At 43.8% G+C, this 288358-nt stretch overlaps 3 protein-coding genes, 1 non-coding gene and 1 pseudogene across 9 annotated transcripts; 1 reads left to right on the plus strand and 4 right to left on the minus strand.

The window, feature by feature from the left end:
* Positions 1-33222: 33222 nt before the first annotated feature.
* Positions 33223-40052, minus strand: DMRT2 (doublesex and mab-3 related transcription factor 2). 5 transcript variants are annotated; one of them, XM_067040159.1, is made up of 5 exons: positions 39644-40052; positions 38327-38893; positions 36650-36752; positions 34959-35039; positions 33223-34569 (listed from the first exon to the last, which is right to left on the minus strand). In XM_067040159.1, the coding sequence occupies exons 2-4, from the start codon at positions 38846-38848 to the stop codon at positions 34984-34986; spliced, it is 681 nt and encodes a 226-aa protein (XP_066896260.1). In that variant the 5' UTR covers positions 38849-38893; positions 39644-40052; the 3' UTR covers positions 33223-34569; positions 34959-34983. The 5 variants fall into 5 exon arrangements, with proteins under 5 accessions (XP_066896260.1, XP_058929314.1, XP_066896257.1 ...); XM_059073331.2 differs by lacking the exon at positions 34959-35039 and having other exon boundaries at positions 33317-34569; XM_067040158.1 differs by lacking the exon at positions 33223-34569 and having other exon boundaries at positions 34889-35039.
* A 10753-nt stretch (positions 40053-50805) lies between these two features.
* On the minus strand, positions 50806-51566 carry LOC131761978 (nucleolar protein 56 pseudogene; annotated as a pseudogene).
* A 61813-nt stretch (positions 51567-113379) lies between these two features.
* On the minus strand, positions 113380-127693 carry DMRT3 (doublesex and mab-3 related transcription factor 3). Its single transcript, XM_059073333.2, has 2 exons — positions 126911-127693; positions 113380-115042 (listed from the first exon to the last, which is right to left on the minus strand). Exons 1-2 carry the CDS (start codon positions 127365-127367, stop codon positions 114078-114080), a joined length of 1422 nt encoding a protein of 473 aa, XP_058929316.1. The 5' UTR covers positions 127368-127693; the 3' UTR covers positions 113380-114077.
* Positions 127694-135650: 7957 nt separating this feature from the next.
* DMRT1 (doublesex and mab-3 related transcription factor 1) lies at positions 135651-241232 on the minus strand. Of its 2 annotated transcripts, XM_067040160.1 has the most exons (6): positions 240897-241232; positions 237188-237360; positions 218162-218180; positions 195766-196047; positions 175684-175828; positions 135651-136042 (listed from the first exon to the last, which is right to left on the minus strand). In XM_067040160.1, the coding sequence occupies exons 1-6, from the start codon at positions 241230-241232 to the stop codon at positions 135888-135890; spliced, it is 1110 nt and encodes a 369-aa protein (XP_066896261.1). In that variant the 3' UTR covers positions 135651-135887. The 2 variants fall into 2 exon arrangements, with proteins under 2 accessions (XP_066896261.1, XP_058929320.1); XM_059073337.2 differs by lacking the exon at positions 218162-218180 and having other exon boundaries at positions 195766-196049; positions 237171-237360.
* Positions 227706-227812, plus strand: LOC131762076 (U6 spliceosomal RNA). Its single transcript, XR_009337154.1, has one exon. It is a non-coding gene; the product is annotated as a U6 spliceosomal RNA (small nuclear RNA).
* Positions 241233-288358: the final 47126 nt, after the last annotated feature.

A 288358-nucleotide genomic window follows, 5' to 3' on the forward strand; every position in this document is an offset into this window, starting at 1 on the left:
TGTATTATAATCATAGTAGAACAGAGGATTTAAAAGAAATAAAAATGCCTGGGATAAACACTGGGATTTTTTTAATCCACCTATTTCTTCCTTCACTTCACTTTATAAGTCCAGAATGACACTTGCGCTTTCTTGCCAAATAAGCTCTCATCTGACATATAAAGGGATAACTAACGTTCGTACACAATGCTTTATAAATTATCTACTGCTTTCACATACATCGTCTTGTTTGATTATCACAACAATCCTTTAAAGAGTCTGAAGCCCCAAGTTCCCTCTACTAGTAAGTTTCAGATCGTTAAACTTGAAGGTCAAATGACCATTCCAACCATTTTCTCCATCATAACTAAAAAGCTTTGCTGTTCTTGGTTTCTCAGGCCCTAGAACAGACTTACAGCCTAGATTCTTACTAAACAAAGCACAGTCTCCAAACAGCACTGGCATCACCTGAGAGGTGGTTGCAATGTAGAATCTTAGGGTCACTTCAGACCTCGTCAATCAGAATCTGCATTTTAGCAAAATCCTTCTGGTGATTTCTATGCACACTAAATTTAGCCATCACTGACTTGGACCAGTGAGCTGGTAGTCATCTAAAGGCTAATATTAATCTTATTCATCTTCGTATTCCCCAATCCATAGCACCATTTGGTATTTGCTCAATGGGTTTTTTACTGTTGCGATAAATTACCAGGAGTTTACTCGATTCAAGCAAAAAATAAATATATATACATATATTGGCTTACAGTTCCGGAGGTCATCCAAAATGGGTTTCACTGGGCCAACATCAAGGTGTTTTAAGGGTGGCTTTCTTCCGGAGGCTGTAGAAGACAATCCGTTCCCTTTGCTTTTTAGCTTTTAGAGGCTGGCTACCGTCTTCCTTGGCTTATGGCTCTCTTCTCCGATTTCCAAGCTAGCAGAGTATTCAAATCCCTCTTTCTCCTCCCCCTTTTACTTACAAGGACGCTTGTGATTACATTGAGCCCACCTGGATAATCCAAACTACTCTCCCCATCTCAAGCTCATTAACTTAATTACATCTGCAAAGTATGAGGTAGCATATTTACAGGTTCTAGGGATTAGAACATGGACAAATTTTTTTTGAGGACACAGGGATGATTCCATTCTATGACAGGCAATAAATGTTTGCTGAACAAATGTTGGTGAAGATGTGGAGAAAAGGGAACACTTGTACACTATTGGTGGGAATGTAAATTGGTGCAGACACTGTAGAAAACAGTATGGAGGTTTCTCAAAGAACTAAAAATAGAACTACCACATGACCCAGCAATTCCACTCCTGGGTATATATCTGAAAAAAACAAAAGCACTAATTCAAAAAGACACATGCACCCTAATGTTCATAGCAGCATTATTTTCAATTCTTAAAATATTAAAGCAACCTAAGTGTCCATCAATAGAGGAATGGATAAAGAAGATGTGGGGTATATAATGGAATGATACTCAGCCATAAAAAAGAATGAAATTTAGCCATTTGCAGCAACATGAATGGACTTAGAAGGCATTATGCTAAGTCAAATAAGTCAGACAGAGAAAGACAAATACTGTATGATGTCATTTATATGTGGAATCTAAAAAAATTAAATGAATTAATATAACAAAAAAAGAAGCAGACACAGATATAGAGCACAAACTAGTGGTTGTCAGTGAGGAGAGGGAAGTGGGGAGGGGCAATATAGGTGTAGAGGATTAAGAGGTACAAATTATTAGGTGTAAAATAAGCTAAAAGGATATATTGCATAACATAAAATATAGCCAATATTTTATAATAACTATAAATGGAATATAACCTTTAAAAGTTGTGAATCAGTATATTGTACACCTGTAACATATAATTTGGTATATCAATTGTACTTCAATTAAAATTAATTAACTAATTTTAAAAGTAAATAAATTTTTTAACATTTTAAAATAATGTTTGCTGAATTGGACTCAAAGGAGCAAAATGATCTACGGTGGCTCACTTCTCCCCAGACTCCTACTTTCTTGGGGCTATATCTCCTTTCTAGGCACTCGGGTGCTTCCTGCAAGTCAATCTACCTCCTTGCCTCCTCTTCCACTTTCCTGTCTGCACCACAGAACCTTGACCTAGCCCCCTTATCCTGCCTGCCACTCTCACATCTTTCAATTGCATCTTTAGCAGGACTATCAGTATCAGCGCTCATGTGCTCCCACTCTCATCTCACCTGCCCAGGCTTGTTCCTTAGCCACTGCCTGTATCTCCTTCTTTTTCTCCCTTCTTTCTACTGTCTTCCCCATGACAGCTGTGACTGAGGCTGCCTTCCTGCCAGTAGCATGCTGGCCCAGCTACCAGCCTTTCCTCTTCCAAATTTCCCTGAATATTCACAATGTTACCTTCCTGGCAAGACATCATTTCTTTCTTTATTTACTCCCCACTCAAGCTCACAAGAAAAAATGAAAGTGAGAAACCACAAATAAATATACTACTTCCTGTTTACAAAGCACATTTCCAAGGAGATTCTCAAAAATGCATGAGCTGGACTTCATTATTGCCTCTACACCATGGTGAATGGATTAGGAGATTAAGAAAATCATTAACCTCTGGTTGAGAACACAGACTGAAAACATTTTTATACAGAGACAGCCAATGTTCACTTTCAGGTTTCACCTCTTAAATGTGTTTTTCCCATGAATCAGTCCATCTGATTAGCTTGATCACCACAGAGTTCCCCGGGGTAATGGGACACAGAAAAAGGCTAGGATTTGGGGAATTTGGAAAGCATACCACATTGTGGGAGAGACCAAAGCAGGATGACAAGCTACAGAAAGTCAGGGGTAAAGTGGTAGGATTCAGAGAGATAAAAATGAAAAAGGAGCCGCTATTCTCATACCTACAAAACAGGGCTCAAAAGACCTCCCAAGGTGACTTGGAGAAACAGCTGAGCTAACATGAGTGAAAGTACTCTCAGGCTTCAATCTGCCATACATATTAAAGTACTGATGATGAGAATAACCACGAAGTACATTAAGTTATATAAGAAGAATAAGAGAACTCTAACAGCTTTGCCCATGGTGGCCTCACCATCTTAGTCTAAACTCACTAGAGGCAGAAAAAATTATGAAGCTGGGGCAGACTCATTCCACCTTACTGACACAAACCTAATTTAGTTTGGGGTAGCTATGTACTCAACTGAAACATTCCTCAGCCATACTTGAAGCTATGAACAGCCAAGGGACAGCTCTGGACGTTGAGGAATAAACAGAAACCAGACGAGAATGTCTGGGAAAGTTTTGCTTTCCTGTCATAGATACTGACCTTTCCTCTTTATCTTTTTCTACTTATACCTGTGTGGCAAGCAGATGTAATGGCTGGAAGTGCAGCAGCTATGTTGTGCACATGACAGAAAAGGCAAAAAAAACCCGACAGACCTCAGTACTGAAATCTTTGAGCCACTGAATCAATACAAATAACTTTCTATCTCTGGAGTTTTTGTTGCATGAGGAAAAAGTAAGCCCTTAATTGTTTAAGCAGCTATTATGCCCATTCATTTTTTTCTCATCTTTGCAGCCAAACAGAATTCTTTACATATACAGAAGCCTCAAAGAAGAGCTAGAACTGGTCCTGGGCAAACTTGTGCCTTTGGTAAAATGTGCTTTTGACACCTTCTCAGCTTCACTGCCAAAGTCCATCTTCTTCATGATATCCTCTCCTCACTGGCCCACTTCTCAGAAGGCTCAAGTCTCATAGACTTCAGTGCAGTCCTGAAAAGTATCACTCTATTAGATTCCACTGCCTATCTCATGAGACCTTTCTATTCCTTGTGTGATTAAATTAATCTCTGGCATTTCACAGTGCTTAATATCTCTAGGAAATTGGGACTTCCCTGGTGGCACAGTGGTTAAGAATCCGCCTGACAATGCAGGGGACATGGGTTCGATCCCTGGTCCAAGAAGATCCCACATGCCACGGAGCAACCAAGCCCATGAGCCACAACTACTGAAGCCCACGGTCCTAGAGCCCGTGCTCCACAAGAGAAGCCATAGCAATGAGAAGCCCGTGCACCACAATGAAGAGTAGCCCCCGCTCGCCGCAACCAGAGAAAGCCCACACACAGCAACGAGGACCCAATGCAGCCATAAATAAATAAATTTATTAAAAATAATAATAGGAAATTATTTTACTTACATTATCTCACTCCCCACCAAGTGGGGGAGGGGTGTGGAATGAATTGGGAGACTGGAATTGACATATATACACTAATATGTATAAAATAGACAACTAATGAGAACTTGCTGTATAGCACAGGGAACTCTACTCAGTGCTCTGTGGTGACCTAAATGGGAAGGAAATCCAAAAAAAGAGGGCATATATGTATACATACAGCTGATTCACTCTCTGTACAGCAGAAACTAACACAACACTGTAAAGCAACTATACCCCAATTTTAAAAAATAATAAGTTGAGGTTTCCCTGGTGACACAGTGGTTAAGAATCCACTTGCCAATACAGGGGACACAGGTTCGAGCCCTGGTCTGGGAAGATCCCACATGCTGCGGAGCAACTAAGCCCATCCGCCACGATTACTGAGCCTGTGCTCTAGAGCCCACGAGCCCGCGTGCTACAACGACTGAAGCCCACGCGCCTAGAGCCTGTGCTCTGCAACAAGAGAAGCCACGACAATGAGAAGCCCACGTACCGCAACGAAGAGTAGCCCCCGCTCGCTGCAACTTGAGAAAGCCCGAGCACAGCATCGAAGACGGAACACAGCAAAAAATAAAAACAAATTTAGGGGCTTCTCTGGTGGCGCAGTGGTTGAGAGTCCACCTGCCGATGCAGAGGGCACGGGTTCGTGCCCCGGTCCGGGAGGATCCTGCGTGCCGCGGAGCGGCTGGGCCCGTGAGTCATGGCCGCTGGGCCTGCGCGTTCGGAGCCTGTGCTCCGCGGCGGGAGAGGCCGCAGCAGTGAGGGGCCTGCGTACCGCCAAAAAAAGAAAAAAAAAAAAAAAAATTTTTTTTTTAAGTCCTTAGAGCCATGATTTTCAAAGTGTGGTCCCTGGTCTAAGCAACATCAGCACCACCCATAGAAATGTAAATTCTTGGGACACACCCAAGACCCACTGAATCAGAAACCTTGAGGGTGGGTGCAGCAACCTGTGGTTTAGCACGCCCTCCCGGGGATTCAGATGTGTGCTAAAGCCTGAGGACCATTGCTATAGAGTATTATGCACATTTTTCAGATAAAGAAATTGAGGCTTTTATGGATTATATTGATTTATCAAAGACCTCAGAGTAATGTGTTAGAAAAAGCCCTTCTGGCTCTAATCTCGGGGTTGTTTTTACCACGTACAAGTATTTTTCCAGCCAAATACATGTCATTCTAGAGGCAGTTGTCATTTTGAGAAAAAAGTAAAATCTTATAAACTAATTCGCTCTAGAATACTGATAACCTGATAATATTTCTGTTTTTCCTTCTCAAGGGAGTTGGCTTTTTTTTTTGTGTGTGTGTGTGGTATGCGGGCCTCTCACTGCTGTGGCCTCTCCCGTTGCGGAGCACAGGCTCCGGACGCGCAGGCCCAGCGGCCATGGCTCACGGGCCTAGTCGCTCCACGGCATGTGGGATCTTCCCGGACCAGGGCACGAACCCGTGACCCCTGCATCGGCAGGCGGACTCTCAACCACTGCGCCACCAGGGAATCCCGGGAGTTGGCTTTTAAAAGAAATACAACTCAAATCACAAGCTACACCCATTAGAATGACTGCTAGTAAAACACAACAAAATAACAAGTGTTACAGAGGCTGTGGAGAAATTGGAGCCCTTGGGGACTGCTGATGGGAATGTAAAATTGTGTATCCACTATAGAAAAAGTACGGCAGTTCCTCAAAAAATTAAAAATAAAATTACTATATGATCCAGCAATTCCACTTCTGGACATATACCCAAAAGAACTGCAAAGAGGGATTTGAACATAAATGTGTACAGCAATGTTCACACTGGCATTATTCACAAAAGCCAAAAGGTGGACGAAACCCAGATGTCCATCAACAGATGAACGGATAAACAAAATGTGGCATATATACGGTGGAATAATATTCAGTCTTGAAGCAAAGAAATTTTGACACATGCTACAGCATGGATGAAATTTGCAGACATTATGCTAAGTGAAACAAGCCAGCTGCAAAAGGACAAATGTAGTATCATTCCACTTACATGTGGTACCTAGAGTAGTCAAATTCATAGAGACAGAAAATAGAATGGTGGTTGCCAAGGTCTGGGGGGAGAGGGAAATAGGAAGTTATAGTACGTAAAGAGTTTCAGTTTTTCAAGATAAAAGGAACTCTGTGGATGGATGGTGATGATGGTAGCACAGCAATATGAATGTAGTTAATGCCACTGAGCTGTACACTCAAAAATGGTTATGGTGCTAAATTTTATATGTATTTTAGCACAATTTTAAAATTTATTTTCTTTCTTTCCTTCTTTTCTTCCTTCCTTCCTTCCTTTCTTTCTTTCTTTGCTGCATTGGGTCTTCGTTGCTGCACACAAGCTTTTTCTAGTGCCGCTAGCAGGGGCTACTCTTCATTGCAGTGCACAGGCTTCTCATTGCAGTGGCTTCTCCTGTTGCAGAGCACGGGCTCTAGGCATGTAGGCTTCAGTAGCTGTGGCACGCAGGCTCAGTAGTTGTGGCTTGCGGGCTCTAGAGCACAGGCTCAGTACTCGTGGCGCACGGGCTTAGTTGCTCCGTAGCATGTGGGATCTTCCCAGACCAGGGCTCAAACCCATGTCCCCTGCATTGGCAGGCAGATGCTTAACGACTGCACCACCAGGGAAGCCCTTAAATTTATTTTAAAGAAAAGAAAAAGAGAAGTATAATTGAACTTGTAAAATTCCTGTTCACTTCCAATAAGCAAAGTACTGGTGATAATACAATCAGGTGACTTCCTTGGTACCACGCAAACCACATCCCCAAAGTGACTCTGAACTCAGGTGCAGGGTGTCACGGAGGGGTGATTTCTTAAAGATTGTTTTCAATAAATCAAGTTGGGAAACAGAGTCTTGGCAAGGTTGAAACTGTTAGGCTTGGCATCCACCATTTTGAGTAATGGAAAAAGATAAAACCCTCTCTTCACCAACAAATGCCTCTTTTCCTTGTGATAATGCTACTAAATTTACAAGCAAGAGAAGGCAGTTAAACCAACGAGGAGCTCTCTGCTTCTAACAAGTCCATCTTGGGGACAAATATGTCCTTTAAGAGTGCTATTAATCCATTCTATTGGGAAAACAGAGATGGCATGGGTCAAATGTTGATTGCCAGAATCTGTCAGTATTTTTGACAAAGGGCCTTACTAATGTTTCCTCAATTTTTTTTCAATTCTGAAATAATTTCATACTTTTTGAAAAGATATGAAAATCGTACAGAGAACTTCCATAATCCCTTTACTGAGATTCACTAATTTTTACAATATTGCTACATTTTCTTTCTCATTCTTCTACCTAGATACATGTTATTATTTATTTCTTTTCTGAATCATTTGAGAATGCCCCAGTTCCCCTTAATATTTCAGTATATATTTCTTAAGAACAAGGATTTTTTTTTTTACAGTGCTATAATCGTTACCTAATTCAGGAAATTTAACATACATACAATAGTTTTATCTCATCTACAGTCCATAAGTCAGTTTTGTCCATTGTACCAATAATGCCTTTTATAACATTTCCTTCTCCAGTACAGGATATAGTTAAGGATCACATACAGTATTGAATTTTATGTGTCATGTCCTTTTAATCTCTTTAAATCCGAAACAGTTCCTCAGTCCTTCAGTAGAGGTCAGCTATTATATAGAATATTCCTCAATGTGGGTTTGGCTGATGTTTCCTTGGATTAGATTTGGTTACATATGCTCAGCCAGAATACTAATGTGATATTGTATCCTCAAAGTATCATATCTAGAGCCCACAAGCCCATCATTGCTGATAATGATTTTTATTGCTAGGTTAAGGTGTTGTCCCGTTGCTCCACTGTATATTTACTACCTTCCTCCCTCGCACTTAATAAAGAATCTTTGGACAGACATTTTGAGATCATGCAAACATCCTGCTTCACATTGGAATTTAGCATCCGTTGATGATTCATGCCTAAAACAATCTTCACTACGATGAGTGCAAAATAGTGATTTTCCCAACTATACCATTCCCTCCATGTTTATCATGTTTACAAAGGAAGAATCCTTTTTTTTCCCCTATTTTAATTTATCGATTTGTTACTATGGACTCATGGATTCTTACTTTATTCAATGGATTACAATTAATTACTGTTCTTGCTTCTTTTGATGCTCAAATTTTTCCAGATTTGGCCAACAGGAGCCCCTTCAAGCAGGTTCCTGTACCTTTTTGACAGGTCCCTATCATTTTTATGATGACTTCTTTACTTTCTGTCATAATAACATGTTCCAAGTTCATCTTGTACCTTCACTGTCCCAGTCCTGGAATTGCTCATTTCTCAAAGGAGCTCTAGTTCATTTCCCTTTTGCCCCAAATTTATGACATATTGACATGGAATTGTTTTGTTTTGTTTTTGATTACTGACTGGGCTTCATTTCTGTATCTCTTTCATATTGTCATGAGAGATCTTTTAAGAAATACGATATGGTGTGTGGCAAAGATGTGAGCTTTGGAAAGAGATCTGAGTTTGCACACTGGCTCTATCACTTGCTAACTGAAAAACTTGCTAACCGAAAACTAAATAACTGAAGTTATTTAACTTCTCTAAGCCTTTGTTTCTTTAACTTTAAAATGTGAGAAATAATGTCTACCTCACAAGGTTATCATGAGGCTTAAAGAGACATAACAGCATTAAAAGTGCCAACTCAGATGCTGACAAATAGTAAATACTCACTAAGTTTAAGTTATTTTAAAATCACTGTATTATACAATTTTAATGAGATTTTTTTTTTTTTCTCTCACAACCCTGTCAATTGCTTCCTAAGCCCTACAGAGCCACAGATTACCTGTCCCTGGTACTATTCATTCTCTCCAAAAATCTGCCTATAATCTCCATTTCTCACTTTAGCCTATCAGGTTTCCTTGGCATTGGACAGATGCTTAACAAATACCCCTTCTCTTTCCTTCCTTTTGTTCCTTAGAATGAGAGGCAATATGGTATGGAAGGAAAAAAAATCATCTGATTATCTAAGAACGTGCAGACAAAGCATTCAGTAAATGTCAGTGATCCCAGAGAGAATTATGAATATAAGGTAATTTCCCTGTCTTTAAATAAGCTACATACCACAAACCTACATTAAACACCACATATAATGGAGAAATATTTTATTTATTTCTACTAATACTGGACACCAAACAAGAATGCCAGATATCGTATCATTTCTTCATTTAACAAGAGAAACTAATCAATGTTACAAGGCAAAAAAAAAAAAAAAAAAAAAAAAGACATAAGAAGGGTAAGGATTAGATGAAGAAGCTAAAACTTACTGTTTTCAGGTAATAGTATTACCAACATAGAAAACTCAAGAGCATCAATGAACTATTAGAACTTATAAGACTTTAGCAAGGTCATTGTGTTATAAGATAAATTTACCAAAACAAAAATATACCTCTATGCTAGCAATGATGAACTAGAAAATAAGATGACATTTACAATAGTCACAAAAATGACAATGTATCTAGTAACTAACAAAAATGTATATGACCTTTATAGAATAAACACTAAAAATATTCTATTAAAGTACATAAAGCAAAGTCTAAATATATAGAGAAATATTGTAATGACGTCAATGCTTCCCAAATTAATCTATACTTTCAAGGCAATCTCATCAAATTTCCAAGGGAATTTTTTTAAAGAATTCCATGAACTCATTCTAAAATTTATAAGGGAAAGTAAAATTCCACAAATAGCTAAGGCCATTTTGAAATAGATAAGCAAGGAGGAAACACTCAACCCAACAGATATTGAGACATATTACAAAGCTATACAAACAGCATGGTACTGAACCAGTAACAGGCAAATAGACAATTGGAAAAGAACAGAGTTCTTAGAAGTAGTACCACACGTATATGGGAGCTTATATAAGATAAAGTTGGCACCACAAAACAATAAGGAAAGGATGAATTGCTTAAAAACTCTGATGGGAAAGTGGATCACTATGATGAGGCAAAATAAGGCTGGACCTTAGAACTTATATGAAACTACAAAAAAAGTGTACTTCAGACAGATTAAAGACATAAATGTGAAAGGTAAATTTATGAAGAAAATATAGAAGAAATATAAAGGAACAAAGAACTGTAAAGGAAATGTACAACAGTATTTTTTTTATATAGGGGTAGAGGAAAGACTTCTGGAACAAGACCCTAAAAACACATATGCTAACATAAAAAATAATTGATGAATTTGATTCTGTCAAAATAAAGAATATGGGACTTCCCTGGTGGCACCGTGGTTGAGAATCCACCTGCCGATGCAGGGGACACGGGTTCGTGCGCCGGTCTGGGAGGGTCCCACATGCCGTGGAGCGGCTGGGCCCGTGAGCCATGGTCACTGAGCCTGTGCGTCTGGAGGCTGTGCTCCGCAATGGCAGAGGCCACAACAGTGAGAGGCCCGCGTACCGCAAAAAAATAATAATAATAATTTTTTAAAATAAATAAAGAACATATAGACAAAGTAAGAGATGAGAGTTTAGGGGAGAATATTTGTAACATACAAAACTAGCAAGAACTTAGTACCTCAAATAGGCAAACAACTCCTGAAAATCCATAAGGAAAAAAGTGGGAAACCCAGTTTTAAAATGAACAAAGTACTATATAGGCAATTCTCAGAAAGGGAAGCCCGAGTAACTAAAAAGAATATTAAGAAATGCTCAGACTCTTCAGCAAACAAAGAAATTTAAGTGAAAATAAGACTATTAGAATGGAAAAATATTAAAAGTAGATAATTCCAGAGAAGGCAGGATATAGCAAAATGGAAACTCTGAGATATCTTTGGGGAAACTGTAAACTGGTACAGTCTTTCTAGAAAACAATGTATCCTCTGTGACTCCAAAATCCCCTTCCTGTTCCATAAGGCAGAGAAATTCTTGCACAGCTTCACAGGGGATCTGTATGAGGTCACGGGTTGTGGTGTGGTTTGTGGTACTGGGACTTGAAAACAGCCTAAGTGTCCATCAGTAGGGGAATATAATTAAAGCACAGTAGATGCAGTGGTGGTTGCCAGGGGCTGAGGGGCAAGGGGAGTGTGGAGTTGGTGTTTAATAGTTACAGAGTTTTGGCTTTTGGTAAAATGGAAAAGTTCTGCAGAAAGACAGTGGTGATGGTTGTAGAATAATGTGAGTGTACCTAATGCCAAAGAACTGTACACTTAAAAATAATTAAAATGGTAAATTTTCTGTTATGTATATTTTACCACAATTTTTTAAATGTTTTTTAAATACAGTGGATGCTCACTACGTGATACCCTGCAGGAGTTTAAAATACTGAGCTAACTAGTTACAGCGACATGATATTAAACACGGGATTGAATGACAAATTAAAAACACAAACATGTTACAAACAGCACTCCACGTTTTACTAGGACACATGCATCTTTAAAGACTCATTATCAACATATTAGTTGAAAATTTACTGGGGAGAGGGAACTTGGAATGGAGGTTGGGGAATTAGGGAAAAAAAATAATAAAATGAAAGGGGTTTACATGGACCAATAATGAATGACAGTAAGGTATTATGAACTGAGAAGTTTGCACCTTAAAAAGAAATGACATCATACACATGAAAACCTTGTGAAAGGATATAAAGTTTTACAACTTATAGTTTATTATTTCCTTCATTGAAGAGGAGTGAAATGAAGCAAAATAGATTTGACTCCTAATTTTCTGGATCTTCAGTGAATTTTGAAAAATGGTGATTTACACATTGGCTAAGCATCACACATTGAAAGTTCATCTGAATTTTATGAGCTTTTAAATATCTCCAGTGATCTCTCATTACCACAGATTTCTTCTTTCCTCTTTTTTATATTCTGTTCCATGCTGAGCCAGATTAAAGGTTGGGTCAGGCAGGAGTTGCCTGGGCTACTAGTATTTAAGAGGTGCTAAAAATATCGTTAGAAGTATAGCAAGATGGAAAAAATTATTTTCCCTAGCACTCGTGTTACCAAGAGCACTTTGCAAGGTTAAAAAGAAACCAGTAATAAATGTGTGGGGTGGGGCTGTGGGTGGCCCCTCTCCCAGGGAAACACATGAATAATAATAGGAATTATTTGAACTTAGGGTCACAAGGTCACAGTGCAGAGTTTGCACAACTCCAGCAGATGTCATTTATATACTACCTGCAAGACTGTCCATGGTGGCCTTGTTTAAACTGCCTCCATAGGAGGGTGGCTTAATCATTTCGGTGAACAAATAACCCCACTCAATCAGAATGCAAGGGTTTTTTTGTGTGGATTTTTGAATTTTATTTTTTATACAGTAGGTTCTTATTAGTTATCCATTTTATACATTTTAGTGTATACATGTCAATCCCAATCTCCCAGTTCATCCCACCACGCCCCACCACCACCACGGTCCCCCCTTGGTGTCCATATGTTTGTTCTGTACATCTGTGCCTCTATTTTTGCCCTGCAAACCAGTTCATCGTACCATTTTTCTAGGTTCCACATATATGCGTTAATATACGATATGTGTTTTTCTTCCTGACTTACTTCACTCTGTATGACAGTCTCTAGATCCATCCACGTCTCTACAAATGACCCAGTTTCGTTCCTTGTTATGGCTGAGTACTATTCCATTGTATATATGTACCACATCTTCTTTATCCATTCGTCTCTTGATGGGCATTTAAGATGCTTCCATGACCTGACTATTGTAAATAGTGCTGCAATGAACATTGGGTGCACGTGTCTTTTTGAATTATGGTTTTCTCTGGGTATAGTAGTGGGATTGCTGGGTCATACAGTAATTCTATTTTTAGTTTTTTAAGGAACTTCCATACTGTTCTCCATAGTGGCTGTATCAATTTACATTCCACCAACAGTGCAAGAGGGTTTCCTTTCCTCCACACCCTCTCCAGCATTTGTTGTTTGTAGATTTTCTGATGATGCCCATTCTAACTGGTGTGAGGTGATACCTCATTGTAGTTTTGATTTGCATTTCTCTAATAACTAGTGATGTTGAGCAAGTTTTCATGTGCTTCTTGGCCATCTGTATGTCTTCTTTGGAGAAATGTCTATTTAGGTCTTCTGCCCATTTGGGGATTGGGGTTTTTTTTGTTTTTTTTAAATATTGAGCTGCATGAGCTGTTTATATACATTTTGGAGATTAATCCTTTGCCCGTCCATTCGTTTGCAAACATTTCCTCCCATTCTGAGGGTAGTATTTTCGTCTTCTTTGTAGTTTCCTTTGCTTTGCAAAAGCTTTTAAGTTTCATTAGGTGCCAACTGTTTATTTTTGTTTTTATTTCCATTACTCTAGGAGGTGAATCAAAAAACATCTTGTTGTGATTTATGTCAAAGAGTGTTCTTCCTATGTTTTCCCCTAAGAGTTTTATAGTGTCCACTCTTACATTTAGGTCTCTAATCCATTTTGAGTTTATGTTTGTGTATGGTGTTAGGGAATGTTCTAATTTCATTCTTTTACATGTAGCTGTCCATTTTTCCCAGCACCATTTACTGAAGAGACTGTTTTTTCTTCATTGTATATTCTTGACTCCTTTGTCATAGATTAATTGACCATAGGTGCATGTCTTTATCTCTGGGCTTTCTATCCTGTTCCATTAATCTATATTTCTGGTTTTTGTGCCAGTACCATATTTTCTTGATTACTGTAGCTCTGTAGTATAGTCTGAAGTCAGGGAGTCTGATTCCTCCAGCTCCGTTTTCTCCCCTCAAGACTGCTTTGGCTATTTGGGGTCTTTTGTGTTTCCATACAGATTTTATGATTTTTTTGTTCTAGTTCTGTAAAAAATGCCATTGGTAGTTTGATAGGGATTGCATTGAATCTGTAGATTGCTTTGGGTAGTATAGTCATTTTCACAATATTGATTCTTCCAATCTAAGAACATGGTATCTCTCTCCATCTGTTTGTATCATCTTTAATTTCTTTCATCAGTGTCTTATAGTTTTCTGCATACAGGTCTTTTGTCTCCCTAGGTAGCTTTATTCCTAGGTATTTTATTCATTTTGTTGCAGTGGTAAATGGGAGTGTTTCCTTAATTTCTCTTGCAGATTTTTCATCATTAGTGTATAGGAATGCAAGAGATTTCTGTGCATTAATTTTGTATCCTTCAACTCTACCAAATTCATTGATTAGCTCTAGTAGTTTTCTGGTGGCATCTTTAGGATTCTCTATGTATAGTATCATGTCATCTGCAAACAGTTACAGTTTTACTTCTTCTTTTCCAATTCGTATTCCTTTTATTTCTTTTTCTTCTCTGATTGCTGTGGCTAGGACTTCCAAAACTATGTTGAATAACAGTGGCTAGAGTGGACATCCTTGTCTTGTTCCTGATCTTAGAAGAAATGCTTTCAGTTTTTTACCATTGAGAATGATGTTTTCTGTGGGTTTGTTGTATATGGCCCTTATTATGTTGAGGTAGGTTCCCTCTATGCCCCATTTCTGAATAGTTTTTATCATAAATGGGTGTTGAATTTTGTCAAAAGTTTCTTCTGCATCTATTGAGATGATAACATGGTTTTTATTCTTCAATTTGTTAATATGGTGTATCACATTGATTGATTTGTATATTTTAAAGAGTCCTTGCATCCCTGGGATAAATCCCACTTGATCATGGTGTATGATCCTTTTCATGTGTTGTTGGATTCTGTTTGCTAGTATTTTGTTGAGGATTTTGGCATCTATATTCTTCAGTGATATTAGTCTGTAATTTTCTTTTTTTGTAGTATCTTTGTCTGGTTTTGGTATCAGGGTGATGGGGGCCTCATAGAATGAGTTTGGGAGTATTCCTTCCTCTGTAGTTTTTTGGAAGAGTCTGAGAAGGATGGGTGTTAGCTCTTCTCTAAATGTTTGATAGAATTCACCTGTGAAGCCGTCTGGTCCTGGACTTTTGCTTGTTGGAAGATTTTTAATCACAGTTTCAATTTCATTACTTGTGATTGGTCTGTTCATATTTTCTATTTCTTTCTAGTTCAGTCATAGAAGGTTATACCTTTCTAAGAATTTGTCCATTTCTTCCAGGTTGTCCATTTTATTGGCATAGAGTTGCTTGTAGTAGTCTCTTAGGATGCTTTGTATTTCTGTGGTGTCTGCTGTAAATTCTCCCTTTTCATTTCTAATTCTATTGATTTGAGTTCTCTTCATCTTTTTCTTGATGAGTCTAGCTAATGGTTTATCAACTTGTTTATCTTCTCAAAGAACCAGCTCTTGTTTTATTGATCTTTGCTATTGTTTTATTTGTTTCTATCATTTATTTCTGCTCTGATCTTTATGATTTCTTTCCTTCTACTAACTTTGGGCTTTGTTTGTTCTTCTTTCTCTAGTTCCTTTAGGTGTAAGGTTAGATTATTTGAGATTTTTCTTGTTCCTTGAGGTAGGCTTGTATTGCTATAAACTTCCCTCTTAGAACTGCTTCTGCTACATCCCATAGGTTTTGGATCATCGTGTTTTCCTTGTAATTTCTCTGTAGGTATTTTCTGATTTCCTCTTTGATTTCTTCAGTGATCTCTTGGTTCTTTAGTAACATACTGTTTAGCCTCCATGTGTTTTTTTTTTTATGTTTTTTTTCTCTGTAATTGATTTCTAATCTCATAGCATTGTGGTCAGAAAAGATGCTTGATATTATTTCCATTTTCTTAAATTTACTGAGGTGTGATTTGTGACCCAAGATGTGATCTATCCTGGAGAACGTTCCATGTGCACTTGAGAAGAAAATGTAATCTGCTGTTTTGGGATGGAATGCCCTATAAATATCAATCAAATCTATCTGGTCTATTGTGTCATTTAAAGCTTGTGTTTCCTTATAAATTTTCTGTTTGGATGATCTGTCTATTGGTGTAAGTGCGGTGTTAAACTCCCCCACTATTATTGTGTTACTGTTGATTTCCTCTTTTTGAGCTGTTAGCAGTTGCCTTATGTATTGAGGTTCTCCTATATTGCCTGCATATATATTTATAATTGCTCTATCTTCTTCTTGGATTGATCCCTTGATCATTATGTAGGATCCTTCCTTGTCTCTTGTAACATTCTTTATTTTAAAGTCTATTTTATCTAATATGAGTATTGCTACTCCAGCTTTCTTTTGATTTCCATTTGCATGGAATATCTTTTTCCATCTCTTCACTTTCAGTCTGTATGTGTCCCTAGATCTGAAGTGGGTCACTTGTAGACAGCATATATATGGGTCTTGTTTTTGTATCCATTCAGCCAGCCTGTGTCTTTTGATTGGATCATTTAATCCATTCACATTTAAGGTAATTATCGATATGTATGTTCCTATTACCACTTTATTAATTGTTTGGGGGTTTTTTTTGTAGGTCCTTTTCTTCTCTTGCGTTTCTCACTTAGAGAAGTTCCTTTAGCATTTGCTGTAGAGCTGGTTTGGTGGTGCTGAATTCTCCCAGCTTTTGCTTGTCCATAAAGCTTTTGATTTCTCCATTGAATCTGAATGAGATCCTTGCCAGGTAGAGTAATGTTGCTTGTAGGTTCTTCCCTTTCGTCACTTTAAATATATCGTGCCACTCCCTTCTGACTTGTAGAGTTTCTGCTGAGAAATCAGCTGTTAACCTTATGGGAGTTCCCTTGTATGTTATTTGTCATTTTTCCCTTGTTGCTTTCAATAATTTTTGTTTGTCTTTAATTTTTGTCAGTTTGATTACTATCTGTCTTGGTGTGTTTCTCCTTGGGTTTATCCTGCCTAGGACCCTCTGCGCTTCCTGGATTTGGGTGGCTATTTCCTTTCCCACATTAGGGAAGTTTTTGACTAAAATCTCTTCAAATATTTTCTTGGGTCCTTCCTCTCTCTCTTCTCCTTCTGGGACCCCTATAATGCAAATGTTGTTGTGTTTAATGTTCTCCTAGAGGTCTCTTAGGCTGTCTTCATTTCTTTTCATTCTTTTTTCTTTATTCTGTTCCATGGCAGTGAATTCCACCATTCTGTCTTCCAGGTAATTTATCCGTTCTTCTGCTTCAGTTACTCTGCTATTGATTCCTTCTAGTGTATTTTTCATTTCAGTTATTGTATTGTTCATCTCTGTCTGTTTGTTCTTTAATCCTTCTAGATGTTTGTTCTTTAATTCTTCTAGGTCTTTGTTAAACATTCCTTGCTTCTTCTCGAACTTTGCCTCCATTCTTTTTCTGAGGTCCTGTATCATCTTCACTATCATTATTCTGAATTCTTTTTCTAGAAGGTTGCCTATCTCCCCTTCATTTAGTTGTTTTTCTGGGGTTTTATCTTGTTCCTTCATCTGGTACACAGCCCTCTGTCTTTTCATCTTGTCTATCTTTCCATGAATGTGGTTTTTGTTCCACAGGCTGCAAGATTAGAGTTCTTGCTTCTGCTGTCTGCCCTCTGGTGGATGAGGCTAAGAGGCTTGTGCAAGTTTCCTGATGGGAGGGACTGGTGGTGGGTAGAGCTGGGTGTTGCTCTGGTGGGCAGAGCTCAGTAAAACTTTAATCTGCTTGCCCGCTGATGTATGAGGCTGGGTTCCCTCCCTGTTGGCTGTTTGGCCTGAGGCAACCCAACACTGGAGCCTACGTGGCTCTTTGGTGGGGCTAATGGCAGACTCTGGGAGGGCTCATGCCAAAGAGTACTTCCCAGAACTTCTGCTGCCAGTGTCGTTGTCCTCACAGTGAGACACAGCCACCCCCCACCTCTGCAGGAGAGCCTCCAACACTAGCAGGTAGGTCTGGTTCAGTCTCCTATGGGGTCACTGCTCCTTCCCCTGGGTCCCGATGCACACACTACTTTGTGTGTGCCCTCCAAGAGTGGAGTCTCTGTTTCCGCCAGTCCTGTCAAAGTCTTGCAATCAAATCCCACTCGCCTTCAAAGTCTGATTCTCTAGGAATTTCTCCTCCTGTTGCCTGACCCCCAGGTTGGGAAGCCTGACGTGGGGCTCAGAACCTTCACTCCAGTGAGTGGACTTCTGTGGTATGTGTTCTCCAGTTTGTGAATCACCTACCCAGCAGTTATGGGATTTGATTCTATTGTGATTGCACCCCTCCTACCATCTCACTGTGGCTTATCCTTTGTCTTTGGATATGGGGTATCTTTTTTGGTGAGTTCCAGTGTCTTCCTGTCGATGACTGTTCAGCAGTTAGTTGTGATTCTGGTGCTCTCACAAGAGGAAGTTAGCACATGTCCTTCTACTCCTCCATCTTGAACCAATCTCTCCCAGAATGCAAGGCTTTTGATTCACACATGGGATAAGCATGTTTGGGGCTGGAGTTGAACTGTTTGGGAAAAGAGAGGACAAGCAGAGTACCATCCATGCTTCCGCCATGCAGCCTAAATAAAATGGGATGCATATTTACAGACTATCAACATACCAAGTTATTAGACTGCCTGGGAAGCCACCTACTCCTGTCTGGCTCTGCTTCCAAACAAAGAAGGACAGACTTAACAGAGGCTCATCCATTTTAGAACACTGAAGCCCAGCTGTCCCTCCCATCATGTGCCAGACCTTCAGAATCTAACTGTGCCCTTCATCTGGCCATCCTTCCTTACATGGCAGGAATAGGCAAGAGTAGTAGATGGCACATGGCCAGTAGTGGTCAAGGGGTTCTCTGTAGATTCCATTTGCAAACCGAGCAATGCTAGCATGGCCATGCATAAAACCAGGCCAAGAATCTTGGCCTGAGCCTACAAAAGGGTGTTTTTGAGAAGATGGACAGGCATCTTTACTTGATCCTAATTCTCAGAAAAGGGAGGTGAATCACTACTAGTGCTTAAAGGTATTTTGGGAATATCGAGAGAACAGCTTTTTCATTTGTTTGTTTGTTTGAACATATTCTGTGGGATGTTTGGTAACTGCAATCCTTTAACCACTGTTCTCAATTTATTTTACCACATCATAATCCAAGGTGTAAAGCAGGCATCTAAAAAAGTATTTCCTGACTGCCTAAGCATGCATTACAGTTTGAACTGTATTGTCACACATCGATTAGCAGTTTTCCTTCAAATATTCCATTTTTTTGTTCGGTTCATATATTAAGCGGTTTAGTAAGTTGCATTTTGCATTAAGCAGTTCACAATATTTTGCTCGCTGACTCTTCAGAAAGACCTAGAAGCTGAAACACAAAGCAAAAAAGATCTCTTCTGATGACAAGCCTAGCCTCCCTGAGTTTCACATGCCAAATGAACAGACCGTCATTGAGTGCCAGGTACCATAGCAGGTGTTGAATACTCTCTGGGGGCCCTGCCCTGGTGGCACTCAGAGTCTGGCAGTGGCGTGGTTTAGCAGGGCTAGCCCAACCGTTCTAGGGCTGAAACATGTGCCTTTCCCAGCCTTTTCTGCCCGTCATTTCCTGAGAAAAACCACTGCCCCTCTCAAAATAAGGAAGTCGGACCAGATTGTTTCAAAGGTCCTTTCCAGCTTTTGAATTTAAAAAGTTGAATGAAACTTTAATAGATACTTTACCACCTTTCTTATATGTAATGAATTCTAATTTAAAAAAAAAAAAAAAGGACAGCCTACACTGGAGCATTAGAAAAGCATTTTACACACACTACTGTCACTCATCTCCCAAAAGTCCTCCGAAGTAGACACATATAAGCCCAGTTTTCGGAGCAGAAAACTAAGAACCTTCCCTAAGACCATATAACTAGCAAGGACCAGGTGTAACACAACCCAGGTCATCTGGGACAGAAGGAGACCTTGCACTGTCACTGCCTTTTAAAACTGCCTCTGATGTTTGTCCCTAGTTTTCAACAGTAGCGTTTCCAGGCCCTGCCTGTGACCTGTCAGCTGTCAAATCTTGGCGTTTCAGTTCTGTGCAGTTCAACCGCTTACTTCTTCTCTGTGACATGAACAGCCAGCCTCCTCAAGAGGACCGTTTGTACCAAGCTCCAGCCAACTAGAGAAGCCTCTATTTCCCGGATGTGCCCAAATGATTGACAGCAGCATGGCGCATGCTCCTTGAGGCTCTCCCCACTGAGAGTTGAGAGGCGTTCGCATACTTTACGTGCTCCGTTTGAAATATACTTGCTGAAGCACCAGTATTATACATCTGTTCCCTTGACTTTTTAACCAAAGAGTGCTAGTTTATTGCTGAGCTTAAGGATAAAAGAAGCAAGAAATGAAAGTTGGGTTGATTTTTTTTTTCAAGTTTCCTCCCCACTAAGTACAATCAGATGTTGGACTCTCAGAGCCCGATGCTGGGTGGATGTTCACTTCACTTTGCCTTGCAATTTATCAGCTCATTTTTTGAGGTAACACTTTTCATCACAAAAGAAAACCCAGGGCCCTATACGAATATTTTCAGTCAAATGCATCAAACAGCCCTAATGTTGTGCCAGAAAAAAATCAAATCAAATCAAACAGGAACAATATCAAAACTGATTTATGAGGCTTTGTAGGGAAACAACTGTCCTTTCATCTCTGGATACACAGTTTATCTTTGACCCTGGAGAACTCGCTGGAATTCTGGGCAAAGGGGACCTATTCAGAAATAATCTATCCAAGACCTGAGGAGCTCCATCATGAACCAGAGATCAAACATGTTTTATGTTCTTTCTGGTCCAGGATTAAAACTGAAGACCTATTATATTTTTAATGCACAAATAAAGAATCAATCAGGGGAATCTGCTGCCTCAGCAAACACTTTCATCCAAAAGAACAAATTATTTGTGATATCAAAACCAGTGAGTATCTCTATTGAGTATCTCAAAGATGGGGAGGTAGGATAAGTCTTTTCAAAGGTAGTAAGGTAAATGAATGAGTTAGTGGTCTGACATGTCTTTTCATGGGGAAAAGAAAATGTTCACCCTTGGCTCTAAGAAATGTGTGTTCCTTTAGACGTGTGCTGCAAGACATTTCTCTACACCTTTATCCTATGGCCAAGAGGATCTTTTCCCCTGGGCCAGAGATTTTTATGTAGTCTCCAGATACCTCACCCAGAGTTCCTCCAGATTTCTGTACCTGGATATCAGCACAGGAGCATATCAGGTGCACAGGGTTTTTTCAGGTAATGCAGAGATGCCTGGGCACCTAAAGAGACCTAGGACTAGCAAACTGTGGTGGGTACCAAATGAGGGTCTACTTGACTCAGGAGTCTCTTTTCTGATCTCCGGTAGCAGTGCCTAGGCCTATGTCTTCATCCTCCTGGCTAGGGTTGATTGGTCCAAGGATGGTACTTTACCCAAGCCTGACTAATCAGAGTTTTTCCCAGGACTTTTAACTGGAACAAAGGCAGGAATTCAGTATTCTCAGGGGTGAAAGCTATGAAATACGATGGTTGGGAGGGACCTGGTCTGCAGAGAGAGAATGGAGGAGAAATGCAGCAAGAAGAAGCCATGACAGATGACGGACATGAGAGAATCCTGCAAAGAGATAAATGTCCCGGTTCCAGCTGTTCCTAAAGCCTGAATGCTTCCTTGCTTTTTCTGAGATTTTATTTATAAATCCTTCTTCAATTATGTAAGAAACCCTTGTATTCCAAAAAGTCTCCATTCCTGCTTAAACTAAATGCTTAAGGGTTAGATTTCTGTCACTTGCAACACAAAGTATTCTAACACATCACCCAATACACAATCCTATAAGCAGGAGTTGGTGAGTGGATATTCTTCTCCCAGGCACATATCAGTTTATGGAGGGCAGTGGTATTTCTGCAGACCTGAAATCTAATCTACACCATGGTGGTGAGTAAAGTTGCCCTAAATCTCCAGAATACATAGTCAAAGTTATTCAAGATAGACTGAATTTTGAGAACAAGCATGAATGAATCGTGGATATGCCTTCCTCATACCCCTGCCCCTACCTTCATTTCAGTGTCCTTTATTCTGTATTATTTAGTGTTTAGGTCTCCTATGTATAAAAGACCTAAGGATTTCAGTAGGAGTCTGGAAAGAGGAACATTTCTATCCTGTCCTGATTTGGCAACACCTAATACCTGGCATTCTCATCCTCAGTAGGTTTCGCCTTGAGTGTAATCCATTTTCAATCATTAATTCATTGGCAGAACTTTAGGTACTGAAAAAAATTGAGTTATTCTTTGCTTCTAAATATCCAAGGTTTTCTAGTGATGAATTATGAAAATTTTGCTTCCTACATTTTCTCAGAAAGAGTGTTGGGTTCTGGGTGATACAGGAGGGAAGAGATATGGGAACATATGTATATGTATAACTGATTCACTTTGTTGTAAAGGAAAAACTAACACACTATTGTAAAACAGTTATACTCCAATAAAGATGTTTAAAAAAAAAAAAAGAGTGTTGGGTTCTGGTTAAGTGTTTCAAAATAGTATAGTCTAGGAAAATATGGCTTGTTTAAAGGTCAGCAGTATGTTTGGGAGTGAACTGTGAGCCTACTGGTTATGGACATCCACATTATAAAAATCTTCCTTGATTACAAAGGTGGGTTGCAAGCTAAAAGGATTTTCCACAAATAACAAAGGCATGTTAGAACACAGAATATAGCTACCAGGGAAATCCATATTCGGAAAACAACAAACATGGAAAATAACAACTATTCAAAGTTAACTTATATTTATTGAGCACACACAATATAGGACCTAATTTAAATCTGTGTGACATCCCAGTAACGTGTATATAAGTATTTCCACTTTATGGACAGGAACAAAAAGGCATAGAATATTTGTAGCTTACACAAAATTATATAGAAACAGAGTACATCCCAACGAGAGGTTTATGAAAAATGTTCCCTTAGATGGATGGAAAAGTATGTTAATCCATGCTTTCTCAGTAGCTATCTGATCCATGAGACCATAACTAATCACTACGATCTGGCAGCAAATGAACCAAAAGGCAAGCAGAGCTCTGAAGTTAAATTTATAAACTCCAATCCAATGATTTTTCAGTGGGAATGCAGCAAGAGTTGTGAGTGATGAGGAAATGGTTCATGAGATTATGGACATTGAAAAGTCCTGCCATCTGCCATCTGCCAGCTGAAGACCCAGGATAGCCAGTGGTGTAAATTAGTCTGAGTCCAAAGGCCTGAGAACCAGGGGAGCCAAGTGTAAACCTCAGTCCAAAGGCAGAAGATGAGATAAGATGTCTCAGGTCACACAGTGAGGCAGGAAAAAGGGGCACATTCCTCCTTCCTCTGCCTTTTGTTCTTTCTATTCAGGCCCTCAGTGGACTGGATGATGCCCACCCACATCGGGAAGGACAATCTACTTTACAGAGTCCACCAATTCAAATGCTGATCTCATTGGGAAACACCCTCTCAGACACACCCAGAAATCATGTTTAATCTGGGCACCCTGTGGCCTGGCCAAGTTGACACATAAGATTAACCCCTTGTCAATCTGACATCCACGTGTATCTTCTTAAACCATACATAATCTTTAAATAAAACAGTAATAAGATCATAATTCTGCTTAACATGATATAACTATCTTGTGTATGCTGAAATCACACTAACCCCTTCCTCAGAACAGGAGGTAAAGTCCTTGAGTCATGTTTACTCTTCTTGATATCCCAAAACGTATAGACTATTATGTAAAATGAACAACTGAAATACTGTGATATAAAATTAATCCATCTAGGACTTCCCTAGTGGTGCAGTAGTTAAGAATCTGCCTGCCAATGCAGGGGACACGGGTTCAATCCCTGGTCTGGGAAGGTCTCACATGCCTCAGAGCAACTAAGCCCATGCGCCATAACTACTGAGCCTGCACTCTAGAGCCAACGTGCCACAACTACTGAAGCCCTCGTGCCTAGAACCTGTGCTCCACGACAAAAGAAGCCCTCGTAATGAGAAGCCCGTGCACCACAACTAAGAGTAGCCCCGTCTCGCCACAACTAGAGCAAGCCCGAGCACAGCAACAAAGACCCAATGCAGCCAAAAATAAATAAATTAATTTTTTAAAAATTGTCATCTCTCAAACCACTAAAGAATAAAAGAAGTTTTAAAAACAAAAAAAAATTAAAATAAAATAAAATTAATACATCTTATGTTACATGATGAGGGAACGAGAGAGGAAAGAAAACAAAGATTATACACACACACTCACATAGGCACACATATTCATTGCAAAATAGGGAGGAAATATTCATGACACTACCTGTGAGCAGGGAGGGCTTTTCAACTTGTCAGAAAATGGGAGATCCCAGCCAGAGGTAGCCGGCCGCCGTAGCTGTGGCCACATTACTACGTCATCTACTGTTCATAATCTACTCTGTCATGGACACAGCCTTAGGATCCACTGTGCATTCAGTGTTGCAAGCAGCCCCTGCAGGAGTCAGAACCTATAATATAGATGAGAAATACAGTGATGTTTTCACTTTGAGTGAGGACAGCTCAGATGACTTTGTCCTGCAAGTCTGACAAGGGAGCACTTTCCAGAGGGAAGGGGGAAGGTTTCACAACAAGCTGAGAAGCGACAATGAAACTGGGCGGCACATTCCACAGTTTAAAAAAAAGGAAGTGAGATGCTGGCCAGGTTGGCTGACAGGTTTGGTTCTTATGGATGCGAAGTCAGTTAGCAGTGTCATTTTGAGAACACCTACATGACTGGGCCGGCATCATGAAGCTATAATGTCCTCACCACACCTGCAGCTTTAACCCATATTTCCTAAAGACCAGCCACCCTCGTCTCTGCCAATACAACACAATGTGCTTTTCCCTCAAGATTCAACAAAGTCATTTGTTTTATTGGAAGTACTTTATGTTTAATCAATGTCTAATCACTTTACACCACTTCGCATCCTTTGTCCCTACTTTCCCGATCCTGTCACTTCCAAGAGGGAGAGAGAAAGTCAGGAACAGTGCCTAAGGGTATGGATTTTAGAGCCTGAGAGAACCAGAAACCTTGGGCAGATTCTTTAACTACTCAAGCCTCACTCTCCCTTTTGTATCTGTAACTCTTATTATGACTTTTAAATGAAAGTTAGCACACCATAAGTAGTAGATTCTAGCTAACTCACTGGCCAATATGCTCACACACGTGTGTGCTTACGCCTACACTCATACACAGCCTGGTGACAAGGAAAGCTCACTGGAATGAAAATCAAGGGATCTGCAACCTTGAACAGTTCACACTCTTGTAAGCCACAGTGTCCTCATCTGCACAGTGAAATCTTATACAGTCCTCACTCTGTATCCAAGGGGCAGGATGGAGAGATTGGTTCCAGGAACCCCGGCAGATACCAAAATCCATGGAGCTCAAGTCCTTTATATAAAATGGTGCAGTACAATGAGTACAGTTGGCCCTCGTATCCACGGGTTCTGAATTCAACCAAACGGCAGATCACTGGTTGAATCTGTGAATGCAAAATCCACGGATACAGAAAGCTGACTGTACTAGGGCATCTCTAAGAACCTAATCCAAGACATAGAGTCCACACTAAGTCAACATTACGGCAGCTCAATATGAATTGGCATGGAATGTGTCCCAAGATACAGTATTAAGTGAAAAGGCAAGGTGAAGAACTATGCACGTGTAATCTCCCATTCAGGCATCATATTCATAGACTATCTCTGGAAAAATATGTAATGAATTAGCAATAGTAGTTGACTCCACAGAGGGAATTTAGGAGCTTACTTTGCACTTGTATATCCTTCACAGTCTTGTACCATGTGCACTGTTCACCTATTTTTTTAATAATTTAAAATCTAGAAAAGAGGTCCATGTTACAAGTGGGTACAAAAATGGTTAGTTTTTATTATAGTGTATTTCCACCTGCATGTGTTTGCTTTTATAATAATTTTATGTTTACTATAATGTTATAAAAGTAAATGACACAGTCTGCAGTTCTGTAGAATCTTGAGGCTAAATTTTTCCATGTTAATAATTAGTCTTTAAAACCATGCAGGGCTTCCCTGGTGGCGCAGTGGTTGAGAGTCCGCCTGCCGATGCAAGGGACACGGGTTCGTGCCCCGGTCCGGGAGGATCCCACATGCCGCAGAGCGGCTGGGCCCGTGAGCCATGGCCGCTGGGCCTGCGTGTCCGGAGCCTGTGCTCCGAAGCGGGAGAGGCCACAGCAGTGAGAGGGCCGCGTACTGCAAAAATAAAAATAAAAAAAACATGCAGTTCTCCTTGTAGGCTGTTTGAAGTTACAGGCTCTTGGTGAAGGGAAATACCTTCTAGGGAATATCATGGGTCAAAGGTGGGGAGAGCAACTTGATTATGGATCAGACCCTTTATATACATTATACTACTTAATCCTCTTAACAATTCTCTGTGCTGTTACTGTCTCCATTGCACAGAAAAAAAAAAAAAAAAAGGAAGCTGATGGGCTTCCCTGGTGGCGCAGTGGTTGAGAGTCCGCCTGCTGATGCAGGGGACACGGGTTCGTGCCCCGGTCCAGGAGGATCCCACATGCCGCGGAGTGGCTGGGCCCGTGAGCCATGGCCGCTGAGCCTGCATGTCCGGAGCCTGTGCTCCGCAATGGGAGAGGCCACAACAGTGAGAGGCCCACGTACAGTAGGAAAAAAAAAAAAAAAAGTTAGCTCAGGGAAGTGAGATGACTTGCCAAGGAAGACCTAAATTTTAAACCCAGCTTTAACCTGACTCCAAGTCTGTATGCATTCCCATTTGTCATGCTGCCTCCTGGAAGTAATATAAGGGAACAGGTTCATATTAAGAATATTGGTCATTTAAGTGAGTGGGGAAAGGAAGGGAAATGCCATATAAAAGGTAGACTAGAGCTGACTTAGTGACTATGAGCCATGTCTGTTTCCTGTTGGAGGCTTTTCGGCATCAGGGTAAGCTTAAACACATCCTCTGGTTCATGCCTCAGATGTCCCCCTGGAAAATTCAGCTTTATTCCACATAAAATGGATTTTAAAGAGTCTCCTTCCAGAGGATTAATGCTACAGATAGAGAGAGCTCAGGCTTAATAGATCGGCCAGAGCCACCAGAGCTCAGTGGTTCTGTTGAGTCTTCCTGCCACGTGACAAGCATGTGGTTCAGCCAGGATTCACACTCTGCCTTTCAACAGCCAAGTCTTTCAGGCCCATTTTATCAACTCTTGTTCTACAGATGGAAAAAAAATCTGAGACCCAGAGAAGCAAAAGGACAGAAAGAGGAAGCACTGAATCAGAACTCAGGTCTTCCACCTCTCTATCCTTCCTCCTACACCAAGATGTGCAAGTGAAAAGGAGCCATTTTTCATTTCTGTGAGGTCGTGTAAGACGGTGGTTAGGAGTACAGTCTCTGAAATTCCAATGACCTGGGGTTCTTCCCTACACAGTCATGTCCCTAAGGTATGATCCTGGGCAAGTTGCTTCACTTCTCTAAGCCTGTGTTCTTACATGTAAAAGGAGGATAACAATTATACCTACTTCACAATTTAAACTTGGTGTGGATTAAATGAAATAATGCATGCAAAGTGTCAAAGCCCACTACATCCAGACGTGCAGTGAGGGGTTTCCTAAGGAAGATCACCATGGCTTATACCACATGACTCCTCACAGAGACCAAGGACAGGTACCTTACCCACAAGGCTTGGCTGAAAGAAGACAACAAGAATTAACTGAACTCATCAGATCCCACTCTTAGGTTTGAAGGAAGGACTTACAGTAGGACGGAACAATAGATGGTAGAGAAAGAAGCCAAAAGATGCACATAGAGATAATAGTAAAGAGAAGCCCCCGTGGGAAGGAAAACAGAGAAAAAAGAGTGGGAACTAGAGGAAAAGAAGACACAACCAGAAGATGCTTCATCAGAACAGAGGAGCCCCCCTTTATCAGGAGGAATTACATTTAGCTGTTTGTAACCAAGTGCCAGTGACAATGGCTCATGTGCATAAATAGTCATTATCTCCCATAAAAGATGAACGAACAGAGGAAAGCAATCCAGGGCTGCTATAGCAGATCCTCAAAGTGAACAGGCAGCTAGGACTTTTTTGATTTCTCTGCTCCAACCTCCTTTGAACATGGCTGCCAACCTCAAAGTCATAAAATGCTACAGGATGCTTCCAAATTCCAGGAAGAAAGAAGGCAAAAGAGAAAAAATCCAAATGTGCTCATCCTTGTTGTTTCAGTCCCTGTTAGAGAGACGTCCTGAAGTCCATCCACCTCATGATGGCCACATCTAGATGCAAACCAGGCTGGAAATGCAGCCTTTTAGCTGGGTATGTCGCCAGTCCAAATAAATCCAGGGTTCTGCTTCTAAAGAAGAGGAGAATAGCTATTGCAGAGACAACTAGCAGTTTCTGGTACTTTTCCTAGGTCATGCATTTAGTTGCCAAGGGAACTACACGAAGTAAGGTTGCTAGACCTGAGGTGAACAACCTTCTAGTGCCCAGACCATATTCCAGTCTTTGCGAGACCTGCTAAGTGTCGAGATTTCCATCTTCCTTATTTCCTTATCTCACCTTAAAATAAAATCTTTTTTTGTAAATAACTTGAGTAGTCCTCTGGGTTCTTTTTTTCTACTTAAAAGAACCTCAATAACATAGGCTCACTTACCAACATGTATCTAGCACACAGAAAAGTTCTCAACAGATGTTCATTAAACTGAACTTAATTCCATAAACAATCACAAAACCACATAGCTCTATCGTCTGTTCTCTGCCTGCCCTAAGTCTGCAGATGCATTATCTCAGAAGACAGTGATGGGTATTTTGTGATTGTTTTTCACTGAGATTTTGCCCATGGTTCAAGCAAAGTCATCATTCAATAGCAAATGTTTAGGTGCTTTCTGGCTTGTGGATCACACAGGGTCCTTCATTGTTTTAGTGTATGGGTTGGAGAATGATGGTCCTTTGTTGATTTCATGGTTACTGTCATCAAGCCTGAGTTTCACAGCAAACTGGGGGAACTAAGGCTAAGCCTATTCTGCTTGCCTGCAGGGAACTCCTGAATCTACAAGTTTCATTTTAAAAGCTCTGATTCAAACAAAAAATAGAGAGAAAGAAAGTGAAAGAAAACTGCTCTAAACATGTTTAGATATAGCAAGCTAAAAAAACATAACTAAGGGTGGCAGAGTATGATAAAAGCTTGGTACAATCATTAAAATAAATATAAGTGCCACAAACCAAAGTTTATAAACTGTAGAATCCAGCCATCTCAAGAACTAACAGCTTTACAAATTGGACCCCAGAAGGAAATAAGCCTAAGCTTACAGACCTAGAATAGGAAAAAAGAAATTTAATCCAAAAATAAATAAAATCAGGAGGGCCAGTAAGAGTTCTAGTCCCAACTGAAAACCCAACTTCAATACTAAGTGATGTCTTTACTTTTTTTTGTATGTGTGGTACGCGGGCCTCTCACTGTCGTGGCCTCTCCTATCGCGGAGCACAGGCTCCGGACGCGCAGGCTCAGCGGCCATGGCTCACGGGGCCAGCCGCTCCGCGGCATGTGGAATCTTCCCGGACCGGGGCACGAACCCGTATCCCCTGCATCGGCAGGCAGATTCTCAACAACTGCGCCACCGGGGAAAGCCCAATGTCTTTACGATTCTACAGGGAATTGTGAACTTTCCTTCTTACTTCATCTTGACCTTCAGCCATTTCTTTGCTCTTTAGCACTGCTGAGACTTCCCAGAAGACATTCCAGAAAATTTCTTAATACAAGTTAATGCAAGTCTTTGATTCCACAATTAGAATTAAGCTTTTAAATAAAGATGATGTGATAACACACTCACTTAAACTCACATTAAAAGGTGCACGAAAAAAAAAAAAAAAAAAAAAAAGGTGCACGACTGACATTGGAGCCTCTCTGGGCAGAGAAGTGTTGGTGAAGAATGGAGACGGTTCACATGCTGGGGGAGGGGCAATGTGGGATGGGTGTACACCTGAGAAAACTGAGTTCCTGAAGATGGGAAGAAGGTGAAATCAGGAAGTGAGGACAGGGTAAAGAGATAGTTATACACACATGCTCACGGCAGCATTACTCACAATAGCCAAAAGGTAGAAGCAACCCAAGAGTCCATCAACAGATGAATGGATAAACAAGATGTGGCATATGCATACAATGGAATATTACTGTCTTATAAAAGAAGGAAATTCTGACGTATACTACAACATGAAATGAACCCTATAGACAATATTCTAAGTGAAATAAGCCAGTCACAAAGGGACAAATACAGTATGATTCCACTTACATGAGGTACCTAGAGTAGTCAAATTCATAGAAACAGACAGTACAATGGTGGTTGCCAAGGCTGGGAGGAGCAAGGAGTTATTGTTTAATGGATAACAGAGTTTCAGTTTTGCAAGATGAAAAGAGTTCTGGAGAGGGATGGTGGTTACAGCTGTACATAATGTGAATAAACTTAAATATCACTGTACACTTAAGATCGTGAATTTTATGCTCTGTGTATTTTATCATAACTAAAAATACCAAATTGAAAGAACTTCTAGGCTTAAAAAAAAAGAGAGATCAGAAGCAACTTGTTTACTTCATGACTTTGCCTAGGTCTTCTACTCCTGCCACCAAAGGTTTAGAAAGAAAGCGAACTTTTTAAACTGACTTTATTTTTTTAGAATAGTTTTAGGTTCACAGCAAAATTGAGGGGACAGTACAGAGATTTCCCATGTCCCCCTACCTGACACATGCACACCCTCTAGTGGACCCTCCCACTAGATTGGTCCATTTGTTATAACTCATGAATCTTCACTGTCACATCATAATCACCCAAAGTCCAGACTTTACACTATGGTTCACTCTTGGTGTTGTACTTTCTATGGGTTTGGAGGGAAATGTTTTTTTTTAAATTATTCATATATATTAAATTATAACTCTATTGCATTAAAACCCCAAATCCACAAAAGAGTGTATTAAAATAACAGAAATGTTGTAAACACTTGCTACTCAAAGTGTGGTCTGACAACCAGCAGCATCAGCATGCCCTGGGAGGAGTTTGTTAGAAATGCAGACGCTCAGGCCCATCCCATACCTACAGAATCAGAATGTGCATTTATCAAGATTCCCAGGTGGTTCACTGTCCATTCTCAAAGCTTGAGAAGCACTGTTGCAAACTATTCAGAACTGCTTGATCAGTTGAGATGGAAGGAAAATAGGTTATTAAAGTTGCATTATTGTACTGTGAGTCAAATTGAGGGAAGGGTCCATGTTTTACTATTCCTTAAGTTCTTAAAAATGATTAAAGCCAAATCCATTTATTGTCTTGAACATAAAAAAAATGCTTAAACCACAACTGTAATTCAATATGTAGATGACTGTGTTCTCTGAAGACTGTATATAGCCAAATAGTAGCTTTTATGGAAGTGAAATGATTCAAAGAAGCAAAGTGCCAAACACAAAGCTCTCCCTGAGTGGCTGATGGTAGATTTGGTAGGTTTGAAATTCCAAGAAGAATTCATCATTACAGAAGAACTAATGCATGGTATAATACATTCGCCAAGGAAAGTACTGACCCACATAAATGTTCAAGAACAATAAAATTTTGGTCACTGGTAATGTGAGAAAAACTACTTAATACGCACAGCCAACTGGATTCACTTAATAAGATTAAAATGATATACAGAGAGGACAGAAAAGATATCCCCAAACATCCAATGAACACAAAAGGGTAAGACATTTGACTACTATACGTATTCCAAATACTAAAATAGAGTAAGGAAAAGAAAAATCCATGTTTGGATTGAGAAGGCCTTCTCAATGGGATTTTTTAATGTGGGTTTATTCTAATGTGCTCTCCCCTGATACCTTTGCAGCAATTAGTTTCAATGCTAACTTTACACTTAACACAAAAAGTAAATTCCTAACAAGAAGATAAAAATTAATAACTGTATAGATAAAACAAAGATGACTGGGGGTTGCGGACAGAGGGGCAACTGCAGTCTCTGACACCAGGGCTTCACATGGCTGGAAAACATTTTTCCACTTAATGAGAATCTTCAACAGTTATTGGGATCTCTGCCCACTTTCATTTTCTGTTTCTCTGGCAAACTTCCATTCACTCTGGCTTTTGCAATAGTAAAAATAAGTAAATCTGACTCAACAAAACCAAGTATTATCTTACAAGTGCAAACTGAAAATCAATCTAAGGTTTGGCTTGATGTTTTTGCAATTGATGCTAATTTTAAGCAACAATTCAGAGGAACCCCTTGAGGCTTACGTGAGTTCATCAGTAGCAAAAGAAGTCATTTTAAAATAATTGTTAATGTTTTCCAGAGGAAGAAAGAAACTCTTTAAAACTGCCGAATGTCTTGGCATACCCCACACGCCCACCTCATGTTGTTACCCAAATGAGAGCAGCGTTGGAAGTAAAACCTCACTCCATGGCAAAATTAGAGGTGGGTGGGATATTTGGCTCTTGATTTCCTGTGTTGAAATGACCATAACATCTCAGAACTTGATTTGACGTCCACAGGTGAGATCTTCAGGGAGGAATTTCATACCTTCATAAATGTCTTACTCTCATTTTATCAATCATATAGAACAACAGTTAACATTTTGTTGAGCAAACCGAGGCGGTAATAATGAACTTAAAAAAGAAGCCACCCTTATGCTGTGATAAACATCTGCAGGCTTCGGCAACTGTCTGCTGAAGCAGTTTGAAGAGTAAATGTTTTGATCGCAGAAGAGTTACACTGATAACCTTTGACACTGGTGATAATGTGGGACACATAAAGCTGAGACTCCCAGACCAGCTGAGAGTCGTGACTCGCCCTGCTGCTAACTGCCTGCTGTCACCAGACCCCAGGGAAGAGCAAAGTAACACAGAGCTGAGAGGGGGTTCAACCATGTGCTGAGGAACCTGCTCTGTGGCCCCCAGAAACCTGAAAGTCACAGAATGAATGTTCAACCTAGAAAGGAAGCCTGAGGCCCCACGTACACATCCCCATCAGGGAAGGAAACTGGGACCCATTCCAAGAACCCATGTCGTCGTATAAATGAGATATTAAACTTGATTGCTCTTCAATTCAACTTTATCCAACCACATGAAATGAAGATTCTATAAACATAAAAATCTTCCCTATGTTCTCCTTACAGCTATTTTTGCCTCAGTCTTGAATACCTACATTTACATGCCCTCCAAAATGCACAAGTAAGGCATTATAAGGGTTCTCCTATGGCCCCCAGCAGCCATTAAGAGCACTTGAAAATACACAGAACCGTAGAAAAATAAAGAACACATTTCATGGACACTAGCTTTTTCACCTAGACAAAGAAACTATTTACTTCAGAAAATTCTGGGTCTTTTAGAAGACAGTGTCAATTTTATTGCTTTTTGAAATGCTATGTAAAGCCTGAAACTTCACAACTTGCACATCAGCAATATCCATCTTTAAGTTTAAATATATTTATGTGGTAAGGGAAAGTACATGCATAAGAATATATAGAATTTTTTAAAATCATCATCATTTACATTAGAAATTTCTTTATACAAGCATCTCAACGTTTTTCTTTTAAAAAAAAATTAGTGACTGGTAAGAATCCTCTGAGACTGCAGAAAATCCAGCTTCCCATTTAAGCAGCCTTTCACTGAGAGACATGAGTGATGGCAGACGAAGGCCTCTTAAGAATAGACTCAACAGAAAATGACAGCGGTTCATTCACTGAGAGTCTTGTTCCAACTTGTTTGGCTACGAAAAGGTCTTTTGCACATCTATCTATTGTAAATGTGTACTTCTGGTTCTCCTTGACTAAACACTCTCTGGGTTTCTTAGGGGCCTCTTCAAAGGCCTCTTTGACAGATGATGTTTTCAACTCGGGACCTGATTTGTCATTAAGAGTTTGCTGGAATAATGAGTGGAATGGATTATGTTTAAGTGGCAGAGGGTGCCTGGTGCTTTCTTTGCTGATCTTGGTTAAGACGTGCCCTTGAGCTGCCAGGGAGTCCGTGTCAACAACGGGCAAAAAATTCCGTCGGGGTGGGGAGAACGCAGACCTCTCGGGGATGGCCTGGTGACCCTGAAGGTCACTTCTTGAGATCTGGCCCTCAGGAGGGTGAGGAAGCACCAGAGAGCCTTCCAGTTTCGGGGGCATTATATCATGATCTGCTCCGAGTCCATCGTGGAGTCGTACTCCCTTCAAGTCCCAGCTGGCCCCAGGCTTCAGGGCCTGAACTGACGTGGTAGCATTCAGCAGGCATTGCTGGTAGAGGAGGGTGTCACTAATGGGGCCACACTTGGGCCAAACTAAAAATCTCGAGGACAGGGGATACTGCCTGTAAGTTGTGGCCACGCTGACATTGGAAGAAATTAGTTCCATATTCCCAGACCCTGAATACTGCATGGTGAGATCAAGGCAGGTGGGCAAGAAATTGCAGAAGTCTTTGCTTGGCGGTTCCACTGGCGTGGGACTGTACACACTTTTGTAGGAGTTGTACTCAGAACCATGTACCATGCGATTGGGCAGGAATAAGGCAGCAGCTTGGGAAGCTTCCAACATCTCCCTCTCTTTATATTCTCTCTCCAGCATAATGTTCTCCAACTCTTTATCAGCAAAGGCCCGCCTTTTCCTCATCCGGTCACTTACTGGGGGAGGTAGAGGTAAACTCCCTCCCACATAAGTCTCTGATGGAATGGGGCGGTAGCCTAAAATAAGCAAGCATTGCACATGAAAGACATTAACATCTGATGAGGAAAAATCTGGGAATCCAGAAGGTAATAGAAACACTGCAAATCAGCAGAACAGTTATTTACAGTTCCACATCACTAGTATTTTTATACAGAAAGCAAAAGTATGGGTTCAATTTAAAATAGATCCCTTCGCAGGGAAGGATATCCATACTGTAACTTTTTATTGTTGTTGTTGTTGTTGTGATAGGTTTGTTTACTTTGACAGGCATACTTTACTGGCTGAAATTTTAATATTCTCCCCAAGCTCCTATACATTAAGAGACAAGGCTGCTCATTTCACTTCAATCAATGCTTTATTACTATCCGTGTCATCTTTTTCAATTATTAAAAAAACATATCTATACCTAGAGCTGATGTCACTTTTATTTTCTAAAGTTGGATCATTATGTACACATTGTTACAGTTGTAGAATAATCCAAGGAGAACTAGGAAAAAAGAGAAAGTTAAAGCAGATTAGTGAAGAGAAAAAGAGGAAAGACTTAAGGAAAATAGAAAAGCACAGAAAATTGAAAAGAGCTGTTAACTAGTTAAACAGACTCTGCAGTGAACAATTTAACCAGGCCCCTACCCCTACCTCTGACTATCAGTACAAACAAACAAAGTGGGGGGGGGATCCCCTGCTATACTGAAAATAACTCGTCTAAAACATTTTTCACCAGTACCAATCACGTTGGCCAGATATCAAAATGGTTGAACAAGCAATCACTAGAACCTAGATTAAGTCATTATACATTTTATAAATAGGGACAAAGTCAAAAACAAAGATTAGTATAACATAAATAGAATTCCTGGCAGCATAAAATACTTTGATTATTTCATCATCCCCAAGCACTCACCACTATCAAATCTGTTTGAAGGTGTGATGTTTGTGTTTACATAGTGACAAACCCATCATACTCATTTGCAAATAAAATAAAATTTGAAAATTAATGTGTACACGTCTATGGTAAGTTTTTGCCAGGAAGTTATTTACTTGAATGTTCTATTCCACTTAGTCCTCTCACTTCTCAAGTTGCTTTGGCACAATTTCAATTTATCAGTGTGGTCCCTATGGTTATAAATCTGTTTACCCAGTTTGTAACCAAACTCATTTTGAATGCATGAGAAGCCATTCTAAGGTCAGAAGTATACAGCACAGGGTAAGACATGAACAAACTTTAAAACCTGTCCAGAAACAACTCAATTCAGAAGCCACAAAAGAAAAAACAGAATACAAATGTCTACTTCAAAACAAACAAACAAAAAATCTGTTTTTCAACCTGACTCATAAAATGGCAGGGATTAGAGCAAACATAAACTTTTCTTTAAACGGTGAAAGAGAGTCAATATGTTATTTATTATGTCAATAAATTCCATACCCAAACAGAGATGCTTTTTAAAAATCAGTAATATTTTAAGAAAAATTAATGTATTCCCAGGCTTTAAAGAAAGTGAACACATGAAGACTTCACTCTATTCAAATCCAACCTCCATTTCTTTTGTGTATTCAAAACCTTTTCCAGATTCTATGATCTTGACTGTCAAAATGGTAAAATGAAGTGTGGAATAACTGCAATTTAAGTAGATAATCCAGAGAGGAAAAGAATACAATTAAAAAGAGTGGGATTAAAGGCTGGATCGCCCAGACTAAAGGCCTTTATTGGTGTGGGTAGCTGTTAAACTCTTCTCTTCACTCACTCTATTTAGCTCCAAATAAAACTAAAGATTTCTTTTTTAAAAATTTATTTCCTTTCAGGACATCTGCTCTGGGATCATTTGGCAGCATATCTGTACCTCCCTCACACTAGGGCAAATTTCATATGCACTCCATATTAACCCATTAACTACTAAGCAGAAAAAATTATCAGTGACAAGGAGGTATGTGAGATTCATTTTCTCACATCCTGATTTCCTTCCAAAAGTTTCCAATAAAAAAGCATTTCCCCCTCAGAATGCTCCTTCACATGTAAATGGAAATGCCATGTGCCTGAATAATGAGAATCACTCAGAACATGGTTTAAAAGGCTAAAGAATAATTTTGCGTTGCTTTCTTTACCTTCTAAAATGCTTTTGGCCAGCAAACTGGGTGCCCTGACTTGTCTCTGATACATGGCTTTGCGCTCGAAATTATTCTGTTTCCCGGAAAGCCCCTTCTTGTCCTGTAAACACAAGAAACATAATCAATAATGCCCTGAAAAAAACGTGGGAGACAAGGGAGAGACATAGCAACTCTCCTCATTCTAAACGTATTTATTTTCCCATCCCATGTAAAAATAATTCTAAAGGAATTAATATCAGCACCGATTAATTCTAGGACAATGAGTTAAAAGCTCTGTCCGAAGCCTCCAACTGGTAAGCAGGGTCCCGGCTTTCCCTGGGGCCGCGTGGCTAGAGTCGGCCCAGACTCAGCCTGCAGCGAGAAATGGGGGCCCAGCCGGGGAGGAAGTGAAATCCACAGTGGATGAGATGCTAGGAGCCTGGCCCTGAGAGAGCTGCGGCGGGCCGCTGCATCCTCGGAGCCCAGACTCGGGACGAAGACGCCAGGGACCTGACATTGGCCAGAGATGTGGGGCCGGTTTCTCCCCGCAGTAGGGCGGATGGGACCAGAAACACGGGGTTGACGGAGAAAACTCAGAAGTTTTCGGGCCCGGCCAAAACTCCGGATTGCTTCACTGGGGGACTGGGACGCCTGTAGGCGAACAAAACCTTCAGAGTCCGCAGAAGACGGGCGCACCCTCTGTCACCGCCTGGTCGGTGGAATTCTGGGCCCTTCTACAACCGCGTCCCGCCCACTAGGTCGCAGGGAGCGCGAGGGAACGCAGAGCCCTCTGTGCAACACAGGCGGGGACACGCGAGGGGGCCGTGCCCCAGCCCAGGGTCGGGGCACCTCAGGCGTCCAGAGCGCTGCGCTCTCCGGGGCCCTTGGGAGGCTTCCCATGAGGGTCACTCACTGCCTGCGGCGGCACGGTGATCCACTCCCCAGCACCTTCTCGACAAAATGTAAAATCAAAACTCCTCCCTCGCCCTGAGTGCGAGCCGCAGCCTCCCTCCTGTGAGAGCGCTTGTGCAGGGACACAGGAAACATTCAGTGCCAGGTTCAAGAAGAGCCTCTCAAAGAAGATTCAGGCTCTCCTCACAGCCGTAGACCCGCGGTGGGAGGCGACAGAGAACCGTCAACTGGTTCTTAGGTAGTTCTCGAGGCCAGAAGTTTCTTCTAAATTCCCAAGTCACTTTTGGTCTCCTCTGTAAAATGGGCAGGACACGTTCTCTCTCTCCTAAATGGCCCGTGACTGCGGAAGCGCCGTGAGCACTACGTGCTGCGTGGTTCTTTTTCGCGATCAGCACGCGTAATACGGCGATGGACGTACTGCATTGCATCAACCTCTGTCCTCTTCCCCCCAACACCACCAGAGTAAACGTTAAAATATAAAAAATAGAAATAGAATACCTTTCCCATAACGTACCGAACGGGACTAACCACTTTCAAGGCCTCTCTGCCTGCTTCTTAATACAAAATCTTCTCTGCCAAGTTCCCCAACGATGGCCAAGGCTTCCTCCCTCCCGACCCTGCAGGCCAGCGTTGGCAGAGGTGTCTTCACCATCCTTCTGAGAAAGTGCCAGGAGCCTCGAGTCCCCGGGCCCGGGTGTGTGCGGGGCGCGCCCCTCCGACTCCCGACCCCCACGGCGTCCCCAGACAGCCCGGCGGGGGCGAGCCGGGCCGGCAGGTACGCACCTCGGTGGCCTGCTGCCTCCGGAGCGCCACCTGGGCGGCCATGACGCGCTGCCGCTCTACCACCAGCAGACAGTTGGCGCACTGGCAGTCACGCCAGCGGCAGAAGCGCTTGTGGCCCTTGAGGCAGGACACCACACCGTGGTTGCGGCAGCGCGCACACTTGGGCGTGCGACTGAGCTTGCGCGGCTCCGCGCCGCCGCCGCCGCCCGCGTTCGCGCCGCGCTCCGGGGGCCCGGCCGGCGCCGGCGAGGCCTGCGGCGCCGGAGGCGGCCTCGGCGCCAGGGTATCCTGCTGCTCCGGGCGGCCCAGCACCCGCGGGGACGCGCCCGCCTCCTCGCCATCGCCCTCGTCCTCCGCGTCGTCGTCGTCCTCGTCCTCCGCGTCGTCGTCATCCTCGCCGTCCCTGTCGGCCGTAGGCGGGCTGGGCCCGGGCGGCGGCGCCTCGCGGCCGTCCTCCTCCAGCCCCAGGCTCTCCACGTCGATCTCCCAGTCCACTGCGGGAACCGGCTGCCGGACCGCCATGGCGCAGCACGCTTCGCCCGGGCCTACGCTGAGTCCCCCTGCGCTCTGGAGAGACAGGAAAAGAACCAGAGACCCACCGACCGCTGCCGTCAGGCACCGTTCCCGGGCCTTGGGCCAGAGCTCCTGGTCTGCCCGCCTCCGACCCCTCAAGGAGCCCAGTTCTCTACACGTCTTTCATATCCAGACCACACGTGCATTTCTTGTAGCTTTAGGCCTGACCTTTAACCACAGCCCTCTCTGGCTTTACACACGCTTTGGGGACAAGGCCCTGGGTAAACGCACTGACCACACACAGAAGTATTGTGTCCAACTAGGCCGGCCTTGGCCACTTATCAGGCTTACCCATACCGAACTAGTATGGCCATGCTGAATATAAAAATGTCAATGGAAAAACTGTTTTCCTTCTGATCACAAGGGCCCTTCGGACCCTGCGAGGTACCACCCTACAACTCCCACACGCCTCTCATCCTCCTGCACCACTACAAGGAGCCCCTCTTGGGCTTGGAGAGGTTCTCTCACCCTCCCCCAAACCCCCACCCCAGCACACCGCAGTTTTAATCAACTAAAAACCAAAATTGTTCTGCTGCCAATAGAGCCCCATAGGGACACTGGGCACGGAGCTGCAAACGCCCCCGTCCAGCATGGACAGTGTTTGAGCCCCTCAGAGCTAAGCCACGTGGGTCTTTTGTACATCGGTCACGATTTGCACTTTAAAGCAAGACACACAAGTAAAATAGGAAAGGTGATTCACGCCCTTCGCCCTCCCTGACACCCCAGCTACATCACAGCACTCACCAAGACTCTGAGGCCCCGGCTAAGCAGCCGAGGCAAAAGATATCCAGTCTTGGGACCTTGCTCTTGGGCTGCTGGCTGTGCTTGCAAACAGAAATCGGGGTTGCCACACCCTGTCACGAAATCGGGGGTTGACAGCTGGAGGCCCGGAGCCCAGTGGATGAGGAGTGGAGAAGGGGCATGGAGAAGATGAGTCAAATCCTCAGCGACCTCGCCCCGCACATCCCGGACTCTGCAAAGTTCTGATCTGTCCTCAGCAGCCCCGGGCGCTTCACCTCTCTGAGGCTGCTTTTGGCTTCCTCTGTCCCTAGCTGGGCCGGAAGGTTGGGCCGCCTTGACCAGGTTCAGGTCGCAAGCTCCCAGGGCAGGCGGGCGTACGCAGTATCGTGCAACGCAGCGCCCCTCACAGCAGTCGCCAGCCTCCGCTCCCTTCCCTAGTATTATCCGCTCGGGCCCCCGAGCTCTGCGCCTGCTGATTGGCCGGTTGTCAGGCGGTGTGCACGCTGATTGGCTGAGGCGCTTTGGCCCGGCGCTCCCCGCCTCCTCGCGTCTGCCGGGCCCCTCCCGCCGCGCTCCGCCAGAATCCTCCCGCGCGGCCTTCGGTGCAGCCGGGAAGTCTGTCCCGAGGTTAAAACCGAAATGTGACGGCGCCGGCGGCAGTCGCCATTTATCTCGCGGGCTAAAAAAATAGCAAAGACACACTCTTACGAATCGTGTTGTCCTCAAGAGAAAGTAGCAGACGACAAGGCAGAGATCGGAAAAGCTACGTCATCAGCATCACCTGTGTATCTGGGACTCAGTCATTAACACAAAGCTAGATGCGGAAACGAGACGTGCACGGCGGCATCCTACTTTCCTCCTGCGAGAATAAATCAATGGTTACCTTGCACCGGCTTAGAGAACTTACGAACTGTAGATACTTTTGTGGCTATCGCCACTCATCCTCAAGGTGCAAAGTGGTTCCTCGTTAACTTTCACCACGCCAGTGAGACAGGCAGGTCACCAAGTCACCTACGTCACTTATATTTTTCTATATGAATTACTATGAGTGGACTTGGGGGAGAACGGAAATATATGCCATTAAGAGATTTAAGTACAATATATTCACTCTAAGCATTTTTTTAAACGAAGCTCTTTTTTAAAGAGGACTTTTTGGTATTCATGAATGTATTTATAAGGGGGAAAAGAGGCTTCTTCATTAATCTCTTACGTAAATGTTTAATAACAGTTACGTTTCCAATATCCTGAAAGAGGGAATTAGTCTTCTAATTCAACGCTGCATTTTATTTCTTGAACTAAATTTAAAGTTACTTAGACGCTTTTCTACTTACACCTTTAAATAATCAGTGCCTCTTAAAATCGGTTTAGGAGACAGATTAGAAAATTGAGTGCCAGTGCACTGAGCACATAGTAGGCCCCCTATATATTTGTTAAACGAAGGAAAATACTGAAAGTTAGAAATTAACCAGGCTTGGAGCGGCGGGAACGAGGAAGCTTAGGAATTACTACTGTGAAACTAACGCGATGTGCCGAACGCACAGGTACTCCAAATCCTTTAGCGATGTGGAAAGTTCTTCCCTAGTTACCAGGCACTGGGATTTCCCTTTGTGTGGGTTCTTCTCCCCAGAACCGCTTTCGATGCCCAGCGAAGGAAGTGGAGAAACAGTTCTGTATACTCCTGTCGGATGCTCAGTGGCTCTGGGCGTCTGGGAGGGTGGCTTGGGAGCTGTGTGCCCTCAAACACAGGACAAGGAGTCAAGCAGACTTGTTCGTGCCTCCCATTTGGCACCACCTAATAACACCAGTGAGCTTTACCTTTTGCGTAGTTTCTTATATTCATCAATGTGCATTTGTTCACCTATGTTAGAGCATTTGAATTCTTGAGCGCAGCAGAAGTGTGTTATTTTCCCCCGTTTTCCAACGATGAAACTGAAATTGAAAGAGGAGCCCTGGGTCACGAAATGGGAGGGCAATGGACTGGTGAGCACCCAGGTCCTAGGTCGGCCTCTGCTCTGAAGTCTCAAACTTTGACGAACCCTTCGCTCCACGCCAGAAAAACTCACAGTGGGTTCGTGTTTTTTATTTTATTCCCCTGCACCTTTTTCTGATTTTGGTTCCTGGCGTCATGACCTCCCCTTCTTCGTCTCCCCATGTAGCTTTTTTACCTTTGCAAACAGGCATCTCAATGCTTCTACCCCGCGACGCACAAGAAAACTACAAACCCCCTCCACTGCCGCTGCGTGTGAAAGCAGTTGGCAGGCTGGGTTTTTATTTCATTTATTGTTTTTACGGCGGGGGGAGGGGCACGGAGGGGCGGAGGACAGGAAATCGTTAGCCCTTCACTAGTTATTTTGACTATTAAGAAACAAAATCGAGAAAGTAGGTTTGCTAAACTAGTAGTTACCCTAGGGGAGATGGAAGGGGGAGGGGCACAGAAAAGTAGGTGAGCAAATTTGGGGTAGCTAGACTGAGGGGAAGAGGAACCAGGAGGGAATGGGAGGGGAAAGCGGCTGTTTCCTAAACAGAAAATAAACAAGACGGCCAGCCCTTGAACTAGTTCGAGTGGTAAAAGCTGCCACATAAGGAGAAAACAAGTGGGATTTGCGTACAGTAAACTGTTCGGGCTGAAGACAGGACTGGGGATAGGAGTTGGGGGGAGGGCGGCTCCTGGAAGCCTATGGCGAGAGCAAGGCCCTCAGAAGTCAGAGCCAGTTGTGCCTTCCCCTGCGCAGCGTCTGGCTGGACTTAGGGAAAGCAGTGCCCAGGAACTTACTGGAGGGGTGGGGCTCCCTGGCTCCAGGTGGGTGGGCCCAGGACCAATCCCTCCACTGCAGACTCATCCCCCCGCATCAAAAATCTACCCTACAGCCGCACTGCTTCCTCCAGGCTTCCCTGCCCATCTCCAGATACCCCCCATCTCGTCCTATTCTCCTTGCACCCCATCTGCGGTACTTGCGGGCATGCAGCTGTAATCGTGATCCAGTTGAATTACACTCCATTCCCTGGCCCTGAACTCTCCAGAAAATCACAATCCCACCAATTGCTGAGAAGTGAAATGGTGTGGGAGTGGGGTGGGGAAAGAGAGGTTTTTCTATTGGGACGAATCTCAGGAAGCCTGAGGAACTCTAATATTAAATAAGAAATTATCTGGATAATCTGGGCCGGGGGCGTTATGACTGCACAAACTGATTAGTAAACTAAATATTCAGAGGCAATAGGAGTCAGAGAGCCTGGGCTCCAGGCTGGTTGTTGGTTGTTCCACCCACTACCTGATTTGGTTGATTAACTCCCTAGGCCTCAGTTGCCTCATCTGCAAAATGGGAAGAATGCCCTTCTTTGGCCTGTCGTGGTTGTGAAGACGGTAATAATGAGGATAGTCTTCACCTCGTAAGAGCTCAGTAAACGTTTGCTTAGCCCGCTATGGTAGCCCATGCAGCCCCAGGAGGGCCGGGCCCCGGCTTGCCTCCCAAGCTTGACTGAAAGGCAAGGGCGCAAAGAATCCAGCCCCTTCCTCCAGGTCCCTCTCTCTTAAAAGGGGTCAGGCCGTGACTGAGGACCTGTTAGGTGAGGAAACAGAAGTCCTTTGGGCTTGTAAACCGACACCAAATTACGAAGTGCAATTGGGGCTTCCCGCTTGTAAATTACAAAGCAGCGGGCCGCCACTGACTCAGCCAGTCGCCCAGGGTGGGGGCGGCTTCGGGGGTTGTGTCTCTCAGAGCTGGCCGTCGCTGAGGGACCCCCTCTTCTCCCTCTCCCTTTCCCCCAGTTCTCTCTCACCCCGCACCCTTCACCTTCTCATGCAGCTCGGACACTCGCGGTCCTAAGCGCCCGCCTCCCCCACCGAGTCAAGCAAGGGAACCTGAAGGAAAAAAGCAGGAAAGGGGGGACGGGGAGTCTCCCTCTCTCCTCTTTCTAAATGTGTGTGGGGCGGTTCTTTTCTATTCTCAAAAAGGGGGGGGGGGAGCGTGTTTCAAATTGCCCCCGCTCACCCATCAATTCCTTGCTACGAATCCCAGCGGGTCCGGCCGCCGCCTTCCTCTGCATGGCCACGACGGCTCGTGTCTGACTCCAGGGCGTCTAGCTTCCCAACCTGGCCCGGCCACCTCCCACCCGATCACTGCGGGCCGGGCCGCGGGAATGCAGCGGGGTTTCTGGCCCCAGGCTCCACGCAGGCAATCCGGCTTGGAGGCTGAGCATCTGGGTTTCGGAGCTGGCTCACGGGGGTTAAGATACCAGATCTGCTGCTCCTTGGCTGGGGGAGAGCGAGGAGTATCCTAAACTCCCTCGGCATCTCACTCCACAACTGCAAAATGGAGTTCACCTTACAGGAGGTGATGTGTGTAGACGCCACTGGCACGGTGACCCGCCCGTACTGAACACTCAGTACTTGGGAGTTGTGTGTGTGTGTGTGTTTTTTATTAGTTGTATCATTGTAACTCAAGGAACTGGCCTGCGGATAGCCCGAGGCCGGGAAATTCGAGGCCGATTTCCTCGGACCTCGCCCGACTTCCCAGCCTCCGAGGCCCTGTGAGGCCTGCGCCGCACCGCCAGGCTGAGTGGCCTCCCTACATCAACCTGCCGCGAGCGCCCGGGGAGGTGAACGGTTTTTGGAAACACCTGGGCACGGCAGCAGTGCTTTGCTGGGGCTGGCTACGGCTCTGTTTTCTTTCCAGAAGACAACCTCGAATCCACCGCCTCTCGCGGAAAGTTACATGTTGTATCGTCTCACAACTTTGACCGGCTGTGGACCGGGCTAAATAAATAATCCCAGATGCGATTGCGGAGATACGATTTCCCAATCTGCTTTGCGTAATCAAATATACGACCTGTCACAAGCAATGGGGTGGGGGTGGGCGGCCGGGGGGCGCGTGGGGGGATGAGGCAGCTTGCGGAAGATGACTGTTCTCTGAGAGGCTTTAGAACTCTCCCTTTCCCTGCTCAGTGTGTCCAAAAAAAAAAAAAAAAGCTGAATAAAAAAGGACAATGCGATCTGGCTCTCATCCCTCCTCCGTGGAAGCTAGGTTTAAATCACCGGCATTTACGACAGAAAGGGACGCGCTTAGTCCACGCCTCCTCGTTTTACAAATGGACAGGAAAATTGAGTTTACAGAAGTTCATGGCACTTGCCAGGGAGACGCATAGCTCCATAGTGACTGTGTGGGACCAAAGAGGCCACAGTAACTCCCCCCCTCCACCTCACTGTCTTCACACCATTCAAACAAAAATGTGCCCTTTGCGGCGGGATGCGGAGTCAGATGCCGGGTGTGTGAAGCAATCCTAGAACATTCAAGCATCTGCCAGCCAACCCGCCCCAACCCCCAGGCAGCTTCCATCCTCCGTGCTGGGAAATGTGGCTCAATTCACTTGGGGGTCAAGTAGCAGCTAGGAGATGAAGCAACCGCAGACCTCCTTGACTTCTCAGTACCCGGTCCAAATGGTCGTCAGGGGAGGTAGAGACTCAGGGTTGTAGCTGGGGCCTGGGTTCCATCTCAGGGGCGGTGTCCTTGCTTGTTGCCACATCAGGAGGCACACAGAGCTCCTGCTTGGGGCCTCTCTGCAGCCCCTAGGAGGCCTAATGATCCCCTGACAATGAACCCTTAACCCTGAGAACTGTCCACCCCTACTCCCATCCCACATGGGGCCTTAACGTTTCTAGGGGGCAGATTTTAACCACACTCAAATGACTTTCTATATTTTCCCAACAGTCCAACTACCAAGTAGAGAGGAGGAGGAAAGCAAGGTGTTTGTGGTACAGGTACTATGGTAAAAATTTAACTCATCCATGGCAGGAGCCATTGGGTAAATCTCTTCACCTTCCTGGGCCTCAGGTTCCTTGATGAGAGTGAGCAGTAAATTTCAGTGGTTTCCAAGTTCTTTCTTAAACATTAACATCAATAACAAATGCTAACTACCATTTGATGGTTATCATGGCTCAGATAATAAGTTCAAGGGCATGAAGAAAGTCCAAGAAGGACAAGAAGAAGAGGAAGGAGGAAAAAGAATTAGAAACAAACAAACTTCAGTGTTGACTTTGGCATCTTGGTGATATTTCTGCTCCTCCATACTTCTGTTGTTGATCCTACCTAATCAAAATCCTAGTTTAAAATGTGATAATGAAACCCAAAAATGTCAACTAGTGAAAGATGGGGGGGGGACATGGAGTAGTTTCACAAAAGATGCAGTTCCCCAGAGCCCAGATCCAACGCAGATTCATTCAAGTGACAAAGAGGGTTCTCACATGTCATCAAGGTTCCATGATCTTGTGACTTCTAGATTAGGTCCGTAGGGCTGGATTTTAAGCAAAAAAGTTACCAGGCCACTTAAACAGACCTCCCTAGCCCTGTCCTGTGTGATATGCTCCCTCTGGGGTCTGAGTTTGGGCTCTGGAGAGGGCCAAATATTTCCTTTGCTGTTAGCCCAGAAGTCTCCCTGAACTGTGTCCTTGCTAGCTGGAGGAATTCCTCCCAATTTCTACCAGAAGCATCCCTATGGTCAAGCTTTACCCCAACCTAGCAGAAGATTCCAGCAGTGTGATATGCACAGCACAGATGCTCCATGATGTCCATCATGATGGATTGGGGGTAGGGAGGGAGTGGCTAAGAAGAGAGGATCAAACAGTACTTGGCTCTGTCTTTGCTTTCATATGGATAGCAAGCAACCATCCATATATCCAAGCAACTGAAGTGTGATCACAGGTCTCGAAGCCAATTGGCCAAAACGCAGACACTTCTGTATACATAGTACTTGACCTGCCTGAGTTTTGAGATTCTCTCCCTCTATGAAATAATTAGTGAAGAAAAGTAGAAAACTCTCCAGGGATTCTGTTCTAGCCCTTGTTTTGCCAACTAAAGTAACCCTTGACCTTGGGCCAATTTACTCACGGTCACTCCTTTAGGCTTCAATTGGCTACTCTGCAAAATGAAAGACTGGAACCGAATTACATCTAAAGGTCTTTCCCATATTTTTTAAAATACTTTTGGGTGGAGTGAGAAAATGAAAAAGGCTTGTGTGAAGGTTTCTCCATGGAGGTGTGTGGGAAGGAGAGAGAGGGGACAGGGAAAGAAGAAAGCCCAGCTTGAGGGCGCACCACTTATAACAAAGTGCTACATAAACTTTAAGAGCCAAGAGGAAATATTCTCTTTGAAAACGCTGACCCCAGCCAGCAGGAGGGTATTCTGAGGGAGAAAGATGAGGAGTTCGAAGGGGGCAGGCAAAGGGGAGATGTCACTTGCTTCAAACTGATTTAACGGGGTGGGAGTGCAGGTGCAAGAAACTCCTGTCCTCACCTCCTGGCCACCAAACCCCCGCCCCCCGCCCCCAGCCCTCCACCCCTACCCCTTCTTTTGCAGAAGATTTATTGGCGAGGTGAGGCCAGGCTAACAAAACTGCAACCCCGGGTGCTTCGGACCCTGCAAGAATGCTTTGATCCTCCCACAATGTCTAGTGGTCCCCAGCGGATTGCATTGCCAAATGCCGGGGACCCCCTGGGCGGGGCCACTGCCCAAGGATCCAGCTTCCCCGAAATCAGTGGTGGGTGCATCCTCCCTGCGGCAAGAAGCCGCGTGGGGGCGCGCCAACCAGCCCTCGATAGACACGGAGGAGACCCAGAGGCGCCGGGGTCCCGTGGCCTCGAAACCCGAGCAGCACCGCGCACCAGCCGCGTGAAATCCTCGCGCCCTCCCCCCCTCTTTTCTAGGTGGGGTCGGCGGTCAGTGGCGAACAGTGATCGACTGGAAGTCCGAAGGGTCATCGGCGAAGGAGGGAGAGATTGTAGGGGTCATTTGCTTGTCTGGGGGGTTCTGAATCCTACTCCTTCTAGTCTTTTAAGCGTCTACTTAAAGAGGGAGCTTTCTTGCGCTGATTCTTGGATTACTTTTCCCGGGACGGAAAGGAGAAGAAGGAATCACAGTTATTGAGGGCCCACCGTTTGTCAGATTCCATGCCAGACCCTTCCAACCTGGTGTTATCACCTCTTCACAGCTTTTCATTTTACAGTTAAAGACGCGGTCTCCAAGAGGCTGTGCTGTCCAGGGTACAGGGCTAGGACAACAGAACCCAGATCTGAATTTGAAGCCTCCCATTCCAGCATGCTTCCCACCAGTAGTTACCTAGACCTAAGTCCCAGCTGCTTCTGCAGGAAACCAATCCCTCAAACCCCCAAGTTAGGAAATGACCCAAGACAAATCCACACAATGCAAAGATTACGGGAAGCTGTGTAAACCCGCCTGGGCTCTGAAAGCATAGAAGACCCCAAATCATTTCTGAGGCTCCTGAGAAGTTTTGGACAAGTCACGTGACCTCTCTATGTTTCAGTTGCTCATTTGTAAGATGAGGATAATAAATACATTTCCTTGCCAATACCAGTGGTTTCCTAAGTTCAAAATGAAAAAAAGAAAAACTAGAATTCTTTGGAAATTATAAAGCATTCTGAACATAAGGTATTAATGAGGTCCCCCTTGTCTTATTTTGCCAAACCAGGAACATCATGCCCTGTGTAGCAAGTTGATAAGATCAAATAAAATGATGGCTGTGAAAGGCCACAGAGGGGAATACTGTGCTGTTGTATTAGTGATTGTTCAAGCAATACCCTTCTGAGAAATGAAGCTGCCATTATGTTCCTTCATTAGCCAAATTAAAACTTCAGTGCTTAAAGCTTTGGAATGCTTACATAGATTTAACTCCGTGGAAGCATTGAGAAGGAAATATTATTCTCACTTTGAAAAGCAAGAGGGATGCAGAAAGTTAACAAAAAACCTTGCTACATAAACGGATTGACCAAAAGGCTTTCCGTTTCTCCTCCAAAAAAACACTTTGTGTCATTGTGCAGGGTAGAACAGATTCATCTTTAACTCTCTTACCTCAGTCTGCTAAGGCTGGTTTCCAGCCCTTTCTTTTTCTTATACTTTTAATAAGTGAAGTGTTAAACAATATACAAAAGCAGGCCAAATAGTGTAATGTCCATTAGCATAATCCAATAGTATAATACCCATGCTATTCATATATCCATATGGATACACAATAGCTATATAAGCATTAGCCAGATTTTACAGTTGTCCTGGGCCATTCTTTCTGTCCCTCCTTTCTCAGAAGAATACTTTAGAAAGTCCACTGCATTTCTGTCGATTAAAGCTGCAGCCCCACTGACTGAGTTGGTAAGATTTAATTACAGTAATTGGATAGAATTTCTTGGGCCTCAGATCTGATATCTCTTTGAATTCACAACCTTGTGATAAATCATTCCAGCAAAATATTCATTGTTTGAGCAATTGGCTTTATGCCAATGGACTGGAACCAGAGACACAGGTGGCAGAAGTGAATCATGGCTCTAGATTCTAGAGTCTAGAAACTGAATTCCTTCTTTTCTAGTGCAGCCTTTTCTAACCAAAACACACAGTAATTAATAACTCCTTCAAAAGGTTTAGGATTCTTATACTGTACGGACCTGGAATTAGTTCCTTTAACAGAGTTTACCTCAGCCCTGGGTGTAGATCTATGAACCTGTTGGACTCCCTACACTCAGAGAATTTTACTTTTTGCCCAAGACACATCTTGAGCCCAGACTAAGACATCTTCAACTGTCTCACATTTACATTAACAGGTAACCTCCCCGGAGCTCAAAGAACATGAGTTTTGTTGTCACTGTTTTCTTTTCTATGGTTTTTCTTTATCCTGGTTTGCACAGTGCATGCAGACATCTGTACAATTAACTTTCATCTACTTAAGAGTTACAAGTCAGTAGACTTGGCTTATCTTTTCCAAAAGCACTAGAACTGGCCTCAGTACACAGTCCAGTGTATGAAAACACGTAATCAAGTTCCAGTTACGGCATTCTCTATAGTATTCCCAGATGCTCCCTGTCATTTGGCAAATCTATAATGTAATAAATATTGATGGTTCCCTTACATGTGGTGTTAAGATTTGCTCAGCCAAATGTGTTTTTTTCTGCACTGTCTTTTAAAAATGTGTTGCTAAAGTTGTTGTCCTGAAATTTGTTTGTACTCTGGCAGCTTTATTTAAATGTCAACCAGATGCAGAATTTCACTATAGTGTTTTCCTTTTTTTTTTTTAATTTGTCCCTGTGGCTTGTTGTGTTTTAAGACATTTTTAAAAAGTCTTTCTAACATGTCTGTTCCTGACTGAAGATAAAACATTTAAAATATCAATGAACGTTTTATGGCTGAGTAATATTCCATTTTATATATGTGCCACATCTTCTTTATCCATTCATCTGTCGATGGACACCTAGGTTGCTTCCATGTCCTGGCTATTGTAAATAGAGCTGCAATGAACATTTTGGTACGTAACTCTTTTTGAATTATGGTTTTCTCAGGGTATATGCCCAGTAGTGGGATTGCTGGGTCGTATGGTAGTTCTATTTGTAGTTTTTTTTAAGGAACCTCCATACTGTTCTCCATAGTGGCTGTATCAATTTACAATCCCACCAGCAGTGTAAGAGTGTTCCATTTTCTCCACACCCTCTCCAGCATTTATTGTTTCTAGATTTGGCATGGACATATATACACTACCAAACATAAAATAGATAGCCAGTGGGAAGCAGCCGCATAGCACGGGGAGATCAGCTAGGTGGTTTGTGACCACCTAGAGGGGTGGGATAGGGGGGGTGGGAGGGAGGGAGATGCAAGAGGGAAGAGATATGGGAACATATGTATATGTATAACTGATTCACTTTGTTGTAAAGCAGAAACTAACACACCATTGTAAAGCAATTATACTGCAATAAAGATGTTAAAAAACAAAACAAAAAAATCAATGAACTTCTTCAATTAACACGTTTTGATTTTCCTTTCTGGCTACAAGATCACGGTTTCTGAATTTCAAATGGTTTTCAAGTCAAGACACAAGTAGAGTAACTGCCTCATTGAGTGTGGCTTAATGTTACTGTAATGGTGACTTCTGCACCACAGAAGGGAGCTGTCACTCACAACATTTTCCCCTCCTCTTCCAGTTACACACATGCTTCCATTCAAAGCCCTGTTTTCTCTCCTTTCCAAAAATATTATCCTTCTGGGGAGAAATTTTTCATGCATAAACTCAGCTCAATCAGTGACTTTTTCAAACAAAATTTGAGAAAACCAATTCTTAATTATTTTAGGGAGGTAACATATACACTAATTTTTATTTTTTTATTTTATTACTTTTTTTATTTTTATTGGGCTATAGGGGATGGGTTGGGAAATATCTCTGTAAGTTATGCCCTCCTAGGGAAATGTCCATTCTAATTTTCCTGGGATAGCTTTCGGAGCTTTTTCTTTTTCTTGGAGCTGCTGCTCTTGCTGGCAGCAGCCTCTTCAGGTCCACTGCTGAGAGGCTCCTCTCCTTGGAAGAGAATTTCCTCTTTTTCTTGGGGACCCTCTTGTTTCCCGACTCTTCAGGGTCACTATCTGGTTCCTCTTTGGGGAAAGATTTCTTCCTCTTGGTAAGACTTCCACTGCCAGCTGTCTCTTCAAGATCACTACTAACCAGCTCCTCCTTGGAAAAAGATTTCTTTTTGGGGGGTTTGGAGACAGATGGGTCTTCCATTCCATTCTCCTGAGGAGCCTCCTGGGGCTTTTGCTTTTTCTTCTTTTTGGGTCTTTGACCTGTCTCCTCACATTCCTCCGGGGTACTACTGCTGTTTTCTGAAGACGCCAGGGCAATCGCAGCCAGCCTTTTCTTTTCCTTCTTCAAGCGTTTCTTCTCCTGTTTCTCCAGATTCCTAGTAATCTCAGCAGCCGCTTCCTCTGCCTGAACCATTGCCTCCTTCATGACATCCAGATTCTTTTGTGGAATCTCTCCAGTCTCATAGAAGGACAGCCGCTCCTCAACTTGTTCTCGAAGCTTCTCCCCAAATACACTGGTAGGTACCTCAGAGAAGCAATCAATTCGTGAGGCAATACTGCATTTGTTTGCCAGGTATCGGGAGATGCGGCCTACACTAATTTTTAAACCTAGCTTTGAGCATGTTGATAATTAAAAATTTAAAGAGAAAAACCCATGCATTTAGCCTGTGATGAGAAAGACTCTTGAGTCTTTTGGAAGTTACCAAACACTTAGTAAAAGCAAAAGTGTTTTTATAACCATTTTACATTACAGATTCTACAGCAGGACAGAATGATTTCTATTTTTCTAAAGTTCCAAAATTACGAGCATTCAGTGCTACATGAGTACACACATTTGGTAGGATCTGATGGTAATTCTGTTATCACTGCTACAGAAAATGTTTTCGTTGGTCTTTTAAAACAACTACTCGATTTAAAAACCAAAGCAAAGGAAAAATAGCAAAAAGCTTTTAACAACTCCTCTATTTAAAAAAAAAAGCAAAAGAAACTGATTATTCTGTATAGTACACAGAAGAACAAAATAAGTTTCAGGATATTTAGAATATTCACTTAAAAATCTACATTGTCTATACATTTTCTGGGAGGATATTAAGTGTGGAATTTTATCTAGAAATGTTGATAAATTTACATCATAATGGGATTCACCCTAGTTTGTTTTTGTCCGTGTGTCTGTAAAGCATTATAGTTTTATTAACCAAATTTCTCATACTTGATACAAATTAGAAATAGAATTTAAAAGCTTTCTAAACGTATAATTTAGCTTTTACCTCTGTTGTAAAATTAGTTTCTCTAAAAACTATAAAACTAATTAAACTGATATGAAAAATTCAAAGTCTGTGCTGCCTGGTTTAGGAAAGGAGACAACTCAGTAGAACCAACCATTTCATTTCTATTTCTTGTTAACTGCTTGCACATCTTGAAATGAAAACAGCCAGAATAGGCTACTTTTAAATTACTCAATAATTACAATATTCTAACGAAAGAATTTGGGATTTACCATGTGCAATTCAGGAGTGACAGGTGAGGGATTTTTCATGCGATGTTGCTTGCTTTATGCTGCTGTGTTATTTGATAACCATCCCCAGGGACCTGGGTCCCCGTCCTATCTTCAGTTTGAATCTCATCCAATCAAGAGACAATTAATCTCAATCTGAGTCAGCCCTACTAAGTTTCAGTAGAGCCATGCTGAAATTTGGGGCAGCCACTTACAGAAAACCCAGAATGGAGCGGAAAGCTACACGTAATAGCTTTCATTGTACCATTCATTGCCTCTGGGAAAGCACATCTTAATGGGCTTTAAAAGGCATTTCTATGAATGCATTTTTTTCACTTTTACTTAGGTTCAAAACATTGAAGGAGCTTCCTTCCTCTGTAGGCAATGAGGTTTTTTTTTTTTAATTCAACTGTCAATGAAATTATAAGAAGAATTATAAGTCCATATTTGATGGCTCTCCAAGATTCCAAGTCATAATGAGATCATTCTAATGTGTTTGAGAAGTTAAATTCACATCCATCACATAGGCTGTTAGCAAAAGAACACCCAGAAGACAGTAGAGGCAACAAGCTAAGTAATTCTGAGACTGAAACTGCTCTGCATCGATCAGTTGGGTTTGGGGAAGGGGGAGAAGGCCATGTCTCCAAACAGAAATGAGCAGATAATTCTTACAGGCATAAGCAGCAATCCATTGACCTGACAGGGCCTCAGAGATGAGCAAAACCTTTGTCTGACTCTGACAAGTGTCAGAGTGGTACACCTGGCCAGTGAAGCAGTTTCTAAGCAAAACCCACTTGTAAGCACTGTGGTAAGACAGCCGAAGCAGTTTATAAGAGAGAGTCCTCATCACCATCTCTGGGCTCGTGGCACTGGGGATAGGCAGGGGATGGTAACTATCTTGATAAACAAGCAGCTTGATGTAATGAATCTTTATAAAACATTAAAATTAAGGCTCATAATGGTTTGGTTCTTTTTCCTGGACGCGTTGCACGGCTTGTGGGATCTTAGTTCCCTGACCGGGGATTGAATCGGCGCCCTTGTCAGTGAAAGCATATAGTCCTACCCACTGGACCGCCAGGGGATTCCCCTGCAATGTTTATTTTTTTAATATTCATAAAAGCCCTGGACCCAAGTCTCCAGCCCTCTGCAAACTAATTTTGAAACTGCAGTTGAGAAAAGTTTTACACAGCTAAGTCTCACCCTTATTATCTAGGGTCAATGAGCTATGAAATGACCAAAAAACTAACGGTTAATATAAGAAAAATAAAATGGTACAATAGGCCTGGATAATCCCCATGCTCTCTAACCAGCCTCTGTGTAATCAAGAGTCTATTTTCAAGGCCAGCCTTCCTGTCTGGTGTGTGGCTCAGTCTCCCATGCCCTCAGCCTGGCCTGTCTCCACAGCCTCCTCTGTTGGCAAGCCTCTCCAAATTCAGTCCTCCTTCACATCAGCAGGTGCATCATCTGAAGACATCACTGTGGTCCATCCTCCAACTATATCACTCCCTGCTCAGTGCCCCAGGCCAGTGCCACCAGCCCTAACTCTCATCCAGCATGCAAAGCCATCCACAACCTCAATTTCCGCTTCTGTCTATGAGAATACACCCACACTGGGCTGCCCAATACCCTCTATTGTACCCGCAGGTCTTTACTGACACCTCCTCTCTATCTGTCCACTGCTACCAGCCCCTCAGTACTCCACCAATCACAATCCACCATCTCTTAAGGATTGGTTCACATTTTATGAAACCTTCTCTGCCTACCCCATCCTTTGACCTCTGATTTATCTCAATATCTATGCTCTTTATACTCTAACTTGTATTTTTAGTTATTTTTATATTGTTTTATTTACTTTTTATCATTTTGGTAAGTCATTTTTCTAAATCTAGGCTGCAGGCTCCTTAAGAATAGGGACCATATCTTAAAACTCGTGTTCCCAATATCACCTAGAACAACACCTTAAAGAAGATACGTGGTCAGTGGATATTTGCTGATTAAATGGTTAGGTCACTAGTTTGTGAGTGGAAAATAAAGGTCTTTCATTCATTAATATAACAGACGCCTATTGAGTAGTTATGTGTTAAGCCCAGTTCTAAGCTCTGGAGACACAGCAGTGAACAAAACAGACAAAATCCCCTGGCCTTATGGAAGGAAGAAAGACAATTACAAACATATAAGAAAGTATATAATATGTAAGATGGTGATAAGTGCCATGAATTTAAAAAAAAAAAAAAAAAAAGTCCTCTCAAAATTCATATATTGAAGCGCTAACCCCCAATGTGACTGTACTTGGAGACAAGGATTTAGGAGGTGATGAAGGTTAAATGAGATCATGAGGGTAGGGTCCTAGCTGATAGGATTGGTAGACTTATAAGAAGTGAGATTGAACACCGTCTCTCTGCACACATGCTCTGAGGAACACAGCGAGGACAGAGGGAGAAGGTGGCTGTCTGCAAACCAGGACGAGAGCCCTCACCAGAACTTAACCATTCTGGCACCCTGATCAAGGACTTCCAGACTCCAGAAATGTGAGAAAATGAATGTCTGTTGTTTAAGTAAAAACAAAACAAAACAAAACAAAACAAAACCCTAAGTAAGAGGAATAAGGAGTATCTGGAAGGGGTGCTATTTTATACAGAGTGGCTTCACTGATAAGGGATATTTGAACAGAGACCTAAAGAGGTGTTGCGGGCTTCCCTGGTGGCGCAGTGGTTGAGAATCCGCCTGCCGATGCAGGGGACACGGGTTCGAGCCCCGGTCCGGGAGGATCCCACATGCCACGGAGCGGCTGGGCCCGTGAGCCATGGCCGCTGAGCCTGCGCGTCCGGAGCCTCTGCTCCGCAACGGGAGAGGCCACAACAGTGAGAGGCCCGCGTACCACAAAAAAAAAAAAAAAAGAGGTGTTGCTATCTGATGGAAGAACATTCCAGCCAGAGAAAATGACAAAGGCCCTGAGGTAGGAACGTGCTTGGCGTGTTCAATGAACTAGAAGCGGCACAAATGCATCTGTATCAGAGTAAGGGAGACAGTGATGGTGAACAAGTGTTTGAGAAGTGGGGAGGGACAGATCATATAGAACCTAGAGGACCTGGGCTTTCACTCTGAGGAAGATGGGGAACTTAAATAAACAGAAGTGTAAAGCATTAAAGCAGTTTGTGTCATTTAAGCATGAATGCCAGTGTCTAAAATCAGACCAATACTCAGGCTATTTGTGTAAAATAAAGTCACTGCTACATTTATAGAGCACCAACCTAAGGCCAGGTGCATTAACAGATTATCTAATTAATTTCTCTGAGTTGAGCAATATGTCCATTTTGTAGACATACAGAGTTTAAGAAACTTTCCCATGGTCCCACATCTGATCAATTATCGGTGGGCCTAGAATTCAACTCCAGATAGATCTAACTCCAGAGCCCATTCCTTTAACCATTGTTGGTGGAAACTGCAGAAGTCTCAAATATACATTATACTTGAATACAGATGACTTGTATATAAATGGTCAACATCATCTATATGAGTGCTTTCAGTATTGCTAACATTTGAGAATCTGGATATAGACTCTTGGCAAGTGATGCTACATAAACAAATGATAAATTAACTGCCAATAACATTATTACTAGCAATTCTCTCATGGAACTACAGTGCATGGAGGCTTGAGAGCTAGAGTCCACTACTTTGAACTCCTCAGCATCCAGGCCCCAGCATCCTGTTACTGAATGAAGCCTCTCCATTAGCCTCAACAACACCCAAAGGGGCAAATACTGCACCTATCCCGACGGAAGAAGCTCTCAACTTCCAGAATAGATGGAAACCACCTGCGAAATTTCGGCTTTCCCTCATCCCCAAAAAAGTGCCCAGGCCAGCACCCTTGCAGGTGCTGAATCAGCAACCAGGCACTTTTATGGCCATCAAAATTAAGAATCACTGACCCAGGGTCTCAAATAGTCTGTTAGATCCATGATATCCAGGGACTTGGTCCAGCTCTGACTTAGTAACTGAAAGGCTTACTTGGCAAATATCTAGCCAACAAATTTCCTTTTTTTCTATCTCAGAATCATAAAACATGTGTCAGTCAGATGCACTTCTAGACTCTGGATTTGGACCTGCATATGTAAAAGGAGGAGCTATTGAGGGGTACTCTAACGAGCAAAAAGTGTGCAGGAAGTGTTGTTACTACAAAGAGAGAGACCCACTGGCCCAGTGGATCCTCGAACCAGAAAGCAGCGGTGGGCACAGGCAGGATGGCAAATGGGCTTCAGTTCTAGAACCAACTCAGATTGCCAGTTTGCAGCTGCCAAGAGCGTTGCACCCAGCAAAGGAGTCTGAGGCTGGGCAGCAAAGAGCAGAATTCAATTAGCGGTGACTACCACGGATGTGCAGATGAAACAGCACACTTTATAAGAGAGTTAAGTGGGAGAATATCGTGTTAGAGAAAGACATCCTACTTGATCCAAAAAAGAAATGGAATTGCAAGAAACATCAAAATTGATATTTAGCAGGTAAAAATCTATCTAGTCTCTACTTAACCATCGGAATGTTCAAAATGAGATCTCAACAGAAAAAGCCCAGTATTTATAACATTATTTATTAACTTCCCTAATAATGCTAATATTTAAAAGGAAGCATACATTTAATTTACCAGGTGGTTTATCAAGCTATCACAGTTAATGAAGTTCTATTTTAGGGTAATCCTGAAAAGTCATCAACAGTTGGCTAATGTACAACTGTGCTGACACTACTCTTCTTCCTAATCGAATGGTTTATTTAACTGCTGTCTACTGCTTCCTTTATGAGCTTTTAGCTTCTTCCTGTGATTTTTCTTGAGCCTGACAATGTGACATTGTTCGTTTGTTTTTGTCTTTTTTTCCCAAGGTTTATGTTGACTTGTATTATTCTCATAATGTGCCTACTTGTTCAACACTTAAATAAGCAAATCCCTAGGCTAAGAACATGTGAAAAAGAATTTATCATCTACCAACAACCTGATCTTTAAAAATATTTAGGCAGGGAGGGCTTCCCTGGTGGCACAGTGGTTGAGAATCCGCCTGCCGATGCAGGAGACACGGGTTCGTGCCCTGGTCCGGGAAGATCCCACATGCCGCGGAGCAACTAAGCCCGTGAGCCATGGCCACTAGGCCTGCGCGTCCGGAGCCTGTGCTCTGCAACGGGAGAGGCCACAACAGTGAGAGGCCCGCATACCGCAAAAAAAAAAAAAAAAAAAAAAAAAAATTTAGGCAGGGAGAGGCACAAACAAACTAATTTTAGGTCATCTTTCTCTCTCCATGCAATACAACTCTTAAAGTTACTTTTGCTTTCCCTCCTATTTTTATGGAGCAATTTCTGACATATAATTTTTTAAATATTACAATATCCTAGATTATGCAGTTATTTTCTATTTCATGGAACTATTAAGTATATGTATATATCACGTATATATATATATATGTATGTGATTTCATGGAACTCAAGTGCATATAATATCTCACATTATGCATAACTATTACTTTTTGCACATTACATGTTAGACATACTTCAACATAAAAGATTTGCTGACTCTGGAAAGATAACAAAGAACATCTCGTGATAATGTATGCTTATGCAAATATCTCCTCTAATTATGCTACAGAATGATAAATATATTAAATTGAGAGCTGGCATCATTTGCTCATGATTTTCAAACATACTTTAGCTTACGAACCTTTCTGCAAAAGAAAGCACCCTACAAGGCCGCAACATGAAACAGTTAAATTCTGAGCTACCCGCATTGAAACAGGAATGGGGACCCTGTGTGTCTCTTCTTCTCCACGTCCCCCAGCCCAGCCCAGCGTGGCAGTCCCTAAATCACGGAAACTGAGGAAAGGGAGGCTTAGCGGGATGCTATATTATGCAGGATTTGTTTGCTGAGCATTTCAACACCAGACTACAAATGCTTTATCATGTTTCCTTTGGATCAGTCACCCCTTTATGAGAGGCTTCTAAAGCAGGAATTATTTTATGAGGCTCCACCATGATGGGCTTTGAACATGCCCTTCATTTTATTTCTTTGAATAATTTATTTTTTTAAGTTTACATCCAAAGTCACTTAAATTAATGAGAATAATGTCATTAGAGAATAATGATCACAAGATGTGATAAGGTGATGGACGCCTATTATATTAACTTCAGCTTCTGTTTCCATAACTTGTTTTGACTATAAGACACCCAGAAACTCCTGATCCATTCAGACAGGTAGCTGCAAAGAGTAATTTTTAGAACTTTTTAATTGAGGGAGAATTTATATACAGTGAAATGCATAAGCATTAAGTGTACAATCCAATGATTTTTTTTATAAAGGTGTGCACCCGTGTAACTAACACCCCAATCAAGATATAGATGCCTATCTGTGTGGCTGACTTTGGGGTGAGGGATAAATGCTTTCGGCAGTGTGCGGGTAAGCCAGTTTTCAGTCAGAAAATCATCCCGAGAGGCCTGCTTAAGAGCTGTGAACCAGGCAGGGCCCCAAATCCCAGTCTGAACAGTAGCCCAAGGTGTTAGAGAAACAGTCCCAGGCGGGCACAGCTGGGTAGCCCCACCCCAGCTCTGTGAACTCAGGCACCATCCCTGAAGCCGAAACACCAAAAGGGGACAGTGGGCACGGCAGTTACAGTGATGCACGGCGGCATTCTGTATGCGGTGGGGCAGCCCTAGCCCAGGGAGAAGGGGCCGGAGCTCCTTTTCCCAACGTGTGCTCTCCTTGAGTCAACAGTGAAGTTGTTATGGGACTGTAACCTGAGCCGGGTAATGTGTGCAGGATCTGTGGCTTTCTTGTGTCCCTGCTATGTTCATTAGTATTAGGAGCGTGATGGATTGGCAACACGTGTGTGCTCTGAGTCTTAAACCAGCCCTGAGAGTTTAGCACTCTATTAGTTACACATCACAGAAACCCAGGGGATGTTTACTCAAAAAGAGGATCACTTACCAGAGGAAAACATGCTAATTCATTCCTGATACTGTCTGGGGAGAGGGATACCCCCATGAGCCAGGGAGTGGTGTAACCCGTCATCCGAGAGAGAGAGAGATGCAATGAGGGGCTGGTGGGAGACTACAGAAAGCCCCAGCTCCCCCTGGCCTGGAAACCCTGAAATCTCAAAACCTCAGTTGTTCCTACATGAACCCCTCCGAGACAGAAGTTCACAGAAGGCTCTGTGTTGACATTTCAATTCATTACCCTGTTCCAGAAGCCGGGAACCCTCAACCCCATCTCTCCCACACCCTTGCCAGGCCACAGCGAAGGGAACTCCCACTCTGCCCTCCTTCCTCACCAGATTTTCCACCAGCTGCTGCCTCTCAGGCCTGGACCAGTTGTATCTACTCCCACCTCAGCCCAGTAGGTACCAAAAGGGCCCAGAAAGGATGTCTCAAATCCTGGAACGTCTCTGAAGCAGGTGACGTGACTGTCCTTTTTTAAAAAAAAAAAAAAATGTAGAGTACTTTGAGAAGATAAATGCCAGGTTCCCTTCTCACTGTAAGTTTCCAGCGTCTTAATGTTGTCAAAGCAATTTTGTAGACATGAGGAAAATACAGTTGTGGCTAAAATAGCAATGAATCCATGAATGGTGCTGGCTTTAAATTATCCTGTATAATTGGTATGTAATATCTACTAAGAGTATAGACTATACACACACACACACACACACACACACACACACACAATTGGGCAGTGGTGTGCTGGCAAATGTTTAACAACTGGCTGGGGTGGGGGGAGCCCCAATTTGCAATGCCTGATAGTTTCTGGGGTGTAAATATTCCCACCATAAACGAATTTCGAGCAACCAATCTGATATCTCTGAACTCCAAGCTGGGAAGAGATGTTCACAACTGGTTCTCACAAGCTGGTAGGAACAGGTGCCAGCACACCATTAGAAGCTGGATTAATACAACTAAATAAAAATCACCCCTGTTTCTTATTATCTGCCAAGTTTGTTCTCCTCCCCTACTTTCTGTTACTGTCCCCACATCTCAGGGTAGTGGTGAAGGTCTGGGACCCTAAGTCAGTATATCTAGCTCAAATCCTGGCTCTGCTAGTGTGAAATCCTGGGTGAATTCGTTTGTCTTTCCTTGTCTACAAAATTGAGACTTTTTAAAATAGGTTCTACCCCATAGAGCTGTCATGTGGATTCATTAACTTACTCAGCACTCTCTACAACAGTGACACTCAAACTTCAGTGAGCATATGAGGAACCCCTACAGGGCTTGCTAAGACATAGATGGCTGGGCCTCATCCCCAAAGTTTCCAATTCAGTAGGTCTCAGTTGTGGTCTGAGAATGTACATTTCTAACAAGTTTCTGGGTGAGGCCTGAGTTTGCATTTCTAGCAAATTCCTAGGTAGTGATAATATGGTTGGTTCAGAGCTCACACTTGGAGAAGCAGTACCCTAAGGGTTGCAGTATGGTGCCTAGAATCCATTCAATATTGATTGTCGTGTCAGTTCTAAGAGGTCAGAGCCATTGCTTCTAAATAAAGACCATACCAGGAAGAGCCCAGGTGCTTCCTAAGTGAACGTACTATCTCAGAGGGGTTTCTAGGGATCTCTGAGCAACCTCAGCTGCCCTCAAGCAAGGAATAGCAAGACAGCACCCACACTTCCCTTGCCTCTCCCTCCTTCAGTCAGCAAGGCAAGCCCCAGCCCCCCCACCCCGAGGGTCTACTGTGGGCCAGCTCGGCCAGAGGAAGATCAGGTAGGGCTAAAAGACACATACATTAGAGAGGCAGGAAGCAAAAACAATTACCTCATGACATCAACAGCCAAAAGGAGAATCCCCTGAAAGGCAGCTGTCCTTCCATCAGGCATTCAAGTTTGCCTAGTGGCTTGTTTTTCAGTAGTTGATCATATGTATGCCTGGAGCGCACTAATATTTATTGGTAATGACAGGGGCCGATAGGGGCCACGCTTAGAATCAGACGTTACTGAATCATACATGAAGCACAGAATTCCTCTGCTGTGTCATTAATCCTTCATAAATCTCCCATTTTGAGTTTCACACTACACTTAGATCAAAATTATGTAATTTCTTATACTCACCTCTCATTACAATTACTAATTTCTCCAAGTGCACTGTGTTCACTGCATAACTAAGACAGGAAGTACGAATGGTTAAATCTCAAAGCTTTTTGGGTCAATTATGTTAGTTTATCAAGCAACTGTTTTTTGCTAAAATACAGCACACAAGCCACATGCTATGGTCAGGCCACAGGGCAATGAAAGCTTAATACTTAAACTACACATGGAAAAGTAGGACTCGCCCACTGAGATAGAGGATGTTTATGGCCCCCCTCATTCCCACGTGAACTGTCCGGACAGTAGTTCCCAGCATTGGCGAGTTGGGACACATGCTCTGTTTGGTTATGTAACAACTAGCACCATCCCTGACCCACACACAGCCACCACGGGAAACACAGAAGATATTGAAAACCCAGATGGGAAACCCTGGAGAGGCAGGCCCTTCAGATCTTCCATGGAACTAGTCTTTTGAAGACTAGTTCCTCAATATTCTGATTTTCGGATATACCCAGAGGAGGCCTGACCCAACATTTCCATCTCACTTAAGGGCTAATTTTCTTCCCTTTGGTGTAATGCAGCTGCACACCGGTGCCAGCACAAACATTCCCACTGTGCATAGGCCCCCTAATTCAACCCTAAGAGCCAGCTTTGCACGAGCCAAGATACACTGACTCCAGCCTTCTCTTTCCCACATTTTTCACTGAGAAGGCAGTGAAGCGCATTTCAGCATTTCACTCTCGTTAACAACCTCTTCTTCCCCCAGCATTCACATCAGCTACCTTACTCCTCCCCTGCTGTCTTCATAGTCTTCACAAAGGGAGCATGGAGGGAGGAAGAAGCAGAGAGCTTTCCGCCTGTTTGTTGCTCAATCCCATAGGCCAAAGGTGCAACGCCAAAAGTGTTGGAACTATATCATACCCTTCACGCTATGAACTAATCATATGACTGAAAAATTCTCTAAAGTAAATATGGAGAGAGGTGTAAACTAGCCAGCAACAAAAAACAAGAGAAATCTTCCCACCTCGTGTATTAGGTGCCTGTCTTTCCCATCTGTTACTAGTATTCACATTCTTATGGCTTATAAATTAAAAAGTCAAAGGAAAAGTTCAACAGATTTGACCACCTGGATAGTAAAACAATAGAAGGGGGCTTCCCTTGTGATGCAGTGGTTAAGAATCTGCCTGCCAATCCAAGGGACACAGGTTCAAGCCCTGGTCCAGGAAGATCCTACATGCTGTGGAGCAGCTAAGCCCGTGTGCCACAACTACAGAGCCTGTGCTCTAGAGCCCGCGAGCCACAACTACTGAGACCATGTGCTGCAACTACTGAAGCCCGAGTGCCTAGAGCCTGTGCTCTGCAACAAGAGAAGCCACCGCAGTAAGAAGCCCACACACCTCAACAAAGAGTAGCCCCTGCCGCGGCAACTAGAGAAACCTCATGCGCAGCAAGAAAGACCCAACACAGCCAAAAATAAATAAATTTATTTTTAAAAATAAGTAAAAATAAAACAATAGAAGGAAAAAAAGAAGGAGCGTAGGCAGGAAGGAGAAAGAAAGGAAATTCTTAAAAATAACAGACTAGGGAAAACATTTACAGCAAATAGGATAAAGGGCTAATAACTTTGTAAGATATGCGTCATTTCATTGATAATAGAACACAGTATGGAACAGAACTCACAAAATAATAAATTCAACCAGTAATCAAAAACAGAAAAATAGTCACTGGAAATCCAAAAAAATGCAAAATTAAAATATCAAGATACCATATTTATCTGGTAAAGTAGCAAAAAAAATTTTATGTTAACACCCAAAGCCAGTAAGGGTAGTGTGAAACTGGTACTCAAACATTGCTGGGAGCATTAGAAATTGGTACAAATCTTGGGCAAAGTAGTTTAGAAATACATATCAAATGCCATAAAATTATTCATTCCCACTGACTCAGAAATCCCACTTCTAAAAGAGCAAATAACCCAAAAGAAAGAAAAAGCTATACACACACAAATATACTCAAAGTAACATTTATAATTTTTTTAAAAGGAAGCAACCTAAAAGTCCAACGATAGGAAACAGCTAAGAAAACCATGGTATGTTCATCTATTCATTTATCCAACAAGCATTTATTAATCACCCTCGATGTGCTAGTGAATCCTTTCCCAGTGTTAAATTCTAAGGATAATCAATAACAGATAAGAGAGATAGAATATACATTTAGATTTTTTCCCTTTAAATTAAGAAATGTCAGTCTTTGGTGGACCATGTGTAGCATGGACCATGTTTAGGCATGTATTGATATATCACTCCCAAATCATCAGGGAATAAAATGCCCAGTGTACAGTTAGAAAGGCTATCATCAAAAAGATAATAGATAACACATGTTGGCCAGAATATAGAGGAAAAGGAACCACTGTGCACAGTTACTGGGAATGTAAATTGATACAGCCACTATGGAAAACAGTATGGAGGTTCCTCAAAAAGTTAAAAGTAGAAATACTATATGATCCAACAGTTCCACTTCTGGGTATTCATCTGAAGAAAATGAAAATACTAACTCGAAAAGGTATCTGCACCCCCACGTTCACTGCAGTATTATTCACAAGAACCAAGATATGGGAACAACCTAACTTCCCATCAACAGATGAATGGATAAAGATTATGTGGTATATGCACACAATGGAATATTACTCAGCCATGAGAAAGAAGGAAATTCTGCTGTTTGTGATGACATGGATGAACCTTGAGGGCATTAGGCTAAGTGAAACAAGACAGAGAAAGACAAATACTGTAGGCTCTCAGATGTAGAATCTAAAAAAGCTGAACTCACTGAAATAGACAGTACAACGATGGTTACCGGGGTGGGGAGTGAGGGAAATGGGGAGATGCTGATGAAAGGGTACCAACTTCCAGTTTTATAAGATGAACAAGTTCTGGGGATCTGATGTACAGCATGGTGATTATAGTTAATAATACTGTATTATATACTTGAACGCTGCTAAGAGAGTAGATCTTCAATGTTCTCACCACAAAAAAAAGACATTATGTGTTGGAGGTGTGAGCAAATGCTATGATGGTGATTATTTTGCAATATATAAGTGTTTTCAAATCAATGCACTGTACACTTTATATTCTTTTTTTTTTTTTTTTGTGGTACACGGGTCCCTCACTGTTGTGGCCTCTCCCATTGCGGAGCACAGGCTCCGGACACGCAGGCTCAGCAGCCATGGCTCACGGGCCCAGCTGCTCCGCGGCATGTGGGATCTTCCCGGACCGGGGCACGAACCCGTGTCTCCTGCATCGGCAGGCGGATTCTCAACCGCTGCGCCACCAGGGAAGCCCTGCACTGTACACTTTAAACTTACACAGTGTTATATGTGAATTATATCTCAATAAAGCTGGAAATAAATAAAAATAAAATGAAATAAAAGAAACTTTTACATAAAGTCCCCAGTGTGACTGTCAAGGAAACTGAGGGCAATTGTCCTTGAGGCCCACTTAACTATTTAGGGCATCTGGATGTGAGCCTTGGGAAAATCATGGGAGACATCTATGTGAAGGGTTCCCATTAGCCCAGAATTCACAGTCCACTGCTTTAAGATCTTGAACTTAAGTGTACAGACCCCCTGGACCTGAGCAACCACTTGCCTTCAGAGAGCCCTTATAAATGTTTACATGACACCTGGGTCTTGGGGGCAGCAGAAGTGACAGGCAGAAACGGATGAAATGACTTTGCCCCCCAATGGGACTCCTTTCCTCAAACGCATTCCTTTATTATGTGCCCGTCACTGCACCCCCCAGGTCTTTGGAGGCCCCACTGACTGTCCAGGAAGAAAGTCAAGGAACATTGAGTGTGATGAGAGGGAAGCAAGCCGTGGGCAAGGAAGCTGACCTGCCTGGGGACCCTGGGCTGCTGGGTTCCCTGAGCTGGCCGAACAGAGCTCTTCCGGCTACACCACTTGCCACTGGCCTCTGAGAGCAGCAGCCATCTCCCTGGCAGAGAGGGCTGCTCCTGGCTGTGAATCAAGGAGTCAGTTAAGATGCCCCCCTCTAAAGAAGCCACTTTCCCACCACTCCCTAAGAGCTAAGATATTTTTTCAATAGGAGATAACCCTTCATTTCACAATTAGAGATAAGGCTTAAAATTGATACCCCTGGCAGACATAATAACACTAAATTAAGTATTACTATAATTCCTGCTACGTGCCAGATATTATTCTAAGTGTTCTTCGTACAGTAACTCATTTAATTCTCGCAACAAACCTGTGAGGAAAGTACTATTATGCTCAATCCCACTTTACACATGAGGAAACTTAAACATAGAGATATCAAGTCACTTGTCAAGTTCACACACTAATGGGTTGCCTTTTGACCCAGCGATCCCACTTCTAGGAATAAATGAACCTGCAGGAATGAAAAATTCTATATACAGATATATTTGTGGTGTCATCATGTAACGCGGGAAGAAGCTGGAAGCAAACTAAAACGAGTAACAAGGCAAGAAAAGTTAAGTAAATGCATTCATTTATTATGGGATTTGGACACAGGCAGGCTGGCTCTAGCATATTAACCACTACACCACCCTGCCTCCTTAGAAAGAGACTAACCACCAAAATCTACACATGGGTAGATGGCTGGTATACAGAGCCCTTCCTGGAAGCAGTTTGAAAATGAGAGAGAAACTAATGCCTGAAGGATGGGAGATGTTGTGGTGACGATTAGGATCAGGGCTCAGGCAACACATTGTGCTGACCTCACGTTTTGCTATACCGGGTCCAGGTGCCACGTTCCTTCCCAGAACCAAACTCCGTGCCTCTCCCTCCTCCTCTTCTTCAAAATCAAAAATAAAACAGGTACTAATCTAGGTACTGACCTAATTTTTGTAAGGAAATAATTGTGTTTTTATCCTCCCCAAAAGCCTCAGAACCACTAAGCCAATCTAAACCAAAACGAAACTTCTATCCACTGCTCAGCGTTGGTAAAAGAACTTGTTAATAGCTTTTGCTCAAAAGCCTCAACATACTAAGTGAAGTAAGCCAGACAGACAAAGGCAAATATCCTATGATACCGCCTATATGTGGAATCTAAAAAAGAAAAAAGAACGATACAAGTGAACTTATTTATAAAACGAAACAGATTCACAGACATAGAAAACAAACATGGTGACCAAATAAGAAAGGTGAGCAGGATAAATTAGGAGTTTGGGATTAACAGATACACATGACTGTATATAAAACATCCATAGATAACCAACAAGGTCCTACTGTACAGCACAGGGAACTATACTCAATATTTTATAATAACCTATGAGGGAAAAGAATCTGAAAAGGTATATATATATATACGTGTATATATATGTATATATATATATATCTTTTCAGATTTTATATATATATGTAACTACTTATATATATATAACTAAATCACTTTGCTGTATACCTGAAACGAACACAACATTGTAACTCAACCATACTTCTATTAAAAACAAAGAACATTGTCAAGCTGAGCTACCCCACAGCCTAGCAGCTTCCCACTATTCCAGGCCACTAAGCAGTGCTCCCGAAGTGGGTTTCCGCATATTCCAAACCCCTTCAGTCACGCCACGGTCCGGCAGGGGCACAGAGAGGACTGACGTGCCATCTGCAGTGACCTCAGCCATACACTCTCCACCTCCCGCCCGCCCACCCGGAGCGTGAACCTGCGGCCACAGACGTGCACTCTCCTTCTCTGGTCTGTCTCTGTCCTACCTCCTCCGTGGTTCTCACTGCTGAAAAGCCCAGCCTCCCCTAAGGTTCTGCTGACAGGTGTCTAGGGACATGGGTGAGGCCTCCCCGAGCTTCTGCTCCCACATGACTTTGGGCATCTTTCCGTTTTACTTTTTTTTTTTTTTTTTTTTGCGGTACGCGGGCCTCTCACTGTTGTGGCCTCTCCCGTTGCGGAGCACAGGCTCCGGACGCGCAGGCTCAGCGGCCACGGCTCACGGGCCCAGCCGCTCCTCGGCACGTGGGATCCTCCCAGACCGGGGCACGAACCTGCGTCCCCTGCATCGGCAGGCGGACTCTCAACCACTGTGCCACCAGGGAAGCCCCCCTTTTACTTTTAAAAAGACCTTTCCTAATTCCTTAATTTAATATCCAAGGATGGGGACAAAGTTATTTGGCACAGAAATCAAGGGCTATCCTGGATTAAATACTGTGGACTCCTGACATTCCCAGGTTTGACATTCACGGTTCCAGCTCTCTGAGGAATCTGTAAGGTCAGGACTTGTGGACAATTGTGTTTGGGGGGGTGGGGGGGCAGCTTGAATCAGACTCACTGTACGTCTGGGATGGAAGTGAGCCCCTTAATTATGGTGAGTGAGCTCAGCTGAGCACCCAGTGGGGGCACCTCCACTCAGCCGTGTGGCTCTCTTCTCAAAATCTAGAATGCATTTCATGGAAGAAGGAAGCATACTGATACACATGGGGCTCTCATGAAGGTCTTGGAATGTATCTGCAGAATGTCATGGGTCAGCCTTCTCTCTCACTATCACAAAGCAACCAGGAACTATATCCTTAGCATGGCTGGGAATAATAGATTTGGTTCTAGGAGCTGTGTTCACAGTGCAGCCTGCAGGGATCAGTCAGTAAGTCAGCATGCAGAGGTTCCACCAAGTCAGGAATTCTGTCCCAAGCAAAGGAGTCAGAAAAGCAATGGGCCCCATGCCTTCCTCTGGGAACTTGTGGGATCAGCAAAGAAAAGGCAGCCAGAAAGGAAAAAGAAAGCGTAAGCTAACAACAAAGACTAACCTCTTGTCTGTGAGGGATAACATTTTCTGAGGTATCTCAAGGCACAGGTTTGGTGTCAGACATGAGTTAATGTCCCAGCTCTGCCGTTATTGGTTATGTAATCTCTCTAAGCCTCAGTTTCCTTATCTGAAATGGGGATAACAAAAGTGCCTTCCTCTTTGGGTTCTTATGAAGATTCAAGGAGAAGATCTGTGTGAACTGCTTAGCATGGTGTCTGGCAGCTAGCAAACACCCGATTAACAATAGACAGTATCTTTATTATTTTACTATCTGTTAGAGAATGACAGAAATTAGAAGTTTCCTGACTGTCTAAACCACCATTTTCTCCTTCATTTGCTTTCGGCTTAGAGGTTATTTTCCTGGCCTCCTGGGTCCTTCTCCTGTGGGGTCAGAGTGGCCTCCAGCGGCCATCCTCTAAGCCTATACGACATACTTTGCCCATCTTGGGTAACTTCACTCTTTGTCAGAAGAAAATCAAAGAGGCCAGAGATGGCCCATCTGGTCAGACTGCTCACTAATAAAAGCCAGGATGGTGCAGAAGAAAGAGACAACTTTTCAGAAATGTGATAGACCCCCTCCTGTGATGAACAAAACATCTGTTTGTTCCATCTTGCAAATTTGGGAACGCTGGGTCTGAGAGCTGTTTTTTCTGACAGCATTCGATGGAATGCTGTTTCTAGGCTCACACAGGGTGCCTTTTCAACTCCAAATGTAAACATTTAGCTCCAAGAATGGAAGAAATACCAGATTGCAGTGGCAAGCAATTACTTGGTGTTTCTTTAAGAGATGCCCTGGTTTGGGACTACTTGAGGGTAAGTTAACCCTTGAACAATACCTGATATAGCTTGGAAGGAGCAAAAGTTTTTAAAATGAGCTTGGAAGAAAATAATCATAAGACAAATATTTGACAATGGACTTGTAACTAAAATATATAAAGAACTCTTACAACTCAGTAATAAAAAGACAAGTAATTCAATTTAAAGAAAAATGAGTAAAAGATTTTAACAGACACGTCACCAAAGAAGATATACAAATTCCTGATGAGCACTTGAAATGATGCTTAATGTGGTCAGTCATGAGTGAAATGCAAATGAAAACCATAATGAAATATCATCATATACCTATTAGAGTAGCTAATTTTTTTTTTTTTTTTTTTTTTTTTTTTTTTTTTTTTTTTTTTGTGGTACGTGGGCCTCTCACTGTTGTGGCCTCTCCCGTTGCGGAGCACAGGCTCCAGACGCGCAGCCTCAGCAGCCATGGCTCACGGGCCCAGCCGCTCCGCGGCATGTGGGATCTTCCCAGACCAGGGCACGAACCCGTGTCCCCTGCATCAGCAGGCAGATTCTCAACCACTGTGCTACCAGGGAAGCCCTAGAGTAGCGAATTTTTAAAATTTGACAATACCAAGTGTTGGTGATATGGAGTAACTGGAACTCTCACTGGTAAGGATGAAAAACGGTAACATTTTGGAAATCATTTTGGAAGTTGCTTATAAGTAAATCATCCACTGGCCATAGGACCCAGCAATTCCACTTCTGGGTATTTACTCAAGAAAAATGAAAACATGTGTCTACATAAAGACATCTACATGAATGCTCGTAGCAACCTTATTCATAATAGCCCAAACTAGAAATAAAACAAACGTTCATCAATAGGCGGATGGATACACAAAATGTGACATGGATATGTCCCCACCATGGATATGTCCCCACCATGGAATATTGCTCAGCAGTGCAAAGAAATGAACTAATACACAGGACAACGTAGTTGAACCTGAAAAACATTATGCCCAATAAACTAAATCAGACACAAAAGACTCCATACCATATGCTTCTATTTACATGACACTAGAAAGACGAATGGAATGTACAGTGACAGAGGCAGGATAGTGGTTGCATGGGGCTGGGCTTGGGGGTGATTGAATGGGAAAGGACATAAGAAAGTCAGTGGTTCCTGGGCTTCCCTGGTGGTGCAGTGGTTAAGAACGCACCTGCCAATGCAGGGGACATAGGTTCGAGCCCTGGTCCGGGAAGATCCCACATACCGTAGAGCAACTAAGCCTGTGCACCACAACTACTGAGCCTGCGCTCTAGAGCCCAAGAGCCACAACTACGGAGCCCATGAGCCACAACTACTGAGCCCGTGTGCCACAACTACTGAGCCCGTGTGCCACAACTACTGAAGCCCACGTGCCTAGAGCCCATGCTCCGCAACAAGAGAAGCCACCAAAATGAGAAGCCCACGTACCGCCATGAAGAGTAGCCCCTGCTCGTGGCAACTAGAGAAAGCCTGCACACAGCAATGAAGACCCAATGCAGCCAAAAAATAAATAAATTAAAATTTTTTTTAAAAGTCAGTGAGTCTCAATCTATGTATCTCTTTGGCGGTAGAAATATGCATCAATATTCCTTATCAAACACTTCTTACCAAATAAGAAAGACAAAAAAATGTTGCTAATGAGAATTTAGTCTAAGAATAGATATTTTTCCTATTATCCAAGGTGAAATAATAATAGAGAAAAGTTATATGATGTTTATTCTTTGCCAGTGCCCTTTCTGGACACTTCAGGTATTTAATCCTCTCAGGAGCCTGTGAGGTACATACTAGTATTATCCTCATAGTTGAGGAAACCGAGGTGCAGAGAGGATGCCTCGCCTAGTAAGCATCTCAGCTGGTAAGTGGCAGAATGAGGACTTGGACACAGGCAGTGTGGCTCCAGGAATCCTGCTTCCTTAACCATCTTGCGGTACTGCCTCTTGGAGCAGATCATGTTTTGGTTCCAGAGACTTTAAGTTCCCAGAATTAAAAAGATCTCCGAGGAACAGAAGCAGCACTGAGTAGCTCTAGGTAGCAGAGCAGGGGCACCGCCCAACAGGGATAAATAGATCTTCCTGCTGAGAAGAGTTTCTGAAAAAGAATGGGCAACTCTGCTCACAGGAACAGCAGAATGGATTCAGATAACCTCTGAAAGCCCCTCCCCATCCCTTGCCTCAGCTGGAGATCACAAGAAAGCGGATTTGTGTGTCTGGTAAAGGCAACACATACCTGGGCCACATATTGAGCTCCAAACTAGTTCATCCAACAAGGGGCATGAAAAAACACTCGAGAACAAACCGTGAGGAAGGAAAGGTCTACCACATCCCCAGGGTGCAGAAAACAGCCCATGTGATAGAGGTGGCATCTGGCGACTCCTTTGTGTGCAGAGGAACTAAGCAGGAAAATGAGAAAAGAAACTTGGTGCTCACTTTTGCAGGAGCATTTGAAGCTCCTCTTCAGCTAATCTCTAAGGGCAGGACCAAGGGAGGTTAACCTCAGTGCCAGGCATCATTACACAACTTGAGTCACAACTACCTAATTACCCTTAACAGCCTCCTTCCCTCCAACCTGAGGTTTACAATCTTGGGGTACTTTTCAGACACAGTCTTGCACACATTGTATATTTTTTATTTCCCACTAGAATGAAAACTCCATGAAGGCAAGGACCCTGCTTAAACCTCTGTGTATCCACCTCAGCATCTACTATACATTAGTAACAGAACATATTTGATGGATGAAAAGAAGAAAAGAAAGAAGGAAGAGGAGGAGGAAGGGAAGGAGGGAGAGAAGAGGGAAAGGAGAGAGGGAGAAAATGAGTGAAGAAACGAATGAATCCATATTCTCTTAAAATACTAATGACAAGCAACTATATACCCCAATAAAAAAAAATACTAATGACAGTAACCAGAAATGATATTTAGAAGCAAACTTCCCCAACCTGCTAAGACCTCATGCTTCACGATGTTAAAACATCCTTGATGGCTTTACATCTTCTTAGAGGCCCTGCTGCTTCAGCACCAAATGATGACTTTTTTTCCTATATTGTTAGTCTGCCATTCTAACACTGGTTAATAGATAACTCTTTGTATTGTCATCAATGAATGATATTTTCCAGGTGCTGAATGTTGGATAAATACATTTGTCTTACCAGAAAGCTCAAGAGGTTTGGGGTTTTTTTTTTAATGGGAAACTATAAAACTCCAAATGGATTCGCTTCTGCTAGGTCCATCCTCTTCTACCATCCTTATCCTGGTTTGAGTAACTAGGTCCAGATGAACTGTAACGTTAGTTAATTTCTCTCTGGGCCCTGATTTCCTATGAGAAAGGAAGCTGAATGACATTTCAAAAGAGCTTTCTGAGATTTATGTTTTTGTATCCGTGGAGGTCTTTCAAGAGCCCGGCATTTTCTCATAACCTGTGGAAGCTCCTTTTGTCTGCCTTTGAACCTATTTATTAGCTGGACAATATTTTTAGGCAAACTGAAAAAAGCAACAGTCTCTAACTAGAAATAGAGAGGAGTTAGGAAATGTAATAAATCATTTATGGATTTCCAGGTAAGAAATGGTTTCACTTGAAAGAAATTATACATATATACACACACACACATATATATATACATATATATGTATATATATATATATATATATGACTACATATATGTGTGTGTATACATATGTAGAGAAAGGCAACTATCCTTTTAGTACACTAAAATAACCCTAGTTTTCCCGGACTGCGTTACAGGGAACACAGATATTCTTTTTATGTAGTGCACCAAACAAACTTTTTAACTTCAAGTTAAATGCAATCCTACTTGAATCAATATCACAACTCACGCTGCCAGGCCCTTCTGACGTGCACAGCACAATGCTGGCTCTGAAGCAGACAAACAAACATAAGACTCTGGCCCTGCTTTGAAGAGCTTACTGTCTTCATAGAGACACTTAAAATGTGCATATAAATCTGATTATATTAGTCCCCTTCTGAAAGCCCAAGAATGGTTTCCCACTGCACTCAGGATGGAAAGTCAAAACATGTAGCACATCCCACTAAGTCTTTTAGTCTCATCTCATCCATCACTCTCTGCATGTTCACCCAGGCACATGAGGCAGGGGCAGGGAGGGCTTCTTCACTTCCTCAAATATACCAAGTTCATTCTGACCCCAGGCCCTTAGCACCTGCTGTTCCCTCTTCCTAGAACCTTCTTCCTCCCACTATTCCTCCTTCAAGTCTGTCACATAGTCAGTGTATTAGTCAGAGTTCTCCAGAGGAACAGAACCATATAAGATTTATTACAGGAATTGGCTCTCAAGGTTACAGAGGCCAGAGTCCCAGGAACTTCTCTCTGCTGAGCTGGAGAAGCCAGAAAGGCGGTAGTGTAATTCAGTCCGAGTCCTAGAGCCTGAGAGCCAGGGGCTGATGGCCTACGCCTGAGTCCAAAAGCTTGAGAACCACCATCACCCCTGTCCAAAAGCAGGAGTAGATGATGTCTGAGATCAAGCAGAGAAAGTGTGAATTCACCCTTCCTCTGCCTTTTTGTTCTATTCAGGACCTCAAGGGACTGGGAGATGCCTATCCACCTCCAGGAGGGCTCAGTTCACCAATTCAAATGCTAATCTCTTCCAGAAACACCCTCACAGATACACCCAGAAATATTGTTTTACCAACTACCTGGGCATCCCTTAGCCCAGTTAAGTTGACACAGAAAAATTAACCATCACACTCAGAAAAGCCTTCCCCCAATTAATCAGACTCTTTTCTATCCTATCTTGTTGCACCCTTTAATTTTCTTTCTTCATAATAGTCATCAGTTTGTAGTTTATCTGTATTTATATTTATTTCCAGATTTCTATCTATTTCCAGATTTCCCCCACTGGACTATAAACTCCATGGCAGCTGAACTCTTTAGTTCCTTGCTAGCCCAAGCACCATGCCCGGCATACAGTTGGTACGCAATAAATATTTGTTGAGTGAATCAGTAACTGAATAAGTACAAACCTTCACTGGCAGATCAAGACCAGGTAAGATGCTTGATATGGAATAATTCAGTGAAAGGGACAATTCAGCCACATTTTCTCAACTTGCTACACATGATTTATCTTAATTTATTATTTTTCCTTTTGTATTCTTCAGAGACATAGAAACATGTGATCATCAGCTCCACTACTCAGCTGACATGTCTGATGCAGCTCTGAGCCTTCAGAATATCAGAGATTCTTACCGGAAAGTCTTCCCTCTGCTGGCTAAACACTCCCTCCTAGCGCTGGTTCTGCTTTCTGCTTTTTAACGTGGGGAGAGTATGGTAAGAAGGTGGATGAAGTCAGGAGTTTCTGTAAAGTTTCCAGAGGAAAAGCCACTTACAAATTGTAAGTGATTGTTGAAGTGATTTGGGCCAAGACCAAAAACCACAGGTACATAGTCCTTTATATTCATCAGGTTATCATCCAGATATCTCGATGCACTTCAGGAACAGTATCCAGATTTAAGGATTCATCCCAAATTTCAGGAGGGTAGTGGTATTTTTGTCTTTATGCTTAAAGACAGAGATTACAAACCCCCATTTTCCAGAAGAAGAAATAGAAGTGGCATGCCCAAAGTGACATGGTTAAGTTCTAAAGAGTATTAAAAAGCAGGCCGAGTGGTGGATGAGCATTGGACAGCCGGGAAATCGTCAAGCATTCGGTTGCATTTACGATGTTCCTTTTGGGGAAAGAAGAAGGCATTTTGCTTTAATAACCAGAGTGGCAAGAGTCAGCACCCCGTCAGAACCCCCAGTGAGGGACCGGGTTTGGATGGCAAGGCTTCAGTAGAAAGAGCAACACTGCAGGTGTTGGAGCAGAGCAGTCTCTAACTGCCAGACCAGGTGTTTCCTTCCACCATAGAAAACTGGGGTGGGTCTCTTTCGCAATGCAGTAGCCTGACCGCTACCCACCCGTCTTCCACGAAATTATACATATATCACACCAAACTCTTACACTCCTTCCTCTGTACTAAGTCATGAAGACAGCAAAGCCTAATATTCTTGAAGTCACCTCTAACCTAGTCCAGGTCCTGAGGAAGAAAGGGCTAAGAACCAATACCAACATGAAGGAAATGTCCCAGGAACAGGCAGGCCATGGGTAGGCATGAGGGCATGTAGAACTGAGGGTCCTGGGGTGATTGAGAAGAACTTGATGAAGGGAAGGGACTCCTTAGAAGGATGTGGCACAAACAGTTCTGGGACAACTGGATAACCACACGCAGAAGAATGAAGGCGGGCCCCTTCCTTACACCATACACCAGTATCAACTCAAAATGGATCACAGATCTAAATGGAGAATGAAATGTAAGAGCTAAGACTATAAAACCCTGAGGAGAAAACCTCTGTGACCTTGCATTAGGCCAAGCCTTCTTAGATACAACACCAAAAGCACAAGCAATAAAAGGAAAGATAAATAAATTGGACTTCATCAAAATTTAAAACTTTTGTGCTGCAAACAATACTGTCAAGAACTTGAAAAGACAGCCCACAGGATGGGAGAAGATATTTGCAAATTGTATATCTGATAAGAGACCAGTACCCAGAATACATGAAGAGCTCTTACAACTCAATAATAAAAACATGACACAATTTTAATATAAACAAAGGCATATACCCAGAGAAAACCATAATTCAAAAAGACACATGCACCCCAGTGTTCATTACAGCACTATTTACAATAGCCAGGTCAAGGAAGCAACTTAAATGCCCATCAACAGACAAATGGATAAAGAAGATGTGGTGCATATCTACAATGGAATATTACTCGGCCATAAAAAGGAACAAAATTGGGTCATTTGTAGACACATGGTGGACCTAGAGACTGTCATACAGAGTGAAGTAAGTCAGAAAGAGAAAAACAAATATTGTATATTAATGCATATATGTGGAATCTAGAAAAATGATACAGATGAACCTGTTTGCAAGGCAGAAATAGAGACACAGATGTAGAGGACAAATGTGTGGACACCAAGGGGGGAAAGCAGTGGGGGTGGTGGGATTAATTGGGAAATTGGGATTGACATGTATACACTAATATGTATAAAATAGATAACTAATAAGAACCTGCTGTATAAAAAAATAAAATAAAATTCAAAATAAATAAATAAATAAAGGCTCTGAGTAGTCATTTCTTCAAAGGAGATACATAAATGACCAAAAAGCACATGAAAACATGCTCAGTAGCCATTTAATTAGCCATTTAATAAATGAAAATCAAAGTCACAATAAAATACCACTTCACATCCACTATGATGGCTATAATTTTAAAAATAATAATGGAAGGGAAATGGAGATTTCCTTTTTTTTTTAAATGCACACTCCAGTTGTCTTTTTTATTTATTTATTTATTTATTTATTTATGGCTGTGTTGGGTCTCCGTTTCTGTGCGAGGGCTTTCTCTAGTTGTGGCAAGCTAGGGCCACTCTTCATCACAGTGTGCAGGGCTCTCACTATCGCAGCCTCTCTTGTTGCGGAGCACAGGCTTCGGATGCGCAGGCTCAGTAGTTGTGGCGCACGGGCCTAGTTGTTCCGCGGCAGGTGGGATCCTCCCAGACCAGGGCTCAAACCCGTGTCCCCTGCATTGGCAGGCAGATTCTCAACCACTGTGCCACCAGGGAAGCCCCGGAAATGGAGATTCCTGGAGCCAAGTTCCCAGAAGGAAGAGAGGCATGGTGAAGTGAGCCTGACATTCAGCTCCACTTCTCCCCTCAGGCGTTTTCCAATACATAATTGGTGACCAAGAGGCTGAGAAGCTAAACAGGGTTTCTGGAGCTGGGGAGACAAAATTGGGGTTTAGGAGGAGAGGCCCTGTGAAACACCCCAGCTTTTGTTAGGACCCCTGAAAGCATCTACTCTAGGATTAAGGACAATGGGAATAAGCCAGCTCTCACAAATACAGAAATGGAGCTTCTAATTAGCTCAAATCCAGAATGGATAAAGTAATCCACCCCTAGCCCACCTGTCAGACAGAATAAGATCATATGATTGTTGAAGTTAAAAAACAAACGGACGAACAAAAAACAGAAGATTCAACAGATAAACTATTAGAATTAATAGGTGAATTTAGTTAGCAAGGTACGTGGATAAAATGCCAAAGTACAAAAACCAATTGTATTTCTATATATCACTTAGAAAAAAATTTTTAATGAAATATTTATTACTTGACCATTTGCAATAGCATCACAATATCAAATGTCTGGGAATAAATCCATCAAAAGATATGTGAGACCTTTATACAGAAAACTACAAAATATTACTGAGTGTAATTAGAAAAGACTTAAATAAATGGAGGGATACATCCTGAGTTGGAACACTCAAGATTGTAAAGATATCAGTTCCCCCCAACATGATCTATAGATTCAATTTATTCCCAATCAAAACCCCAACAGGCTTTTTTTTTCTCCTGAAGAAGTTGACAATCTAAAGCTAAAATTTATATGGAAATACAAATGACCATGAAAAGGCAATAAAATCTTAAAGAATAAAACTAAAGGAATTCTATGGCAAGATATCAAAACTGTAAAGTTATAGTAATTGAGACAATGTAATACTGACAAAGGGATAAACAGATTGACCAAAGGACGTAAAAGTAGTCCAGAAAAAAAACGTTCACACAGTCACGTGACTCGTGATGGAATTGCAATGCAAGGAGGAAAAGACAGCCTTTTCAATAAGTGGTGCTGGGTCAACTGGAAACCTATATGAAGAAAAAAAATGAACCTTGACCCCTACCTCATCCCATACACAGAAATCAGTTCCAGATGAATTGTAAATCTAAATATGAAATGTAAAACAATAAAGCTCCTAGATGAAAACATAGAATACCTACATCACCTTAGACTTCACTAAAATTAAGAACTTCTGGGCTTCCCTGGTGGCACAGTGGTTGAGAGTCCGCCTGCCAATGCAGGGGACACAAGTTCGTGCCCTGGTCCGGGAAGGTCCCACATGCCACAGAGCGGCTGGACCCATGAGCCATGACCGCTGAGCCTGCATGTCTGGAGCCTGTGCTCCGCAACAGGAGAGGCCACAACAGGGAGAGGCCCGCGTACTGAAAAAAAAAAACAACAAAAAACAAAAAAAACTTCTGTTATATAATACATCAATAACAGACTTGAAGTCACAACATATTAAAACTTCTACAAATCAGTAAGAAAAATGACAGATAATCCAATTGTAATGAAAAAAACTGTGAATAGACACCACATAAAAAAGAATATTCAGATGGTTAACAAACATGTGAAAAAGTGCTCAGCATCATTAGTTGTCAGCAAAATGCACATAAAATTGCAGTGAGATAATCACTGAACACCCACCAGAATGGCTAAAATTAGAAAGACTGACAGTACCAACTGTTGGCAAGTGTATGGAACATCTGCAAGTTCCATGCACTGCTGGTGGAAGGATAAATTGCTACAACTCCTTTGGATAACTGTTTGGCAGCATCTACTTAAACTGAACATATGTATACTCTGCCCCAGCAGCTCCACTTCTAGGAATATATGTAACAGATAAATGCACATATGTTCACCAAAAGACATATGTAAGAATGTTCACAGAAGCCCTGTTCCTAGTAGCCAAAATCCAGAAATAGCTCAAAGTCCATTAACCATAGAATGGATAAACTATGGTATATTCATACAATAGAATACTATGTAAAATAAACTACAACCACACTCAACAACATGGATGAACGTCACAGAGTCTAACATTGAGTGAAAGGACCCAGTCACAAAAGAGAGCACACTGCTGTGGTTCCATCTTTATGAAGTTCAAAAAAGGCAAAACGAAGCTAGTGTTAAAAGTCAGACTTGGATTTACCTTTGCTGGGGGAGCTGAGTGTATGGACAAACAATGTTTTAGGTCTTGATCTAGGTGCTGACAATGAGTGTGTTCATCTTGTGAAAATTCATTTTGCTATACAGTGATCTGTGCTCTTTTCTGTAGAGATATTAAACTCAAAGTCTATTTTTAAATTATTGTTGCTAGATGTTACCAGTTTTGCCTGTGTTTACTTTGTATAAGAACTATGACGAACGGAGACCTTCAAGATGGCGGAGGAGTAAGACATGGAGATCACTTTCCTCCCCACAAATACATCAGAAATACGTCTACATGTGGAACAACTGCTACACAACACCTACTGAACGCTGGCAGAAGACCTCAGACCTCCCAAAAGGCAAGAAACTCCCCACGTACCTGGGGAGGGCAAAAGAAAAAAGAATAAACAGAGACAAAAGAATAGGGACGGAACCTGCACCAGTGGGAGGGAGCTGTGAAGGAGGAAAGGTTTCCACACGCTAAGAAGCCCCTTCGCGGGCGGAGACTGCGGGTGACAGAATGGGGGTAGCTTCCGTGCCGCGGAGGAGAGTGCAGCAACAGGGGTGCTGAGGGCAAAGCGGAGAGATTCCCGCAGAGGATCGGTGCTGACCAGCACTCACCAGCCCGAGAGGCTTGTCTGCTCACCTGCCGGGAATGGCGGGGGCTGGGAGCTGAGGCTCGGGCTTCAGTCAGAAGCCGGGAGAGGACTGGGGTTGGCGGAATAAACACAGCCTGAAGGGGCTAGTGCTCCACAGCTAGCCGGGGGGGAGTCCGGGAAAAAGTCTGGAGCTGCCGAAGAGGCAAGAGAGTTTTTCTTGCCTCTTGGCTTCCTGGTGCACGAGGAGAGGGGATTAAGCGCACCACGTAAAGGAGCTCCAGAGATGGGCGCGAGCCGCGGCTATCAGTGCAGACACCAGAGACGGGCATGAGACACTAAGACTGCTGCTGCCGCCACCAAAAAGCCTATGTGCGAGCACAGGTCACTCCCCACACCTCCCCTCCCGGGAGCCTGTGCAGCCCGCCACTGCCAGGGTCCCGGGATCCAGGGACAACTTCCCCGGGAGAACACGCGGCGTGCCTCAGGCTGGTGCAACGTCACGCTGGCCTCTGCCACCGCAGGCTCATCCCGCATCCGTACCCCTCCCTCCCCCGGGCCTGAGTGAGCCAGAGCCCCCGAATCAGCTGCTCCTTTAACCCCGTCCTGTCTGAGCAAAGAGCAGACACCCTCAGGTGACCTACACACAGAGGTGGGCCCAAATCCAAAGCTGAACCCCGGGAGCTGTGCGAACAAAGAAGAGAAAGGGAAATGTCTCCCAGCAGCCTCAGGAGCAGCGGATTAAATCTCCACAATCAACTTGATGTACCCTGCATCTGTGGAATACCTGAATAGACAATGAATCATCCCAAATTGAGGAGGTGGACTTTGGGAGCAACTGTAGACTTGGGGTTTGCTGTATGCTACTGACCAGTTTCTGATTTTTATGTTTATCTTAGTTTAGTTTTTAACACTTGTTATCATTAGTGGATTTGTTTATTGGTTTGGTTGCTCTCTTCTTTTTTTTTTCTTTTTTATTACTTTTAATTTTTTTTATTTTAATAATATATTTTTTAATTTTAATAGCTTTATTTATTTTAATTAATTTATTTTTTCTTTCTTTCTTTCTTTTTCTCCCTTTTCTTCTGAGTCATGTGGCGGATAGGGTCTTGGTGCTCCGGCTGGGTGTCAGGCCTGTGCCTCTGAGACGGGAGAGCCGAGTTCAAGACATTGGTCCACCAGAGGCCTCCCAGCTCCATGTAATATCAAAAGGCGAAAGCTCTCCTAGAGATCTCCATCTCAATGCTAAGACCCAGCTCCACACAACGACTAGCAAGCTACAGTGCTGGACACCCCATGCCAAACAACTAGCAAGACACGAACACAACCCCACCCATTAGCAGAGAGGCTGCCTAAAATCATAGTAAGGTCAAACACACCCCAAAACACACCACCAGATGCAGTCCTGCCCACCAGAAAGACAAGATCCAGCCTCATCCACCAGAACACAGGCACCAGTCCCCTCCACCAGGAAGCCTACACAACCCACTGAACCAACCTTAGCCACTGAGGACAGACACCAAAAACAACAGGAACTATGAACCTGCAGCCTGTGAAAAGGAGACCCCAAACACAGTAAGATAAGCAAAATGAAAAGACAGAGAAACACACAGCAAATGAAGGAGCAAGGCAAAAACCCACCAGACCTAGCAAATGAAGAGGAGATAGGCAGTCTACTTGAAAAAGAATTCAGAAAAATGATAGTAAAGATGATCCAAAATCTTGGAAATAGAATGGAGAATATACAAGAAACGTTTAACAAGGACCTAGAAGAATTAAAGAGCAAATAAACAATGATGAACAACACAATAAATGAAATTTAAAATTCTCTACAATTAATCAATAGCAGAATACCTGAGGCAGAAGAATGGATAAGTGACCTGGAAGATAAAATAGTGGAAATAACTACCACAGAGCAGAATAAAGAAAAAAGAATGAAAAGAATTGAGAACATTCTCAGAGACCTCTGGGACAACGTTAAACACACCAACATTCGAATTATCGGGCTCCCAGAAGAAGAGAAAAAGAAAGGGACTGAGAAGATATTTGAAGAGATTATAGTTGGAAACTTCCCCATTATGGGAAAGGAATAAGTCAGTCGAGTCCAGGAAGTATAGAGAGTCCCTTACAGGATAAATCCAAAGAGAAACATGCCAAGACACATATTAATCAAACTATCAAAAATTAAATACAAAGAAAAAATATTAATTAAATACCAAAAAAAGCAGCAAGGGAAAAACAACAAATAACATACAAGGGAATCCCCATAAGGTTAACAGCTGATCTTTCAGCAGAAACTCTGCAAGCCAGAAGGGAGTGACAGGACATATTTAAAGTGATGAAGGAGAAAACCTACAACCAAGATTACTCTACCCAGCAAGGATCTCATTCAGATTTGACAGAGAAATAAGAACCTTTACAGACAAGCAAAAGCTAAGAAAATTCAGCACCACCAAACCAGCTTTATAACGAATGCTAAAGGAACTTCTCTAGGCAGGAAACACAGAGAAGGAAAAGACCTACAATAACAAACCCAAAACAATTAAGAAAATGGTAATAGGAACATACGTATCAATAACTACCTTAAATGGAAATGGATTAAATGCTCCAACCAAAAGACACATACTGGCTGAATGGATACAAAAAGAAGACCTGTATATATGCTGTCTATAAGAGACCCACTTCAGACCTAGGGACACATACAGACTGAAAGTGAGGGGATGGAAAAAGATATTCCATGCAAATGGAAATCAAAAGAAAGCTGGAATAGCAATTTTCATATCAGACAAAAGAGACTTTAAAATAAAGACTATTACAAGAGATAAAGAAGGACACAAGAGATCAAGAAGAAGATATAACAAATATAAATATTTATGCCCTCAACATAGGAACACCTCGATACATCAGGCAAATGCTAACAGCCATAAAAGGGGTCATCGACAATAACACAATCATAGTAGGGGACTTTAACACCCCACTTTCACCAAAGGACAGATCATCCAAAATGAAAATAAATAAGGAAACACAAGCTTTAAATGATATATTAAACAGGATGGACTTAATTGATATTTATAGGACATTCTATCCCAAACAACAGAATACACATTCTTCTCAAGTGCTCATGGAATAGTCTCCAGGATAGGTCACATCTTGTGTCACAAATCAAGCCTTGGTAAATTTAAGAAAACTGAAATCATATCAAGTATGTTTTCCGACTACAACACTAAGAGACTAGATATCAACTACAAGAAAAAGTGTGTAAAAAATACAAACACATGGGGCTTCCCTGGTGGCGCAGTGGTTGAGAATCCGCCTGCCGATGCAGGGGACACGGGTTCGTGCCCTGGTCCGGGAAGATCCCACATGCCGCGGAGCAGCTGGGACCATGAGCCATGGCCGCTGAGCCTGCACATCTGGAGCCTTTGCTCCGCAATGGGAGAGGCCACAACAGTGAGAGGCCTGCATACTGAAAAAAAAATAAATAAATAAAAATACAAACACATGTAGGCTAAACAATACACTACTAAATAACCAACAGATGACTGAAGATATCAAAGGGGAAATCAAAAGATACTTAGAAACAAATGACAATGAAAACATGATGACCTATGGGATGCAGCAAAAGCAGTTCTAAAAAGGAAGTGTATAGCAATACAATCCTACCTCAGGAAACAAGAAACATCTCAAATAAACAACCTAAACTTACACTTAAAGCAATTAGAGGATGAAGAACAACAACAACAAAAAAAAAACCCCAAAGTTCGCAGAAGGAAAGAAATCATAAAGATCAGATCAGAAATAAATGAAAAAGAAATGAAGGAAACAATAGCAAAGATCAATAAAACTAAAAGCTAGTTCTTTGAGAAGATAAACAAAATTGATAAACCATTAGCCAGACTCATCAAGAAAAAAAGGGAAAAGACTCAAATCAATAGTATTAGAAATAAAAAAGGAGAAGTAACAACTGACACTAGAAATACAAAGGATCATGAGAGATTACTACAAGCAACTATATGCCAATAAAATGGACAACCTGGAAGAAATGGACAAATTCTTAGAAAAGCACAATCTTCCGAAACTGACCAAGGAAGAAATAGAAAATATAAACAGACCAATCACAAACACTGAAATTGAGACTGTAATTAGAAATCTTCCTGCAAACAAAAGCCCAGGACCAGATGGCTTCACAGGTGAATTCTATCAAACATTTAGAGAAGGGCTAACACCTATTCTTCTCAAACTCTTCCAAAATATAGCAGAGGAAGGAACACTCCCAAATTCATTCTACGAGGCCACCATCACCCTGATACCAAAAACAGACAAAGATGTCACAAAGAAAGAAAACTACAGGCCAATATCATTGATGAACATAGATGCAAAAATCCTCAACAAAATACTAGCAAGCAGAATTCAACAGCATTAAAAGTATCATACACCATGATCAAGTGGGGTTTATCCCAGGAATGCAAGGATTCTTCAGTATATGCAAATTAATCAATGTGATAAACCACATTAACAAACTGAAGGATAAAATCCATATGATAATCTCAGTGGGTGCAGAAAAAGCTTTTGACAAAATTCAACACCCATTTATGATAAAAACCCTCCAGAAAGTAGGCATAGAGGGAACTTACCTCAACATAATAAAGGCCATATATGACAAACCCGCAGCCAACATCATTCTCAATGGTGAAAAACTGAAACCACTTTCTCTAAAATCAGGAACAAGACAAGGTTGTCCACTCTCACCACTATTATTCAACAGTTTTGGAAGTTTTAGCAATCAGAGAAGAAAAAGAAATAAGAGGAAACCAAATTGGAAAAGAAGTAAAGCTGTCACTCTTTGCAGATGATGTGATAACTATACATAGAGAATCCTAAAGATGCTATCAGAAAACTACTAGAGCTAGTCAATGAATTTGGTAAAGTGGCAGGATACAAAATTAATGCACAGAAATCTCTTGCATTCCTATACATTAATGATGAAAAACCTGAAAGAGAAATTAAGGAAACACTCCCATTTACCACTGCAACAAAAAGAATAAAACACCTAGGAATAAACCTTCCTAGGGAGAGAAAAAACCTTATGCGGAAAACTACAAGACACTGATGAAAGAAATTAAAGATGAAACAAACAGTTAGAGAGATATACCATGTTCTTAGATTGGAAGAATCAACATTGTGAAAATGACTATACTACCCAAAGCAATCTACAGATTCAGTGCAATCCCTATCAAACTACCAATGGCATTTTTCACAGAACAAAAAATTTCACAATTTGTATGGAAACACAAAAGACCCCGAATAGCCAAAGCAATCTTGAGAAAGGAAAACAGAGCTGGAGGCATCAGGCTCCTGGACTTCAGACTATACTACAAAGCTACAGTAATCAAGACAGTATGGTACTGGCACAAAAACAGAAATATAGCTCAGTGGAACAGGTTAGAAAGCCCAGAGATAAACCCACGCACATACAGTCACCTTATCTTTGATAAAAGAGGCAAGAATATACAATGGAGAAAAGACAGCCTCTTCAATAAGTAGTGCTGGGAAAACTGGACAGCTACACGTAAAAGAATGAATTTAGATCACTCTCTAATACCATATACAAAAATAAACTCAAAATGGATTAAAGACCTAAATGTAAGGCCAGACACTATAAAACTCTTAGAGGAAAACGTAGGCAGAACACTCTATGACATAAATCACAGCAAGATCCTTTTTGACCCACCTACTAGAGAAATGGAAATAAAAACAAAAATAAACAAATGAGATCTAATGAAACTTAAAAGCTTTTGCACAGCAGAGGAAACCATAAACAAGGCAAAAAGACAACCCTCAGAATGGGAGAAAATATTTGCAAGCGAAGCAACTGACAAAGGATTAATCTTCAAAATATAGAAGAAGCTCATGCAGCTCAATATCAAAAAAAAACAAACAACCCAATCCAAAAATGGGCAGAGCACCTAAGTAGCCATTTCTCCAAAGAAGATATTCAGATTGCCAACAAACACATGAAAGAATTCTCAACATCATTAATCATTAGAGAAATGCAATTCAAAACTACAATGTGATATCATCTCACACTGGTCAGAATGGCCATCATCAAAAAAATCTACAAACAATAAATGCTGGAGAGGGTGTGGAGAAAAAGGAACCCTCTTGCACTGTTGGTGGGAATGTAAATTGATATAGCCACTATGGAGAACGGTATGGAGGTTCCTTAAAAAACTAAAAATAGAGCTACCATATGACCCAGCAATCCCACTACTGGGCATATACCCTGAGAAAACCATAATTCAATAAGATTCATGTACCAAAATGTTCATTGCAGCTCTATTTACAATAGCCAGCACATGGAAGCAACCTAAGTGTCCATCAACAGATGAATGGATAAAGAAGATGTGGCACATATATACAATGGAATATTACTCAGCTATAAAAAGAAACGAAATTGAGTTATTTGTAGTGAGGTGGATGGGCCTAGAGTCTGTCATACAGAGTGAAGTAAGTCAGAAAGAGAAAAACAAATACCATATGTTAACACATATATATGGAATCTAAAAAAATGGTTCTGGTGAACCTAGGGGCAGGACAGGAATAAAGACACAGACGTAGAGAATGGACTTGAGGACATGGGGAGGGGGAAGGGGAAGCTGGGACGAAGTGAGAGAGTGGCATGGACATATATACACTACCAAATGTAAAATAGATAGTGGGAAGCAATTGCAAAGCACAGGGAGATCAGCTCAGTGCTTTGTGACCACCCACAGGGGTGGGATAGGGAGGGTGGGAGGGAGATGCAAGAGGGAGGATATATGGGGATATATGTATATGTATAGCTGACTCGCTTTGTTATAAAGGAGAAATTAACACACCACTGTAAAGCAATTATACACTAATAAAGATGTTAAAAAGAAAAAAGAACTATGAAGATAGGATGATAATATCTAATCATGTTAATACATATTTAAATTATGTTATAATAAAAATAATTTTAAAGACATTGGGGGGAAGGTTAATATATTGGAATCATTTTTTAACACTTTGGTTGAATTTTAGACATTACAACCAAATGATACAAATAAAACGTTCAGGAAATTAAACATCTTAAATTCTCTCCACCTCCCTCCCCCAGCCTTGTTTTTGTTGTTGTTGTTAGTTATATTTTACTTTGTCATTTTATAACATTTACATCCTATACAATAATCACAACTTCATGGCTGTTCTATTTGTTCCACTTTGAATCATTCACTCCTCACCACTGATTTCTTTTTCATTCAACTTTTTCATTCTTGAATTCATCAAAGCATGAGACCATAATTCAATTATCTGAAATAAAAAAGACATACCTGGAGCAACCGCTGTATTAGGGTCTCTCCCAGCAGACCAGACTCTTGATCTCACCTAGGGGTTGGGGGAGGGTAGAGCTTAGGGACATACCTGGATGACATAATTGGGTGAGACAGTTGTTGACTGGTTGGCACTCAGAGGTGTGTTTTTTTTAAATAAATGTATTTATTTATTTTTGGCTGCTTTGGGTCTTCGTCGCTGTGCGTGGGCTTTCTCTAGTTGCAGTGAGCAGGGGCTACTGTCCCTTGTGGTGTGCGGGCTTCTCATTGCAGTGGCTTCTCTTGTTGCAGAGGACGGTCTCTAGGTGCGTGGGCTTCAGTAGTTGTGGTGTGCAGACTCGGTAGTTGTGGCTCGCAGGCTCAGTAGTTGTGGCTTGCAGGCTCTAGAGCACAGGCTCAAGAGTTGTGGTTCACGGGCTTAGTTGCTCCGCGGCATGTGGGATCTTCCCGGACCAGGGCTCGAACCCATGTCCCCTGCATTGGCAGGTGGATTCTTAACCACTGCACCACCAGGGAAGCCCGTGTGTGTTTATTGGAGGTGCGTTTATTGGAGCGAGTCCCTCTCTGCTTGGCCAACTTTCCAAAGGCAGGCGACAGCACCCACCCAATGGTCGGCTTGTAAAAGCCTGTTCCCTGAATTCCTGTGTTGTTGGTCCATTGATGGGTTTAAGATCGGGGATATATCTCAAATCTCCTCAAAGTACAATGGATCCATTTTCTTGCCATTTTATCATCTCATTTTTGAGTTCCCTTTTCCTTTGGGTATTTTTTTTCCTTCTAGGCTGAGTTGTTCATTTATTTTTACATGCTCTGTCTCTCTCATTCCTTTCCTTTCCTTTCCTGTAGTGTTTTATACATTTACCATGTCATTTCTTTTCATCTTTTCCATGCTTAACATGGGCAATTTCATCCAGATGTTCTACATCAAACAGACTTGCACCCTGTGAAACAATCATGTGTTTTGTTTGGTCCACTTGGTATTTCTACAAAATGTAAATTTGTTACCAACATTTAAAAATTAGGAGGTTCCACATAAAATTCCACAGTTTTCGTTTCTCTTGAAAAAAAAATCATAAGACATGACAACACTGGACTTAACCTTCCCAGAGAGCAACAATCATCTAGAGACTCTTCACACTGGCAGTTTTTAATCTTTAGTGAGCATGAGGACCTTCTGGGGAGCTTGTTAAAACAGTTTTTCCTAGGCTCCACCCACAGAGTTTCTTTAAGAAGTTTGTATTTCTAACAAGTTCCCAGCTGATGCTGATGTTGCTGGGGCCCACACTTTAAGACCCACTGATTAAGGTGAAGCTTCTGCTCTCTGGTTACCGTGGACCACACCGCTCCCTATGGCCTTACACCTAACCAGCATCACTTATTTATAGCGCCTGCCTGGCCCCTGTAGGCAGTTATATTTATAATACCTGTGATCTGGTCGTCCATAGTCCAAACTGCTGTTGGAAGGCTGCAGAGTGTGTATTACCCAATTTTCCCAGCCTAAAGGCACAGAGAGTTCTGATAGGGCCGTGGAGGTTTTTACTGAAGGTCCTCGGCTCCCCTGTCAACGTGAGGTTTTATACACATCCTGTACCAGGAGATGAATCTTATTTCCGTGAGCGGGTACCTGCAGGGGAGCATTCAGCACTCACCAGGTTTTGATGGGTCACTGGGAAACAGCCGATCTGCTGGTTTTCTTGCCTCTGCTGAGGTCTCAAGAACTCACAATACTCTTCACTTTTCCTTTAGGCTGCCTATTTACTTTCCAGGGCTTTTTTTTTTTCCCCCTTTATGTTGGTGGATAGTAGTGAGAATTCTCAGGATTTTCTTACCAGCCTCCTTTCCTTGAAACACCGTCTGGCAGAAGTTTGGGTAGGTAGGTCTTCTCTGTTCTACACCAGAGTTTTCTATTTATTTTCTTGTCCACCACATTTTAAAGTTTTAAAGACACTTGCTAGAATTTGTACCTCTTCCTTAGCTCGTTTGCTATGGAGCATTTTTGCTTGGTTTTGACACTTTGTTGTGAGGTCTTCAGGAAGGAAGAGTCTGTGGTCCAGCTTCCTTGAACCATATTTATGGGGAAGTCCAGCTCTGGATAATTGTATGGGCCTATTTTAAATGGTCAACCTCTTTCTAAATTTGTGTCTTACCCCCAGAGAATCTAATGAAATTAGTATGGGGTGAGCCCTGGGTATCAGGATCTTTAAAAACTCCCGGGTTATTCTAACATGCAGCAAAAGTTGAGAACCACTGCTATAGCTCAGTGCTTTTCCAATTTTAAAGTGCATACACATTACTGAGGGTCTACTTAAAATTCCGAGTCTGAATCAGAAGGTCTGGGTTGTCGCTCAACAGTCTGCACTACTAATGAGCTTCCAATGCTCCTGCTGGTGGTGGTCCTTGGACCACACCTTGTAGCAAGCTTCTGGAATTAACTTAGCTAATAATCTTGCCTGGACAGTCTTGGTCCCTCATGGCCTCAGACACACAGTGGCTTCATCCACCCTCTCAGTGCACAGACACCCTGCCTGAAGCAACATACAGTCATGTATATAGACTGTTCCTTTTTGAAAGTGCTCCAGACTTGGGTGGCAGTGAGTTCTAATCTCAGAGACTAAGTTCTCAAATACTTGGGGTTCGAAGAAGGACATATAAGAGTTAGAAGCAGGACTTCCCTGGTGGCACAGTGGTTAAGAATCCACCTGCCAATGCAGGGGACATGGGTTTGAGCCCTGGTCCGGGAAGATCCCACATGCCACAGAGCAACTAAGCCCGTGCACCACAACTACTGAGCCTGCACTCTAGAGCCCGCGAACCACAACTACTGAGCCCTCTTGCCATAACTACTGAAGCCTGTGCACCTAGAGCCTGTGCTCCGCAACAAGAGAAGCCACTGCAATGAGAAGCCCACGCACCACAACGAAGAGTAGACCCAGCTCTCCACAACTAGAGAAAGCCCACACGTAGCAACGAAGACCCGATGCAGCCATAAATAAATAAATTGTTTTTTAAAAAAGAGTTAGGAGCATCCCCTTAAATCCTACCTCAGAACAGACTTAAGTTGTTTTTACCGGGGTACCTGGCATTTGTCATCACTTTTCCCAAGCATGTACAGGGCCCCACAAGTAGAAACGGCATTGCCCATGTGGCCCCAGCGCCCTGCAATGAGAGGCACAAGGGCAAGGTGAAGACAGAGAATGAGGAACAGTGAGCAACGTTGCCATCTTCTCCGGAGCCGATGGAACCGAGGCACCTGACTGCACTTTATTAAGTGTGAAAGACAAGGTGAGATCACAAAAACAGGGATTCTTGGGAATGCCTGTGGTAAAGCTGAGAGTGGATGCAAAACCTGGGATCGCCGCCAAACTGTGTTAGCGGAATTCCACCAGAAGATGGCGCCGTTGGCTCGAGGAACATAAGATGTCCGTAACGGTGCAGTGTGGATTTTGTTTCAGCCCTACTTCAGGGACTAATCCTTAAACAGGTGGATTGAAAATGATAGGAGTGAAAAATCAGGGATGCTAGAAGCTGCTTTTCATCTAGCCAGGAACCTTTGCATCCGGAACAATCTAGCAATGTCTAAGGGGCATCCGGGTCATTCTTGTTTACACGACAGAAAGATCCCTGGAGGAGTTGTGTGCCCACTGGATTAGTGAAAATGAAATCTTTTTCTACAAACAGTAGTAGAATCCTTTTGTGAAGTGAAAAAAAAAACACCTCTTTTTTTGTTTTTAAACTGCTTTTCAAAGTTATTATGCATTGAGGGTTTGTGTAAATGGAAATGTGTTTAGTGCTTTAAGTCATTTTTCACTTATCTTTCTAACAGCCCTATGGCCTTATTATTATCCCCATTTTACAGGTGGGGAAACTGAGGGCTGAAGCTATTAAAGCAGCTTGTCCAAATGATGAAGCTAAGACTTGAACTCAGTTTGATCTGTCCCCAAATCCTGTGAACCTAACCACTGTGCTATATTAACTTCCCAATCAATATTCATTCACAAATGCACATGTCCACACAGTGGTCTTTCTTAGTCTGGTATTCTTGACTTTCAGCAAAAACATCTTTCATGACACAGTGTGATAGGGGAAGAATAGGTACTCTAGCTGCCCATAACATAGGCACCTAACCTGTTCTTGACCAATGAAAGTTCCCTGGCACATCTTTACCTTTCTCTCCTTCCTAGTACTTCTTTATAGCATGAAATGTCCTCAGCTGCCTCTATTACCCCCAAGCTCAGCCTTCTCACAACCACCTAGGCAGTGACCTGCAACCAGTAACTAAACTCTCTCTGCTTCCTTCCCAGGCCTGTTTCTCCTCACCAACTCCCAAGTCAATTTACTTTCCCTCAGTAAACTAATCTGTGAAATGGAAAGCAAGCTGGTTGCATTCATTCTCACTAAAGCATATACGACTGATGGTCACTGTAATATATTATCTAAACAAGAAGTTTGGCTTTGGGTCTAAAGGGATATTCAGTGATGATATTTCAGACTTCATGCTTGCTTATATCACAATACTTTGCCTATTCAAGGAGACAGACCCTGAGGAGAAGACAAAAGGCAGGGAGACAGGATAAGACCAGCAATTAAAAAGAATCAATTAGGAATTATGAAATTACACACACACTTGGTGCTGAACATTCAATGATAATGAGAAAAGCTAAGAAGAAAGCTCTCTCCGAGGCTCGTTTCATGGTCTGAACATGATATGGTCCTATTTATTTATTTTTTTAAATTTATCTCTCAAGTGAGAAAGGATAGACTAATTAAGAAGCAAAGAAACCTGAGAATAGCCAAGCAGTCTTTCCCCTAAAGAGTCATTGTATATTCAGCTTAAATATTAGCTCACTTTCTATTGACATAATGGCAGTGTTCTTAAAGAGATTTTATGTAAGTGCACTTGGAAAGCTAGTTATTTAATGTTATCCTATGGTGAATTCTTTATTGAAATAAGTACTTGTTACCCAAAAAGAAAAAGAAAAGAAAAACCTGAGAAAATCATTGGCCATTTTAAGACTGGTATAAACTATTCCAGGGTGACCAAATATCCCTAGTTTTCTTCATATTAAAAAAAAGAAAAAAACTAGCTAATAAATGTGAAAGGAATGATATAACTTGAAAATCTCCATTTTTCAACCCCTAATGAAATACCTGATTCAGGCAACACAGTTGGTAGAGGAAACCACTGTGTGAAAGGTTGAGGGGAAAGACTGAAGGAGACGTTTGCAGTGGAGAGGCCTGGCGGGCATCATCACTTGACCCCACTGACCTTGCTTAGTGGGATTAAAGATCCACCGTGTGGGGCTTCCCTGGTGGCGCAGTGGTTGAGAATCCGCCTGCCGATGCAGGGGACACGGGTTCGTGCCCCGGTCTGGGAAGATCCCACATGCCGCGGAGCGGCTGGGCCCGTGAGCCATGGCCACTGAGCCTGCGCGTCTGGAGCCTGTGCCCCGCAACGGGAGAGGCCACAGCAGTGAGGCCCGCGTACCACAAAAAAAAAAAAAAAAAGATCCACCGTGTTTTCTGAAATGATGAAGGAAGAGGTACACAGTATGTCCTACGGACTCTCACCCAAATATCTGAACCCATATCATATTAGCTTCTAGAAGTCGCTTCTACTCTGCAGGAAATACAGAGGATGCAGGAACAAATTAATGACTCCACAGGAAGCAAATATGCAAATGGAGAAGGGAGGCACTCTGCTGAATAATGGCTGGCAGTAGACTCAGTTTCCTCGCAAAGGGAGAAAGGGTCTGCTCTAAAACAGAGGGTCTTTAAGAAATATAAGAACCAAATGCAGTATGTGGACTCTGAATCAAACAAACTGACAGTAAAGGGAGAGAGAGATGTGAGACAAATTGGGGAATTTTTACAAGATCTAGGTATTTGATGATACCAAGGAATTACCGTTAATTTCGTCAGATATGGTAATGGCATTCCACTGATGTATGAAAACATCCATCTTTTAGAGATGTTGACTGAAGTATATAAGAGTAAAATGACATTATTTGCCTTAAAATCTGAATCAAAAGGAGGACGAAATGGGATATATGAATCAAGCGTGGCATAATCTTCATCATGACTTAATCTTGGTGATGTGTGTACTGGGGTTCACTTTACTATTCTCTATACATGTTTTTTTTTGTTTCATAATAAAAAGATTTTTTAATAATCAAAAAGTAAAAAGGCAAGCCCACTTCCATGATATTGGGTGGGACAAAAGAAAATTCAGTAGATCAGTGAGGTCATTTTCAGCTTTGATGGGACACACCCAGGGCCGACAATAGAACTCCATCAGTGTTAAGCCAGGACCCAAATGTCCCCCTTATCAAACTGCATCGCATTTATCCATCTCAGAACAAATGGCGCCCTCAGCCTGGTTAGCATCGGATTCTGCACCTCCAAGCACTTCAGCGGAATGCACTGCAAGCAACTTGCTCCCTAAGGCATTCACCTATGAATCTGGGTGGTTGGCAGTGAGTTCTGCCAGCTTTGAGCTTAGGTCAGGGACCTGCTCAAAGCCACCTGTACCCCCAGAACTCTGAGAAAGAAATGCTCACTGATGCCGACGGCTCTAAACCATGAAAGAGGCTCACTCCCACTCATAATAAGAGAATGCGAGTTAAACACACTGAGATTTTCAGGTTGTGGAAAATCAGGACCATTGAAAACACACTTGCCAAAGATATAAGGAAATGGATAGTCTCAGACTTCAGTGGTGGGAGTATAAACTGGAACAATACCTGTGGGGGACAATTTGCAGCACCTAGTAAAATTACAAATGCATATGCCCTTTGGCCCAGGAATTCCTCTTCTATGAATTTATCCAATTTACACTTGCCACCAACTCAATCCACATTTGTCTAAGGTTACGCATTGCCGCATTGCACATAATAGTAGATGACTGGAAACTGAAAATACCTATCAGAAGGGGACCGCTAAATAAATTATAGAACAGCTACACACAATGGAATACTACGTAACTTTTTAAAAATGAAGAAATCATATCAAACTGTCTACAAGACATATTAAGTGAGAAAAAAAGCAAGATAAAGCAACTGTGTATATAGTATGCAGTCATTTCTGTAGAACAGGAAATAAAGAATACCTCTGCTCATGTGTGCCTAAAATACTTCTGGGAGGATACCCAAAACACATTAAACTGTATAAAGACTGGTCACCTTTATGTAGCTGGGAAGAGGGAGAATTTTCTCTTGACCTTTTTTTTTTTTAATAAATTTATTTATTTTTGGCTGTGTTGGGTCTTTGTTGCTGTGCGCGGGCTTTCTCTAGTTGCAGCGAGCGGGGCTACCCTTCGTTGCGGTGCGCAGGCTTCTCATTGTGGTGGCTTCTCTTGTTATGGAGCACGGGCTCTAGGTGCACGGTCTTCAGTAGTTGTGGCACGTGGGCTCAGTAGTTGTGGCTTGCAGGCTCTAGAGCACAGGCTCAGTAGTTGCAGTGTGCCGGCTTCTCATTGTGGTGGCTTCTCTTGTTGCGGAGCACGGGCTCTAAGTGCACGGGCTTCAGTAGTTGCGGCACATGGGCTCAGTAATTGTGGCGTGCAGGCTCTAGAACACAGGCTCAGTAGTTATGGCGCACAGGCTTTGTCACTCCACGGCATGTGGGATCTTCCTGGACCAGGGATCGAACCCGTGTCCCCTGCATTGGCTGGAGGATTCTCAACCCCTGCGCCACCAGGGAAGCCCTCTCTTGACTTTTGAACTCTGTAAATGTATCACCTGTTCAAAAAGTACAGATAATAATTTCCTAATAACAAACAAAAAGGCTTCAGTTGACTCTGAGACCAAGCTTATAGAGAAACAATAGTTATTTAGATTCAGGGCTGGGCTGCACCAGAGCCCCAGAGAGCTGGAAAACGTCCCTGCTGGAACGTGGGCCACCAGGCAGTGTAAAGAACAAAACCCAGTTCAAGCCCCTATAGAGGTAATGTATAATCCATTTTAAATCAAATTAAAGCCAAGTCACGATAGTTGGTCAAACTAATGCCAGTTTCATCTTGTGCTCAGAATGGAGTCTCCAGGGATGAAGGTCTCTGAAATCCTGGGGAGAGGGCTCTGGAAGCTAGCTGGACTTGTCCAAGCCCCAAAGCCTAGCAATCCGAGTACCAGCAAAGCTGCCAGGGTCGAGGCTCTGCAATGCAGCTCTCAGGAAGCCCAGTCCCACCCCACCCCCCAGCCAGCTGTGTGACCCTCCAGCAAGTGACTCCAGTGACTGTAGACCCTTCTGCTGAGTAAATGCACATATAAAGAAGGAAACAATGAAACCGTGTGCAGTGGAATCCAGGTCATTTTTCAAACATGACAGTTCAAATACAGACAGCACCTGTTTTTTTAAATCTATAAAACACGTACCAGTAAAAAAAAAAAGATAAAAAGAAAAAAAAGAAAGAAAGAAATAGAAATAGAAAAAAAAAGGTATCTACCTGGTAGGGCTGTTGTGAAGATAAACGGGTCAATACACGCATACAGTAAGAGTTAAAATAAAGTTTAGCTATCATTATCAGGAAGAAAAAGATGGTACTTGGAAACATAAAGATCAGAGTATCTGTAGCATCTGTTCTGCTTGCTGGCTGTCAGACACCATAAAGGGCGAACAGGTGTATGTGTATACTACACCACACCCTGTGACCACTCTGAAGGACAGGATGTAGGACCTGGGGGCTGAAAGTGGCCCCCTGGGTCACCAGATGTCCCTGGGGTAGTCCCTTTTAGCTCACTATATGCATTTCTCTGCTCCTACCCAGGCACACAGAAAACTGTAATTCCCAGCCTCTTGTCCTTAAGTGAGGCCACGAGACCAGATCCTGCCAATGAAATATGAGCAGAGGAGGGGCCCTAAAAAGCTCTCTCTTCTCCCAACACAAAAGCCCCATGTTGAGATGGCAGAGCCACAGGGGAGGAGGAAACAGAATCCTCATGTCAGAACCTACAGAGCTGCCAAACCCCTGGCACAATTGCACGGGCTTGAACGTTTATGTGGTAAGCCACAAACATTTTGGAATTTGTCTCTTACTTCAGCAGGGCTTAGACTAAGCTGACTGATACAGCCCCCAACCCCTAGGAGCTCTAAAGGTAGCCTGAGGCACCTACACGTATTTTCAGTCAGGTTACAGGAGCTCACGGAATGTTTTTGCTTTTAGAGGGAATTTGATCAATGAGGTGTGGTGACATTGGTTAGCTTTCAGGCTGGCCAGAATTCACAGGCTGTTTGTAGTACATGTCATTTGCTCAGGTAAACAAGATCTTTCAAGATATTAGGTCCACAGTGACATGAGGTCGTTAAAACACAACTTTTGGTACCAAAAAAGAAAAACATAATGTTGGGAAACATAGATTTGCTTCCCTCTCCTTTTAGAGATAAAAACAGACTCAGTGGGAATGGTGGGGACTAGCCCCACGTCACATCTAAGCCCTTCTGAGGAGCGAGTTCCCAGGTCAGAGCAGAGAGTAGGAGATAAGGAGCCCTCACAACTTAGATCCACCTGGTCAGGGTCAGCGGTCACCCTGGGCTTTCAGGACCAAAGAAGATGCCTCCCCGCTCGAGGGCAAGATTTAGGAAACTAAATGCTCTGGGTAAGCCGGTCCCAAACTCAGCTGCAGGAACCAGGCACAAATGAGGGAGATCAAGGCAGGCACCAACCAATCTGTCTCCGTGCAATATTGCCAAATATCCCACTTTTTCTAGAATAGCCCCCAAACTTTGTTATATGTGAGGCCTCCCAATTTTTAAATGTTGGCAGTCATTTGAAAATGAAAATAAAAACTCCATACTGGTCAAAGAAAATACATCTGAGGGCTGGATGAGTCCTTCAGCCCAATATAAAACCTCAGCTCTCCTGTTTCCTTGACTGTAGGGGTATGACCACAGCCATGGCCACAGTCTGGCCACAAAAGCATTGCTCTGGTAGAGTTGCCAGATTTAGCAAATTAAAGCACAGGACACCCAGTTAAATTGGACTTCAGGTAAACAGTGAGTAATTTTTTTAGTACAAGTATGTATAGGTAATACTTATATTGAAGTATTATACTTATATAAATACTTAAATTGAAGTAATGAAAACTTTTATAAATATTGCCTGGGATATACTTATACATACTGTATAAATACTTATACATATATACACAGATGCTGATACAAATATTTCCTGGGACATACACTAAAAAATTATTCACTGTGTATCTGAAATTCAAGTTCAGCTGGTGTATTGTATCTGGCTCCTGACCAAGGCAGCTCATTAGCGAGCTCTTCTTTCTACGGTCTCAGTTAGCCAAGAAATCTGGAAACCAGGGGTGTTTGAAGCCAAGCAGGCTCAGAGCAAGTCATCAAAGCTCTGTAGTGTGAATGACTGCCTGGGGTGGTGCAGGAAGGAGTAAACTTAATCCCACCCACAGAGAGAGGCACTCCATGGGCAAGGGGGCTCTGAGCCACTGGAAGTGGCTGTCAGTTCAGGTACCCCTACGCAGGCTGGTTACCCCCAGAGGCAGTCCTCAGGCCACAGTGGGGATACATGTTACTTACCCCAGCCCTTTGACCCCCTGGGGGCCCGGCCCACTGCCCAGGGGTTTATTCTCTGCAGGCTGCACTGGTATCCATAGCCCATTGTTGTCTCTGCCCTCTGCCGTAAGGACTGCAGTAGGATGCTCGGCATCCCAGGGCACAGGTTGGCTCACCTCCACTACCCTCTGAACACTCATCCTGCCTGTGGGTCCTGGGGGTTGGTGGCTTGTGGAGCTCTGCTGGGTCTCCTCCACCCACCCCCTGCAAGCAGGAGGCCAGCCCAGATACCACCATCCTCCTTACTGTGGACTTCATTGTGTGACATTGTCCATGTCAGGAAGGAAAAGCTTATCCTCTATGCTCTTATGTTCAGTACCTGGGGACCTGCAAATTAAACTAACAAAAGACTGATTAACAGGAGAAAAGGCACACAATTTTCATTAATATTTACATGCATATGGGTTTACAGAAAAGAAGTGAAACTCAAAGAAGTAGTTACACTCAGGAGCTTATATATCTTTTTTTTTCAACATCTTTATTGGAGTATAATTGCTTTACAATGTTGTGTTAGTTTCTGCTCTATAACAAAGTGAATCAGCTATATGCATACATATATTCCCATGTCCACTCCCTCTTGCATCTCCCTCCTACCCTCCCTATCCCACCCGTCTAGGTGGACAAAAAGCAGAGAGCTGATCTCCCTGTGCTATGTGGCTGCTTCCCACTAGCTACCTATTTTACATTTGGTAGTGTATAAATGTCCATGCCACTCTCTCACTTCGTCCCAGCTTACCCTTCCCCCTCCCTGTGTCCTCAAGTCCATTCTTTACATCTGCATCTTCATTCCTGTCCTGCCCCAAGGTTCATCAGAACCTTTTTTTTTAGACTCCATATATATGTGTTAGCATATGGTATTTTTCTCTTTCTGACTTACTTCACTCTGTATGACAGACTCTAGGTCCATCAACCTCACTACAAATAACTCAATTTCGTTTCTTTTTATGGTTGAGTAATATTCCATTGTATATATGTGCCACATCTTCTTTATCCATTCATCTGTTGATGAACACTTAGGTTGCTTCCATGTCCTGGCTATTGTAAATAGAGCTGCAATGAACATTGTGATACATGACTTTTTTTTTTTTTTTTTGCGTTACACGGGCCTCTCACTGTTGTGGCCTCTCCCATTGCAGAGTACAGGCTCTGGACGCACAGGCTCAGTGGCCATGGCTCACAGGCCTAGCCGCTCCGCAGCATGTGGAATCTTCCCGGACCAGGGCTCCAACCCATGTCCCCTGCATTGGCAGGTGGACTCTCAACCACTGCGCCACCAGGGAAGCCCTACATGACTCTTTTTGAATTATGGTTTTCTCAGGGTATATGCCCAGTAGTGGAACTGCTGGGTCCTATGGTAGTTCTATTTTTAGTTTTTTAAGGAACCTCCATACCGTTCTCCAAGTGGCTGTATCAATTTACATTCCCACCAACAGTGCAAGAGGGTTCCATTTTCTCCACACCCTCTCCAGCATTTATTGTGTGTAGATTTTTTGATGATGGCCATTCTGACCGGTGTGAGGTAATACATCATTGTAGTTTTGATATGTATTTCTCTAATGATTAGTGATGTTGAGCATCCTTTCATGTGTTTGTTACCAATCTGTATATCTGATTTGAAGAAATGTCTATTAAGGTCTTCTGCCCATTTTTGGATTGGGTTGCTTTTTTGATATTGAGCTGCATGAGCTGCTTCTATATTTTGGAGATTAATCCTTTGTCAGTTGCTTCGTTTGCAAATATTTTCTCCCATTCTAAGGGTTGTCTTTTCATCTTGTTTATGGTTTCCCCGGCTGTGCAAAAGCTTTTGTTTCATTAGGTCTCATTTTATTTTTGTTTTGATTTCCATTTTTCTAGGAGGTGGGTCAAAAAGGATCTCACTGTGATTTATGTCATAGAGTGTTCTGCCTACGTTTTCCTCTAAGAGTTTTATAGTGTCTAGCCTTACATTTACGTCTTTAATCCATTTTGAGTTTATTTTTGTGTGTGATTTTAGAGAGTGTTCTAATTTCCTTCTTTTACATGTAGCTGTCCAGTTTTCCCAGCGCTACTTATTGAAGAGGCTGTCTTTTCTCCATTGTATATTCTTGCCTCCTTTATCAAAGATAAGGTGACCATATGTGTGTGGGTTTATCTCTGGGCTTTCTAACCTGTTCCATTGATCTATATTTCTGTTTTTGTGCCAGTACCATACTGTCTTGATTACTGTAGCTCTGTAATATAGTCTGAAGTCTGGGAGCCCAATTCCTCCAGCTCCGTCTTTCTTTCTCAAGATTTCTATGGCTATTTGGGGTCTTTTGGTTTCCATACAAATTGTGAAAATTTTTGTACTAGTTCTGTGAAAAATGCCATTGGTAGTTTTGATTGGGATTGCATTGAATCTGTACATTGCTTTGGGTAGTATAGTTATTTTCACAATGTTGATTCTTCCAATCAAAGAACATTGTATATCTCTCCATCTGTTTGTATCATCTTTAATTTCTTTCATCAGTGTCTTATAGTTTTCTGCATACAGGTCTTTTCTCTCCCTATGTAGGTTTATTCCTAGGTATTTTGTTCATTTTGTTGCAATGGTAAATGGGAGTGTTTCCTTAATTTCTCTTTCAAATTTTTCATCATTGGTGTATAGGAAATCCAGAGATTTCTGTACATTAATTTTTTATCTTGCTACTTTACCCAATTCATTGCTCTAGTAGTTTACTGATAGCATCTTTAGGATTCTCTATGTGTAGTATCATGTCATCTGCAAACAGTGACAGCTTTACTTCTTCTTTTCCAATTTGGTTTCCTTTTATTTCTTTTTTTTCTCTGATTGCTGTGGCTAAAACTTCCAAAACTATGTTGAATAATAGTGATGAGAGTTGGCTACCTTGTCTTGTTCCTTATCTTAGTGGAAATGGTATCAGTTTTTCACCATTGAGAACAATGTTGGCTGTGAGTTTGTCATACATGGCCTTTACTATGTTGAGGTAAGTTCCCTCTATGCCTACTTTCTGGAGGGTTTTTATCATAAATGGGTGTTGAATTTTGTCAAAAGCTTTTTCTGCATCTATTCAGATGTTCATATGGATTTTATCCTTCAATTTGTTAATATGGTGTATCGCATTGGTTGATTTGCATATACTGAAGAATCCTTGCATCCCTGGGATAAATCCCACTTATCATGGTGTATGATCCTTTTAATGTGCTGTTGGATTCTGTTTGCTAGTATTTTGTTGAGGATTTTTGCATCTATATTCATCAGTGATATTGGCCTCTAGTTTTCTTTTCTGTGACATCTTTGGTTTTCGTATCGGGGGATGGTGGCCTCATAGAATGAGTTTGGGAATGTTCCCCCCTCTGCTATATTCTGCAAGAATTTGAGAAGAAAAGGTGTTAGCTCTTCTCTAAATGTTTGATAGAATTCGCCTGTGAAGCCATCTGGTCCTTGGCTTTTGTTTGTTGGAAGATTTCTAATCACAGTTTCAATTTCAGTGCTTGTGATTGGTCTATTTATATTTTCTATTTCTTCCTGGTTCAGTCTCAGAAGGTTGTGCTTTTCTAAGAATTTGTCCATTTCTTCCAGGTTGTCCATTTTATTGACATATAGTTGCTTGTAATAATCTCTCATGATCCTTTGTATTTCTGCAGTGTGAGATGTTACTACTTTTTCATTTCTAATTCTGTTGATTTGAGTCTTCTCCTTTTTTTCTTGATGAGTTTGACTAATGGTTTATCAATTTTGTTTATCTTCTCAAAGAACCAGCTTTTAGTTTTATTTATCTTTGCAATTGTTTCCTTCATTTCTTTTTCATTTATTTCAGATCTGATCTTTATGATTTCTTTCCTTCTGCTAAATTTGGGGGTTTTTTTGTTCTTCTTTCTCTAATTGCTTTAGATGTAAGTTTAGGTTGTTTATTTGAGATGTTTATTGTTTCTTGAGGTAGGATTGTATTGCTATAAACTTCCCTCTTACAACTGCTTTCACTGCATCCCATAGGTTTTGAGTCATCGTGTTTTCATTGTCATTTGTTTCTAGATATCTTTTGACTTCCTCTTTTATTTCTTTAGTGATCTCTTGGTTATTTAGTATCGTATTGTTTGGCCTATATGTGTTTGTATTTTTTACAATTTTTTCCCTGTAATTGGTATCTAGTCTCATAGCGCTGTGGTCAGAAAAGATACTTGATACGATTTCAATTTTCTTAAATTTATCAAGGCTTGATTTGTGACCCAAGATATGATCTATCCTACAGAATGTTCCATGAGCACTTGAGAAGAAACTGTATTCTGTTGTTTTTGGATGGACTGTCCTAAATATCATTTAACTCCATCTTGTTTCATGTGTCATTTAAAGCTTGTGTTTCCTTATTTATTTTCATTTTGGATGATGTGTCCATTGGTGAGAGTGGGGTATTAAAGTCCCCTACTATGATTGTGTTACTGTCAATTTCCCCTTTTATGGCTGTTATCATTTGCCTTATGTATTGGGGTGCTCCTATGTTGGGTGCAAAAATATTTACAATTGTTATATCTTTGTGGATTGATAATTTGATCATTCTGTAGTGTCCTTCTTTGCCTCTGTAATAGTCTTTATTTTAAAGTCTATTTTGTCTGATATGAGAATTGCTACTCCAGCTTTCTTTTGATTTCCATTTGCATGAAATATCTTTTTCCATCCCCTCACTTTCAGTCTGTATGTGTTCCTAGGTCTGAAATGGGTCTCTTGTAGACAGCATATATATGGGTCTTGTTTCTTAATCCATTCAGACAGTCTATGTCTTTTGGTTGGAGTATTTAATCCATCTACATTTAGGGTAATTATCGACATGTATGTTCCTATTACCATTTTCTTAATTGTTTTGGGCTTGTTATTGGAGGGCTTTTCCTTCTCTTGTGTTTCCTGCCTAGAGAAGTTCCTTTAGCATTCGTTGTAAAGCTGGTTTGGTGGTGCTGAATTATCTTAGCTTTTGCTTGTCTGTAAAGGTTCTAATTTCTCCATCAAATCTGAATGAGATCCTTGCTGGTAGAGTAATCTTGGTTATAGGTTTTTCCCTTTCATCACTTTAAATATGTCCTGTCTCTCCCTTCTGGCTTGAAGAGTTTCTCCTAAAAGATCAGCTGTTAACCTTATGGGGATTCCCTTGTACATTATTTGTTGCTTTTCCCTGCTGCTTTCAATATTTTTTTGTATTTAATTTTTGATAGTTTGATTAATATGTGTCTTGCTGTGTTTCTCCTTGGATTTATGCTGTATGGGACTCTCTGAACTTCCTGGACTTGATTATTTCCTTTCCCATATTAGGGAAGTTTTCAACTATAATCTCTTCAAATATTTTCTCAGTTCCTTTCTTTTTCTCTTCTTCTTCTGGGACCCCTATAATTCGAATGTTGGTGTGTTTAATGTTGTCCCAGAGGTCTCTGAGACTGTCCTCAATTCTTTTTATTCTTTTTTCTTTATTCTGCTCTGTGGTAGTTATTTCCACTATTTTATCTTCCAGGTCACATATCTGTTCTTCTGCCTCAGTTATTCTGCTATTAATTCCTTCTATAGAATTTTTAATTTCATTTATTGTGTTGTTCATCATTGTTTGTTTGCTCTTTAGTTCTTCTAGGTCCTTCTTACACGTTTCTTGTAATTTCTCCATTCTATTTCCAAGATTTTGGATCATCTTTACTACCATTACTCTGAATTCTTTTTCAGGCAGACTGCCTATTTCCTTTCCATTTGTTTGGTCTGGTGGGTTTTTACCTTGCTCCTTCATCAGCTGCGTGTTTCTGTGTCTTCTCATTTTGCTTAAATTTACTGTGTTTGGGGTCTCCTTTTCATAGGCTGCAGGTTCATACTTCCTGTTGTTTTTGATGTCTGCCCCTAGTGGGTAAGGTTGGTTCAGTGGGTTGTGTACACTTCCTGGTGGAGGGGAGTAGTGCCTGTGTTCTGGTGGATGAGGCTGGATCTTGTCTTTCTGGTGGGCAGGACTGCGTCCAATGGTGTGTTTTTGGTTGTCTACAACCTTATGATTTTAGGTAGCCTCTCTGCTAATGGGTGGGGTTGTGCTCCTGTCTTGTTAGTTGTTTGGCATAGGGTGTCCAGCAGTGTAGTTTGCTGGTCATTGAGTGGAGCTGGGTCTTAGCAGTGATATGGAGATCGCTAGGAGAGCTTTCGCCATTTGATATTACGTGGAGCTGGGAGGTCTCTGGTGGACCAATGTCCTGAACTCAGCTCTCCCACCTCTGAGGCACAGGCCTGACACCTGGCTGGAGCACCAAGACCCTGTCACCCACATGGCTCCCAAGAAAAGGGAGTAACAAAAAGAAATTAAAATAAATAAATTAAAATAAATACAGTTATTAAAATAAAAAATTTAAAGATTAAAATAAAATTTTTTTAAGTAATTTTAAAAAGAAGAAGAGAACAACAAAACCAATAAACAAATCCACCAATGATAACAAGCGTTAAAAACTAAGATAAACATAAAAATCAGAAACTGGTCAGTAGCATACAGCAAACCCCAAGTCTACAGTTGCTCCCAAAGTCCACTGCCTCAATTTTGGGATGATTCATTGTCTATTCAGGTATTCCACCGATGCAGGGTACATCAAGTTGATTCTGGAGATTTAATCCACTGCTTCTGAGGCTGCTGGGAGAGATTTCCCTTTCTCTTCTGTGTTCGCACAGCCCCTGGGGTTCAGCTTTGGATTTGGCCCCGCCTCTGCGTGTAGGTCGCCTGAGGGCGTCTGCTCTTCGCTCAGACAAGATGGGGTTAAAGGAGCAGCTGATTCGGGGGCTCTGGCTCACTCAGGCAGGGGGAGGGAGGGGTACGGATGCAGGCCGAGCCTGTGGCAGCTGAGGCTGGCGTGACGTTGCACCAGCCTGAGGCGTGCTGTGACTTCTCCTGGGGAAGTTGTCCCTGGATCCCGGGACCCCGGCAGTGGCGCGCTGCACCGACTCCTGGAATGGGAGGTGTAGAGAGTGACCTGTGCTCGCACACAGGCTTTTTGGTGGCGGCAGCAGCAGTCTTAGTGTTTCACGCCCGTCTCTGGAGCTTGTTTAGGTGGTGTCCTGAATCCCCTCTCCTGGCGCTCTCCTCCATGGCTCCGAAGCTTCCCCCCTCCGCCACCCGCAGTCTCTGCCCGTGAAGGGGCTTCCTAGTGTGTGGAAACCTTTCCTCCTTCACAGCTCCCTCCCACTGGTGCAGGTCCTGTCCCTATTCTTTTGTCTCTGTTTTTTCTTTTTTCTTTTGCCCTACACAGGTATGTGGGGAGTCTCTTGCCTTTTGGGAAGTCTGAGGTCTTCTGCCAGCGTTCAGTAGGTGTTCTGCAGGAGTTCCACATGTCGATGTATTTTTGATGTATTTGTAGGGAGGAAGGCGATCTCCACTTCTTACTCCTCTGCCATCTTGAAGATCCTCTCTATGTACCTTCTTAACAAAGCAAAGGGTTTGAGCTTCAAAAGGTGATAAATTGTGGGGAAGTGACTAGGAAATATATGGGGAGGAACTAATGGAAGATAGGGCTATTTTAGTAAAGGTCTGTTTATGCAAACTCGTCTTGGTGTTGAATCCCCATCTGCAATGGTAAGAGTCGCTCTTCTCTCCCTGGTACAGGCAGGTACCTTCTTCAAAGGGAAATTTATGCCCTGCTTTTAGGCAGATATGAGGAGGGCAGAGAACTCTTCCTGCATCTGTTGAGTCTCAGTTTCCTTCAACTCAAAATAATCTTTGTGCCAAAGTGGCCTATTTTGGGGTAACGTATTCTGATCTGCTTCCCCACTCTGCTTCAGGTGGGGCTGTGGTGGATATTCCCGTTGGCCAGGAAGCCAAGCGGAGGCCCAGACACTACCACCACCATCCCCAAACTCATGCACAGCCTGTGGACCTCCCAAAATCGAGCAGGGGCTGAACTGCACCACTAGGCCTGGCGGAAGCCCTGTTCTGCCCCCGAGGGAATCTCCATCTTCACTGCCTCTTTCTCCACTCCTTTCACCCACTCTCAAGGAGGCCCTCCTGTAAGGCACTGGGTCCTTCACCTACATTTCAAAACCCTTCCTGACTGGGTCGAACCCTAAGTTTAGGGGGGAAAATTCTCCTTGAGTAATTTTTCTTGTAATTGATCAAACCAACCCATAACTGTGAAGGGTAAAGAATTGACCTCTCACCCCCAGCCCTATGGGGGTGATTTACTTAATGTCACTAGTTACTTCTGAACACTGGTATTAACCGCTTCCAACCTGGGAGCCTCCTTACAGTGATTTGGACCCTGAGAGAGTCTTTTATTCACCTGAGTGGGTAATGTAAAGATGAGCAATCTCTCCTCAAATATTATGACTAGTATATTTGTCTTTTCCTCCCTTACTGGAGGGCTGGATTGGGCTCTAAAAGACTATTCTCCAGACAGGAGTGGATTTGGGTGGGTCTCGTTGCCACTGTAGATTCTTGTGGAGGAGGGGGAATGTCTCCTCACAGAGGTTTTGATTTAGACGGTTTGAGGGGAATCCGGGATCTAGATTGTTAACTGACATCTCAGGGCCTTCCAAATCCAGTGATTCATAGACAACACTTGGAGAAACTTTGGATTCAATGATCTTCCTTGTTTTCTATTATTTGTCTAGTAGATTTAATAAAGTTGAGACTTAAAGTCATATTTCCTTCCTGCTGGCTTTAGACAATTCATATTTGAGTTTAATCTGGGAGCCACAGTATTGTCCATTTACCCAAGACCCCTTCTTCGGGAATCTGTGGTCAACAGTACAGCCATCTGTGACACCGATACTTGATCAGTGGCAATTCATTCCTCAGTAGGCTGGGGATTCTCAGGAATCCCCTGCAGGTCCAGTGTCAGAGGGCTGTTGGGTGTGAATGTCTTGGTCCATAGCCACAACTGTCCTGGAGGAGAGATCCTAGAACAAATATGCCTTTGAAAGACTCACACCTTTCTTGTTAGTCAAGGAGCCCAGGGAAAATGATGACTTCATCCACTTTACCTCTACCGACCTCTAGGGGGCAGCAGAGCCAGGAGAAACATTTCATTAACGTCTGTCCGGCTGTAGTGACTGGCTCGGTGATGTAAAGGGAGGACAGGGAGAGCTCTGAATGCTCAGGATTCTACAGCCATGGCCGCATTTCCCACTTCTGATGGAGGCATCTCCGGACCTCGGAGAAAACCAGGGGTCTGGGCAAAGAAAGGCACAGGACTTCTAAAACACCCTGTGAACTCTAAGCCCATACGATGGACCCCAACTGCTGAGATGGAAACCCACATCCACCACCTCCAGGGTTTGCCTTTGGGTAGGTTACTTCTTTGCTTCCTTATCTATCAAAGGGGAAGAGTAATACTACCCACCTTAAGTGACTAAGGAGAGATGAAATGAGTTGCTAGATGTAAATTGTGTAGAAGAATGGCTAGCACAGAGTAAGTGCTTTCTAAATAACTGCTCCTTGAGTCACAAATAACTCCAAACCATTTCTGGAAAATGCCAGATTCTGGATAGCACTGATTTTTAATAATTTTCATTTGGGTTGGACCCAGACAGATCGTTTAAAATAATTAATAATATCTAACAGGTGCCTGGAATTGCTGATTTGAATAAGTTAGTGTTGGAGTAACAAGATTTTGTCTAGGGTAGGTATAAACAGGAATATATAGAACATGTTTCTAACAGATACATACAAGGCCTTTGGCAAATCAAATCGTCCATGTAATAGGGAGTTACGTATGCATCATACCCAATTGCCAATTTTCAAAAATCTCTATAGAATAAAATATCTTTCACACTAAACCATGTTAGATATAATGTTTCTTGAAGGTTCAGGGTCTGCAGTGAATCACAGCTATTACTGTAGTGGAGACGCTTTGGCAGGCTGGTTCATAGCACCTCAGTGTTTGCTGCAGGTACTTTCATTCGTTCATCAGCTTTGTTTTCCACACACTGTTGTCTACTCAAGCAGCCCCAAACGACATCTGGTTGCTCGAGCTGGTTTTAGAGCAGGGACACCCTTAGAGACATACTGAAGTGGGAACGGCCGTCTGACATAAGGAAGGCAAGCAGTAGGTGCTCAATGAAGGCTAGTTCTCCTGCCTTTCTTTCCGACATCTCCCTGCGTTTCTAATCTCAACGCCAACGGGCAAGATGTTTTCGATGCTCTAAGGGAACTGAAACTACTTCCTATCTTCTCAAAAGGCGACAGGTTGAGGAAGATGGGACGGCAAAGATTTACCAATGGCTTTCATAGCTAATTCTTTGTATACTTTGAGCTGTTCTTTCGCAACTCATTCACTCTTTTTCCTTCTCCCTGTCTTTCCCCAGAGTCCCTGCTACACTTTACTATACCTTTGTGCAGAGCAGAAAAAGGTACCTCCTAGAACAGCACCCTTTCTGGTCTGGCAAACTAGAAAAGAACCTTCATTCTGGATGTGAGCCCTCACGCACCCTCTTGGCTGAGCCCCTTGGTGCAAAATGTAAAATACACAACCACCCACAGCAGCCAATGTCAGCCATTGTACCCCAAAGGCAGAACCTACGAGGAAGGCCAGGGCCTGCCTGGAGAGCCAGTGGTCTGCTGGTGGAAAGAGATCCCACTTGTATCACCAAAGCAGCCTTGGGACTGAAAAAGAGCTGGGTCCCAAGTCAAACTCACCTGCTCTCCCTCTGCAGAAGCCATCACATATCTGGTTCCACCACGTTTGGCTGGGAGACAGCGATTCCATCTTTCACCAAAAGAACCTTCCACAGACTTTTGGAGTCTTTCATTCAAATCACAGTGCAAGTATGAGGTCATATCTAAAACCACTAAGCAGTGACTCAAGTTTTCCGGAGGGACTTTTCTGAATAACTGCTGAGTTTACTCTTGGTTAAGTCCAGTAGCTTTGCCCGTGGGATATATTAAACTCTAGCCACAGCCAAACAACCCCAGCAAACTCTCAGAATCCAATTAGTAAATAAACTCCATTGTAATGTAAGAAAAAATCACTACCCTTGCTATTTACCCTTCACACCGAAACAGTAACTGATACTGTGGGAACAATGAAACATATCACTGAAAAGAACATCAGCAAAAGGCAATGCCTCTTCTAAGACTCCTCTTGCCCTCTAAGATTGGAATTTGGGCATGATGCCTTCGGAAATTATTTTTTTCCCCAGTAATGACAACATTCAGTACCACCTAAGAAATGAAATTGAAGCATTGATCTTATTCTTCAAATACAGGATAGCTTCAATATTAAAATTAACATATAAATTTAGCATCCATCTTATTTTGAACTCACTTCTGCTGAGTAAATGCACATATAAAGAATGAATCACTGAAACAGTATGCAATGAAATCAAGTTCATTTTTCAAATATGTCAGTTCAAATGCAGTCAGTGCCTGTTTTCTGGGCACCAAACAAATATTCCCAGGATGCCTCCCCTACCATCGTCTCCCACAGATCCAGCCACAGGGCAACCTGGGGACCCTGGAAGATAAGTCCCTGAAGAGCAAACCCCATAATATATGACTGCTACACTGCACATCCCCTCCTCTGGTCCTATTCTTTTCATAAATTTTAAATGTTCTTAAGCTCTTAGAAGCTGCCAATTAGCTGTAAGAGCCTAGATCAGAGGTCTACAATCACTCACTGCCCCTTTTCCCTGGTACCTGTCCCCTTTCCACATTGCTCTTCTATTAATTTCAACCACAGCCATACACCTGGCTAACAAATGCCTTGCTTCTCAAGACGTTTGTGAAACTACTTCTGGTTTTCCTATCATCAAGAGTGTTGAGATAATACAGCTATAATAGAAATGCTTCTACTTTTCACTGTGTATTTCCCGCAATCTACACCAGATGTTATATAGCAACTTTAAAACACATTTGGGAGTCAGCAACTGAAATTCACTTACAGTTAACCTCTGTTTCTACATATTATTTCTGGAGATTCCACTATGGAATTATGGAAGTATACAGCAAATTACTATGTTAATTTTTTTCTTCTGCAGGACTGGCATGTTTGTAAGTCTATTTTAAACTCACTCACTAAACTCACTAAAATTCAGTTAAGAGCAACATCTCTTTTGAAAAACTTACTGGTTTACACTCAGATTATATTATCACGAGTAGCTAATGTTAAACATGGACAGCAGAATAAAATCAAGTGAAATGATGCCTCTAAAAAGTACAAAACCAAAAATAAAAACAAGAAACAGAAAAAAAAACCTGTTGATATTTCACAACGAGATATCGCCTCACACCTGTTAGAATGGCTGTTACCAAAAAGACAAGAGATAAGTGCTGGAGAGGGTGTGGAGAAAAGGGAACCCTCTTGCACTGTTGGTGGGAATGTAAATTGGTGCAGCCACTATGGAGAACAGTATGAAGGTTCCTCAAAAAATTAAAAATAGAACTACCATATGATCCAACAATTCCAATTCTGGGAATATATCCAAAGAAAATGAAAACACTATCTCAAAGAGATATCTGCACTCCATGTACATTGCAGCATTATTCACAACATATGGAAACAACCTAAGTGTCCATCAATGCGTGAATAGATAAAGAAAATGTTACATCCTAAGTGAAATAAGTCAGTCACAAAAAGACAAGTACTATATGATCTCACTTATATGTGGAATCTAAAAAAGCCAAACTCATAGAAACACAGAGTAGACTGGTGGTTGCCAGGGGCTAGAGGGTGGGGGAAATGAGGAGATGTTGGTCAAAGTGTACAAACTTCCAATTACAAGATGAATAAGTTCTGGGGATCTAATGTATGGTGATTATGGTTAACACTACTGTATTGTATACTTGAAAGTTGCTGAGAGAACAGATTTAAACCACACAAAAAAGTAACTATGTGAGGTGATAGATGTGTGAACTAACCTTATTATGGTAATCATTTTGCAACATATACATATATCAAATCATCACATTATACATCTTTAACAATGCTACATGTCAATTATATCTCAATAAAGCTGGACAAAGGGGAAGGTTTGTTGATTATTTCTTAGAACTCAAAGCTCCAGGGCAAAATCTATTTCCAGGTGTCACGAGTAAGCCAGGAATCACGGAACAACTGAAAAACTGGCAGCAGTCCCCTTAGGGGAAAGGATAGCATGTTTATGCTAATATCTGGTCCTTTACCAAACCCAAGTTTCCAGAAACAGGCATTTCTGATCTCAAATGTGTACTCGATCTAAGCAGAAACACTGACACTACCATTATTTGAACTGGCTCTAGGGCATGAATGAAGACTGCGTACACACTGAAGTTTACTCTTGCCGTAGGAAAGTAGATGTGAGTGGAATGAGGATCCTGAAATCCCCAGCATCACAGTTTGTATCCCTCAGCTCTTTTACTTGGCATAGATCTAAGAAGGAAACCTAAGGATGTGATGCAGAGTGAGGCAGATCTCAAATCTTAGTGAGTTTAAGAATTACCTGGAGGGACCTCCTTGGTGACACGGTGGTTAAGAATCCGCCTGCCGATGCAGAGGACATGGGTTCGAGCCCTGGTCCGGGAAGATCCCACATGCCGCAGAGCAACTAAGCCCGTGCGCCACAACTACTGAGCCTGTGCTCTAGAGCCCGCGTGCCATAACTACCGAGCCTGCGTGCCACAACTACTGAAGCCCACGCACCTAGAGCCCATGCTCTGCAACGAGAAGCCACCGCAATGAGAAGCCCGCGCACTGCAATGAGAGTAGCCCCCGCTTGCTGCAGCTAGAGGAAGCCTGCACGCAGCAACAAAGACCCAACGCAGCCAAAAATAAGTAAATAATTAATTTTTTTTTTAAAAAAAGAATTACCTGGAGAGGATGGTAAAAATGTAGGAGCTTAGGCTACAGGGATTCTGAACTCAACAAGTGGGGCCTAGGAATCTAAACTAGAGACTAGGTATAGGGTGCCTGGACCACACTTTGAGACAAACTGCTGCAGGACAACACGACCAGCCCGCCCACCATCACATCAAAGATGAACAAAGCATTTACTATAAGACTAGCAGGGGAAAGGGGCACTGTGGTTTAATAGGAATTAACTTTCTATAAGCCTGGCCTGACTCAACCCCAAGCGTACAGCCGAGGACCCAGATATTTTGTGGGACAGATGGGATTTAACCAGGAACTGGTTGATGTTGCTTTCCTCTTTTCACAGATGTTGAGTTTCCTGTGAAAGAGTGACTGAGTGCCCATGGGCAGAGGAGTGTTCATTTCCCTTGAATTCTTACATAGCAGGATGGTCTTTGAGAGCTGAGCTAGAATCTAAGAGGTTTTGCCACTTTAACCAGAGGGGCCTCCAGATGTCAGGACTGCAGAGGAAGCAAAACTGAATGCAGGAAGCAGGACATAGGATCTTAACAACCAATTTTCCCCTCTGACCCTGTACCACACTTACCGCACCGAAACAAACATATCTTGCTTCAGAAGTACACTGAGGATCAAACATACCTGTAGTAGCCCAGAAATAAGCTGTCTTATAGGCAGTTCCACTTCGCTGGCCATTGGAAAAAGAGGGCAAGGACTTTGATGATCTGTGGGCAAAATCAAGCTGTCAGGATACCATATCTTAAGCCATTTTGCTCAATCCGGGTCACTCAACCTGAAGATAGGACAGATTTTATAGCACTGTCATCTCATATGGAATCTGTTATCATTGTTGCTTGTTAGATAAATATAGATAAACTTTTGAAGATACCTTTGAAAATACATTTTTGCTAGGTAGGCCCAGACATTAGCCCATCACTACCATATAAAATGTTCTGGACATGTATTTTTAGAATCAGGGGTCACATTATTCTCCTCTCCAGCCCCTCACTAAAATATAACCTTAACAACAAATCATATTTAAACACTCTGGTATGTAACCATGTCAACTAAATACACATTAGTCCGACTAATATAAGGAATTTTTCCCCTCAGTGATTTCTCATTCCAAAGGTGCCCAGCAGAAATAAAAGTGAGATTTTGTTTGTTTGTTTGTTTGAAATATGTTTTCCTCCTGGGACCCATGCAAGGGTGGTGGGCACCTGACATCAGCTCCTGTTCCCATTGAGGGAGAAGCACCTCAGGCCAAGAGGATTTGCCCTTCTTCCTCCCAGAATGAAGATCCCTTCGAGACCTATTCTTGTGCTGGCAGGTCTCTCTGCATCCTTGTCATGTAGAGGCTTTCACTTATTTTCTTTCCCTTCCACATTCATAAGTTTATTGTCTGACCTGGGCAGTCATCTTTCCTCTCCAGCATTCTGAAGAAAGGAGTAAGAAGTGGTTGGTGTGGGCACCACTGCACATTATTGTTCTAAAACTCACTTTTAAAAATATCTGAGCAAGAAGTTTGCCATATACAGGAGCCTCCCCAAAATGCTTTTTAAATGAAGCCCTGTTTTCCAAAGTTTTGTGGTGGTCATCCCCCAATACCAGAATGGCATCTTCTCCAAGTGAGAATGAGGGAATCCACTTCTTTATCCTGAATGCAAATAGGAGTATATACTGAACTTAATAGGAGTAATTGCTCTTATTGATGGAGTACTTTCTCTGCGTCAGGTACCGTGCTATGCACTTTGCTTACTTTCCACACTGTAGATTTTCATTTTTACTTTGTTTTTAATGAGATTCTCCATCATATAATCCCTGCTGTCTTGGACTCAACGGGCAGGTAACTCGGACAATAACATACAAAGAGCGTCCTGTTACATGTAGTAGGCACTCAATAATTATCTGTTGAAGAAACAAATAAGTGGATGGAGGGACTGAATTAACTCTATTCTTGAAAAATAAATTCTGTCTTTCTGAACGCAGCCCCCAAACTTTGCCATTCATATTTCTCAAGGGATATCGCATTTAACTGAAGCCTTGATCCATGCACTGGTAAGTAGCTTTAATATCAAGTTTCTATTTTTAGAGATCCTCTTTCCACAAGTAGAAATGACATAAACCAAGATCATCTCCTTAGTTTATTTTTTTTCTAGAGTCCTTAGCATGCTACATTAACCTGACAAAGCTTAATCTTGTGCTCATTTCACAATACATTTCATGCAGTTCACAGCTGTGATTGGCTTTACACTGACACTGACATTACACATTTCGATTCAGCCATGTGAAAAGAATAATTCTTAATGGAGTTTGTCTCTGAAGACTGTCCAAGCTTAAATAAGCATGTGAGCAGTTCACTCTATTAAGTGCAGTCTCTCTTTAAAATGCAAGAAGGATTTTTAGCATAGGAGTGTAAGGTCCCTGTTTATAGTCCGTTTGCAACCGAACCACTGCCTTTAGGTTTCACATATCCTTAGGAATCCTCTTTTACACAATTTCATTCAAGTATACTATTTTATTGAACATTCCAGGCTGAGTTTAGGGGCAAGGCTGACATTCAGCTCTACATCCCCAAATAAATCTTCCATGGGCCCAAGGCTTTCCCAAGACTATTCTCTTTTACAACGAACATTCAGCACTAAAGCCACAGAGCAGAGCTATTTGGCATTTTCCAGTGAAGTGCAAGAAATTAAATAAGTTATGTTTTTATTGCTAAGCTATAGAATCAAGCACAGTCACTTTGTGAAACGGAAGGAAAAGGTATACACAGGAGGTGGCCTCTCCTCAAAGCGGGGCCAGGGTTCAAATGCACAGAAACTGTCACCTGGTCACCACCCATCGGGTAGCACTTTAAGATGATGTGTTGAGTATTCTAGAGTCTGAGGAGTCAGACCTCTCGTCGTAGTCGTCCTCGGCGTAAATGGACTGCTTTGACACGATGGGACAGCCATCGTCAGGGATGGGGATCCGAGGGTCTTCGGGGACGCGGGTGGGGAGGACAGGTGAGCTTCTGAAGACGCTGGTAGAGTTAGTGGGGAAAGGGCTGACGTACTGGGACCTCAGCTGGTACTGTTGCTGCAACGTCATGGTGTTCCACAGGGTGACATCGTTGGGCAGGAAGGGGCTCGACTGGTTTCTCGCCAAAGTATTCCTCAGCATCAGAGGGTACCGGGGGGGCTGGGGGAACGGGTGCTGCAGGGGCACGGCCAGGGGGCCGGGGACCACGTTACTGGAGTCGGCGGAAAACCTCAACGTGTCTGGGACTCTGAAGGCCGAGCCCACGGACCATTTGGAAGAGGAGATGGGGTAGGAGCTCAAGGTGTGTTCGAAGATGTGCCCATTGGAGGGCAGCACCAGGCCCTCGGGCTCTGCCGCAGTTCGGTCCGCGGCCAAGCTGGAGGAGCGGCTGGAGAGCAGGACCTCCACGGCGCTCACCAGGTCGCCCCCGCAGCCCTTCAGGATCAGCTCCAGCACTGTGGGCTTCTGGTTGGGGAATATTTTTTTTAACACTTCCAGGGGCGGTCTGTTGGCTTTCAAGCTGAAGGGCAGAGACACGGTCCCCGAGGGGCCCTCGATCAGGAGGTGATTCTGCTCCCCGGGGTACTTGGGGCTGTCGGGTCGGCTCTCGGAGCTGCCTCCGTTCTTCTGGACCGCGTACCCCCCTTCGTCCACCGACACTATCTCGGGGCTCTCCGGCGTGAAGCAACCCTTACTTTTGGCCACGTCCGGGGAGCTCCTCTGGTCCGTGTCTTTGTCGCTGAAGGTCTCAGTGGTGTCTGCTGTGCTGCTGTCCCCGAGTCGTTCTTCAGTCACATCTGAAAAGCAGAGAACAGCTGGGTTAATCCTTTCCTGGTGTGTGTAAAGGGGAACAGATGTGCTCAGGAGAGGGCCCTACATGGGCTTTCTGGAAGGGGAACTGCTTCCCTGTGGGTTATAACATACTGCAAGCCTTAAAAATATCCAAACTGTGTCACTAGCAAATGGGAAAAAAAAAATACCTGAAAATAAAGATCTAGAAATCGGAGTGATTTCTCAGAATGGTGTGTGCAGGGAAGCCTGCCTTCAACACAGAACGGAAACACGATACCTACAACCACAGATGTGGCTGTCTAGCACTAACAATCTAAATAGGGGCCAGGCTGGGGATAAACACCATCCAGGGAAGAACAGGAAAATGAACTCAGGCTTGTCTTCTGGCCCCTCTTCTGCAAATGAGGTGGCCGGTGTCATTCAAAGACATTAACAGCTGGTGCACGACACATATACCCATGGGAAATTTTAATATTTTAAATCCATTTTCCCATAGGCAGATTTTGTGTCAAATGTCTTGTGAACTAGCCGTCAGTATGTTTCATCAGGATACCATGTCCAATAACTAGTCGGCATGACTGCCAGAGTGAAATGGGCAGCCTCTATACATTGAAATTTTTCTTAAAAGCCCACTCAAGGTCCTGGCAGACTTGGTTGCCTATAACCCACACTAGAGGGCAAGCAAAACCAGCTGTGAAATCTGGATGTGGGACACGCTGCAGAGAGAAAGAAGGAAATGGCTGGAGAAGGCTTGTGAAACTGCCAGGGAGCAAGATCCACCAGTGAAGCAGTGCGTCCATAACTCCAGGACCTGGGCTGCAAGAAGCAGACAGGTTTTCATGAACTGTTTCATTAGTAAAGTTCATGGAGAGAACTTCAAGATACCTTCCTGAATTATATTAAAAGAAGAGAGAAACAAAAGAAAACAAATAGCTTCCCAAATAAAGCAGAGATTTGCCGTGAAGTAAACCAGTGGCAAATTTAACCTTCTGACCTAAGACATCACCCCCCCACACAAGGGCTAGTATTACGGTGCTAAACCGGCAGAAAGGAAGGAAGGATGGAAGGAAGAAGTAAATAAGTAAGACTGGTCTGCTTGCAGAAGTAGGTTCTCAGAGATCTTAATAATAAAGAAATATACTCTTTATTAACAAGCTATAGGCGAGTGGATTTTTATCCACTGCCCTGCCTGAATAGCCTCATTGTCGCCTTCTCAGTGGGCACACCTGATTATGTGTAGATAGCCAGCTGGTGAAATTTCATCAAAGCAGCTTCTAAAATCCATCTCCTCCTATTTGTTGTTGTTTATTTTAAAACCCTTAAACAGGGACTTCCCTGGTGGCGCAGTGGTTAAGAATCCACCTGCCAATGCAGGGGACATGGGTTCGATCCCTGGTCTGGGAAGATCCTACACGCTGTGGAACAACTAAGCCCGTGTGCCACAACTACTGAGCCTGCGCTCTGGAGCCCATGAGCCACAACTACTGAAGCCCGCGCGCCTAGAGCCCGTGCTCCACAACAAGAGAAGCCACCACAATGAGAAGCCCACGTACCACAACGAAGAGTAGCCCCCGCTCGCCGTAACCAGAGAAAGCCTGCGCACAGCAACAAAGACCCAACGCAGCCAGAAATAAAGAAAATTAATTTATTTTTAAAAGTAAAATAAAAAGCCTTAAACAGGCCCATTTGTGAGCATTCTTCTAATATGGGATGTACCTTAATTATAATTGAAAAACAAAACTTTGATTCTTCACAAAGCAATAAATATGTCCTAGGCATAAATAAATACTTTAAGAAATTCTTAAACTATATCAGTGAAACTTTCAATTATAACTCTGATACAAATTCGTAGTTGTCCCAAATTTGCATTTTATGTACACTGCTTCTTTTTCCAGTACAAAATATCAAGTGTCCATGTGGGGATCATTTGCAGTCCACACACATGAAGCTGTTTTTGCTTTCTGTAACAATTCTGGGATATGCACAAAACACCTATTTTTGCAAGAGAAATTTGACATATCCTCTCCTGCAACTTCCTAGGACTGGAATCCCAGTTTTTACCCCCTGGGTTAATGTGGTATTTGTCCTTGAGCCCAATGAGAAAAACAGCAACAAAAAAGCTTCCATAACTTCATATTCTACTCAGCTAGACCTGCCTACATTTTCCTGACTCAGGACCCCATGCCTACCTCTTGGTGTTACTCTATCGTTAAACACTTGACAATAAGCGGACAGTGACAGTATGTTAACTCAGCACTGAACTCAACACACAATTGGATCTTAGCCCCTGCTCAATGGAGCTTAGGAAAACAAGTCAAATACTCTCCTGGGGAAAATATGGACATAAAATAATGTTTTAAATACTGTGCTCCTCTAAACAGTTTTCTTATTTCTTTAGCTTTCATTACCTGTTATTGTCAGTATCAAGTACTTGTATTGCTGTAACCTGCAAGACACTGAGGAAAACAGAATACAGGGTGGAAAATACCAGGAGGTATACAAGACTGGCCCCTAACTTGTGGAATTTATTACCAAGTCGGGGAAATAAGACGCATGTGCAAGGGGGAAAGCAAACACAACCAGGCAGAACTTGCTAAGCAGCAAATATGCACACATGGAACACGAATGTTCATAGCAGCATTATCCACAAGAGCCAAAGAGTGGTAGCAACCAAGTGTCCATCAAAGATGGATGAAAGGATAAACATGTGGTCCATTCATATAATGGAATATTATTCAGCCTCAAAAAGGAATGGAATTCTCACACATGCTACAATGTGGATGAATCACACTAAGTGAAATAAGGCAGACACAAAAGGACAAATATTCTATGATTCCACTTATATAACGTACCTAGAATAGGCATACTCATAGTGACAGAAAGTAAAATGGTATGACCAGGGGCTAGGGCAGGAGGTAAGGGGGACTTACTGTCTAATGGGTACTGAGTTTCAGTTAGGGATGATGAAAAAGTTCTGAAAATGGAAAGTGGTGATGGCCACACAACATTGTGAAAATACTTAAAGCCACTATACTGTGTCCCTAAAAAAAGGTTAAAATAGTAAATTTTATGTTATGTATATTTTACCACAATGAAAAAGTGAAAGAAATATGATACACAGTGTCATAGCAATACAGGGGATGGTGGGTTGTTGGGTTTTTTTTTTAAAGCAAGGAACAACTGGTTCTTCTAGGAAGCAAAAAGGTATGTAAGTACAGCTAAAAAGCTCTGATGGTGATATTTTTAAAAGAAATAAAATACCTTCCCATTTTAAGAGGTAACTTTTCCCCACTCTGGATGAGCTGCAAACACCGAAGACATTTGGGGAAAATGCTTCAAGCTCTATTACCAAGTTTAGTCTTCCACAGAATGCTTTAGACGCCAGAAGAAAGTGATTCAAAGGGCAGAAGTTTAAGCCAAATGGGAACTAAGAAACGATGTTCTGGCTAATCTGACATATCTACCATTATGAAAATATAGTAATTTTTTCAAGATGGTAAAGGACATACCATCCCAATCAACTGGATATTGGACAGCAGGACTATAAATCAGACAATACAAAATTTAACTTTTGAACCTATTTTCCTAATCTGCAGAACAGGCCACAGTAGAATCCTCTATGATTGGCAGCTTGTTCACCAATTGTGAACCCCTAGACTGCATGAGGCCTCTTCCATAGGTTCTTGCGCTACCCTTTGCACCTGACATTGTGACATCCCCAGGGCGGCAAGAGCTTCTAGTGGCTTCTCAAAGAGTGTGGTGAATTGTGCTGATTCATCCACACTTTCTCTCTGCAGATTTCTGGGTTGATCAGCCTCTCCAAAGGGGTTGGCAGGCTATGGCCAAAAAGTGAGAAAATCTAACCGGATGTCACAGGAATCAAATCTACAAATTCAGAACATTCCAACAGAGTTCAGCACTGTTTATACTGTACTCAAAGGGGAGACAGAAGCCATTGAAGGAAGCAGTGAGTGGGACACACCCATGGTGTCCAAAACCCAAACAACATCTAAGGCTGTTGGGGATTCAGAACCGGGCAAGGGAAGACTAGCCTCTCACCTTGTACCAAGAATAACTCCTTATCCAGCGATAATTTCTAAAGGTCAGAACATACGAGCCCTGCAAATTTATGGTGTCAAGTACTGGTTGTATTGTTGTGCCTAAACTAGAAGTATTGTAAATTATTGTCATAAATACAGACTTTCACAAGTAATTATAGAGGGTGAGTTTTGGGCCCAGTGATAAAAGCGTAATTTAATAACAGGTGTTTCTTTACATCTGTAGATTTTTCCCTAAAGGAACTTTACAAATTGTTCCTGTTGGTTTAAAACACAAAGGCCTTTCGAGATATAGAAATGTGAAACTGCCAAGTAGCAAAATGAAAAAGGAAATACCCCTCAAATGTTTTAACCTCTTTCTTCTTGAAACTGACACCCTAATTCCTAGAACACTAAAAAGAATATATTTCAATTGATAATATTTTTACTCCTAGTATATAGGTGCCAAAAGCTAAAAACTACTAGACTAAAAGTAGAAAGAAATCACTCTCATCTGATATTACAAACCAGTTACTGAAAGTGATATAATCTTCTATTTTTAAAGTTAAACATCTAGATATTTAAAAAAATCTTACTAGATGTTCACTCTCCAATTTCATATTTTTCATGATGTAGAAACACTCACAGCCATCCCTGAAATAAACTCTTCACAAGGGTAAAGATTTTCTTTTGAAAAAGTAGATACTCCATTGAGAAGGACACTTTTTCTACGGAAAACAATGCTCCCACTTCACAATATATCTATGCCATAAGATAGCTACAAGACTTTAAGGAGAGAAAATAAACACCCACAGAAAAGTGACTTCCAATCTAAAATTACAGTTTGAAAATTTTAACTTTCTTCAGTGGATTTTTTTCATATGAAAATGCAGTTAAAAAAAAAAAAAGTCCTAAGTATTGATTTGAAAGATTTTGAGGAAGCCTGCCACATATGCAAAACATTCTGCTCGTGATATGAAGATGAGTATCTTCCTCACTTAGGTGTGGGGGTCTTATCCATTCTTTCTATCTACGAAAATAAAATATAGCATACATCCAGAATAAAAACACGAAAGCACTGGCATAGAGAGCGCTGCTTCCTAGTGCAAAAGTCACTGGACTTTTTTTTTCTTTTTGAAATCATGTCACGCATTTTGAAACATGGACTGTCACGCCCTCATCTGTTCACTTGAGCTTTGGGGAACATACCTCTCAATAACTGTTCCCTGATGGGTCGTTTTCAAAGTACACAAATCTTATAGCAACGGGCAGGAAGAGCCCCAGCTGGATGGGGCTTCCAGAAAAGACCCCTGCCCAGTCAGAATTCAAACAGGAGACACGCTTTTTACATTTTCTGTTATCCTTATCTCGCACTAGAAATGCTGAATCATAAAAAAGTGAATGGGTGAAAACCCAACATACAGCAGGGAATGAACGTCAGTCTAAAATCTTTCCTTTTCTTCCGGGGGCTGGGGGATGGGACCTTGTGAAAACTAAAAATACATAGTCATGTTTGCTTTTTAAAAATAATTAATGACACTGGTTTAATAACATATGAAGAAATCAAGATGATTCTGGGGACCAATATTTTGGCGGACATTGATATAGAAAGGGCTAGACTTAAGGAAGTATGGATTGCAACTGTGGACTTTGTAAGTCCTGCAAAAATTTAGTTTTGACCCCTTTCTTGACTCTGAAAGGAACACTTTTCAAGAAGCAGGAGGGAAATTACCTATAAATCTACAAGTGTTTGGTAGTTATAAAAATGCAAGCTGGCTACTTATTCATATCCACCTATTTAACAAATATCATTAAATCTTTCACTATGTGCCCATGCACTGTGCTAGGTAAGATTACACAGATGATCAAAGCATTTGCCTCTTGGCTACTGAGAGGCTTACAGTTTACTAAAGAATATTTTGCAGAATTTCCAAGTTATCTGTGCAGTGAGTTGTATTTTATATTGAAACACAGCAAGTAACCCAAAGGCCAGCAGCTGGGCAGACTGCTGTATTCATGGGAGGGAATGTTGCTGTAAACATTCACATATAAAGACTATGAGTGGAACATCTACTGAACTAAACAAGTGATACTTAGCAGGGGAAACAAGCAGAACACTGATCCCAGCTTTGTAAAATTTAAGTCTGCCCAGTCACTGCAATCAAAAGAGATGAGAGATTCAGTAGAAAACCGATGTTCTGAATGTTGTTTTCCATAATATTGTTATTCAGTAGTTGATTGTGCTTATTTGTATAGCTGTTTAACTGTATAATAAAATGCAACAAAACACCTAGTTATGTTTTAGTTTCCCCTAGTTTCTTCAGTGGTTTGCAGTGACTCACTAAAGCCATGGGGGACTCTTGGGAGTGATGTGACAGGATCCCAAGGTGATGGGCTCTGCGATGACCAGTGTTCCACCACTCAGGCCGCAACCTCTGTCACCAGCGCCCATGTAAACCCCAGTGCAAGGCCCACTGGGCCACCAGTCACATCACACTAGACATGGAGGTCCAGGGACCCGAGTGACTAATGGCTGAGGGGCTGCAACAGGTTAAAAAGCTAAAGAAAGGAGAAAAGCTGGAGAAACGTTAGAGGCAAAGAAAGGGAAAGGAGAGGCAGGCAGGCACGTAGGTTTTCACTGGGTTCTGCCTGCTTTCCTGTCAGAAAGAAGTCCAACATTTCCAGAAAGGGGCTCCAAGTCCTCCAGGGACGTTGATTTATGAAGATTTACCCCCTTTCCCTCTGTAAAGCTGTTAGCTGAAAGTGCTGACTGGCTGCAGCAAAGAATTTCTCATCAATGCTCTTTGATTGTATTTTGCAAACAAAATGCCTGTTGCTTGGTAACATTTCACTTGAGCCTGACCTTCCCCGAAAGTTATTGCTATCAGATTCGATTTACACTGTCCTCCTGTGATTACTGTAATCTTTTAAACCCAGGAGTTCATCCATCAGGGAAAAGAAGAGTTGGTTGTGTAAATCGAGAGCACGGCTATCCGCCAGATTTATAACCCAGAGGGGTGTGTTAGGTGCGGGGAGGTTCTGTCCTGGATGGCAGTGGAACCCTGTGGTTCCTAGACGTGGAAAACGCTCCCGTTTTCCTGTCCACCCTGTGCTCAGATCCACAAGATGGACACCAGCGCCTCTCCGAGCCTGCCGGGGGGCAGCTCCGGCTCCACAGGGAGAAAGAGGCTGGGAGACCCGCCAGAGCTACGCCCACCCCGAGGGGCGCCCCGAGTACTTTAGGGCTGGGCCCGCCCCGGAGGCCTAGGGTTGCCAGATAAAATAGCAGGATGCCCAGTTAAACCTGCGCTTAGCAAAAATCACAATGTTTCCGTACAAGTGTGCCCCATGCAATATTTGATATCCCTTTTTTCGTGTTTACTTGTAGTTTTTTTGCTAAACCTGGCAACCAACCGAAGCAGGCGGGGTCTAACCCAGACCGCGGGGCTGAGCGCGAGTGGAAGGAGCCGCCGCGGCGGCGGTGCCGCGAGGATTGGGTGCAAGGGGACAGTGGCCCAGGGCGGCCGCAGGGGAGCCGCGAGCGCGCTGCTGCCACCGCACGGGCTTCTGCCGGCGTCCCATCCATCCCTGACCCGGCCCGGGGACCCTGAGCCGCCGCCCCGCACTTCCACTCGCTGCGCTCTCGGCTGCGCCGGGACTCAGGGAGCCGGTCGGTAACTCGGCAACTCGCTGGGCGCCGGTGGGAAAGGCCCGGAGCTGTGAGCAGCCCTGCGTCTGCCCTCCAGGGCCAGCCGTGGGTAAGGTTTAGGAGGAGACCAGTACGGTCTCGCTTCTTCCTTTTCGTTTGGTTGGTTTTTGCTTTTTAAAATGCAACTCTGAGTCAGGCCCCTCGGCCAAAATCAAAGCGTCTGAAATACCCAGACCCTGTTTTAAATTCGTAGCTACCCTTCATGAGTGACTCTGAGGTCTCTCCCACTTTTCCTTTGCTTCAGCCTCTAGTCGCAGAGAATTTCCCATCCTGGCCTGGACCAGTGTTCTGGCAACACTCATTATCCATGCAGGTGTGTGTCTCTTTTTTAAAAAATTAAAGTAAAATTTAAAACTAGGAAGCTGACCAGACAGGACCTAATCAAGCTGGAGCTGAAAAGCCCGGAACAAGCATAAAGATGCTAGGAGGTGCCGGACAGGAGGTAAAATCAAATAAAGGCAGTGTTCCAAAATCTCCCAACTTCCCTTCCTATAGGTCTCTTGTTCTCTCCATTTCAGGAGAAATAAACAAGAAAGGAGACCCTACTTTCCTGGTTAATCTTGCTCTCTTACTCCTAATCAAATACGATGTTTTAGATTTCTTTTCCTTTAAGAAATTTTTAAACAACTTGTTTACGTATTTATTTTGATGGCAGATGTAAACCTAGGAAGAATCTGTAGCCCAGCCCTTTCCTCTGGCAGCCTGAGGACACCCAGGCCACTCTCCTCGAGGAAGAGTAGGGTGTGGGGGAGGGAGCCAAACAGAGGAATGTAACTTCAGCCTCTCACCTTGGTCGTGACCCCTAACTTTCCTCAGCTCTACAGCCCAGACCCTGAAAGGCTGGCTTGGCTGGTTGAGGCTGCTGACTCAGATACTCTAAGAGCTGAAAGGTGTTCAAGCTTTCCAAGGTATTTTCCTGACGGGAAGGAGGGGGGAGTGAAGAGGAAATGAAAGAGAAACGCATCAATAGGATAGATTTAAAGGAGCTTAGACTAGAATTTGGGGCTCAATCAAAATCTACTAATTCCAGGCCAGTCATAGATGATAATCTAGGAGCAGGGGAAATGTACACCCAAAACAGGAAAAAAAAAAAAAAAAAGCTTTAATCCATTGCTAGAAGTAATAACCTGAGAATATGAAAATTCTCCTTACAACCACCTCCGCATTAAAAGAGATGTTAAACGTGATACACCGTTAGAGAAAACAATCCCTGTTCCTTTAAAGAATCAGAAGCAGAATTTGGGAAAGAAATTTCTTCCACCTACAAAACTGAGTCTTGGTATTAATGTTGCTCCCTGAACTGGATGTTTTTTTTCTGCAGCGGTGCCCAGCAAACATTCCCTTCACTAGGGCGTGTACTTTTCACAAGGATTTCTGGAGAGGGGGAAAGACTGTGTGTTTGTGCACTTGCATTTGGAGCCAACAAAAAAAGCAAATGTCTCCACAGTTATGTACTAAAGAGACCAACCACGTTTTTGACACTGAAATCACAAAGAAACAAATCTCCATAAATCACCAGCAGATATTTAGAGATTCCTAATGGTCTGTGAACTTACTGTACATGTAACTTACTACCATTCAAACAGAGCTTCATTTACTTCTCTACATAGTGAGCTACTTGCCCAGGACCATATCTGACAAGCTTCTCAATATGCATGGTATGTTACATACAAATACATCATAAGAACAACTGCCAGAAAAGGAAAAATACACACAGTCCCATTCAGGCAGTTTTCCCTAACTTAAAACCCAAATGGGCTTTCTCTGTACAAAGCATTGCATAGAACCGATCCACTTGTATACTTGCCTTCCTAATGGAAAACAATTATCTATTCCTTTCCTGCCCTCTCTCGCCATCATCGGATTGGTGACTGGTTTTTTGTTGGTGTTGAATGGAATTATGGGGTCAAACCAATTGAAAGAAGAAAGCAAAAGTTACATGAATAAATGTGCAGGGTATGCATTAGGACCTGAGCATCTGATCCCTGATAGCTTAGGCCCCCAAAGCCATCACTCTGACCTTTTCTAGTGGTAAATCCTATTCTCCTTTGCAATTATTTGTTTTCATTTTGAAAGGCTCAGGTCATCCCAGAATACTTAGTTCAGAGTAAAAGAGAGAGCACCAGGTCTGGTTTGTCCAGTTGCAGCCTCCCCCTCCTATTCTCCCCAAGCCTGTAACCTTCTGCAACTGAGGCTGCTGCCTGGCCTTTCTGCCTGCCCCAAACTCCCCACCTCCCAGGGTTACTTTTGGTTTTGTGACTCTTTAGAAACCATGGACTCTGGCTATACCAAAGAATGGTTAGAACAGCACACAATGTGAAAAGAATCCCCTCTTAGACAGGGACCCCAGAACCCAAAGCACTATTACACGGGTGTTGCTGGGCAGGTGGCCACTGCAAGATGCTACCACTGTCACAAACTCAAAACTCCTGACCTAGTGTTGGGGGAAATCGAGACAGAGGAACTGGAAATGGAAAGGTTAAGAAAAGTTACTGGCATGGAGAACTGAGACAAAACTCTCTTAGTTACCTGCTCTAACTTAAAGGAGAAAAACAAAAAGAATGTTCTTTCTCCACCCCCCTCCTATTCCTCTGTGACAAATCTATAAATATGAAGAGATCACACTGACAAAAGAGAGTCAACTGGGAGTGGGCGGACATTACTCAGGGAAATGCTAATATTCTACCTTGGATTAAACATCCACAAAATCCATGTTCAGTAAACTCACTTCCGTCCTTAAAATACCCAGTTCTGCTCTTCCCATAAGATGTTCTCAGAACTTCAGGTCTGGAGAGCCTAACAGCAAGAGGGCAGCAGGACTGCACCTGCCAGGCTGCCCACCAACTCACCCCCAGTGTTTCCCTGGCTCCACACAGCAGTGTGGTGCTCCTGAAAGCCTCTCTCCAAGAGCCAGAGGTACAGTCTTTTTTGGGGTGGGGGGACACTGGGGGTAGGCAGAAGCTCTACCATTAGTTCCACCCACGAGAGGGCTTTGGGCCTTACAGGGCCTTCCATCTCTGAATTCCAGCATACCCCTCAACCCCCTCCCTGAGAAGATGGGCTTTTTTCCTTTGTACACCTGCCCCAGTGAAAGGAAAAGACCAAACACCTGTCCACAGAATTCTAAGAGCTTAAAATCAAAGGAGCCCTTGGGCTGGGCAGGATGGTAAAGTAGACATTCTCCAGAAGGAAAGGCTCCACTGGGGGTTGCAAAGCTTTGGAGGCCTGAAGGAGGGAACCAGATGGAAAGGTGAGGGGAGGAATCTGCCCACCTCCAGGGCTCAGGGCAGACCCATGCTCTCTAAAGCACAGCAGAGGAGGAGTGGGGACGGGAGAGGAGAGGACAGGAGGAGGCCCAGGCCCACCTAGAACTGGGGAAAGGACTCTCCAGGGCTGGCCTTCCTCACTGTAGGTCGTTTTGTTTGTTTCTTTAAAACCACGGAGACTGCTGAGGGCTGCCTGCGGAATGGTGTTAAAGGACGTGAGCAATTCTGGAAAAGGAGTTGACTGACTCTGGGCGCACTAGATTCTGAGTCCCCACTATCAGTTTGGGGGCCTTTCTGTCCCTTGTTTACTATTGCTTCTAAATAGGGCTTCTTTTAACAGACTGCAAGAGGCTGGAGGCCACAGCAGGCTACTAGAAAGGCTTCGGGTTCGTTCAAATTCCCCGCGGGCCGAGAAAAACACCCAGAGTCATCCAAGCCTTGGGCCTTGGCTCCTTCCTTGCACCTACCCATCCCAACCTCCAAATGCGAGGCCCTCTAAATAGAGCCCTTGGCAAGAAACCCCGGCCGCACGGTGGTGTGTGTGCCCACGCGGATTTTAATTTGGTCCTGTCTCGACCTCTTTATTTACCCGTCCCCCTTTAACCTGGAGAAGACTCTTGGCGAGCCCGAGGCGCCTTTCCCGTGGGCGCCTGGGTTCACCTCCTACCTCGCCGGGTCCAGACCGAAGATTGCTTCTGCCGACAGAGTAAGGACCGGCTCGGCTGGAGTTGGGGCGTTAGGCCGGGCCGGGCCATCTTCCCAAAAACTCGCCTCCGAGCCTCCCAGCCAAAGCCGCAATAGCCGCTTCGAAGTGTTTTCGCCCACGCGCGGGGCCCGGCCCGGCACCGCAGCTGCTCTTACCTGGCTTGGCGAGCTGCGCCTGCAGCGCCTCAGGCTGGGGCTCCGCGGCCCAGCGCAGTGCGGCGGCAGCAGCCAACTCCACAGCGGGGCGCGGCGGCGGCGGCGGCGGCTGAGACGGCTGCGAGGTCGGCGGCGGCGGGGCAGAGGTGGAGTCTCCCGGCGGCGGGGGTCCCGGCAGGGCGCGCAGCGAGTCGGGGATGAGGCTCTCGAGGCTCTCGTTGGCCTGCTGCCTGCGCAGCGCCACCTGCGCCGCCATGACCCGCTGCCGCTCGATGATAAGGATGCACTTCTCACAAGTGCAGTCTTTGAAGCGGCAGTAGCGTTTGTGGCCCTTGAGCCAGGACAGCACGCCGTGGTTGCGGCAGCGCGCGCACTTGGGCGTGCGCTGCAAGGGCGCCCGCGGCGGCTGCGACACCGGGCCGCCCATGTACAGGTAGGGAGAGCCGTAGCCGTTCATGCCCCGGGCTCCCGGAAGAGCTGGCGGGCTGGCGGCGGGAGCGAGTCAGGGGGCGCTGGACGACGGGGCTGGGAGGCCCGCTCAGGGGCGGCCTCAGTGCGGCGCAGTCTTTGGTCCAGCAGTCCCCGCGGCCGCGTGCGCTCCGAGGTGGCCCGAGGGTCTGCAGCCGTGCTTACGGCTCCCGCGGCGCTCACAGCCTCAGCCTCCCGATTGGCACTCCACCAACCTCACGCCGGTCGCGTCTCCGCCTGCCGCTGCTTTGGCCGGCACGTCCTCCCTCGCCGAGGCGCTACGGCGGCTGCCAGGAGCCGGCGAGAGCTCTGATTATGGTCTGAGCCAGCTCGTCTGCAGCTCCCGCGCGCGCAGGCCGGGCCCGGCACTTCCTCCGCCGCCCTCCCCCAACTCCTCCTCCCTCCCACCGCCACCCCCACCCTCGAGGTCCAGGTCTCCTTGCACTCCCCACCCCACTCCACGCCTGCCTCCTTCCTTTCTGCTCGGGCCCTTCGAGCCGCTGCACTTCACCTTCCTCGCCATCCGCCGTCGGGCCACTCTCACGGGGGCGCTCAAGGACCCCTCCTCCAAACTCTCTGCGCTTCCCCTGCCCGCGGCGGGCGGAACTGAGGCGCCCCGGGACGCGGCTGTGCACGCGGGGCGGGGAAGGGAGGACCAGTGCGGGTGAGGGTGGAGGTGCCCTTCGGCTTCTTCCCCTCCCTCCAGGCCTGATTTGGCGGCACCGAGCCCAAGGCCGCTTTCATTCCTACACTGGGCCACAGAAACACGGCTCCGCGAGAACCGGAGCCTACCAGAGCAGAGCCTCGCGGGTGCACTCGGTTCCCGGAGAGAGCCGAGAGGGTTTTAAGTTGGGGGGAGCCAGGCCCCGCGGCCACTGGCGGGAGGAGTTGGGGGCAGGGCACTGGAATTGGTTCGAGAAATGTTGGCCTTATTTCCTTTTGCAATATTTTTTTTTCTTTTGCTGCTGTAGAAGAAAATGAATGATTTTGAAAACTTGCTGGCCCAAGGATGACGACCCATTTTGCAGGCTATTTCAAAGGAAAAAACTGTCCTCTCTCTCTGGTGCAGTTTATTTCTCTACCCTCCTCCCCACGTTTTAATTTTAAAAAGTCTGTCCTGAAAAGCCGGGAAGCGCTCTTATGGGGGATTTGCTTAAGTACTGGGTCTAAACTTTCAGAGAACGGACGCAGGAACCACGCTAGCGCCCCCAAAGTTACCGCATATGATCTCCTCCCTGCCCAACGGCATTTGAGCGATTAAACGGAGGTCTCGCGTCCCCCAATTCAAATGCCCACGGACTCTGCAATCTAGTTATGGAAAGTGATGGGGCCACACACACCCCCAGTGTCTTTGGGTAGGGGTGGGGGAGAGCCCTTGCACAAGATGACAGCATAAAACTTTGTTGAAACAGTTATTTGCGTGTTTCTAGTCCCCTAAGAGTACCGCTCTGGCCTAAGGCAGACTACCACCACAAATGCACGGAGTCTCTCCCGCAATGCAAGAAAACAAAAATAAAAAGCAGGTGGTTACAGCGACGCAGGGTAGCACAATGGCTCAGTGCGAAGGGGGTAGAATGCAGTCCCAGAGCCGTCTGTCGGCAAGCTCCAGACAGCGCACCCTGAACTCAGCTCTTTGCGGTCTGGGCGAATCGAATGCGAAACCGGAGCGTAGACGAGTTTGATGCAATGGCCAACCGTTCGGCGGCACAGCTGCCCTTGTCCTCTCAGCTTTTCTCTGCACTGCCTTGGAAGCAAACAAACAACCCGAAAACGTCCCACTGTGTTTGCTGTGAATTCAAGTAGCACCAGAGGTTCTAGCAGCCAACCCTCTGCTTAGAAGGGTGATTCCGGGAGGGGAGCAGGTTAAAAAGGGAACCTGCTTGTGTGTGTTTCCCTTGAAGCCCTTGACTGCCCCCCACCTCCCCCGTTTCAGACCTGCGGACCTAGTAGGGCGCGAGAAGGAAACCCTAGCCCGATTTGGCTAACCCTGGGAGGCCTGCCTTCAAAGCTGCTTCGGGAACAGACCCCTTAGTCTTGCCCCTAACCCACCGCCTCATGGATCTCTCCTCCCAAACTTCACGAAGAAAACAAGCCTTAAAAAACACTACAACTGGGAGGAACTTCATAAACTCTCCAAACCGGAGGCCTAGGTGACCTGCAGCCCCGCGGGCCAGAGGCCCTGAAGTGGGGAGTTGACAGCGAGTCACTTCACTTAAGGAGAGACATAGAGGGCCTAGAAAGACACTGAATGGTAACTTTCGCGCTGAAATCTCCAGGTCTCTTGGGAATGCGGGGACCACAGACTTTTTTCAAAGCCAAATTTCTCCCGATTTTCTCCAAATGGTCAGGGAAACCAGGGAGCATAAGGAACTTGGGAGTAAAGAATTTTTTTAAAAGGAAAGCAGCAGAGCTCTGCACCAGGTTTGGGGGACATTTCCACTACCAAGGCGACCCACTCTCCTCCCTCAGTCACCTAGCCACACTATCCCTTTGCTACTCAAGCAGTCTTGTATTATTTGGTCCCGGGGCCCCATTTCACTCCAGTGCACATTGGGGACTGAGATCTAAATACTCATTTGATATAGCGTAATAATCCTTTTCTCATATTTGATGGGAATGTTTTCCATAACCCAGTATTTGACAACATCTCCCTATAGGGACAGGTTTGTATTTATGTTGGTAAAATGTCCCCTGCCTCAAAGTCTATTGTAACCCAACACCTGACAACCCAGAGTCCCATTTCTGTTTGCAGAAAGGGTTTATTCAAGCACATAATGGGATCCCAGCAGAAAGCCTTTCAGAACAAGGGGCTATGGTAAACTTCACCACATGAACTCCGTTTCCAGGGCTATTAAGCTTTTAATTGGAAAATAGCAGAGGAAATTTCAAGGTGACTATAACGTGTTAGCAGTTAGTGCGGAGAAGAAAAGCCGGAGCGGGGATGAATGTAGAAAGCATATGGTCCGAATCACATTTAGGAAGAGCAGGCTGCTTCTACTAAGTCCCAGCGGCTTGTACACTTATGGGAAAAATCATCAAAGAAACTGGAAAGGGAGGGGGGAGGATTACAAGTAAGTGTAACCTCACTAGACCGGATCCACTCTCCCGTTCTGCTCTGGGTGGGGTGTGTGTGTCTGTATGTGCACGTGTGTGTTCAAACCACAATTAACTGGATAGAATTGTGGTAGGTATTAACAGCGAAAGGGTGAAAGATAGTGTGCATGTGTGGTTCTCTCTCTCTTGACGCACACACAATATATATATATATATATATATGTATGTACGTATAAGTCGGAGTGCAGGTGCCGGTGCTGAGAAACCAAAGATGTCCTGACTGGACGCTGCTCATGACCGCAATCGACACTTAATTAAAACGACAGTTTCATTTTGTCCCGGATGTATAATACATCAGGACATTTTCTGCTTTGCTGGATTCTCATGGAGGGGGAGGTCAAGGTTCCTATTCTGCTGTTTAAAACGCGACCACGGTGACACTGGAGGCCGGGGCATGCAGAAAGCCCTTTTATTTTACTTACTTTTTGTTTTTTAGAAAGCCCTTTTAAAGCAGGAAAACGAGCTCCCTCTCCCCACGCATGAATTTTTCAGCTCTTACCCTGTCCGTGCCTCTTCGGCATCACTCATTGGCCAGCTTCACATCGAAAGGGGTCAACAAATGTCTAGCGAGGCCCTGGGGCCACCAGGAATCGATTTTCTGGGGTGACAATAATGCCCTTGTCTTCCACATTTGGGAGAGACTCGTGTGCACCCCTATGGCATCCCCGAAGCCGCCCTCTGGGGCTCAGGACAGAGGGTAGAAACCTTGCGACCGGGGAGTCACTGAACCTGCGTCTGGAGGCCGGGGGATACGGCTGGTGTGAAGGAATATCCCGGACGGTCACGTCCCCACACCATTTTGGCATCGAGGCCGAGGCTTTTCGGAGCAAACGGGACCTAAAACGGCCTTCAACCCCGGCGGCCCCCTGCAGACGCGGCTGCTCGGTCGTGCATATTCTAGAACTCTCGAGACCAGCAACTGCTCACCCTGGAGGTAGGCACTCCAAAGGGTGCAGATTACTCAGACCTAGACTAGACACAAGGTCGCGCCCGCCCCCATCCTTTACTGTGGCTGTATGGGTGTTGCTCCCGCACTGCAACATCTGAGGGGCCCCCTGAGCGGCGACCTCCGCCCCGAGCTTTCGAAGGGAGGGACTGGGAAAGGGTGCCCTCGGAGCGCTCCCAGTGGGCCAGGGCCTCGGGGCCCGCAAGCGCCCGGGGCTTCCTGGGCCGAGTCGTGCACACCCCGCCGGGCATGGGGGACTGGAGGCGGCGGTCAGGTACCTACACGGTTTTAGAAGAGGGTCACCTGGGCGGCCTGCAGACCCCGTCTACCTTCGGTGCCAAAGGAAAAAGTAAAACACGTACCCTCCGAGATGAAATGAGAGCAGCGCTGCCTTTAAAACCGTTTTAACGTAATCTTTCCCCTGTGACTTTAAAAACCAAAAAAGGCAGAGGAAATAATTTCAGGTAACTTAGAGAAACATTCAAGAAACAAGACAGTTTCTGTTCCCCGAAGTGTTTGCTCTGGGGGCGCTGGTGCATTTCCCCAGGACAAGCCCCCTTTCCGGAACTCTCTTCCGCCTCCCCGCTCCCCTGCAGTCCCAGAAAAACACTGTGCTGGGGAGAATGTGGCGGAGGTGAGGGCTTCCACGGAAGTCCCTTCTCGATTCGACGGGCCCGGGAATGAAGACGGGAAAGGGCCAGCGCTGCCCACACCCCAGGGAAACTTAGGTGCGAACTCCTTGAACCGAGACCAGACCGGCAGGACAGTGACACAGCAACGCCGAGGCACTGCACGGGCACTCGAGAGCACGCCACCCCGGGGAGCCAGGCCAAGACTCGCTCACTACACCAAAGCCACAGCCTCCCGGGCGGGGCGACTTCCGGAACAGTTAGACTACGCCCACTTTTCGCCCCGCCCCCAAGCCCTGCTCGCCCCGCCCCTTCGCCCAGGACCCTCCCCAGCTGTCCGGGCCGCAGCTTAAGCTGCTGAAAAGTTTGCAGGCTCTTTTGCGGGGGGTGGGGGAAGGTACTCAACGAACAACTGGCTGACTAAAGGCCGTTCGCGTTTCCTTGAGGGGTAGGGGAGGAAAGGCGTCTTCTAAAGACGAGAAAAGAGTGACGACTGACCTTACGGGCGTCCGGCACGCAGCACAGGTCTCAGGCCTCCTCCGCGTGCATATGCGCGGAGGGAGAAAGGAGGACGAGGCCCCGTGCAAGTTGCCGGAGCAAACCTCCCAAAGGAGCGGCGGCGGCGCACAGGCAGGCAGTGGCGGCACCAACCGGCGGGGCGGACGGGGCCAAGTCCGGGAGCCAAGGAAAATCCCCTGCCTTCCACTGGCTGTCCTCTGTATTTCTTTGTGACTGACACGAAGCGCGTTCTGTAAAGCGCTTTTAACACCACTTGGTGCCAAGCGTCAGATGCAGTGGTCTGCGTGTGCACGTGAAGCCAGTTCAGCACTGCGGTTCCCGTGAAGCGGGGGGCGGGGGGGGTCGATTTCTACACGTGGGCGGGAGTTTAATTTCCACGAGGTGCCCGGGAGACTGCAGTGCCGGCTCCCGCCCCTGCCTGGAATGGTGGTTCCGTGCGTGGGCTCTGGGGGGAAGCGAGTGTCACCAAGAGCGCCCTGGGCCCCGCAGGCGGCTCTTCCCGAGACCCTAGTTACGCAGTGCGGTGTCTGCAGCACACTAGTGGGGTGAAGGGGACACCCGAGTGAGCGCAGGTCCCGGGAGCCGCGTCCGCTGGAAGCGGGGGAAAGTCGCCCTCACCCCCAGCCGCTGCGGGAGTCGCAGGCGTTCTTGAGGAAAGGCACGCGCTTCGCCTGCCCACAGCTCCACGTCGCGTGGCGGAAGCTTGCCCGGAGTCCGGGAGAAGGCCCGGCGAGCCTGCCTCGGTTTCTCGGCGCCGGAGCCACGGCTCCCGCAAGAGACGAGCACTGGGCGCCCGACATGCCCATACCTGCACACACGTGTGGTGCGCACTCCACACCGCACACACTGCGGGTGCCGCCCGCAGGGGGACGCGGCCTTGTTGTTACAGGTGTCCGTTCAAAGGCGCAGAGCTGAGAAATTGATAGCCCCTCAAACGCAGGTGTTAACATTCAGCAGACAAGACTTGCTGTCTGTTCTCTTCCTTGTGTTCAGAATTTTAAGTTCCTTACGCAGTCCGCCTGGGCCTGGCCTGCCTGGCGCTCTCCTCCCTAGCGGTCAAGAATAAGCCTCCAGGAGGAAACCTGAGCGTCTCAGGGCCACTCCACCCCACCAGGCGCGGGAGGAAGGCCGCAGGTCCCTCTTTTACGGGGCCATTCGGCGGAGAAGAGAGAAGCAGCCGAAGCTTCCCTCAACTCCGCCTGGGCCCCTTGTGGTCCTGGGGTCTGTGTCCTCGCGCTGGGAGTAGCCCTTCTTGGGCAGAATCTTCGATAAGAGTCCCCGCGCGGCGGGCGCCCGAATTCAGAACCAAACTCGGCGTCAGGAGAGGCAGTGGACCCTCGGGGCATAGGAGGCCCACTAAACAAGCCTGGTTCCCAGGGCTCCGACGGCCAGAGTAGAGCTCAGGGCCGCAGTAGGAGGCCGGAGGCGCAGGGCCTTCGAAACTAGAGCCCGGGCGCACCAGGGGCCCAGGGGGTACTCGGTCAGAGGGCTCTGAGAGCTCACATGCGCGCTTTTCCGGGCTCCGCCTGGCTTTTCAGAAACGCAGGGGCACTGAAGGGAGCTGTGCTGGGAGAGGGCACACACACACACATACACCCGTTGAAGGGGCGTGCCAAGCTTCTCCATCAAGCACACCCGGCAAAATTAGTGTGTTGGGGGTCATCTTGGAACAGTAGGAACTGGAAGACTCCTGGATCCGCAGAAGCCAGGATTATTCAAAGAAATGGAGGGGGCCTGGACAGTGGGCAGCGAGTGCGCAGGTGAGCAAGGAATCTTCATCTCCAAAAAGCCACCATTAACGCCTTGAAGGTGGCGAGTCTGCGGCCCAGTCCTGCCCGGCAGCCTCCGGCGTCGCCGTCACAATACCTACAGCCACAGCCGTCCCGAAGGGCACACGGCTGCAGTAGCAGCAGCCTGACAAGTGTGATAAAATGATCTTCCTTAACTAAACTCGTAAAGCACTGGGCAATAAAACTCAATCTTCTGTAAAATCCAATTAAGTCATTATCTGACTGATTGTATCTTTAATTGAAAACAGAAGTGACAGTAAATTTCTGTGATATATCAGGATCAATCGATACCGCTATGCGATTCAGCCCCAAGAAGTGATTTATAATGTCAAACCTATATAGGTAACTCCACATTATTCTCTCTAAAACCACTGGTGGATGAAATTAAGAGTAAGTGCATTTAATAAAAAACAAGATGGTCAGGTTATTGATTACAACAGATGGGGGTGAAATCAAATAGATGTTTTCAAAGCACAGAGCGAAGAAAATACAAGTAATTTCTTTTTTCCTGTTTAATACCGCTCATCAAATATACACACAAGAAAATTCAGTCATCAATAACATTTTTATTTCAGGTACAGCCGCAACTACACAGAACAATGAATTTTTTTTAGACTAGTTTCATTTCAGGATGGCTTCTGTTACATAAGGAGTACACCACTAGCAATTTTTAACAAAAAATGAACTCAGAAATCTATAGTAACTTTTAAAGATGTACTTATCTTCAAATCAGATTACAATCTAAGGTTACAAAATAATCTAGATTGCATCCATTTTTTAAAATAGTAGAATGTGCATCATGAACTCTTATATTTTTCTAGAAACAACACTCAGGAACTCTGCCTTACTAGGGTTACTTTAAATTGTATTGTTTTCAAACTACCCTTTAGAAAAGGTAGCAATTCTTAAAGTCATTAATTTTTTCTTCTATTTCCGTCACACTTTGGATCTGAGGGGATGGGGTCCGGGGCTAGGCTTTCCTAATAGCTAACACAAACACACACACTATTTCTATTTAACCTTCTGCAAATTTCTAAAATAATGTAACTCTCTTCTTTTCTTCTCACCAGTCAGGAACTTGGCTAAATTTATAGTTTAGCACTTGTATTAAAATACTAAAATTCAAAAAACTACCGAAGGCACCTAAGATTTCATTTTAAAACTGAAAGTAATTGACACATTTAGATGCAAATGTACTGCTTTACTTGAGTGAATTATTGTATTTCTTGAGAACTACATGTAAACCAGTGTCATAAAAAAATGAGGGACACTACTATTTAATATTTAACTCCGTGAGCAAAGCACTTAATTGTTGCAGACGGTAGACACAGATACTAAACTATTCCAAATGTGTTCTAGCCTCTGGGCTAAGCTCTAAGGAGTATAAACCAAACATCTTCTCAACAGTTAAGTCGGCGTGAGTCAAGGCAAAATATTAACAACAAACCCTGTGTATAAACGGAATAAACCTGCCACTCCAGGTGAATGGCCAAAGGCATCGGGGTGCCCGATTATTCGTGGTCCTCGATGATGGGAGTGACCGTAAAGCTTCTGGGCTCCGAGGCGGACTCACATTCGAGCACTCCCTTTGAGCTCTCATTACTAATAGGAGAGCTGCTGGAGAGGGAAACCAAGCCAGAATCTTGACTGCTGGGTGGCGAGAATACTGGGAAGTGGGGAGAGACAGAGGGAGAAGAGTGCGTTAGAAGTGGCTAGTCTTTCTACATTCACCGTGCAATTTGGTTCCAACAAAGAAAAACGCGCTCTGCAATTTCTATTCGGAGTTGAAAGTGTTTTCATAGACACTCATTAAAATCCCCAGTGCTTCTTTAGAATAAAAAATAGTATTTCTGCACAAGTATTCTCTATTTAATTGAAGAGGCAAGTTAAGTAGCAGAGTTTCAATTTTATGTTCATTAAAAACAAAAAACAGTCTTCTCCCCCCTCTTTGGGGATACTATTTCCAACCTTCACCGAGCCCCTCCCCTTTATGTAAACGATGCTAATAGAACGAGTCTTGTCAAATGATCCATCTGACAAATTACCCCAAGCAAGACCCCACCCATGTATTTCCACCATTTGACAGGTAACCCTAGTTTCTCAGTAGCTAGCAAGTGAAAGCGATAGCTTATCAACTTTCCTGTTAGTTCTCTTGGATAGAGGGAAACAAACACTTGGGGGAAGGTGTACATACCTTTTAAAAAGCATACATCCCTTTTAAAAAGTCAAAAGCAGTAAATGGGAAGGAAACTTAAAACACAAAAATTAAAAGAAACTGAATTATACAACACTAAAACAGAAGTCAGGAAAAGGTTTTTAACAGCAAACCTATAAACATAAAACTCCACTAGGAATCTGACATTAAATATGAAGGATGCAAAAGTAATAATGTGTTGAACAATTTTTGCAACCTCACAAGCCATAGTAGATACAAAATTTAAGCAAAAGGGTCTCTGACCTTCTTAACCTTAGCTGAGTTTAGATCCACCTCCAGAACTCCCTTTCTGCCTACTGTGAATGTAATTAAGGGGAAGCTGCAGTGGTAATTTCTCTCCTCATTAACTTCCTGATTGGTTTCAGCCTCAGGATTCCGCAGGGCAGTAGTTTGTCACCAATTCCAAATGGCCAATCGTTAATACTAATGTTTGTGTAACTAACTGCCAGCATCTGCCACGGCTTCTTGTACAACAATAATGGTGAAAGGGTACATTAGTGCTCCTGTGTTAATTCAGCTTGTGTTCATCAATAGGGAAATCTATGATGTAATTAGCAAAATGCATTGGGAGCTGAGTGCTGAAGTCATTTGTAGAGAACTAAATCATAGTAGAAGCTGTACTGGGTCCTGATGTGTTTGCCATCAATACTTATTATGTTTGGAATTTAATAAGGTATATTACCATGCTGAAAAGAGACCTTTTTACAAGGGAACACTATTTACGCTTGTTATGGGTTTCGAGGTTTGCTGCAGCTAGTGGAACCACACAGAAATAAAAGAACAGAGCTGGGATTTAAGAAGCGGATCTTTAACCACTCCACTGGACCAAATTACCTGAGAAAGCCCCGTTCTTCTAATGTGACATATGGACAAGACAGACAGATGGATAGTTTGGGATAGTTACCTCAATATCCAGTTAGGAAAGGAATGTTCTGAAAACTTAGTAAGTTAATAAATTTGAAAACCAGTGTAGGTAATTTCCTGACAAGCAATTTACTTTTGATATTGGTAGTATTTGTTTAGATTTACTAAGTTAAACACAAAGAGTACTGATTTGAACCTAGGAAACCTGAAGCTTTCATTTCCTCACTGTTCATTAAGGCTTCTTACTAAATTTGAATTGTTATATGGATTTAAATTTCCCTGCAAATCCAAGATAATTTATGAATTGTGTTCCATGCCCGAGGATGTTGTATCTACACAGACAGCAGACTTAGCTCTGACATCTTGTGACTATACAAGGATCTGGAGAGGCAACTAAGGGCCAACCAGAGTCTGCGAGTTAATCTGCCCACCCCCATCCCCATCTCAAGCCAGTGACAGAAGGATCTCTGTACAGAAGAGATGGAGAAGGGAGTGAACATTTACTGACTACTTCTTGTATGTCACCTACTTTAATGAGTATGTAAATTTAATCCTCAAACCATTCACTGAGAGAATTATTCTCCCGTTTTACAAAGGAGGCCCTGTGGAAGCTGCCAAGGGCGGTGCAACGTTGGTCAGACCCACCTCCTGGCTTGTTCTCACCCCTGCACCATCCCCACCCTTGGGTGTCACATTTAGTCACTGGCCACTGAACCGTCCTAATCTCTGTGTTAGTTTGAGGAGGTAAAATAACTGACCCTTGTCAACTTAATGCAGAGGCTATAAAGGAATAGGCAAGCGTTCTCCAGACATGTTCTGAGCTTCTGCCTACAATTAACAGCTGACCTAGGCATGCTCCCACCCCAGCCACAAACACCCCGACTCCCCCATTTGGCCGGACTTGTGACTGAAAAAGGAAGGGGTGGGAATTCTGCAAAAGAAAGGATTTGGAGAGAGCCCCCCTTTTGCTCTCACTTGCCTTGTGGATACTTTCTTGGAAAATATTCCTCTGACCTGAGGGTGTGAAGATGTGCAGAGTGTGTCACCTGCATAGACTAGGGAGGCTCCAAGCATACTTAATGCATGACTGCACTCCAGAGAAGAGCCAAATAAATGAACTCAACCTGTTTTGCAAAATATCTGTATTTTTTAAAGCTCTTCTCCACTCAAAATTTAAATCCATGTTCGTTTTACTTTTGTTAAAGGCTTAGCATTGTCTCTGAATGCTGAAGTTAGGGACAGTATCTGTTTAACTCATTTTGTGTAGCACCTCATAAAAGTAGTTCCAAGTGCATCAAAGATTTAGTGTTTATCTTAGTGACTAATGTCCAAAATTTATTTTACTATCATCCTTAAAGATGAAGGTACCCGCTTCATTTAAATGCAGCTTCATTAAACTTTACTTGAGGGAAGAATAACAACGGATCATTTTAAATCATTTTATACCAATTAAAAATTAAAAAGCCAAAATTCTTTTTTGCGTGTTGATTCTAATGAGCCCTGCAGAAGGCTAATTTCAACTCAAAAGGTTCCTCTTCATTATTTTGTAAAAATGCTAATGCCCACTGTCCACGGGACTGTGGGGAAAGATATGCTGTTGGTAGCACTAGAAATTGGTTCAATCTTTCTGGACAGCAGCCTAGTGACATGTAATAAGAACCGTAAAACTGTTCATACCCTCTGACCTGGTAATTCCACTCTGGGGAATAAACCCAAAGAAAGAAAGAATAATTGGCCGGGTGATGCTCAACACACCACTATTTGCATGAGCGAAGACGGGAATGCTTTGCTCCGGCGCTGGGGGGTGGGGGTGGGGACGGTACAGGAAGCTTTCACAGGCAACAGACAATTCAGGATTATGCTACCCTGTAATCATCACTAGGCTCCCAGCATTTACAGAAATGGAAGAAATGACTTCTGGAGACCGAAGTAGAGATTTAAAAGTAAGAAAATGAAAAAAAAAAAAAAAAAAAAAGAAAAAGTGTCCATCTGATCTTTTTTCTTGTTACAACGAAAGGTGGGTAAACCTCTGAGGCTGACCCTGGTTTGAACCAGCAAACCCTGTATCTGTTTTCTCTCTACTAGCCTATTTGTCTACAGCAGCTAAATGGTCTTTCTTTTATTATTATTTTAAAACAAACAAAAAAACCTTACACATAATCACTCTTACCAATGCTGAGGGGGAAAAAAGATGATTTCAGTGATGCCATCTAACTACCAATATTCTTTTTGGAAAATATTATAGACTGCCCCCCCCAAAACCCACCTCTCTAAAAAACAAAACAAAACCCAATCTAACTGCTAAATCTTTTGACACTGCAAAGACCCCTGACTTTTAACTTGAATGATCTGTTGGGAGTCGGTGGACCGGAACGAACAATTCTCTTCCAGTGATGTGAGAAACAGGATATTCGTGCTTGAGAAAAAAAATTGTTCTTCCTCTAGATGTTAAATACTATTAAGCTCCCACTAAGAAACCATTTTAAAAATAAAAAATGCAAGTGGCGTTCTTCAACTGTTAGCAACTCTTCACCTAGACACTGACAGGTCTCTTTGGTTTCCTCGAGTTTGCAAGCCTAAGAGTGTGATGAAAAGCTGATGAAAATGTCTTAAACAATGAATTCTTCCGCTTCATGATAACCATAGTGTTTGGAAATAAAATCATGTCCAATCAATACCACTTAGCAGATATTTGATGTTTCACAATAGGACTCTTTTCCAGAGTAGAACTGCTACCCTTCTCACTAACATTTAAAATAACTAGGATTATCTTAGCTGTCCGAAGCTTGGCAGGTTCAGCTTGTACTTTCAAACAGCATTAATTCTTGGCACTCAGAAGAAGGGATAAAAGGTAAAGATATGAATGGAGATCTTTATTCCACCTGATCTATCAAGGATTAGCTCATTCTTTTCCAGTCCATGCCTGCACGCTAGTGAAGAGGAAGGCTAAGCTGTAACTGATGTAATTAGAAACCACAAGCTAAGAATAAAATAGCCCTTTATTAATCACCCCCATTTACTATAAATTTACCAAAAATATAATAATCTTTGAAACAATTAAATGTGGTTTTTTCCACCTGTGTGTAATCAAAGAGTAGTGGCTAGAGAGAGAGTCTGGTTAGGATTATGCTTTCCCTGAAAACATTATCTTAAGTGTCAGTCTAACACCAGTTTTGAGAGGGGCCAGCTCTGCCCTGTGCACACTGTAGGGAGAAGTGGCCAAGCCATCATAAAGGAGAGCTCCTATGGATGGAATGGGACGCATGATGGGTGCTTCCTCCTCGATCCTGCTGCCACAGCTTTGGCAAGCTCTAGGAAAAGCCATCTTACAAACAAGGTGAAGTGATAACAGAAGGCACATATTTAACCACTATCAGCACTGCCTCATTCTCTCTAAATTTCATGTGTAACATACATACAACACAAGAGAACACTAGAGCTTCTTAATTCTCAAAACAAACAGCAGGCTATCAAGCTTCCTTTGGCAGCACCCGGGAGACAGTGTAAGGACCGGGGCTCACAGGCTGGCCCTGCTGGAACTGCAGACTGGCTACCATACTGCTCAAGGAACGAGGGGATAATGCACCCCACCTACCACCTTACCACCGACAGAGTTCAACGGATACATGAAGGGAAGAACGCACACAAAAAGGGAAAAGAGAAGGGACCCCGTTCAGCCTTCCACCTCACCTGGGACGCAGGCAGGATTATCTCAGGTCCAGGCATTCCTCCTCTTCCCCGATTCCCACCCTCCAGGACAGATTCTTCTGGACCACGGCAGGGAAGCTGCTAGGATCCCACACTCCCTGTTTATTCCATGGGCCACGGGGGCGGGTCACTGAAACTACTCGAGTCTCAAAGCAAGCATGTGAATAAGTGATGTTGTCTGGGACAGCAGCCCTACCCTGGCAGGGACTCATACCCTGAGCATATCGTCAATCCTCACCTCCCCAGAACCCTCTTGTCCACTGGCAGTGGTGATGCTCCTGGCTGCTCCCTCACGCCCAAAGTGGCACCGTGAGTCGTGGAGCCTTTTCTCACTGTTATTTCTTCTTGCACTCCTTCTGAAATGAGCAAGTGCGTATGTGACGGGTAGTTCATTATGACTGGCTCAGCTGATGTGTCTCATCCACGAAGGCAGCACTGGGTGATACATACAATCCAAAGATTCAAAGATCCTCTAATTCACTGTGTTTTAATCAAAATATACTCAGTATCAAAACCTAAACATAGTGTGGCCTTCTTCGCTTTCATGGCAACATTCTGAGATAAATCTTCACATTGACTAATTCTGCTCTGTCTTCCTCATCACTGAAATAACCACAACACCGACTTTGAAGAAATCCCCTAAACTATCTGGGCAATGAACTTAAACACCAGTTTCCTTATCTGTAAAATGAGGCTAACAACAGGTCACTGTGATAATCACTGAGTACAGAGTAGTTTCCTTACCTCCTTTGTCTTCAATTTCAGTGTCTTCACGTTAGAAGATCCTTGCTTTTGAAGGTGCCAGAATCCAATCAGTATTTAGTACAAGATCTGTTCCCTCCAGGCCACACATAATGTGCCTTGGGAGAGCCAGGAACCAGGGATACACACTTTACTTCACTTGGGGCCTACATGACAGCCAGAGTGTCAAATCCAGGAGGCAAATGACCTGGTCCTCATTTGGACAACAGGACCCTCGTTACATAAGCTCTGCTTTTTTCATTTTTTGAGAAGGGGTGTCCAATCAAAATGAAGCAGCAGAATACCTCTGGACATACCAGACCAAAACATAGTGTTGTTATCCAATGATCAAGCCAACCATTCCTTCAGGCAGCAGTATTTGAAAGCAGGAAGAATCTTCCTTTTGAGCCTAAGCTTTGTCCTAAAAGTTGAAAACTCTGGCAAGTACTAGGTACAGGCTTCAATGTCCCCAAAGAAATAGGCGTCTCATTGTTCCTAATCTACAACGATTGGGTACCTGGAGCCCTGATGGGATGAGGCTTGCTGGGGTACCAGAAGCTGACCTTCAGTCACAAGGCAACAAAGCGGGGCTAGGGTGAGGTTGTGTGGGTTTTGCCAGAAGACCATCTCTTACTATCCGAAGACCTTGGGCAAGTGCCTTACCCTCTCCGTGCCTCCATCTCCTCATCTGTACAATGGGGACACAGTACAGCACTTAGGATGGTTCTACACAAAGCTTTGGGGCCCCATTAAGCCCGATGCATCTGAAAAGCCCACACTACCATTGTACACAGCTGTACCATTTGGCCATCCACATGTGTGTCCCACAGACTCAGCACTTCAGCACAGGATGTGGTCCGAATTGAGCTCTATTCCTAGCATCACTCCCCTCAGCTGCCCCCATCTATACCCATCCTGCCCTGCTTAATCTTTCTTGAGTGCTTGTCATCTCTGGTCCAGCTCTTCCTCTCCGAAGAGGCAGACCATTTTCCCACCACATACATGTACTGACAAGGGCAGGAAGGCTGAGGGGGTCCTGTTCCCAGGCCCAGCTCTGCTCATTCTGGAGGGTCTGTTAGGCCGGGCTGAGCCCAGTTCCCAACAGTGGCCACCTAAGAACAAGTGTGGAAAGACCATGAGCTCTGCCGTCAGACATGGCACCTCAGTAAACACCTCTGAGCATCAATTTCTTTCACTGTAAAAGGAGGTAATAATGATGTATTTCATAAAGTTTCTCAGAGGATAGAAGAGATGATAAATGACAAAATCATTGGTAGACATGAAGACTCCTCTCCCCTGGTGTGAGTCTGTGCACTTCCCTAAGGAAGGAGTGTGATTTAGTCTCTGTCCTCCACTGCCTAAGACAGGACCAAGAAATTAGTAAGACTTTTATTAAACACTGGTTGGGAAAGAAAGAAAAAAAAAAAAAAACGATTTAGTGTCAACACAGCTCAAGCTTCCCTGAATATTTTCAGACAAGTTTCAATTTCAATGTTCAGAGAAAGGTGACTTGTACTTTGTTCGTCTTTCTTTACACACCAGAAGGCTAAAAGTAAAGATGAATTCCGAACTGAAACCCAAGCCTGTTATATTGTGTTTTCCTGGGACTTCAGGTACACATGACATTACCTGAGGCTGGGCCAAATGGGAAGGGACTTGGCTGAACCAGGAACAGGGGCAGAGCAAGGAGAACCTCCTCGAGAAAGAAACAGAAAGTCTATTAGATAAAACACTAACACCTGGTAAGCTGAAATTCAGCCAAGAACATCTACTGTACACTACCTAGCACGGTGCGGTGCACCCAGCAGGTGCTTAATACGGGAGTGAAAAAGACCATGGAATGTGGTCTTCACAAGACATGCTGCCACCACAAAACAGGGCTAACTCACACACTGGCAAAGAGAGTCTCAAGCCTAAAACCAGTTTTGAGGATTTTAAAGTGCAAAGGCTTTCTGTCATTTTGTCTGTATTTATTGGAAGCACTCTGGGCACCGACACAAGGAGAAAAGCCGCATCAAACACACCCCGAGGCGTGATCTCAGCCAAAGAGCCTGGCTCTGGACGAGCCCACAGGACCACGTTCCTTGAGGACTCTGCAACGCAAACCACATATGGTACCACAGCTGGGTGGTCACAGGTGCAACTGCATTTGAAAACAGAGTTTAAACAGGTGTGTGATCATCTCAGAAACCAAGGCAGACCAGGCTAACAAGAGGCTCCACAAGTCACCTCTGGAAGAGAGTTCTCATTTGATTCTGGGAAAGCGGTTTTCTCAGATACAAAAAGAATCAAACCCACAAAGCAGGCGCGGCATTCCCCCCCCCCCAGAAACTACGTTGGCTCTGTCCAGATATTTTGCAACAAGAGACATTTTAAAGTAGCTTTGCTGAGAGTTTCCTTCACACTGAGAAGAAAGAATTGCAGATGCTTCAACCTTAAAGGGTAATGTATGATGAAAATCTCCACCTTCATGGGACTCTTGTTAAGACTAAGAAAATAGATTAAAGTTTTGGAGTCAACACCACTTCCAGGAGAGCCAGGCATGAGGAGAGGGAATGCAGCTGCTTTCTCACCTGGGGCCCGAAATGAGCTCGGTTTCCGGCTAATCCACTAGCCTGCAGTCAGCCTTTCATTGTGGAATTACATCATCTCTGATAAAACATGCTGTTTAACAAAATATCTAAGATGTGCAGCTTCAGCCGTATGGCTTTGAACTCTTTCATGGAAGCAACCTAAGTGTCCGTTGACAGATGAATGGATAAAGAAGATGTGGCACATATATACAATGGAATATTACTCAGCCATAAAGAGAAACGAAATTGAGTTATTGGTAGTGAGGTGGATGGACCTAAAGTCTGTCATACAGAGTGAAGTAAGTCAGAAAGAGAAAAACAAATACCGTATGCTAACACATATAAATGGAATCTTAAAAAAAAATTGTTCTGTAGAACCTAGAGGCAGGACGGGAATAAAGATGCAGACCTACTAGAGAATGAACTTGAGGACAGGGAGGGGGAAGGGTAAGCTGGGACAAAGTGAGTGAGTGGCATGGACATGTAAACACTACCAAATGTAAAACAGATAGCTAGTGGAAGCAGCCGCATAGCACAGGGAGATCAGCTCGGTGCTTTGTGACCACCTAGAGGGGTGGGATAGGGAGGGTGGGAGGGAGGGAGATGCAAGAGGGAAGAGACATGGGGATATATGTATATGTACAGCTGATTCACTTTGTTATAAAGCAGAAACCTAACACACCATTGTAAAGCAATTATACTCCAATAAAGATGATAAACAATATTCAGATACTTTGCAAGGAAATAAATAAAAGAGAAAGTTCACAAGCCATTTCACAAGTAGAACTTGTGTAAAAGTTGCAGCTTATAATTTGAAAAGAAATACTGTGCCCCAAACGATATGCTAGTAGCAGGGTAGAAGACTGTGTCCAGTAAATTATTTTACCTTTACTGTCAGGAGATGATGCCTTCTTCAAAAAAAAAAGCAAATGCAAAACTCCATCAGTATTGGCTATTAATACTATGCCAACTTTTCCTTCTCTGTCTAACTAGGATTACAGGAAATTTAAAATGAGTAATTATTAGTATTTTTCTCTGGTACAGAAGAAGGAAGCAAACACCAGGACACATTTAAATAACATATACCAGATGAAATCAATCAGGATAGAAAATTCCAGGCATTTCCAGACAGGAGAATACATGCTTACTCAGTCACACAGGTTGTTTCACCTCCTAATTACAACACAGCCATCATGGGTGGATAAGATAGTTCAGATTACAGGCTCAAGAATACGCTCTCTTGGAACGGTCCATGTTAAGGGTGAAGAGAAACAAGAAAGTAGCACAAACTATGTTTTTCCTAAAGAGTATTTACACACTTTGCATAAGAACTCAACTGCTAAAAAAACAAATCATATATGTCTTTCTTAAAACATTTTTCTATTTGTTTAAAATGCCTTCTGTTCAACTAGATCCCAAGAAAGGACTTCAACGCTAAAGAGGTTTAATCTGTGGGTGATATAAGGCATTCACGGAATGTGATTGTGCCCTCCCCTCTCCAGGGGTTTATGATATTTTTTAATTGTTTCAGGAGAGAAGACCTCACGTCTTGACAAGTATTTTAGTTTGCTTTCAAGGTAAGATTTTCCTTTTCCCCCCCAACTACATCCTGTCTGAAACTAAACTTAACTGTAGCCTTTTTTTAGGGACTTCTCAGAACAACCCATGTTCTCTTTGGGCGAGAAGCTTCTGGGCAGGACCTGCTGGTGCTGGTCGACCAAGCTCAGCTCTGAACTAAATGAAGGAAACCAACGCTGGCAGGTATTTATCAAAGTATAAGACAACTTTCATTTAATTCTTCCTCCCAATGGTCAAAACAATTGGTCTCCTTTCAGGATTTTGTTTCCTGCTTAAGGAAATTTTTTTTTTATTGTGGTAAAATACACATAACGTAAAATTTACCATTTTAACCACTCTGAAGTGTACAGTTCAGCAGTATTAAATATATTCACGATGTTGTGCACCCGTAACTACCCAACCATCCATCTCTGGAACTTTGTCACCTTTCCAAACTGAAACTCTGCACCGATTAAACAATAACTCCCCCCATCCCCTCTGCCGGGCCCCTGGTAACCACCCTTTTACTTTCTGGTTCTATGAATCTGACTGCTCTAGGTACCTCATGTAAGTGGAATCATACAGTATTTGTCTTTCTGTGACTGGTTTATTACACTTAACATAATGTCTCCAAGGTTCATCCATGTTGCAGCATGTGGCAAAATTTCACTCCTTTTTTTTTTTTTTTTTGTGGTACACGGGCCTCTCCCATTGCGGAGCACAGGCTCCGGACGCGCAGGCTCAGCGGCCATGGCTCACGGGCCCAGCCGCTCCGCGGCATGTGGGATCTTCCCAGACCGGGGCACGAACCCGCGTCCCCTGCATCGGCAGGCAGACTCCCAGCCACTGCGCCACCAGGGAAGCCCTCACTCCTTCTTCATGCTGAATAACATTTCATTCTAAGTACAGCCCACATTTTGTTTACTCAGGCATTTATCAGTGGACATATGGATTGTGTCTGCCTTTTGGCTCTTGTGGATAATGCTGGTTATGAACACTGGTGTTCAAATATCTGTTCAAGTCCCTCTTTTCACTTTTTTTGTGTGTATACCCAGAAGTGGAATTGCTGGATCATATGTTAATTCTATTTTTAAGTTTTTGAGGAACCACCATACAGTTCTCCACAGCAGGGGCACCATTTTACATTCCCAACAGCAATGTACAAGGGTTCCAATTCTCCACATCTTCAGCAACACTGGTTATTTTCTGGGGTCTTTGTTTGTTTGTTTTTTAATAATAGCCATCCTAAGGGGTGTGAAGTGTGGGATTTTGTCTTTTGATCTTTTTACACTAATCCTTTCCTGCACTGCATCCTCTCTTCCCCAACCCTGACCTACCACCCAGTCTGTTTTATCATCACCAAACTTAACTGAAGAACTAGCCCACTGCCCACTACTCACTGGGTTATGCCTGGCAAACTGGTAGCTGTTTCACTCCCAGAAAAGCTTTCTCAAGGTCACCCATAGCCTGCTGGTCCCCAAAGCCAATGGCCAGTTGCAGTCTTTCCCTCTTTGCTCAGGAGCACTGACACCTAACATGTCCTCTCCCATTCATCCCCCTCAGCTGCCCTCCAGGCTTTCTGCCCTCCTGGACCATCCTTCCCCAACACCAACCCTAGACACAGACTCTCCAAACTATTCCACTTGGTCCTCTCATCCACATAAGCTTTAAACATCACCTCCTTGCAAATGACTTCACAATTCCTATCTCTTGCCCCGATTTCTCACTGAGAACCACTTCTGTATATTAAATATTGGCAGAACATCTCCACCTGGCTGAGTTTCCTTCAATGGAACCTCACCTGTTTAGAAATGAACCCACCATCTTCTCCTCTCTTGGGTCCTGAGCATGCCCACATCATCTGCAGCTCAGGCTCTCTCAGACCCACCCTCCAACCTAAGCCACTGCTCTGTCCCGCTCTCTTGAACTGCACAGAGCCCTCCTGCATCTCCCTCCCTTCCATTTACCCTCATCTGCTAGTATCTGGTTGCCCTGTCTAGTCTTTTCTACTTCATCTTAATTTATCCAGTATGGCCAGTTAGTTATTCTTCCAGAAGCATATCTCTAACAAGATGTTTCTTTCTAAATAAACACCTATGGAGACTTCTGAAGAGCTGAGAGTACAAAAATAGATCTCTGTGACAATGAACCTGAACCCTCAAGAAAGGTTCAGCATCCTGAAGGCGAGAAAGAAGAGAATCCATTTTGTAAATGTCTCTGTCATCAGAGACTGGGAGGCAGAGAACTTTGGCAATCACAGGAGAAATTATGAGTTGTTTAGAAAATTCATTTATGCAAAAGAGATCATTGTTCAGTGACGGCAAGTTAATGTGACCTCATGAATCTATCCTTAAACCCAGTCCTTGGACGGATGTAACTTCACTCTGGACACTAACAGAAATACCACAAGGACAGAAGCTGGAAGACAGTATACAGACATTTTTTTTCTCCAGAAAAAAAGAAGCTTATAAAACCGCGACCTTAAAAAAAAGGTAATATGGTGTCGTTGGACAGATTTTGCATAGATTGCTTTCGTTATTGTGGACTGGTTGATGACTGACTGACTGACTGAAGATGTGACAACACAATAAATAAGGTTGATTCTACAGATGGACATAGAACTCTGGCCCCAACAATGAGCCAATCCACATTCTTCTCAAGCACACCTGAAACATTACTACAAAATGACCATGTACTGATCTACAAAGCCAAGTCTCCACAAATTTCAAAGATGTGTATCTTTCAAACCTTTGAAGTCTTGGAGATTTAAGTCTGTAGTCTATCAGAGTAACCACTAAGAAAAAAACCTTTCAGCTTTAAAAAAATGATAATGAAGAATATAAATTTCACTGACTCTGACTAACCAACAGGCCAGCATTTGGCCACAACATAATTGATTGCACCCTTAATGCTACTGTTGAAAGTAGTTAAGTGCCCAGGCACTGATTCCAACCCACACACTCCTCCTCGATCCCACATTCCAAGTAGATCAGGTATTTTCACACTTGGTTCATCTTCAGTGAAGACTGTAATTAAATCTTTAATTTGAAAACAAGAGCGGAAGTCCGGCACTCGCAGCATGATTGGCCGCCCTCAAAGCTTAGAGCAAAGAGCAATCAAGTACCAAATGGCGACCTCTGCTCCTTCAAGCTCAAGTAATCTGCTCATTTCAGAAGGTAACAGCTCGTCTCAAAACTGACAAATTTACATGTGGAAGTGCTTTCCACAGTTATCTGCAAGCTTCCTGGGGATCAGAAACATTATTTAAATTACATAAACTGTCAAGTTTATGTGCTGCCTGGCCTTTTGATTACACCGTAATTTTTAAAGCATACATTTCAGAACATGCTGTATTTCATATTCAAGGTGTTGGGAGAGACCTCTTAGGGAGCTGAGTACCCAGGAACACAATGACAACTGCTGGTCCTCTTTACGTCTTAACACTCTTCTTAAGCATTGACGAAGGCAGTGTGGTGCTAACTGGTTACTTAACTCATGGAATATGTCTTGAGCATCTGCTCTGTGCCCAGCACGGTTGTAGATGAAGAGAATACAGCCATGAATAAAACAAGTCTCTGTTCTCATAAGGAAAAAACCAGGGACACCTGTAATCAGAGACACCTGGGAGCAGATTCTTACTGTTGATGTGACTGCGGGCAGTAACTGAACACTATGAACCTCAATTCTGGACATTCGTTAATGGAAAACAACTAAAATATATTCAGTCAACACTATTCCTTCCTCCGCTTTTCCCTTTCCATAATAAGGGAGCAGTAAGTACTTCACAGGTACACCAGGCACCATCTGAAGCAAAATCAGGAGGAAGGTGAATTGTTTCTCAGTTACCCTTTTACCTGACCCTTTGCACCTCCCTCACCTCTGTGCACTTCTTTTCTGTTCTTAGGTATCCGGTGCTCCCTGATCCTCTCCCCTGGTCTCCTCTCTGCCAAATGACACCTTACCCCTCCTCCCACCCCCTCCACACACAGTTCTATTCTCTCAGTTTACTGCTTACTCTCTCAAGAGTTTACTCTTGATGAAAGGCATCCGGTTAAACTACTTCACTCAAGAGGTGAACTCAGGCTTCGGGCTCTAACCTCCTGTTGGTATTCTCATTTCAAAGCGGTAGCTTCTAGACATTGCAGAGATGTCACCTTTTGGGGCAGAGCAAATTTCTAAAGTGTTGCCTATACCACTCAGTATACAGAAGGTACTGCTATTAAGTGGGTGGATCCTAGAGTTTTACTTTTACTATGTCAGGTTTCCATAATTTATAGAAAAGACGCATCCTTGCCAAGTAAGGTTCTGGTCCCAGCCTGGTCTGCATCCCCAACCTAGAATGGTGTCACAGCCTTTCCAAGTATCTACCAGTACGGGAATCTCAAGCTGATAATCAGCTTCCCCTCCACTTGCTTTCCAGGAGCTTAATTAGAATGTAGTCCTGTGGCTAACCAGAAAACGACTGGTATTTAAAGAACTGACATTATAAGACGGTTATTTTCGGCTAACAGTAAGTCTCATGTTTTCTAGCGCTTCAATGAGGCTCCAGGATTGTTTCTTTTTTCTTTTTTTTTTTTTTTTTTTTTTTTTTTGCGGTACGCGGGCCTCTCACTGTTGTGGCCTCTCCCGTTGCGGAGCACAGGCTCCGGACGCGCGGGCTCAGCGGCCATGGCTCACGGGCCCAGCCGCTCCGCAGCACGTGGGATCCTCCCGGACCGGGGCACGAACCCGTGTCCCCTGCATCGGCAGGCGGACTCTCAACCACTGCGCCACCAGGGAAGCCCGAGGCTCCAGGATTGTTATGTGTCAGAGCAGAGAATAAAATGAACTTCTAATTATTTTCGTTAGGAAAGATTGCTATTTGTAACACTGAACCAGATAAAATTGTGAGAAAAAGAAAAGACACGAACATTAGCATTAGCTAATGAATGTGGCTGGTAGTTAAGGGGGAAATTTTTTATAGTGCTAAACCAAGGTCATCCATTTATTTAAAAAGTTCTTAGAACCTTTTGTGAAAAAACAAACTATCAGATATCACAGGTTTTAATTTGCTTTAATAAACATGTATTGTTTTCATAGTAATAAAAAGTGATATAAAAGACAGAAAGCAAGGATGAAAGGAAATCAAAGAAAATAGGCCACCGCTGGGAGCACCGCTCTCCACTCCTGCACTGTAGGAGTGAACTGCTTTCTTTATTGAGTGCAGGCTGGTAGACCCTGGGGCAATGAAACAGGACGCCTTAGGAAGGATGGACTACAGGCCCCAGCAGGAGCTGGTAAGTGCTGACTTAGGTAAGCAGGCCTGTGAAATGAGGTTCAGCCCACGGTATTTATTAGCATAATTATTAATAATCATCGCTATCATTCACTGAGCCCCTATCATGTTCCAGGCATTGTACTTATCATCTCCACAAAAACCCTTTGGGGAGGTGGGCATTAATATCCTCATTTGGCAGATTTTAAAAATTGAGGCTCAGAGAGGGTGATTAACATCCAGGGTCACACAAGTGCTGAAGAGTCAGAGCCAGATTCTGTACTCAGGACTTGAACCTGGGACTGTCCACCACAAGGCCGCAGTACATTACGATGGGTTTGCCGGTTTGATTTCTCACGCAGCCTACTCTGCTGACACAACCCAGGGAGCCCTCTGCCATGAGCCCTCCTCTTCTTCATATTCCAAACTCCCCTCCAGAAAGCCATGATTTTGCTGAAAGAGACAGCTTTGAAACCCAAGCATCACCTGAGCTGCAGGTTTGCCTTCTGAAAATGAATCCAGGAAAGCAGCTATCCAGGGGGTCCCAACTCCCACATCTTTTCAATCTACTTTCCAAGCAAAAGAGGTTTCAGGGACCCAACATGTAATTCGGTGGAGTGAAGGGCTGGGGAAAGGTATCCATTTGCTGCCTATCGGATGTTTCAGAAAGTAAAGTAGGAGACGCTTGGGAGAACGCTGCAGCCTCTTCAAAGGCGACCCCCTGTTGCACAGCCTTCTGAGCCCCGAAAAAGCAGAGCACAGAGGAGGGATGGTCTCTCCTGGGCAGCAGGGAGGCTGCCAGGGGCTGTGGGGGGGATGCTGACTTCTACCAAGACCCCCAGGCCTCTGGTAGGAGAGTCGGAAACAGAACCATAGGATCTGGGAATTTGAGAGCAACCAGACACCAAGATATCAAAAAGAGTGATATCAAAAAAAGAGGTCTTAGGGACTTCCCTGGTGGTCCAGTGGCTAAGACTCCATGATCCCAAGGCAGGGGGCCCAGGTTCTGTCCCTGGTCAGGGAACCAGATCCCGCATGCTGCAACTAAAAGATCCCAATGCCGCAATGAAGATCCCACGTGCCACAACTAAGACCCGACATGGCCAAATAAATAAAACGTTTTTTTTAAAAGGGGGTCTTATTTTTCCCAAGTTACACTGGCCTGAGGAGAGGAGAAGGAAGGGGCACAGAAGACCCCTACTAATAAAAAAGTGTTGCTTTTCCCTTCATCTGATTTAAGATAATGATGACGAGTTCAGCAAAGTGCACACCTGGAGGAAGGACAGCAGGGTGCAGGTGGGCTCCCAGGTGGATCCGTCCCATAGGCCTCACGTTCACTAAGCACAAAGGGGCACAAGAGGGCTGAATTCTGGGCCGATCCATACAGGAGAGTTTTCAGAGTAGACAAGTAATTACCCAATTCCACCTCCTATGACCTTCCATGAAGGCAGGACAGAGACAGTGAAAAATGAACCAGTCACCCCAGCAAGCTCCAGCACCTCCCGGTCAGCAGTATCAAGGGCTCCTGATACATCTAACAGAAACGCCACAGGGCCGGACCGGGGCCACCAGCAGGAAAACCTATCCATCAGCAAAGCTAACACAGTGCAGTTCAGGCTCAAATCTAAAACCAGAGCGCCGGGACGGGTTAGCAGTACAGTAACACACTCCTGGATTCTACGGAATTTTTAAGACTGTACTGTCCCTTAGGTGAGTCATGTTTGGGGCCTCAGTTTCCACATCTATAAAGTGAGGGGGTTCAGCTCAGTGGCTTCCAACTGCTCTCTCAGAACTAAAATTCTTTGTGTTAATGACTTCTGAAATCTCCATTTCTTTTAAGCTCTAAAGGCTTAAGTGCCTACTTAAAGTCAGAATTAATCAAGTACAAAACAGAACTAATTCAGTATCAAGTGATTACTCCTGAAGATATGGAGACCTTTCTTCCCTAGTGGAGACATTAACATTTTCTCTGTCAATCATGTACTAAGCTTTTCCCAGTCACTGGGATTCAGCCACTGAACAGGAGGTTCACCTCCTCCATCTCTGTGCTGATACAGAAGATGAGCTTCTGGTGACATGTGACAGCCTCTGCCTCACAATCAATCGCTGACTTTGCTGGGACACTTGGCCGAAATCTGATCATTAGCTAACTTTTCACAATGAATTTCCTAACACTAATTTGTTTGATATGTCGCTTGGCTCAGTCTATGAATCCAGTCCTTAGAAGAGTGTCAATCGCTGCTTTGTTGTGTGAATCTGAACTATTGCCCAATATGACCTTGCAGACCTGGACACACGCCTATTACAGAGAGAGGACACATCTTCAACTTTTCTTACAAAGGAGACAGCAGTGGAAATATAACTGTCCCCCAGGCTATGTCAACAAGAAAGCAGTTGTCTTCTCCTGTTTTTTGGTCTGTTTTCTCCAAGACTAGATCCTCTAGTAAGGAGAACTCAGCTACAAGAGATGAAAACCGCTAGTCTTTCCAAGCACCTTTGCTTGTGCATATGAGCTGGTGTTTTTATAGGGAGACTGACTGGGATTCAGCAGAAGTTGGCTATTAGGGAGGATGGACTACACTGGAGTGGCTTGTCTTGCAACCCGTGTGACCTGCTCTTGTACTCAGTTTGTGGAGAGAGGAGGGAGCAGTGGTGGACGAAACGGTCCAGCCACTAGGCATCTCAGGCACTGTCCAGATGCTGGCTGAGGGTACCTCCCTTACTGCAAGGCCTCTCAAGAGGTACTCTGGCTTCCTGATGGAAATAAGACCCACTGGACTCCACCATCCACCCACCAGATAGACAACAACGTATATATTCAAATATCACCACTAGCAGAGGTTTGGGAGAAAGTGGTACTTTCATGCACTGCTGCCAGGAGCATAAACCAGTGCAGCCAGTCTTGGGGGTAACTTGGCAGTATTTAACACAATCTAAAATGCAGGCTTCTCTGAAATGTCCCTTCCTAGCATCTCCCCAGAAAAACACCAGTACCTGGGTACAAGCAGACTGCAGCATTTAAAACAACATGATTGTCAATAAAGAAGGAAATTAATCAACATACTATGATCCTTCCAAACTTTGAAATAGTACATGCCAGTTAAAAAGAATGAAGTAGGGCTTCCCTGGTGGCGCAGTGGTTGAGAGTCCGCCTGCCGATGCAGGGGACACGGGATTGTGCCCCGGTCCGGGAAGATCCCACATGCCACAGAGCGGCTGGGCCCGTGAGCCATGGCCGCTGAGCCTGCGCATCTGGAGCCTGTGCTCTGCAACAGGACAGGCCACAACAGTGGGAGGCCCGCGTACCACAAAAAAAAAAAAAAAAAAAAAAAAAAGAATGAAGTAGATCTACATGCACCAACGTGAAAGGTCTTTAAGACCAACTGATGACTAAAAAAAGTAGATCTGAACAACAATCTATTCACTATGATGACCCCCCTTACGTTAAAAAGCCAAGAAAACTATGTATTTCTACAAAAACACATATCCTCATAGCAAAAAGTCTGAAATGACATATATTAAGAGTTTAATATATGTAATTGTTGTAATTGATGTAATTGTTAAAATAAGTGAGATAAGGGAAGAGTAGGCCATAGCACAGTTCACATACCAAGATTACAACTGGTGGAAAAATACGCATGTGTATTCAAAAAATAAACCTTGTTAGGAATTACAGAGAAAATGAAAACAGCAATGTTCTATCCAGTTAAGAAAAAAAAAGTTATTTTAACTGTACATTCAGAATGTTCTTAAAAACCAGTTTTCCAAAGTTATTTTTGACCGCTGTCTTTTAAATCTGACTTAAAGAGCACTTTTTAGATGAACAAAGTACAAAAGAGAGCTGTATAGCAAGTGTCATCTTGATGGAAGTATGAAATGGCTGACTGCAAACTAGAATGAAAGAAAAAACACAAATTAACTACAGCAGTTATATTGTTCATATAAACTAATTAAACTATTTTGACTTTTGAAAATTCTACTTTGCAAAAGATCTGACTCACTGATAAAATGTGCAGTGGGTATCATTACTATTCCCAATTTGTTTTAATACAGCAGGTCTTTATCAGAGGACAATTCCTTAGGTTAAGTTAGTCATTTTCAGGTGTGTACATGAGGCCACTAGTTTACTAAATTATCTTGTTAATAAGTAGTCATACACCTTCCAAAGCAAACAACTGGACAACTAGAATAAAAATATACTATAATGTCTATGTTTGAAACATTATAAAATAGCAACGTTTTATGACACATACCGTGTTATTATAAGTGTGTGATATTATAAGAGGGTCACAAATATGGTATTTGGAATAAAGCCAAATTTAAAGCACTTCAGTAACAACCAAGGTGCTTGAAGCAGACTTGGTTCCATGTATACAAAAGAGGTGGTAACTTACAAGAGTGATTTGAGAATCAGGGGAAAAAAGAGATCCTGTCCCTAAAATATGCCTGCCGCCAAAGGAGCAAAATATCTGAAATTCCACCATTAAAGATTCATTTCTTCAGAATAAAAACTGATGTCCTTTTAAAATTCAAATACTGAGGAGGACTAAGACATAAAATCAATATTATTTTACCATGTTACTTATCAAATTGTTTTTTCTCAAAAGAGGCACGGGCAAGAGGGGAGTAAGCTACAGAAATAAGAAAAAGTCCACGTGTATATGTGTACTTACTGTGAGAATACTGGAGGAGAAATGACAAAAGTTGCAACACTACTGATCATTCCCTTTCACTCCTGGAATTGGTCCTGCCTGGAACACTTTCAACCGTAACCTTTCTAAGAATTCTGGCAGGCTCAAAACCAATCCGGAACATTCAATTAAGAAGACCATGGAATTAATGAAAAACCGATACAAGTTCCTACAATTTATTAAGCCCTAACCATGTGCCATATGCAGTGCTATGCCCATTATATACATTACTTAATTCACACTAAAAAGAAACTGCATGAAATGCATACTATCACCTCCAACTTACAGATGGAAAAACTAAGGTTTAGAAAGAGAAGACACCTGCCCAAGGTCATGTGGCACTAAGTGACAACCCACGTTTGGGAGACACCAAACTCAATGCTCTGAACCATTATGCAAATATACAAAGGAAAATGAAATAATTTGAACACGAATCAGTGCTTAGGCCCCAAAGCAAACCACATTCTCTCATACCTTTAAATTCACCTTTTCTTTAAATAGATATATTTCCGTTAAGAAAGGTAAAAACAGCTTCTTTCTCACGGTGATTTTTCTGCCTTTCTTAACCAAAATAAATCTTCTCTAGAATGGGGAATTTCATCAGTAAATTGGAATCCGCTGGAAAATCTTCAACACATTAGTTTTAACTAATCCTCCCAGGCCCCCTTTTCCCCTGGTGGATGTTTCAGATGAAAAGGAAGTCCATTTGGAAATGGAACATATAATATCCCACCCTCCCAATGAATTTCAGACTTTAAGAAAATAAAAATAACTCATAGTACCCCAAATCCAGGGTATAGGTGGCTATGTGTGTTAAGTTCATGGAAAACAGAGTTGGGGAAACACACTGTCATGGGTGAGTTCAAATGATATTCCTATAAATAGACTGTAAAAGATGCCTCTTATGCCCAAAGAACATCCTATTGGCATCTTCTGTGTAAGTTTCAAGTCACCTCCCTGTGGCAGCACCTTGTACAGAGTGGACGGTGGGCCACTTACTTCCTGCCCCCAGGCTTCTCTGATGCCACAGACACTATGCTCCTTCAAGCACGTGTGCAAATCAGAAGTGAGGGGGCTTAATGCCTTAATGCTCCTCCTGGGAGCCTGTGGATAAATGCCTCTCCTGCAGTAGTATCCTCAGGTACAGGACTCTGAGAGGCTCTCTAGGAGCTCCCCAGAAGGTCCCAGATCTAACACCTGTTGCTGCCTGCCAGGACTCCTGTAACACAGCTTGATGTTGGATTTTCCTCCTGCCCTCACTCTTCCTACTTGGAATTATCATTCAATACACTACAGCACACAAGTCCGTCCTGTCTTGAGTTCTGCTTCTAAGCAGACCCCAAGCTAATACATAGATATCCTTTATACCTCAGAAGCAGCATGATATGGGGGGTGGGAGGAAGTGATAGATCTCAGTGTGAATTCCAGTTCTGCCATTTACTTACTACACTGGGGGAGTAACTTCTTTAAGTCAGTTGGTTCTACTATCACAAATATCCACTTTTTTTCAGTGGGTATTGAAAGAAATATGTAGAAATAAAGAATTTCAAAAATCTCTTTAAGAACAGAGTAAGTTATGCCAATCAAAATCTATACATGAACAAACAAACTCATAAGATGGTGATATAAAATAACCAATAAAACAAACTAACCTTTGGGAAAATCTAACGATGAACACAGAAAATAAGCATACAAAGAGAAAAGCATTAAACATGAGAAAGTGGATATAACCACATGTATAGTGTTCCAACCACAGTTATAGCAATTTTATATCACTGTTTGAAAATAAAAGTGAAATGCATAGTTCTCTCCAAAGAAAGAAAACTGCCAACGTTAAGTGAGGAAAAGAGTTCATTAGATATCAATAGATTACCATAAAAGAAAGAGAAGAGTTAATCAAGACATTTCCCATTTTGAAAAAGACCCAGACCTAGATGGTTTTATGAGTAATTTCATTCAAACACAAAGATATGATTATTCCTATGTCATTTAAACTTCTTCAGAGAATAAAGATGAACAACTTCTGTTTCATCCTATGAGCTTATAACCATGAGACAAAAAACTTGATAAAGATACCACAAAATAGGAAAAAAGGCCAAACTAACTTATGAGTATAAATACAAGTCCTAAATAAATACAGGTGAACTGAATCCTGCAATGTATTAAAAAGATAATGCCTCATGACCAAGTAAGATTTATTCCAGGGATATAAAGATGGTTCGACATTAGGAAATCCATTAATGTGACTTACTATATTAAAAAGAGAAAACCACATGCTTATTTTGATAGATGCCAAAAGAGGCATTTGACAGAAATGTAATAACCATTCTTGTAGGTATTAATGTATATCAGCATAACATACACTGGGGAGGGAAGGAATACAAAATGTGTAATATCTATATGAAAGAAATTATAAAACTTTACTATGAAACTTCTGGTTTTAACATATTTCTATCTTATTTGATTTTTCCCCAATGAGCTTATATTGTTTTTTGTAAAAATAATAACAGTAACCCTGTATGAAGCACTGAACTAGGAGTTACACAGAGCATAATGCAAAGCCCTCTTCAGGCAGTTGTGGTGTCTGCTGAGTGCCAATAAAGAAAAAAGTAAAAGTCAAAGAGTGAATGAGGAGAACGAATATGCAACAGAAAATAGAAGTAACTATTCTCAGCATTTGTGGAGAAGATTCAAATTTCAAAATAGCAGGACCAGGGAAAAATCACCCTGTTCTTGTCATTCATTTTGGAAAACATAGTGATAAAGGAGTTTAGAGCTGGCTGATTAAAGAAGAGGACTTGATGAATGAGGGACATTGTGGGGACCAGGCAGGGAGTGAAGATTCTTTCTGGACTATTGTTCCACTTGGGAGTAAGCTCAAGAGAACAGGCAGACAGTTAAAAAGAGGTCCTCGGTGGCCTGGTTGAGTGGTCCCTGGAGCAGAGAGGGCTGGGCACCAGGCTCACTTCGGAAAGGAAGACGCTGAACTATCCAGGTCACACAGAAGATGGGCAGGGGTGAGGTCAGGGTCCAGGCATCATGTAAACAAAGAGGATTCTTTGGGGAAGAGATACATAAGGGATGAACGGGGTGTCACTGGTACCTTGGAGGTAGCCCTGGGATGCGTGGGTGAGGCAATGGTGAGTGAAGGGGTGGGCGGGTTAGAAGGGTACCCTGGGGTTGGCAACCCTGCCACCCCACCACCTCCTAGACCAGTGACTGCCTTCAACCCTAGAGAAACCTCAGGTGGCTGCATGGCACTGTAAATGTCATTACTGCCACTGAATCCTACACTTAGAAGTGGTTAAAATGGCAAGTTTTGTATGTGTTAAGCATAAAGAAAAAGTATAATAAAAATAAAAGATTATTAGTGCGTCCCTGAGACATCATTAAGGTGCCCTGGCAAGCCCCGTGGGAAAGTAAGCGGAAGAAGACAATGGCCCAACCAAAGGAAAAAGAAAAGAAAATCATGAGATATTTCTTCCGACTAGCACTAAATGTGAAACAGATTTCACAGTAATAGAGCCACCACAGTCACACTCTGTAACGTCTGCCTCCCAACCATGGAGGCTCAGAGCTCTGGTCACTTTAACTTGCAAAAGGAATGAAGACAGCCATGTCCACAGTGTCCTCTCAGCAGCCGAAGTACATAAGAGAGAAATACACGTCCCCAAAGTTCATTTCTTTGCTTAGAAACTTCTTGGGCAAGAAAGCACGCTCTTTTCAGAGCTCAGTGCATTTCTGGCACATTTTATAAGTAGCAGCTGGAGGCAAGGTTGACACCCAGAGTTGGTTTACTTCCTGCAATAAAGTGTCTCCAGCCCTGAAAACGACTTTGGAATAACTTCATTTACTGTGTGGCGAGACACTTTTCCTACCTAACTATACACGGAGCTTCCTCTCTGGTTTAACAGAAGCAAAGCGTAATTCACAGGATTAAAAAATGAGCAAATCATTTGCCTCCATTTCTTGGAGACAAACATTTGGTTTGATAAGTAAACAAAAAGTCATTTACACTCAAAAGACCACTTGCATGGATATAAGCAGTTCTGATTTACTCCAGTGGGTCTGGAGGGGGTGCGATTTATTACAGTCCACTTAGTGCTGTAACAACTGCTTTTCAAAAACCAACACTTGATTCATGAAAATGAACATATGGACTCTCTGCAGCATAAACCCTAACAGCCTCAGGCAAGTGCCGAGAGAAATGTAGTACAAGGCATCGCTGGACCGTATGCGGAAGCAAGCAATTACGCCAGTATTTAACCCAATTCATTACTCATCAGAAAAGGGCTCAGCACAGGAGTCAGACCCAGACGAGCTGACAAGGAGCACAGCCACTTAACTGTCCCCTCCAGCGATTACACTCTCTCAACCCAAGAGTGTGTCAAATTAAAACAACTACACATTGACTTTTCGCTTCTGTAAACATTAAGGGGTGATTGACAACTCTGGGCTGCAGCCAGCCAGCCAGGCATCCTTATCCACCGTCTTTGCTTATCTGCTCTCAGCTCTAGACGTGTTGCGTTAGGACTACAGGACACAGAAGTATTTCATGGCTTTGCCACTGGGGCTCACCCAAAGAGGTTCTGCCATCTCTCATGGATAAGCAGCTTCAGAGGACCCTTAAAAATGGAGTATTTTAGGGCTTCCCTGGTGGCGCAGTGGTTGAGAGTCCGCCTGCCGATGCAGGGGACACGGGTTCGTGCCCCGGTCCGGGAAGATCCCACATGCTGCGGAGCGGCTGGGCCCGTGAGCCATGGCCGCTGAGCCTGCGCGTCCGGAGCCTGTGCTCCGCAATAGGAGAGGCCACGACAGCGAGAGGCCCGCGTACCACAAAAAAAAAAAAAAAAAAAAAAAAGGAGTATTTTAAAAATTAACATTTGTCCCTTTCTATTAGAAAAACTCTAGTACTTCCAATCAGAAAAATGGAAAATCAGCCGGTCTTTTACGTGCACTTCTGCCCTCAGAGCTCTACCTACTATGATCTGGACTGTGGAAGGATTCCCTTGGCTTGTTATCCTATTCTCATTTATCTCAGAACTGTAAGGAGTGGAAAAAGATACAGTTGAAATAGGAGCGAGAGACAAGTAGACAAAGTAAGAAATAACCCTAGGAAATCTACTCACCACAGAGATCCAGGTGGATCAACTGCCAACTGTAGGCTTGTGCTACAGATTCAATATTCAATGTCTAGTGTTCTCTGATGATCACAGAAAAAAGCCACAGGCAAGTGTCAAACTTTGACTCTTCCAACATTTTCCCCTTCCGGTGCCAAGACTATCCAATGGGGAAAGGGCAGCCTTTTCAATAAATGGTGTTGGGAAAACTGGATATCCACATGCAAAGGAATGAAGTTGGACCCTTACCTTACACCACATATAAAAATTAACTCAAAGCGGATCAAAGCCTTCAATGTTAGAGGGAAAACTATAAAACTCTTAGAAGAAAATACCGGGAAAAAGCTTCATGACACTGGATTCGGCAATGATTTCTTAGATATGACACCAAAAGCACAGATGACGGAAGAAAAAATATACTAACTGGACTTCATCACAATTAAAAATTTGTTCATCGGAGCACACGTGGCACAGAGCGAAAACACAACCCAAAGAATGGGGAAAATATCTGCAAATCCTGTATCTGAAGAGGGATCAATGCCACTTTACCCTCTTGGTTTTAATGTTAGCAAGTGCCCAAGACTGACATGCTGCCCCATGACCATAAGACAAGGCAAGTACTATCATTCTTGGGCTGAGACCAATCAGGTTCTAGTTTACTCACTTCCATCTGCTAGTTAAAAAAAAAAAAAAAGCATGCACCACAGTTAGACCCAAAGATCGACTTAACACTTGCCATTGTTCAATCAGTCCAAGTCAGTGAGTCCTCCTCAACCTGACAGGCCATTTGAATAAGGGCTGATGCACCCACAAAAGACTTTTAAAGTGGTGTCTATTGAGCTTGAGGTACTCCTATGTCTCAGGTTTAAACGCTATGCTACCCACCCCATCACTCGAGAAGTCCACAACAAAACAGCCTTCACTTAACTGTCTGAGACAGTGCTGTCCAACAGAACTGCCTGAGGATGGAAATGTTCTATGTCTGCTCCATCCAGTATGGTAGTCACCAGCCCCATGTGGCTACTGAGTGCTTGAGATGTGGCCAGTTTAACAGAGGAACTGGATTTTTTATTTTAATGAAACATAAATAGTCCTATGTGCCCAGTCGCTCCTATACTAGATGGTGCAGGTCTAAGACAGCAGGCTGAGGACAAGGGTTTCAATACCGTGTGACAGTCTGAGGTTGGAGAGTGTCCCAGAGAGACATCGAGTGGGAGAGAGAAGACCGTCCAGCTCCACTCCCAGCTGCCACCTATTCTCTCTATTCAGCGATTTCCTTTTCCCTAAAATAGGGTCAGGGATTTCTGCTCTACCAACCTGTGGTATCACAGAAAGATATTTGGACTTTGTCCCTGTTCCTGGCACAGAGCTCCTCAAACCCTTGGAATTTCCTGAGTGAGAAGGATGATAGGAGCCCCTTTGTTCTAAGCAGGTGACTCTTGGCGGGCTAGATGGTTCCAGGATGGGGGCTAGTCACAGACGCAGGGTGGGGGCTGAGTACCAGAAAGACCCAGCCCTGATCCGAAGCTTGGATCTTCCAGCCTTACCCCCAACCTCCAGGGAGAGGGAAGGCCTGGAGAGTGCACTCATCACCAATGGCCAATGATTTAATCAATCATACCTGGTAATGAAACCTCCCTAAAAACCCATTAGCAATTGGGGTTCTCAGAGCTTCCGGGCCCGTGAGCACATCAAGGTGCCAGGAGGGCGGGGTCCCTGAAGAGGACTTGGAAGCTCTCCACCCCTCTCACCATACCCTGCCTTATGCATCCCTTCCATTGGGCTATTCCTTTATAATAAACCCGTAATAGTAATAGTAAGTAAAGTGCTTTCCTGAGTTCTGTGAGTCATTCTAGTGAATTATCAAACCTGAGGAGAGGTTGTGGGAACTCCCAAATTTGTAATGGGCCAGGCAGAAATGCGGGTAACCTGATCACCCCATTTATGGCTGGCGTCTGAAATGGGGGCAGTCTTGTGAGACTGAGACCTTAACCCATGGGCTCTGGGCTAAGTTTGGACAGTCAGTATTAAAACTGAACTGAACTGTAGGACACCCAGTTGGTGTCAGAATTGGTGTCAGCAGGAAAAAGGCTCGTTACCTAATAAGACTGTTGTTAGGATTAAACAAGATGATGTATATGTCAACGTGCTTCAAAGTAAGAGATTATTTTTCCTATTTGGTTGATCTGTAGGGGACATTAGCTAGTTCATGAAGGCTAACCATAAGTTTACCGTGAAGTAACCTTTGCATTAGTTCATGGTAACATTGGGAAACAACGCACTGCTTTCTCATTCATTTCCCTACGGGGGAAGGCCCTAATTCTTACCTGCTTTATTTGCCAGGAAAAGTGGCAAAGATTCTAATTTGTAGCAGTACATCAGGGTTTAGCTGTTTATGGTTACATGGAGCAATTTAAGGGCAAAGATGGCAAGAAATCGGAAATTCTTCCCCAAAATTCAGAGAGAGAGAGAGAGAGAGAGAGAGAGAGAAAGAAGAATCCAAATTCAGGGGAGGTGGGGGGAGTGGGGATGAGAAAAAGAAAGGCAACAATCTGGAAAAGAAGTGGTCCGGGAGAGCTGTGTGCGCCTGACCGTGGAGTTTTCCATCTCTAAAAACCTCCGTGCTTTGGGGATCCAGCCTGCAGGTGAGGGCCTGCCACAGGCTGGGCCCGGCGTGTCAGACAGCTTGGGAGGTGAGTGAACGGGCAGCAAACGCCAGACAGTTGGCAGTAAGACCAGGCAAGATACTCCATTCATTCTATACACACTGGCCCACCCGACCGACCTCAGCATCCTTCTCCTGCTTCCCAAGAACCTCAGCAAGAAGAGGAGACATACAGAGACACTAAACTCTTCAACAGTGTTACGAACTGAACTGTTATACCCCGCCCCACCCCTAATTAATAAGTTGAAGCCCTAGCCTCCAATGTGACTGTATTTAGAGACAGTGCCTTGAGGGAGATAAATGAGGTTACATGAGGTCTTGAGGGTAGGGTCCTAGCCTGATAGGACTAGTGTTCTTACCATACAGAGGAAAGGCCAAAGAAAACGGGTCTCACTGGAAACCAAACCTGACAACACCCTGATCTCAGACTTCTAAACCCCAGAACTGCGAATTGCTGTTTCTTAAGCCTCCCAGCCTGTGCTATTTTGTTACGGAAGCCCTGGCAAACTAATGTAAATAGTATTAGCATAAAACAAGAAAATCACACAACCTGACTTGCTGAATGTGGGGAACCTCGACACCACAATTGCGGGTGTCATTTCATTTCATATAGTAGGTTCTACTTGTTAAGGACATTCATGTATTGAAGTGAAGACTTAATAAAATGAGATAAATCCGTATTTCCCCTTGAGAATCTTAGGGTTTTAATCTTAATAGTTTTGCTGGCCCCTGTGATAGTTTTTGAATTCTTTTCATATAATGAAATCTTATTTGGCCATAAAAAAGAATGAAGCCCTGTTACAAGCCTCAGTTTGAGTGAACCTCAAAAACATTATGCTAAGTGAAAGAAGTCACATGTAAAAAGGCTAGATATCATATGATTCCATTCATATGAAATGTCCAGAAATAGGCAAATCCATAGAGACAGCAAGTAGGTAGTAGTTTCCAGGGGCTGAGAGGGAGGTGGAAATGAGGACTGACTGCATATGGGGATTCTTTGGGGGATGATGGAAATATTCTGGAACTAGACAGTGATAATGGTTGCACAACTTAGTCAACTTACTAAAGACCACTGCACTGCATAGTTAAAAGTGGTGAATTTTACGGTATGTGAATTCTATATCAATAAAGTTGTTATGAACAAACAAACCAAGGCCATCCCACCTCTACAGCCATATAGTAACAAAGGGGAAACATGCCTGAGAAGGGCTGCATATTTGGAACACCTATTCACAGACTCTGGTTGTGATCCTGACTTCTCTAACTGGAGATGGAAACTCTCCCTTAGGTTTATAGCGGAGACTTCAACCAACTCTGGAATCAGAGCAAAGACAGTAGGGCATGTGGCTACTCCCTCACACACCCTGCAGCGGCTTAGAGGCAAGGCTGTTCTTCTGTGGCAGGAAGGGAACGGCTTGTGTCCCTAAGATCTGCTAACATTCAGGGATCACTGCAGCATGTTCTCTGCCATGGTTCGTCTCCTGGGCATAATGCTAGGGCCACAGACACGTAATTGGCACTCAATGAATTTATTACTTGTTTATTGACTGAGCCATCAGTTCACATCCTGGTAGGGGGTGGGGAGGCTTCAGGAAAGAGACAGAGGAGCTGGTCTTGCCCAAGAGCTTCAGGAGTCACTGTAATGCCTGGTGAAGCTACACGGGAACAACTGAACCAAATGCACGAAAACTGTAAGTTTCCATTCTGAGTCTGAGCAACAGTGGGTTAACTTTTATATGCCGTTATATTAATGGAGCTAACTTATAAAATATGATAAAAGAAATGTCTGCACCTACAAATTACCTACACAGAGGAAGACACAGTACAGTTAACATGTGCAAGGAGAAATTATAATCCAGAAATTTTTCACAGAGAAACCCATGAATAGCTTCAACCAGAACAGGAAACCATTCCAAGCATGATCAGCACTGCCTCTTGTACTGTTTGTAGAGATATAAATGAAGCAACTCTTAAACTGCCGAATATGCTTAGCGAAAGTATTGCTCTCCTCCATCCACTGTTCATGGTGGTTCAGAGAGGACTTGGATGAAGCCCGAGGTTGCCAGATTTAGCAAATAAAACTACAAGGTGCTAAATTAAATTTAAATTTCAGAAACAAATAATTTTTAATATAATAAAATACCGTGAACATGCTTATTAAACATTAAAATAACGTTTGTGGTTTATGTGACATTTAACTTTAACTGGCCATCCTGTGTTGCTCTCACAACACTAACGAAGTGATCGCGTTGGGCTGACTAAGGGCTATTCTCCCTCGTCGGGCACCACGGCCAATGAGAGGCTTCTGGCCCCTGTCCCACCCCCCGAGGCTGGCACCGCACAGCTGCAACAGTGTCCTGTGCCGCTTCCGAAAGCTCAGACGTGGCACCGTTAGTCAATCTCCAGTAAGAAGACACTGTGACCAAGAGGAAACAGCCAGGAAAAAGAGCAGAGGGTAATGGTGGGAAGGCAATATTCACCTCTGCATCTTAAGTAGGGGGAACCCCTACCCTAGACTTGGTGTAAATGGGGGACAGATCCTGGATTCTGTGCAGTGCCCGATGTGTGAAGACCACAAACAACCCTGCTACACTGAAAAGAGAATTTTAAAATATGTGTGTTAAGAAGATGATCATGGGACTGCAGGGCCTGCTGTTATCTCTGAATTATTTTTTTATGGAGCTCATTTTTAATATCGGCACTTTTAGGGTAAATGTAAATAAACCTGATCATGCAATAAACTCAGTGTGTTCTTTTTTTTTTTTTGCCGATTTAAGCTGAAACACCATCAATCTTCTCTTAGAAGCAGCATCTTTCAAGATAACAGAGGCAGCACTAGGCTTTTGATACCCACTAAAAAAATAATAAATAAGCAACTGACTTTTGAGCCCTCCCCCCAAGTGCATGTACTCAGCTCAACAAGCCAGGTGCTCGAGAGCAGGTGAGGACAGTCCTGTGGGGTTTCTTCTCTTTGCCCTCCTGCCAAGGGATCATTCCAGTACCACAGTAATCCCAGGACAGAGGGGCCCTTTTTTTTTGTAAGAAAGAATGGTAAATATGACCACTTTACACACAGCAAAATCAAACCCACTTCCATTATGAAATTACCATCTACTCTAGTTCCCCCAAAAGATTCCATTAATGCCAATTTCAGTGAACAACAGTTGGAAGGGACATAAAAGCTGGCCACCATTCTTTACACAGAAGCCCAGTTGGAACCTGACCCCAGCATATATTGTATACCCATGTATATGTGCAAGATGGGAAGTATATGCCTATATATAAATATAAATACATATAAAGCTAACTTTCAGTGCTCGGAAAACAAAAGCTATCCCCATATAACAGCCAAATTCTGACATAACTCAGTTTGGACACCTCATCTGGTGTGCACCGCACTCATTCTCAGTGTAAACCCCGCTGCGCCGGGCAATGATATACTGTAATGTCACATCGCAATCTGGATTTACTATAAAGGGCCGCTGACGAGCTTCAGAGCAGTAAACACTGCAGCGAGGTGTATTTCACACTGAGCTGGTTTTTATGAAGAACACTTCACCGCCCAGGCACGGCACCTTGATGATGGATGGTGAAAGATGCATGACAAGCTTCATCCTTGTTTGTAAATCTTAACTGTTCCCGCTCACTAACTCTGAAGGCAATTTTCAAAGACAGAGGCAGACAGAAGGACAGCACAGCTTTCCTGAAGGTTATTCAAGTTGTACTTGGCCTGGGCCGGGCCTCTGAGGAACCAAGGAGGGAACATAAACTCCGGAGTTACTCCACACCGTGCCTGAGAAAAACCGCTGAGGCCCTGTGGGCTCAAGTCAGAATCAAGGGAGGAAATCTCACGCGTGATCATGTTGGACGCTCTGCCCAGAGTGGCCACTGTCCATCCAAGTTCATGCCCATGTGAGTGCTGCCTCTTCAGGATTTTTAAAGATAAGGAGTCATGGAATGAGTAACAGAATAAGCAACCTTGATGGTGTGTCCTGTGATGTGTCCACAATAGATGGGGTTCCCTCCACTGAGCAGGTGGATAGGGGCCTGACATCACACCTGCATCCCATCAAGATAAAGTCAGCCCCGAAAACACTGGCCAGCAGTGTCTAGTCATTGTGTTCAATCTGGTTCTGTCAGGACACTTGGGAGTTCCTAAAAGTGTGCTTTCCAGAGCTCTGCGCTTTCCGTGTCCCCTGCTGACTGCAATCTTTAGCTCAAAGGAAAACCCCAGCAAAGGTGCCCTGTTTTTCAAGAACAAGTTAAAGATATAAAAAGCAACCCCATGATAAGCCATTGACAGACTAGGTAGAATGTAAAATACTGTCTCTCTCAAAAATTATCTGGGGAAATTCAATAGGCCTTTTGTTTTTTGAGGTACGCAGGCCTCTCCCGTTGCAGAGCACAGACTCCAGATGCACAGGCTCAGCGGCCGTGGCTCACGGGCCCAGCCGCTCCGCGGCATGTGGAATCCTCCCGGACCGGAGCACAAACCAGTCCGTGTCCCCTCCACCGGCATGTGGATTCTCAACCACTGCACCACCAGGGAAGCCCTCAACAGGCCTTTTATTCACAATAATTTTAAAATAACAACCATGTCTATGGAGGGGAAAAAAAAATCTTTTAAAAAGTGGTTTCGGGCTTCCCTGGTGGTGCAGTGGTTGAGAGTCTGCCTGCCGATGCAGGGGACACAGGTTCGTGCCCCGGTCCGGGAAGATCCCACGTGCCGTGGAGTGGCTGGGCCCGTAAGCCATGGCCGCTGAGCCTGCGCGTCCGGAGCCTGTGCTCCGCAACGGGAGAGGCCACAACAGTGAGAGGCCCGCGTACAGCAAAAAATAAAAATAAAAAAAAATAAAAATAAAAAAATAAAATAAAAATAAAATAAAAAAATAAAAATAAAAAGCAGGGAAAGCAAGAGGTCAATGTTCTTTCTCTCCTACAGGCTTGCCATACAATTCAAAGCAGAACATACACAACAGAAGCAGCCCTCAGATTCCTTGGCCTGCTCTCCCACCTGTCTGAGCAAGACTAAAACATTTCCAGAAGAGCTTTGTCCCTGAGAAGAACTGCCTGAAACATCAACACAACCCTTGCAGAAAGGAATGGTGGAAGGAAGAAGAGCCACCCTGCCCCTCTTGTTGCATTTGTGATTCAAAGAGCTTGTTTACATCCTGGGACGGGAGCTCATCCTCACAACACCTGTGTGGGCTCGACAGGGCCCAGCTCCTCCCGCTCCTGTAACAGGTGAGAAGACTCAGGCTCCCAGAGAAGAGCCTGAAACCCCCAGGGCTACAGCTGCTCAGTCGTGGCTCCCATTCAGGTGCTGAGCAAAGAGCTTCCCCTTTCCTACCCCTGCCCCGCAGCCACTCAGGACAGCTATCACATCACCTCACATTAATGGCAGCTTTGGGGTCCTGGATCATGAGTGAGGAGACCTGAGGGTGTGCTTCCAACAGGCAGCATAACCTCACTGTTCTCACCTGCAAAACTGGGAGGTTCGACCTCCTCATCTTTTGCTAAAATCCAACTCTAACGCCCAGCACTAAGCTAGTCCATTCCGTGGGTGAAAGCTCAACCACTTTGCATTTAGTCATGAAAACCATGGGGAAGGCAGCATATGCCATCAGTGAAATCAGGCACTTCTACATTCACTGGCCTACAAAATTGCCAATGCTGAATGCATTCATAAAATCCTATTTGGGAACACAGAGGCCTCTACAAGCTGCCCAGACATCACAGAGCAACATGAGGGACCCTTCTGCTGACCTTGCCATCTGACCTTTGGGTAAAATGTAAAACGCTCTGCACCTGGCCTCAGAGCTGCTCACATCCTACGGGTCAGATGACTAATATGTAAATAGCTCGTGATAGGTAGTAAACATCCAAATGTGTGTTTCTGTCTCCTAAAAAAAGCAGAGTTTGAAGGTAAAGGAAGGGCGAGTTTGCACAGGAGCCTGCCACTTATCTGAGCTGGAAGCGGCCAAAGATGCAGAAGAAACAGGATGCACCATTTCTAACTTTCAAACTGAGATCACAAAACGTTATAAATAGACAAAAAGATCTAAACGTGTTCACCTTTACCATTTTAAATCTAAACCTCTTTGCAAGTGTTGTTCAGCTACATATACTCCGAGAACTTATTCAAGAACTCACCTGTAGAGAAAATGCCTATTTACAGATATGAAATGCCACCTACCTGTAGACATGTGTGCATCTACTGACACAGAGGTATTGCTGTGCAATCTGCCTCCTTATTCCAAGTTGAGGAAGCATCATTTCCAGAATGCTCCTACTACCACTTCCTGAAAAACCTGCAACTGTTACTATGACCTGGCCACACTCACACATAAAACCGGCCTTCCACTTGGACACTAGGTCAATGTTTCTCAAACTATCTGCAAGCAAGGGCCTGTTTTAAATTTTTTTTTCAGTTTCCAGTCCACCACAGTCTGATGCTTTTATAAAATACATTAAAAACGAATTACTAGAATCATAATCCAAAAAATGGAATGGCTAGAGAAATTGGAACACTCATACACTGTAGTGGAATGTAAAACGGTACAGCCACTGTGGGTAACAGTTTGGAGGCTCTTCAAAAAGTTAAACACAGAATTACCATATGATCCAGCAATTCCACTCCTAAGTATACCCCAGAAGAACTAAAAACAGGTTTTCAAACAAAGACTAGTACATTAATATTCATAGTAGTGTAATTAACAATGTCAAAAAAGGGTGGAAACAACCCAAATGTCCATCAACTAATGAAAAGATAAACAAAATGTATATCCAGGGTTTCCCTTGTGGGGCAGTGGTTGAGAGTCCGCCTGCTGATGCAGGGGACATGGGTTTGTGCTCCCGTCCGGGAGGATCCCACATGCGGCTGGGCCCGTGAGCCATGGCCGCTGAGCCTGCGCGTCCGGAGCCTGTGCTCCGCAACGGGAGAGGCCACAACAGGGAGAGGCCCGCGTACCGCAACAAAACAAACGAACAAAAAAAACCAAAAATGTATATCCATACATGCAACCGTATTAGGCTATAATAAGGAATGAAGTACTGATTACATGCTACAACTTGTATGAACGTTGAAAATATTATGCTAACTGAAAAAAGACAGTCCAAAAGGCCACATATTATATGATTCCATTTACACAAAACTTCTACAATAGGCAAATCCATTGAAACGAGAAAGCAGATTAGTGGTTACCAGGGGCTGGTGGAAGGGAGAATGGAAAGTGACTGCTTCACGGGTATGGGGTTTCCTTGTGGGGTGATGGAAATGACCTGGAACTAGATAGAGGTGATGGCTGCCCAACACTGTGACCCACTAAATGCCACTGAATTGTACACTTTAAAATAGTTAATGGTTAATTTTATGTCAGGTGGATTTTACTTCAACATAAAAATGAATTACTAGGAAAGTGAAAGACAAAAACTACAAGCCCCAATTTTTTATTGATTCAACATAGAATTGCTCTGTCACATTGCTGTTTACTCTTAATTCCTTTGCTTATCTCCTCTTAGACCAGTAACAAAGCATGCACAGCCCCACTCTGGGGACCACTGCCCTACAAGGGGTGCCCTAGGGGATCCCACCCCACGTCGCTTACTCAGAGAAATGCTATCGTCCCCGACAATTATGCTCCCACACGTACCTCGCATCAGCTAATCTTTTTCATAACCTATTATAATAACCCCCTTCTTTAAAGAAGAGGAAAGGAGCTTCCTTGAACTCACTCCCTCCTCCAGGTCCTGCCCCATTTCATTACTTCCCTTACAGCAAGACCCCTTCAGGAGCTGTCTACACTCACTGCCCCAATGCTTCTCTCCCACACGCTCCTGGACGTACAGTCAGGGTATGGTCCCCACCTCCGCACCACAGTGGCCACTCATCAAGCCGCTGATCATTTCTTTTTTTTTTCTTTTTTTTTTTTTTTTTGCGGTACGCGGGCCTCTCACTGTTGCGGCCTCTCCCGTTGCGGAGCACAGGCTCCGGACGCGCAGGCCCAGCGGCCACGGCTCACGGGCCCAGCCGCTCCGCGGCACGTGGGATCCTCCCGGACCAGGGCACGAACCCGCGCCTCCCGCATCGGCAGGCGGACTCTCAACCACTGCGCCACCAGGGAAGCCCTGGCCGCTGATCATTTCTACCTTACAACAGCCCGTGGTCAATTCCAGTCCTCATCTCATCTGACCTATCTGCGTTATTTGGCTCGGTTCATTGAAATGCTTTCTTTACTTGCCTTACTTAGTTTTCTTCCTACCTCATGGGTAGGAGAAGGTACCTACCTGACTCTCCCCTGCTGGTCCTCCTCATCTACCAAACTTCTCAACGTTAGAAGGCCTCAGAGCTCACAATCCTTGGTCCTTTATTCTTCTCCATCTATACTCACTTCTCCAGGTGATCCCACCATATTAACTTCAAATGACATCTACACACTGAACGCTCAAGTTTCTATTTCCAGCAGGGAAATCGCCCCTCAACTTCAGACTTCGTACATCCAATTCCTACTTGATGATCCATTTGGATGGTCCACGTACAGCTCACACTTAACACATGCAAGATTAAACTCCCAAATCCTGCAAACCTGTTTTTCTCATGGTCTTCTTTACCTGAATAAGTGGAAACTCCATGTTCCTACTTGATCAGATCAAAAATGATGGAGTCATCCTTCACTCCTCCCTTTCCATCCCATCCCAAATTCATCACCAAATCTTTCTGGTTCTATCTTCAAAATGTATCTAGAATTCAACCCTCCCACACTGTCATTCATCACTCCCACACTCCCACCCCGACTAAGCCACTGCCATCTTTTGCAAGCATTGTGGCCACAGCCTTCTAACTGGTCTCCCTGCCTCCGCCTTGCACCCCTACAGTCTGTTCCTAAATAGCAGCCAGAGTGATCTTTAAAAACCACAAGCAGACATGTCACCCCTTTGCTGGAAACCCTCCAATGGCTTCCCACCTACTTGAGATAAGAGCCAAAGTGCTTGCACTGGCTCACAAAGTCTTACACAACCAGGCCCCACCATCTCTGATCTATGTCCTAACGCGTTTCAAGACATAAAAAAAAAGTGAGAGAATGGCTCCTAGGCTTTTTACAAAGAATAACATTAAACAGTAGCAACAGAGCAAAAGGAAAACTTTCCCTGTAATTCTTTTTCCCCCTACATTCTATTTTCATGTTGCAATCTTCAGCAAAACCAGAGGAAAACCTTGAACTTGGACTCATTTCTTTGGATGGTAAGGAACGGTTTATCTTTAAAGAAACTGAAGAAAAATGAATTTAATGGACAAATTTATACTTAAATAAAACATTAACGAACACATTAAACCTATTTAAAAAACTGTTTTTCAAATTACTTATAAATCTCCACCTAAAACAACTGATATACTATTTACAAATTGTAATTTACTTATTAATGCAACCAACCAAAGGCCCTCAACTCAAACTTGATAGAACTGATAAACGTAACTGGTTCTCAGCCAGTCTCTACCACCTTCTCACAAATGACTATACTGATCCCCCATCCCCATCCCCGCATCATGCCACTAGCCTCAGCCCCGTTTACCAGAGGACCTAAATGGCCCCCACTTGTGTCGATGCTGATGATAAAAATGAGGATCCAGTGCCCCAGGAGATGATCCTGAGGTGTTCCTACTGACCCCCAACTTTCTCTTTCCCCGCCCCTCCCCACCTGCTCTGTAAAAATGTCACGCAATGTAGGAGCCCAAGACACCATATATTTGGAAGCCATAAAGCCGCATTTCTTTAAAAAAATAAGCTAAGGTTTGGATTTCCAATGAATCCATATTCTCCTTCTCCATGGCAATTCCAAAGTAGATATTGCTGAGATTCCACTCTATTTCCTCCTAGCTCACTCCCTCATGTCTGAAGTGAGTTAGAGAAGGATCAGAAGGTTAAGCCTGAGGTCTCCTCACACCACACTTTCAAATACACTGTTTCAAACATACGTATCACCAGAAAAGTTTTAGGAAATCCTAGGTGTTATTCACCCAGTCTCTCACCATGGACACTGGGGCGGCTGGTCTTATTTTTTCCTGGACTGTAACCTCTCTCCTTCTGAGCCTTTTCCTTTCCTGCCATACACTCAAATGCCTATTGCTTCTCTCCAAATTCCTTCCTCTCTGCTCTAGTAAATTTCCTCGTATCTTTTTGTCATACCGCCTTGCTCTGAATTTACACCTCTGTCTCAAGAATGCGAATGCTTCTAAAAATATTCCACTATTCCTAGAGCAAGGAGCTCAGGCAATTTATTCCTGAAAGTTAAGTTTCAGTCCTAATTTTCTGTATGAGCAAGTGTTTTTTTAACTGCTCCATCCCTAAACTCTGGCTCCATGAGTTAGGATTGTGACCTTTCTGGATTGTGTTTTCTTATAGAGCAAGCTTACTTAAAAAATCATATCTGACTCATTTATTCCTTTGTTCATTCACTCCTTCATTCATTCACTCAGCTGATGAAAAACAAATAGGCATCACAGCAGCTAAAAAGATTCATAAAATGTGTTCTCTGTCCTTAAGGAGCTTATAATTCACATAAAGATATAGAATCAAAGGCCGTATGAAAGAAGGACCGCATGGGCATACATTATACGGTACAAATATTTACATAAAGAATTGTGTTTGTCCACTCCTGACAAAAAGTGATTATTAATGGGTCAAAGTGCAATCAATAATGTGTACTTCAGGGCTTCCCTGGTGGCGCAGTGGTTGAGAGTCCACCTGCCGATGCAGGGGACACGGGTTCGTGCCCCGGTCTGGGAAGATCCCATGTGCCGTGAGCCATGGCCACTGGGCCTGCGCGTCCAGAGCCTGTGCTCAGCAACAGGAGAGGCCACAACAGTGAGAGGCCCGCGTACCGCAAAAAAAAAAATAATAATAATAATAATAATAATGTGTACTTCAGTCTCTCTATAGTTCAAACTGGTCAGGTTTCCTCAACCTATGTATTCCATATTAACAAAATCCTTTATTTTATTTTAGTATGTATTGTAAATAAAGCTTTTTTAGACTTCACTGTTCTGAATTTGGAAATCAAAGTATGGTTCTGATTCTCACTCTCTAAGCACTCGTTTTACCAAGAAGCCAGTTCTTTATAGAGAATCACGTTATTGAGAAAACCAGCTTCTTTTGTCATTTGTTAGAGTCCGTTCTAGTAGTCGGTTTCTCTACCAACTCACTCACTATTGCTCTGATTTCCACTTACTGCCTCTATTGTGTATGCTTCTCACTTTCTTAGATCAAAAGATGATGCTTAAATACAAAGAACTTAAAAACAGGGCCTGGAAACACAGCAGCCATAAAGACCAGCCTATCATCACAGTGTAAACATTGGGGAGAAAGTTAAAATTGAAGTTGAGGAATTGTGTATTTCAAAGTGCTCTGGTTCATTAAACAGTCATTTTTTTATTTTAAAGCCATTATATCAGAGTTATTTGCATTGCTACTGCATAAACTCTAAGATCTATTATATTCAAAAATGTTTTATTATGTTATTTTATTTCCTCCCGCAAAAGATGAATACACCTTCAATTTTAAATTGGAAAAGTTTTGGAAAACAATTCTTCAATATACAGAGATTCATTTCACCAAAAATATCAAGACTTGAACCACATTTAAAGGGCCCCTGATATTACATATCGATCCTCCAGAAAATACATTTTTGGCTTCTGATGGTAGTCTCTACCTTATTCTTATCACTCCGGGTGTCCAGAAAAGAGAAACATGATATTAAGAATCTAGCAAAGCAAAATCATTCCATAACTGAATACTTTAAAGGATACTATACAACCTTTCCAACAGCTGCTATCTGGTAAGCTGTCAGAGAGGACCAGAGACCCAATGCTGGGCAGGTAGCCTCTCCCCACCTCAAATCCAGGCTGCGTAACCAGGAACCTACCACTCGCTTTGGCTTCCGGGTAACAGGGGCCGTCCTCATAGGTGAAAAGCTGGGACATGCTCTGGCCCAGGTAGGAGGGAGGCGGGTAGTAAGAATGCATCCTGTACTGGGAACTCACTGCGTGGCGGCTCTCCGAGTTTTTCACCTGCTTAAGAAAAAAGAAGGAATAAATTGAAACCAAAGTTGCCTATTATAAGAATTAACAAATTCTTTAAATTAAGGGAATAGCTTATTAAAGTTGGAAGTATCCTCACCCATGAATATGCCCCTCCGGTGCACAGACCCTAGAAATACTAGAACTGTGCAGCCTGAGGTGCCTTTTTGATGCTGGAGGCCCCTCTAAAGTACCCCTCTAATTCCATCTGGTCACAGGATGTTTGGACTAGTAAGTACAAAAAAGAACAGGGCAGTAAAGACCAGAGAGCGCTGCTTAGGAGCCAACACAATTCCCTCTAACACTGACCAGCACATTTGACCAGGAGCAAGTTATTTAACTTCCTCACGTTTCCTCCTGGGTAAAACGAGCATCTTACCTTGGTTACCTTACAGTATTCACATCAAGAATATTTTTTAAAAAAACACGCAAGCCTTGTGTGAGGGTCAGCTGTTGTCATCAGCATGAGGCTGTGCTGGATATTGTCACTCAGAGCCCATTCCCACCCCCTCCTATGCTTTTCCCTGTAGCAAGGAACAGAAGTCAGGGATCTGCTTCTTCCAGATGCTCCTGTCACCAGGCTTCTGGAAGTGATTTGGATTCTGCTAACAGGACATAAAATGAGATCTGGTAGGCAGAAGGGAGGCACATGCTGCTTCTCCAACAGTAGTGGCAGCTGACACTTGGCAGTCATGCATTTTTCTGGCAATCAGACCCTGCCTTTGGGACCATCAGGCGGCTTTTAGGTAAGGAGCAGTTCCCATAGCTTCCTGACCTCTCATTCAAAGCTAAGGAGATGGAAACTCTAGGCTTTAAAAGGGGTCCCCACTCTTGCTTTCCTGGCTCTTCCCGGCCACTTCCATGAACATTAGAATTGTTCTGAATCCTGCACGGACCCTGGTACAACAGTGAGCACTGAACACATGATCAGATAGATCTTCACAGCAAGAACAGCTCAACTAACAGCTAGACATCAAGTACGTATACTGCCTTTAAAAAACTAAATTCAGATGGTATTAACTTTATTTAAAAAGTCAACATAAGGGAATGTTCAAGGATAAACCAATTCTGTTTAAGAATTAAGGCATAATTTCAAAATCACGTCTTTCAATCAAATCTTTAGAATACTACTGGATAAAGAAAACAGTAGTAACTTGACAAAGCCTGGCAGGATAAAAGTAGGTACTAGGCTTCCTCAAGATTTACTATGAACATCTAAATTCTGGACAATTGCCCAAGTGATATAGGACTAAGTAATATGGCTTTGTTTGGTGGAAAGGCCTAACTCCCTGATTGCTCTGTGCTAATCTGAGAAGCTCAAGGGATTCATTTTTGGCCCTCCCAACTGCTCCCCAGCACAGATGTCTGTTCTAATGGGTGGATTATTTCTTCTTGCAGAAGCAAAAAGACTCCATTCCACTTGATTATTTCCTTACAAGTTAAGTTTATCTGGCAAGTTCCCTTTATCCTTTCTAGTTTGTTTTTCTGACGCATATAAAACGTTATCTCTTCTAACTCAATCACCCCACTTTCATTTTCTACCATTACATAAATCTTTACTAAATAAGAGGGCAGGCAAGCTGTACTTGGAAATAGCCAAAGGGGAAAAACCGTCTGCCTTTAATGGGTGAGCCCAAGTCAGAAGCCATTAAGGAGCCATGAAATCATTTAAAGTGAGGATCAATGGTCAGTTTACTGCACAGACCCAGTTATCAATTAGCCCAGTGCTTCCCAGGGCTCTCTTAATGTGTATTCAAATAGCCAGGGGATCCTGTTAAAAAGTAGACTCTGATTCAGCAAGTCTGGGGTGGGGACCTCACAGTGTGACATGCTCTCAATCAGCATCTCAATCAGGAGATGCTGATTCTGCTTAAGGGGCTAGAATAAATGATCCTTTCTCTCATACTTGGAGCCTTTAAGGGCCATGACCAAAGGAGGACCTTCTAAAAAAACTCTTTTGAACAACTGTTTTTTTTGTTGTTTTCTTTTTCGGGACCGGGGCACGAACCCATGTCCCCTGCATTGGCAGGCAGACTCTCAACCACTGCGCCACCAGGGAAGCCCTGAATAACTGTTTTACAACCATCAACTTTCCACCAGAACTGAGGGAAGGTGGAAATGATGTAGAAAACATTTAAATTTTTTTTCATTCTTTTTCTTTCTATATATGAGATTCCCCAGAGCTAAAGGATTTCCTTCAGGGGTCTGCTGCCATCTAACATGGCTGCAGCAGGACTAACAAACTCAGACACACTTTGCATTAAAGAGCCATTTCTGCTTCTATAGACCTCTGTCAAGTCAATCACACAGTCTAAGTAATGAACGCTGAACTAGAGGCTAAGGGTCGACTTTTAAGTACAAAGCGCCGTGATGTAACCCAAGGAGCCTCCCCGCTCTGGGTGGTGAGTTGGCCCTTCTCCTTTCAAGTTGACAGTATCTTCCAGTAAGTTCTTCAGGAAAAATGCTTTTCCGTTTTTCCCACATATGAGAAAACTGACAGGATTGACCCTGCAAGGCTCTGCAAAATACTGCATTTTTTAAATTTTACTATGATTTTTATGTAAAGCCTCTTTTTAAAAGCTTTCACTGTGAGCCTAGAGTAGGAACTGACAAACATATTTTGGTAAATGGCCAAAGAATAATTATCTTAGGCTTTACAAGCCGCAGGGTCTCTAGACAATCAGTAAATGAATGGACATGGCTATGTTCCAATAAAACTTTATTTATAAAAATGCACCCTGGGTGGCGCAGTGGTTGGGAATCTGCCTGCCAATGCAGGGGACACGGGTTCGAGCCCTGGTCTGGGAAGATCCCACATGCCGCGGAGCAACTGGGCCCGTGAGCCACAACTACTGAGCCTGCGCATCTGGAGCCTGTGCTCCGCAACAAGAGAGGCCACGATGGTGAGAGGCCCGCACACCGCAATGAAGAGTGGCCCCTGCTCTCCGCAACTGGAGAAAGGCCTCGCACAGCAACTTAGACCAAACACAGCCAAAAATAAATAAATTTATTAAAAAAAGAATGCACCCTGGGGCTTCCCTGGTGGTGCAGTGGTTGAGAATCCGCCTGTCAACGCAGGGTACACGGGTTCGTGCCCCGGTCTGGGAAGATCCCACACGCCGCATAGCGGCTGGGCCCATGAGCCAGGGCCGCTGGGCCTGCGCGTCTGGAGCCTGTGCTCCGCAACAGGAGAGGCCACAACAGTGAGAGGCCCGCGTACCACCAAAAAAAAAAAAGCACCCTGGTCCTCAACCTTCACTCTCACTAGAATATAGGGAAGTGGGGACCCAGCACTGATGCCTGGGCTCCACCCCTAGAGCATCAGACTTCACTGCTCTGGGATGTGGCCTGGGTCCTGGGTTTTTTCAAAGCTCTCCAGGTTATTCCAGTGTGACACCAAGATTAAGAACCAGTGTTCTAGGATTACCTACATATTTCCCATACCTGGAGAAGTATGAAATCCCCAGTATCAACTAAAAAAATTCAAAAGGTTAAGTCTGACAAACAGACTGGTCAACTGCTGCCAATCCCAATATGTATAATATAATATTTAAAGAGATATTCAGATAAACTGTAGAGTTCCTTTTTGTCTTTCAACTAAAGCTTACTGGAAAATAAACACAATTTCAAATCCATGTATATGTTTGTTTTTCCTTAATTCTTTTTCTATGTTTTCAGAAAGCATCAAATAACAAGGATTATTTGGAAATAGATATTGAGTTAACTGAACTCACTTTCTAATGAACCCCTAGATGACTGAGCTATAAAAGACCTCAAGCAAAAGAAGAAAAAGATACAAAGGGTCAGACTCCACCTGAGATTATTAAAATGTGAATTTACTGAGGCCCCCAGTCGCTTCACCGGCTCCCAACTAGAAGAATAATCTACAGATAACCATGCGCACAACGACTTGGAAATAAGAAAGAAGGCCGGTTTGATGCATTTCAAAGTACACATGTAAACCTCTGAAACATGAAGTTAAAACTGAATCGTGGGCTTCCCTGGTGGCGCAGTGGTTGAGAGTCCGCCTGCCGATGCAGAGGACACGGGTTCGTGCCCCGGTCCGGGAAGATCCCACGTGCCGCGGAGCGGCTGGGCCCGTGAGCCATGGCCGCTGAGCCTGCGCGTCCGGAGCCTGTGCTCCGCAGCGGGAGAGGCCGCAACAGTGAGAGGCCCGCGTACCACCAAAAAAAAAAAAAAAAAAAACTGAATCGTGATTCACCCAGGTCCAGAAAGAGGCGTGGAAAAATGCGATTTAAGGGCTTCCCTGGTGGCGCAGTGGTTGAGAATCCGCCTGCCGATGCAGGAGACACGGGTTCGTGCCCTGGTCCGGGAAGATCCCACATGCCGTGGAGCAACTAGGCCCGTGAGCCATGGCCGCTGAGCCTGTGCGTCCGGAGCCTGTGCTCCGCAACGGGAGAGGCCACAACAGTGAGAGGCCCGCATACCGCAAAAAAAAAAAAAAAAAAAAAAAAAAAAAAAAAAAAAAAAAAAAAAAAAAAAAAAAATGCGATTTAAAACTCTAGATCACTTCTTACTCCCTTCTAACTTAAAAGAAAAAATTCACAGCCTGCGACTTTGGGCTGAGACAATAACGGGTAAATAAGGAAACCTTTGAAATGTCCTGTTGTATGATATTTTAAACCAGTAGTACTCAGCTTGGGGTAATTTGTCCCCTGGGGACATTTAGCAAAGTCTGGAGACACTTTTAATTGTCACAACTAGGTGTGTACGGGGGGTGCTACTGGCATCTGGTGAGCAGAGACCAGGGACGCTGCTAAGCAACCTCCAATGCACAGGGCAGCCCCACACAGAATTGTCCAGCCCGACATGCTGATGGCGCCAAGCCTGAGAAAACCCACTTTAAACTAACCTAAGATTAACTACCCCCTTGTGCTCAGCTCCTCGCCTCCAGCTAAAAGAGCAAAGTTCCACTGAAGGGTAAAAGGTGCTCACAGATGCAAGGAACTGTTCAGTTCTGCTGAAAGGCTATAACTTCTCTTTCCTTTATGCAATGCTGCCTTGCTTCTTCTCAAGATTTTATTTTTTATTCCTTTAAATTAAACAAATAAACCAAGTAAAACCTAAAAGCCCAGGATTCCAGTGCATTCCAGCTAGTATTATTATTAGCATGTGGTAGCTGGTAAGCAAGAAACATGTTTTATACTTTATTACCCACCCCAAGTCTCTGAACCAGAGTATGACCTACGGATGGGAGCTGGGCTGGCGGAGAACGTGCGCGGTGTCAGTATTAACCCTGGAGGAAAACCTAAGAGCTTTGGGTTTTATTTTACTAAGCTGTTGAGAACATACAGCGCAATGAATCTGAACCACAGGTTTCCTTCTTATATACCACAGTCACCCTTTTTTATAATAACGATAAAATCCCAACAGAATGTAAAAATGTTAGACCCCACTTCCGTTAAAAAAAAAATTCCTAAACACTACTCACTGGTGGTCTATTAACACTCCAGATAGGAAGAGTCTGGTCTCACACTGAAGCAAACACTCCATCCAGGGAACAGCTAAAAGAGATTCCTGAAAACCAAGTCCTGGTCTCGTTTATATCAAGCGGGGCTCAGCTGCACAGAATTAGAGTCAGCGAAGAAAGGGGATGGTCTTCATAAGAAGAGTGACTGTATAGGCTAAAATTCCTAATTGCAAACTCTGATATTTAAAGAAACAGCGTGAAGATCCCGCTGGCACTGACATGTGACTTACAGGCTTTTAACTGCAAAAGCCACATGTGGGATAAACCTTTGGTTTTAAGAACAGAAACCTTTTTATAAAACAAAGCAGGGCTCTTCGCATGCTGTGGAATTCTAGGTCTTCTGGTGAGCTTAAGAGTGGAGGTTAGGGCTGACTTTTTTAAACTTATTAAAGAATTTATTTAGCTTTAAAAGAAGCTTCTTTTCAAACTATGTGAATGGGATGCCTGTTCTCACGCTCACCTGATCGCACACTGAGGAGGCTCCTAGTCCACGGACCTTAGACCTGGGCAAGGTGCTTTCCCTAAAGGCAAATGCCCATCCCCCTCCTTAAATAGGCACGTCATTCATCCTCTGGAATGCCACACATCGCAGCTGGAAGGAGTTACTTTTAATGATTGCTGTTATACACACATTTCAGAGATTACTGAAACATCAACAGACCCAATGCTGAGCCATGTGCCACAGCAGACTAACTTCGTTAGGAGTTAACTTCCTCTGCTGGGCCCACCTTAGTTTCTCTTAGGTGCTATATTATGGAATGCCTTCCACTCCCCTCCCTAGAGCCAGGAAGAGAAAAGGAAACAGACGGGAGACTGGCCTGTGAGGACTCAGGCCCTTGGAAGGGATTCCTGAAGAGCCAGACTCCTTTAATGGGAGAAAGAACTGTGTTTGAGGGTCAGCACTTAGATGCTGGAGAACATAAGAGCTGTTTGTCCAGAAATGCAAGAGGTGCTCTTCCTCCTCAGAGAGGAGGTGGGAGGGGGGAAAAGGAGAGAGAAAGAAGATGTGCATACAGTATGGCAGAGAGGACAAACAATTTAAGAAATGATACTTCTAAGATATTTAAAATTGTAAGCCCCATGTTTCCCAGAGCTTCAGAGCCTGTGACACAAGCGAAAGCGAAACAAAACTTGTGTGGGTGAGCTTTTCAAAAAGGATAGAAGAAAAGCGGCTCAATTCCAGGCTGGACTAATACCAGAGTAGATTTTTAAAACATAAAATACACCGTAAGATGAACCATGGGAAAAAACATAGACCCTGGAGAAGGCATAATATAGGAATTCACATCACTTTATAAACTTTAAAATATGGAAACAGCATATGATACAGGATTACACTTGCATTTATTAGTGGTCCATTTCACTTGTCCTTAGTAAAAAAACAACTAAGATGCAAATAGGGACTTCCCTGGTGGTCCAGTGGTTAAGAATTTGCTTTCCAGGGCAGAGGATGCCAGATCCATCCCTGGTCGGGGAACTAAGATCCTACATGCCACTGGGCAAACCAAGCCCACGCACTGCAACTACTGAGCCCACGCACCTCAACTAGAGAGCCTGCGAGCCACAAACTACAGAGCCCACGTGCCACAAACTACAGAGCCCATGCGCCACAACTAAGACCCAATGCAGCCAAAAATAAATAAATAAAATGTTTTTTAAAAAGATGCAAATAGGGGCTTCCCTGGTGGTGCAGTGCTGGAGAGTCCTCCTGCCGATACAGGGGACACGGGTTCATGCCCCGGTCCGGGAAGATCCCACATGCCGCGGAGTGGCTGGGCCCGTGAGCCATGGCAGCTGAGCCTGCGCGTCCGGAACCTGTGCTCTGCAACAGGAGAGGCCACAACAGTGAGAGGACCGCGTACCGCAAAAAAAAAAAAAAAAGATGCAAACAGCCCCACATTTTAAAAAACCCAAACTAACTTCCTAAAACTTCTGTCACTTGATTGTTCTCACCATCAGCATCACTGGCACAGACAGAACAGCTTACTCCTCTAGCCAGTGTTTTACAATATGCAGCACTGTGACCCTTTAGTGGGCCCCAAAGTAATTCGATGGCTGCAATCAGCAAATATATATATCTTTAAGAACAGTATGGGGATGAATGAAATGAAACTGAATAGAGTTAAACATAAATATGAGAATTCACTGTATACAGTATGGTAAGAGCTATTTTATGAAACTTTAATTTTGTGTTTATGTGTAGGTATAAAATATACTGGATCACAATATAAAATATTTCTTATTGTGGGTCTTGGTCTAAAATGTCTAAAAGACACTGGTGTAAGAATCAGATGAAGGGAAGTTAAGGACCTTCAAAAATAGGTACACAGTAAGAAAAAGCCAAACTCTGAAAATGGTTCCTTTTGTTGGAACCTGGGAGGATTTTATGCATTTTCAGGGTTCACAAAAGAGAGGGGGGCAGTTCATGTGGAAACAGCCTCTGGGACTAGCACCGTGCCTTCCTCATTTTTCCCAAACCACAAACTTACATAGGATTTTCTAGCCCCTAGGTTAGAAACTTCTATTTGTCTCATTCACAAGTCTAAAACACAAACCCAACTGTGTGACTGACTTCCCAACTGAAGTCACACAGAGCCAGGCAGAAATGCAAAGCATCGTTCATGTAAAAGCCAACAAGGAAACAGCTTCGGTGAAAGAGCTGGTTTGTATTTTTTAAATTGGGTTAATAACTATCAAGACATAGTCCTCTCCACTCTAGCATGCAAGTCTCTAAGCGTATGACATTACACCTTTGCAGAAAGGTGGAGGGAGCTTTGGGAATGGTGACATTCTTAATGTAACTTTCCAGAGAAAATGTACCTTGCACACCTCACATCTAAGGGGGGTGGAGAGGTGGGAGGTGGACAGGAAACTGTAGATACTTGAGTCCTCATAATGTAATCATCATGAACACAGGATAAACCTGCCCCAAGACATCAAAACCCTTGGTTCAGCTCACAATGGATTAAGCAGAGAAGGCAGAAGGCAAGGCAAGTCAGCCTCAGAAGCTTCTCTCTACTAAACCAGGCCACCTTTCCCATTTTAAATTAAGGCACCTGTGTATTATAAAGACCTAGTCATTGCTTTTGAATTTTAACAACTCTTCACATTTTCACTGTTCCAAGATCAAATTGGGGGTCTGAAATTGAGAAGAAAAATGCCTATAACCACACATTCAGGAACTTTGATTTTAGAACCAGAAGTATCAGAGGCATCCACTTTTGTTCCCATCTTGATGGACAAATTTAATTAACCTTTGCTACTCTGTTCCAACCTACTGTTTTAGACAAAACTAGTGACCCACAAACAATATGTTACCATCAGAATCTCAATGGCGGAGACACCAAGAGATATAGCCCTATCAGCAGTACCAGGAAATAAGCCACTTGGATTAGCCGCTCGAAGAAATATGGATTATATTCATGTCACACATGAGCTGTCAGAAACATTAGGATACTTTTAGCATAAATCAGCAGTGTGAAGGGTATCTTATGAGTACTGAACATGACAGACTGCTTGGAGGGCAAGGTGAGCCTGTCTGGGGCCACCTTCTAAGTATAAGCACGTGCGCACAAGCGCTTTACCCAAACTGGCATAAAAAACTGGAGTGCAGGCTGGTGACCGTTGACGGGTACATCACACTCAATTCGCGGTGTGTTAGTAGCATGGAAAGGTGCTTCCCACTCCAGACCCATGATGGAGAGCCCACCTCAAGGTAACCAAATGACACAAGAATGACCAAAAATCTGTTGCCTTAAAGCACACAGAAGTGCATGGGTGTGTGACTCAAATGTGGTTAATACTATCAGGACTAGGACTCTCCTCCTATCTAATATGTCAAGTCTCTGAAAACATTTTGTAAGATGTCATATCTTATAATATCTTATACCATAAGATGTAAGAAAACATTATATAACACCTCTCAGGGCTTCATACCAGGAAAACCAAGAAATGTGCGCTGCCCCACGAGGAGGGCAGAGAGACGGGGGCAAACGTGCCCCCTCTGTAGTCAGCCAGGCAAACCCGGATTCCAGCTCCAGCCCCCCACTTGGCAGCCTGTGATATGGCAGGTTACTTCACCTCCCTGAGTCTCAGTCTCCTCACCCGCAAAGGTGGATACCAATCCCCGACACGGCCCTGTTTCAGGGCTGAGCGGAACAGCAGGTATGAAGGGCCCGGCACCAGGCTGTCCAGTAACTGTCCTGTCGTACCTCCCCCTCCCCTACGGGTCTCCCGCTGCGTGCGCCTCAGTGCAGAATGGTGGCCACACCCAAGGACCCCTCTTTTGGGTTTGTTACCACATGACTCTGAGCCCTTTTACAGGTATGTCAGGGACCTAGTAATAGAGAGGGAGACAGAAAAATCTGTCCATTATATACTTCAAAAATTATTTTAAGTATATAAATGTTTGATATTTGAAAGAAAAATCCGTTGTCTGAATTGTTCTACTTTTCACATTTAAATAAGTTGAAAAACCAACTCAAGAAACTACACTGCCACCATCAAACAGAGAGAGACAGAGACAGAGAAAACGCTCCTTCCCCTTTTGGGTTGCATACCACTACCCAATACGTAGAATTTTTATGTCTGCCCTCCTTCTCTCAGTATTGGCTAAGAATTGCAAAAAGCAGTGTTTGTGAAAAGGAATGAAAAATGAAATGAGGAAATAATCCCCTTTTCCCTGTTCCTCAGTCTTCTTACGAACTCCCCCCACCAGGACGTTGTGCATCTCAAGGAGATGCCCTCGGGATCAGGGGTCTCCCAAGAAGGGGGCGCTGAAAGCAACCTGTCCTGGGTGCAGGTCGTAAGGGAGTAGAGTACTTTTTAAAATAATAAAACTCACAAAGTCAACCTGCTTCTAATTATCACCAAGCAGTGGCAATTCTAAACGACAGTAATGATAAAATACTTGTCCCCACCCCACCTCGCCTGGTCCCTGGGCACAGCACTGCACAGGGCTCACCTTCCACATGCACCACAGCTCCCTGGGAACCTCCAGACTCTGACCACAGTAGCGATCAGAGAATTACACGTGTCCTTTCTCTCATCCACCCACTGTGAGCTGGCACTGGAGGGGACAGTCTAGCGCAGGGCTAGGCACAGAGCTGGCACTCGAGGTATGAATGATACATATACACAAAGGAGTTTCTTATGCACACTCTGTAATATGGAAATTTTTCATAACCCTATTCTTTTTGTTTTTCTACTACCATATTCCTAATATATCTCCAAATATAGGGCAAATCAGCCTCTATTATGCATTCCCTTGATTTTGGTCTTTATCTAACTAATGAGAGCCACTTACCAGGCCACACAAATATGGACTCCCAAGAAATCTGAGACTCATGCACACACATAAGCATTCTAAAAAGCAACTAATTTTATAACACATTCACATCTACTTAGGAAAAGAAGTAGACTAAAAAGGCAAATGGAAATAGATAAGATTTTGGCCAGCAGCCTAACTAAATCAAATCTGAAAGCTTTTAAAAACTGTGACCTAATCATCTAATTTTCAAGCAGATTACAGATCCCCAAATGACTGTATCATTTACTAACCTGATGCTATTGTGTCAGAATCGGATTGTGTAACGACCTCACAAGAGACTGATAATGTCTTTTCTTCTGCCTTCAGCTGAATCATGGAGTAGTCCCTGGAGTAGACCAGCCCTTTCCAGGGCTTCCCAACTCAGTCCAGATTAAACTGAACACATGTAAGAATAGAAATGACCCTGCAGGACAGCCCGAGAATCACTGGAGTCTCCCAAAGGGTCCTAAGACCCAAGGTTACCCTCCATCTGGATTTCCTGGGATGCTACTGGACTGCTTCAGTTGGGCTGAGAATCCCTTAGGAGGGCCAGGGCCCAACCCCTCCCCGAGATCCTCTCTGAGTCAGATCTGCCTCCACCAGTGTCCAGGTTTCCAGAGGCCAGTTCCATTTTCTTCTGTAATCCACACATTTTTAACCAAAATACTCTGCAAAAATGACTCTCGTGTGCACTGCTGCAGTGAAGGAGCATTCCTCAGCCCCACCTCTCACCATCTGTGTTCAGCTTCTAAAATACCCACCACCTCCCTTAATTTTGGTTCCAGACCAAGAGTCACCAAGAATATTGTTATCGCTGGCACCAATTCTTGCAAACAACAGCCCTCTTGCAGGATCAAAGCATGCAAATCATTCAACTTTCATAATCTGTGCAAGAAAACAACCATTCCTTCCAGGAAAGGTGTAATAAAAACCAGATGATGCCTGTGGTGCCCATGGCTTGTACTCATCTAGAACGTGACAAAACAGCAATTCCTCTGTGACAGTGTGTGTCAACAAGGAGGTCATTTAGAAACAGAAAGAGAGGACTGCATTCCTCTGCTGCAAAGCTCGGGGGGCTTCCCAGGATGCCCAGGCCCACTGCTGCCCCACCGGTGCCCTGGCCAACAAAGCTTGTCTCCTGCAGGTGTAGGAACATGAGGTAAAGGCCCAAGAGAACTGGGTTTATTATTTCTTCTTAAATGAGAAGAACCTAATGAGGAATTATGTTTCAGAAGAGAAAATTGCAGATGGGGCTAAGACTTGACAGGCCATTTAAGGGAAAGTTTATAGTAGAGGCAATGCAACCCCAAACTTTGGGAAGCCTGACACCTTCACTTCACTGGCTTTAAACTTCCCGTGGTCTGTAATGACTTTTACATTTAAATGGAAGATTCTTCAAGACTGGTCTTCTGAGCTGGGAAGCCCAATCCCTGTGTCCTCACTGTCCCAGAAAGCAGGACCTACTTGGGGTGCGTGTGAGGGAGCCCCACAAAATGCTGAGCTAGCATAAAGGCGTTAACAGGGCTGAGATTAAAAGATAGGAAAAGACCACAACACCCTGTCTGCAAAGAGTGAGGTTGAGACAGCTGCTAAAGACAGCACACTGAAGACCCCAAAGAATTCCGCTGTTGTCATGGTGACACAATGCCTGTGCCTTGGTTTGCAGACTCTCTCTGGTCTTCGGACTAGTACAACTTCTTAAAAAGGAGGCAGGGGAGACAGGAACAGAGTCGCCAACTTTTTATATTGCCAAGTAAGGGCATTTATAAAAAAAAGATCCTCGTTTCATTAAAAACGTGTTGGAAAGGGACGGGCCCGATAAAAACAATTTTTTGAATTGAATAATTCAGCTGTAAGAAAAAAAACCTTGTCCTTTTTTTCCCTCATTTCTCTGTAAACCAGCACAGGTAACAGCCTGCATTCAGGACAGTGAAGTGCAAAACACATTCCCAGTAAAATAAGGAACAAGATGACACCAGCTGTCCACCACTGGTATCTAAACTAAATAATTCACTAAGAACATAAATTAGAACTTGGAGGTATTTGGGGGAAGAAAAATGTCAGTATCAATATTTTTCTATGAAATGACTATCTAATCTAGAAACCCTAAAATAAGCACCTATAAAATTATTAGAATTAACAGAGTTCACATAAGTAGATGGATACCAAATAAATACACATTATAGCAACACCAACAGAAATGTATGTCTCTGTAATTCCCTTTTAAAAAACAAATGGGGGGGGGGTTAGCCCTAATAGCCCAAGGCAAATACCACATCTAATTTAATTTCCTTTTCCTGAGGAAAGAGATTCCTTTACATGCTTTAAACTGAATGCAGCCTTACAAATTCCTCTTCTATATGCTTGAAAACTTTTTCTTTCCAGAGGAAAAAGCCTGTCAGTATCTATTCACCAACAAATAGTGGCCAATAACCAGTTTGCTCTAAAAAGGGAAGCCAGGGCTAGTATATTCAGCCAACAAAGAGGGCGATGGGATTGGAGGGGCAGCCTAGTGGATCACCTGAGTGTTTGTAGAGAGAGCACCTCACCCAGAGAAAAAAGGCCCCAGGTCCTCAGGGAGTCACTTGCTCTTTCCCAGCCAGCATCACCCAGTAGTGTGAGGTGACCAGATGCACATTACCCCGGGGGCCTGGTGGGACAGCTTACTGGCCTGAGGTGAGCACAAAATTTATCTGAAGTCCCCTACTTCGTCATCAAAATTGATGTGGATTTTGCATTCTACTACCTTCTCCCTGACATACCATTTTTTTAAATTTAGAAATATTAAAAATTAATGGTTTAACTAATTAACAGTTGGCTATTGTGATTGTGTCCCTGGGAGTGGGAGCCCGGTTTAAGCCTTGGATTCCTATCCTCCCACCCCACCTCTGGACCCTCCTGGGAGACCCTAGGGCACAGACGTGGAGGCGCTGCAGCTGTGCCCACACCGCACAGGCGCCAGAAGTCACTTCTTAGCTCCTCGAGCTAACAGGCTCGACGGAACCACGCTCATAAAAAGAGGAGGCAGTGTGAAAGCCAGGGCCCCCACAGGCTGCTCCTACAGGATGGAGAACAACAGCAGGCAGGCAGCACAGTCAAGAGGGGCGGCGTTTACAAGCGCCCGACAGGCCACATCCCAGTAATGCCCACAAGGGGAGCCGTTCTCTGTGCTCCAAGGCCTAGGTCAGACTCTGACTTCCTGCCTGCCTATGTCTCAGTTTCAAAGCCAGGGCACTTAAGATGACCCCCAACCTCCTTCTCATGTACCAGGAGGTAACAGCCTTCCCCCAAGACCTACTTTTTGCACTTTTGTCCATTTGGTTCAGTGGTAGATCCCTTAGCACATGGTGGGACCTGCCTGCATGTTTATTTAATAATCGAATGCATTCCAGTGAGGTGCATAATCATAAACGGGCCACTGTATCTTGAGACACTTCAGATTGAGCCCCAAAGAATGATCAGAAGGAAGCAATCACCTCTGCTGCTATGTGACCACACCCCAACTGTGGCTGGAACGGTTGTCTCCACCTCTGGTGGCACAAGCTTCAGAAAAGCCTATCAAGGGGGTGCCCACCAGGGGGACTGAAAGGAGATCCCAGACACAACTTGGAGTCCTCCCATATTTATTTCTGCTCACTTGATATGTACCTCTCCCTTGTCAACCTGGTACAACATGTTTATTTAAGAGGTAATGTTGCCGTGAAGGAGTGCACCAGGCAATAAACAGCTTTTGCAGGCAATTAAATGCAGAAGTGAAATTGAGCTGCTGGTCAGTGGAACCAGCCATTCATCGTGAGTTTGTTCCAGTGTCACAAATGTTATTCCTGTTTCACAACATGACAGGAATCTATGATTGGGCCACAAATCTCCAGAGGCTGGAAACAGACCCAAAGCGATTAAAGCAGCTCTCAGCATGCATGCAGGGTATCAACATGAAAGAGCCTTGGGATTCTGGGATGCTGGCCCAGTTGACTGCTCTAGCTTTTTCTTTTTTTTAACTAGGTTTTGTACTTAGTAGGTGCTCAATAATTATCTGTGGCTTGCATGACTTTATAGGGAGACTTACAGGAAATCTCAATTCTATAATAAAAAGTCAATGATTTCGGGGCTTCCCTGGTGGCGCGGTGGTTGAGAATCTGCCTGCCGATGCAGGGGACACGGGTTCAAGCCCCGGTCCGGGAAGATCCCACATGCCGCAGAGCGGCTGGGCCCGTGAGCCATGGCCGCTGAGCCTGCGCGTCCAGAGCCTGTGCTCCGCCACAGGAGAGGCCACAACAGTGAGAGGCCCGCGCACCGCAATGAAGAGTGGCCCCCGCTCACCGCAACTAGAGAAAGCCCTCGCACAGAAACAAAGACCCAACACAGCCAAAACTAAATAAATAAATAAAATTTTTTTTAAAGTCAATGATTTCTTTTTGTAAATAATTCAGTACCCTCCCCACTAATCTCTAAGAAGTCTGGCTTTAAAAAATTATGACAACCTCCACTAGAGTCGATTTTTTCTAGGAATCACAAAGGAGCTCTTTGTTCTGAAAACTTTTCATGCTACTCCCCCCAAACACACTGTTACCCAAAGCAGCAAGGGAAGAAGGATAACGAAAGTTATCGCTCTGGTGAAGAGTTAGAAGGGAAGTTGGGTCCTAGCAACAGAGTCAAGACAGTAGATGGAGGAGATGTTACCTAAGATTCAGGCCCTTCAGGTAGAGCTAGGGTCAGACCGGGTTGGGGGGAAGATCCAGTGAGAGAGACCAGCTCACTGCCCTCCAGGCGCAGCTATGGGCCACCTTCCAAAAGGAGACAGGAAAGCATGGCTACAACCAAGAGAGGATCCCTCCCCTTCCCTCCCCAGGAGGCTTCTACCAGAAGGGGGCAAGGCACTCTCTGAAGATCAGAGCCAGGGCGCCCTCCTGAAACAACAGGAATAGCAAGGTCAGGGGGAGACCCTGCCCCAGATCACTGTTCCCTATACCTCTGCCATAGCGACTTGGTGAAAAAGTGAGCTGTACAGTTCCTATCCCTTAAACATTGGTTATAAGTATTATTTGTAGGTGTTTTCTATTTAATACTTCTTTATAACACATACATATTAATAAACATATATTATACCATAATCTTTGTCTATGCTTCCAGTTTTCAATTTCCTAAGCAGATCAAATTCTTCCCCATTCCTGATAAAAATTATTCCGTATACATTCATACTCGATCCATATTCACATGTCATGGTCTTTCAACAATAACAAAAATGTGCATTATGTATACCCCATCTTATTACAAAGGGGATCGGAGGTAGCTAACTAAAATACATATGAACAAAAGGCTGAAAATTAAATAGCTTTCAAAAAAGAGTAGGGCCAAGAGACAATCATGGTTAATGAAATAAATTCACAAGAAGTTAATATCGGCATAGCATTTGTTGGTACACACAGAAACTTCCACATACACTTCAGTCATTATGCTGCCTTATATATTCATGGAACACAACAGTTCTGTGAAGGTGGTAGGTATTATGCCCACTTGACAGACAAAACAACTGAGTTTCAGAAGGTTAAGTATTTTGCTCAAGGCTACACAACAGTTAAATCACAAGTTAGAATTGACTATAGATCTCCAAGCGCCAGACTCCACGTGTCTCAAAACACACAGTACTGTTTCCCTAAATCTACAGGCCTGGTTTCTGGACAAGGCTCTGTCATCAGCTAGCTGTGGGTGCTGAACAGATCCCCCAGCTCCAGATCTCAGTCTTCCGTGCAGCAGGATGGGGGTGAAAGGGACCTCTGTAAGATCCATTTCAGCTCTGACCATCACTGGACGGACTTTCACCTGTCCTTTTGCAAAATGATGGCTTATATGGATGTTGGCTCTTCAATTTTTAACGTTAGTGTTTACTTCCAAGAGAAATAATTTTTGTGGGTGTGACTATAAGGTTGTAAGTCAAGCTCAGGGTCAGGTCTAGTTACAAGATTAATCCACAGACTCGTAAAATGTCAGACTTAGAAGGGATGGAGAGGCCATGTGTGTGGTCAAGCCCCCTTATCTCAATTGTTTGGATCACCTTTCATGTTACACACACACTGCAGGGGTGCCTACATATGCTTCAAGAATTCACACTCAGAGAAAATCTGGGGGCTTCCCTGGTGGCACAGGCGTTAAGAATCCGTCTGCCAATGGGGGGAGACACGGGTTCAAGCCCTGGTCCAAGAAGACCCCACAGGCCACAGAGCAACTAAGCCCACGCGCCACAACTACTGAGCCTGCACTCTAGAGCCTGCGAGCCACAACTACTGAGCCCACGTGCCACAGCTACTGAGCCCGCGTACCTAGAGCCTATGCTCCGCAACAAAGAGAAGCCCACGTACTGCAACGAAGAGTAGCCCCCGCTCGCCGCAACTAGAGAAAGCCCATGCGCAGCAACGAAGACCCAACGCAGCCAAAAATAAATTAAATAAAAAATAAATTAAAAAAAAAAAGAAAAAGAAAATCTGTACGCAGATTCCAAAAGCAACCTCCAAACTGCAAGGAATTCAGCATATTTTAACACTAATGGCCAAGACCGAGAATTTCAGGAAAGTGTCAGGGGCTCTGCTCTCCACTATCTGAAGTGACCACACCTCAGCACTGTTCTAGAAGTTTCTGCTTATTTTCCAACCTCCACAAGTGAAGAGAGACAATCAGAAGAGGGATCCAAGAAGACCCCCCAATAAAAAGCAAAGGACACAGGTAGGAATTCCAAGCCCTAAAGAGCTAAAGAGGGTGTCAGTATTCGTACTTAACTGATGGCCGTCTCTGTAGCTCCGAGCCTGCTGCAGACCCAGTGTTAACCAGATGGTGCTGGGAAACACACTTTGGAGCCAGACGGCTATAGATTCAAACTCCAGCTTTCCATGTGGTGACTGTGTGACCGTGGTGGCCCTCTGAGTCTCCATGTCCTCACCTGTATAAAGGGGACAATACCATCTGCCTCCCAGGGCTGTGGGAGGATTTACTGCTCCACAAATGGTAACTATCAGGATGGGTGTTGTTACTAACTAAGAGGAACAGGCATCAACCAGAGTAGCAGAGAAGGACCTACTTCTGCAAAACAATTTGTTAGATGGGAATATATTACCAATGGTGAAAACTGGCTAGGAAATAGATTGAGCCCAGACCTCCTTGAAAACAAACTCTTATGTTAAATGAGGCCTTGGCTTTTCTCCTGGGCCTCTAACCAAGGGCCCCTCTCTCCAGTCTAGTAAGCGGTGGTTCTAGAGAAGGCGCCAACAGCATCAAAACTGCAGGCCCCCCACATGACTAAGAAAGTTTGGGTAACATTTTTCCTCTCACCCTTGGCAGCAGGGGTATAAGAACTTGCCCTTGGGGGGGAATCTCTCCTTGTACACAGCGGCTGAGGCAGCGCTCCAAAACCAGGCAACGCTGCTGCCCAAGAGAATGTCTCCTCTTGGCTGTCCCTGGTCCCCCAGAGGGTGGACCTTGGCAAGAGACCTCCAAGGAAATCCAAGACTTCTGCTACACCCCCTCCAGGTCTTCCAGGTGGAGTTAAGAACAAACATTAGTGTGTCAGCCATCTTACGCCATTGGAAAGATCCTGACAGAGTGGGAGTGTAAATTAACTTAGAAGATTTCTGATGCTGCTGATCGTGAACTCTCTCTTTCAGAAGACACTTAAGAATTTTCTTTCTCATCCTTTTCCTCATAAGCCAACAGGTTCAGAGACCTTCCCTAATTTCTCTTTAAAGCCTGGAAGTAGCCAGAAAACCAGGATGCTCCAGCAGTAGTCCCTGCCTCATGGGAATCTGTAGGATGAGCTGGTTTTTAAGGACTATAAGATACTTCTTTCTCCTTTCCTAGAGGAGAGTCTCTAACAGAAATCAACCTAAAACCTGCCCCAAAATCATAAAATCCAACTGGCACTCTGAAAGGCCTGTAGGGATCCGGCCGGAAGATCCATAAATCATCGCATTTCCTTTATATTCATATCACCTCTCAGTTCCAACGCCTTTTTTAAAAGTCTGATTCTAAAATTAAAATGTATAGAAAACTTATGAAGATGATTAGCCCAGGGAATTCAAGCTGACACATTAACATGCCGAAGAAGTCAGATCCTTAAGGCTAGTGTGAGAGTCCAAAAAATGGGGTGATGTGAATATCAGCAACTTCCCCACATCTACAAATGCAAAATGGAATAGAATTGCTCTGAGGAAAACGTCAAGGCACATTTTTAAAAAGTGAGTATAAGAAGGTCAATTACCCTAAACTCCCACATACATACATTGCATTGTGCTGGAATCAAAGCCTAGCTGGGAAACCCCAAACACAGTAAATGCATCCAAAATGAGAACAGTTCTCTCAGAATTGGTATCTTACAGTTGGAGGGGGGCTTGGAGGAGCAGAGGCTAAGTGCTCATGCATGCACATTCCCACAACATGGTAACCCAGCCTGTGCATACTTTCCAGGCCTTCAATCTGCTGCTGATACACTGGCATCATAAAAATGGTGAAAACTGAGGAAGCAGAACAGTGCTGAATAAACATTCCCTGATAATGCAAAATGCTTTGTTTTATCCCAGATATTAAAAGCTCTTGATGGCACACTATTTCAGAAGCACATACTTAGCATATGAAAGACTGACCTCCATTCCCAGCTGAGAATGGTCTCAAGTTGGCCCAGCACAGCAGTGACCTAGTTCTTCTCTCACCTTCCTTCCATGCAAACATACAGATCAGAACACATCTCCCTTGCAGGGTCAAAATTCATCACTGGGATTACTGCCACCCAGAAGGCCACAACCAGCATTTTCTAAGCTGCTCTAAAGAGTGGGGATAAGGCTAGAGGAGATGGGGCCTCTTACATAAGCCACCTGTGAAGCTGATTCTGGCCAACTGGGTATTTATGCAAAATGACATCAAAGGATGAGAAAGGTCAAATTTGAAAACAGAAACAAATATATCCATATTTCTTTACAGTGCCTTGCAGTCAACCTCTGGGGTTAAATGATGTTATGGGTAGAGTGAAAACTTGTTACACGTTTTGCATAATGGCACACGTGTGCTGAGCTGGGCGTGCGCGTCTGTGAGTGTGTGCTTATGTGTGTGGTTTTCACATACCCAGTTCACTCTCTGCTAACATCTTACCTGCCACTGGTTTCCTGTCTGACCGGGCACATAAGGGGCTGGGAGGCTCCGAAGGCTGTTCTTCACAGGGGAGCCCCCGAGAGGGCTTCCCATGTCCCCGGAGGGGGAGTCAGCGGCTAAGCCCATGGAGTACTGCGGGTAGTTGTACAGATTGTTGTAGTACGGGAACAGAGACGGCTGGTAAAAGCTGCTGTAGTAGGTGGAGTCGGAGACGAGGTCAGGTGTGTTCTCCACGTGCCCTCTGCTGGTGACAGGAGGAATATCCTGGATGACCACCCGGCCCTCTACTAAGAAAAAACACAGAAAGAAAAAGACAACATGGTATTAATATGGGGGCCTACAGAACTTTACCTCTAAACCTTGCCAACGTATGGCCTTCCTCCTCAAGATCCGCAGAGCTTTAGACCAAGGCACCTGGGCACGCGGCTGTTCCTGCGGTCGGAATACAGCAGGGTTCCTACGGCTGGCGTAACTCTGGCGGCACAGCTGGCAGACCCTTGGTGATTATTTTTACTGAGAATATCAAAAACATTTTAGGCAGGGGTCATTTTCATCACATAAAGGCTGACCAGGTCTAACTTCTCCCTAGACATTCCTATCCTAATGTCAAGAAATTAGAGATCAAATCTAGTTAACTTGGCTGTCTGCAACAGTCTTACAACAAAATTAACCGTATTTCACTTTAAATAAAGTAATAAAAAATCCTAGTGCCCTTTCTATGTGTATGTCCACACAGATATGTCCCAGAGCCAAAGCAAGAGGCTAAGAGTTTAAGAAAACATTGTTTTCTTCACTTCCTTCTAACCGTTGATACTGAATCCTGAAGTCTGGACAATGGTATAGACCCTGGGAGACAAACTTCTGTAAAAGGTCAGTTAGTAACTATTTTAGGCTTTGTGGCCATTCCTCTGCAGAATGTACAGGCTGCTGCGTGGTTGTGTTGCAATAAAACTTTATTCACAAACACAGGCAGTGAGCCAAAGTGATCCGCAGGCTGAAGTCTGCCGACCCAGGGTCTAGATGTTAAGCTGTCAATTCCAATAAACAACTGAATGGACTCCTAAGTCATCTCTCCAGTAGACATTTATTAAACAATGTTCTAAGAGTTGGCCAAGTGCCTAAAATGGCTGCAAGGTATCAGGCTGCCCCTGCCCACTGGGAGTCTACAGTACAGGATGGACGATGCGATTACAAATTATAACAAGGACTCTCATACAGGAATACCCATAAACTTTTATGGAAACTCAAAGGCTGAAAGATGACATGCAACCTAGAAAGGAATTACAGAGACCGTCATAGAAAAAAACTGCACCTGCGTTGTACTTTAAAAGAGGAGCAGGAAATAGGTGAAAATGAGAAAAAGAGAGTACTGAGAACAGGGCAGCAAAGACAAAGGGATGGAAGAAGGAAAGTGGGAGAGGACCTTGGGAGTGATGGACAGGGCTGTTGGGTTAAGAATTGCAAAGAGGGCAAAAGAGGGCCAGTCTTACAGGTGGGCTGCGGCCAGGCGAGGGGAAGCCTCAGGCCAGCTCTCTGAACTCTTTCCAGGCTGTGGTGGGAACCACTGAGGATATGTGAGCAAGGAGCACAGAGGATCAGAGCTGTGCTTTGGAGTGATTCAACTGATGGCAATTCTTAAGACGAGCAAAGGGAAGAGAGCCCAGAGGCAGGGAGAGCCACCAGGGAGCCGCTGAAGCAGTCAGGGAGAGACCCAGCAGACTGCAAATACCAGAGACACGGGGGAGATGAGCTCAAGAGAACTGCAGGACTGAGGGGCATCAGGACGCAAGATGCAGGAAAAGCCAAAGAGGAAGAGCGGGAGGCCTGGGATGGCAGCAGAGATGCAGGTGGTAAGTCTGCCTCATCGCCACGCAAGGGGCCAGAGGGGCACGGACATGGGGGAGAGGAGCCAGGCCGAGAAGCTCGACGGCTGCACTCGTGCGAGAGGCTGAGGTTGGAAGCTGAGATTCAGGAGTCACCACCGGGAGATGCTGGCTGCATCTGGGAAGAGGAGAGAGCTGTTACAGAAGAGTATGTTCTGAAAGGAGAAAAGAGCACCAGGGCCAGAACCCTGGAGAATGGAGGAGAGAACGCAAGGTCGCAGAGGACAAATTCGACAGGGATGGCAGAGGGGCAGGCTGCAGTGTCGACCCTGCTACGAGATCAAGCAAGATTAGTTCTGGAAAAGACCCACAGAGGGCTGGGTCTTTAGGGCCCTGTGGTTTTAGCACAGTGTTGGAGAAGCAGAAGCCTTCAAGAGATAAAGGAGCGAGTGAGCGATGAGGAAACATGAATACGGTGAAGAGCCTCCTATCTGATGGCGAGCAGCCTTCTCTCTGGTCGGAAGGGACGACCCAGCGAGCAGCGCTGCCAGGCATCCCTCATGCTAAGCACACGCTAAGCCGGACACCTGGGGGCAAATATTTGCAGAAGGGATCAATGAACAGTGTTTTTTCAAGCAGCCTGTCATCAAAATAAATACGAGGAAAAACTAGAAGCTCCAAGGAGTAGTAAGATATTGTTATTTCATTTTTAAAACACAGAGAAGGGCTGAACACACGTAGGCAGGGAGAAGCCTGTGGAGAGAAATTCCCAAGACTAGCAACACGTGGCCCAGAGCAGGTGCTCAGAAAGTGTCCTCCGACTGAATGTGGGGAAGGCATGACTAAACGTGCATACGCTCTGGAAGGTTTGGGAGAGAACAACAACAAAATGTGTTTCTACAGCCTCATTGTATAGTCAGCACTGAAGTCTCTTTTCTCTGACAGGATAGCAAGTCCGTCTACCTCAGGCTCCTGGCAGTGCATTGTCAGGGCCACTCTCTTATTATACATCTCAGGAATTCTTCTCTCCTCCTCTTCCCAACTAACGAGATGAAGAGTTCCAATTCCATCACTCTACCTGTGTCTGGAGAAGGCACCTATAATTCTTTCCTCCTGAACTTTCCCACTGGTCTATCTCTTATTTTAAACACCAATGTAGTGGCAAAATAGATGGTTTTCTGTATCTAACTCTTTTGTTTTCAATGTCACGTCTTTATGTTAACCTGATTATAAAAGCAATACAAGTTTCACAAAAAATGATAAATTATAGTTATTTAAATCAGAAAAGCAGGCTTCCCTGGTGGCGGAGTGGTTGGGAGTCCGCCTGCCGATGCGGGGGACGTGGGTTCGTGCCCCGGTCTGGGAGGATCCCACATGCCACGGAGCGGCTGGGCCCGTGAGCCATGGCCGCTGAGCCTGTGTGCCCGGAGCCTGTGGTCCGCAACGGGAGAGGCCACAACAGTGAGAGGCCCGCATAACGCAAAAAAAAAAAAAAAAAAAAAAAAAAAAATCAGAAAAGCAATGAATAACATACTCTTACCACCCAGTCATAAGCATTAGTGAGACATCCGTATACAATCTCATAGGCATTTAGGAAGGCATTTTAGACGTTCATCCCCATCCCTGCAGTTGAAAAACACTGGATACCCCTAGGGCCTGCCCTTCAAAAGCATGCTTCTTGATAAAGAAAACAAAATACACTAGGAGGTAAAGAATTAAACAGAAACCCAAAGACACGAGCATTCTCAGATCAGGGCACATGAATTTCTACATCATAACTTTAGTTAGGACCATTAATCACGCCTCAGTTTACCCAGAAACAAAATGTTGTCAGTAATAATCCTCAAAGTGCCAAAAGCATGGCTTCAGTAAATTTCAGAGTAAACCTCAAATAAAATGCTACATCAGGTCAAAGCAAGGATTTGTTTTGCTACAGATGACTGTAATTAATTAAAATGTGATCACTTTTCTACTTACCCATATTTTATCCCCTCTTTCAAATTATAATGACCTTTAAGAATAAATTAAGATATATGTTGGAAAAGTTTCGATTCATACTAGCATTTAAATAAACAATAAAAATCCTTTGAGCTTTATGAGAGTAAATGCCTAAATATTTTAGACTCTTAAAATGTTTAAGCACTCTCAAAAAGTGACATTTTAAAAAGCACTAGGAGAGGGCATCCATTCCAGGGACATGTGGAACTACCAAATTCTTATTTTATAAACGGTATTTTAAAGTTCCAAATTAAAATTCCTGGTCAATGTTCAAAACATCTTTATGCCTCCCAGCCTTTATGTGTGTGCTACCAGTAAGTGGAAGTTTCCCAAGGCTGAAATAAACATCCATCAAATTATGTGTCTAATCCAGCAGTGCTCAGGGTGTGGTCCTTGAATCAGCTGCATTGGCATCACCTGGGAATTTGTAGAAATGGACATTCTCGGACCCACCCCAGACCCACTTAATCAGAAACTCTGAGGGCTGGCCCAGCAACCCAAGTTAAAACAAAGCCTTCAGTAGGTTCTGATGCGCTCAAAAGATGGAGAACCACTAGTTTAAAGATTCAAAGCAACTGCTCTATAAATTCTCCCTAAAAATATGTGACTCCTGACTGCATTATTGTGACAGCCCTGACTGGCTACCAAGTAAGAGCATACAGATGAATTCCACTGAATAAAGACGTCGGGCTTCTACAGAAATCACTGCCGAGCTTGGATCACAAGCTGCGGGTATTGTGTGTATACTGCTGCCAGATGGTTCTGATTTTCATGGCTCACTCCCAGACTTTCTTCATTTATTCCAACCACAAAAGCTTAATTCACCCTTTCAAGTGCTAGTATAGTAACAAAGTATACTATTCCTCATAAGGCTTCCGGAATATCAAGAGGAGAAGGTAGGGCTTCCCTGGTGGCACAGTGGTTGAGAATCTGCCTGCCGGTGCAGGGGACGCGGGATCGTGCCCCGGTCCGGGAAGATCCCACATGCCGCAGAGTGGCCGGGCCCGTGAGCCATGGCCGCTGAGCCTGCGCGTCCGGAGCCTGTGCTCCTCAACGGGAGAGGCCACAGCAGTGAGAGGCCCGCGTACCGGAAAAAAAAGAAAAAAAAAAAAAAAAAAAAAGGAGCAGGTAATGCAGAAATCTTAACTCTTGATCTTAAGGTGTTTTTTTTTGTTTAGTGTGACCGATTTTTAAAAAAATTTTTTGTTCATGTGGACCATTTTTTTAAAGTCTTTATTGAATTTGTTCCAGCATTGCTCCTGTTTTAAATATGTTTTGTTTTTTTGGCCTCGAGGCATGTGGGATCTGAGCTCCCCAACCAGGGATCGAACCCTCACCCCCTGCATTGGAAGGCCTGGACTGCCAGGGAAATCCCCTTAAGGTGTATTTTGGTACTTATATTTGATTAATTCATTAGTTATCATATAACAACTGTCCAAAGCTTTGCTCTAGACATTGTAAAAGGCACAGAGAAATATTCAAAATGTTTCATTTCTTCTTAAGAGGGACCCATCTATTCGGGAAAATTAGGTGTAGACCGAGAATCCTACAAGTAATGATCCAATGGCCACAATGACAGTATAGGCAGACATCAGCATCAGCAAAGGCAGTGGAGATGTGAGTCAGGATGGAGGTGATTCAGAGATGGTGAGCGTGGCGGGGCAATCAAGAGAGGAGAATAATATCAACAGGATAATACAGGAGGGAAAGGACAAGACATGTTCCAAGGACAGTGACCAGATGAGCCTGGCTGGAGTGTAGAGGTCACGTAGCGGATGCCGAGACTGGAAACTTACTTTGGGGACACACTGTGGAAGGCCTTGCATGTGAATCTCAGCCAAGGACTTCTGGTTGCCCCTCAAACTCTAGGGAGTTGATGAGTTTTCAGAGCAAGGGAGTAACATAAAAATGTTTTAGGAAAATCAGTCTGAGGCAAGCACAAAAGAAGGATCTAGAATAAGGAGGCAGAAGAACAGACTAGGCTAGAACAGTCTCTTCTAGATATGTACGTGGTCTATAGACTAGAATGGAGAGGCTCTTTAAATTCTCCAGGCCAGAAGAGGTAACTATAAGCTCGCACAGGGAGGCTGCAGTAAAGGGGGGAAAAGGAACTACATGAAAATTACTGGCATGTCTGGTTTTCCAGGAATTCCCTTCAAACAACCACGTTACAGTACTAACACCTGTCACCCAGGGACTAGGGATGCCGCCCAGCTCCCCTTTCAGGTCCTTGCTCCACTGCTGAGTGATCATGCTTTACTCACTCCAGTTTGAGAAGGAACATGTAGCTCTCGCCCAGAGTAAGAATACAAGCAGAACGTGCCTGTCTCTCCAACCTCTGCTACAGCAGAATTCCCCAAAGAGTAACTGGAGACAGTCTCTTCACCACTGAGCTGGTAAGTCGAGCTAAGTGTCACTATTAACTGACTATAAACCTGAAAGATTTCCAACTCACAAGCCACAGAATATATAAAGCATACAAAATTTGAAATAGGCTGTGTGTGTGTGTACTTTAAACCACAAGGCCAGTATGACTAACTACAAAGACCAGAGCAGTATACTGAAAAGCAAACACCTTAATGAATCTGCTGAAAATTCTTAAGCTGGATCTCACTCTTTATTTTTCTAGAATAAAAGCTAGTCAAGGTGACTTTAACAATGATATTCATAATGAGAGAAAGTACGGTGGCACTGTTCCAAGAAAATGGGGTTGCTCCTTAACCAGCGGTCCCTTACAGGAATTATCAACCCCTAAGTCCTCTGCCAAGATGCAAATGAAAGCACAAAGCCAGCTGTTTTAAGTGTTGTTACTTATGACTGGAATAGTCCTAATGTGTGCTGTAAGGAAGAAAGATCAGCAGGTGTGGACTCAACAGCTAAGAAAGGAAGCAGTGCCCAGAGAAGTATGTTATCTGGAAAAATGACCAGCAGCAATCATCCAACAGAGACGTTTGCAGAGACGTTGCCTACAGAATCGATGTCTTCTTATTGCAATGGTCCGATTTGTGGCTCCGCACATTTATTTACCTTCAACACGTCCCATTCTTTGATAAGGCTTCCCGATCCCTCTGCTACTTTTTTTTTGTGCACTAACATATGCAGCGTGAAATATGATTCACTCCTTCCTGAGAGATCAATACCCACACATGATAAATACCCTTATTGATCCTGCAGTGTTATATGCTGGTCTCTGGGCCCATGGCATATTAATAGTAGTTAACCAGTAATTCACTTTAAGGTATGTGAAGGTTTTTTCTCCCACTCTTGTCTGGTGTCAAGATTTCCAGAGTTGTTGCACTTTGTGTCTGTTATGTGCAAACCTGAAGCCATACTCCCTTTTCAACAACAAAACCAAACCCCACAGTTTTCTACACGAAAGATCACATAGGAAACCAAAATTTATGATTCACAGCCATCTCAAGTAAGTGGTAAGATTTATGTGTACCGGGTTTTATTTTTTTTCTTAACCCCATCCCTTGCGTGGTGCCTGCCGTACTTAGCTTCTAGTTTTAAGTGTTAACCAGGCAGAATTGTGCACTGCTACGTCCAAGATCTCAAAATTACCTGCCAGCTACTAGCATGTTGTGCTGAGTAGTAGGAAGGTAGAGCAAAAGTACAAGTTATTGTCCCCGTTCTTATTTTTTTTTTTAAGGAAAATTAAGGTCTTAAGAAAAGACAATGTTGTTTGATGACATGTCATGGAATCTGGAGGAGACAGCGGGGTGCCGCTCGCTGGAACAAGTTGGAACAAGGTGGCTTCCTCAGCTCCCTGTTTTTAAGCCGTCTTCACGGCAGGGCAACCCTATGTCCAGACTAATCAGCTCCTGACATTTCCTAAATTTAGGGAAAACTGAGAAATCAGCCTCAGGACTCTTCCCCTGCAAGGGCAAGAACCCAAAGGGAGACGTTGATACATGGGGAGAAGAGTCGATCTGTGAGCTGACGCCTGGCCCCTCAGAGCACTTGTCCAACTCCAAGAAGAAAAGCTCACCATCCTGCCTGAGGGACTGGTGGGTTTTCCAAGCTAAAACAGAACTAGAGCAGGAGAGGCCTGATGACTGAGGCGACAGCATGCCTACTGCTCACACCACTAAGTGTCGACCGTGATGGTGGACGAGGGGAGTCATCACAGCTGCCACCTTCCCCCGATTCCGGAGAAACAACTCATGTTCAGAGCACTAAACTTACTGAGCGCCTATGTGTGCAAGGCAACCTGCCGCACTTTGGGGGACAAAGACGTACTCCTTGACGCTGCAAGGCCCAGCAGTAAGGGGGGATTCTGAAACACACACACACACACACACACACACACACACACACACACACACACACACACACGGAAGGAGAGACTGACTAAGGCTATGGGAAAACACAAAAATTGTGCGGCCAGGAGGGTGAAATTAAGTCCAGCCTTCAAAGTGCAAGTTCTGCTGATGCTGGCTCATTAACATCATTCTCCACTCTCGACCACAGGCAGGGAATATGTTACAGCCCGTTTCTCCTCTTTCCCAAGGAATTTTTTTTTTTAATGTATTTGGCCTGAAGGAATGCGTCAAGGTCACTTTTCTTTGTAGGGTGAAGGCTTTGCATAACAAAGTGAACCTGAAGTTGGCCTTTAAAACCCAGAGAGGTTTGCCAGATCAAAGAAAACAGGCAAGAGATATGGAGGACAATGGAGAAAATAAAGCAACTCAGGCCTCCCAAGGGAGCTGCTGAGATTTGAAACATGCTGCTCCACCCACCGCCACTGAGAAGCTTAGTAACAAGCACATCTATTGTGTGCAGCAGCTCCCAAAGTGCTGGGCAGGGAATGCCCAGAATGCAAGCAAAAGCCTCACCCTGCCCTCAAGGAGCTTCCTCTCTGTGTTGATGAAGAGCAGGGGAGAATTTAAGGGACCAGAGGGGGTTTTCCTGGTAGAAGACTTTTAAACAAAGGAGGAGAGTGAAAAGGAGAGAGAAAGGAATTCCAAGCGATGAAAGGAGACACGGCACCAAAACAGTTTCTGGGAAGTCAGAGCAGCCTGCAGAGCAGAGCAGAAGGGGCTCAGGGTCCCCACAGGATGAGAATGAGGGTTCTGCTGGCACAGTAGAGTTTATGGAGTTTTATGGAGTTTTATGGAGTTTAGACTCTCCTCCAAGGAAAGATCTTAACTGGATCTGAAGATTGCCACGTAAAACGCAGGCTTCGCTGTGCGGTCCCTGGGAGCAGCTGATGGCATCCCGGCAGCTCCCACCTCATACGTGTGGCACCTGCCATCGTTCCTGGTCACAGTCTCTGCTCCCAGGTCCCTGCCTCCCCCACTGTGTGCCGCAGGATTCCCCGGACACCCAGGAGGGAAAGGGTTCGCCAGATGTGGAGAAAATAACACATCTCTGACTTTACCAGAAAATGCCTCACGGCCATGAAGGCCGATCTCGTGGCCAAGAAAGAGGTTTTCTCTCTGTAGGCCAGTTCAGCATTTCCTGTCATTGGCAAGATGCCAGAGTCACCCTGAGACTCTGTCCACACTGCCTGGCACACCAGAGGGATGGGCAGGGCCACACAGGCCAGCGGCAGAGCTCCTGCTGGGAGTGGATGAGGGAAGAAGAGACAAGATGCCCAATGAGTTTCCTCTACACCCAGTGTTCTATTCTAAGAGATCATACGGAGAATCCCTTCTTCAATCTTCTTAGTATTTCTCACACTGAGCAAATTTTACATTAGGAGCATTTTTGATAGACTGTGTCCATATACTTAGGTCTCCACAGAAAAGGTCTGCTCTGTTCACTGTGCTGTACAGCAGAAAGTAACACAACATTGTAAATCAACTATACTCCAATAAAACATTTTTTTAAAAAGTCTGCTCTGAACTGTATTCCAACAACTTAAAAGGTAGGGGCTTCCTTTATCAGGGTCTTTTTCTTGGCAGGAAGGGTGCTGAACAGAGGGGTGTCCATTTTTAAGTCTGCTCAAGGCCAGCCCCCTTTAGATTTGGGATTTAGATTCTGCTTTTATAATTTTCTTTTAAAAATAAGATTGTAGACAATACGGCTTCAAGATGGCAGAAGAGTAAGACGTGAAGATCACCTTCCTCCCCAGAAATACATCAGAAATACATCTACACGTGGAACAACTGCTACAGAACACCTACTGAATGCTGGTAGAAGACCTCAGACCTCCCAAAAGGCAAGAAACTCCCCCATGTACCTGGGTAGGGCAAACAAAAAAGGAAAAATAGAGACAAAAGAATAGGGTCGGGACCTGCACCAGTGGAAGGAAGCTGTGAAGGAGGAAAGGTGTCCACACACTAGGAAGCCACTACACGGACGGAGACTGCGGGTGGCAGAGGGGGGAAGCTTCGGAGCCACGGAGGAGAGCACAGCAACAGGGCTGCAGAGGGCAAAGCGGAGAGATTCCCGCACAGAGGATCAGGGCCGACCAGCACTCACCAGCCCGAGAGGCTTGTCTGCTCCCCTGGGACGGACGGGGGCTGGGAGCTGAGGCTTGGGCTTCGGAGGTCAGACCCCAGGGAGAGGACTGGGGTTGGCGGCTTGAACACAGCCTGAAGGGGCTAGTGCTCCACAGCAAGCCGGGAGGGAGTCCGGGAAAAACTCTGGACCTGTCTAAGAGGCAAGAGACCATTGTTTCCTGGTGTGTGAGGAAAGGGGATTCAGAGCACCACTTAAAGGAGCTCCAGAGACGGGTGCGAGCCACGACTATCAGCGCGGACACCAGAGACGGGCATGAGACGCTAAGGCTGCTGCTGCTGCCACCAAGAGGACTGTGTGTGAGCACAGGTCACTCTCCACACCTCCCCTCCCGGGAGCCTGTGCAGCCCGCCACTGCCAGGGTCCCGGGAACCAGGGACAACTTCCCCGGGAGAACACACGGCACGCCTCAGGCTGGTGCAATGTCATGTTGGCCTCTGCCGCCGCAGGCTCGCCCTGCATCCATACCCCTCCTTCCCCCCGGCCTGAGTGAGCCAGAGCCCCCGAATCAGCTGCTCCTTTAACCCTGTCCTGTCTGGGTGAAGAACAGACGCCTTCAAGCAACCTACACGCAGAGGCGGATCCAAATCCAAAGCTGAACCCTGGGAGCTGTGCCAACAAAGAAGAGAAATTTCTCCCAGCAGCCTCAGGAGCAGCGGATTAAAGCTCCACAGTCAACTTGATGTACCTGGCATTGGTGGAATACCTGAATAGACAATTAATCATCCCAAATTGAGGAGGTGGACTTTGGGAACAATGATATATATTTTTTTTCCCTTTTTTCTTTTTGTGAGTGTGTATGTGCGTGCTGCGGTGTGTGATTTTGTCTGTATAGCTTTGCTTTTACCATTTGTCCTAGGGTTTTATCTGTCCGTTTTTGTTTTGTTTGTTTTAGTACAGTTCTTAGCACTTGTTATCGTTGGTGGATTTTTTTTTTGGTTTGGGTGCTCTCTTCTTTCTTTTTTTCTTTACAAAAAAATTTTTAATAATTGTTTTTTATTTTAATAACTTTATTTTATTTTATTTTTTCTTCTTCTTTCTTTCTTTCCTTTTCTTCTCCCTTTTATTCTGAGCTGTGTGGATGACAGGCTCTTGGTGCTGCAGCCAGGCGTCAGGGCTGTGCCTCTGAGGCAGGAGAGCCAACAAAGTTCAGGACACCGGTCCACAAGAGACCTCCCAGCTCCACATAATATCAAACGGCGATAATCTCCCAGAGATCCCCATCTCAATGCCAAGACCCAGCTCTACTCAGTGATCAGCAAGCTATAGTGCTGGACACCCCATGCCAAACAACTAGCAAGACAGGAACACAACCCTACCCATTAGCAGAGAAGCTACCTAAAATCATAATAAGGCCATAGACACCCCAAAACACAACACCGGACACAGTCCTGTCCACCAGAAAGCCAATATCCAGCCTCATCACCAGAACACAGGCACCAGTCCCCTCCACCAGGAAGCCCACACAACCCACTGAAGCAACCTTACCCACTGGAGGCAGACACCAAAAACAACGGGAACTACAAACTTTCAGCCTGCAAAAAGGAGACCCCAAACACAGTAAGTTAAGCAAAATGAGAAGACAGAGAAACACACAGCAGATGAAGGAGCAAGGCAGAAACCCACCAGACCTAACAAATGAAGAGGAAATAGGCAGTCTACCTGAAAAAGAATTCAGAATAATGATAGTAAAGATGATGCAAAATCTTGGAAATAGAATGGAAAAAATACAAGAAACATTTAACAAGGACCTAGAAGAACTAAAGAACAAACAAACACTGATGAACAACACAATAAATGAAACTAAAAATTCGCTAGAAGAGATCAATAGCACAATAACTAAAGCAGAAGAACGGATAAGTGACCTGGAAGATAAAATAGTGGAAATAACTACCACAGAGCAGAATAAAGAAAAAAGAATGAAAAGAATTGAGGACAGTCTCAGAGACCTCTGGGACAACATTAAATGCACCAACATTCAAATTATAGGGGTCCCAGAAGAAGAAGAAAAAAAGAAAGGGCCTGAGAAAATATTTGAAGAGATTATAGTTAAAAACTTCCCTAACATGTGAAAGGAAATAGTTGTTCAAGTCTAGGAAGCACAGAGAGTCCCATACAGGATATATCCAAGGAGAAACATGCCAAGACACATACTAATCAAACTATCAAAAATTAAATACAAAGAAAAAATCTTAAAAGCAGCAAGGGATAAACAACAAATAACACACAAGGGAATCCCCATAAGGTTAGCAGCTGATCTTCCAGCAGAAACTCTGAAAGCCAGAAGGGAGTGGCAGGACATATTTAAAGTGACAAAGGAGAAAAACCTACAACCAAGATTACCCAGCAAGGATCTCATTCAGATTTTACGAAGAAATTAAAACCTTTATAGACAAGCAAAAGCTAAGAGAATTCAGCACAACCAAACCAGCTTTACAACAAATGCTAAAGGAACTTCTCTAGGCAGGAAACACGAGAAGGAAAAGACCTACAATAACAAGCCCAAAACAATTAAGAAAACGGTAATAGGAACATACATATCGAGAAGTACCTTAAATTTAAATGGATTAAATGCTCCAACCAAAAGACACAGACTGGATGAATGGATACAAAAACAAGACCCATATAGATGCTGTCTACTAGAGACCCATTTCAGACCTAGGGACACATACAAACTGAAAGTGAGGGGATGGGAAAAGATAGTCCATGCAAAAGGAAATCAAAACAAAACTGGAGTGGCAATTCTCATATCAGACAAAATAGACTTTAAAACAAAGACTATTACAAGAGACAAAGAAGGACACTACATAATGATCAAGTGATCAATCCAAGAAGAAGATACAACAATTGTAAATATTTATGCACCCAACTTAGGAGCACCTCAATACATAAGGCAAATACCAACAGCCATAAAAGGGGAAATTGACAGTAACACAATCACAGTAGAGGACTTTAACACCCCACTTTCACCAATGGACAGATCATCCAAAATGAAAATAAATAAGGAAACACAAGCTTTAAATGATACATTAAACAAGATGGACTTAATTGATATTTACAGGACATTCCATCCAAAGAAAAACAGAATACACATTCTTCTGAAGTGCTCATGGAACATTCTCCAGGATAGATCATATCTTGAGTCACAAATCAACCCTTGGTAAATTTAAGAAAACTGAAATCGTATCAAGTATCTTTTACAACCACAACGCTATGAGACTAGATATCAACTACAGGAAAAACTGTAAAAAATAAAAACACATGGAGGCTAAACAATACACTACTTAATAACCAACAGATTACTGAAGAAATCAAAGAGGAAATCAAAAAGTACCTAGAAACAAATGACAATGAAAACATGACGACCAAAAACCCATGGGATGCAGCAAAAGTAGTTCTAAGAGGGAAGTTTATAGCAATACAATCCTACCTTAAGAAACAAGAAATATCTCAAATAAGCAACCTAACCTTACAGCCAAGGCAATTAGAGAAAGAAGAACCAAAACACCCCAAAGTTAGAAGGAAAGAAATCATAAAGATCAGATCAGAAATAAATGAAAAAGAAATGAAGGAAACAATAGCAAAGATCAATAAAAGTAAAAGCTGGTTCTTTGAGAAGATAAACAAAATTGATAAACCATTAGCCAGACTCATCAAGAAAAAAAGGGAGAAGACTCAAATCAATAGAATTAGAAATGAAAAAGGAGAAGTAACAACTGACACTGCAGAAATACAAAGGATCATGAGAGATTACTATAAGCAACTATATGCCAATAAAATGGATAAGCTGGAAGAAATGGACAAATCCTTAAAAATGCACAACCTTCTGAGACTGAACCAGGAAGAAATAGAAAATATGAACAGACCAATCACAAGCACTGAAATTGAAACTGTGATTAAAAATCTTCCAATAGGGCTTCCCTGGTGGCGCACTGGTTGCGAGTCTGCCTGCCGATGCAGGGGATGCGGGTTCATGTCCCGGTCTGGGAGGATTCCACATGCCACGGAGAGGCTGGGCCTGTGAGCCATGGCCGCTGGGCCTGTGCGTCCAGAGCCTGTGCTCCACAACGGGAGAGGCTACAGCAGTGAGAGGCCTACATACCACAAAAAAAAAAAAAAAAAGAATCTTCGAACAAACAAAAGCCCAGGACCAGATGGCTTCACAGGCAAATTCTATCAAACATTTAGAGAAGTGCTAACACCTATGCTTCTCAAACTCTTCCAAAATATAGCAGAGGGAGGAACACTCCCCAACTCATTCTACGAGGCCACCATCACCCAGATACCAAAACCAGACAAAGATGTCACAAAGAAAACTACAGGCCAATATCACTGATGAACATAGATGCAAAAAACCTCCACAAAATACTAGCAAACAGAATCCCACAGCACATTAAAAGGATCATACACCATGATCAAGTGGGCCATAGCCCAGGAATGCAAGGATTCTTCAATATACACAAATCGATCAATGTGATACACCATATTAACAAATTGAAGGAGAAAAACCATATGATCATCTCAATAGATGCAGAGAAAACTTTTGACAAAATTCAACACCCATTTATGATAAAAAGTAGGCATAGAGGGAACTTTCCTCAACATAACACAGGTCATATGACAAACCCACAGCGAACATCGTCCTCAATGGTGAAAAACTGAAACCATTTCCACTAAGATCAGGAACAAGACAAGGTTGCCCACTCTCACCACTATTATTCAACATTGTTTTGGAAGTTTTAGCCACAGCAATCAGAGAAGAAAAAGAAATAAAAGGAATCCAAATTGGAAAAGAAGAAGTAAAGCTGTCACTCTTTGCAGATGACATGATACTATACATAGAGAATCCTGAAGATGCTACCAGAAAACTACTAGAGCTAATCAATGAATTTGGTAAAGAATCAGGATACAAAATTAATGCACAGAAATCTCTTGCATTCCTATACACTAATGATGAAAATCTGAAAGTGAAATTAAGGAAACACTCTCATTTACCACTGAAATAAAAAGAATAAAATATCTAGGAATAAACCTACCTAAGGAGACAAAAGACCTGTATGCAGAAAACTATAAGACACTGATGAAAGAAATTAAAGATGATACAAATAGATGGAGAGATAATACCATGTTCTTGGATTGGAAGAATCAACACTGTGAAAATGACTATACTACCCAAAACAATCTACAGACTCAATGAAATCCCTATCAAACTAACACTGGCATTTTTCACAGAACTAGAAGAAAAAATTTCACAATTTGTATGGAAACACAAAAGACCCCGAATAGCCAAAGCAATCTTGAGAAAGAAAAATGGAGGTGGAAGAATCAGGCTCCCTGACTTCAGACTATACTACAAAGCTAGAGTAATCAAAGACAGTATGGTACTGGCACAAAAACAGAAATACAGATCAATGGAACAGGATAGGAAGCGCAGAGATAAACCCATGCACATATGGTCACCTTATCTTTGATAAAGGAGGCAAGAATATACAGTGGAGAAAAGACAGCCTCTTCAATAAGTGGTGCTGGGAAAACTGGACAGCTACATGTAAAAGAATGAAATTAAAACACTCCCTAACACCATACACAAAAATAAACTCAAAATGGATTAAAGACCCAAAAGTAAGGCCAGACACTATAAAACTCTTAGAGGAAAACATAGGCAGAACATTCTATGACATAAAATACAGCAAGATCCTTCTTGACCCACCTCCTAGAGAAATGGAAATAAAAACAAAAATAAACAAATGGGACCTAATGAAACTTAAAAGCTTTAGCACAGCAAAGGAAACCATAAACAAGACGAAAAGACAACCCTCAGAATGGGAGAAAATGTTTGCAAATGAAGCAACTGACAAAGGATTAATCTCCAAAATTTACAAGCATCTCATGCACCTCAATATCAAAAAAAAACAAACAACCCAATCCAAAGATGGGCAGAAGACCTAAATAGACATTTCTCCAAAGAAGATACACACATTGCCAACAAACACATGAAAGAATGCTCAACACCATTAATCATTAAAGACATGCAAATCGAAACTACAATGAGATATCATCTCACACCAGTTCAAATGGCCATCATCAAAACATCTACAAACACACTGTAAAGAAATTATACTCCAATAAACATGTTAAAAAATTTAAAAGAAAAAATCTACAAACAATAAATGCTGGAGAGGGTGTGGAGAAAAAGGAACCCTCTTGCACTGTTGGTGGGAATGTAAACTGATACAGCCACTATGGAGAACAGTATGTAGCTTCCTTAAAAAACTACAAATAGAACTACCATACTACCCAGCAATTCCACTACTGGGCATATACCCTGAGAAAACCATAGTTCAAAAAAAGTCATGTACCACAATGTTCAATGCAGCTCTATTTACAATAGCCAGGACATGGAAGCAACCTAAGTGTCCATCGACAGATGAATGGATAAAGAAGATGTGGCACATATATACAATGGAATATTACTCAACCATAAAAAGAAACGAAATTTGTTATTTGTAGTGAGGTGGATGGACCTAGAGTCTGTCATACAGAGTGAAGTAAGTCAGAAAGAGAAAAGCAAATACCATATGCTAACACACATATATGGAACCTAAAAAAAAAAAAAAATTGTTCTGAAGAACCTAGGGGCAGGACAGGAATAAAGATGCAGACACATAGAGAATGGACTTGAGGACATAGGGAGGGGGAAGGGTAAGCTGGGATGAAGTGAGAGAGTGGCATGGACATATGTAGACTACCAAATGTAAAATAGATAGCTAGTGGGAAGCAGCTGCATAGCACAGGGAGATCAACTTGGTGCTTTGTGACCACCTAGAGGGGTGGGATAGGGAGGGTGGGAGGGAGGGAGACGCAAGAGGGAGGGGACAATGGGGATATATGTATATGTATAACTGATTCACTTTGTTATAAAGCAGAAACGAACAAACCATTGTAAAGCAATTATACTCCAATAAAGATGTTAAAAATAAATAAATAAATAAAATAAAAATAAGATTGTCGACGTTTGTCTTTGCTTCTGCAGGTCCCCAATGGTGATCTGAAGAGAAGGACTAGACCCTTAAGTAAATGTGAAGAGATAAAAAGCCACATTATCTGGTATTATTTCACATGGCTTTTGTTCAACCCAAGATTATATACCCAGATCAATTTAATACCCCTGGTTTTCAGTTGGGTATTTGTCCTATAAAAGGTTTCAAGTCATCAAGAACAGTACCTTAACCAACTGCTGAGATGGACTGGGTCCCCCAGGAACAGAACCTGCCTCCAAAACAGCAGCTCTCACCCTGGGCTGTACAGGGTAGCGTGGAGGGTAAAATCCCTCAGGACCAGACCACCCCCCAGACCCTTTACATTAGAGCCTCTGGCTGGGGACCCAGGCATCAGAAGTCTTCAGAGCCACCAGAGTGACTCCACCAGCAGGGTGACAACCGCTTTAAACCCACCATAGGTTGGTGTTTTAGCACCAGGAACTCCCACTCTTATACCCTATGGCAGCAGCTCCGAAAATGTGATCGAGGCCCCCTGCCCACACCGCCTTTTCAAGGGTCCACGAGGTCAAAAGTATTTCCACAATAATGTAAAGCTGCTATTGGCCTTTCTCTCTGTGTTGACAGTTGCACTATGATGCAGAAGCAATGATGTGGGAAATGTGGTTTCTTAGCAGGAATCAAGGCAGTCCCACCAAACTGTACTGAGAGTCACTGTATTTCCTACTGCTATGAAGTAAAATAGTTTTAAATTTTTATGTCAGTTTTGCTTAAGATGCCCTTGATAAAGCAGGGGAAAAAAATTGATTAAATCTCTACCTTTGACTGCCTCTTATTATCATGGTGACCAAGTGGGAAGGACTCACAAAGCACTTTTGCTGCTTTGTGCTGATGTTTTCCTTGGAGAAGGCGCTTGTGTAAATGTTTGAATGAAGAACCAAGCTCACTGCTTTTTGTTTTTTTTAATGGAACACCATTTACTTGAAAGAATGACTGATGACAAACTACAGTTACTGAGACTTGGGTATTTGGCAGACATTTTCTTTAAAATGAAAAAAGTGAGCCTATCACTTCAAGGAAAACAACTGAAAGTATTTATTGCCAAAACGTTGAGCTTTAGAATAAAAACCAGAATTTTGGAAAACTTACATCCACCATCATGTGCTTGACAGCTTTCCAAACTTAAAGAGCATTCTGACAAAATCAGCAGTGATATTAATGAGTGGGATTTTCTGATATTTTGTAATGAAATGTCAACATTTGGAAGATCTGCACAATTCAGTGAGCAGATATTTTCCAAATGACCAGTGCATGACATTACAAAATAATGCATGATTGACAGATCCATTTAAAGTGCAAGATGGATTTTAATTTAACTGAGTACAAAAAACTCATTAGCATGGCTTCATGATCCACACTGCAACTATCTTTAAGAAATTATTACCTGTCAAGTTTTGGTCTAGTATCAAAGAATAGTCACAGTGATCTCAAAACACTATTCTATTCAAGCATTTCTCTTCCTTTTCCAACTATTTATCTATATGAAGCTGAACTGTCTTCATGTATTTCAATCAAAACAACAGACTGGGGACTTCCCTGGCGGTCCAGTGGTTAAGACTCTGTCTTCCAATGCAGGGGATGCAGGTTCGATCCCTGTTCGGGGCGCTAAGAAAGATCCCACATGCCTCATGACAAAAAAACCAGAACATAAAACAGAAACAATATTGTAACAGATTCAATAAAGACTTAAAAAAAAATAGACTTAAGTACATATGGGAACTCAGCTGTGTTCTATTTTTTTTTTTGCGGTACGCGGGCCTCTCAGTGTTGTGACCTCTCCCGTTGCGGAGCACAGGCTCTGGACGCGCAGGCTCAGCGGCCATGGCTCACGAGCCCAGCCGCTCCGCGGCATGTGGGATCTTCCCGGACCGGGGCACGAACCCGCGTCCCCTGCATCGGCAGGCGCACTCTCAACCACTGCGCCACCAGGGAAGCCCTCAGCTGTGTTCTATTAATAAGCCAGACATATAAAAGATATTTGTAAAAATGTGAAACAATGCCACCCTCCCTCACTAATTTGTTTTGGAAAATATAGTTATTTTTCATTAAAATGTTACTTAGGTTAACTAATAATAGATTTATTATTTTCAAGGAATTAACAAATGTATTCTTAATTTCTCAGTTTTAGTTTCCAATTCAATAAATACTGATAGATGTAATTCACATAAACAAAAGCTCTTTGAGGTCCTCAAGAATTTTTTTAAGAGTGTAAGAAATTTGAGAACCTCCATATCGCAGGCTCTTCTCTTTCCAGGAGGACGGATTTCAGAGCAATTGGAGTCAGTGTCTCATCCTGAGCTGGCACACCGAGCTTAGTTAGCAGTCAGCAGGAAAGGCCCAACTGGATGCCTCTTGCTTTACCCCTAAGCCAGGGACATTTCTTTCAGTAAAACAGGCATTCACCCCTACACAATGTGGCCAGGCAGCAGAGCCTTGCATTGAGAGCACCAACCTAGGCTCCCAGGTCAACTTCTTGATCAGATCTGGAATCTACAACCCGGGGACCTTGGATCCGTTAATACTTAAGTGTCCGTTGCCCCAGAGTCTATATGTAACATGGGGTTAATAATGCTACTTACACCACAGAGGGCGAAAAAGGCTCCAACAGGGTCAGTGTTCGATAAATGTTAGCCGTGGTTGTTCTCACAGTCACAACACGGTGAGAGCATTCTCTGCTGTCAAGCAAGAGAGCCACCAAATTATCTGCCCGAAAAAGGCATCCTTGCTCCCGTGCTCACCTTTGAGGGACCGCAGGAGGCCTGGGCTGCACCTGGCAGGGCTTCCTGAGCACAACTGAACTTGGAAAGGAGCAGAATCCTCCGCTCCTGGCCTTCTCTGAGGTCAGACAGTAGCCTTGAATGCAGTTGGTGTGATATCACTCCCCAAAGTCATAATCAGGAAAGGCAGGAACAATCTGTTTCTCCCACAAGGCAATCATGACAGGCTATTTTAAACGTCAAACACAAACCTGGCGCCAGGAAAGCAAACAACCCCTGCACTTGTGTACCTGTCTTGAGCCCCGAGCCATCTCTACTTGGGAGACAAAACCAGCGGGTGGAGAAGAGGTGACCTTCCTTTCTGACCGCAAATCCCCGCCTCCTCATGTATTCACGTCTGCTTTTGATAAGCGTAGCTACTACAGTGCTTCCCTTAAGTGAGACAGGGATTTTATTTATGGGGGGGCGGGGGGGAAGTGCTGCAGTTCCAGGGCTGAACTTTTAACAGGCTATAAAGTTAATGTGTTCTTCAGTGTTCATTCCAGGCAAGACTGTGGGGCTATGTATTTTCTCCCACCCCCCCAAAGGCCATTATCTGTAATTGCCCATTACCATGCATAATTATTTCACCTAGTTTGGTCTATGGCCTCCAGGGCTGCACGCTGTTACAGCTAACTGCTCCCCCTCACCAAATCTGTGAAGGAAGCTTCACCGACCTTTAGTACTTTGCATGGTATATTCCAAAGCCGACATAAGAACGGTTTACAGGCAAACTTAACTCGAATCAGGAATATTTCAGATCTCCTCCAGATGTACCTTTCCCATCTCTACAGAGTTTTCCCTCCCCTCAAATAACAAGAAAATAAACTCTCCATTATGTGAGGGCTGATAACCCAAACTGGGAATTATCTGGAGTCCTTTATCCTCCCTTTTCTTGGAGGAGCTGTTTAACTATATCATGCTTTTTTTTTTTTTTTTGCGGTACGCGGGCCTCTCACTGTTGTGGCCTCTCCCGTTGCGGAGCACAGGCTCCAGACGTGCAGGCTCAGCGGCCATGGCTCACGGGCCCAGCCACTCCGCGGCACGTGGGATCTTTCCCGACCTGGGCACGAACCCGCGTCCTCTGCATTGGCAGGTGGACTCTCAACCACTGCGCCACCAGGGAAGCCCTATCATGCTTTTTAAAGACTGCTACTGGGAGAAGGTGGAGATAGGAGAGGGAAGAGAGAGAAAGGGTAAAACTTACAAAAATTTACAACTTTTAAATTCAATATATATGCTCCCACTTTTAGTGTATTTTGAGTGGGAGGAGGAACTGTGTTCAAATCAGTTATTAAGGTGAGATTTCGGGATACCAGGTACACTGGAAATACTACTTCTAGAACTGACATTTGGTGACATAGCCCAAAGTGTCCCCTTACATTTACCTCACTTTTCAACATTAGCAGGGAAAGAGGAGAGGGGCCAGGGATTGCTAGCTATACACACAGATTGCCGAAATGCTCAGCCATCCGCTGGCATTTCTGTGTCTTCTCTGCTGCACCACTCAGGTGTGAGGGTGGGAGATGTACCTCTAGGCTGTTATAATGTCCACACACAAAAAGCTAGGAATGAAACCTACCCACTTTTGTGTAGTCACTAACTACCACTGCACCCAAGACCGCCCACCAGAATCTCCTCGATGGGTAACACCCTTCATGTGTGCCATCTTGATTTCCCATCTGCATTCCTTCCTTTTGAGTGAAGCTCCTCTGAAATGAAAAGAAGTCGATTCTAAAAATAATCACTTGTCCAACCTTTCAATCCTCATTTTTACCAAATTCAGGTAGGGGAAACGACAGAGAATTCAACCTAGCAGTTTTCACCAAATCCGACAACAGGGAAGGCCTAGGAAGTAATGTTATCCCTTGTTTCGATACCTGGAGAAGTTCAGGTGGTAAATCTAAGGATGTGTGTGCAACTGGCAGCAGAACTCCGTCTGAGACCTCACACTTCACCACCAAGCTGTGTCATTAAGGGTAAAGAAAGCTGCTTAAATGTGGCCAATGAACAGCTTAAGCTAAAAGACATCTGTTCCTACTGATGATTTCCTGGAGAAGAATACAAATGACTACTAACTATGCATATGCTGGCATGGACGTGAATCAAACAAGGTCAAGACAGTTCTCAGACTCCAACGACAGAGACCAGGACGGGAGATGACATTTCCACTGGGAGATGTCAGGCAGGGCAGGGGCTGTGAGTTGTGATTTGGTCCAAAGGCACACCATACTGTCCCAAAGCCCCTAACTTGTGGCTCTTCTGACTCATCCTTGAAGCACCTCACTGCAACCCTGGGTCCTGGTTTAGCTCTGCAACTGTGGCCTCGTTGCCACAGCTGCTGCCAAAACAACCGTGTTGTGCTGTTCTCAAAGTGTGTACACAAGTCACTATATACCAGGTGAGGTGATCGCCTCCAAGCTTTGTTTCCTCTTCACAGCTAACTGCTCCACCAAACATGTCACTAACCACAGGGACAGGAAGGCACAGCAAAAAATGTCACACTTGTGATGATTCCTGCCTCCCAATGTAGGGCCAGAATGTGAATTCCCAGCCTCTGTGCAGTCAGGACCTAGGCATGTGAAAAAAGTGCTGCCAATGAGGTCTCCCAAGTGAGACTTCAACTGCAACAATGCCCTTTCTTTTTGGCGGGGGCTAGAGCCAGAAACCTGTGGTTTTTTTAAAAAAAAGATTGATTGACTGATTGATTATTTATTTATTTTGGTTGCACCAGGTCTTAGTTGCAGCACACAGGATCTTCCTTGCGGCATATCGGATCTTTTAGTTGCAGCATGCAGACTTCTTCTGAGTTGTGGCATGCTTGCGGGATCTAGTTCCCTGACCAGGGATTGAACCCAGGCCCCCTGCACTGGGAGTGCAGAGTCTTACCCACTGGACCACCAGGGAAGTCTCAAGAAACCTGTGGCTTTTGATAGTGGCAGGAGCAACAGCTGCAAGGCCCTGAAGGCTCTGACAACTTGGGATACACACATGTAACATGTAGACACACATGCATATACATACATACACATACACACACACAGATATATCTGTATCTACATATCAGTCAACACCCTAACCACAAAGACAGTTGTATCTTAACTGAAAGAAATGATTACCAAGAGCCATTCTGGGCCTGTCAACCAAAATGTTATCATGGTAACTAAGAAACAGCATGATGGAAGCTGTATCAGTGGCCAACTTCTTACAACTACAATCACAGCTGCATCATGTGCATCTTTATTTTCCTCATCCAGGGGCCTGTGTCATGCAGATTTTGTCCATCAGGTCTCTGGAAATCTAACATGCTCTCAGAAACTCCATTTCACAGAAAGGTCACCAGTATTAATAACTGTTTGGCAATTCTCCAAGTAAACACAGAACGTAGGAACGTCTCTGCATGGGTACAGCCTGTGGCACAGAGAGGGGACTACATAAACTCTAAAACACGGGGCCTGTATCTGTGACAAAGGAGCTAGCCAACTCTATGGGCAGCACTGGTTATCACCTGTGGCTGCATCAACCACCAGCCTCACCTGTGCTTCTCAAGGTTTCTTCCATCACAGAAACAATACTGGCTTGACGAGTGAGAGAATAAAGATTTTATTTTTATTTTTATTATTTATTTATTTATTTATTTATTTATTTATTTTTTGTGGTACACGGGCCTCTCACTGTTGTGGCCTCTCCCATTGCGGAGCACAGGCTCCGGACGCGCAGGCTCAGCGGCCATGGCTCACGGGCCCAGCCGCTCCGCGGCATGTGGGATCTTCCCGGACCGGGGCACGAACCCGTGTCCCCTGCATCGGCAGGCGGATTCTCAACCACTGTGCCACCAGGGAAGCCCAAGATTTTTTTTTAATCGACGATAAACCAAGAGTAATTATCTGAACACCACCAACAAAAAAGCATATACTTCCACGAACGCACAAGTTTTAAGATGAAGTTGTCTGTCCCCACTCTGCACACCCAGAAAGGAAAAACAACAACACAGGCAGAGCCTGGAGACTCACCTGGGGGTTCTCTTCCATCTCTGGACTAGACGCAGCCCAGAAGTGGTAGTAAAGTTAACCTTCTGAGCAGAGACTACAGTGCTGTGACTACAAGGATTTCAGAGCTAAAGAACTGAGCTTACTGAAAAAATAACTGCAGATGCTGTCACAGGAAGGACTCAACAAAAAGTCAACCACGGAGCAGGGGACAGAGCTGTTCTTTCACAGATGTTGAGCAGTCATAGCCATTTGTCCTAGGAGGCCAACTTGTGAGGGAAAGCTCTCAAAAACTCGACAAAGTCATTCATTCACTCATTCATTCTATATTAACTGGGTACTCAACTGTTTAATTCCAAGGTAGTACTAAAGGTCGGTAAAGCTTCCTTCACAAATTTGGTCATTTTTTCATGACATTACCATACAGAGGTGCCTTCAGGTTCAGCTGAGTCTGAAACTAGGAAGCCAATCAATGCCTCAGAATGTGTAGGACTTGATTTATTGCAAGTCAAAATACAGACAGACTGCAGACTTGCATTAATAGCTAAAATCAAACAAATATGTAGACACAGGGAAAAGACAATTAAACAGTGCAACTGGAAATATGACACCCTAAGAAAAACTAAGAAAATAATAAGCAACAGATTATTAAATTCTCAGGGACTGAAAGCACCAAAATAGGGAGGAGAAACAAAGTCACTGCAGATTAAATATGGAGAGTTTTAAGCCAATTATAAAAGATCAAAGAGAACAAGAGAGGGGAGGAGTAGCCTTACAAGTAACTGAGATAGGAGACCTTGGGAGAAATATGACCAGGGTAAAATCATTACAGTTTACAGTGAAAGTAATCTAGGGGACTCCAGAGAGAAATTCACTAGGGACCACTCCTGGGAGAACAGCACAGGGACAGAGAGCAAAAAGCTCTTTATTTTCAAAAGGCACACAACTCCGGAGGGAAGGTGCTTGCTACAGAGAACAAGGACTAGGTTGGGCGAGGTGAAGAGTGCAAATGAAAAATGCTAGTGGCTTGAGCCACATTTTGGATCCCATACTGTCCACCTCTGGCTAGGAACCTCGGTGTGGTCTCCATTCCATGGCACCGTGGGCAAAAGAGAGAGGCAACAGTTGTGGAATTAGTAGAAACTCACTTGACACTTTCTGTTTCACCCTCCAAAAAAATCTGAGACTGCCCCCTTTGAATAAGGTCAACCTCCTGAAAAGTCCTAACTGTTACTAACTGTCCTAGATTTTAACCAAGAGGAGCAGAGCCAAGAAAAAAGCTGTGAATGCAAATGATGTTCACTTTTCGCTGTAATATCTCATTTATTCCGCAGTTTACATAGACTTTTCAGTGGCTACCAATAATAACTCTACAAGGCTGAGACCCAGAAAGAGGAGCTGGCTGTGGCTTAGAAAGGTGCCCTGCACACAGAGGAACACGGTAGGAGCTGGACTCCCGAGTAAACCCAGGTCTTCTCAGTCCAGGTCTGGCGTCTTCTTGCAATAACAGGAAGAACCCAGACGCCTAGCTCTTCACCTAGATTCTGAGTAGTTAATTCTGTGTATTTTGTTTTGTGTTTTAGTAATCATCAATACACTGGACGCTATAAAATATCAGAGTCAGAAAGCCAAGGGAAGTGCACAACACTGCCAAGAAAATCCCCGCTACAACTAGCATTTAAGATCAAGCGTAATGCCTGACTTACCAAATTTTCTTTCTTACAAGAGATTCAACAGATCACTATACAACTGTAAGGCTGGTTAAAGCCTACGGTATAACTGAAAATACAGAATGAGAAAATGTAGTATATTAATTAATTAATTAATATATTAATTATTGTATGTAGTATATTAATTAATTAACATAGCACTTACTGATACTGAGAAAATATATCTCAAGGAAAGAAAGAAAAAGAGCAACTCTGGACATCAACTATTTTACTTACCTCTGTAACTAGATACAAACTGCTCACCTAGCTTAGTAACCTGGCTACCTAGTGGGTCCCAACTTACTATCATGACCAGAGTAATGGAGCCCAATACAGGACATGAGCATGGGCTGTGAGTCACAGACTCGGGTTGGAATCCCAACTCCACCACTTAATCTTAAGCATGTTATTAAACCTGCTTCCTTATAAGTGGAAAAATAGTTCCTATTTTACAGAGCTGTTGTAGAGATTAAATGAGAATATAAATAACAAAGCAGCTAAGGCAATACCTGGCATGAAGGCAGACATTCAGTAAATGAGAGCTAGCAGTATTGCAATCATGACCTCCTCTGAAAACATAATGCCAAAGAATTGGGAATTAAGCAAACTACACACACAGATGGCAAAGGATAAAGCACTGCCTGCTCTCTCCCTTCACACACAGGAATTACAAAACATTATTCACTATCATGCGTGGATCCTCAGTTTGAGAAACACCCCTTATTCCTGCCACACTAGCTCCTGGCAACGCAAACTTATGTGAGAATTACATTTCTTTGCTTAATCACCCTCACTAACGTGCTCTGTTTCTTCAGTTCTACCCAATTCCCCCCTGCTCCTAGATGCAAGCTTCTGTTCCCTGTCAAACTCCTCTCCATTGCTGTAAATAATCTCTCTCCCTCTTTATATATTACCTTTCAAATATTTATAGACTGTTATTCTCCTTCTCTCCAAGCCATACATCATTTTTGTTGCCCTTCCCCTAGATTCTCTCTAGTTTATCTACGTCTTTTAGAGAAAAACAAACCCCAGGTGCTTCATGATGAAAACAGCACACCCAAAGCTAACAGCCCTAAGCCAATAAGGCTCCTTACTCAAAAGCCACCAGAAAATTCTTTGATGTGCTTCTTCCTCCTTTTCCCCTGTCACTCAATAATTCCATCTCTCAGATAAAAACGAGGGAGAGAGGGATAAGGGAGGTGACCACCGGCCTCACCCAGTGGAGGCCAGGGCTCCACAAGGCAGCAGCTCCTGGGGTAGGATGCCATGGGATAGCCACTGACACGCTCCAACTTGCTAATGAGGAATTCCGCACCACGCACATTGCTCCTGCGTGTTAATTCCTTCCCCATCCACTGCATTCGATGTGAAGGTATTAGAACTGTGTCCTTGTGACTCACCTCCCCTCCCCCACGAGGTCTGGGCTGACGCGCCTGCTTCTTCATCCGACACGCAGGGCCTAAGGTCTCTAAATCGTGTGCCTTCTGTCCAAACTGTGAGGGGCAACAAGATACAGACAGTGTGTTACCTGTTTTGCTGAAGGTTAACTTCCTCATCTCGGAGTCCTGGGTATCTGTGTGGTTATCCAACACTCCCTACTCCCTTTAGAAAGGATAAGAGATGGCTAATACTAAAGACACATGTCAGTACAATTAATAAAACAAAAAGAAAAGCAAGGCCAAGAAAAGAAGGAGAAAGCTTACTCATACTCTGATGTGTGAGTGTTAAGATGCGTCTTGGAGATTCCTGGCTGCTGGAGCGTGGCCTGGGGTAGGGGAACTGTGACGGGTTATGTACGAGACACAATTCTTATGTCAGGTAGCTTGATTTTTGAGGGGGAAAAAAAAAGGAAAGAAACAAACCAAAAAAAACCCTAGTTTATGGCTATAGGGTAGATCATATCCAGACTCATTCCTCTGTTCCTCATTTTAGTATCTGAAACTTGAGTTTGATGGCATGTTTCTGTACTTCATCATGGTTTACAAAGAACTTTCACGTTAAAATCTTAGTTCAGCACCACACTGATTCTGCAAGATAAACTGAGCAGGCAATATTATTTTATCCATTTCACAAATGAGGAAACAGACACTCACAGAAATTAAGTGAACTGCTCAAAATCGGAGAGGTGATGAGTAACAGGCAGGTCTTTGGACTCTAGATCTTAGGTTCGTTCAGTGACATGGAGCTTCCTCCCCAGGCATAAAGTTAACCAGATAAAAGCAAAACTGTTTCCAGGTGTCTTCGATCTTCAAGACCTTTGATCAAGCTTCTACTATCACATACCATTCTCTCAGGGGGAAATTTGGCACTAATAAGACTGGTTGATCTGTTAACTAATCTGGCACCAATCTGGAAATCGGTACTAAAAACTAACTCTCACCCTGGCGGAAGCACAGCCCTGAACGTGTTCAACATCAACCAAAGCAGTAAAATCATTTTGAAAGAGTTGACAGGTAACGTGCATTCTATCGATAATTTCATGTAACACTGTTAGTAAGAATAAGATTAGTCTCTAGCAACCAGAATATCTGAATGGAGAGTGTATCCTATTCCTCAGCTGGCTTATCATATACCAAACAGTAATACTGGAACCTCTGGACCACAGCACCAGACATGAGTGTGAAATGGTTCAATCATTGAGGCCATTAGCTTAACTTGAGCTCTGCCCATGGTTATACTGGAATGAGGACAGAGGTTGGAAGAGTGTGAAGAACATGTCAGGTCCACTTGGCTCTGGTATGCTGACGGGGAACCAGACAAGCCACAGGCTCCTCTGCCTGTCCACACAGGACAGTGACCAGGGCCAGTCCTCGGGCTCCTGGCCTCTGCAGCCTGTCCCCGGCTAGTCTCAGCTAGTTTCCTGGCTTGAAATACTAAATAGTGGGGGGAAACTGCAGCTCATATCACAAAGGGCCAATCTCCACAGTAAATAAGGAACTTCAAGATAGGGGGAGGGGATTCAATTAAAAAAATGAGCAAAGGACATACACAGATGGCTCACAGAAAAAAACATAAATGGTCCTTTAACATATGAAAAGATTTCAGTCTCACTAACAAAGGAGAAGGGGATTATAAACTATATCAACCATATTTGTTTTCTGTTGCTGTATGACAAACTGCCATAAATCTAGCAACTTAAAACAATGCAAATTTATTATCTTACAGTTTTGTTGGCCCATCGTCTGACCCAGGTCTCTCCAGGCTAAAATCAAGGTGTTAACTGGGCAGAGGGCTGTTCCAAGCTTCTAGAGAACTCCTGAAATCTTTGCCTCAGCGCCCCCTTCCTCCATCTTCAAAGCCAGCAACAGCGGTCAAGTCTTTTTCCAGCTTTGAAACTTCCCAGCATCTTCTGTTGCGACATCTCTGGGGCAGCTGGGAAAGGTTCTCCAGGTCCAAGGATTCAGGCCATTAGAATGGGCCCACCTGGAATCCAGGATTACCTCCCCACCTCCAGATCCCTGACTTAATCACATCTGCAAAGGCCCTTCTGCCACAAAGGTAACACCTTCACAGGCCCCAGGAGCCAGGGTGTAGCCCTGTCTGGGGGCCATTGTTCTGCTGACCACACCCATGTACAGCGCTTTACCTTTCAGACTGATAAAGCCGCCATGGCAACCTAGCACTGGCAATGCCGTGGCAGCAGCTCTCTGGAGGAAGTGCCGTGGACACCATCTACCAAAATTACCTCAAAGTAGAACTCCTGTCCTACCATTTCTTTCCGTCTCTACTGTCACCACCCCAGTGCAAGCAGCACCCCTCTGCCTGGGAAACTGCATGGTCTTTGCTTTGCTCCCCCTTGAAACTACACTCCACACAGCAGCAGAGACACTGGAAGAGAGTAAATCAGATCACAGCATTCACTGTTTCAACACTCCAATGACTTCCCATCGCATCGACCATAAAATTCCAACTCCTTCCCTGGCCTGCAAGACAGCAAGTCGCATCCCCCAGTGATGTCACCCTTGCTCACAGCACCCATCACACTGGTCCGCTTCCTGCTCTAAGCACTGTCTCACCTTGCTGCACCTCCTGCCTGGAAGGCTCTTCCCCCGGACCTTGACTGCAATGGTTCATTGTCACTTGGGACTAGCTCGGATTTAATCTCCTTGGAGAGGCCCTCTTTCCCTAACCACCATGTCAACAGCCACGACCCTTCCAGAACATGCATCTTATCATTCTGTCTCCACAGTGCTTATCACTTTCTGAAAGCATCTTGCTCACTCACTGCTGTACCTGACTATCCACTGCCTCCCCTGTTGGACATGTAAGATCCACGAGACAGACGTTTTAGGCACTGCTGTATACCTCATGCCTGGAAAAGGGTCTGACCCAATGCAGTCCCACAACGAGTATTTGTTGAATAAATGAAAAATAAAATAGAAACACAGACGGAAGAAAGGGAAAAAGGGAGGGAGGGACTCTGGCCCAGACAGCAGACTCACCAGCAAAGATGAATTCAACTCAGTTCAGCAAACAGTTATTAGTGTTTGATGAATCCAATCTGCTTCCCTGAATTAATGTATATACTGTATTTCAGATAAACTCCCCAACCTCAGGATCAGAGTTAAAGGGTGATGTAAAAATAGGGAGCAGTTTTATAAGTGCTGAGATCAATACCGAGAGTCAGCTGTTAGTATACACTGGACTGAGCTGACATTGGGTGGCTGACGCAATACCCGAGAACTCTCACTGCCAGTAAACATCAGAAAATGTGCTATTTCTAGAATACGGAATCAGTATCTTCTTCTGACTACAAACCAGCTGTGTATAGTCTACTTTAAGAGTTTCTTGTGCATTTTTTTCTGAAATGCATGCTCAGTGGTACCATACACTAACACTGGGTTAGTGATTGTGAAGTCTACTAACAGACATAAGAGACCAGAGGAAACTGGGCTTGCAATGTAATCTGGTTCAGCAACAGGGAGCAATTTTTTTTTTTTTTTTTTTTTTTAGCGGTACGCGGGCCTGTCACAGTTGTGGCCTCTTCCGTTGCAGAGCACAGGCTCCGGACGCGCAGGCTCAGCGGCCACGGCTCACGGGCCCAGCCGCTCCGTGGCATGTGGGATCCTCCCAGGCCAGGGCATGAACCCGTGTCCCCTGCATCGTTAGGCGGACTCTCAACTACTGCGCCACCAGGGAAGCCCCAGGGAGCAATTTTTATGTGAATTTTCTTAGGGGAATATTTTTATAAGTTGAAAAGTAAGATACCTTGAGGCTGAGACAGAAATTCAGACCTGTACTTACAGAGTTGCTTGTGACCAAAGCAAAAGGAACCCTGACAAGTCAAGAACCAGTGAGACAGCAGCCAGAGCCCCAGGGGGCCCAGAGGTACCCTCACTCCACTCCCTTGGCTTCGTGGCACAACACAGAGCACTCCTAGGCTCAGGGTCCAGATCACCTGGCAGAGGTACAGAATTCACAGTATCCCACATCAGGTGGTAGCTGGCCTTACCCTGGGCCCCCTACTAACCTCAGCCCTTTAAGCAACTTCAGAGTCCTCATTACCCCAGAGGCACAAGTTAGACTAGCCTATAGAACAAAGAGAGAAGTCAGCAATGAAGCAAAAATTGCGGGCCTGGGGGAAGAAGTAAGAGGAAAAAAACAGATGTTGACGAGATAAAAGGAATCATCTCATGTGAGTCTACAGGTGATTCTTTTTTTTTTTTTTTTGCAGTATGCGGGCCACTCTTGTGGCCTCTCCCGTTGCGGAGCACGGACTCCGGACGCTCAGGCCCAGCAGCCATGGCTCATGGGCCCAGCCGCTCCGCAGCATGTGGGATCTTCCTGGACCGGGGCATGAAGCCGTGTCCCCTGCATCGGCAGGCAGACTCTCAACCACTGCGCCACCAGGGAAGCCCCTACAGGTGATTCTGAAGGCCAAGAAAGGCGGGTTAGCAGAAGAGGCTGTCCTTAGCCAAAAGTTAATGAGAGGGAGAGAATGGGGAGTTATCACTCAGTGGGTTTAGTGTTTCAGTTTGGGAAGATGAAACAATTCCCGGAGATGGATGGTGGTGATGGCTGCAAAACACTGTGAAGGTACTTAATACCACTGAGCTGTACACTTAAAAACGGTTAAAATGGTCCATTTTATGTTAGGCATATTTTACCACAATAAAATCTTTTAAAAATAAGATAGCTAGTGCTCGCTTCGGCAGCACATATACTAAAATTGGAACGATACAGAGAAGATTAGCATGGCCCCTGCGCAAGGATGACACGCAAATTCGTGAAGCGTTCCATATTTTTAAATGCTGGAGAGGGTGTGGAGAAAAGGGAACCCTCTTGCACTGCTGGTGGGAATGTAAATTGATACAGCCGCTATGGAGAACAGTATGGAGGTTCCTTAAAAAACTACAAATAGAACTACCATACGACCCAGCAATCCCACTACTGGGAATATACCCTGAGAAAACTATAATTCAGAAAGACTCATGTACCAAAATGTTCATTGCAGCTCTATTTACAATAGCCAGGACATGGAAGCAACCTAAGTGTCCATCAACAGATGAATGGATAAAGAAGATGTGGCACATATATACAATGGAATATTACTCAGCCATAAAAAGAAATGAAACTGAGTTATTTATAATGAGGTGGATGGACCTGGAGTCTGTCATACAGAGTGAAGTAAGTCAGAAGGAGAAAAACAAATACCGTATGCTAACACATATATATGGACTCTAAGGGAAAAAAATGTCATGAAGAGGTTAGTGGTAGGATGGGAATAAAACACAGACTTACTCGAGCATGGACTTGAGGATATGGGGAGGGGGAGGGGTGGGCTGTGACGAAGTGGGGGAGTGGCAGGGACATATATACACTATCAAATGTAAATTAGATAGCTGGTGGAAGCTGCTGCATAATACAGGGAGATCACCTCTGTGCTGTGTGACCGCCTGGGGGGGTGGGATAGGGAGGGTGGGAGAGAGGGTGATGCAAGAGGGAGGAGATGTGGGAGCATGTGTGTATGTATAACTGATTTAGTTTGTTGTAGAGGGAAAACTAACACACTATTGTAAAACAATTATACTCCAATAAAGATGTTAAAAAAAATAAATAAATAAAAAAAAAAAAAAAAAAAAAAAGATAGCTAATAAAACAACAGATAGGACAGAAGGGCATCCACGAGATCCAAAGAGTAGTGGGTGGCTGAGGGGGTCGTCAATGGACAGGATCCCTGAACCAGCAGATAACCAGGGACCCAAGGGTCAAGGACTCCAGGGGGACACAGTGCAGCAGGCAAGAGAAACTGGTGACACAGATGAGCCTTCTGACATTCCAAAAGTCTCCTACAGCAGCAAACACAAGGCTGTACAGCACTACAATGATACCTAGTGTCACCCAACACCTCTAAAAGTTTCCCAATGCTATGAATAACTATGGCAGTAAATTCTGAGACAGTCTATGAACTACCCTCTTCCAACTGGCAACGTGAAGAACAGCTGTCTATTCTCATCAGCTCTCGGGTGTTCTCTTCTACTTTCCACAGGAGTGACGGCGGTTTTCCATTTTCAGAAATCCAAAGATAAAAATTATTCTTGCCAAGTTTCTAGGGCAAGAGAATTCCTTCTCCCTTGTTCTGAGGAAATGCTTGTCACCCAAGGTCTAAACAGTTGCTTAAGCCCTTCAGAAAGAAACCAATGTTTCTATGGGCCAAAAACACAACAAAGAAAATCTGTCACCAGGTCCCTCTATGGTTTAATTCCTCAAACACTATTCCTTTCACTACAAAGTATATGTGATAATGAGGGAAAAGAGGAAATTTTTTAAAGACTGAATATCAACATATTTCTAGTGATAATAAAATGCAAACCTAGCAAATCCTCCATGATCTAAACTTCTGGTCATCAAAGAGACACTGACTGGGTTTTTTATCTTTAGTGTTTGCCAGGATGAAGGCATCTTATTGTTCGATTTTTAAAAACTTCACAGGATGAAGGCGTCTTACCTTTTAATTCTAAAAAATTTCAGTACGAATCTTCTGGAGCCCTCACACACTGCTGGTGGGAATGTAGTAAAATAGTGCAGCCTCTTTGGAAAATACTGTGACAGTTCCTCAAAAGGTTAAACATAGTGTTACTGTATGACTCAGCAATTCCACTCTTTAATATATACCCAAGAGAATAAAACATATATTCATATAAAAACTGGTACAAAAATGTGATGGAAGCATTACTCATAATAGCCAAAAAGCATAAGCAACCCAAAAGTCCATCATCTGAAAAAAAACAAAATATGACTTATCCGTATAATGGAATATTATTCAGTTTTAAAAAGGGAATAATAAATACATACTACAACAGGGGTAAACCTTGCAAACCTGAGGCTAAGTTAAAGAGGTCACCTATGACCCCAGTGTGGGAGCAGATGGAGAGTGCCTACTAATGGTACAGAGTTTCTTTTAGGAGGAGATAAAAATGTTCCACAACTAGATTCCAGGGACAGTGGCACAGCTCTGTGAATTTACTAGAAGACACTGAATTGTACACTTTAAGTAGATGAAGTGTATAGTATATGAATTTCACCTTAGGCTGTTAAACTACATTTGAATTTTTAGTCATGTAAAAAATTCAGATACATTTTTAAAATATCACAAAAAACGCAGATTGAACATCAATGATTTTACTCTGATATCTGCAAGTGGGTTCATGATCACTAACAGAGTGTGTTTTAAAACACAACTTCAAATTTAACCATCACTATTCATTTATTCAGCAAAGGTTTACTGACCACATGCTACAAAGCCAGGTACTGTACTATGCACATGAGTACATGATGAATAAAAAATGCAATCCCTACCCTTAAGATTACACTTTCACAAAGCAGACAGAGGTGTAAACCAATCAAATGTTTCTTTGTCTTTTACATATGCTGTTATAAAACTGACTTGTTATTGTACAGCACAGGAAAATATAGCCATTATTTTGTAATAACTTTAAATGGACTATAATCTATAAAAATATGTTGTACACCTGAAATTAATAATATTGTAAGTCAAGGGCTTTCCTGGTGGCGCAGTGGTTAGGAAACTGCCTGCCAATGCAGAGGACACAGGTTCAAGCCCTGGTCCGGGAAGATCCCACATGCCACGGAGCAACTAGGCCCATGCGCCACAACTACTGAGCCTGCGCTCTGGAGCCTGCGAGCCACAACTACTGAGCCCTCGTGCCACAACTACTGAAGCCTGCGTGCCTAGAGCCCGTGCTCCACAACAAGAGAAGCCACTGCAATGAGAAGCCCACGCACCGCAACAAAGAGTAGCCCCTGCTCGCCGCAACTAGAGAAAGCCCATGCACAGCAATGAAGACCCAAAGCAGCCAAAAATAAATAAATACATACATACGTACATACATACATACATACATATATTGTAAGTCAACTATACTTCAATTTAAAAAAAAACTAATTTGTGACTTTAAACCCTGTATTTACCTTTTTTGGTGGGTCTACATGTTTTCCAAATTTCCTTTCTAGCCAAGGTAGAACAGTAGGCTACTTCCTACGTACTTTGTCGTTTTAACTTCTTTACAGAAATACTGTCTACAGAGAATTTCTATCAGGTCAGTTAAGTGCTATATTTGACACATAAGCAGAGACTTCCCTTGGAATAAATAAAATTGACTGAGACGCTATTTAAAACACTAGGCTATCAAAATGGTCAGTACTATTAATCTTAAGTGTTTCCTTTCATTCAAGCCTCCAACTCTTGCTTCAGTTTAACGAGATTTGTTTTGTTAAACATCCTGGAAATTTCTTTGACTCTGAACATAAAATTGGGGAATGCTTTTATCTGAAGGCCTTTTTAAACCTAATCTCCACATCCTCTATTCTACTTGAAATTGAGAGCTCTGTCTAAAATCAAATGGAGCTCATCTCATGTAAGTAGCCAGAATCCTCCAAATATCAACTCTCAAACTAACCTGGATAAAATATTTTGGTGTTTCATTTGAAATGCTTCTTTCTGTACAACATGGAAAACTGCAAAGATAAAAACTGAAATATTTCAAATTTAAATAACTCCACAGAAGATTCTAGGGCAGCAAAACTACTCTGTGTGCTACTATAATGATGGACACATGTCATCATTAATTTCTCTAAACTCACAGAATGTACAACGCCAACAGTGAACCCTAATGTAAACTATGGACTCTGGGTGATTTCGCTGTGTCCATGTGGGTCATCAATTGTAACAAATGTACCTCTGGCGGGGGATGCTGATAATGGGGAGGTGTGCATGTGTGCGGGCAGGGGTGTATGGGAAACCTCTGTACCTTCCTCTCAATTCTGCTGTAAATCTGTAACTTCTCCGATGAATAAAGTTTATTTTTAAGAAACTTAATTCAACATCTTCAATTGTTAGCTCCTCGGTCACATTTCTTACTGGTAAAAACTTCATGGGGACATTATTCTGTTTTCAAACTACCACACTGCAGGTTTGTAAAGCACTTAAGCCCTTTGAAGGCACAAAACCAGGACGGCGTGTGTGCCCTACCAGCATGAGCTCTCTCTCTGTGCTGAAGTGGAATTACTGCTAAAGAAGAGAAGTGAAGGAGGGGGTCCTGCCGTTATCAGATGCAGACCTGGCCGATCCTCCCAACGGTGAGTGAAAGCAGGCCGTGGGCGCTGGGGGGGGGGAGGCCTGAGATGGCGGGAGGCGGCTTGATGTGGAGGAGTGCGAACGTGAGTGTGTGTGGAAGTCCAGGGTGCTCCAGAAGGGAGGCCCCAGGAGATAACATTCAGGTCCTTACTTACAAAGGACACGTATGCAGAACCGAATTCTCTACAATGCAGCCCTTCATCTGACAGCCCTGCACAGAAAAGGAGAGGCAGAGAACTATGCGGACCTCAGCGTGAGCGCTGGATAAAATGGCATTCTACTTGCTGCATAGGAGGCTGAAGGAAAAGAAGAATATAAAATAAAACGAGCCCAAATTTCAAAGAGGAGGAATACCTATGAGATTTTTTAAGTCAGTTGATAACTTTCAAAATAAAAAATATATATCTAGGAAGCTAAAATTTAAAAAGTAAAACCACAGAACTAATGCTGAAGTTCCTATTAATTCACTGTCATTTACAACCGAAAGTGCTCACCCTTTTTTTGAGGTGACCCAAAATGGCTAGGAAGAAACCATTTGCTAATCGATAGAGCACCTGTTAGCATATCTGATCCTGCCAGGATAAGAGACAGCAATGAATAAGGCATTTCTTCAAAAGGTAGTTCCTTCACAGTAACACCCGCAATCACAGATGAAAACAACAACAAAAATATTCTATACCCATTGTGGGAGGAATCGTCAGGCAGTGTTTTGATCCATCTTGGCCAATCTTTGGCTAAGGATCGTAGAGACTTTCTTCTAATGTGCTATTCTAGTCAGAGGGATCAGCTCTCCAAGAGATCAAACAACAGCTTGGTAAACGCAATTTCCTTCACAGTGGCCTTAGAACTCAACCAGTAATCTCAGCAATAATTCTCGGGCATTTCTCACTCTCACTTTTGGCATTTTCAGGAGCCAAAAGGAGATAACGAAGAAGCCTCAAGGACATAAACATCTGCTGGATTTCACTAAAGCACTGCCCTTGCAGACACTCAACATCAGGTATGTGAAAGAGAAGGTGAGCAACCCACCCCCGTGGAAGCCAGGTTGGTGGGCTGCACTATCCCATGACAACTGCTACAAACTTTCACCTCTCACGAGGTAACTGCAAATCCAAGCCCTCCACATCGACATAATGGAATACTAGGCCATTAAAAAATTCCAGTTTTAAATGAAAAAAATAAAAAGTACACACAAGTGGGAACAATACACTCCCATTATGTTAAATATATAAATTATATATACACATACACACATATGAAAACGATAAACAGACACACAAGCTTGCACATGCAGCTTGTAATCAATCCTGGGATAACAAAGAGAAGACCTACAGGTTGGGATTGGAACATGTTCGTTGAATATGTTTTGTACTCTATAAATGTTTACCGTTTACCTGCATAAAGTTAAATGTTACTTTAAAGAAATCCTTATCTCTGGAAATTTAATACAAGCTACATATTTGTTAGCAGCACACTATGCAGGAAGTTGGGCCCACTGTGCTGCATAAAACTTGAGGAACACTCTCCAGTCAATCTGTCTTGTCACTGCTTCTCTCTCTCTCCTCCTCTCTTCCCCCCTCCCTCCCTCCCCTTCACTGCCCTGTCTTTCTCCCTCTTTACGTCACACAGTTTAATTCTACTGGCATTTCTGTTTTTCTCATGTTCAATTCCCAGCCCAGGCCGGAAGTTAATGATCCCAACTCAAGAGCTTTGGTGGAAGTCCTGAGTAATGATGATGGATGAGGCTCCTGACCTATCCTTCTTGGGCAGGCATAGCCTCCCCGCCCATACGTGAGCACAGGAGCAACACATACTGCTGGCTTCCACACTCCCCTCCCCTGGAGTGTTGGTTCAAGACTCCAAAATGACTCCAAGGTCTATCAGCTCCAGAAGCAAAGAAGGGAATCTGGTCACATCCTCCTTGACCCTGAACTTTCTATCATGCTCCCCTGCTGCTTCTATTTGTAACTTTCCCTATCACCACTCTGAAATGCCCTGCGAGAACTTCTTTGTCATTCTGAACTCCATCTAGCCTGAAATCCTTCTCTAAGGCTTCGCTATCTTGGGGTATGCTATCAAACTCTGACACCCCTTCCGCTGAGGTGCAATGCGGGACAGCAGGCTACACCAAGTTCACCTGTGGCTCCCTACCAAATGCCCAGCATTGACATTTCTCCATCATGGGCCTGTCCCTGTATTTCTCCCCGTGAAGACCAGCGGCTGCAACCTTCCATGCCAGCCAAGAATGGCGCTGCTCCTAACAGTGTTCCTATTTGCCCATCAGCCCTAAATCCCTTCTGAGGATTAAACCATAACCTCTAATCGTAACTGTCCATTTTCCAAGGAAACACGGCAACTATTCCCACAGCCTCACGTCACAGGCAGATGAAGAAATTCATGGGCTTTGGGACCAGACAGACCTAGGCTGAATCCCAGCTTAATTCAGCTTTATTCTGGGGCAGTTTCCTCACCGCTGGCTTCCTTATCTGTAAATAGGAATAATAATTCCTACTTTATAAGATGTGTGTGAACATCAAATGAGTCACTCCCCTCTTTACTCTTCTGGAACATCCCCTATCAGTCCCTCCAGCTGAATCCACCAGGTCTGCCCTGACCTGGTAGTATATTGTAATTAACCTTACACACAGCTTAAAATCCCAAAGTGCAGGAATCATATTTCTGACAGATATACTCTTTCCTTCTTAAGAAAAGGAAAGTTTAGAAACTGCTGTAAATATATATTATGAGCAACTGAGCTAAAAAAAAAAAAAGAAAATAATACCATTCCTTTTGTTAGCTACAGAATCTGTAGCCCCAGTAACACACACAGGGACAGATACACAGACACACCGACCTGCAGCAGAGATTACAAGTCTTATCTCTCTCACCTGCCTTCTTTGGTGCCCACTAACCTTCTTCTTTAAAATGGTCAAGGCTCCTAGAATCTTCAAAAGCCTCAAAGACCTCATCCTTCATTTTTGAGAAGAGAAAACAATAGGGCCAGAGAGCTAAAGTGACTTGTCTCAAGTTGCACAGCTAGTTAAATGACAGCTAGGCAGCTGACAACTTTAGCTGGGTGGTTAAGAGCAGCAAACTGAGTAACTCACGAAAAGCTTACTTAAGAGGAACCGCACTGCAAGGCTCCATTTCATGGAGGCTTAGAAGGCTCAAAAGATTCTGTGAACCCGGCACATGTGTTTAATATGAAATATATGTCTTCATTTGCCAACAGGATGTCACAGATCTTTGTCTGGTGGATTTCTTAGAGTCCCTGCATTCTAGACCAGTGCCATTAAATAGAACTTTGTGAGAAACGGAAATGCACACTTGCCAATATGGCAGGCCTTAGCTATATATGTGCCTACTGAGCACCTGAAATATGGTTAGTGCAACTGAGGAATTAAATGTTTAAATTTTTTAATTTTATGTTTTATTGTGGTTAAAATACACGTAACACGAAATTTACCATCTTAACCATCTTTAAGCGCACAGCTCAGTGGCATTAACTATATTCATAATGTTGTGCAACCATCACCACCATCCATCTCCATAGCTCTTTCCATCTTGTGAAACTGAAATCCTATACTCATTAAACAATAACTCTCTCTTCCCCCTTGCCCCCAGCCCCTGACAACCACCATTCTACCTTCTGTCTCTCTGATTTTGACTACTCTAAGTATGTGTGGAATCATACAGTATTTGTGTTTCTGTGACTGGCTTTTTTCACTTAGCATAATGTCCTCAAGGTTCATCCACATTGCAGCATGTGTCAAAATTTCCCTCCTTTTCAAGGCTAAGTAATATTTTACCACATTTTGCTTACCATTCATCTGTCAGTGGACACTTGAGTTGCTTCCACATTTTAGCTATTGTGAATAATGCTGCTATGAACATGGATATACAAATATCTTTAAGACGCTGTTTTCAGTTCTTTTGGGTATGTACTCAGAAGTGGAATGGCTGGATCATGCGATAATTCTATTTTCAATTTTTGAGAAACCACCATACTGTTTTCCATAGCAGCTGTACCATTTTACATTCCTACCAACTGTGCACAAAAGTTCCAATTTCTCCACATACTCACCAATATTGTTATTTTCTGTTTTTTGATAGTAGTCATCCTAATGGGTGTGAGGTGATATCTCATTATAGTTTGGATGTGCATTTCCCTAATGACATCAAGCATCTTTCTTTGGGCTTTTGACCATCTGTATATCTTCTTTCAATGAATATTTTATTTCACTGTAATCAACTTAAATAGCCAAACGTGGCTAAGGGTTTCCATACTGGACAGTGCAGCTCTAGAATACCATAATTCTTGAGGTAATTTGGAGACCCAGTGCAGTAAGCATAGTGAGCTTTGAAGACAGATGGACCAATTGAGATACTTTCTAGTTCTTCAGATGTAGCCAGTCACTTAAAATTTTTATACCTCAATTTTCCCATGGTATAAAATAGGATTAATACCTCCTTCTTCTAAGAATGAAATGAAATGAATCAGCATACATGCAGCCCCTGGTATAATCTTAGTACACGGGAGAGAATTTAAGCCAATGGATACGCCTTGCCTCAACCCCAGTATCCACTGATAGCTGACACATAGGATTTGGCTTTTTTAGACACTCTCCCCAAATGGGATTACAGTCCTTTCCAGAGAAATGGACTTTCATTCTAGGAAACAAGGATCTTTAGCTCCCACCAAGAGGACCCACAAATGAAAAGGGCTGACTGAGATGAAATCTGGACTCTCACTTTTCTGGGATTCTGGGATTCTGACTCTGCCCAGATTCAGCCTTGACAAATAACCAACAGAAAAGTGAAGCCGTCAAACTTCTGGTTTTAGAATTCAGGCCCACCTCCTTTGTGAGGCCATCAAAAACAGACCTTCAGAAGGGAGGATCTTTTAAGAAACTCTAAGCTCTGAATGTGCTCTGGGGCTCAAGACCTTCCCGAGACTCCGTTTTTGTGGCCACGCCTCTCATCCCTCCATCCCAGACACAGGGTTACCTGATGCTGCCGTGGACGTGGACGGGGTGCTGGCCGGCAGGGGCTGCGAGGAGCTGCTGCTCTCAGTCATCAGGCATGGGGTGCTGTTGTCGTTCTCTCTCTTGACGAGCAGCTCGGCCGTGCTGGGCAGGGCGATGGGGTGGCTGATGCCCAATTCCTCCTCCTGGGCCTGCTGCCGTCTCAGGGCCACCTGGAAGTACAGGGCAGTGGGTCACCCTCCAGCACCCCAGAGTCACTCAGTGCAGCTTTGCCAAAGCCACGGAAGCCCCACCCACCCCAGGGTGAGGCCTGAGAATCTCTCCTTGCTTTTTATTTATTTTTATTTATTTATTTATTTTTTTTTTTTGTGGTACACGGGCGTCTCACTGTTGTGGCCTTTCCCTTTGCGGAGCGCAGGCTCTGGATGCACAGGCTCAGTGGCCATGGCTCACGGGCCCAGCCGCTCCGCAGTATGTGGGATCTTCCCAGACCGGGGCACGAACCCATGTCCCCTGCATCGGCAAGCGGATTCTCAACCACTGCGCCACCAGGGAAGCCCTCTCCTTGCTTTTTAAAGCTACCCAGGTAACTCTGAGATGCAGCCAAAGCTGAGAAATGGTTTCCAGCAGAGTCCCTGGCCCACAGTAAAAGCACTCAAAAAATATCCCTTAAACAAGTGAGTACATAGAGCAGCGGGAAAGGCTGGATGAGGAGAAGCTGCAGAGTCAGCAGAGGCATTCAACGTGAGGAGAAGCCAGCACTGAGAGACTAGGAAGGAAGGAGAATGGGGTCACTCACTCTTTCCTTCCACAGATGTGTCAAAGGCTGCTGTACTGGGAACAGCGACCAGCAAGATACACTAAGGTTAGGTTAGATCCCAAGGTACTCACTGTTTAAAAGGAGAAGCAGGAAACAGGCAAACGTGCAACTGCAACTCAAGACAAAACGTGGTAAACACCACAGGACAGGCATACACGGATCCTCCAGAAGAAACGTGGGCAGAAACGGCTTTAAGTGTAAGTATAAGCTGCAGGTGGTACTGGAACAGGGCCTTGAAGAATAGGATGAGTGGGGCTTGACGGGCAAGGATGAAGGGGCAGAACAACCCGAAATAAGGGGGCAGGGTAGGCAGGGAAGGCAGGGGCTGCTCAGGAAACCTTGCAGAGCCCTGTTCTCTGTGGGGGAGGGAGCACATACAGAAGTAATGGGGAAAAGGGAGCTGGAATACGGCACTGAAGTCTCAGGAGAGCGAGGCTGGAGGTGGAGAGAAAGGGAGAGGACACATGCGATATTCCAGGCAGGAGGGAAGGGGACGCAAGTGGGGGCTGGAAAGGATGCAGCATACCTAAGACCCTCCTCAAGGTCCCTCTTCTTTTAAATAACATTGTTTAAGGTTGAAAAAAGAGGTGTCAAGAAAATAAACTGTATTGTGGCTTACTACAAATAACAAAAATGGAGACTTTCTGTTGAAACTGACCATTGGTAATAATGAAATGAGAAAAGGAAGCACCTGTACCTCAGAGGCCCAAACACAAGCCAAAAGTTGAAATCAAAATGGTAAACCAGAAACACAACTACAATTTACACATTGTCTTAGGAATACAGTAGTCCAAATTTAGAAAAATGATTAATTTGGAAGTAATTTTACTCCTAACAAGAGGAGTCTTCAACTTCAAAAACATCCTTGAATAATCAGTTAAGATTAAATAATTAAGCTTAATTCTTGAATTTTCTCTGATTAACCAAGAAGTTTAGGAACAGAATATTAAAGATTTGACCACAAATTTTTTAAAAGAATACCCATGAACTTGTGAAGTATGTCAATGAAAATTTATACCCTGGTTTACACGAATCCCATGCATGCACAAAACATGCAGGGTATTATATAGTCCGTAAACTTAAAACACTTTTACAAAGACCTCTCAAGCGTTCTTAGGAAATGTTATTTAAATGGGGAAGGGGGGGCAATTGGTTTAAAATGCAATTGTTTTAGAGTCAGATCTAAGATCAGTTTCAAGCTATTTTAGAATGACTAAAAATGCCTGTTATAGGAAGGTTAAAGGATTTCATTCAGCACAGCACAAGCCTCCTGGTGTGGAAAATAGTGAAGTTTCATACTACAAAAGTAATCTTGAGTTGCTTTTGTTTTTAACAAAGCAAGCATCCTCCTTCCAAGTTACTACACCTACTAATACAGCTTATTCAAAATTAATGGCCCTACTTGGATATATATTTTTATTACATTTTGAGGACAATTCCCCTCCCAAGCATACTCTCCATACTAAATATTAAAGCCAACAGCTAAATGTTCAGAAAACTTTTCTACCTACAAATACAATTTAAATGTCCATAAGTTTTTTTTCCAGTAAACTCATTGTGACACATTATAATGCTACACTCAGTGTATTCTTTTCATCCATTACAGATTTTAAAAAGAGTCTATAAAGAAACTCAGTAAAATAACCTATATTTCCATGAGTGCACTCGCAATATGTGAAGCCAAAATGTATCTAGTTTAAAACATTTCAAAATTGGGTACATAAAAAGTATAATCTCTAAGCATTTGTGCAATCCTGCACAAGGATCTTACCTAAATCATTTTCAATGGGGGGTATTTACCCATTCCTAACCAAAAGTAGCACACAATAAACATTTCTTTGGTACCTTTTCATCTTAAATAACCTGTTTTAAAAGGATGAAACAACTTTTAGCGGGAAAGAATGTATATTATTCTCTTCTAAAAATCATTTTAGGATACCAACGACGTTAACTATTTCCGTGAAGGTGGTAAATTACTGCCCAGCTTAGGACGCTTTAAAAAACTCACACACTTCCATGAACGGTAGACAAAACCTCAAACTCTTGCATCTATTCCTCTGCGAAGATTTAAAAAAATTCTTAGGTGTGTTTTAAATCGCACTCAAAGTAATTTGTACTTTAATAACTTCGGTGGAGACAGCAAATTTTAAAAGGCTAATGAAATTTCCGTAGTGCTCAAAATGGCTGAGACACTCAACCTGGATCCACCGGGGCGAATACGAAAAGTGCGCCAAGAGCACAACGAGGACCATGCCACGCTGCCGTCCGTTACAGCGCCTTTTCCAGAAAAACAAAGCCTCTCGACGCGTTTTGCGGATAAGCAGCAGCCAGCCGGGTCTCCGCCTCGCCCTAACCAGTAGCCGGAGCGGGCACCCTCCCTAATACAAGCGCACCACCCTGCTCGAGGCGGAGTCAGGGATCCCACTGAACCACGAGGTAGCAAGCCCCCCAACTCTGCTCAGAGAGCGAGGCGAGAGATCCCGGGGACCACCGAAGGCGCAAACCGCGAAACTCCCCGCCAGAAGCGGGGTTGAAGATCCCGGGGAGCCTTCCCCAGCAATGCAAACCCCGCAACTCTCAGCTCTGAAAGGGAAATCAGACATCCTGGGGATCCTCGGGGCCCCCGAGACCCACGAGGGGCGAACCCCACAACTCCTGCTGGAGGGAGAAGGTCAAGGACCCGGAGCCGCCGCAGCAGAGTAAACCCCGCACCTCCCTGCTCTGTCTGCGGGATCGGAGAGGAGTCCCGGCCCTCCGAGAGCGGCGTCCGCACGTGGCTGGGAGCCCGGGCCCCGAGCGCGCCGCGGCTGTCGGGAAGCACCGCCGCCTTCTTCCCGAACTCGCACCCCGCGTGGCGCCCGCCTGGTCCGAGCGGCTTTACCCATAAATTTCCGGGCTGAACCCCGGTTTCGGGGCGCCCGCACTCACCTGCGCGGCCATCACGCGCTGTCTCTCTGCGATCAGGTTGCATTTCTTGCACTGGCAGTCCCGCCACATGCAGAAGCGTTTGTGGCCCTTGAGCGGCGACGCGTAGCCGTGGTTCCTGCACCGCGCGCACTTGGGCAGCCGCGGGGACTTCTTGCTCGCGTAGGCGCCCATGTCCGACGCCCCCGAATCTGAGCCGCCGCAGCCGCCGCTGCCCCCGGCGCCCGCGCCGCCCGTGGTCCCGAGCAGCGCCCCGGCCTTGCCCTGCGGTGGTGCCCCAGGGGCGTGCGGGGCCTCCGACGGTGGCGAAGTCTTGCTGTATGCGTCGTCGTTGGGCATGGTGCCCCAAGGAGATGCGCAAGGACTCTCCGGTGGCTGCAAGGGGAGCACCCAGCCGACGGCAAGGCTCCCGAGAAGAAGGCGCAGGAGGCGTACGCGCTGCAACTGGAGTGGCGAGGTCGGGACTCGCAACGCTCAGAGTGGTGGGGGGTTGTGACCGTTTTTTTCTCTCTCCTTTTTGCGCGCGCGCGCGGCGCAGAACTTTTGGATACTTTTAAGAACGTTCCCGGGATTGCCTGGGCGGGAGAAGGCGCGAGGGAGCGCGGCCACGCCCACCGCCCCCCAAGTCTAGGCACCGAGCTCCCGCTGCGTGCAAGCTTGCACGGGCTGCAAACACCGAGGGCATTGCTGCAGGCCACTGCAAGCCCACACCCGAAGCAGAGGTGCTAGGGGATTGTGTGATCCCTGTACGTTCAGAGGTGCCCACGCCGGGCTGCTCTAGCACGCTGCACGGAGGAAGCTGGGCTTCCCAGCTCAAGAAGGTTGTTGTGCATCATAGTCGTGCAGGCTGCTTGGAGGAGGGGCAGACCACCCTGTGGATCCTCCAGCTCCCTTCCCCCCAGTGACGCCATTTTCCAAGGTCGATAGGGCAGACTTCGGCAGAAGCCAGCCAGAAAGTGGTTTCTTTCTCATTTAAGAAAATTAAGTATGAGGTGAAAGGCCTGAAAAAGTCTCTGCGCTTATATCAGCAAATAAGCTCCTCAGTGTGCGGGGGGTAAGCGTGCCCCATATCGGGCCTTTCTGTTTTCCAGTTACCTCTTCCTGCACCTGTGCTCGTTCGCTCACAAGATTTTCACCCGCTGGCTCCAGATAACTTTGAAATCTGGAGTTCCAGTCCTTCTTGCTTCTTACTTCAGGGGCATGCAGCTTCCGGCCTTTGAGGCAACTTCGCTTAGGATCTGCAAGCACTGGAAACTCGGTCTTCTAAAAACCTCTCTTGGGGGTGGGGTGGGATGTAGCCTTTTATCAGAATTCATTCCGTACTTCAGATCTGTGCATTTTAATTATTCCTCCAAAAACCCAAATCCTCTTACAGCCTTCCCTGCACCTCCACCCCCAACCATGTTTGTCTTCTCTCTTTGCACTTGCACGGCCAATCCAGCCCTAAGGCCTGCTGATCATTTCTTCCTACACACCCAAGTGTGCCTCTAAGGCCAGCCCTTCTCGCATCTGAATCTCTGCAGCGTCCAGCTGGTCTCACTGATTCTTAGTCTTCCAGTATATTCCATATTCCATGCACACAGCAGCTGGCCCCCTGCAGTGTCTTGGTATTGTTTTCCACGTGAAAAACAAAAGTTAAAGACCTGAGGCTGCATCTTAAAAGGACTTTGAATGGTCTCCCTCTGCATTTCTCAGCCTCATATAGTTACTTACCAGCTTGGAGGAGCTCTCTGTTGACCTTTTACATACCTCTTTGCTTGGTGCCACGTCCCTAACCTTGCAATGGCCATTGTCCAGCCAAGGGGGCTGCCCTCACATCTCTCCCTCACTCTCCTTGCTTTTCCCCAGTGTACTCTGGTTCCAAATTCTTGGCCCCAACCCTAGGGGTTAGGTCCCCAAAGGATCCTGGCCACCCCACTCGGCTTCTCATCAAAATGGTTGCCCGTTGACCCTCTCTTTCAGCAGATTAGCATTTTCAGCACTGAAAATCCTCTAACCTGCCTTTCTCGTTCTTATTCTGAGGCCCCTCTCACAGGCTCTTTCCCTCAGCCTGGATTTTCTCCATTAGTGTTCTCAGTCTGAAAATTATTTCCTAAAGAAGCTTCTAGCATTTCACGGTACCTCATATCCTACCCATCAAGCCAGCGAAGCTTTACTTCGGACAGAGGCCAGGATGCAACGATTCATCTCAATCTGGAGCTTGTTAAATGATGACCACTATTTTGTTCAGGAATATCCATAAGACTTTCATTAAAACACACATACCAATTGCTGTTATCTACTATTTACTTTTCTTTTTCCATATTTACATTTTAATACGTTAACTAAATCTGCATCATTCCCAAAGCCAAGTCCAGTTTCAGAGAATGAGGTCAATGCCAGCAGCAGCAGCTGTCAAATCCCTAATTACAGGGGAACACATGTTTCTTATGAGCAGCCCCTCACTAGAATCTGTGATGGAGGGACTTAAGCCTACAGAAAATTTGAGGCTAGGAAACTGTGTGACCAAGATATTAAAACATAAAATGTTGTAATGAAGTTAATAGCCTAACCAAGTTTTTATTCACAAACCACAGAGGAAGTACCAGACACGAGACAATCCAAAAGCAAAGTGGGAAGACCTCCAGGGTGAACAGAGTGGTCCTGGATATTTTGAGTAGTTTGGCCCTGTTGTCTCCTTTCTTCCCTCCCTTCTTTCCAAAACAAAGCTATGCAGGATGATGATGCAGATCTGTATTTACCGAGGTAGAAAGATGTTCAGGGCATACTGATAAGGGAGGAGGAAGGGAGTTCAGTTCTAGAACATGGCAGGGTTAGGCAAAGACTTCTTCGATATGACACCAAAAGCACAAGCGATGAAAGAAAAAAATTGATAAATTGACTTCATCAAAATTCAAAACCTTTGTGCTTCTAAAGACACCATTAAGAAAGTGAAAATACAAGACATGTATCTGATAAAGGACTTTTATCTGGAATACATAAAGAACTTTTGTGATACAATAATAAAAAGACATCTCAACTGAAAAATGGGCAAATTTTTGAATGGACGTGCACCAAAGAAAATGTTCGAATGGCCAAAAAGCACATGGAAAGATGCTTGATATCATTAGTCATTAGGAAAATGCAAATCAAAACAATTAGATACCAGTTCACACCCACTAGGATGGCTATACTCAAAAACAAAGACAGTAGCCAAGTATTGGCTAGGATGTGGAAAAACTAGAATTCTCATGTATTGGTGGTAGGAATGCAAAATGGCACAGCCATTTTGGAAAACTTTACCATCTGACCAAACAATTTCATTCCTAGATACCTGCCACAGAGAAATGAAAACATTATGTCCACACGAAGACATGTATGTGAATGTCAAAGCAGCATTATCCATTTGAAACAATGCAAATGTCCACTAATGGTTGAATGAATAAACAAAAATGGTATATTCATAAAATGGAATATTATTCAGTCATTAAAGGGATGATATACTGACACATGCTACAGTAAGGATGAAACTTGAAAACATTATACTAAGTAAAAGGAGCCAGATTCTTTTCTATGTTCCCCTTTATATGAAATGTTCAGAATAGGCAAATTAATATAGAGAGAAAACAGCAGTTGCCAGGGTTGGGGTGGGAATAGAGAGTAAGTACAAATGTGTTTAAGGGATCTTCGGGAGGGGTGATGCAATGGTCTAAAATTGGATCACGGTAATGGTTGCAAAACTCTAAATTTACTAAAATTATTTGTATGATTAAAACAAGAGAATTTTATACTTTATATATTATACCTCAATGAAGCTATTTAAAATTTTGAACTAAAAGAAAAAAAAACTCAGGATGTTCAACGTGGTTCCATTTCTGAAATAGGAACTAATGTGTATTAATATCTGCTTGAGTACATTATTTAGTTCTCTATGAGTTATAGAATTATGGGTGATCGTCTCCTTATACTTTGTGTGTTTGGGAGGAGGCCCATGGTCTGGTGTCCTCCCTCCTGTTTCGTCCCCTGTAGCTGGGTGGTAAGAAATGACATCTGAGTTTGGGCCTAGCAGACTCAGTGTCAGCCCTGTGATCAACCCCAGATCACCAGCATTCTTAGCATTAAAATTGGAACCCAAGCTGATTTCACAACAAATTATTATGTGTTTTGCTTTCCAGTTACCATAGCTCTGTGGTGCATATATACTTTATTATCTGATTTTTTAAAAACACTTAGGCACTACTGTCACCAGAAATAAATAATACATTATTTTCTTGGTGAGGCAGTATAGCACCATAATTTAATGCCTGGCTTTGAATGCCAGCCATGTGATCTTAGGCAAGTTTCTTAACCTCTCTGTGACTCAGTTCATCTGTAAAAGGAAGGTAATAATAATAACCACCTCAAAGGATTGTTAGGAAAACTAACTTAGTTAATACTCATGATGTGCTTAGAAAAGTATCTAGCACACAGGCTTCCCTGGTGGCGCAGTGGTTGAGAATCCATCTGCTGATGCAGGGGACATGGGTTCGTGCCCCAGTCCGGGAAGATCCCACATGCCGCGGAGCGGCTGGGCCCGTGAGCCATGGCCGCTGAGCCTCCGTGTCCAGAGCCTGTGCTCCGCAACGGGAGAGGCCACAACAGTGAGAGGCCCGCGTACCACCAAAAAAAAAAAAAAAAAGTATCTAGCACACAGTAATATGTATGCCATTTTTATTATTTACATATTTGAAATTTTAAGAGTAGTGAGAAAGCATATACATATAACCTTCCACCTACTAGAATAACTTACAGGGAGGGGAACCTATACTAGAAAACACCAATGATAAATTTCATCTAGTTTGCATTTTGTCCATGCAAAGCAGTTTTTGCCCCAGTTCTTGGTACAACACGTCATGGGGAAAATTCCCTGTGGGGCTTCTAAATACATATACAAAGCGAGACACTATAGAGTCAAAATATTTAGCTCAGGTGCCTGCCAAGTGTGCAGACGAGAGTCAGCTGGCCTGAATGAATGATCTGGCCCCCCAGGGGCTGGTCTGAACAGCAGGAATCAGGGAGAAGTGAGACTCATAGGGCCTGAAGCATTTCATAATAGGAGGAGCCTCAGTGAGAGGGAAGACTGAACAGGACTTGAGTAGGCACAAAGGAGAAAATAAGACATTCTAGGTCGTGGGAACAAAGGATGGATGGCGGGGGTATGGGAGTGAGGTTGTGAGTTGGGGGAGAGGGCACAGACATGTCTGTCTGGAACAGAGGAGTCAAGCTGGAGCCCAGTGGGAGATAAGGTTGGAAAGATAGCATGGCACCTTGCCTGCCAGTGAGGAATTTGGCTTCTATCCTATAGGCAAATGGAGAATGATGGAGGCTTTTGTCCTTGAGGTGTTGGAAGAATGAAAGTGGCAGGCCTGCCAATCACTGTGGGATTTGAACAAGTCGCTTAAGGTCTCTGAGCCTTCGTCTTTGTGAGGAGATGACAATATCATAAGCATCAGAGCTGTTTGTAAGATGCCTAGAACCATGCCTGCCACACAGAAAATACTGGATCATTGTTCGTAGCTGATTCTAACTACAGTTTGGATAGGCAGAGAGGGAGAAATATGAAAGCAGATAATGCTGGCAGGGACCTAGTTGTTCAGGAAGATGGCTGTGCCTGAGGCTGTGGCAGTGAAACCTCATTACCAAACAACCTTCCTCTACCAATTCCTGTTCCCACCAACATCCACACAGACGGATGAAGGCAGTCAGAATCCTGGAAAGTGTGGTATAAAGGAATGCAGGCCTTGCAGTCAGGCTGCCTGTAGAGTCCTAGCTTGGTCACTTACCAGCTGTGTGCCGTGGGCAAGTCGCTTACCCTCTCTGTGCCTCCCTTTCTTCATCTGGAAATTGCAAAAAACCTGAGAAGTGATGTAAAGATGCAATGATTGATGTACGTAAAGGGCTTAGGTGAGTGCCTGCAAGAGAATAAGCACCATCTAAGAGTGAACTATTGTTGATTTGGAATTCTATCAGAGGAATTCTGAAGCACAGATAGAAGATGAGGGGGAACAAGGAGGCAGGTTTTAGAATCTGGGCTGTTTGCTAGTCCCTCTCAAGTAAACTGTTCCCAACAACAGTAATTAGGAGCCCAGCCTGGAACCTGGAAATAAGTGACAGAACCTCTGAGTAGCAAACATCTGTCACAAAGCATATGATCCTCACACTGGCCGAGTATCTGGAGCCAGTCTCAGGCTCTTAGGAAGACCAAAGGACACACTAAGGGGGCACGTCACAAGGAGCACATGGGCAGAACAGCAATGGTTAGAGCTGATGGGAGGGAGGAGACAGCACAGACATAGGTAGGGAAGGCTGGTCTGTGTTACTCAGGGCACAGGTCTACTGCCTACAGTTAGCTTTGGGAGCATCACTGTTCTATGACTACACAATGATTGATTTTCACAAGTAATGCTCAGTGAGTTGTCAGCAAAAGATTAAATCATGTTCAGTTCCTTACTCTCTGTTTAAGAAGAGTATAAATATGCTAGAATTTTTCCCAATAAAAATGGTTAAAATGTAAGTTTTGACATTTAAAGAGGAAAGCTTAAGTTACTTAGAAAAATCATTGGACATGATACAAGTGAAATGAAGTGATCTAGAGAAAATGCACTCATAATCCAGAAAAATTAAAAAATACATTTTGAAGATAATGGTAGATGACTTTTCAGTATTAACTGCTGTTATGAAATTATCAGCAGCATACTGACCCTTTTCCATTACCCTAAAAGAAAAGAAGAAATGGCTTACCATCATGAGTTTTTCTTGTAGGCTCAATTGCTTAAAATTTCAACAATAAATCTGGTTAAAAAATATTTATTTTACAAAGTTTAATTTGATGGGGGAAAAGTAACAACATACAGTTACTGTTTGATATTTGTAAAGAGCCAACAAATGTCAGCTTGCTATTTCAGATTATAATTTACAAATACCTTATTTTAACTGGCCATTTAAAAGCAAAGATGATTACTTTTTAAAAATAACAATTCACCCAAATTACCATCTATTTATTTAAGTACTTATACAATGATGCTCTTGTAAATTGAGGCTCTTGCAAGAGTTTTCCCATGACTTCTGCTGTCATAGATAAAATAGGACAGAAGAAATAGTGAAAACAAATCCTGAAATAAAATTTCATTTAAAAGTTTCAAATTAACTGGAAGTTAAAGTGTATATCAACAAAGGAGGTCAGATACATCTCCCATTGGGTTCAACAGCCACTAACTTGCTGATTTCTCAGTTGGCTAACAAAACAAAAACAAGACAAACAGATAGATTAGCAGTGTTAATACTCCTGGGATAAATAACAATGTAAGTAGGCTTTTATATTTACCATAAGCCATCTACATGAGGTAGAGGGTTGGGAAGACTAAAAAGAACATTTTGTGGCTGATTCTAAGTTTAAAAATTGAAACCTTTAGCAGACATATATATCAGCTATTATGTATTTTATCAATTTTTGTTTAAAGATGCCCTTATCAGGTTTCTACCATGGAAGAAAACTACACTGAGTTTTAGAGATCTATTATGAAAACAAAAATTCATCTAATTCCAGAAGAAAGAATGATTAGTCAAGAAGCAAAACAGTGGGGATGACTATGGTATTTGATGCCAAGAATTAGACTAACTGTAATCATAGCCATTTCTGACACAAATTATTTAAAAACCACCTGCAACTATAAAATGACAAGACAATTACATTCATTTATATATTTCTATACTACTATTGATAAATATTGCTTCAAGTTGATAATACACTTATTGCTAGAGCTGGCTGATGTGAAGTGAAGGGCTAAAATACCCTTAACCAAACATGACTTCAGGAACACTACAAAGCATTATGTTCCTAGTGCCGGGAAAACAAGACAAAGGAGTTAAATATTTCACCAGAGAAAACATCAGTAACAGTTCAGTTCAACAGATGTCTCGAGTTCAGGATTCATTGCCAATTGAAAGGTGACATTAAGAGTGATATCAAGAGCTTAGAAGAGGGTGGAGGGAAGCTTCCTGGAAGAAGCAAGCTTTCAGGAGAGCAGTATTTGGGTTAATGAACCAAATCATGAAGGGGTGATAAACTGATACAAACTAGAAATAAATCTCCCAAAGGGGGACTGGGACTGTCTCATTATGGGGGCACTAATGCAGCCTCGATTTTGTCCTTAAATGTTCATCCCTGGGGTGCCTATTTCCTCCATCCCCATCATTGCTTGCTGCCCTACACTGTCCTTAGTGGAAGCGTTCCTCCTGCTTTCAAGGGCTCAGGAGGAATACGAAGCCCTTCTTTGCTTCCAGGAACCTTAGTGAGACAAGGCTGGGGTATTTTTATTATTATTTACAAACACTAATAAAAGCTAGGGAAACCAACAAGGAAATAATCAGAGCGCCACTAATCTACACGCTCTGGCTTGCAAAGTGTAATCACCTATTCCTCTTCCTAGACAACTCAAGGAAAAGGGAGCTTGGCTGGGGCCCTCCCACCCGACAGACAAGCTTGCCCCACCACCGTAGACGCCATCTTTACCCAGTGCCTCCCCTTCCCGGCCAGCCAGTAGGTTTGCCCCACATGACTGGCGCCATCCTGCCCTTTTGCACCGGTGGGAGGCGCCCTGGTCCGGGCAAAGAGTCTTCTCCCTTCCCCCTTTCAAGCCCCATTTCCTACCCGGAAAACCCGCCCCCTTCCTCAGTGATTGACAGGCAGTGTCTGCGCTCTCCCACGCATTCCGCAAGCTCAAAGGGTGTGGACATGCGTACTCTTATGGCTGGCTTCCATAGGCTGGAGGGGGCGGGGGCAGAGGGTGAGATTGGTATTCTTACACCTAGAAAGTACAGGCGGGCCCCTGTACCTGTAGGTTTGGCATCCAGGTATTCCGAGGGCCTCCTGTATTCACTGGACTGCACCATTTTATGTAAGGGACTTGAGCATCCTGGGATTTAGGTATCCACGGGGGCTCCTGGAACCAGTTCCCTGGGGATACCCGGGGACAACTGTACTATGCTCTCTGAAGTAGGAGTACCAGATAAAGTTCACGTAGAACATACATTAAAAAAGATTATTCTTTGTTTATCTGAAATTCAAATTTAACTAGGTGTTTTGTACTTTTACTTGCTAAAAAGGGTTACCCTAATTTTATGGGTCCTTGGAAACACCATTTCCCCATGTCCTCTTAGAAGCAGGAAGAAAACCCTTTGCACCAGAAGTCCTTCAGCTACAGGCCTGTAGGTCAAACTCAGCCGACCATATGTTTTTGTATGGCCTGTGAGCTAAGAATGGGTTTTACATTTTTAAATGGTTGAAAGTGAATCAAAAGTCAAAAGTAGAATTTTTGTGACATATGAAATTTTCATGAAATGCAAATTTCGGTGTCCATAAATGAAGTTTTATTGGAGCACATCTACCCCCAGTTCTTGTGATGTGATATTATGATTCCTGCTCGTAGAGTTTAGAATAGAACGTATGATTTGTTAGAAATAGGAAAGGCAAGAGGGAGTCACAGTGGCCAACGGGGCGCCCATCTTGATTGTTTCTAAATGTCTGATGTAAGACTTGGAATCTGTAACTTAAGGTAATCAGTGTGAAATTAGGTAGGTAAGTTGGTTTGAAAGGTCCGTGGAAAGACTTAGGGTTCAGATGGTGCACCTGGCCGGTGAGGCACATTCCTGGGGTGTAACCGCTACCCCCTAGGGACTGTACCTCATCAGAGATGGGGTCAGAGCGCACTTGCTCGAGAGGGGTCTCTTCGGAGCGCACCCTGCACTCCAGACTCTGCTGGTGTCGGAAGCTTCCCTGGGGGCTGGCAGAGCAGAAGGTGATTGCTGAGAGAGCCAGCCCCATGATCCTTGCTGAAGCCAAGGTCCAGAACCGGTGCCTGCCGCCTGCCTGGAGGACACCTACCTTTCTGCGTCTCTTCTCCGAGCTGTTCGTGAAGTCCTTTCTTCCCTTTAGTATTGCGTGTGATTAATCAGAGTGTACTGAGTGCAATAACCCAAGGGATTTGATCTTCTACAACTGGCTCGGTCGCCGTTTGTGACTTCCCAGTCCCCTGATTCCTACCTGGTCTCGCTGCTTTGGCTGGAGACACCAGTCCTTTATGCACTGTTTGTAGCTGCATTGGAGATACAAGGGCAGAGTTCAGGAGCTGCAACAGATGCCATAAGGCCCACACAGCCTAAAATAGTTACTATATGGTCCTTTACCTAAAAAGTATGTAGAAAACAAACTCATGGTTACCAAAGGGGAAGGGGAGGAGGAGGAATACATTAGGAGTATGGGATTAACATACACACCACTATATATAAAATAAACCACAAGGATTTCCTGTATAGCACAGGGAAATAATATCTTGTGATAAACTCTAGTGGAAAAGAATCTGAAAAAATATATATATGTACAACTGACTCACTTTACTGTACATCTGAAACTAACACAATATTATAAAGCAACTGTACTTCAATTTTTTAAAAAAGTATGTGGATCCCTGCTGTAGACTTCCTTTTTTTTTTTTTTTTTTTTTTTTTTTTTTTTTTTTTGCGGTATGCGGGCCTCTCACTGTTGTGGCCTCCCGTTGCGGAACACAGGCTCCGGACGCGCAGGCCTAGCGGCCATGGCTCACGGGCTTAGTTGCTCCGCGGCATGTGGGATCTTCCCGGACCAGGGCACGAACCTGTGTCTCCTACATCGGCAGGCGGATTCTCAACCACTGCGCCACCAGGGAAGCCCCAAGACTTCCATTTTTTTGAGGCCCCCAATATTTTTTTTTTAAATGAAGATATGTCAAAATGGGATAATGCACTTGGAGGTATGTCCAAGGTCATTTGTGAATGGCAGGCTTGTTCTAAAATGATGGTCCTGACTACCCTGGTTAAGAATCTACCTGTCAATGCAGGGCACATGGGTATGAGCCCTGGTCCAGGAAGATCCCACATGCCTCGGAGCAACTAAGCCCCTGCGCCTCAACTGAGCCTGCACTCTAGAGACCGTGAGCCACAACTACTGAGCCCACATGCTGCAACTACTGAAGCCTGCATGCCTAGAGCCCGTGCAATGAGAAGCCCACACACTGCAACGAAGAGTAGCCCCCACTCGCCACAACTAGAGAAAGCCCATGCACAGCAACAAAGACCCAACAGAGCCAAAATATAATTAATTAATTAATTAAATTTAATGGTGGTCCTGTCTTTCCCCTTCAGACTCCCCCTCCCTCTGGCTGATGGGTTAAAAAATGGAGGTGACATAGGCCCTCTCTTGGCAGAGCTCATGATTACCAGGGGAGATACCCATGTAAATAAAGTATTTTGCTGGAAGTGTATTAAGCCTGGGCAGGAGGGGAGCCCAGCCTTACCAAGCAGGCAGGAAAGGCAAGAGCATCTATTTCAGACCAGCCTGAGGATAAAGGTACAGATGCTTGCGAGTATATGATGTATTCCAGAAATGAAGGAGTTAAGTTTGCCTGAACCTGAGGGGCAGGGGATGGCAGGTGGGGAAGGAATGACTCAAGATAATAGCAACATTTAACAAAATTCACGTAGAGCTTTCTGTGTGCCTAACACGGTTAGAAGTGCTTTCTATACTAATTCATTTAATTATCACAACTGCCCTTGACATAGTCCTGTCATTTCGCCACTTTATAGATGAGAAATTTGAGGTACACACCCAGGTTAAGTGTTTTGCCCAATCTGGAAAAAACAAAAGAACAGCAGGAGGTAGACCCAGGCTCATTTTCTTAACCATGCTAAGACAGGGGGGGTTGCTCTTCTCTTGTCCCCCAGATAGTGGCAGTGAGAACAAGTGGGTGATAGGAATGGAGAGGTGGGATATTTCTTGGGTTCCAGGACTATCTTGGATAATTATGTGAATGGTGATAGCAACTGAATTAGGGTGATCAACGTTGAGCACTCCTGAAGCAACAGCAAGCAAAACAAAGGGGCAGGTAATTCATTGTTAAGTGTGATGCAGACTACAAATGCTGAAGAAAATCAGAGCAAAGGAGAGGAAGATTCCTGCTCACAAAGGAGTTATGACTGGTTTAGAGAAGCTGGCCTTTGCGCTGGTCCTTTAGACACTCAGAAACAAGGGGGGTGTGAATCTACAGGAGCCTTTTCCATTTTTTTGTTTGGTCTTGTTTATAGCTGTATTTCCAGTACCTAGACTAGCACCTGCTATGCTCTAGTGGCTCATTAATACTTGTTGAATGCAGGAGTGGGTTTTAAGATATATATGTGTGTGTTTGAATAGGTAATATGGTTACATGGTTCAAAAGTTAAAAGATTCAAAAAGCTGAAGAAGGCAGTTTCTTCCCACGACTGGCCTCAGTCACGCAGTTCCCCTCCACACAGGCAACCAGGTTTTATGATTTTTTGAGATTTCTGGCAAACACGTGTTGTGTGTGTGTGTTTATTCTCCACTCCCTCCCCACACAGCTACTTTTCATACAAATGGTACCATAGCATACACACTGTCCTGTACATGGTTTTTGTTCACTGCATGGATCCTGAGATTATCCTCTGATAGTTTATTTTCCAGCCGTAGCCAAGGCATCAAAGTGCCACACTTTATCCAGTCCCCTACACTGGACATGTAGGTCTTTTTCTTCCTTTGCTCTTACAGGTAGCACTGCAGTGAGGAATGTGTGGGTGTTGAATGAGGAAACTCGGAGATAAGGAAGTGAAGTGACTTAAGAGCACTTTTTAAATGACTTTAGAAAGTGACCACCACCTTTTAAAGATTGGCCAGAAGCCACCCACCAAAATGGCTGTAAAATCCCCACCTTCAGAATATGACAGCTCCAGATGGGATCTGGTGGAATGAAAGACAATGGTCTGGTTCTGCCCCTTATGACTTGCATTCCCTTGGAAAAGCTACTGAAATCCTCTTCAGTTTTCACATCTGAACTGGGGATTAGTGATGCTCCCAGACTATGAAGGCTAAATGAGATGAAGTAATGAGTAGATGCAGCCTGCCTGGGTGTGTGGTACATGGGAGGGATTCTCGCCTTCATTTCATTGTGCTGCTGTGCTGTGACCCTCCAAATTCTCTTTCCCATTCTTCCTTCTGCTTCTTTTTTCCACCTACTGTGACCAGAACAGCTCAGTGATCTCTAGAGCTAGAACATGGATGGTCCGTGAAAACATTATGCTAAGTGAAAGAAGCCAGTCACAAAGGACCACCTATTGTATGATTCCATTTATATGAAATATGCAGAAAAAGCAGATCTAGGCTGATGGTTTCCTAGGGCTGGGGGATTGGGGGAAATGGGGAATGATTGCTACTGGGTACAGGGTTTCTTTTTGGGGTGATGAAATTGTTTTGAAATTGCTGTGGTTGCACAACTCAGTATACCAAAAACGTTCTATACTTTAAATGGGCAAATGTTTTGATATGTGAATTATACCTCAATAAAACTCTTATTTAAAAATGCCTTGGCGGGAAGGCGAGGTAGAGGAGGAAGAAGGGATAGAAGGGCTCCCGAGCAGCAAAGAGAGAGCTGCATTTGAGGCGCAGGTCTAGTACAGCAATGGGCACCAAAGGGCCTCAACTTTAGTCCTGGTGCAGCCTCCAACCTGCTGTGTGACCTTAGAGAAGCCCCTTCACCTCTCTGTGCTTTGTCTCATTAAAAATTAAAATAAAATTTAAAAAAAAGGAGGTGGAACTTGATGGCCTAGGGTCTCTTTCCCATCTAAAAGTCTACAGTTGGACTCTTGCCTCCGGCTGGGGGAGGAGATGTGAGGGGAAGCCAGAGATAGGAGGACAGCAGAGATACTGGCGAGCTTCTCCCTTGTCTCTTCTCTCTGCTCTGTACCCTGCCCTCCCCTTGAACCCCAGGCCTTTGTTCAGCTTCCCCCACCCTGGAAGTTCATGCATGCAGGGGAGAGTATGAGGGTGGGGTCAGGTCAGGGTCACAAGGAGGCCAGGACAGGAGCCACACTCACAGATATCACCCCATTTTCTACTTGAGATTATACTCCTCGGGAAGGAAGCAATTTGGAAAGATGAACATAGAGCCAAGGCAAATTCTCCAAGCAGAGAGGTGGTTTTCCAGCTACTTACAAGGATAACTTTGCCATTGCTAAGGTTAATTTATCATCCTTTAAAATACGATGATGAGCTGCACTGAAGTAAATACGCGCATTTTAAATTGTGGTAAAATGTACATAAAATGGACCATTTTAACCGTTTTTAAGTGTACAGCTCAGTGGCATTAAGTACCTTCACAGTGTTCTTCAACCATCACCACCACCCACCTCTATTTTTAAATGTTTATATTGAAGTATAAAAAATAGAAAGTGCAAGAATCCTAAGCGCTTCCCTCCGTGAATTTTTTAAGTTTGTATAGACCCATACACCTGCCATCCAGATCAAGATACAGACTATTTATAGCACTCCAGAGGGCTCCCTCTTGCCCCCTCCCATCAATTGTATTTTAAATTTGTTTTTGCTAAATTTATCTCTTTGCTTGGGGAAAAGAAAAAAAAAAAAAGGTCATTTGCAAACAACTTAGGTGGTTTTGCAAATTGCATAGTCAGTATCTCAATGTTTCATTCCTAGAGGTTCAAGTCCCTTTGTACTGGGGCGGGAAGGCACTGTGCTAGGACCTGAACATGTTGCTCCACAAAAGGTCACCTCGCGGGGGGGGTCACCTCTCGGGGCTTCCCTGGTGGCGAAGTGGTTGAGAGTCCGCCTGACGATTCAGGGCACACAGGTTCATGCCCCGGTCCAGGAGGATCCCACGTGCCGCGGAGCGGCTGGACCCGTGAGCCATGGCCGCTGAGCCTGCGCGTCCGGAGCCTGTGCTCCGCAACTGGAGAGGCCACAACAGTGAGAGGCCCGCGTACCGCAAAAAAAAAAAAAAAAAAAAAAAAAAAAAAAAAAAAAAAATTGGCTGGAATCCCTTTGTCGCACAGCCCAGGACCCCGTTCATGGATTGAAAAGTTCTCAAATTCTCACTGCAGATGGGACAAAGGTGACCACCTTTCTGTTAAACATAATGAGGAGATATTTTCTACTTGCTGCCAGGTAATTTGTTGGTTAAAGCGTCCAAACCTATGTCCCATCAATGACGTCAAGTTTGCTGGTCTGTAGCTGAACTAAAAGTGACATAGCCTAGCCCACTTTTTCATTCTGTAGATTAGCCTATGCTTTTTTTTTCCTTCGGATTTAAAAACTAATTTAATTTAAATTTTTTTGAGATATAATTAACAAATAACATTATACTAGTTTCAGGTGTACAACATAATGATCTGTTATATGTATTGTATATTGCAAAACGATCACTATAAGTCTAGCTAACATCCATCGCCACAATTTTTTTTCTTGTGATGAGAACTTTCAAGATCTACTCTCTTGGCAACTTTCAAATATACGATACAGTATTGTTAACTGTAGTCCCCATGCTGTATATTACATACCCAGGACTTATTTATTTTCTAAGTGGAAGCTTGTCTCTTTTGACCACCTTCACACATTTTTTTTTTTTCAGTATTTAAATCTGGATTGGTGTGTGTGATTTAAGAAGCAGGAAATTAGAATATAATTTATCAGACTAAAAACTAAGAAAGAAGCCAATAGGAAACTAAGGAAAATAGATAATGAAGGAAACTTGAAGAAGGAAGAATTGGAAAAGGATCAAATCAACCCCAGAGAGAGAAAGAGATTTCACAGTTCTGATCAGGAAATCCAGAAGGCAAAAACAAACAGAAAACCCCGGCTGATCTTCAACTCCAACATTATTACCTGCAAATTTGGTTCTCTATAATTTTTACCTTAACCGAAGCCCTGCGAAAGCCCACGTGTTTTGTTCACCACAATCTCTCCAAAGCTCAACACAGGTGCCTGGCATGTGGTAAACAGTCAAGAACCAGGAAGCAAAGGACAGAGGAACCAGCTAGAAAGGCCCTTTTCTAACTGGAGAAGATGGTCACGGCAGGGAGGGTGGGAGGCAAGGAGGAAGGGTCACAAGGGAAATGATCACCTATTCAGAGTGACACGTACTAGCGCTGGCACGTCTCAGTGTAGGTATGTGGGAAAAGAAGGAAATAAACCTTAAGGGGATTTTTCATTTTAATAAAACACACACACAAGTGTGTAACCATGTGTGGTGATGGATATTAACTAGACCTAATGTGGTGATTATTTTGCAATATATACATATATTGGATCATTGTATTGTATACATAAAACTAATGTTATATGTCAATTACATGTCTATTTTTTTAAAAAGCAAGGTAAGTAAACAATTAGAAGGAATGGGGCAGAATTGCCCAGGGAATACAAAAAAGCCTTTCCTTTAAATCAACACTAGTTGGTGTGAAGTGTATCTCATTGCGATTTTAATTTGCATTTCCCTATGACTAATGACGTTAAGCATCTTTTAATGTGTTTATTAATGATGCCTAACCATCTTTGATGAAATATCTATTCAAATAATCTGATGAGAAATCATTTAGATTTGGTAATCAGTTTATAATGAAAATAATAATAGCTAACGTTAATTGAACACTCAGTGCCAGGCACTTGGCTGAATTCTTTAAATGAATGAATCTCACTTAATCCTCACATCACAGGCTTCCCTGGTGGCGCAGTGGTTGAGAGTCCGCCTGCCGATGCAGGGGACATGGGTTCGTGCCCCGGTCCGGGAAGATCCCACATGCCGCAGAGCGGCTGGGCCCATGAGCCATGGCCGCTGAGCCTGCGCGTCCGGAGTCTGTGCTCCGCAGTGGGAGAGGTCACAACAGTGAGAGGTCCGCATACCGCAAAAAAAAAAAAAAAAAAAAAATCCTCACATCACACCTGTGAAGTCAGCCCTGTTACTCTCATGGTTTTTAAAATGGGGAAACTAAGGCACTGAGTGGATAAGTGAAATGGTAAAGCAGGGGTTGTAACCCTGGTAGTCTGGTTGAGAGCCCTCACTCAATCGCTCCATGGTGGGCAGTACTTAAACGTCTGGCTCTAGAATTCCAGCAAGCCTTGTCTGATTGTGCAAGTACAAGCCTCCTGGTTCTCAAGTGCCTGCTGGGAGCTAGCGGTGGGATCTACAAGTTCTAAGTGATTTTTAGGGGCATAGAAAACGTCTTGGCAATACAAAAGTTTTCTTCTCTAGCTTCTATGGTATCTGAGAGTTTTGCCTTTGAGAAACTCTGAAGCAACAGCTCTGCAAAGTCCATGGTGAAATTGATCTCAGCATAATATTTTGTTGAATGTGTGCCTCATCTTTCTAAATGATTGTAAACTCCAAGATGGCTGAAATCGTGTTTTGTTTTTGCATGTGTTTTAGAATTTGGGTTTCTGGGCTCAAGGTTTGTGGGGCTCTCTCTGTGGGAAAGGCAACCTGGGTTGAGAATATGTTCTTCCAAAAATGTTTGCCTTTGCTTCTGCCAGACACCCCCAAGGGTGTTACCTGCCCAGAACCACTTTTCATATTAATAACTCTGCAGAGGGGTTCCCAGCCCTCACAGGTAGTGTAAACTCTGAAACTCTGTGAAGACAGGGTTGTGGTTAAAAATTTTCATGGATGATCTCCTCCCCACACTCTATCCCCGCACCCAGAACCAAGGCCCAGGCAGACAAGCTTCCTTGTCATCTTGGCTAAGGTGTGTGATTTTCTAGTGCACTCTTTCATTCAAGGTGTATCCCTTTGAAAGCCCCAGCTTTGTATTGGGGTATCAATTCCAATTCAGTTTTAGGGGGAGCCATAGGTCTTGTCTCCTGGCCCTGTGAGGGTCTTAAAAGCCAAACCTCTCAGCACTAAAATACATGAAGCCCACACCAGGGCATCCACAGAGTCTGTTCTCTTCCCCTCAGATTTTTAGCTTCTTCTTTTTGACCTTTGGGGATTTCCCATATTTTCTTGTCACCTATTAATTTATAGGACATTCATATTATTTGATCCAGAATTTGTTCAGTCTTTTGTTTTGGGAAGTTGTTCGAAGTATCTATCCCGCCATATTTTTTGGAAGTGGAAGTCAGCCAAGAGCCTTGTTTTTAATCAGCCTCTGCATTTTCCTCAATACCCAACACAGTACTGTACAGAGACTGGAGGCTTAATCATAGGTAATGGTTGTATGATTGTCCATGCTATTCCCAAGGGAAAACATATCCTCCCATGAAAATGGATTTGTGTATCATATTTTAGTTTTGAACTGATGCCAAATTCATTCTCCTAAGGGATCAACGCCTGACAGGGGAGTTGTAATAGGGAATAGGGAAGAAAAGGATGAGCAGCAAGTCTCACGAGCAAGGGGAGATGCTCAGGAAAACTACAGCCTGCCCTGGGTAAGGGATAGGATTGTCAGGAGACAGGTCACCAAGTGCAAGGTCACTGTAGTTTAAGAGAGGGGCTTCTGTCAACCCTTCTCCAACTTTTGCAAATTATTATATGGAGGGCAGTTCCTTGAGTATTACTTTTCCACTGATGAAGTCTCTAAAGGTTTGATAAGATTTAACAATGCCTGAATACAAGTTAAGCTCTCTTTCCTCTATTTTTTTTTTTTTTTAAGAAGAAAGGGTTCTTTGGGGAAAGTGAGGAAGAGAACATAAACTCCAGATTTTCCCTTCAAATTTTTTCTTCAGATTTTGAGAAAGAGAGCCTTCAAAGGGATAGCCATGTTTATTCACTTTTAATAAATATTTGTGGAATGCCCACTGCAGGCCGGGCCCTGTACAGAACACTAGAGCAATGGCTGTGAACATGGCAGATAAAGACCTTGCTCTCAGCAACTTTTGTTCCAAGAGTGGAGACAGACATTTTACACATAATCACAGAAATAAATGTATATGTACAGAGGGTGAGGAGTGTTATAAATGGAAGTGCATTGAAAGGTGCTGTGACAGATGATAACCAGATGATAATCAGATGATAACTGATCTGGCTGGAGATCAAGGAGGGTTCTCTGAGGAGGTAACTTTCTGCAGAGATCTGAAGGATGAGCCCAAGTAGTCAGGCTGAGAGTGTGCAGAAGAACAGACAACTGGAGGGAACAGCTTGTGTGCAGCTTCTCATTAGTAATAAACCTATTTACAGAAAATACTGGAGCTTTTGCCTCATCATGATAAGACCTGACATTTGGTAGCACTTTGTCGTTTACTGACTATGTCCTGGAGTGGGGCGGGCTGGCATCATTATTTCCACTTTCAAGATGAAGGAACCATGGAAGCAACCTGAGTGTCCATCAATACATGAATGGATAAGGAAAATGTGGTACATACATTCAGGGGAATATTAAGCCATAAAAAAGAAGGAAACCTTTCTATCTGCGACAACGTGGATGGACCTTGAGGACATTATGCTAAGTGAAATACGTCAGACAGAGAAAGACAAATACCACATGATCTCACATATATGTGGAATCTAAACAACAACAACAACAACAAAATACCAAACTAACCAACCAAGCAAGCAAACAAAAAAACCCAAGCTCGTGGATGCCAGAGGCAGGGGGTGGCATGGTGGGAAAAAGAGGAGAAGGGGGTTAAAAAGTACAAGCTACCAGCTATAAATAAGTAAGTCATGGGGAGGCAATGTACAGCATGGAGACTATAGTTAACAATACTGTATTGTTTATTTGAAAGTTGCTAAGAGAATAGATCTTAAAAGTTTTCATCACAAGAAAAAAATTGTGTGAATATGTTTGGTGATGGATATTAACTAGACTTATTGTACTGATCATTTTGCAACATATAGAAATATACATTGCTATAAATAGAAATAGTAAATCATTGTTATACACCTGAAACTAACATGTTATATATCAACTATATATACACATACTATATATACATTATAAAGATACATATATACAAGTATAAATGAAACAATGAAGGAACCAAGTCTCAGAGTTGTCAAGTTACCTGCCCAAGTCACACAGTTTAACAAGGGATGGAGCTGCAGCTGTGCTCTGGTTGTTTAAGTAGCTCACATTTAAAGGAAACTCTGAAACATTCCCAGAAACAAGCAGTTCTATTTTAGGCAGCAGCCTGGCAGCTCATCTGATGCTCAACAGAAATAACTAGTGGTTTCTCAAACTAAATGACGTTTTGAACAGGACAGAGGCTCAGGAGGAAGAGGTCCTGGCTGTAGATTTAACTGTAAGTCATCATCATAAATATAACTTGTTTCACCAGACCTGTAATAAGGTTCTTCTGTGCCACGATGTAAACGAAGGCACCGCTGTGGAATGTGCAGGTTCTGCTGTCAGAAATTGAGTAATGCTGCCTTAGTGCCCCAGCTATTGACAACAGGACACATTTCTATGGAAATTACTTTTAATATTGACTTACTACAACTTAATGACCACATTTTTTTAAAGATTGGCTAAACCAGGGCTTCCCTGGTGGCACAGTGGTTGAGAGTTCGCCTGCCTATGCAGGGGGCGCGGGTTCGTGCCCTGGTCCCCCGGGGGGATCCCACAGGCCGCGGAGGGGCGGGGCCCGTGAGCCATGGCCGCTGAGCCTGCACGTCCGGAGCCTGTGCTCCGCAACGGGAGAGGCCACAGCAGTGAGAGGCCCGCGTACCGCAAAAAGAAAAAAAAAGATTGGCTAAATCAAAGAACACGAACTCCTCTTATCATTCATAAAATTAAAGGTGAAACAGCAACAAAAAGCACGTTCTTATGCCCTTCCTTTCCTTGCTAGAGTTGTTTAAACATGTTCTGCAGAATGATCTACAACACTGTTCACCTTTTTTGTTCATTATCACCCCCTCAGGAAAATATTTTAATATATTTAAACCAGTTAATTAAGTCTAAATAAAGTTAAATTCTATAATATGAAGTGTATAATACATAATTTCATTTCATTTCTTCCAAATGAAAGAAATTAAATCCTAAGGAATAAGATTTTGTCAGATAGGGTTTGACTTTGGAGGACCACAGACAATTGTAATATCTACGATTTTTTTGTCCCCAAGGACCAATTTTCATCTCTCCTCCTATTGAGAATTCATGATCTAAATGAGAAACAGAGAAAACACACACACACACACACACACACACACACACACACACACACACACATCATAGAGATATGTCATCCTATGGTCTTTAAAGGCTTGTACTGAATGGAACTGAAATGCTCATTGTGCTGGTTAATTTTGTGTCAACTTGGCTAGGCTATGGTGCCCAGTTGCTTGGTCAAACACTAGTCTATATGTTGCTATGAAAGTATTTTGTAGCTGTGATTAATTATAATCACAACTGATTGTAAATTTCAGATTACTCTCCTTAAGGTAGATGGGACTCATCCAGTCAGTTGAGGGCCATAAAAGCAAACAGGTTTCCCTCAGAAGGCATTCTGGGACTTCCCTTGTGGTCCAGTGGTTAAGACTTCATGGTCCCAATGCAGGGGGCTGGGGTTCAATCCCTGGTAAGGGAACTACAGCCCACGTGCTGCAACTAAAGATTCCCGGTGCTGCAACAGAGACCCAGCACAGCCAAATAAATAAAATAATTAAATAAATATTAAAGGGACTTCCCTGGTGGTGCAGTGGTTAAGAATCTGCCTGCCAATGCAGGGGACATGGGTTCTAGACCTGGTCTGGGAAGATCCCACATGCCACGGAGCAACTAAGCCTGTGTGCCACAACTACTGAGCCCACACGCCACAACTACTCAAGCCTACAAACTCTAGGGCCTGTGTGCCGCAACTACTGAGCCCACGTGCTGCAGCTACTGAGCATGCATGCTGCAACTACTGAAGCCCGCACACCTAGAACCCATTCTCCGCAACAAGAGAAGCTACCACAATGAGAAGTCCGTGCAGTGCAACGAAGAGTAGCCCACGTTTGCCACAGCTAGAGAAAGCCCACGCACAGCAACAAAGACCCAACGCAGCCAAAAAAAAAATTAATTAAAAATAAATAAATATTTAAAAAAGAAGGCATTCTGCCGAAAGTCTGTAACATAGAAATCCTGTGGGGGCTTCCCTGGTGGCACAGTGGTTGAGAATCTGCCTGCCAATGCAGGGGACATGGGTTCGAGCCCTGGTCTGGGAAGATCCCACATGCCACGGAGCACCTGGGCCCGTGAGCCACAACTACTGAGCCTGCGTGTCTAGAGCCTGTGCTCCGCAATGAGAGAGGCCATGACAGTGAGAGGCCCGCGCACTGCAATGAAGAGTGGCCCCCGCTCACTGCAACTAGAGAAAGCCCTCGCACAGAAACGAAGACCCAACAGAGCCAAAAATAAAAAGTAATTAATTAATTATTTTTTTTAAAAAAGAAATCCTGTGGAAGTGCCAGTCTGCTGGCCTGCCCTACAGATTTCAGACTCACCAACCCCCATAGTTGCCTTAGCCACTTCCTTAAAATAAATCTATTTCTCCTGGAATTACCCAGCGGTCCAGTGGTTATACCTCTGTGCTTTCACTGCTGAGGGCTTGAGTTCAATCCCTGGTTGGGGAACTAAGATCCCACAAGTTGTGTGGCTAAAAACAAAACAAAACAAATCTACTTCTCCCTCCCTCCCTCTCTCTCTCTCTCTCTCTCTCTCTCTCTCTGGTGACATCTATATTTAACTCTCCAAAATCATCTTGCTTTAAAAGGAGGAAAACGAAATTGAGTATCTCATGTGATAGTCATTCTGATATCATTTAACCCTCACAGTAACGCCTCCATTTCATGGATGAGGAAACTGAGACACAAAAGTTTAAGTAAAACTTGCCCAAGGTCAAGTAACTGTGAATTGACAAGATCAAGATTTGAATCCAGGACTTCCTGACTTCAGAGCTCTCTGCTTTCCAGACAGCACTTACCTCCCCTCAGTGGACTTCCTGGAGCTCACTGATCACTAAGTACATGGTTTCAGCCAAGCCTCACAAACCACTGGGAACACCGAATGCTTCCGTAATAGAGTCCATAACTGCTAATGTTTACAGAACACTTGGCTGGTGCTGCAGTGTTTTCCTTGCATTATTCATCTAATCCTCATAACCACCTTATGAAGCATCTACTACTACTACTCACCTTTTATAAATTAAGAGGCTCTGGAAGGTTAAGTCTCGTAGCTTTTAAGTAGCAGAGCTGTGACTCGTACCCATCTTCGTCTCCTCCAGCGCCTGGCTGTAACCACTGCAGTGGACAGCCTTCTCTGAATTTGTCCTTAGGACCTGGGCGGAGCTTGTCCTTGGGACCATGTCTCCCTTTCCCCTTCTCTCCCCCTCCTCTTCCCAAACTCCCTTGTTCCTCTTCCTCACTTCAACTTATTTATCCTAGGTCAGGGCTGGGAAGCAATCTGATAAAACAGTCATTATTGGTTGGGATTCCTAGCATTTGCCCGTTAACAAGGACACCTGGAGACATAAAGCCTTAACTCACAAGACTGAATGGTGGATTCTGAGGGTGGGAAGAATTTCAGTGGGTGGAGGAGGTGATGGAGGCTGAACTAGTCAGGGTACCGACAGGAAGTGGATGGCACCCTCAGGTGGGGAATGGAGGAGAACTGAAGAAAAGGACAGCTTACAGACGTGTGAGGAGGGTTAAGAGAAGCCAACGTGAGATGGTGAAGCACCGCAGGGCTGGCATCAGCAGGGAGCCAATTGCCACCCTGGCCTGAAGGGGCACAGAGAGGAATGGCCCTGGGAACCAAAGAGACTTGCTGCAGCTTTGGAAAGGGCCTCCTGGCAGAGGCCCAAAGCCAGCACCTCCATCCAACAGGGCGAAAACCAAGGGAAGAAATACTCCTCGCCCTTCTCCTGCTCTCCCAGCTTGTGCGAGTGCTTCCCATTGACCACACCCAAACTGGAAGCCTACGGTAGAAGAGGTACCTTCTACGGAGGAGGCCAGCAGGAGACAATAAAACTACATACATGAGATAATTTCAGGAAGTCATGTTAAGAAGAAAACGAAAGGAGGGAAGAATCTAGAAAATGGAGCAGTGTTATTTTGCACAGGGTGTTTGGGGAAAGCTCCTCTGGGGCAATGTCATCTCTGAAGAGATGTAGAGGAAAGTCCATAGAGGCCAGAATCCCAGGCACAGAGTGGAGGGGGGAAGAGAGGAGGGGGGCCTGGAGGGCAGTGCTAACCCCAGCACAGGTCAACAGAGGGCCAGTTTCACAAATGAAGCAGACAAGACACCTCAGTGTCCATGGAGTGGCTGATAGAATAACAAAGACGGGCACAGGCCATGGAGCTGATTGCCTGCCACTTCTTCCCTGTGGCCTTGGACAAGTTACTTAGCCTTTCCGCTCCTTAGTTTCATCATCTATGAAATAGAGATAATAGTATCTATTCCCAGGGTTTTCGTGAGGATTACATGAGTATATCACTGAACAAACTCTGCCTCAATTAGCACTATGCTTATGGCACTCCAGGTGGGAAGAAACAGTATGCCCCCAGGGACCACACGCTAGGGGAAGACAGACACATCTGCCCTTACAACACAAGGTGAAGTGAGCTGTCTTGCTGGCAAGGACTCAGCAGGACGGGTTGCACCTGCTGTGGGTCCCGCACGGCTTTGCAGAGCAGGAGCCTTGAGCAAGTTCTTTCAGAGTCCATTTTCAGAAAGTCCTTTTCACTAATAAAGCCAGAACTCATATCCAGTGAACATCAGCTGACAGTCTCAGGCCTTTAAAGAAGGAAGGAAGTCTAACTGCGGATTAAAAAGATTAGAGGATTCATAGATGGTCAGAGGACAACACTCAATGGGCCTTGAAATCAGGACATGGCTAAGCAGTGCACCCAGAATCCAGTAGGTGGCATAAACAGGCCATTCATTAGGAGGAACTTCTATTCATCATTGTTTTTGAGATCTGAGGATTCCTTTCTTTCCTTAAATCCTCCCCCTATTATTTAACTACAGAACCAGGAAAATCCTTAATAGAAGACCTACTGAACAATTCAAATACGTAATTTTTTTCTTATCCCCTCTCCCTCAAAAATTTCTGGTCAAAATTCATGGTTTCCAGACATTTCTATGTGCACCTACCATCCATTTTACCAAATATATGCTGCCCATTTCACCAGTATAGTGATTGCAAGTTTTATATGATCTTTATTTAATGAGATTAGTTTTTTTTTTAAATTAAGACAAACTACATATGGCTGATGTAATAACTAAGCACTTTCCAGAAAGGTGAATGCAAGTATGAGCCTATAGCATATACAGAAAGGTTGATTCATGTTGAGGCAAACTTTCTAAACACAATTTTCATTATACAGTTTTCCAGAAGAAAGATAAAAAATAGAATGCTCTTGAATGATTTCATGGATTTCTAATACTGTAAAATATTTTAAAGCTTATCCCAAACTCCTCATTTTTAAAGATAAGGAAGCAGAATCCAAAGAGATTAAAGGATTCACCCAAGGTCACTCAGCTAGTTAGTATTTAGAGTTTTTTTTAAAAAAAACAAATCCAACATTATTTTTCTTTATTTATAAGTCAGCTTTGTGTTGAACAAAGACCGGGTTCATAATGACAGATTTCAACGAGCTATCCAGCCACAGGTCCTCAAAATAGAGCAAAGATATCTACTATACGTTGAATTGTATCCCTCAAGAATTCATGTGTTGAATTCCTAACCCTCACTGCCTCTAAATGTGGCCTTCTTTGGAAGTGGGGTCATTGCAGGTGTAATTAGTTAAGATGAGGTCACACTGGAGTTGGGTGGGCCCCTAGTCCAATATGACTGGTGTCCTTATCAAAAAGGGAAATTAGGATACAGATGCACACAAGGAGAATGCTGTATGAAGATGAAGGCAGAGATCAGGTGATACTTCTATAAACCAAAGAACAGCAAGGATCTCCAGAAAACCACCAGAAGGTACGTAAATGGGACAGACCCTTCCCTCACAGCCCTCAGAAGGAACCAAGCCTGCCTCTGTGTGTCCTCTCTCGATCTTGGACTTCCAGCCTCCAGAACTCTGAGACAATACAGTTCTGCTGTTTAAGCCACCCACTTTGTTGTACTTTATATGCAGCCCAGCAAAGTAATACAAATACCCATGACTGCTGGTTATCTAATGAGTTTGGGAGTCCAAAAATAATGTTAATTGTGCCTTTGGAAAATGTATAAGAACCCTTATTAAGCCCACAAATACATAATATTAATATGAAACCAATTTGTGGCTGTGGACCTGAGTGTTACAAATTGCCAAACAAAAAATTACAGATTTCCTAAAATCCAACTATTAAAGCCTGGGGGGTTTCTGAGACCTCAAGTGGTCTGACCTGATCCAACCATGGTGTATTACAGACAAGTCATGCCACCCCATCTAATGCTGTTGGATGAAGCTAGGGACTGAATTTAAGCTCCTGGTTAATTCTTTGTATTTTGATAGGTTTTTCATGTTCTCACTTGACTTCTATGTAGTACAGTGCATGATAATGATTTTGAATTTTTGTTCCTTTTCTTTCTTGAGTTATTCCTTTCTTTAATGGGAAAAGTCATATTCCTGCTCTAGTTTATTTATTTATTTATTTATTCATTCATTCACTCATTCATTCATTCATTCATCTGGCCTCACTGTGTGGCATGTGGGATCTTAGTTCCCTGACCAGGGATCAAACCCGTGGCCTCTGCAGTGCAAGCGCAGAGTCCTCACAACTGGACTGCCAGGGAAGTCCCCCTGTTCAATTTTAAATCCTTCTCTCCTAACTTGTCTTTTCCTTTGGTTGTCCCCAGCCTGTCACTGCATCACCCTGTGCAGTGACATTACAGAGGGAGACGAGAGGTGGACAGCAAGGAGGACATTCATCTCCCTGTGGTCCACTCACATCTGGATGGAGGAAGGCATGGTTTAAAGGAGCCGACCTAACCACTCTTCCCTTCCCAACCACTACAAGGAGGTGACCCACAGGGGAGACTGCTGCTTGGCTTACGTGACAAAATCTCTCCTGAGGACTCAACATGAAAGTATAAAGTCTCAGCACAAAATCAAGTACAGTATAACCTTTCAAAGCCTTTGTCCTATTAAAGACTATTTACTTGAGCTGGCAGGTATATAAAATTATGGCCTAGGGCTTCCCTGGTGGCGCAGTGGTTGAGAATCCGCCTGCCGATGTAGGGGTCACGGGTTCGTGCCCTGGTCCGGGAAGATCCCACATGCCGGAGTGGCTGGGCCTGTGAGCCATGGCCGCTAGGCCTGCGCGTCCGGAGCCTGTGCTCCGCAACGGGAGAGGCCACAGCAGTGAGAGGCCCGCATACCGCAAAAAAAAAAAAAAATTATGGCCTAGAGATGAAAACATGGAGGGCAGCAAATGAAAGAATTAGGGCACTGTTAAAATTAGATTTGTCATCCAAGCAGGGAAGCCATTGCCTGTTTGGGCTGTTGAGGGCACCTTCAGAGGTCTCCGGCCAAGGACGCCAACCTGGCTGGAAAAGAGGGAATGTTTCCTACATTTCAGCAAGGACCCTTCCTGCACCCACTGACACCTCCTGCTCTGGCAATAGTTCAGGAAGGGGTGGATTCACTGTGAGCACTGCATCTAAAGTCACCATGCCCATTTCCTCGCCTTGGGCTTTTTTTTTTTTTTTCTTGTTGCACTCCAAAAATGATTCTGGTTATCGGAATGTGGCCTCAGGTTTTGGCTCTTAGAATGTCTTTGCTTTTCAATAAGCAAGGAAATTACCAAGAATTACAAAAAGGCAAGTCAGAACCATGGCATTTAGAAAACAACCATATTAGTCTGCCTCGAATGGCCTTTGGAGGGGGAAAAATAATTGAATCAGGACTTTGAATACCGAGCCACTTTGCATGACTCATTAAACTGCCATTTTCAACACTTTTCCCTCATGCTGTAAGAATGATAGAATCCTATAACAATCTATATATTTAAGTTCTTTTATATGTGAAAAGCCTCATGGTACAAGTGCCTTCAGACGTGAGCACAACCGACAATTGAAATACAAGACAGTCATAATAGAGCTAAATTTGATAAGCCACTCAAGCATGACCCAGGCAGCCCAGCTTCTTAAATGAGGATGCACAATTAATTGCTACTCTTTTATTTATTATCTTTAATCCCTCATTGGATACAGTTGACTTGCTACTTCCTGGGATGAGGCCACAGCATAGGCAGGAATGAATAATTTTTAAATTATGAAGCAATTTCTTTGTTACAAACCTGGGCTCAGACAATGTAAATTCTAATCATTTCTTTTTCCCAGTACACTGCCCTCTGAACTTGGGAAGGGTATTCATTTTTCCTTCTTTCTACCTGTGGTGGGCAGAAAGTCAGACATATCTAGTTCTTGGAGGTCACTGGTGTTCTTCTTGCTATTACTAAGGAGTTGGCATAATACCCTGGGGCTCTTTCCTGACACCATAAAGGCTCATTAAAGACCTGTATTGTATTTAAAATAGTAAAAGTCTCCCCAGGGTGAATCAGCCCTTTCTATAGCTCCATTCTATACTGCCTCCAACTTGGTTTTTTCATTTCTGCTTATTTGATCATTTTTTTTTGCGGTATGCGGGCCTCTCACTGTTGTGGCCTCTCCCGTTGCGGAGCACAGACTCCAGACGCGCAGGCTCAGCGGCCATGGCTCATGGGCCCAGCCACTCCGCGGCACGTGGGATCTTCCCGGACCAGGGCACGAACCCATGTCCCCCACAGTGGCAGGCGGACTCCCAACCACTGCACCACCAGGGAAGCCCAGAACTGTCTGCGGTTTTGAGCTGAGCCAGCCTCATGAATCAACAGGATTTGATTTCAGGGGCATCAGGAAACTATCTCCTTTCTGCTAATTCAATAGCTTCCCATTGTCTTTTTTTTTTTTTTTTTTTTTTTTTTTAAATTTTTGCCTGCGTTGGGTCTTCATTGCTGCATGCAGGCTTTCTCTAGTTGCGGCGAGCGTGGGTTAACTCTTCATTGTGGTGCACGGGCTTCTCATCGCGGTGGCTTCTCTCGTTGCAGAGCATGGGCTCTAGGTGCGCTGGCTTCAGTAGTTGTGGTGTGCGGGCTCAGTAGTTGTGGCACGTGGGCTCTAGAGCACAGGCTCAGTACTTGTGGTGCATGGGCTTAGTTGCTCCACGGCATGTGCGATCTTCCCAGATGAGGGCTCGAACCCGTGTCCCCTGCATTGGCAGGTGGATTCCTAACCACTGTGCCACCAGGGAAGTCCCTCCTCCACTGTGTTGATGTGGCCTAAAATCCCACTATTAGGGATTTCATTCCTTTTCTTTATTCCCTGGTAAAACATATTCTCGTGGGAAGCATAACACTTTTAAGCATTAACGGTCTTTTAGAGTTAAGTTGTGCCTGAATAAGTTCATAGAATCCTATTTTGAAAGGAAGCCATGTAAGGGAGAGAAGAGTGAAGTGAGAAGACTGAGGGAAGCACTGGTGGAGGAGGGCCATACACACTGGACAGACCCAGAGAGCAGACAACCCTAGACCTCTAATTGGATTCGTATACTAATATACTAATATAATAATATATATGTATTTCAAACCATACTAATATACTATATATATATCCCCAAGATGCTTTTTATTTAAAAAAAAACCTATTCCTGATCATAAATCATTAATATGAAAATATAAAAATATTCATAATCTTACAGCCCTGACATATCTAATTTTTTGCTGCATTTTTATGCAATTGATATCATACTTTATATAAAGTTCTTCTTTATTCTGTCTTTCTCAATGAACATTATTTTATGTGAATTTTCTCATGGTGATTTTTCATGGCTACATAGTATTCCCTTATTTATTTAACCAGTTCCCCATCAATCTTTGCTGTTACAAATGATAATAACCAGCATTTACAACACTTTCTAGGTCCTTTTCTAAATGGCTTATGTTGGTTAATTCACTTCCTCTTCACAAGAGCCCACTGAGGTGGTCTAGGTATTACTTGTACATAAAAGATGACAGAACAGGCACTGAGAGGTAGTAAGAGTAAATCCAGGATTCAAAGCCCAGTGTTTTGCCTCCAGGGTCTGAGCTCTTAGGATTTCTGGACAAATCCGATCATTTTATTAGGCTAGGTTGCCTAGGAGTAGCAAGTCTGGGTCACAGGTTCAAGAGCCTTAAAAAGGCTAGGTGGCTGAATTGCTTTCTGTAAAACTTACACTTTTGGCAATGAATTTCTATTTCCTTTCCTCCCTGGACGTTTAAAAACAAAACCCAAGACACCTGTGTTGCTGTAGCTGAATGGCTCTATTTTCACTTTGCCTCCCATCCCTGAGCTGCCAGCAGGAGGAGGGACCTGAGAAAGGAAGGTTAGTCTGCATGGGAGCCCTGAAGTCCTTGAATTATGGCGGCTCTGGGGATTTCTGAAAGCACATTTAGATCAGGTGCATCCTGGGCCTGGCCTCCCTGTTCCCTGAGTTGCCTTGGATATGAGGCAAATTATCAGTGTCACTCCTGTGGGCTGCATTTTTTACCACGGGTCGGGGAGTCAATGACAGGATTCCTCCCCAGCCCTCTATCTTCAGAGAACAGTGTGTGCACTGGGATGCTGGCATCGGGGAGGTGCCCCTGAAGGGGCAGCCTGGGCTAGGAAGCCCAGAGATTCATTCGGTTAGTTGTTTGTGTGTTTGTTGTTGATAGAAAAGGCTTTTAAATATTTTGTATGACATTGGTTAACTGAATTATGGAATATCCATTCAATGGAGTAGTATGAATGAGGTAGATCAGTATTTACTGATGTGGAAAGATGCCCAAAGCATTCTGCTAAGTAGAAAAAGGAAAAAAAAGAACATATTACAGAACTGCACCCATCATACAATCCCATTTCAGAATATGTATAGAAAGAAAAATAGATTTCCTCGAGAAACTGGGATGGGATGGGAAGGTTTGAGGGCCTTCCATTTTCCATCATTTGCATGTTTACATTCAGTGAACATCTATTACTTTTAAAATTAACATAAAGCCAACAGAGATTTTATAGTAAAGTAGACTGCTGAGAGTATAAAATTTAAGAATATACAAAAACAGGGCTTCCCTGGTGGCGCAGTGGTTGAGAATCCGCCTGCCGATGCAGGGGACACGGGTTCGTGCCCTGGTCTGGGAAGATCCCACATGCCGCAGAGCGGCTGGGCCCGTGAGCCATGGCCGCTGAGCCTGCGCGTCTGGAGCCTGTGCTCCGCAATGCGAGAGGCCACAACAGTGAGAGGCCTGCGTACCGGAAAAAAAAAAAAAAAAAAAAAAAAAAAATATATATATATATATATATATATACAAAAACATAAACTCATTTTTACAAATAGGAAAAATATAGAGAGAAAAAAAGAGGATCTAAGGGAATCAAGTACAATTAGTACAAAAGCACTAATTGAACTGGTATTCAGGGAATGGAAATATATTTTTCCCCTTGTGTTTTCTAAATGTTTGCTAATGTAATTGTGTAACTACTGCATACAATTTACATACTTTAAAAGTAGATGTATGAAAAAAAGCATGAAATCGTATTAAAAGTAAACCAAAAAGACAACTCTGAAAGGAAAGGAGAAAATATGAGCAATAAGGGTGAAATCTAGGACCCAGATACCTGGGTACTCCCCTAGGCTTACTGTGTGATCTTGGGCAAGTCGCTTGGCCTCTCTGGGCTTCAGATTCTTTATCCAGCCTGGAGGTTCTCAACCCTGACTGTACATCAGGATCACCTGGGGAGCATTTAGAACACTGTGTGTCCAGGCCTCTCTAGGATGGGTGATTCTGGTGAGCAGACAAGGTGAGAAAACTGAGAAAGCCTAAAGCTCAGGGAGGGCCCGTTCACTCTTACTGGGAAGTCTCTCCATCCAGGCCCAGAAGTGACTAGTGGTCATTTAAGTAAGTAAATAAGTAGATGTTTGTGTAGCTCTTAGAGAAGAAAAGTTTAAATACACCATTTGGCTGGATCACCTCTTGGTTTTGAAAAGTGGTTGCTCTTTGCTCATAATAACCACTTTCCTTTGTGATTTTTGCTCGGCATTTGGGTGTAAAGAGTATGCATTTTTAAAGCTGTCCAAATGCCTATTTATGCAGCAGACCATAACTCCTCTCTGGATAGGCTGCTATGCTTTATCAAATAAATGATACACATTTAAAAAACTGTCTGAAGGGGCATTTACCTGAGAGACTGTTATTGTGATTGGGTTTTTTTTTTCCTCCTGAGCCCTTATGGTTCATTGGGTAAATAATATCTTTTAACCAATTTTTAAATAGACGTGTCTAGCAAGATGCCATTTTATCAATCTTATCCACTCTTACACTCTTCAAAGAGGGCTCTTTTAGGTTGTTCTTATTTTAAATTTCCCATTAAAATACTTTACCAAAAAAGATCAAATATTAAAAAACTGAGTGTGGGATTTCCCTGGTGGCGTAGTGGTTAAAAATCCACCTGTCAATGCAGGGGACACGGGTTTGAGCCCTGGTTGGGGAAGATCCCACATGCCACGGAGCAACTAAGCCCGTGTGCCACAACTACTGAACCTGTGCTCTAGAGCCCATGAGCCACAACTATTGAGCCTGCATTCCACAACTACTGAAGCCAGCGCACCTAGAGCCCATGCTCTGCAACAAGAGAAGCCACTACAATGAGAAGCCCGCACACTGCAAAGAAGAGTAGCCTCTGCTCGCCGCAACTAAAGCCCGAAGCAACAGAGAAGCAACGGAGACTCAACGCAGCCCAGAATAAATAAATAAATAAATTTAAGAAAAATCCTGAGTATGAAGCAGACATATGGCATCTGGCTTTTTTTCCCTGTGGCAGATAAAAAGACTTTCTTATATAATATACTTTTTCTTCTCTGGGACTACTTCAGTAGTAGTAATTTCAAGATATTTTTGCCTTTGAGGCAATAGACCCTAACCTCGTTCTTCAGTGAACATTCCTGGTTTGATTACTTTTGGAGAAGGTGGGAGATGCAGAACATTGTAGAACAAGGAGGAGTTATTTAGATATGATCACAAAACAGAAGAACATCTGGTAGGACAGGGTTTGTGTCAGCATGAGTCATGTGACTTCTATAAGAAATAGAGCCAAGAATAGAGAATTGACACGGAGATTCCAACTGAGGAGAGAGGAGGATTTGCAGAAAATGACAAGAATGTTTAGAGCATTGGTTGGTAAGACCAAGGACCTTATATGGATTGGGGTTCTTAGCTGCTGACAACAGAGTCCACTTAAGCTAGATTATGCAGAAAGGAGTTTACCAAAGGGTGTTAATTGATTCACAGAATCTCCTGGAACACCACATAGGCTTGGAAGTTATACTTAGGACCAATACAGCCAGGAGAAATGAGGAATCAGCTTTTTTTTCTTTTTTTTTTTTGTGGTATGTGGGCCTCTCACTGTTGTTGCCTCTCCCATTGCAGAGCGCAGGCTCCAGACGCGCAGGCTCAGCGGCCCTGGCTCACGGGCCCAGACGCTCCGCGGCATGTGGGATCTTCCTGGACCGGGGCACAAACCCGTGTCCCCTGCATTGGCAGGCGGACTCTCAACCACTGTGCCACCAGGGAAGCCCGAGGAATCAGCTCTTAAAAGAGTGCTTCTCAAAGTGTGTTCCCAGACCAGTAGCATCGGCATCCCCTGGGCATTTGGTAGAAATGCAAATTCTCAGACCTCCTCCCAGGCCCACTGAAGAAACTCTGGGAATGAGGCCCAGTAATCCGTGTTTTAACAAGTTTTCCAGGTGATTCTGATGTACAGCGAAGTTTGAAAACCACTGACTTACTATGTTTCTAACAGAAGTACCATGGCTGCTGCTTCCCATTCTTTGGCACTTGTGAAATTAGGAACTGGATGCCTGAAACTGCTGCAGCAGCCCCAGAAGAACCAGATGCATCTGCTAGTGTGTTTACCAGAAGAACTCATCCCCTTGCACATGGCTGCTGCCTCACATTGCTCACTGACAACTCAGGAACTCCTGTAAGAGATCCTCTAGGTAGAACCACATTACATTCTAGCACCCTAGCTGCAAAGGACACCAAGCTTTCCAGACTATCTATAGCACGGGAGTAAGCTAGAGATGACCGGAATGGATGCTGGGAGAGGCAACCTTTGTATCTGCCATCAACTTGATGTCCCTTTATGGATACTCAAAGACTACACATTAGCCAGCCTTTTACAGCAGAGGGGGTAGAAAATAAGAGCTCTTGAGGCTGATCACCCAGTCCTACCCTAACATTGGATAGACAACACCCCATAGGAACTCCAGTTCTGGGAAGTCCACCCCAGCCATTGCCTGGAATCCAGACTTTTCCCGGGTTCAGGGAGCCTTAACTTGGGGACAGTCTGGGCTCACTGTAACTGTTACAGAAGAATGACAGAAGTGGCCTTTGGTTTAAAGAAAATATTTTCCTTCCTAGCTCCCACTATTTAATTGTAATTTGAAATAGAAGTTGTTCCTAAAGGAAACAACTCCACTGCCTTGATAGAGTGCTCTGCCTCCCAATGCTAAATAGTTAACAAAATTAGATCCAACTATTTGCACACATTTGTTTACAATCAAAGAAAGATCTTTGTAAATAAATTGTTATATTGAATTTACACTTGTCCTATTAAATGACACTGCTACAACAGCACTGGTTGAAAGGCATATCAGGGCACTGAATGCCAACAGCAGAAGTTCGCTTTCTTGGCGGGATCTGCCAGACCCCAGGGTCTAGGTTGGCTGTGAGGAGGGATGAACTCACTTTCCTGTTTCTTCAGCCTGCCTCAACCTGAAAAAGACTTACCTTCTCGTGATTCCACTCTCAGTTCAACACCATCTCCTTAAAGAGGCTCTCCTTGAGTGCCCCAAACTCATGAAGCCCACCTAGAAGCCACTCCCATCACATCACCCTGCCTTACTAACTTCTCAGTACTTCTCACTCTCTGAAATGAGCTCACCAATTTGTTTAATGCCTGTCTCCCCGCCGGAATGAGGAGAGTGACTTGTCCATCTTGTCACCATGACATCTACATGCCTTCCCTACCTAGTGTCTAGTAGGCCCTCAATAAATATTGTGGAACGAATGATTAAGTAGTTGGGGTGGCCCCAGGGCCGAGGACACTATGGTGCAGTGGGAAGCTATGGCTTACCTGGCAGTGAGAGGTGATGTTGGTAAATGTGGGTCCTCTACAGTGTCTGGTTGTTTAGCCTCTCCAGAGATAGCCTGAGCAAACGCACCAGGCACAGCTGGGAGGGAGGCAACCCATGGAAGATGCATTTCAGACGGTCAGTTAGAGAGGATGTCATTTGGGCCAACAGCAGTGTTGCTCCCTCTAGGTTGCTCCTGAACATGGAGACTGGCTGCTGTCACAGTCAAGGAGAAGGTCCATCTACTGCCTTCTTGACATGGTGCCCAACTCAGAGCCCTAAGGTATCTAACTCTGGGACTTGGTCTAAATTAGCTGTGTGTGGCCAATTTAAAGAGATTTGACTGTCTTTCGTAAGTAGCTTTTGTTTTCTCGTTGCTACATGGTTGTTTGAATTATCTTGGTTAATTCACTTTTCAAATATTTTTATTATTTAAAAAAATACGGACATTGATATAGTATTTCTCCCTGTATCATAGTTTTACATTTCCAAGAACCACAAAGAGCAAAATAAACAGATAAAAGCAAACCCTGTCCAGACGTAAAGGCTCTGATACATCTGTTCTACCCCCGAGAGCAGCATAGTGTCCCGGTTAAACATACAGGGGCAGGGGCTTCCCTGGTGGCGCAGTGGTTGCGAGTCCGCCTGCCAATGCAGGGGACACGCGTTCATGCCCCGGCCTGGGAAGATCCCACATGCCGCGCAGTGGCCGGGCCCGTGAGCCATGGCCGCTGAGCCTGCGCATCCGGAGCCTGTGCTCCGCAACGGGCGAGGCCACAGCAATGAGAGGCCCGCGTACCACACACACACACAAAAAAAGATTTTAAAAAAAGATACAGGGGCAGAGGTGGTCTGGTGCATCTGTGGGGTTCTGCCTGCAGTTCCCTTACCCTCTCAGCTCCTTTATTGTCCTCATCAGTCAAATGAAGATGGTGGGAGTGTGGCCTCTTGGGATTTTTGCAGCAATGTAAGGAGCATGTAAAAGTATTTAAGGCCTGGCCCAGAGTAAGTGCTCAACTATTATTGCTACCTAGTCACAGACCAGAAGCTAAGGTAAAGGTATGCTTGAGAGAGGGGACTCACCAGCCATAATGGGACATGTCCCCAACTCCCAGACAGAAAGACTTCCATTCCTGTGTTTTGTCACTGTCCTGGGTTGACTAATAGCACCCCCCCATTTATGTTCACCCAAAACCTCGGAATGTGACCTTATTTGGAAAGAGGGTCTTTGTGGGTGTAATTAATTAAGTGAGGTCATATTGGGTTAGGGAGAGCCCTAATTCAATGACTGGTGTCCTTATAAGAAGAGGGAAATGTGGACACCAACACACAGAGAGAATACCTTGTGATGACACACAGATGCAGAAGGAAGATGTCCATGTGAAGACAGAGGCAAAGATTGGAGTGACATGTCTACAGGCCAAGGAAATCCAGGGATTGCTGGCAACCACCAGAAGCTAGAAGAGATGGGGAAGGATCCTCCCCTAGAGCCTCCTGAGAGAGCATGGCCTCACCAACACCTTGATTTTGGACTTGCAGCCTCCAGAAGAATGAAAGAATAAATTTCTTTTGTTTTAAGGCATCCAGTTAGTGGTCATTTGTTAAGGCAGCCCCAGCAAACTAATAAAGGCACTTTGCAGAGACCACACCATATTGGGTGGGCCTTATTCCCTGCCTTCAGGGAAATCCTCCTGCTTCCTTGGAATTTTAACATAAGTGAGATTAGGAGAACAAGACTTTAGAGTTTTGAAAAATTGTCTGTAGCTGATGCCTTATCAGGTTACTAGGCATGAGAGAAGATTAAGGACAATATAAAATGCATTGTGGGACTTCCCTGGTGGCGCAGTGGTTAAGAATCCGCCTGCCAATGCAGGGGACACGGGTTCGATCCCTGGTCCAGGAAGATCCCACATGCCGCGGAGCAACTAAGCCCGTGCGCCACTACTGAGCCTGCGCTCTAGAGCCCGCAAGCCACAACTACTGCAGCCCTGCGTGCCTAGAGCCTGTGCTCCTCAACAGAGAGAAGCCACCGCAGTGAGAAGCCCGCGTACTGCGGCGAAGAGTAGCCCCCGCTCGCCGCAACTAGAGAAAGCCCACGCACAGCAACGAAGACCCAAGGCAGCCAATAAATAAATAAATAAATAAATCTGAAAAAAGAAAATGCATTGGGACTTCCCCTGGCAGTCCAGTGGTTAAGACTCTGCGCTTCCACTGCAGGGGGTGTCGGTTTGATCCCTGGTTGGGGAACTAAGATCCCACGTGCCATGTGGCAAAGATAAATAAATAAATTAAATTAAATTTTAAAAAGAAATAAAAAAGAAAATGCGTCAATCACTCTTGGACTCAGAAATCTCTTTCAGCAGCTGCGGCAGCCCCAGCAGCTGCTTTTCCTGTGACTCACAGGCGTTAGAGTAGCACTGTGCCATGAGGCTCCTCCACTGAGCAAAGTGCACATCAACAGAAAGCCCATGAAAAGCCAGCACCCCGCAGTGTGGAGCCGAGGAGACCAGCCACATCTGTCGTCCCACGTTAGGCCCTGTGCCGTGGCCTGTAGGGTATATGCATGGGCCACAGAGCCAGCACCCCTACCATGGCAGCCTGGCTGGTCACCAGCATCTCGAGGTGTCTGTGCATTAATTTATTTGCTGCCACACAGCTAACGAGTACTGCTCAGGGGTGGCATCACATCTGGAATAAGATCAGCTTCTGAAAGTACGCTGGAGTGGCTGAATGAGAGGCCGGTGTTGCGGGGATAGAGAGATTCAGAGACGAGAAGGAGACAGACTCGACAACAGAGTGTGACCGGAGAAACTCAGATGAAAAGCCAAGCACTTCCTGTTTTTCAAGACTCATGTCAGGCTTACCCTCTGAGCTGATACATTTTACTAGAAAGGAAGAAGTGCACCTATCCAGAAGGCCAGCTGCCTCGTTCTGGGCTCTGCTAAGGTCTTTGGCTCTTGGATTACAAAGACCTTTTCTGTTTGAATTCCATGGCGCCTTGAAAACCAGGGCACCTGCCCAAAGGAAGAAGCAGGGTGGCCTTGAAGAGAGTGTTATTGCCTTTCTGGGTCAAGGTGGTGGCCTGACAGATTCCTTTGGGATCCTTGGTGACTGTGGAGCTGTCACCACCGTCTTAAATTATCATAATTCTCTCTTCCTCCCTCCTTCCCCACCCGACTAGAATGGCTTCAAAATGATTTCCTATAAAATCCTATAAAATGCTTTTGTCACAGGTTTGGATCGACATAATCTATTAAATCTGAGTGCTGGCCAATGGATTTTTCTAACGGAACTTTTTGTCTAGGAAACGCTGTCAGGTCTGGGATTCCTTGCTAGATTGGAGTTAGCGAGTTAGTGACACCAGACATGTGTTATGGAAAACATAAAGTCTTAGCCTTAATGTCACGCCCAAGAACACACTTAGCTGTTGCTGTAATTGCTCTATAATCTGCATGCTAGTTGCTGGAGAGTCAGTGATGGGCTGGAGTCAGCAATACTGAGGAGACAAATGAACCAAAACATCTCAGGCCACCAGCCTTCAGTCTGTCACCAACCATGGAGGCCACAGTGGTTCTCCTTCTGTTTGGTGCCAACTCTGGCTCCCATTCTCTTAATATCCTCTCTCCTGTCTGCTCCAAGCCTTTATTACACCAGTAATCTCTTTCTGTTTACCTCTTCTTTTTCGAGCATTTAATCAAAAGCTATATTTTTAGTTTCTAAAATGCTGATCCAGGAGTTCCCTGGTGTCCAGTGGTTAGGATTCAGCGCTTTCACGGCGGTGGGCCTGCATTCAGTCCCTGGCCAGGGATCTAACATCCCACAGCCACGCAGCGTGGCCAAAAAATAAAAAATAAAAATAAAAAATAAGATGCTGATCCACAGACCACTTTCTTGGTACAACGTGTGCCAATGAAAACAGAAGGCAAAGAACTGAATTAGTCTCTCTCAGTCTCTTCCAACTACAGCGTGGGCAGGAAGTGACACCTTACTGTGTACCCAGAGTAGGAGAGAATGAGAATACTTGGTGAACATCACTAAAGACTGCAACAGTCTACCCAACTGGTAACCCCGCATTCCGTTCACCCTCCTCCTGTACATAGACCTGAAGTCCCATCCATTTTCAGTATCAAGCTCAAAGTTCAGGATCTCATGACAGTTTCTACTTTAATGAATGAGGTGCAATCTCATCAATCTGGAGTATGACTCCTCTTGATCTGGAAACCAGTGAACTAGGAAATGAGCTATTCGTGTCTCTTCCCCCTCCCCCAATATGCAATGGCTAAACACTCCTGTTGGGAAAGACAGAAATAGGAGATACACAGCAGTGACAGGTCCATAGCAATTCTGAAACAGACCAAAGGTGGGCAGACTCTCTGAGAGGCCTCCACTCCTCCACTCCCGCAGGGAGGGTATGTTTCTTGAATCGGCCCTGATTCAGCTCCCTGGAGGTATTTAGTTCCCTTGTCTGTGTTCCCTATGGCCATTGGCTCTATTTGCTTTTTCAGCACTTTCCTTAGTATTTATCTGAATAGGATAATTTAGAATTAAGTAAATGTAGGATTTACTTAGTAAATGACCTCCTCGGGGATAAAGAGCTTTCTCGGCCTGCTTGCTGCCCAAAGGTGGCTGAGGAAACCAAAGATCATTTAAAATCTCAAGAAGTCACAGGTGTTTTTAGGCCAGGCTAGTGGTTCTTCTAAAACCATGGTCAACTTTTTATCTATTTGAGTCTACTCAGCTACTCGTGCCAGGAGCCATATCCATGGTTTTTTTTCTAGACATACTTCTTGATTTTCATTTGTTCTTGGGTTTCTTGCCCCCATGTCTCTGACCTCATACATCTGTGCGTACCTTGAGTTTATTAGGTTTGGGTGGGCAGACTCACACTTAGTCTCTTTCCTTAGCCATGGAAACCAGCAGTGTTCCAGAAAGTAGTTCCTCCATTAGCTGGGTCCAGAGGGAGGACAATATTAACATAGAGTAGAGCCCTTAGCTAACCCTTGATGAAAATGTAGTGGAGTGAGAAATAAATTTTTGTGGTTTAAGTCACTTAATTTTTTAAATTAAAACAATTTCTTAAATTGTGGTAAAATATATACCATAAAATTTACCATCTTAACCATTTTTAAGTGTATAGTTCAGTACTGTTACGTATACTCACATTTTAATATCCTGGCGACCAATCTCCAGAACTCTTTTCATCTTGTAAAACGGAAACTCTATACCCATGAAACAATAACACCTCAGCCTCCCCTTCCCCCTGCCCTTGACAACCACCTTTTAACTTTATGCACCTATACATGTGACTACACTAGGTACCTTATAAAAGTAGTATCACACAAAATTTGTGTGACTTCTCCAGGTTTGTCCATGTTGTAGCACATGATAGCATTTTCTTCCTTTTTAAGTCTGAATAATATTCCACTGTATCTATATGCCACATTTTGTTTACCCATTTATCCACTGATGGACATTTGGGTTGCTTCTTCCTTTGGCAATTGCAAGTCATGCTGCTATGAACGCGAGTATACAACTATCTCTGTGAGTATATACCCAGAAGAAGCCTCTGAAATTTTTATGTGGTTTATTGGTATATAGCATAACTGACAGATACAGCTATTAACTAGCTAAGTGTGCAGGATCTGACGAAACTCATTCTACCCTGATATCCATGGATAGTTGAAGATGGACTGTACTCGTACTGCTATTTTTTTTTAAAAAAATGGTGAGTTAAATATTCTTCAGGAGTCACCTGAACCAACCCTCACCTTTGGGGTACCTGACTCGGTCCCCAGGAGGAGGTTTGAAGCCCTGCAAACATGAACCTTTCCGTTAACCAGACACGCCTGTCTCAGAAAAGTTTTCTTCCTTCATCTCTAATTTATTCTTTGTGCTCTTCTTCCAGCCAAATGGTTATTGACATTTATATCTCTAGTGCCTGACTATATCTTTGAAAAATAACTATGATTTCTGCCCTAGTATCAAGGATTTTCCTGGGCACTAGGGATGTAAATCTTCAATGAGGGTTGTTCTAGGCCCAAGGGACATAAATATTACATAGAGCACACACTGTCTTGATATCTCCCATTTGCCCAGCCAGATCCACTCTTCACCCTCTCTACCCTGATCTCTGTCCAGAAGGGCGATTCTGTGGACCACATCCATGGGCTCCTTGTCCTCTGGCATTGGTTCAACCAATAGGGAGCCCTGGCAGAGACTGGAAAATGGGAGGGGAGTGAGGTAGGGGTATTGATCCCCTGCTCATGAGTGTGTCAGGCTGTCCATGTCTCTCAAATGAAAGAGCCCCTGGCACATGACTCCTCTGGCTTTACTAGCTCTGGGTGCTAGAGCATCCCCTGTGGTTTCCCAATACCCAACCTTTAACTTGGTAAATTGTCCCTTATTAACTCTTTATGGAGTTTACCAGTTTGGGTGTGACATCTGTTTCCTGTTGAGACCCTGACTTATCTACAGCTCTGCCCAATCAGGACAGTGGAAAAGACAGACAGGAAAACAATATGTATACTATATTGTGACAAGAGCTATAACACAAGAAGCTGTGGGAGTTATCCTTGGTGGGTAAGAGAAAACTTTTAAAGAAAACTGTTTTCCAAGCACCTTCTGTATCCAGAGCAAGGTACCCAATCTAGGTATTTTAGAATTCAGTTGTTGAAAGAACTCTTTCTCAGTGTCTACCATGTTCAAAGCAGTATGTAAATCTAGAACATATTTAGATTTTAAGACACTTACAATTTGATAAAGGAAAATAAAACAGGATAATAGAAATGAAAGTATTATACATGTACTACTGTGTTTTGTTTTGTTTTTTTTGCGGTATGTAAGGCCTCTCACTGCTGTGGCCTCTCCCATTGCGGAGCACAGGCTCCGGACGCACAGGCTCAGCGGCCATGGCCTACAGGCCCAGCCGCTCCGCGGCATGTGGGATCTTCCAGGACCGGGGCACGAACCCGCGTCCCCTGCATCGGCAGGCGGACTCTCAACCACTGCGCCACCAGGGGAGCCCATGTACTACTGTTTTGCATAAAGGATGCCTTCCTCGATACAGGAGTGCTGTTTTAATCAGCCTGTGAGTGGTCCACATGGCCTCATCCCTAAGGAGATGCAAACTCAGCCATGCACATTGGTGGGGCTTTGTCCACAAACAATCGATAAGCTCCCAGTCATGATTGCTGTCACCTGCCACCCCCCTCTAGTTGCTGGGTAGTGTTTCTGGACTGCAGCGAAATTTACAATGTTCTTAACAATATCAAAGTCATTCCACTAATCTATAATCTCCTGTCGATCTTTTTTCCTCTGCTCTCTCAACCATTCCCATATAGTTACCTAGAGTCACTGTCAAATTTGCACTTTAACATCTGCTTCTATCTCTGGGGGGTCCAGTGTTATACTTGCAAATAGTTTCTCAGCCATGATAGGCACAAGCAAAAGTAATTGGCAGAAAGAGAGGCTTCAACAGAGTAAGTAACATATACTGCAAAGCACTTTCATCTCACTGGGCGGTGCGAGCTCTCTTGGCTGAGAGCATTTACAATATGGTTACTCCCTGGCGGAGAAGAGCCTGCATTCTGTGGAATATGGAGGAGTGTACTGGAATGGATTGGTTTTTTATAATGATCTTAATTAAGGAAAATATTTCAGAGAACATAGCCAATCAGTACAGCATTGTGGCTAACAGCAAAAAGGGATAAGTTATTGCAGGAATAACTCAAAGTGATTATAGACGGAAGAGAAAGTGCTCAGGGACACAGGGCTTACCTTATCACTGGGTCTCATCAATGGATGTTGATAGACTGATGAATATTTAGCTTAAGATGTGAATGGTTTGGGGGGAATAAGTAGGATTTAGACATGCAAAAATGAGAGAGAACGGCCACATGTGCAAAGGCTCCGAGGGGAAATAGGGGCAGGAGAGCGGTGAGTGAGCAGGAAAGGAGGACAAGGCTGGAGAGGTAGGTGGGATCAGATGGAGGGCCGTGTGTGCAAGATCAGTAGAGTGGACTTCATTTTCCAGGCTGTGGATGGCAGGGAAGGGTTCTAATCCAGGAAACACTGACTGTAGTCTTACCAAGGACATTCCACCCTCAGACAGCGGGAACTGTCCACACTGTGGGTATGACCCTCCTAATAAAGAAATTCTTTGTGGGTCTGAATAAACCATTCTTAAGGGATTAAAAAAGATCCTCAGGGATGGTAATGACACATCGGGGCTAGTGTGGATGAAGAAAGAGTGGTCATATATTCTGGTGGAAGATGGATCTTTCTGCAATTTGCCACTTTGTACGCAGCTGTACTCAGAATCTCAAACCACAGTGTAATACTGGTATTTGTTTAGGATACAGAGAACTAGAAAAGAAACAGTAGGTTGGACATGTTTGAAACTTTGTTTTAAGAAAAAAGTTTCTCTTTTCCCCCCCCCCCTTTACATCCTCCAATCGCACTACTCATTCTGCACTTTGGTCCTTTTTGACCATTCTTTTTTTTTTTTTTTTTTTTTTTTTTTTTTTTTTTTTTTGTGCGGTACGCGGGCCTCTCGCTGTTGTGGCCTCTCCCGTTGTGGAGCACAGGCTCCAGACGCACAGGCTCAGCGGCCATGGCTCACGGGCCCAGCCTCTCCGCGGCATGTGGGATCCTACCGGACCGGGGCACGAACCCATGTCCCCTGCATCGGCAGGCGGACTCTCAACCACTGCGCCACCAGGGAAGCCCAATACGTGCAGTTTTATTACATATGAATATATAATATATAACTCTATGGATGTTGAAAGAGAAAGAGAGAAACACACAAAATTGCTAGCAGTGGTTTTCCCAGGGAATTTGGGGAGGGGGAGAAGGTAAAGAAGGAGAGGAGGGACTTTCCTTTTTTGACCTATTTGCTTCTGTTTAATTATGATTTTTCAATGAAAATGTATTCAGTTTACCCAGGAGGATATACATGAAGTTGTTAACAATGGTAATCTCTGGACAGTAAGGACATAATTTTTTTCATATTTGTATTATCAGGTTGTATTAGTTGTCTGTTGCTACATAACAATATCACTACAAACTCAGTGGCTTAAAACAACACACATCTATTATCTCACAGCTTCTGCAGGTCAGGAGTCCAGGCACAGCTTAGCTGTGTCTGCTGCAAAGCTGCAATCAAGATGGTGACTGGGGCTATGGTCTCATCTGGGGCACGCATGGGGAAGGAACCACCTCCTTGCTCACATGGCTACTGGGAGCATTCAGTTTCTGGTAGGTTGTCAGACTGAAGGCCTCACTTTCTTGGGGGCTGTCAGCCAGAGACCACCCTCAGCTCCTTGCCCTGTGGTTCTTCCCAGCATGATCACTTGCTTCCTCAAAGCCTACAAGGAAGTGAGTCTCTTTGCAAGACAGGCATTATAATCTTATGGAACATCATCACAGAGATGACATCCTTATCACCTTTGCCCTTGTATGGGTGGAAGCAAGTCACAGGTGCCACCCACTTGCAAGGAAAGGGACATCACAGAGGCATGAACTTCAGGAGGCAGAGATGATGGGGGAAGCCATAGAGTCTGTCTGCCTCACTAACTTTCTGCTAATAATTTACAGTGCACATAGAGTTTCTGTAACAATGTACTACCTAAAAAATATTCCAAAACTTTGAAAAACAACAGAGAAAAAGATTACTTATAAAGACTAAGAGGCATTAATTTCTCTACAAAAAGAATTTCTTAAGTTAGGCTCTGTTCTGATTGTTTCCTAAAGTTGAAATGTGTTCAATACAGCTAACAGGAAAGATAGGGCCAATTATTTTTTTTTTCAAAAAGACCCCTGAATCCTTATCTCAAATAGGTGAGGGGTCATCAAGGATTAAAGAACATGAAAATACATACTCATTGTCTCTGAGGGCCATGTCTAGAAAATGATGCCTCTTGTCCAGCTCATTAGGTCCCCCTGGGGGTTGCCCTTCCCGGAAAAACCAAGTTTCCTCTGGAGCCTGTCCTTTGCCTGGGGCTATGGTGCTGTGATGGAAGAAGACCTCAGCCAGAAAGTGGAGAAATTAGATTCTGGCTTAGAAAAAACTGTTTCTGTAACATCAAGCAAGAAATCTAACCTCTCTGGGTTCGATTTTTGTATATTTGAAGTAGGAATAAAAGCGATACTGGCATCAGCTGATTGATTGATTTAGAAGCAGACGGATGAGATAAATCAATCTACATCCATCTGGCTTTCTAGAAGTTCATGGTATGGAGTCTAGCCATATGGGCTTTCTTAACTCTCACAGTGGTTCACTTCTAAGATCTACCTCTGGGTCTCAGCAGGGTTTTTCCCACAAATGTCCTGCTGCCACTGCTACTTGGCTCAGGCTCTCATGTGGTTTTAGTAAACAACCCCCAGAACGTCAACCCAGCTCACAAGGACCCATCCCTTCTTGGTATCCCTTAACTAACATAGCAGACCCCTGGCCAACTGCCTGGACCAGGCAGGCCCCCAACCCAGCTAGGCCAATCAGTTCCTTGTCTTTAGGAATTTGGAAGTGGGACTCCAAGAGCAACTGTCAGAAAGACATCCTCACCCTTAGCAACTAGCATACTTATTCCTCATCTCACGGAAGTTGGACTTGATGGCTTCAAGCTTCTTCCCAGGTCTGTCAACCACCTATTTACTCATTCTTTCATTTGTTCCGGAAGTATTCACTGGTCTATGATTTGTAGGAATTTTATAATTTTTCATTTAATCTTTCCAACAAAATTACATCCATTTGGCTTGCTAGAAGTTCAGTAGCCGCAAGTCAGGAGGCAGGTGTATAGTATCACCTACATTCTATAGATGTAGAAACTAATGCTCAAAAAGGTGAACTAACTTGTCCACTGTCTCTGCTGTGAAGGGGAAAGCAGGAGTCTAAGTGAGGTCTGATTGCAGAGCTCTCGCATTTTCCTCCTGGAGCCTGGGAGCACCTGTTCTCCCATCCCACAGAACTGAGGTTGCTCTGGGGAACAGATGTACGGTGATGGCGGTGGCCACATGGCAGAAGGGAGGGAGGTCTGCATCCTTCTCAGATGATACTGAGGACAGTGCAGTATCCAGATGCAGACACAAGGTGGCAGAGAACCACAGGACACACAGGTCCTCTGGCCTGGGCTGGGCATGGGTCTTGCTTCTTGCTTCCTGCATTCTCTTAGACTAAGAAAGGACATGTACTGCCACAAACCCTTTATTCTTTTACATTAGGAAAAGAATATCTACAACTATTAAATAAATACCCAAACTATAAATATTTCATAATTCACTACAGGAAACAGAGGGAGAACTGAAGAATAAAAAACAAATGTGGAGAGAAAAAAATGAGAGTAGTGACATGTGTGAACACGGTAGGAGGTCAAGATTCAATTAAATTTGCTTTTTTCAAAAAAGAGTATTGTCATTTAGATGAAACACTGCAAGAGTTTATCATTAAACAGTATTTTAATTCCCACTTAGTTTTTGAAAGAAATTAGACCTGTTTAAATTCTGTTCCTTATTTTTACTGGAGTGAAAAATATCTTTCTAATTGTAGAACCGGAAAGGTATATAACCTCATTTTATAGGAAAGAACTTTACTTTGATGATGCTTTATTCTAATTTTATAGTAGTTTAGAATGTTAGTACAAAGGCAAAATCTTGTGTTTCTACAACTACAGTCAACAACAGGCTCATCTCTTGATATTGCACACTGAGTGAATGAAGTTAAAGCAAGAGCTAGATCTAGTTTAGTTGGCCCAGAGAGCCCTCTTTGGGCCCTCACCTTACTCGGCATAAAAGTATGGTATGTCTGGTAACCTACAAGACAAAACAATTTTGCCTTTCTCATGCTTTCAAAGCATGAACCACAGTGAAGTCTGAAGCATTCTACTTTGTGTGCTAACGTTACCGGTCATTTAAGCTTCACTAGTGAAAAGAAACACTCAGCAGAGCAAGAGGCAAACTTCTGGTCTAGTGAGAATGGAGGGACTGAAGCTGTCAGCCACAGAATGGAGAGAAGAAGGACTGGGAAAGTGAAACACCTTCCTGCCCCGTAACTCAGGACCAGTGAGGGAGGCCGATGTTTGCCTGTGTTGAATCCCTTAACTAAGCTGGATTAAGTCTCCACCTTGACCACTTTCCTTCCCTCCAGATGAATTAGGAGTGTATTGGCCTGCTGTGGACAACGCCACACATTATAACCCTTGTTGGGGCCAGGCTTCTGTGCATAATGCAGACACATTTCCTTGAAACAGAGACCAGCGTTTGATGTTCAGAAGTGAGGGAACTCAAGGAGCCTCAGCTCTTTGTTGAACACACTGGGGAGAGGTTACGAGTAAGAAAGTAGATGGCATGAGGGCTTAAGTTTAGGAAACCCTGTGGCAGTTTGGTTTGGCTCAGTTGGAGGGTGTGTGGGGAATGTGATGGGGCTGAACCCAAATTAATGAGGAATCTTCATCAAGCCAGACCAAGCAGGAAGTGAGGGAGCCATCCAGTGGCTTTAAACAGGGAATACTAGGACCACACGGCAGAGGG

This window comes from Kogia breviceps, chromosome 8, assembly GCF_026419965.1.
Source record: "Kogia breviceps isolate mKogBre1 chromosome 8, mKogBre1 haplotype 1, whole genome shotgun sequence".
Taxonomy (NCBI): Eukaryota; Metazoa; Chordata; class Mammalia; order Artiodactyla; family Physeteridae; genus Kogia; species Kogia breviceps.

Bases quoted from the DNA above. Each gene is read 5' to 3' on its own strand.
- DMRT2 (XM_059073331.2), bottom strand. From the start codon at position 38,848: ATGGCGGTCCGGCAGCCGGTTCCCGCAGTGGACTGGGAGATCGACGTG. The intron at 36,753-38,326 runs GTGCGTACCTGC...TTGTGTTTACAG, and splicing joins GGAGGCAGCAGGCCACCGAG to GACAAGAAGGGGCTTTCCGG. The intron at 34,570-36,649 runs GTAAAGAAAGCA...TGCTTATTTTAG, and splicing joins GGCCAAAAGCATTTTAGAAG to GCTACCGCCCCATTCCATCA.
- DMRT3 (XM_059073333.2), bottom strand. From the start codon at position 127,367: ATGAACGGCTACGGCTCTCCCTACCTGTACATGGGCGGCCCGGTGTCG. The intron at 115,043-126,910 runs GTAAGAGCAGCT...TCTGCTTTTCAG, and splicing joins GGCGCAGCTCGCCAAGCCAG to ATGTGACTGAAGAACGACTC.
- DMRT1 (XM_067040160.1), bottom strand. From the start codon at position 241,232: ATGCCCAACGACGACGCATACAGCAAGACTTCGCCACCGTCGGAGGCC. The intron at 175,829-195,765 runs GTAAGATGTTAG...TTTCTTAAGCAG, and splicing joins AGACAGGAAACCAGTGGCAG to GTGAAAAACTCGGAGAGCCG. The intron at 136,043-175,683 runs GTAGGTTCCTGG...CCCACTTCCCAG, and splicing joins CCCGGAAGCCAAAGCGAGTG to TATTCTCGCCACCCAGCAGT.